At 37.7% G+C, this 288,358-nt stretch overlaps 3 protein-coding genes across 3 annotated transcripts; 1 reads left to right on the top strand and 2 right to left on the bottom strand.

The window, feature by feature from the left end:
- Positions 1-46,737: 46,737 nt before the first annotated feature.
- Positions 46,738-269,116, top strand: ANO3 (anoctamin 3). The gene is made up of 27 exons (XM_075163291.1): positions 46,738-46,906; positions 172,759-172,971; positions 173,952-174,023; positions 186,782-186,918; positions 201,440-201,592; positions 204,053-204,153; positions 207,699-207,743; positions 213,170-213,301; positions 214,664-214,770; positions 216,180-216,235; positions 218,563-218,684; positions 219,929-220,063; positions 226,463-226,559; positions 231,795-231,855; positions 247,987-248,069; positions 249,018-249,158; positions 249,521-249,685; positions 251,040-251,076; positions 253,111-253,222; positions 254,440-254,497; positions 255,957-256,054; positions 257,453-257,598; positions 257,706-257,858; positions 258,538-258,685; positions 260,511-260,591; positions 261,466-261,571; positions 262,348-269,116. The coding sequence occupies exons 1-27, from the start codon at positions 46,753-46,755 to the stop codon at positions 262,528-262,530; spliced, it is 3,096 nt and encodes a 1,031-aa protein (XP_075019392.1). The 5' UTR covers positions 46,738-46,752; the 3' UTR covers positions 262,531-269,116.
- MUC15 (mucin 15, cell surface associated) lies at positions 234,568-237,697 on the bottom strand. The gene is made up of 3 exons (XM_075162832.1): positions 237,010-237,697; positions 235,617-235,772; positions 234,568-234,728 (listed from the first exon to the last, which is right to left on the bottom strand). Exons 1-3 carry the CDS (start codon positions 237,695-237,697, stop codon positions 234,568-234,570), a joined length of 1,005 nt encoding a protein of 334 aa, XP_075018933.1.
- Positions 269,117-271,478: 2,362 nt separating the features above from the next.
- Positions 271,479-287,316, bottom strand: SLC5A12 (solute carrier family 5 member 12). The gene is made up of 15 exons (XM_075162792.1): positions 286,960-287,316; positions 284,873-284,938; positions 283,476-283,527; positions 282,128-282,195; positions 280,909-281,063; positions 279,705-279,845; positions 278,182-278,311; positions 277,773-277,861; positions 276,400-276,512; positions 275,105-275,172; positions 274,670-274,756; positions 273,827-274,005; positions 273,430-273,533; positions 273,092-273,213; positions 271,479-271,637 (listed from the first exon to the last, which is right to left on the bottom strand). The coding sequence occupies exons 1-15, from the start codon at positions 287,314-287,316 to the stop codon at positions 271,479-271,481; spliced, it is 1,890 nt and encodes a 629-aa protein (XP_075018893.1).
- Between the last annotated feature and the right edge of the window lie 1,042 nt (positions 287,317-288,358).

Genomic DNA, 288,358 nt, shown 5'->3' with positions numbered 1-288,358 from the left:
TGGTAGGAAGGAACACGTTCCTCGTTGGTGCTCCTACCCATCCCACTGCAACTCCTTCGTGTACTACCAGCCTGCGTTCTGGGCAGCTGCTGAGGATGGAGAAAAGGGAGCGGGTGAAGAAGTAAAGAGGCCTCGTTTTTTATTGGAAAATAAAATTGTGTTCCGTGAGAGGGAACAGCTGGCAGGAGGTTATAGCCGATGGTGGGGTGCAGCCAGATTTACAGTTATGGTTAAGTTACAGATGTACCTGTGAATTTATATTCTGCAGACAAGCTTTTATCGCTCTAATGAGAACCCATGTACTCTACTGTGGAGCATTATTGTAACGTTAGTTAATAAAAATTGCATGGATGGTTCTTCCTTTTGCCTTGCGGTGAGACTATAGTACTTTGCTTTTCGTTTAGCCATATACTTTGTCACTACAGTTGATGTTGTTTGCAAGCCTGTTGCGTTTCAGAGAAGAAATTACTTCTGAAGAAGAAAGCAGCTCATTACCCATGGAACACAGCAAAATGAAAATTGTATTTTTTGTCTTGAGGCTCTTTGTATCTTAATTCTCCAAATGGCTTAGATACCACAGTTGTATAAAATAAGCCATGCTTGATACACATTCAAAAATGGTTGCAGCTACTTCTTTTAAGCTGTTTATTTACACATGACCTTTAGAAAAACTGGAAGAATTGATGCTAACTTTACATGAACTTGTTTTATTTAAAATATCACGGTCGCTTATGAAACCACAATTAATATAAAATATATGAATATATGATCCAGAGAGAAGAGTAAAATAAAGTTTCAGAACCTGGTTAGAACTGAAATGTAATTTAACCTAAGCTAGAAAATACCCACAATAACAGTGGATGGAAATCTTTTAAAGTGAAAATCTGTAAATCCATCTGGTTATTTTAGTAACCTAATAAATTTCAACACTTCCGTCTGAGAGTTTATTATAATTTAATATATCTGCCTTACCACATTTATGGTCTAGTTTAACAATGTAGCATCAATTTCTACGAATTATATGTGTTGTAAACTGAATAATTAAAGAACCGGAACACTTAAACAATGAATGTCTTAAGGTTATTGTTTTATTTTTCTTTCCATAGATTCTTTTCCTGAGGTTGTGGATTTAAAAATTATAGGAGAACTTTATACATATATTTTTTCACTCTGTTTAAAAATTATAAGATTTTTTTTTAAGATATAACAAGAGTTTTGACAAGCAATATCTTTTTTCTTGGTGAAGGACTATCTCATAATAATATTTCTCTTCCAAATTGAGGTTTTGACACATCCTAAAAACAGACCACAAGATAGAAAAGCATAATAAATCTCTGTTTATTTATGAGCATGTCCTTTCAGTGAGTGACATCTGAACCTAGGGAAAGTTTATTTAAATTTCCTTTAGTGGTGAATCGGATAGTGCTGTCAAAACCCACTTACCTCTGGTCAAATGCACATAGTGATGTTTTTACTAGCAATCTCTTCTATAACCATGCTAGTTTATCCACTTCTTTTTTTTCTGAAAGTATCTTCTTTGCAGAATCTGAATTTCCAGTGACTAAAAAAACAGTGATTCCACAGAATGAGTAATTATTTCATTACATTAAAACTGCAGGTATTGTTATACATCCATTACACAAGGACACATATTCCTTCAAGAATATTTTAGGCAAAGAAATTGTATGTATAGAAAAGAATTAGAATAGAAAACACCTGATTTTCTGTAATGTGAGATTAGTGTGGACCAACTAGAGAAGTGTTATTATCTCAATTTTTGAAGGCAGTTATACATATATGGATTTCCCAGGGGATTTCAGGGACTACCATCTCCATTTAGAGCAGAGTGCTGCTCTAATTCTTGTCCATTGTGGCCATCCCAGAGAGGACAAACATTACTCTCAAATTGTTTTATAATTCCTCCGCTTTTCACTTACCGCTTTAAATTTGTCAACAAATGCAGTTACATTTGAGTGTTGTTATCTGTGAGTAGTTCTACAACATTAACCCTTAAGTAAGAGAGATGCTGGACAAAGACATTCTAAGAAAAGATTTACCAGAATGAGAAGCCTGCTCTCAGCAGGAAGAACAGATCTATACCTTTTTTTCTCCTTTATTTCACAATATTTGACCAAAAAAACTTTTCAGTGAAAAAGCCAGGCTGGTTTAAGATACAATTTTACACAATCTGTCATTAAGCTTAGTTGTGATTTCTTTGCCATTTGTAGTTTTATCCAGAACCTGTCTCTTCAGGTCTTAGTGATGCTAATTCCAGCCTTTCATGTCTGATAATCACATTTTTAAAACAATGACATCTTAACAGACAAAAGAAACTGAACTGTGCTTTCCTATTTTTAGTCATAAGCATCTGAGAAGGTACCAAGGCCCAAGCAAAGTTCTACTATGAAAAATTCATCATAAATCTCCTCTCTAAAGCTTGTTTCTGCTGCAAGTATGTTTTAATTATCTTTACCACTTGGTGAATTAGAATAAACTCTTGAGAAGGAAAGGAAGAAATAAACCACAGCATAGTATAGCACTTCTCAGACGAAGAAAACCCTGAAAAGTAACAAAGCTCTTCTTAGCAGTTCTGTAGGTTAAATTAAATTATTAACTTTGAATAGCTGTTATGTAAAAGACTAAAAAAAATCCACCTCCAGGCAGTTTATTTATTAAAAGATTTCATAGCAACTTCAGGACGCGAAAACTCTCTTTTAGGAGTAGGAAGTTCAAAGGTATAGCTAAGATCAACCGGGACAGATTGTTTTAAAAATATATATGCTATCATGATACGAAGACTCACGGTTCCTAAGGACTAGGAAATACAAGCTCTGGGAAGATCTGAAGGAGCCAAGTAATGACTTGGTGTTTAGACTGTGAGATTTTCAGCTGGTAGAAAGCTAAAAGCCTGACGTCCTGAAAGACTGCCAGGAAACCTTAACCACAGCAGGTTTTTTCTTAGTCTCAGTACATTTAAAAGCAGTACGTACTGTATTGGGCCCAATACAGTCATCTGATTGATAGATATTTTGCTGGGGACGTCATCCTCAGACGTGGCATCATGCGTGTAATTTTGTCATAAGTGGCTAGCTCATGAAAATGGACTCATTATATCTTTCTGATGTTTTTTCCGTCCGATACTAGTCTTAAAAAACTTATTAAAACTGCTGGGCTTATTGAAATGTAGAAAAATATTGCAAACTAAGTATATGAATGCAAGCCAAAGGGAAAAAAAAGAAAAAAGAAAAAAAAAGGAAAAAATTAAAAAAAAGAAAAGAACCACCTGTTCTCTTTATTTTTAATTACACCTACACTGGTCATACATGACAGGTGAGAAAGAGAAGACTTTTTGGCATTGCCTCAAATGGATTAATACACAGTGAAAATGCATAAGAAAGCACACATTGTGGTGGGGCTAGGTTTTCTCGTTTCTCTGTGATCACAAGTGGGCAAAATTTCTATATGGCTTGTGTGTTCTGGCACACAGCCTGCAAAAAGGCATTCTGTGAGTGCCTGCTCCCGCAAACCGTATTTAATAGGAATTTAAATCAACGTATTCGTATTCATTTCTGTGCAAGTAAACAGTATGTACCGGTTACTAGTTAGCAAAGTCCTTCTCTTCCTTTTAAGTATTTTGGTTTAACTGGTTTATTGCTTGGAGCCACGTGCATCCAAGGGTCCCTATCACATCCTGACAATTAGTTCTTCATGACAACCTGGATTTTTCTGAGAAGGTTCAGGCACTCGTGTTGTGCTGTACTGGTCTCACTGCTTGTGGAAGTATGACATACAGGCTTGCTGTGCAAATTGTACTTATTTTTTCTGTCTCTTCTGCTGGAATATGTGATCCCTGATTTAAAGAAAGGTGTGTGTTATGGCCCAAAGGCACGGGAGCCCTGGGATTGAGATAGGAGAAGCTGGATTCAGCCTCCCATTCTGGCCAGGACAGAATATTGCCTTGAATCCTTTCCCTCCCACTTCAGAGGAATACCCACGCCAGGCTGAACTGGCTCTCCAGCCATGTCTTCAGTTTTGCTCTTCCAAAGGTTAGCAGTTTCTGTCGTGTAGTCTTATTTTGGAAACTAGTTAAAGTTTAGTTTAATATTAAAAATTACAATATTGATGTTAACAGGTTAACATATGGAAAAAAAATATTTCTAATCATTCGAGGTACGAGAAATTTATCTTATAAACTAATAAAGCAGCACCTGAGTACTTTTGTGCTGCACAGCTCTAAACACGTCAGTCACGCTGCATGTGAGGGAGCAGAACAGAATGCAAACAACACATTTTCAGTCAAAACCCAGGAAATATTAACTGTCCCACATCCAGAAGACAATATTTGATTAGATATTTTCCTTATCAAGATGTTGGACACGAGAAGAAAGGGTATGAAAAATGAGAGAGAAGTTATCATTTTGCTGCTGCATAATGCCTTGATGCGCTCCTGACTTGGACACAGTGAGCAGCTCTGGTCTTCTCACCTCGGGAAGGTCCCCATGGAGCCAGAAAAGGGACGTGATGAGTTTTCAGGGATGGAGCAGCTATCTTGGGAAGAGAGCCTGAAAGGTCGGGATTCCTGGTGAGGGGGTCAGTTCCCGAAAACCTGGTGGCGACGGAAATGGTGAACGTGGCACTGATATTCACCAAATCACAGTGGCTCGGTTTAAAACAAGTGAACAGTGTTTAATGAACTTCAGTAATTGTTTGCCCTGGGAGGCTGCTGTGGAGGTAGGCAGTGTTGGCAGGGTAAAAAAAGGAGCTATTCAGAGATACTGAAAAGGGACATCGGGGTGCGCTCCCTACGGTGACCATGGACTGTGAAGGGACAGGGGGAAAAGGGATGGCAGAGGGGCCACATCCACGTGTGCTGGGGACACCTGAGTACCACCAGTTATCTCCTGTGCTGGAGACAAAGCACAAGCCTAGATGGACTCGGGGAACATTTATTAGGTTCTTATATTTTTACGTTTTCATTCTCCTAAGCAGCACAAAACCAGGGTGAGTGCACGCCGATTACCACCTGGAGCTGTGCTCTCCAGGTGGGTGCAATGCTCCCTGCTGCCACCTCCTGCAAAGTGCCACCACCTGCGTTGCCCTCGGCCCATGAAAGCCAGAGGCTGGGGCACAGCTCCAGTTTGGCTGGGGAGCAGCCGGTAGCTGAGCTTCTGTTGGGAGTCTGTAGTTTTGCCTCCCCTCTCAGAAGTGGCTTTTTGGGTTCGGTGTTTTCAGGCTTTCTTTGTACTGGACTGATGGGGACCGTGCTTCTGCAAAGGCTCATTTTGGCAGCTCATCTGCAAACAGGTAAGCCTGGTGATGGCAATGGAGTTGTTTCTAGCATTTCTGCTGTTGTAAAACTGCGTTGTGTTCCCTCAGTCCTGGAGAGAAGTTGGCTCTCCTGTTTCCTGGGGGCCTTTGCTGCTTTCTGTTAGTTCAGTTGTGCCCAGTTCCCCTCTGCTGATTGCGCAGACCCTGGCTTGCCTTCTTCTCCTTAATGTCCCTGGTGCTTGGCTTTACGTGTCCTCCTTGCTATGTTCCTCTGTCTTCCCCCAGACCGCCTCGTTATTGATATGCAACTTCACTTTGTTTCAGGAAAATCTTGTAGTGAATAAACTGCTTTTCTTGTAGGTGGCCAAAGGAAGGGAGGGACAGAGCTCTCTTTCTTTCCCTCCCTTGCTTGGTTAAGAAAAGCCTTCAAGTTAGCAGATAGGTAGGTAGTAAAAATCTCTAGAGGAAGAAAAGACTTACACTACAGAGGCTGGAAATCAGGGTGTTCTATGTCTCTATTAATTAATGTGGAGCTTGTTCTCAATAGCATTCAAAATGCAGATGTGGAAATGATAATAAACTGACCACAGTCTCTCACAGGTGTCTCTGGTGAGGGGGTCTGATACCTGAGAGCAGGCTGTGCTGCAACACCTTTCCTAAACGTTTTTTTTTTTCTTTTTCCCTTTGTTTTTTAACTGGTAGTTGTGATAGTAGAGACAGTGAATTTTTATTAACATGAAAAGCAAACCATGCATGAGCATTGCAAATGTGTAGCTTTGTGCAATAAAGTTATACTTTGAAGCAAGACACTCTATAGATGTGTGGTGGGTTGGCCCTGGCTGGACACCAGGTGCCCACCAAAGCCACTCTGTCACTGCCCTCCTCAGCTGGACAAGGGAGAGAAAATATAACAAAAGGCTCATGGGTCGAGATGAGGACAGGGAGATCACTCGGCAACTACCATCACGGGCAAAATAGACTCAACTTGGGGAGTCTTTACCAATCAAATCAGAGTAGGATAATGAGAAAATAAAACCCAAATCTTAAAACACCTTCCCCCCACCCCTCCTTTCTTCCCAGGCTCAACTTCACTCCTGAATTCTCTACCTCCTCCCCCCCAGGGTGGTGCAGGGGGACAGGGAATGGGGGTTGCAGTCGGTTCATCACACATTGTCTCTGCCGCTCCTTCCTCCTCACACTCTTCCCCTGCTCCAGCGTGGGGTCCCATTCACAGGAGACAGTCCTCCATGAACTTCTCCAATGTGGGTCCTTTCCATGGGCTGCAGTTCTTCACGAACTGCTCCAGCGTGGGTCCCTTCCACGGGGTGCAGTCCTTCAGGAACAGACTGCTCCAGCATGGGTCCCCCACGGGGTCACAAGTCCTGCCAGCAAACCTGCTCCAGCCTGGGTTCCTCTCTCCACGGGGCCACAGGTCCTGCCAGGAGCCTGCTCCAGCATGGGCTCTCCACAGGGTCACAGCCTCCTTTGGGCATCCACCTGCTCCAGCGTGGGGTCCTCCAGGGGCTGCAGGTGGACATCTGCTCCACTGTGGACCTCCATGGGCTGCAGGTGGACATCTGCTTCACTGTGGACCTCCATGGGCTGCAGAGGGACAGCATGCCTCACCATGGTCTTCACCATGGGCTGCAGGGGAATCTCTGCTCTGGCGCCTGGAGCACCTCCTCCCCCTCCTTCTTCACTGACCTTGGTGTCTGCAGGGCTGTTTCTCTCACAGATTCTCACTCCTCTCTTCCAGCTGCTGTCGCGCAGCAGTTTTTCTCCCCCTTCTTAACTATGTTATCCCAAAGGCACTACCACCGTTGCTGATGGGCTCAGCCTCGGCCAGCAGCAGGTCTGTCTCGGAGCCGGCTGGCATTGGCTCTATTGGACACAGGGGAAGCTTCTAGCAGCTTCTCACAGAAACCACCCCTGTAGCACCCCTGCTACCAAAACCTTGCCGTGCAAACCCAATACAAGATGTCATGCAGAAATATATATTTGCCCTATCCTTCAAAACTTTGTATGGATAGCCTTTTACATTCATTATCTTCCGAGAATAGAAAGTAGTGGTATTTCATTTGCATTAACTGAATGAATGTTTTCTGTTTGATTTCCTCTTTAAAATCACTGTCTTGAAAATTTGTGTGGATTTCTAGTAATGATTGCTGCATAAATTTAGTTGTGCTTCTCTACTAGTGCCTGCCGATCAAGATATTGCATTTAAAAATATCTCAGCTACTATCTTATGATGGGCAGCAGCGTTTGATATACAACAACAAAATCTAGAAGAGTGTTTTTACATTTATTAAGCGTTGCAATTAAAATTGTAATAGCATTAAATGCTTTTGGGATAGGAAATCTGGTCTATACTGAATTAGAAGTGAGTATCATCCCAGGCAGGTGGCCTGGGTTGTTTTATTGCAGGACTGGGTATGTGACTGACAGTATCCAAATGGCAGGTGAAAAAGGGGGATATTCATCTAAACAAGTGTGTGTTTTCAGGCTAGAAGCATGCTCTCTTAGTCCAGAGTGAATCCTTAGCATTTATGAGTCCTATCTAGTGAACATCAGAATAATTCCTTTGTTCTATTAAAAAAAACAAAAACAAACCAACCAACCAAAAAAACCCCACAACACACTTTGATCAGCTCCAGTTTTACTCTTACTCTAGGGGAGTATTTGCCTTTGCTGGCAAATGCAAACATATCTGTGCAAAATTTTAATTTCATAGCCTTGACTGTTCTGCGTGCCAAGTCTTTGTCATTATAGCACCCAGAAGCTTTAACCACACCTGTTAGCAAATTTTGATGCAGCTCTTGTGCTATTGGAGTATTTTCCTTATTCCTTGTAAACTGACTATCTGAAATCACCAAATAAACAGTATTTCCATTTTTTTTTTTTAATGTTCAGAGGGGGAAGATAAGAGAATTTTCATTATAGATCTTAAAGAATGCATTTTCACTATAATTTGCGAAGCGTCTGGAGCAGAAGCTGTGGATGAATCTCATTACCTTTTTTAAAGATGATTTATTTCTGATTTGTTATGGAGCTTGTTTCTGATAGTTTGTGCTGACTCTTGCTAGTATACGTGATGGCTCTGTCGAGCAGCAACATCAGGCTCTGTCAGTGCGGGTCTCAGTTTTGGAGGGGGTCAGTGGCTGTCCATTCATGAGTGGAATTTGTGCTACTTTTCAGAAGGTGTCCACACACTAATGTCGGTAACTTTATTTTGTATTAAAGAGTCTGCACTCATGTTGCTGTGTGTATAGGTGAACTAAACTCGCTGGTTGATTATCCTCTTTTCTGTACCTCCAGTCACCTTGTTTCTTTAAATAATTGCAGTCAGGATTGTTTCAGTTTTATTGACAATACACTACTAAATATGTAGAGTCATGCCTTCGGAATTTTATTTGGGTCATACTGGCAATATGTAAAACTGCTGTGTGCTCAGAAGTCTCCAAACAGTATTAAATTTTTACATGTATAAAAGTACAGTGAATTTTTATTTCATAAGACTCATAAAAAACATATTATCAGTCTGGGGCTGCACACAGGGGGGGAAAACTATTTCAGACTTGCATCCCAAGTGGAAATAGGAATTAGTGGATGTCTGGTGAGATAGCATTTTTATCTTGGTATTTTTCAAATCCCTGGTTTTATATTGGAGATAGACAAATGAAAAGCTTACCTAGACAGGTTAATTAGGGAGCGGGTGAGAATTAATTAATTTGCATACCAATTGTGTTGAAGGTAGCATTACTATCTGAACTAAAGATAAGCCTGGTCTCAGGTGGCCTTCCACCAATAAATTTAGTTCAAAAGTGTAAAAACTTGTTCATAGTTTTGGGTTGAAAGCCAAACAATGTTTCATTGCATGGACACAGGACATCAAGTCACTTAAGTGTTCAAGTGTACATCGTTGTGGTGGAGTTGGAGAACTCAATGCTTTTCATCCTTCTGTAGGGTTAGATTGTCTTCATGATAAGTCTATAATGAAGTGCGCTTCTCAGGAAGATGGAAATCTGTAATTTGCTCAGGAGAGAGAGTGGAAGAGCCTGTCTCACAGGAGGTGCATAGGGACTGGGATTACAGTTTATGCAAGACAGCAGGTTAATATTACAACGAAAGTTTAGAGAATGTAATGTTTCTCAAGTTGAACTAAATGAATCATTCTAAATAAGCCTAAGCAAAATGACAGATTGTGATTTTTATTCATCTGCAGTGACAATCTAAAATAATCTTTATTTTTGTTGTGTAATAATTCGTATGGAAAACATCTGACCAATAATACTCTTAATTTTTATGCTTTCTCTAATGTAAAAGTACAAAACCTACCTTTTTTTCAGCTATTTAATATGTGATACAGGTTCCCTGCCACATTGTTTTTAGCAGACGTTTTTCATTACCTGAATTCTCAGTAGTTCTCACAGATGGAGTCATGTACTGCTCAGTTTTCCTCCAGGTGGTTTTAGTTAACACTAGACAACAGACTGAACACACTTTACATCTGCCTTTGTTTTCCACTTATCCTTTTAATAGGACAGCATCTGCATCAATGTGTAATGAACTAAACTATTAAATAAAGCAACTGTGATGTGTTGCCCCACTTCCAAGGGTAAAGATTGTTTAAGGTATTCAAGGTTCAAATCTCTCAAATCCTAGTTTATTAGAGGTAAACACTTTTATTGTAAAATAAGAAATAGTATATTTCTTCTGTGGGGATCTTGTCTATTTATTTGACATAATTAGTTTCAATTGTGTCTGTAACTTCAGTTTTTCTTCCTAGGACATCCTTATCTTTCACTGTGGTGTGTTAGTCAGCTGTAGTTCTTATCCTACTTTACATTCAGGAAAGGAACTCCTTAAATAAATTAGGAGATGTATTAATTTATTTTCTACCAGTTTATTCAATGATTATTCTCCTTATCTTGTGAAGGGGTATCAAAGCTATCAGTTAACTTAATTTTCCTAAAGTGTCAGTTTTATTTAACACTAGTCTCCTCTCATGCTATATAGGAAGGACAGAGGTGACTCTCTTGCATTTCTTGGGACTTAGGTTTCACACTGCCTCTAGCCGGAAAATGCTACCAGAAGCCATTTCAAGCTTATGAATGGCAGGAATATTTACTGGGAACAGGACAGTTGGACAGTTGCCCTTGGATTTACTGAGGGCAAATTGTACCTGCCCAGTCTCATTTGAACTGGGGAGACCTATGGATGTTGTTCACCTTACCTTTGCAATGCCTTTGACAGGGTCTCCTACAGAATCCTAATAGCCAGAGTGGTGAGATATAGGCTGGATAGGTGGACTATAGGATGGATAATAAGTTGGCTTGACTGTCAAGTTGTCATCAGTGGTAGAAAGTCCAAACAGTAGCTGGCTACTAGTGCCATTTTTCTGGTACCTGTACTGGGGTCAGTGTTGCTCAGTAGCCTTAAACACCAAGTTTGCAGACAGCGAACAGAGGGAGGGTGGTCAAAGTTCAGGTGTGCTAGTCAAAATGAGGTCTGCTGGTCAGAGGAACCCTGAGAGGTTGGAGAAATGGGCTGACATGAACCTCATGAAGTTCAACAAAGGTCAATCCATGTGGAGTGGTATAACCCCACGTGACAACACGCAGCGTACCGTCTGGGTAGGAAGCAGTTTTGCTGTAGAAAAGGAGTTGGGAGTCATGGTGAGCAAGTCAAACAGGAGTCAACAATGCACCCTTGCAGGGAGGAAGGCTGGTTGCCTATTGCACTCTATTAGCAAGGGTAGATGGCAGGGATGTAATTCTTCCCCTATGTTCAGCACTTCTGAAACAGCACCCAGGGTACTGTGCCCAGTTTTGGGCTCCCTGGTGAGAGACAGACATTGGCGCAAGTCCAGCAGCGGGCCAGTAAGTTGTTCAGGGAGGTGGAGCAAGTTATACGTGGGGAGAGGCTGAGAGAGCCAAGTGGCTTCAGCCTCTGGAAGAGAAGCGTAAGGAGTGACCTTAGTATTGTCTAATGCACAGTAATGTGATGAGGGACAAGGGTACGATTTAGAAAATAGGAAATTGCTGTGAGGTCTAAGGTTTTCTTAATTGTCAGGGTGATGAAACACCAGAACAGGCTGCCCAGAGAGGCTGGATAACACTGTCCTTGGGGTTATTCAAAACTTAGTCAGGCAATTGCTTGAACAAGTGCTGGATGTCACACCAGAAGTGACATCTAAGGATGCTTTTCAACATAAATTACCCTGTAGTCTAGAATAAATGAAAAAAAAAAAAAATCAGAAGTGATCCCTAACACCTATGAATACTGATTTTGTTGCTTCTTTTTTTAAGGGGGGCATTAATAGGAAACTGTTCTTTGCCTATAGAAATTTGAGCATTGCTATAACCTCAACGCTCAGGCTGTACTTTTCATGTTGAATATTAAAATTCAAACACTAAATTTCTGAGGGGGGGAAATGTTACTTGACAGTCACTCTTCTTTCTCTTCAATTCAATACTCTGCAGTAAAGAAAAAACACTCTAGTTTGGATTTTATTTCAAACTTGAGATTCTGCTTTGTAGCTGGAACTGTGTGGGAGAACAAATACCCTTGAAATTTGAAAGGTCTCTGGGCTAATTCTTTATTTTGTATCCATAAAGTTTGGACCAACTATAAAAGTGAAAGCCCTTTATATTCCTTTATATTTTTGATGTGGGACTGAGATGTAGAACATATCCTCCTTTCTCCTCAAATGAGTTTATAAAATGAAAGTCTGCTTTGCAATTATGGCATAGAGAAGTATATATTTTCTAAAGTGTCTTGGGGAAATCCTGTTTGTATTTGTCAAAATGACTTTCAGACAGCTTTAACTGATATCTGCAACTTAATGAGTAGTTGTTGCTACAAATTGGATTTTGGTTTGCAGTGGAGAATTACAATGTTGACAAGAAGTGCAGTGCTTTGAAGCACCAATTTAGAGTTCCTTATAATGTAGATATTCTGAGAATTAAACTTTTTTATTTCGTTATTTTCTAAGCAGTTTGAAAGAAAAAACAACAAAAACCCACACCTCAATAGATTTAGTATTTTCTTTCTAAAACTTGATTTTTGTTCCTTAGAAGTTGAAAAATCTGTGTTTTTTGGAAAATCATTTCAATAAAAGATGTATTGCTATTCGTAGTGGATTCTTTGAGACTAAATGGACACTTGAGAACAGACTGGTTTTAAGTACAATTTCATGTACTCTACCTCCTAAAAGTTTGTTCTTTGCTTTTATATTCATTCATACCTTAAAGACCTGAAAAATAAGCTTAAAATTTCCACAATTATTTATGGTGTTCCATTATCATTTTAGTACGAAAGCCAACATGATTTAAGGAAAACTTCCTGATACCACACAATGTGGTCATTCATTGTTTTGTGTCACTTAAGAAATATTTTTTAGTAAAAAAGCCTAATTTTGCAAGATACAACTGAGCAACTTAATACCTGGAATGTTCCTTGCTCTTTTCAACCTGGCTTCATAAATGGACAGCAACTGAAAAGCTTGTTTTTATTGCCTGAAAGTATATATAAGTTGGTGTTTTGGCAAGCCATTAAGCAGCTGTAGAGCTGCTACAAACATTTAGTGTTAATCATCAGTCTGAGAGGAGAATCTCTTCTGAAACACTGTAGTTTCTTCAATAAAAGAACACTAAAAAACCAGCATATACATGCAGTGTTTTTATTCTAAACACTTATTCTGTGTTTAGGATAAATCCTATTATACTGCAGTATGGTGGTATTCATTATGGATGCGGAACTTGGATTTAGCAATTCAGGTCTTCAAGTACTCCAAGAATGAGGTGTCTGAGAGGTGGCAGAAATGGATGTTGACTAATCCAGTTTTATGAAAATTGTTTAAAAAAATATTCTGTTGTGTTTATTTTGCTCTTGGAAAAAGTTCATACTGAAGCAGTGTTTTACTGGAGGAGCTGTTCGCTGGCTCTATAGCCATGTGAGTTTTATGCTTTCAAAAGAATGCCTGGGTGAGGTGATTTCCTATAATCGTGTTTGATTCGCGTTCACTCTTAACCAGTAGATGCAGAGGACGAGACATTAAGTATCTGGGAGTGAAGAAGCTTCCTGGAGTAGAAAGAAGGAACTTTGCTGTCCCACCTTAAAAGGAAAAAGCAGAATGAACTTTCTTGCCATTTCTTCATTTATTCTGGAAAGGGAGGACCACACTATTGATATTCTGGTGACCGAGCTGACATGTGAAAGCTGCTGCCTGCCTCAACACAGACCTTGCTTTATATATGTATTCAGAAGGTCCATCAAATCCATTTCATTATGCTAAACACATCATAAATATTGCATGCTCTGGACTAGGGATATAAGATGCTTTTACTCTAGCCTCATAAAACATTTGAGAGAAGTGAGGGCTGTGAATAATTAAGTCTGAGTAATCTGCCTAAAGTGTACCTGACTGTCAGAACCCTGTGGTATAGTTCCCTTACAAACACAGGCTTTTGAGGGATTTAGGGGTCTGAATTGTTTTACTTCTCTCTTAATTCTTTTAACACACAAACACAGCCCAAATCAGCCCTGTTACTCTAATTTCCCAGGAGCTGTGTCAAAGTGACTGTCTTGGTGTTAACAATTTGGTTCACTTTCTTCTCCTGCAGGTAGCTTCTAGAAGAATATTTGCCAAAATATTTCTTGCTTTTCCTCAATAGGAGATCGAGTAGTCCTGAAATTAGACAATCTATATTGTGGTTTGTTTCTTCAAAATCTGGAAACATCTTCAAAAACCTGAGAAATATTTTTGTGCAGCAGCAATTTTAGTAGACAAAGCTTCACGCAAGCTTTCCTTGTCTCTAACATTGGTTTTGACAAATTAGTCAGATGTTTTCCAAAGATGACTTGTAGAGCACTTAGTAGATTCTTATCCTACGTAAGTGCTTTAACTGTGTTACTGTATTTGAAACCAGTACCCGAGGGGTGACAAGATGGCAGGTAAAAGGCTAAGTGTATAAGCTTTCACCACTTGAAAAAAACTTCCTCAATCCATTAAAATAGTTACATGTGATTGGTCACAAAAACAAAAATAAGACCTTCTTGTGAACAAGTGATTGGAGGGGGTTCTGGCTGTATCAGTTTCTTAAAGCTCTTCCTCTGTCCTTCGCTACAAATATTTATCCATGTATTTCTTCACCAGAAAGGTGAGGTCTAGCTTTACAAAAATACATAAAGTTCACCCCCGCAGGAGAGTGGATCTTAAGCTTTCCCTTTGGAGAAACTGTTATTTCTGTGATGATCCTTCTAAGCTGAGCCTCAACAACAGGGGGATGGCGTGGTGTTAATGAAGTTATGACAGCATGACTGACAAAACAGCCGGCTTCGTGGTGCACAGAGCGCTTGTGAAGCGGGTCACCTTCAAGCAAGAACGGTGTTCTGCAGGGGTCTGTCCTAGATCCGCTTCTGTTGAATGTTATTGTTAACAGATGAAATGGGTGAAGGACCCGGAGTTTGCCTGTGAAGTGCACAGGCAACGCAAAATGAGAAGTCACTCAAAATTCAAAACTATCTAAAAAATGGGGGACATGGCCTTAAAATTGTCTATAATGCCATTTAAAATGGAGAACTGCAAGATACTACTTGTTTCATACCGAGAACAGATTCCAATGGTACCTGCAAAACAATCTAAAAAACAAGTGCAGATTGGAAGCGGTGAATGGTTTCTTTTTTTGCTCTCTAAGCTACAAAGAATGAGTTTTTAATAACAGAACTGAAAGAAGGTCCATTTTTTAACATGGAGAAATTACTGCAACACTGGCACTGCAACAATATATTTCCTCAGACTGAAGTCTTGCAGAAAAAGAGTATACTAATGCATTTTACAAAATATTTATAATAAATGAAAAGAAAAGCAATTCTGCTCATTGGGGTGAGAAGGAAAGAAGTGAGATTAAATACTTAGTAGGCATTTTAAGAACTTTGTTCATGCTAGTGTCTTTGGGTTGAATGGGCAGAAAATAACTAACCAAGTAAACTGTATTTTTAAACTCCTCTTAAATCAGTGTAAGGTTATGGACTCTTCAGAAGAGTGACACTGGAGACAAGTAACAGTATTACCAGATTACCATGCTTTGCACAAAATATATCTGGGTAGTCTTGAAACTGCATTCAAAGAGTTAATTTACGATTAATGTGAATGGAAATTTGTGCTTCGTTTATGATATTTTAGGGAAAATTGGAGAATGACAAACTGTCTAATAAATATGAATGTAATGGTTTCTGGGTTTAGATACTAGACTAATGGGAAATGTGGGAGGAGAGACTGGGTTGTTATTCAAACTTTAGCCCATGTATTTAAACTCTAGATGGTTTTCAAGCAAGAGGATGCCTCAGAAGATGATGAAGTGCTACTCCTACTGAATTGTTCTCTATCCATACAGTCTAGGGTGCTTATGAACTTCATTATTGCCATAAATATCTTAGGTATACAAATCCAGTCATTTGCATTTTTTATATTAGAACCTTAATAGTACTGAAAAATTGTGCAAGTTATATATAATGAAAATATTTTCACTTTTTGATCAATGCAGTAAAGCACCTCCTAAAATACAGCTACCGTGATTTCTGTCAAATGGCACTAGTGTACCACACAAAATAGCTGAGGTCAGAGTCCAGTTCCCAGTGAGGAAATAGTATTGAGCTTGCATTCAGGACATGGATTAAAATAATGTAAAAAGTGGGGGGGGGGAACCCCTAACCCTTTATGCTAATTGCAAACTGTATTCGAAGGCTCCAGATTTTTGAGACTGTAAAGCTTTATATTTTTCTTTTTACAGTGTTTCTTCAGGACACAGATAAGATATACCTCTGGAAAGCATCGTGTTGTTGTTTACTTTAGTTATTAATTTACCCTAGTTATTTTGATGTTTCTTTATGGCATCAGTATTTATATGTTAAATTGAATTTTTCTGTGGTAAGTTCTTCCCCTGTAAGATGAGGGCTTACCCAAAACAAGCAATAATGAAATTTTCCTCTTAATCTAGAAATACAAATCAGATATGTGTAACCAAAGTACAGACTGTAACTAACCTGAAGAGGTTTTGGCCACTTCCACTTTGCAGGCATTTGGGGATATTGAGAATAAATATGTATTCCCTACTTGTTCCTCACTTGCAGTGCCAAATGGTAATTGTTGGACAGATTAAAGGGAAAAATCTAAAAGGTGTATAATGTGAGTTAGAGTTAACAGGGACATATGGATAACAGTCAGATCAGGGAGAAAGAAATGGAGTGCAATAAACTAGGTTTTACTCTTAAACTTCCTGATTTTTCCTTTTAAGTAGTGAGATAATAAAGTTCATTGGGTAATAAAGTTCAAGTTTTGAACTCTACTGTTTCCTGTGCTTCCTTATACCAAAGAAACCTATTTTTAATTAAGAATTTAAAGAACAAGCCCTCTATTGTCTTGATGCAACCCACACAACATTGCTTTATATTCAGAGGAGCTAGCATAGGATACACCAAAACTATTTATATCTTTGGAAAATAAATAGGAAAGAGATCATAGCGCATTCCCACAAAACATTGTAATTCTAGCTAAGCACCCAATCCTTTTCACCGATTTCTTACCATCTGTCTTCTGGGAAAAAAAAATTGCTGTGCCACAATAATTACCATTGATAGGTATATTCTAATTGGTATAGTTTTCAGACATAAGTTGTACGATTGAAATGCAACTCATTTCTGCCTAGAACAGTTTTTCTTGCTTCCCTGTGAGCAGCTGTATTAATGAAATCTGTCTTGGCTTATTAGAATTAATGCCATTTAGGAAACTGAACCAAATATTCTTCTTTTGCATATAACTACTAAGGATTTTTTCAAAAAACCTGAACAAAAGTCACTGTGGTCTTAACAGAAAAAAAGAAACTAAAAAAAACTTAGAAATGACAGAATTTTTAAATATTTTGATACTTTTCTAACAGAGTGACTTAGATTCTTGTGGACTTAATGAACATGTGAAAGAAAACACTTTCTATATAGGTGTGATGGCTTTTGCGCATACACGTGTGCATAAGTCTCATCAAGATGCAAGCTGATTAGACAAATGTGCAACTAGGATAAAATGAACTTATTTAATGAACTGCAATTTAATCTTTCTCATTAAGAGCAATTGCTGAAAGCCTGAATGTCAAGCCAGCGTGAGGCAATGATGATTGTGGGAGGAAAATACTCTGAGTGGGTAAAGTAAATCCTTCCGGAGAAAGCAAGAAAAGAGGCTTCCGTGGGAGGTAACCAATGTACAGTAAAGAAATAGATGATGGAGGGGGAAGTCCAGTACAAATGGTGTAAGGCATTCTTCTAGGAGCATTATCTGTTGTGTTAATATTGATGCAGTGGTATGGAAGATGAGACTTATTTGAGTAACAGAGGGGAGACGGGTCTAAATGGTGAGTTGGAACTACGGTAGCCGTTGGTGTAAACAAGAAATGGTTTCTTTTTCTATAATGCATGTTTTATACTTACTGTTCTAGTCTGTACGAAATTAGTAGATGTATTGAGATAGCAATTCTGCTTGATCTTAGCTCTTTATTTAGAGAGATGATAATTCATCTGAAGAGCCTTCAGCTGTATCTGTAAGATGGGAAAATCTGTACTAGTTCACCTGGGAATTTAGGCCGATTCAACTGTCTTACTCTAGAATTCTTTCTTTTCTCAGTTCTCATCTTTAAAAGTGAAATTAGTCTGTTCGTCTTATGGTTTCTGTTATAATAAGTAGGACTCCTGAGAGTTCTGCCTAACAATGACAATAATGAACTTAGCCAATAAACTGGTCATAACAACAACAACAAAAATCTTTCCTTTAAAATCTCTTCAGATGAGCACTTGCACTTTGCAGGTGAAACACATAAATCTCTCTTAGGCAAACTCTTGCTGAATCGGCATGTGCTGTAGTCATCCTTTCGCTGTTATATATAGGGATGAAGATCAATGGGGCTTTCTCTACTGTCAGTGGTACGAATTCCTCTCACTTTGTCTTATATTGGTCTTGTTTATATACAGAGCACTGTCCTGGGGTTCTGTCTAGTGGGGTATTGTCTTGGCTGTCATATTGTGTTAACTGTCACAGTTTAATCGAGTTCATATGTGATGCATTCATTTTCTGTAGTTCATGCAGTAAGGTTATATGCCTGTGACGTACAGAATCTATTAACAGAGCAGTCCCCATTTTAAATTCATTTTGGGGCAGGATGAATAATGTTTATAATCAAATCAACATAATGTCAAACTAAAACACCATTGGTGAAAAATCCAACATTAAGTGATTTAAGCTTTTTCCCATTGGACATCTTGAACTGTCAGCACTTTTGAGCCTTTTTCCCCAGTTAAAATTTTGTAGTTGTACACAGGCTTTATATAAACTTTAGCATCATCTCTTAAATGCAAAAGAAGGAAAAACAAGAGTGGTTGTTCAAAACACCACAAACTAAGTATTACGTCCAAGAAAACCACCTCTGTGTTCAGCAGGCTGTTTTTGAGTTGTGCTCTATGGCTAGTGTCTGGTTCCAGGTGTTACCATATCACCCAGTTCTTACTGACAGATGGTTGTCTGTCTATTCCCAAAATGCTTTATTGCTGTACTTGGCAATGGAATGTAGAAAAGGCAAAAAACCAGCTTGTGTTTAGATTCAGTTTCTGAGTTTCACTAGCTCTTCTTTACTCACTCTGTCCTTAACCCTCTGGAAGTCCTGACACTCAGAGTTAAGGATTTTAGGAGTATTTGAACATTTTGGGGTGTGTGTGTATATTAAGTGAGATCTAAGCCTCACTTCATCCTAAATGAGTTCTTTAGTATCATGCCCACAGTTGTGCTTTCTCCGAGTGCAGCTTAATTTCATTGTTCACGGTTTGGTTCCTGCTTGGCTGTGTTGGAAGGAGCAGAGTTTCTCATTTTGCTTTCAGTTTGGGTAGTTTTGATTTTTTTTCAGGCTGAAAGCACATAAATCTCAAATCAGCTGCTGTCCTGACAGGCACTTTAACTACTGGAAGAGCAGATAAGAGACATGACCAGCCTTTCATTGTCTAACCACATCTGAAAAGGAAGACAGGACCTTAGGTCTTGAGTGAAAGATCGACTCAAACACTTAAGTACAGGTTCAAGGCTGTGAATATCAGACTGAAAGGGCAGTCTGTAGTTAAGCATCTCTTCCACAAACCTCAAGTGCTTTGTTCTCCAAGCATATTTGTCACTTCCTTCTGTACTGATGCACAGGCTACTCATGGTTATTGCTCACAACTGGGTGTTTTAGGATATACCATTCTCTGCTTTGGTTGTGATATAAGAAAAGTGAAAAATGAGAGATGTTTCACTTGGAACAAGAGCTGAGCTTGATTGTTTTAAACTCAGACATTTTACAGCTGCTTCTGCTTGGGACAGGGGCGGCAAAAAGTCTGCCTGCAATGCAGTCATTGGCTTAAAAGCTTGACTTGTCAGCCCTGTCTGCAATATCTTTAAGGATTAGAATAATTAACACAATGTTTTCATGTCTCACTTTGTAAAGAAAAAGAATTTATGTCCAATTGAATATGTGATGCTTAGATATGAATTTGAAAGTTTTATTAAAACATCAGGCAAAGTATTTCAATATTCTGTATGTATTGCAGTGCATACTGATAAGAGTGCTAGAGAGCCTGGAGAAACAGTTAAAATTAATCAAAAATATAGCATTTCTTCCATAAAGTATTGATGCTACAGTGGAGGAGATAAACTATAAAATAGACTGTGAGACCTAAAGACAATTGAAGATTCAGACTCTTCTCTTCCTTAGTATTGCAAGGGCAGAAGCGGGGGTTTTTTTGTTAATTATGATTGTATCTTCCCAGGTATATTAACTCCAGGATAAAATACTAAATATTAACACTTGCTGTATCTTGTTTACTGCCCAATGACTACTTTTTTGTCAGTTGATAGAATCAAGAAAAATTCTTGACAAATGCTTCTCAAAAGACGTAGCTGTCTTCAAGGATAAGTGTATTGTGTGGGGTGGTTGTAGATAATGAAGATGCGGACTGCCAAATGACTCTTGCAATGACGACTCTGTTTCATACTGGAAAGTTATTTTTTAAATCATTCTTCTTCTCCCAGTCAACTCTGTATGCATAAAACGGTTAATGTCAGCACTGGGGCCTTGGCTGAATTGACACTGCACTTCCAGTGTTACGGGCTTTACAGCAGTTGTGGTGCAAGTTGTTCTCAAGATCTTTTACTACGCTTATCATCTTCTTCTATCTTGGTCTGGCCCCATGTATTTCAGAGGAATTGTACTCAATTGCTCGGGGGCTAATGAAGCATGAGCAATACAACTGCAGATGCAAAGTGAGAGGGAGAACGAGAAGAGTTGTTTTCTATAAGTGCTGATTATATAAAGACACTGCGTGCTATATATCCCTTTTGGCAGACTTGTCTTGCTCTTGTTCCCTTTCTTTTCCTAGTCTGTTCCTTTCTCCTTTTTAATGTTAATACCCTGTTCTGTTCCCTTTTCCAAACCTTAAATAAAACAAGGAAGCCCAGTTTCTGGAGGGAGCAGAAACATCAAATGTTAATATTCAAATTATAAAGCTACATGCAAACAATGAAATTGCTTATGTTACTTGTTATTGTAACAGAAGGAACACTACTGTGTTCTACTTGTCTTAGGGGAAAGGAATTTATCCTTCTTTCATGATTTTTTCATTGTCAGACAGTGCTGTATTTGAAGAGTTATAAACTGATTAAAAATGTTCTCATTAGTCAGTCAATTGTTAGGTACATGATAACGTATGATATCTATTAGATATCTAAAGGTAATTTCTGTTATTAAATTTGATCCCATTGATTCCACCCTCATTAAAAACAAAACCACAATATGGAAACAGCAGCTCTCAGCAGGGTAAAAGGATTGTTAAGGTGATTAGAGCTCTATAATATTGGCTGTTGAAAAAAGGTGGTGGGCAGGTGGCTTTAGCACATTCTTGTAGCCTTAATGTAATGTTTCTTCCTTCTGGTGCCTGTGGATTATTTCTTAATGTTAATTTTATAATCCAGATACTTGTTACCCAGCTGATTTCTGCCCAGTGTTGCTCACTCTACCTTTTTCTTTTCCTACCCTTTCCTCCCCACTCTTCTTTCTGTTCATCTCCTTGTTAGATTTTGATGGCAGAGTCCTGTGCTCTCCAGTCTGCTCACTTTGCAGGTTTTTCACAACGGGCTCCCAGTCTCCGTGGGAGCCTGCCTGCAGTTCTGAGCTGGTGATCCTACCTCAGGTAAAAAGGGAGATGGACAAGCTGATACACAACTAATGGCCTCCCTCGGCCAGCGTAGCGATAACCGACGGGGTGAAACGAGCAGCCTGAGATGCCAAGTCCGCAGCCAGCTGGATGCTCTGCTCATCCCTCTACTGCTGGAGGGTTGCTTTGTTCCTCTTGTACTACGTGTGATGGCCTTTCTCAATTTCCTTAAATATTGTTATTTTATCTTCCCTTGGCTTCTGAGTTGCACGTGCAGCTCATAATACCACCCTGTAATTAGCAGCTATTCACCTAATCAATTAGACCTTTGCTTAAATGCATAAACTCATGGGAAAGTTTATGAACAGTGACAACAACATCAATACAACGCTTCTGAAAATGAATGCTCCAGTACCTAATTCCCATGACCATACCATACAGGAGGAAAAGAAGTACTTAAACACTCATGTATTCAAAGCCTTTAGGATCTTCGACATTCCTAGCCTGCTTTTTTCAGGCGGCTTCAAAACATGGTTTCTGTTCTAGCCAGGAGGTCTAACACAAGTACTGTTAGTGTCAGCGGTGTAACTCCTCAGCATTTCTGAAGTTAGCTGAAGCTTTTTGTAAGGGAGAACTTCAAGATTTCATTTCTAAGGGCAATGTGTAATGACACTGCATATATGCAGTAGTGAGTCCAGGCAGATATTTCAGATCAATTGCTTCCCAAAGGTATTTAAAATTTAACAGGTGTTCAGAGTATTCTGATCTTTGCTTTTTTCCCCCCTGTGGGTGCTTATCTTTGGTCCGGTTCGTCCCCAGACAGCTTTTGGGGCTTTGGTAGAGCTGAGACACAATGCACCTGGAGGCATGCTAGTCCTTGCACAGGCTTTCTGAAATGGTCATTCCCGCTGAAATGGGAAGTGGATCCCAGTTGTTACCTGGTAGAGATGTGTCACAGCTAATAACGCACACTCCCTCGGGAGTGAACTAGTTGTGTGTACCCTCTGGATCTTTTCTGTAAGATTCTGGTCTGCTTTTTCTGGAAGAACTATAAATCTCAGATTTTGTCCTTTTGTGGCTTAATGCAACAGTGGCCTGTCAGTTTGAAAAAAACTTAAATGTTTCTTTGGACTCTAATTTACTTGCATTAAAGGCACATTTATGCTCTAGGAGTTGAACACTTACAATGAAGTTTGAATATTTTATATTGCTAAGCACCTTTAGCTTTCATTGTGTTTGGCTATAAAGTAATTTCAACCAAGATGTAATATCAGCATTAGTCATGGTAAATTGATTTTACTTTGTCAAGCACATGCAAGTGACTTAACATCAAATTTCAAAATTAGTACAAACATTCACAAAACAGTTGATGCTTTTCCAGATCTCTAAGTTTTTGCATGAACTTGTTTTCTACAACTTCCTCTTAAACTTCCCTCCCACACACACACATGCACAAACACTTCTCATGTGTGAATGACCTATGGGAAATGGTGAAAGGTAAATACATTTTTTTCAGAACAAGAAAATCCTACCTTGCTATCTTGAACCTCTGTTTTCCAATGCTGCTGTTCACTTACTGCCACATCTTCTGATGTGATATATATGCTTGCCACTGATGTGATCATGAGGTTATTCCCGTTTGTGCTCATGTAATAAATTGCTTGGTGTGACAGGTGAGTTGTCTCTCTTTTCCCCTGGCTTTGTTTTTTACTTGTTAAGGTTTTGTTGAATTCCTCAAAGCTGGGAAAGTTTTAGCAAAATTAACATATTAATCATGCATGTTCAGAGGTATATTTGCCAGAGCCACAGGGCGAGCGCCAAGGCCATAGCTATGCCTTTCCCTAATGCAGAGGGGATCTGGTGTTCGGGGCAGTATGAGGGATCACCTCTCAGCATCCCTAAAGGGTTGTGCTCAAACCTGGTCTTGGCTCTATGCTCACAGCATCCTCAAGTATTCATTGTGTTATCCCTGTATTTTCTGGAAGATATCCACCTGTTCTGTCCAAGCCCTTGGCAAGCTTAGGCTCTCAAATTTTCATTTGAGACATAAGGGCTGTGTAAATATTTAACTTCAGTTAGCAAAACAATATTGTGTTTATTCCTCCTTTGACTCTTGAGGTTGTTCTATTGGAGCTTTGAATTATTTTCCCTAGTAAACCTGTTTTTATCATACCAATGGAATACGTGAAAGGACTCAGCGTATTTGCCTTCTCTGTATGTCTCAAAACAGTCTTCCTTCAGCATACCCAACTATTTATTGGGGTTTGGATCTACATGTTCAAATGCTCAGGAAGTACCTAGGCAGAACCCAGCTTATTCAGACACGTGGTTGAAATGTGAGAAGCGTCTTAATTCTGCCTTCAAGTCAAAAAGTCACAATGGCTGTTAAGGTGTTTATCCAACTCAAAACAGAAACCAAATAGCGTTGCACCCAGGAGTTATCAGCCGCCTTAAATATGGGAATCTGGGAACGCTGCTTTATTGGTCCTTCTTTGTTGGTCTGAGGCTCCAGAATTTGCTACCTGTAACAACCGGGGAAAGTGGATTCTGCCTCCCTGGGCAAACCGGCAGCACGCTCTGACTCTGATTTTCTCTGGCTATGGATGTGGGGCTTTATAGGTATCTGGACAAGACAAGATGATTTCCTATCATCATGCTTGAATCACATTTGCTGTCTTCACTGTACGTGCAAATTAGGGTTCTGAGGGAAACATATCACTATCACAGATTTTTTTTTTTTAAAAAAAAAGCAAATAAAACTTTAAAATGTTGTTGCCTTTTTCCCAGGGGTAAAACTATTTGGCAAATACAAATCCACTAATAGCTTTGGCTGCTTTAGAAATGTCTTTTTATCTGCAGTGAATACACAGTTTGCCAAATGTTTATCCCAGTTGCACTTCTGATATTTTATTGATTTTAGGAATATTCATAAAGTGCTACAGCAAAAATAGGGTACACACAATCTGATATTTTTCAGTACCAGCAACAAAAGAAAGGAGGGCATGAGGGGGGTAACATAGCTTATAGAAAATTGTTTACAGTAAGTGGAAATGACCTGACACGTGGTTCTCATATGTCAACTGATGTTACAGATACATACCTTGCTGTGTTTTTTCCTGAATATATACTGAAAGAAACCTGTCTGAAATTACTTCTCTTTTACTTTTAGCCCAAATACCTACAGGTCAGACATGGCAAGGAGTTTGCCTCATTGTTGATTCTTTTTAAGGTTTCAGATCAAATTATGAGAGAATGCTGATCAGGAACTTGGTGCTGCTCAGGTGTTGAGGAAGAGACAGACAACAAATATTTTGTCAAATAAGCTCGTAGGAAAATGGTGAAACAAGCAAAAGGAGTAGAGCCTCTGTAAGAACAGGTCTATGGGAGTTTGAAAAAGCAGTATTCAGGCTATGCAACTTTTTTCTCCATGATTTTATCTCTGCTTGCATAATAATACACAGGGAGGGGGGTAAATAATGGAAGTGTTGAAGACTTAGTGAAAGAATAGTTCCCTTTCTTCACTTTTATAATTTACTGTCATGTGCTAAAAGCTGTTTAAAATCTGTTGTCACAAAATTATCTTTTCTGGGTGCTTGCACTGGTACTGAGGGGAGCCACAGAAATCTGACTGCAGTCCCAGTTTCTCACTAGAACCCATATCTAAAACTTCTTGACTCACATGAAAATTTCATTCCTCTGTGCAAAACAGGTGTAAAGAGCAACTGGTTCTGCTTCAGGAAAGAGTTGCAGATGAAGGAATAGCCTGACATAAACTACCAATGTTCTTTTTTTAAACAAACGGCTCATGGAGAGGGAGAGCTGCAGCGCAGAATGCACAGTCAGACCCGCAGATCTGCACGGCTTCTGTCTGACTGTGCCAGGCGTAGTTGTCTACCTGCCTTCCCCTCTCAAGTACTATGCCCTTCTAGCGGCATTTTAAAAACAAAACCAAACAAAACCAAAAAAACCCCTACTAAAACTATGAGAAAGCTATTAAGAAATAACTAAGAAAGCTATTGAGAAACTCCAAGCATATATTAGCTATGGATCAGTGGGATGATAGCTTGGGAAAAAAATGAAAAACTCATTCCAGAAAATGCTGGTGGAAGTGTGAAATCACTGTAAGACTAGTTCCGAAATCACTTAAATCAGTGGGAGCTACACTTTTTTTACTAGAAACAAGATTGAGTCTTAAGCAATTTTACTGCAAAAAAGTTTAAGCCTATGTTACGCAATTTTATTGTGAAATTCATGTTTTGTTCTCTAAGAAAATAGATGTAGTATTTTGTATATGGGCCTTTGGATGTTATTCCTAATTATCTGCCCAGTCCTTACTCAAGCAAAATTATTATTCTGAGTTTGCTACCTTAATTGAATTTTTAAAGGGAAGATTTTCAACAGGCTTCTGAGAATATTGGATAGGTGTTTAAACAGCAGAAGTGATTTAAGATTTGGATTGTAATAGCATCTCCTAGTTTCTTCAGTGCATAAAAAAGACAAGGCACAAATGAATAGTTGATTGCATGTTGACTGTTGTACTAAGTATAGAAATTGAGTAATGCTCAGATGAATGCTTGCCTACAGAGATAACAATAAAACTAACTATAAAATCACTTTCAATATTGGTTTTATATAATGGAAGTTTTAAGTTGTTGGTGGGTTATAATATAAAAATCTTAAATGTTTTGGAGAGGAACAGTTCAACAAACTTTATTGAATTACTACTTAATTTTTTTTCTTGTTGGTAATGGAGAAGAAAAAAAGGAAAAATGTTTTCTCTTGTGCTGGTGTAGTTAAGTACTGTACCTCGGAGGAGAAAGGTACAGGCCAGGATGCTGAACCCGATGGCTACAATGCTAAGCAATTTCATGAAAACCGAGCGCGTTGTTCTTTGCATCTGTGCAACGGGCAAAATCCAGAGAATGCTGACATTAAGGAAGCTTCTGAAAAATGAGAAACTGCTGCATTCATATCTGGTTTTTATTACTATTGCTAATACTTGGCTTTTCTCTTTTTTAATACTTTTAAAGAGGATTAATCTGACAGAAAGATACAAAGATATTCTAAATAACAAGATAATATCTTAAACTGGTTGTAAATGAGTGCCTACACTGAAAGTGCATGATGGGACAAGCTATTACAACTACTGCCAGTACTGATTTTACCCCGATGTTTTCGTTCAAATGAAGACTGATATTGCCTGCTGCAGTATTCTCCCTCCTCTCCCTTCAACTCCTAAACACTTTCTTTTTTCCACCCTTTTCCTTACCGCTTTGAACATCATTCATCTTCCTGTTGTTAACTGTTACTTGTAAGACTCACTTTTCTCCCATTAGTACCAGCAAATAATTGCATTGAATTAAAATCTGTATACGGTCATCTAGAGCTTCATTTGCTGCACAGATACTCTATAGGAGTCAGCATCCCATATTTGAACCAGATTTTCAGAACTGCTCCAGCTCCCATGTGGGCACCTAACCTCTTCGTTTAGATATTTGTCTGGCAATCACAGTCTAGTGGTAGCTGCTGCACATCTTATATTTGTGAAAATTTGCTCCTTTATTTTAAGATGGAGCAAAAGGAGAAAAATGCTCATAATTCACATGTTACTTTTGCCTGGTTTGGGGGATTTTAATTCTCTGAAATTCAAAAGCAAAGCTCTAGTCTGGTTGCTGCAATTCTGTCTTGACAGTTTTTCTGCTCATCAGTTACACACCATACCTGGAAAAGCAGTCAAGTGTTGCTACTGTGATAGAACGAATATCATCTGTCCCTGTCAATTCATTTTAATTTCCTTGTTTTGTGGGGTTTTAGTCTAAACAAATTCTCAATTTTAATATCTGGTATATCTATGGAAACACAGTAAGAATCTTGCACCTGAAGGTAATTAGGTGAATTCAGCACTAGTTAGGAACAGAGAGCAGAAAGATGAATTTGCAATGTGACTATTTGTGGGTTTACTTGCATGTTTTCCTCCAGAGATGCCTGGTTTAGGGCAGATGAAAAAGAATTTACTGCAAAAACAAAGCCATGGTTTTGTGTAGCTGTTAGTCTACTGCTTTTTTACTATTGTGGGAGAGAAATTAATTCAAGTCAAAAAACATTTTTTCCTTTTGTAAAGAAATTAAAATGTAGAGACTCTGTCTTATAAAGAATTATAAGTACTGTAGCAAATATACACACTCGCAAACGTTATGAACTCTATCTCACGTGAAACACATTAGAGCTAATAAAGCATACATGAGCACTTCTAAAGCAAACCTGAAAGGAGTCATCATTTCCGTAAGCCAGAAATCTCTGATTACAACAGAGAACTCCCTTTCAAAAGGAGAGCGTGCCTGGGCAGGTCTGCAGTGAATTGTGCAAAATGCCACCAGGATGAACTAATGTGCCAAAAGAAAGCAAATTTCTTCAAGTTCTGCATTCAATGCCAATATTTCAAACACCACAAATCTTGCTCTTGGGCCCGTCACTGCTGCTTGGTTCATCTTAGTTATTTATGAGACAATTATATTCAGCTTTGAGTGTATAAAGCAACAAATTGCTCCCACAGCTCAAATAACTTTGTTTTGTTGCAGTTTAGCAGTCCCATGCATAGAGTGCTTGCTATCTAAGGTAGTATGGGGCTTTTGTATCACATAGTTTTGACCAGACCATAAAAAGTTTGTGCAATTATTCACAAATCCCTAGCTTATTCACTCAATTCATGAATAGTTGATGTTGTTTTGTGTACAGCTGGATCACTGTGGCATGGCTGAAATGGGAGCACAAAAGGAATTAAACAGATTTACCCAGAGAGGTTGTGGATTCTCCATCCTTGGAGATATTTAAAAGCTGCCTGGACATAGTGCTGGGCAACCGTCTCTAGGTGGTCCTGCCTGAGCGGGGAGGTTGGACCAGATGACCTCCAGAGGTACCTTCCAGCCTCAACCATTCTGCAATTCAGTGAAAGCAAACTATCCCAAAGTGACAGCTGAAGACTGGCGGTCTGGGATACGGAAGAGACTTCCCAGAGAGGTTTTGTCCTCCCGAGCGCAAAATGGGGGCAAGGTAACACCAGTGCTGCAGCTGTGCCTTGGTGCTGGACAGGATCTGGGAGAAGTGGGATGTGCTGAGAGGAGGGCACAGGATTCTGCTGCAGACCCTCTCCAAGCAGATTGATGGGGATAGTGAGCAGGACGTGGGGCGTAGGCATTCAGTGCAGCACCAGCATCCTATACCCTATTGCAAGACTAAGCCCACTCTGCGCTACCATAAACTGTTGTGATAGAAAAGGCATAGCTGCCTGGTTATGTCAAACTACTTGGGGACCTCTGTCCTCCCTTTAGGCAAGGATGTAAAAAGAGGAAAAATGGTGCAACCTCTCTCCAGTTCTTTCTTAGTTTGACACCCACCCACCCCACTGCCACCCCCCCAAAAAAAAGGTATTGAAGGAAGATATAGGTAATCACTTCGTGAGGAATAGTCAACACTAGACCATTGAAACTGTCTAGGGTATTGAAACTGAGACACTTAATTGCTTTTGTGTATTGAATCTAGAGTGAGAAGTCTAAATCTGGGTTCCTCGGATTTTTTTGGTTGTCGGTTTTCATTATTTTCTAAAATAATTAAGACAATTGGGAGAAATACTATACACTTTGAGGCAGCAGAGAAGCTTAAAGGCACCTGAAAGACAGATACTTCGATTGTTATGCATGTCTTCCAAGAGACCTCCCTTTGACATGGGCCTACTCTTCTAAGGATTTAGATGTCCCCTGAGACACAGTTCTGTGACCATCTTGGGAGAGAAAAGCATGTCACCAGATGATGACTTCTGTAATGAAGATCATGGTGATTCCTTGATGAATCCATCATTTTAATAATTTGAAAAATGTGATACAGGCTAATTAATACTATACAAGATAATGTGTCTACAAGAATTGTGAAATAACATTTTCTTGTCTTAGTGAGTTTACTGAGAATTGTACTCTGGATTCTCCCAGTGGAATCTGTTGTCAAATCTCCTGACGGGTCTATTAGGATTTGGAGTATAATTATGACTTTAAATATGATTAAGAGCTATTGTTCTGCTAAGTACTTTCTAAAAAGTAGGTATCTATGTTCTTGCTGAAACTACTATTTTTTTCTAGCAAGAATCAAGTGTTTAGTTTGTCTGGGAGTGCACTAGTATTATCCTTGTACGGGACTCAAGCCCTACTTCACAAAAACGTAAATATTTTGTATGGGGAATCTGTCCTAAGAGGGTGATAGGGACTTTAATCCACTGAAAACTAAGACTGATAAATAGCACTTGCAAAAAAAATTTCCATTTTCAGAAAATATTGATGGAGCGTTTTCACAAAATAAAGTCTTTGTGGTAAAAAAATGTTAAGCTTCAGTATTCATTTTTCTGTCAAAATGATTTCAATGATACCTCTTTGTCTCTTGGTACATCCATAATGTCTACAGTTGATGTGTAAAAGGAAGCCTTTAGATACCATGGTGATGAGTGTAATACAAAATGATTGACAGGCTCTCTAAAGCGAGGGTTGTTTTGTGCATTGTTCTGAGCTAACAGAACCTCCACAAATACTTGTAAACGTATTGCTTATTTTCGTTGAATGTCTAATGCAGGAAAAAAATGCATTTCAAAGTAAAATCACTTGCTAGTAAACAAAAACGTGAATAAGATTTTATGACAAGAGCATGATGATAATGATAATGACAAAGGGATTATAAGAGAGGCTATGAAAAAACAAAGTCGGGGCAAGAGAGGCGCGGGGGCGAGAACCTTGTTAGAAGTCTTTGCCGAATACTTGTGACAGCAGTTAAGATGTGAGAGAGAACCGAAGTACGTCGGTCAGAGTGGAGACCAAAGTAGCAGCAAGCCTGTTCAAAAGATGATAGCACGCTGGGTTGTTTAATGCTACTTTAAGAAGTGTTGTGAAGGAGAATATTCCTTGAATATGACTAAAGATGGATGTCAGACTCTTTTAATGGAGGGATTGCACTGCGTGAGAAAAATCTGTAGTCTGAGGTAATTATGCTGAGATGGATACTACTGAGGAAAAATAGAATATGCTAAATTGTGTAAACTGATGTGTGGAATGAGCAAGGCATGTAAACCAGGCATATCAGTACACTAAATAGACCCTCTCGGTATACTTCAAACAAGTACAAATTAAAGAATGTGTAATATAAATTAGAAGACATTTTTCTTCTGTGATTTTCTGTGCTTATATTGTACTGGGAAATGATGCAGGCAAAATGAAATTGTTTAGATGGAAAAACCATCCTATGTGCAGAGAAATGGAAACCAGTGGAAATTGGTTTCAGTTTTCTTTTCAATAAATATCTTCACCTGAGTGTATTCTGAGTATAGATATCAAAGTGAACCGAAACAACTTGAGACATTTGCTTATCACTTTTACTTAATTTTCTAAAATTGCAGCCGAGGGCATCTTCAATTCCCTCCTGTGTACTTCCCAGTCAAACTGTGGCAGTTTGTTTCAATCATGCAGCCATCACGGGGGGCCAGAAATCAGGCATTCCTCAGGATTTGATTAATTTTTTTCGGTTTTTAATTTGGTGTTATGTGATCAGGTGGCTTAATTTAACTCACTCTTCAGGAAAGATAAGATTTTTAGTGAAATGCAGATTTACACCATGACAACTAACTGCGGAGGAAGTTTGCAGGATCTACTGATCCTTAGTATGTAGCACATACTGGTAGCATACTGGTAGTAATGGATTGATTCTATCAAGCCTTGAAGGAAACAACAGATTTGATAGGAAGGGGAACCGAATGCAATCATATACTTTGCTGCAATTGGTGTTGCTCATAAACAAAACAAGGAAAAAAGTGAAATGGAGTTTCTACCTGTTCTTATTAGTTTGCACAATGTACAAACAAATTTGATTATTAAAAAACCCCATGTCTCAGTCCTCGATGTTTCTTACTCTTGAATTTTAAGAGTCAGAATAATTGATATATTCAGTTATGTCTAGAATTCAGGGCAAGTTAAACTATTAAAGCACCATAAGGGATTTGAAAAATCTTTAATACTTAGGTTTATTTTTTCTGCTGCTCTTGTAGAAAGAGTGTAGTATGTGCATATATGCATTCATTCTGTCTCTTTTGGTATACACCTTTCTTCAGTGTAAAAATTTAACTCTACAGCTTCAAGAAAAGTCATTTAGTCATTAATGAGGAAATAATAATAAGGGTTTTGTATGCTATGAACTGAGTAACCTAAGGATTAGTTTTAGAAAAAATGCACCCACCAAATACTAGAGGCAAACTTCTGGGCCTACAATCAGTGTGTTAACACAGTGATCAGTAGTAGTAAATGTTAATGGCTGCATAGCAAATAACTCCTGCTACTTTTGATACAAGTAGTCATTGTCCATTAGGATGAGTCAGGATGATTTGGATGAATCAGAGGGTTTTTTTCTGCGCTGATATTAGAAATGCCACACTTAAAATTTTAGCATAAAATCATGGCTGTTTTATAGATTGAGATGAGTCACAAGTGACAAGCTATTCAATATGTTTTTGAAGTGTTAACTGTTTTTAAGTGCAAATTTAGGAAACGCAGTTGTTACGCCCTCTGTTTTCTATGTGACGCATCTCAGACTTACTGAAAATGGCAAATAATGGTGACAGATAGCAAAAGATATTTGTAAAGCAAATGATTAAAGATGAACATTTAACCTTTAAGAGGAGACAAAAAAAGGTTAATTAAACCAAAAATATCTACAAAGTGGAAAATAAAAAAAAAGGGAGAAGCAGCAGCATGATTATCTGTTTTGATTGCTTTTATGACCAGATAAAACAACAAGGCTAAGACCTAGCTTACTAATTTTCCATGTGGTTTGTATATCTCCAGCAATGATGGTTGCTTGTGAAAAATTTGCAGGTTGACTTCATCTTTCATTCTTTTAAGGACTAAACAATGTGGAATTCTCAAATTTCTTTGCAGATACTTCACTGTGTTTCTTTGCACTGGAAGTTGCTCTCTAAGCCAATACAGTCACTGATATGCTCCACAGCCTCCTTAAACAAGAATGTAGCATATTCTAGAGCAAGAATAGACACAATAAACCAACATATCGTCTAGTAGAATTTCTTAGAGAAATACAGTAAAGAATAGCATTCTTGATTCACAAACATGTTCATGAAGTTGTTCTCTTTTCTGCCTTCAAATGCACAAATCTTGCTGATTTTTTTCCCCTTTTATTACAGTTAGACGGAAACTAGAACAACACTTAAGCATATGTTTAACACTAATGCATATTTGAATATAACTCTACATTTAAAGATTTTACAGGTCAGGACTAAGTCAAATTCCTTGAATTCTTTAGTATTAGATTTTTTCCCCTCTCAGAGGGAAATCATGCCTGTCATCTTTCACATGTTCAAAATCTATGAAGTCCCAGAAACTGCCAAAATTGAATGTATTGGTATAGATAACAAAGTAAAGCCCGAAAAATGCAGGTACTTTATAAATGATGATTAGTTTAGAGTTCTTTCACTAAAAGCTAGACTTCTAACTTATTGTAAAAAAAGCAAACAACCCCCCCCCTCACCCACCCCCTCCCCAAACAACACCCCTACAACTTTTTATTGTTAATATTGGCTTTTCTTGGGTGGGTGGAAGGGGCAAGACAGCAGTAGAAGATTCTTTATCAGGGTTCTTTTTGTTATTTATTAAGGAAAGGAAAATGGATTGAATGTTAACTCTTGCATTGTGGCAACTATATGAACTTCAGCTGATGGAACAAATGGGATTTTGCTGACTTGATACTAGAAAAAGTAAGCAAAACTTTCATTAAATATAGTTGGGGTAGATCTATCCATATATCTGCTTTTGTTCTCAAATTTTTCTTTTCTTCCATATTTGTCCCTCTTGATCCAACACTGTGATAATCTTCATATTAAAATTAGGTCTGGAAAAAGCAAATCTGTGGCATTTTTATAGATTCTAAAAAAAAAAAAATTGCTGTCACTCAGTAGATTGCTCCCCAGGTCACTAAGGTAGCTCTTACTATTTCAATAAGCAGTTAAAGTATGGTTCCCAATTTTCCAGCATGCAACTCTAGTCCTTCTCTGTCCTGTTCTGCCTTGGAGGAGAACACTCTTCCTACAGAGAGGAGGAGAATGGTGAGGGCTTGGTGGCATGCAGCTCTGTCCTCCCAAAACCTTACTTGTATCTTCTGTGCTTACTGTGGCAATAAGCTTAAGTGAGTCCACAAATAGTATCAGACTAAAGGGTGCCATAAGCGAGCAGAGGTATATATCGCTGCAGTTCCGTGATAATCCATTATTTCTTAGCCGTCATCGTGCTGCTGCTCCCTGTCCCTTGGGAGGATGCTCACCCCAGGGCAGAGGGTTAGAGGAGGGTGCAGATGTCCCAGGGCAGCAGCTACAGGGTGCCCTGGCTTTACCACCTACCTGGCCCAGGAGAAGTAGGTAATTTGGTTTTGGCAACTTAATTCTTGCAATGCAAGCACAATGTAGGTCTGCAGTTACAGCTTGGCAGGATGGGGCATAGTCACCATGCTGTGACAATATTGGGAGGTCTTATTAATTCTCTAAGAATATAAATTCATAGTGTCACAAATCCAAAAGAAAAGATTTCTAGTTCATCTGTAGAATTGGACTCAGTGCTCTGGCTGAGGTAATATAGAACCTTGTAACTGCATTCCAAGAATGGGGGAAGAGTAGGGACTAGGTGATCCACTTCAATGCTGCGTGAAGATTAGAACACGCTTTGAAGAAAAGAATCATTACACATGTGGAAACCAACAGAAAGTGGGATTAAATTATAGCCCAGTTTTATTAAAAGGAAAACAGTGACTACCTTGGGGTTTTTTATATTTCCACTCTTATACACAAGAAATGCAGTGTTGTGATTCAAGAAAATTTAATGCCATTCCCTATAGGAAATTATTGTTCAAAGTGGAGATAATGGGGATTAATATAAACAGAATAAAGATAGGGTTGGGCAGGAAACTGCAACAGGTTACACTAAAACCTTGAGAGAAATCGTCAGTGATATTCTTCACTACTTAATGTTGGTAATGGAATGTTCATTAGTGACCTGAGAGTAGGAAACAGGTACGTGCACATGAAATCTGTAGACAAAATACATGTTGGGAATATTTCTAGTGCTGAGGAGGAACTAATCATCTCACATTGTGTGACTTTGTCACCAGACTAATAGGAATTGGAATGAAGCTAATCAAAGGATAACTTTCAGCTGCTAATGTGATGGAGCTGTGAAAAAACACTAATGTGATTTTAGAGGACATCAGGCAAGGCGTTTCTGTTGAAAAGAGGGAAGTGATAGTGCTGCAGTTTGAGAACATGCAGGATCTGATTTGAAATACTGTGTACAGCCTGGTTAAAATTTTTCAAGATAATTGTATGGAAACTGAAATTACTGATGTAAGGAATTGGAACAAATATGAAATCAAAGTAGTTGACTATTTGTCTTGAAGATTGTTTTGCAAGCTAATTAAAAATATGTATACTAAGTAATTCTTCTTTCCCCTTATGCTAAGGAAGTGCCATAAGAGTAAATACTCTAAAGTTGGTCTTCATACCATTTAGAAGTCCTCTAAATTTTCAAGTAGCTGAATAATATATTTCAGGCGGGACTGGAGGCAGAGTACAAGTGATGTAGAGAAAGAGCTAGGTAACTTCATGGAACAAACAGAATAGGTGAACTTCTGGAGAAAATTAAGTTTGAGTATGATTCCCTGATACCTTCAAAAGGTTGTGAAAGGATCAGGCTGTGCTTGCTTGCACCATGTAATCCTATGATTTCCTAGGAGTCAAGAAGGGCTTATATCCTTTATGTGATATAATATATGGTTCCTCAATTATTATTTCACACTGCCTTTCTTTGAAAACTGGGAATTGAATGTCTGCCTGTGACCACAGGGGACCAGACTTGATGACTTGGGTGGTTTGTAATGTCCCTGTTCGCCGACACTAACCTGTCAAACTCCACTTTCCATTCCCTTGGCTGCAGAGATAAAGATGTAGCTTTGAAACAGTTTTCAACAGTAGCAATGATCCTCTTGGGAGGCAACTTAGGTGTCGAAGTTTCAAAAACCGAAACTCAAGTTCCTTAGGCATTGGATAGGTTTTCGAAGTCTTTCTGTTTCAAGTCTGTGATTGCCTTGGAGGCTGTTATCACTGAATGGGAGTCAGCTAGGTTAGCTAAGCATATACGAAATGCCTTGGGCAGTTTTCAATAAATATGACATGATTCATAGCAGTTAGGTTTGTTTTGATTCTTTCCCTCCCATGCTATTCAGTTTTGTGTTTCTGAAAGCTGCTTCCTTTCTCATGCAAATGAATAACCCTAACTTCAGCACATAATACCTTTTTTGCTTTATAACCTTCTCTTTCTCTATAGCTCTGTCTCCTTCATCAAAAATGTTCTGTTCCCTTCGCTAACTTTGACAATGAGGGTTGACGCTATTTCTAGGTGCCTTTCTGCTTCCTGAAATGCCTACCTTTTTCTCTTATTTTCTGAAGATTTGTACATCATTAAAATTTATTTTGTATCTCCTTTGCTTAATAAAGATCTCAGGTACACTGAACTTCTAAATCTGTGTGTCTTACTGTTAGATTTTGCTTATACCCAAGGCATCTCTTTTCTTCTAAGATTAGGTAATTTATCCTCCCTTATGGGAGTAAAAAGCATTGTATGATAGGGAGCAATCAAGATGGTGATTTCTTGATAAAAGCACACCCTCAATTTTTGGGTCAATTTTCATTTTTAATATCCCCGAATATTCTGTTGAATATGAGTGAGAATGGAGGAATCTGGCCTTATTTTGTCGCAGTGTAGGATCTGTCCCTGCAGGCAAAGGGTTGTTCATCAAAACTATAGGTACTATAATATAAGGGTAAAGTGAGGGGGTTTTGACCAGACTTTAGAAAATCTGTGCATGGTACTAGGGTGGTGTTGAAAATGTGTACTCACTTTCACTTTTTAACGTCAAAAGAATCTTACTATTATTGTAATTCTTGAGGTTAGTACTTTAAAAAAAAAAAAAGTATGTGTGGGGAGGAGGAAATAAAGGTGATTAGATCTGGCAGTTGTTCTGAGGGTTTTGATCTTTCCCCCACACCTTTACATGAAACTATCCTGCCTGTCCGAAGTGGCTGCTGCAGCTTTGTTTCCTGCGGAGAGAAGGGGAAAGCAGCACCAGGCCCAGGGAAACCCTGGGACGTGCAGGTCCTGCCGTCTCTCTTCAAGATAGAGCTTGGTTGTAGAGTTGCAGCTCTGCTGTGGGCTCTGGAGGTGCTGCCTAGACCTGCCTCCTGTGCCCATGCGCGCGCCCGTGACGTTCCCCAGCCTCCGCCTGCTTCCCGGGGCGAGTACCAGGACTCACGGGAGGGGGCTGCGGGCGAGCAACACACGTGGACTCGCGGGTCTGTAAGGGTTACAAATGAACCAATTCTGAAAATAAATTTGCTATAAAATTGTCTACTGTAAATCTTGGCTCAAGCACTTCTGAGAGGCATATCTTGATTTCAGGGTTTATTTTATCAGTTAACTAGGACATGTTTCATTTGGAAACAACTTCTGTCCTGTAATGGCTTTTGAAAACAGAAGTCCACAGACTATTAGAAAACACTGAAATTCTTGAGGTACTATCTCACGTATCCTTTTTAAAAATTAGTTAAATTATATCTAAACTTGACAGTTATACTAAACCGAATGCATGAGTTATCTTATTAGAAGTCTTTTCCTTAAGAGAATTTCAGCAAGATTTAAATCTCATCAAAGTTAACTCTGAAGACTTAAAATTTTGAAATTAAAAAAACCTGACCTTGAACTGTTTTCACCTGTGCCAGAACTGCCTAGACTTTAACTGATACCTCCAAAAGAATAAATTACACTGGTCATGTACGCCACAGAGGGGTTTATTGGTCATGTGAAGGGAAAAAAATTATGAATGTATGTACTTATGGTAATATTTGTCAGGGCCAAACTTGTGACTTAATCACCCATTGTGATTAAGCTTGAAATTAGAGAATTCTGGCCAGAAGTTTTGTTAGAATTTTCATTTTCTCTTGATATCAACCAGCTAATTTTGTGGAGATGTGACAGTAGATGTTTGCCCTTTTCTTTAGACAAGGCATGGTATGTTTTAGTGGAATTATTGAATAATACCACATTTAGGTAATTAACCAGTCATTCAGTCCTTTCTTTGAAGGAGAACCTGCTGTTGGGGGAACTGTTGTACCATTTGTTTTGTATATTTTCATTTACAGAAGGATATCAACAGCAGAGGCAGCTAGGGTGATGCATGAAAGAAAGGGTCAAAAAAAACCAAAATTGCTGGCACTGCAATAGCTCTTTCAATACAAGGGCTATGAAAAAAAAGACTGATATGGAATTGCTAGTCCTACGCTTTGGGACTTGTGAGAATATCCCTGAAATGCCAGGCCTGAGTCTGACATTTACTTTTGGCTAGCACCAAGTTCTCTGTAGAGGGGCAGCTATGACCAGTGTTGTAAAGAGCTGAGCCACAAAATTGCATGGCTTCTTTCCCCATCTCTTTCGTGTTGCCCAAAAGGATTCAGACCCATGTACTGCAGGCTTTGCTGTTACTAAGAGATAAAGCCACATGGTGTATGTTTCTATATAATATATATGAAAAAAAAATTCTTTTGGGGTAGATTGCTCTCTGATCATTTGGAATTTCCTTTCTGTTTAGCAACAAGCATATCCTATCATGAAGCGAGTCAGACACCTAGTGTTTAGTTCAAATTAATTCACTGAGTCTGTAATTCATGCACTGAACATGCTCACAGTTGTTGTTTGGCACTGAGGAAATACTGTGCATCTAAAAGATTTTACATATGAATTTTTAAAGGATTAAAAGTGTCTTCTAGTAATCTGGTAGTAAATACAAATCTGAATCTTGCAAGAATATCCTGATTTACAATAAAAGTTGCATGACTGCTAGTGTTTTGAGTAATTTACTGTTATTGTCTGTAAGGAAAAAGTATTGCATCTTAAAGTGTGATATCTTTCTCTTTAGAAGTAACTGGTAATTGAAGGTTTGAGGATTTTGCTTAATTTCCTGTTGCCTAGGGAGTACTTAGTACGTTATACTTCTACATGTCAAATTCCTTAACAGGTTGTCTTTCTAGAATTTTTTTAATGAATATAGACAGCTGTATATTTTCTCAAATACAACATCTTGCATACATAAAATAAGAATTATAATGAGGAAGTATCTTTCTATTATAAATGAGATTATAGAAATAATATTATTCCTGATGCTCTGCTTTGCTTGTGAGGAGGTCGTTTATTGAATCAAAAGAAAATTCTTGTGTGCAGCCTCAAAAAACCTCAGGTGAAGTTCTTATGTGGTTGTATTATGATACTTCTTTTCAAGAAAGAAAAAGGCTTCAGGTAAAAATCCACTTTATCCTGGTTTATTGGAGCTTTTTTAAACTATCCAAGCTTCTCATTTTTTGAGATGCATGTATAGGTATCCTAACAAAACATCTCCTGCCCAGAACTGGTAGAATGCCAGACTGATAGAAATCTTGCAATTCATGAAAACCCTATTGTTTGTCCTTGGCGCTCTTGGCGGGTTTGTACATATGAATAAATGTGAATCTGGATGACTGATTTGATCCTTCTATCTTGGAATTTCTATGAAATGCAAACATACAGAACTTTTCTGTATTAAATTTAATGAAGTCTCAGTTTCATTGACAGTGTGATTTGAAAAGTGACAGATTAGCCTTGGTGAACCTGCCGCTCATCTACATTTCTGTCTAAATAACTGAATTGCTCTGGATTGATTAAATCACTAGAGAGGTTGGGTTGGATTATACGTGCATTAGTCTGACACTAGGCTGGGTGAGGTTTGAACTATATCAGAGAGGTATGTTCAAACTCCAAAGCAACTCATTGTACACATCAATATCTTTAATGGTATTTAAAATTCCAAATCTACATTTCCAGATTTTTAGCTGAATTTAATAATTATAATAATGCATTGAGTTTAAACTTGTTTTTGCTAGAATCTATGTTGAAGTAGCTCATTACCAGAAAAAAACGCATATGTACAAGTCTCTAAGGACTTAGTCTGTCAAGCACTGTAGAGGAAAATTGAGAGAGGTAATTGCCTTGTAACTAAGGTGCAGTTTGGTCTTGGACTTTGCCACAGGTTTCCTCAGGGTTAATCTGTTTCGTTTCTTCATCTCTAAGTGAGGGTAACTATAGGTATATGCAGAAAGCTGCTGTAACACACCATAAAGTTCAAAAATCATCTTGTCAGATGGTTAGGGAATGACTGGAAAAGGAACTGTCTTCCTTAATTGGGCAAGACCTTTTGCCTTTAATATTGGCTTTCTAGCCTTTACTTTAGGGTACAAGGAACATTTTGTTGGTGAAAACCACACATTGCTTTAGCCACATCGAGATTTTTTTATACATTAGCAACTGCAAATGGACTTTATGCCTAACAAAGTGAAAGCTTTCCAGTGCATTATGGAAATAGTCTCTTAACTATGTAAGTTTACACAGTTTTACCACAGTAAAGCCCTCTATTTATAGAGGGAGAGCTAGTGATTATGGGCTTCCTTTCTTGTGTTCCTGATTTGGGGAAATATTTTTTTCAGATAGATGTGAAAAATAGTTATCAGACGAATATTGCTGATGTAAATGGTGGTGTTCTGAGCATACATTTAGCTTTCTGATGTCAGTAGGTCTTAAGTAGTGGTGCCCTCTCGCCCTTTTGAAAAAAATGATTACTGGAATATATTTCTTCTGAATAAAATAATAATATGGAATAGTTACTTTCTTATTGGTAATTCTGTAATGTCAAGTACCTAATGTTAAATCTCACTGTTATTAACAAACTGTTAATCCATTTTGCTGCATGGATTAAGCACACTAAAAATAAAAATAAAATGCAATTTGAAAAGTATAGATGTTGCTTGGGGGACAAAATAAGTGGCAGTAGTAGATTCCTAAGCCAAAACAGATGTTTTAAAGGCTGAGGAATATAAGTTAAGTTTCTTTGTACTGTAATGACAGAGCATGTTCTGGATTAATTTTGTGTGTGTGTATATATATATATATTGGGAAGATATCTATATAGAAAAGTTAGATGGGTTTCAATTATCTTTAGATAATGTATTCATACAACAAGGAATTCTAAAGATTAAACAGCTTTGAGATGGACTGCAACTCATTAAACCTGCCTCTATTAAGGGAATGTCCCAAATTATTTTCCTGTTTCACTTGGTAAAGTTTGGTGACAGACTGTGCTGTCTGGTTACTTGGGTTTTTTTCTTCCCCAGAGAGAATGATTGTCACTAAGTTTTATTTTAGGATAGGAGTTTATTGAATCCTGTAAGTAATGTTAAAAAAGGGAACAATTTGCAGTAAATTCTAAAGGGAATTTTAAATTGTTATGGGACAGTTAACTCAAAATTAAAAATTGTTTTTTCCTCCCAACAACACTAAATAAGAAAATGAAAGGTATAAAACTATGTTTTCAAGATTGATTATTCAATATTGCTTGGAAAGCTATTTGCAAAACATACTCAAGTGTGTTAATTCATCAGCGGGATGTAGCCAAAATTGCCTCACTTTTCTACTAGCTCAAAAATGATAGAGATTATATAGTAAAATAATCAAATTCCAGTTGTGCCTGCATTGATTTTGCAGACAGTCTGGGGGGTTCCAGGGTCGCTTACAGAAGATAGACGGCATTTTCTTCCTTACCTCTTCGTATAATATGAGTAACTGCTTCTGTTGAAATCTATTAATCTTCAATTAATATAAAAGACCCCATCAAAAAGTGTGCTAAAATATAAACATTTTTTGCTATTTAAAAGCTATCTTGGTTTATTTACAGCGTAATGTCTTTATGGTCTCTCTTCTTCTATTAGGTAAGACAGGAATTGTTCACTTCTTGTGTGTAATCAAATTCCTTCTGGATGTGTTGAAGCTGTGTTCAGTATGGCTTTTTACTTCTTGCTTGCAGAATAATACCAATGTTTTTGCAATAACAGGTGTTCAGATGTGCCTTAGGTTTTGTTCCAGAGACCCAGTGTTTTGCTGTGGAGCAAGGAAATCCTACATTTTTACATGGTAACCATGTTATTTAGACAGCTTTTCTAAATTGATATATGCTAATTAGACTTGGAGAGTAAAGTAAATCAATGTGATGGGTAGATTTCTCTGTGTGAAAGAAGGAAATACCCTTTGACCTGTACTTTTCTGAAACTACCACTGTTTTACTGAGTAAGAAAGGATAAACACTCTAATTGCTATTGGAGCCCTACTGGGTAGCTGGGTGTTCAGGAAAACCCTGATGTAGATATCCAACCAGTTAATAGCTGGCTTGGCGCTAACTGCTATGAAAACACAACCCTGGAAAAACCCTTGCATAACCTTTGCTACACATGAAATCTTGTCTATTGTGCGGGGAACCTATTCACACAAAGCTAACAGACTTCATAAAGCCAAGTTAGGTTCACCCTGGGTGGTTACAGTTTCTTCAGTAAGTATGTAGGCCAACTATTTCTGCGTCTCCCTTACCTATTTTTGTTCAGCTTTCTGCCTCTCAAAGTTCTCAGCAAGAGCTCCGGGAAGGAGACCACCAGGCAAAGACATTTTGTGTCAGCTCTTGCTCTTGTGCAGAGCGAAGGATCCAGGAATTCAATCTGACCCTTGGGGTGGTGGGTCATTATTTTCTGTGACTGAAACTGTTAGTAAAGATGATAGGTGGATACCTAAACTAGGAACAAGGTCTTGACCTTTTTTTTATACTTCATCTATTTAGATTTTTTTAGTAGGAGTTCAGAAGTTTTTTTTTTCTTCTCTCCTTTTCACAGTTCCAGGTTGTGTCAACAACCATGTCTAGGAATGAGACAGAAATTCATGGAACTTATCAATAAATGCATGTCTTAATGTTTCTCTCGCACACCGTGTTTCTTCTTCACTGAAAACATGCAGCCAGATCCAATTACCTTTCAGTGTGCTTGAAGTCTCTGCTCTTTTGTCTGCTGGCCTTAATCAAGCTTGTCTTTGCTGCTAAGGCCTTGCAAATTGCTGTTCGAGTAGAGTTTGTGTGTTGAAAAATAGTCAGTTATGATTAACAGTTATATGAGAGGCGAGAGATCCTACATTTATATTTACTTCCTCCCTGGTGGTGAATATGTAGTCAAATGAAGACACTGCCCTTCTCAGCAGATGCCATGCAACAAAATCTGTAGGCCGTTTCCCATATTCTTAGCTGTTGGAACATTTCCACTTTGTAACATATGCAAATATTAATTGGATCACAGCAGAATAAATTTAATTCCCTTAGTTTCAGCCCTGTTCTGGGAAGGTGCTATCTCTTGCTCCTCTATTGTTTTCAACATTTTTTTTTTACCTGTAGTTCAAATGGTTATGACGGAGAGGTTGCTTACCGCATCCATTCCCCAACAAGACTATAATATTTTAGAGTAATCACTGGGAATGGGCGCAACTCAGTCCAAGCAGAGGAGATCATTAAGCTTGGGTCTTCCATTACATGAATTCCTAAACACTGATGTGTTGGACAAAGGGAAAATGATATTAATGCTTCTTACTCACAGTATAAACATTCACTTCTCTTGTGTTAAACAAAACAATCCACAAAAACCCCCAAAACCTTGAAAATGAGATTCTACTTTTTCATACAAGTTGGAAAATTCAGTTTGACATCAAGCTCTCTTATCTTTTTTTTTCTTTTTGAGGAAAAAGTATTTATAACTGGACTCTATGAATTAAATTTAACTTAGTTTGGCATCATAAAAGCTGAGTGGTTTAAATTTCTTATCTCTCTGAAAAAAATTGTCAGTGGTATAAATGCTACTTTCAGGTACATTTTACAACATGCAAATATTGACACTTTGGGGACGCAGCCATATTTTCAAATATGGCAGATATTTAGAAGCATGAAATAATTGAAAATCATTAAAAAATGTAGATAAATATCTAATGACCAGAGTTATTAAAAGTAATTATTGTTTACAGAGCAGCTTCATAATAGTTGTCAGATACTTTAGAGTTTAGAGGAAGAGCAGGTTCTGGTGCTTTTGGTTTGGTTAGGTATCTATATCTGTGTCTTTAAGCACCTAAATAAAGTTCTGAAAATGACTTATGTTCCCATGATACTTACAAAAATATTGTTCAGACATCTTGCCAAAAGTGACAGTCTTTCATAGGGCTGGGAGGAAGAAACAGAAGAACTCAAAACCGCTTGACAAATAAAAGGGTATTAAAGCCACAAAATCGCTCAGGTTCCCAATTTTGGCATCTCTTTGAGGAGTAAGGACACAGAAAGAAAAGGCAGGGGTGCCAAATGAAACGGGGCTTCAGCTGCTCCCAGGCTGGCTTAGCGCTGCAAGATCCAAGCAGTTGCGGTGTTGGGCCCTGCACCTCTGGTTCCCTTTAGCGTGAGGGACAGGTCTATACGCCTTTCAGGTCTTCCTGACCGCTAACAAAAAGTATGGATTATCACACATCATCACTAAGAAATTGTTTTCCACAGAGTTGGAAATTAAAAATTAAAAAAATAATTTAATTCTTTATAATACATCTTCATTGTCTCCATCTTAAAGGATGACTCTTACCCTTCAGCAGAGCTGGTTGGTATTTCAGGGTTTTTGGATCCACTACATAATGTATATAGAGAACAAATGTATATAGAGAATAGAACAGTTTGGGGATTGTCTAAATTGCTAAGGAACAGTGCCCACTCTTGTCATATGCATAAAGGCATAAAGTCAAGGAGGAAAAAAAAAACCCTTGTACAAATGAAGAAATAGTCACAGACTGCTAAAGATAAAAAGATATAATGTGCCCTTGACTGATTTACATATTCAGAGTTACACGGGAAACTTAGCAGCAATAGTAATGAGGTACTTCATTTTTAAATTAAATCACTTTGAGATTAATGTCAGTGGAGAAATCTAAAACCTCCAGAAAAGGATTTGTACAGGAGGTGAAATTGCTCATGTATCCAGGCAAAGTTACAAGAACCCAGCTAAGGATGGTGTGAAGTTCTTGGGACACTGAACGTTGGCAGAGTGAATCTCCCTCTAGTGTTTGTGATGTTTTGTCATTAGAGGATTAAGCTTCTGCTTTCTTTAGAAGTTTTGATATACTAGAATTATTTAAGTGACAACTCCATGTAAAATACATTGTTTGCATATTTATAAAGGCAATTTAAGCTATGGAATTTTGGGGGGATATATTGATAGGACTGTTACCTCCTGTAAAATTTCTGACAAATTTAGCCACCAGCATTTTCATTTGGGGGAATTTTCTTTCAGAAGAGAAAATCAGATTACTTCAGCCAACAATAATGGTATGGCTTGACTTTACATACTTAAAAGAGGAACTGAAATAGAGGGCTATTTAAAAAAAGGATGTAATGCATGTCTGTTTTGCTGATTTTTCCTTTCCCTTGGTGTGAGCTGTGCTGAATTTGCCTTCCAAACTACGTAACACTTGTTTGCTTGTTTTCCCCATTATATAACCATTTCTAAAGTTTTGTTAAGTGTTGTGACACCTTCACCAAACTGTCTTTTTCCTATCCCTGATGTGCATTAGTTGAAGTGAAATGAAAAACAGACAACTGCCACGTATTATTTCTAGCCTCCTTGAAAAGCTTCCCCTGTGATTGATTTTTTTTTTTTAGTCCCTTTTCCATGTTGCTGCTCTTATTAGTATCAGCCTCGTTACCTCACTTGGGTTCCTTGCTTTGATTGTAACCCACCTAGAAATTGCCTTTTGCAAATTCCCTTAACTTAAGGAAGTGTCCTACTGGTTTTTAATTTTTTTTACAGTTGGGCCCTTGTTGAGGATACCTTTCTTGTGCAAGCGTGTGGGAGCTCCACCTGCTCCCTGCTTGCATAGAGATTATTGAGGGTACCATCAGCAGCTCGGTTTAAACCTGACTCATGTTAGCCCTGAGAATTCACTCCTATCAGGCTGAGTTTAGAGATTTCGGATTTGTCCTGTTGTTGCAGGACAAGCGACTGCTTAGTAAAAGCTGCATGGTTGCATAGATTTTTCTTGCATTATTTACTCCTCTTTCCCATGAGCAAAGAGAAGCTAAGAAAATGATAAGGGAGCTAATAGCTGACGAATCACCATATCATCTTTTCTCTAGTTAAGGCTTGGCAATTTTCCTACTGAAAACTCATATGATACGTCTTCATAAATGACAATTCATGCTTTATCTGCTCTGCTGTTCTTAAGGAAAAATTCAGAGCTGGCAGCGCACTTACAGGCCTCCCAACCCAGGTGCCTCCCCCGAGCATCGCCCGGCGCGCTCCAGGCTTTCGCGGCTGTGTCGTTTCCCACCGTCGCCAGTGGGTGACTCTCTTGGCACTGCTTATTGTGCTCTCCAGCTGGCTGGTGGGACAGAGGCTGGAAAGAAAGGGATCATTTCCTTGTCTTGAGTTCTGTTGAGGTTTACTTGCATCTAAGGAAAGGAAAAAATAAAAAAAAAAAGCTTGAAGGAATAAACCAGTTTCCTTAATAGTACTAAAATTGTTTTCCCTAGAAAGAGACTCTTTAGAATCAAGGCTCTAAAATACTAAACGAAAGAACCGAGAACCATTTTTTTTACTTGTTTTCAAGGAACGATGTAGCCTGTGGTCATTTATCTTGCTGCACACATCCCAGACAAAGACCCTGAGTGTTCACCGGGGAAACAGAACTGTGGCACGAGTAAATTCCACGGTGCAGCTGCCAGGCTCGCTGCTGGGCTGGCGTGCGGGATGCACTTGTTTCCATTGGTATTGCTTAGCCCCTCCCAGCTGGACCAGTGGGTAACAAAATGTGAATTAGACTCTTAAAACAAAGTTAGTGAGTCCACAACTTAGTTGACGTACAGATGTCTCCACTTATCCTTGCTATTTTTGTAGCAGTTACACAGAAATGCCATAATATTGTTGCCACTACGAGAACAGAAGAACTTTTTAGAGTACTATTTTTCTGCCTTAGAGAAGAGCTGCAATATTTGGCAAATGCTGCAGAGCTGGAAGAACAGCTTCATGGAAATATAGTTTCTCAGTCATAGACTTAAAAACATTTTGCACTATTACAGTTAAGGGAATTTTTTTTTTTTGTGATAGGAAGTCTTTTTTCCCCAGACTGCAAGTTTGGGGAAGCTGAACTTAAAGTGGCGGCTTCTTTTGTTCAGCTCTGTTTTTACTTTGAGTTATCCTGAGACTATCTTACAATGTCAGCTGTGATAATTGAACTGGATAAGCTTTCTTCAGATGCCATTGGGAGCAAAAAGGATTCCAAGTCAGATTTTAAGGAGGGCAAATTCAGTGAATCGTGTGCCGATTATCACAGTTTTCAACTTCACTGCTCACGTTCTGCACCAGCTGGTAAGCATGCATTTATATATACTATTTCCTCAAATCTCTGTCTGTTTACTCATGTAACACGTTGCAAGTAAACTGTAAGACCCAATAAGGAAAACAGGATTCGTTGCTGTCACATGTATGCAACATATGAAGTAATTTTTACTTAGATAAAGGGTAGAACATACGTCTGTTTAAAAAAAAAAATTCAGTATCTCCTGAACACCCTAGCACATGGGGTACTGCTGGAAGAAGAGCCCAGGAGATTTACCTTTGCATTACCTGGAAGATGAGCTTTCTGTAGTAGATGACACAGTTTTTGTCTAAGTTAGAGCAGCCTCAGCAGCTGCTCTGGTATTAGACTTTGCATGGTGTGCATGTAAGCTGTGCTCTCGAGCACTGTGGCTCCTCTTCTGCTTTCCTCTGGTGTTTTTTATCACATCAGGGCTTGTAAAGAGGGAACTGCTTATGCTGTAAGGTTGGGGTTTTTTTTCCATGACCAGTGTGGCTCATTTGTTTTTATTTTGTGACAGATGTTACATGTATCTAGAATAGGTCCCCAAAAATGTCAGTTAAATAAGCATGATGAAACTTTAATTTCTCTGAAAATTCATAGTAATGAAAAATACAGAATGTAGCTGCTTGGATTGTCTAATATAACCAAGGGGAAGCATCTGCAGTTAATCAGTGGAATCTCAGTTATGCCCTTAAAGCCATCTAAAGTATTGGATGGTCATTCACCTAGGCACAATACCTTTTAAGAATGACTACTCTGATTTCTTGTGGACTACATACGTATTTTGACTTGCAAAACTCCCAAGGGATAACTTATTTTGGTCGTGTTTTCACTGGCTTATGACCCTCGGAACAAAGCACAAACAAGAGAAATGGAGAATATCTGAATGTAAGTGACACTTGATCCTGTGACAGGACAACCAACCTGCAGTGGAAGGCTGCAACTTTCACGTGGCTGAAGTAGGTGAATATGTAAATAAAACTTTGATATTTTTAACTCTGTAACAAACTTTAGGAACGTTTTTTTACTTATAAATTCAGTTCTTACATGTTAAATGGTCAAATGATTGGGACGTCATGCTATCTATTTTTTGGCAGAAAAACCAGATAGCTCATGCTTTCCCTAATAGAAATTTTCTAATTTTACTTCCTGTAAAGCCTTCACTGACTTTTCTCAGTAGATGCACTTTTGAAAGTTTGTTTTGTATGTTAGCAGGTTTTTGCAAGGTCAGGAATCTGGTGTCTGTCTGTTCCCCTGGGATCCTATAACATAACTTCAGAATTACCTCTCCTAGCCCAAAGAAGTGCCACTAAAGAATTTACGCCTGTGCTAGCTGATATATTTTGCTATGTTCCCCAAACATCAAAGTAACCTGTTCTAGCCTACGCAGTAAATCAAGAGTAAAATGAACATTCAGCATGAGCAGCATAATGTTTGTGAAACTATACCATTCAGGATTTTGCAGGAAAGAGATATTAAAAAATCAAATCTCCTTGTTGGGATTCTTCCATTTGGAAAATAATTATTTTCTTTTTAAAAGAATTATGTCTTGCAAATATTTGCTGCAAACATTGTTTACTATTCCTAAAGCAGGAACAGTGCTAGCAAGCATCTTTGACAAATGTGTTGTCAGAGTTTGAAGATTTTCTTGTTTTGTGTTTTTTGCATCATGGGAAGAATCAAATAAATGCTGATACATTGTCTTAGAATTTTTGGGTTTTATGACTGATGACTTAAAGCAAATGTAAACTCATATTTTGCCTTCTATAATTTTCCTTGGTACATTTATTTTACCAGTGTTTAAAGTAAGCAAGCCCTTTGTAGTTTCCAGTGTCGTGTTGGGTTGGCTGAAGTCTGAACGGAACAGTGTAAAGAAGTCCTATTTGGCTTCCATGTGTCATTTCTACTTGCTCAGCCATGGCTATTGATAAAATAAACAGCTTTTGCTTATACTAAAATGGTGGACCCTATTCCTTCATGAATACACTATTTCCCAACAAGGACGTTTCATAGGCAAAATGAAAAGTTTGAGCTATGGGAAGTCACTGAAATTTTGCTCTTAGAGCTTAGTTTTTTCAGATAGCAATAAAAGTATGGAAATCTTCAATGAAATCAACATCCTACATCAGGGTGCTGCACTGAGGTTGGCTAGCGTTGGCTCCTCTGCCTCATAGGACTCCACCCTCCACAGTTGCAGCCTTGGGAATCTTACATTTAGGCTCAATGCTTTTTTAGATTTCCCGTGGTTTTAAAGACAATTTAAAGAACTCTCCTCTAAAATCACTCAAATCACCAACAAATGGCAGTATAAGGTACATAAGCTATGAAAACGTAAGTACTCGGTGTGAACCTACAAAAAAGCAGTAACAGAGAAGAACAGGTCCTTTTCCTTCTGTTCAAGCTGCTGTCCACATACTCAGTTGTGTTATGAGAGGTTTATTGTTAAAAACTTGCCGTGCTTCTACTATGATAGGTTGTATATAAAGCAGAGAATTCAATATAGAGAGATTATAACTTAAGAAAAACTTTTCTTCATGTAGTACTGATGTGTTAATTTTAAACATAACACCTAACAGTGCAACTACAGAAAAGTGAATACTCTGACAAAGTAAGGTGGTATCCTGAAATAGCCTGATGTTCTTGGAATGGAAGTGGAAACGTTGCTGGGACAGAAAAATATTAACCATACTTTTATTTTGTTCCTGCTTTAACCAAACCCATTGCAATAGGATATAAATGTTAAATTACTTTCCTACACCTCTCTTCTTGTTAAATGAGAAAGAATGTTGTTATAAATAAGCTTAACTTTCTGTATATCACTCCATTTTCAATTCTGATGCAAGTACCAATCCTGAGGCGTATTTATTTGGGATCTGCAGATACGTCAGAATATATTGCAGAGAGTAATAACACTAGAACAAGAACAGCGGCATTGTTAAATTAACATTCTGTGTATAGGATACAGACTTTTTCCATGCAGAGCATTACTGAAATCTTTGGGAGTATCACTTGCAGTGTAATATCGAGACTCTGTTTCAGAAGATGAAATCCTTAAATGCGTGATCAAGCTCGGTTGACAAAAGTTCCATGAACAGATCCATGACCAATGTTGGTTTCCGCAGCACGTGGGTTACCTGGACTCCAGGTGAAAGTTTGAATGGAGCAGTGATACTTTGTAGGCACAGTGGATAATATGGGGTTGATGGGTTTTTAGAGTTGCCAGGCTATCTTTAAGAAAATAAAGCTTATTTTGATTTATATGTTAGTTATCCTGCAAAGGAGAATTTTTAATACAATTTGATAACATGAATGCCAGTGTCACAGCTACAGTAATTTGTTTTCACCAATGGGCAATAAAAGGCTATTCATGATAGAGAAATATAGAACCAGATTTCTGTTGTATTTGCCAGGGTAGAATTTCCTCCAGGGCTTGGTGTATTTGCAGTTCAGACTTCTCACAGGAAGCAAAGCTAATCTGAATATTTCAGCTGTAAATATTTGTGCAGTTTTAAGCCTTATTATCCCTGATAGATGCTGTTCTGCTTCATCTCTTATTAGCCTGGAAATGACTGAAAACATTCAACCTAGAATAATGGCCTTTATCTCTTAATCTTTGCTTTACAACTATAAGACAAATCATACTCAGAAACATTTCTCCACAGAAATTCTCTAATATGTTCCTAGAGATAGTTTTGTCCAAATAACTCTTGATCAAGAATAAAGAAACCTCTTAAATATATATTAAAAAAAAAAAAGGCATGAGCCATAAGTGAGACCTTAGTAGCGTAACAGGTAGTGGTGGGGTCAGAGTACAGCACTCAAACTCTCCTGAAATGAGACATGCACTAAATCACACAGATTTGACTCTGTGATTTTTGGTAGAATGGCACAAGGCTTAAGAAACAAATTTTTTTCTGCCTTTTTTTTTTTGTGGCTCTTTTACTGATGAGATTTTAGGGGAAGGGATGTGAAAGTTATTTTCCAGAGAACAGTTCCTATGCTTCAGAAGTTATTTTTACTGCTGGTCTATTTATGTATTAGAAATCACCCACATGCTGTATGAGGGTATAAAAGGAACAAAATGAAGTATTAAACTCGTAGCAACTAAAAAGGGTTAAAAGATTAAGGACACATTCCTGGACAATGCTTTGATCCATGTGGCACAAACAACACAGGCTAACAGGGTGCCCAGAGAGAGGAAATGGGAGTTATTGGGTAAAGATGATGTAACTGAGTAAATACTTTCAAGTGTTTAGCATTTTGTGTTCAAGACCATCAATGTGGTAGGTGTATACAGAGAGAGGTAACGACTGTATTTTTCTATGTTAGCAGAGCTTTGAAGGGTAGAAGAACCTTCGGGAGTTAGAAGAGCAGAGGGGGTGGTTTGAGTTTCACCAATATAAAATGAAGTCCCTTTCTAGAGATCAGAACATGTGAGGATTAAGAAGAAAGGATGAGCGAAGCTTGTCCTCATTTGACACCACCAAATATAATGAAAAAGACAATAATTTAGCAAACTTCTCTACAGCTATCTGCCCCTCTTTTCCTTTCCAGGGTGGTTATAAGAGAGGCAGCAGCAGACTGAGCTCTGAGTGCTTGCTGTCACCCCTCTCAGCAACCTGTCTAGACGTCTTGCTACATCACTCCCTCTGAAAAACTTTTCACAATGCACATATCGCAGCTTTATGGGAGAGTTGTATCACAGAGGAATAAAATTATGTACTTTGTGATATCAGATGAAACTAGAACGCAAAGTGGTGGAACATTGTCTTCAAAAAAGAGCATTTCCTTTATTGAAATGGAAATACTTAACAGGAATTTGGAGAAAATCCAAAATAATCTACAACGTTTAATTGATTTTTTTTTTTAATTGCAAAGCCCTATATGAACATCCCTTAACTGAATATATTTCCATCATTCCTGAAACGTCAAAGTACTTCTGCTTCCTGAAAATCTGCTAAACCAGTGTTTCTTATTTATAAACTTTGGAAGGTAGTTTAATTGCTGAATGAAATTTTCTTTCTCTTTATTTAAATTTTGAGAAGTGCTTCAAGCATGGTTGCATCACAATGTCCAGGGAACTGAATAAGTTGTAGCTTTGTGCATAAATCTGTACCACACCACCAATTTGCCGTAACTACTCGCACTAGGATTACGTAGTAAAAACAAGAAGGGAGCAGCACCATAAACAGGAGATTATGTCTAATGGTTAAAATCCAGCTGAAGTCCCTGTGTTCAAGTGAGCTCTGTAGAAAGCTGCAGTGCAATGCAGAATCAGGACTTGAAACGCCTACACTAAAGTAATTTTTGAGACTGTTTTCTTGAAGTGAACAAACCTAACAAAGTAATCTTTGCACAAAGATTAAGTGCTATTTTTCTACTTTTCCATTTTCTCTTATAAAACAAAAGGTTAAGAAATGCATTCTTCTGCCATTTCAAGAAGCAATTGAGAGACTCCTGTCAGGAAGATCAATATTCAGAAATAATCCTTCTATTTGTTATACCATGTCAAGCCAACATTTAGCTGAAAGCCACCAAGAAACATAATTAATTCAGCAGTAGAACAGAAATATAAGTTATTAGCAGTCTCTTAACCTTAATGCAGCAGAATGTATTTCATTATTTTTGATGGATAACATTATTTTTAATTCTAACTTTACCTTGGAGGGAGACTTTACTGTGTCTGAATCACTATAAGTAAAATGCTACCAATTTTGAAAATGAAGTGGGCATCTTGTGTGGTGATTGCAGGTAGAGGGGAAAGCGGGGAGAAAGTGTATTTGTTCATATGTGTGTGGAGGCTGGGACTCAAAGTTAGATAGTATGTCTTCAGTCGAGCTAAGACTTTAGTCCTAGTGAGAGTCAGTCTTTTTGTTATTCAGCCTGAGGATGTACTATCAGCTACACCTGGAAGATCTTTCTCTCTTTGGTTCCATGCTCTTGTTGTTTAACCCCAGCTGGCAACTAAGCCCCACCCAGCTGCTTGTTCCCTCCCTCCTGGTGGGATGGGGGAGAGAATCAGAAGAGTAAAAGTGAGAAAACTCGTGGGTTGAGATAAAGACAGTTCAATAGGTAAAGCAAAAGCTGTGCACGCAAGCAAAGAAAAACAAGGAATTCATTCACTACTTCCCACCGGCAGGCAGGTGTTCAGCCATCCCCAGGACAGCAGGGCTCCATCATGCGTAACGGTAACTTGGGAAGACAAACGCCATCACTCCGAACGTCCCCCGCTTCCTTCTTCTTCCCCCAGTTTTATATGCTGAGCATGACATCATATGGTATGGAATACCCCTTTGGTCAGTTGGGGTCAGCTGTCCGGGCTGTGTCCCCTCCCAACTTCTTGTGCACCCCCAGCCTGCTCGCTGGTGGGGTGGGGTGAGGAGCAGAAAAGGCCTTGACTCTGTGTAAGCACTGCTCAGCAGTAACGAAAACATCCCTGTGTTATCAACACTGTTTTCAGCACAGATCCAAAACATAGCTCTGCACTAGCTACTGTGAAGGAAATTAACTCTATCCCAGCCAAAACCAGCACACCTCTCTACCAAAATTTCATCAATAATACACAAAATAAGCTTGTAGCTAATAAATAATTCAGAGATCGCAGAGAGGTCTAATGTTACTGAGGCATTCACCTCTGCCCCTGGGGGTCATGCCTTCTACCCTCACATGGCTACAATAAATGGAAACTAAGCTGGATATAGAAATTTAATTTTTCCCAGAGGCATCGTTTCTCTTCTGTGCTCTTCCTTCCTCTAATGAGCTATTTGCTTTCAATTCGAGAGTGGGGTAGGTCAACTAACTCTGAATAAAGATGCTCTAATGATTTATAATCGTGGATTTTATTTCCCAAATTCCCTGAGTTGCAATAGATGAAGTATATCTACACATAGAATATGCTGCCCTCGCAGATATTACTGAAACTTTCCCTGATTTGAAGGGTGAAGTCAATACTTACAAAAAGATCAGTGCAGACTTGGTAAGAAAGGTCAAAAAATGGGAGTGGGAGTCAAGTCTGAACAACTTTCCTATAGCACAGGAAATCTTACACCTGCAAAGCCTGAATACAGCAACAAAACACTTGTATTTTAGTTGTTAGAAGAAGTGAGTCTGTACGCTTAAGTCTTTTCTCCTTGAATAGTGAGCATTAATTGACAAGCAGGTCTCCAGTATAATATAGGATGCAAGGTGACTCAGTGTGGATGGGGAGGTCACTGAAGTATTTAAGGTTTCTTAAAAATTTAAGTCTGGGGATATGTCTCTATACGCTATATAACAACATCTTTTAAAAGAACAAGTCTGAAGGTCATGAGTTATAAGTAGAGTGGACTGATGGCCATGTATCGATAACTTTGATGGTAAGTAAAGAAGGATACTCCTTTGGTGATGCAGAATACATTTGTATTCCATGTCTGAACACAAACTTTGCTATAAGAATTGATGGCTGTGTCTAGACAGTATGCAATGAGGAAACAAATGATGTCATTTAGTGCATGGTCTATAAGGTATTGCTTACGGTTGTGTTTTTCTTTTGTATTAAAAAACCCCTATATTTGGGTTTCTGTTACACCGTCATAAATGTATAGAAACTGTAGCAGATTTTCTAGACCTTTGTGATATTTATGTTAGTATTGTAATATGACCTAAGTTAATCTGATTTAAAAAAAACAACAACGCTTCCTGAAAACACAAGTTCAGTAATATTTAGAAGGAACATCATGGGAGAGAGAATTATACACAGAGTTATCTGTGCAGGCAGCTGAATGTTATAAATAGAAAGAGTTTTGAGTGGTGCTGGAAGAGACAAGTGTGTTTTTCTAAAAACACATGGTGAGAAAGAATTTGGCTGCCTATTAGTCTCAACCTTAAAATGTGCTGGTTTGTTGGTAAAATAATAAATTGAGATGGTATCTTTAGGAATTATGTATTTATATATGCAAAAGTATTAGTAATTATTTAGATCTTTGTCATATTTGTGCTCCCGCCTTTTGCGGGGGACATGGTGAAGTCACTTAGATCCAAAAACACCAATCTCTTGAGCCAGTGCAATTATGCCAAACCTCTCTGGCTGCATATTTTTTTAAAGCGATTTATCCTTAGGTTTCTGTTTTAATTCTTTGATTGAACATTTAAGGTGACTATTTCTAAAATACATATGTTCTTTTCTGTATCAAAATTAAATAGATAACACTTCAAAACAGCATTCTAAATTACATCACGTATCATAAATCTTTTAAGTAAGCCATAGCCTTTCTTTTTTTTGCTGCTGTACTTCTATTTTGCTCTGTAATACAGTGTGCTTTATGAAAATTCATATTGTAGTCAGCTACTGATATTAATTATTTCAGAATGTTACTAACAAGAAAGGTAATAATATAGGTTTAGTGAATTTCATTCGAAGAAACAGAATGATGTATGTTGAAGATGAACTATTATCAGTCTTACCTGAGTCCTAAAGTGCAAGCTAATTTCTACAGTGCCTTTTTCTTGCATATTTTGAAAAAAATAATTTTCTTGTACTTCTTTTTAGAAAGGAAATTCTCTTACTTATGTTTATCAGCAAGGTTTTCTTCTGGCTTAAATACTCTTTTCCTTAATTTCTTTGTTTTCTCTCATTCTTTTCCTTGCAGGATAAAAAATAACAGGTAAATTCATTGCTAGTCATTATGGATACAAAGTTTGCTGGCGGTTATCGTACTGTGCATGGCACTGGGACTGTGAATAAGAGGTTAAAACTGATTTCTGCTTTTAGGCATCAAGAAAGGACTAAACAGCAGAACTCCACGAAGTCACTAAAATAACTTGAGTCAGTCCATAGTGCAAGCTTTTTCCTATCTCGTCTTGGTATATCTTTGCCTTTTATATTCCAAATATTTTGATTTTGACATTCCAAAGCTGCTCCTACATCTCTTTCCATTCAGAAGTTTTCAATTCTGCAAGAAAAGATTATAAAATATTCAAGAAAAACATTCTTGTAGGGGTATTCGTTTACCCAATCTTTCCTTCACCCAACAACATTCTGCTGAACCTGAACAAGGAAGCTAATGAATTATTTAAGTGAACCACCATCAAAATCTCATGTTGTTATGTCATAGATTTATGCTCCAGATTCCTGCTGTCTTGATTCTATTTTGCCAAAGGATGAGGCATACAAGGTCTGCACGGTTTCTCTTCCAGGATCCTCACTAAGGGAAACTCCGTTAGTGCAGTTTTAAAGAGGCAAAAATTAATGAATAGAGGATCTTGCTTTGTAGGCCTTGCCAAGCCAAACTGGCTTTTTTTATCCAATGGCATTTTGACAGACTAAAGACTGGATTACGGCCAGTCTTTCGGAAAGACAATTTTTGATATACATCAATCAAGATTATAATTATATTCTTCTGCGGATTTTCTAAAATGTCTGTCTTGAAAAATGCACGGACTCTGGATGTTGTCTCTGAGAAAACAAAGGACTATGGAAAGAGAAGCCTAGTTTTGCTACGATGCTTGAGTTAGCTGCTCATTGTGGCTCTGCGGAATGCCTAGTATGAGGTGCTGATGGCCGCTGCTCGCTTCTATTGACTAAACTTAATGTTATTTTAGAAATAAAACAGTAATAAAAATAGCAAGTGTATTCTGGGTAGCAGTGATATATTTTTTTTCTGTCAAAAAAAGACAAAAGATTGAGTCATTCAGGATTAAGGAACTCTGTGTATATTTATGTGCCCTTTTAATTTTTGTTTATAAAAACCCAAGGAGAACATAAATCTTCAGAATTCAAGGATGATCAAAACTAAGTTGAATGAACTTTTTTCCAAATGTTGACATCTTATTCTTCTTGAGAGTGACTTGGCCTTGTTCTCTGACTAGTTTCGCTAAATGATGTAACAAATGTGGGTTTTTTATATCTTTTTCCTTCATTTCTGGAAGAACACAGTTTTGTACACACTTTTCACACAGGATATGCTACTGGTCTGTTCACTTACCTCAGGAAGGAAATAGTGAGGGCCATCCAAAGAAGTACAAATAGGTGTCTAATTTATGGACATTTTGTCATCCTCAAAATTCACAAACTTTAATACAACACATTTTTTCCATGTTCTACCCTTTCTCTTTATAGTATCTGTTATAGTGGACTTACATGTGATAAGTATTACTTTTATTTTTAGAAAACCTTGTTTCCTAATGTTATGATTTTAATCTCCATATGCTTTCCTTCTGATCTTCTTTGCTTTGCTGGGAAAAGCAAAGCACAGAAGATTTGGGAACTCTGGGCGGGAAGCGTTATGCTTTTCTGTCCTTCATAGGACTTACAGGAATTCCCATACAGTCTCAGGTCTACCTTGTTTGGTATCCTATTTCTGGGAGCAATCAGTATCTGCTGTTTCAGAGGAAAGGAGAACAGGAAAGCATCTTATTGGCCATGTTTCCAGTACCTCCTCAAGGATATCCTATCACTTGATCCAACTAAGCAGCACTGAAGTCCCGCAGGATGTATGGCGCACAGCTTGAGAAAAATCTTCAGTCTTCAGTTTCATAAATGCAGAGCTTAGTCACTTGAGACAGAATTTCCCAAACTACTGCTTTTAGCTACTTCAAAACTGGAGTAAAGCGTGCTTAAATGAGTCGGGGGGGGGGGGGGGGGGGAAGACAACACCTTCTAGAACTGATCATCTTATGATTTTCACTGAAAACCCTCATAACTAACATTAGGAATTTGACTTGTAATCTTGTATTCACATTTTGGCACCAATGTTGATTCCTTTCTCTCTACGTAGCTCATATTTTTCAGAGTTTCACAAGGTCTGTTACTTTCACTCTTCTTCATGACCAGAACATATTCTCCTCTCTCTTTTGATTTACTCAATATAGAGCACTTGAAACAGTCTTCCTCTCTGCTCAAATTCCTAACTTTTTTCCTGACCTTTGCACAAAGGTAACTTTTCTCATCTGTCCGTCAACATTTTTTATTTGGTTTCATCTCACTTGTGACTTTTCACTTCACATTGTATGTCTATTTTTTATTTTTAGCATCTGTTTTCTCACTCATTCCTTTACACCTCTCACTTTTGGAGTGACAATTTTTTCCAAGTATATCACACACTTTAAACATCCACCTTCAGTTCCTTTCTTAAAACCAATTGTTTAACTTTCAGGTACTTTCAGTACCTTAACTTTTCTTACCCCACTCTTTAATACTCTGCTTATCTCTCATTAATAAGACACTTTGGCACCAGCAGAGAAAGTCACAATGGCACGATCCATTTCTTTCATGCTTTCCTCTTCTATCTTAATCTTCTTTCAAAGAAAAAAAAAAAAAAAGAAACTGTTATTCTCTCCTTTTTTTAAAAGTCTACAAAATTGTATTTTTAATATATGCTTCCTGTGAAGAAGAGAACTAAAATAAGGAGGGGAGTTTGAAGTTGGTATTTCTAGGCAATTTTTTGAGTGCAGGTGACAAAACTACACAAGATCTGATGTGATGTATGCCATCTATGTAAATTTGAATGTCTCCAGTAAGAAGGAACATTTTCTGTTATTATTTAGGCAATTTTTTGAAAAATGAGATGCGAAGAGATTAAGGAGCCTCAATTAAAAAAAAAAAAAAAGAATCAAACACTAAAGCTCCTTCTTATTTTGCACAGCTATGGGTCCATTTAGCATTTCTGGAAAAATAGGTCCTGAATTCTATGCCCAAGACCGTGAAGGAGCTGGTGAGCCATAAACTCTACAGAGCTGCTTGTGGGTTTTTAAATAAATAAATAGTGAATGCATTTTTCAATTTTTCCCAATTACATAATTAATTTGGCATGCCTTATAAAGCTTACTGGATGTACTTCAGCAAGAGTAAAATATAACCCTTTCTACTTCTAGACAGAAAAGATATTTTTAAGGTATCGGTAATCTCTTTTCATAAAATGGAATCAGGATATGCTCTGTTAAATCGAAAGAGAAGGCCAGTATTGGAGTTTGAGTGCCATTTTGATTTTCATGTGATAAGCGTGTTATCTTTTATCTTTCCGATTTTAAAAGTAGGCACGGAGTAAGGGCAAGGTTTTCTGCTGCTGTAAAGCCGAGAACAGCCATTCATTCTCAGAATTACACCTGTTTGCTTCAGCTGGGGAATTTACCTCAAACTTATGCAGACATACATAATTTTTAATCCTGTAGAATATCGCCGCAGGGAAGTTCAACTGTGACCATAAAAATTGTCTTGTCTGAATCATATAGCGAAATTCTTGTGAGAAGTCATTTGGAGGAAGGGAGGATGCGTACAAAGACAATTCCACTGTTTCTCCTTCATCAGAGCAAGCTTTTGGTGCATTAAAGTGGTCATTTACTCATATTGCTATACTTTAAGCATTAACCTTTCTGTTTAAAAAAAAAATCATAAAGCAACTTTAGCTATTGTGAAGGAACAGTTTAAGTGAGTTTCAAAGAAAGATTTCTACTTTATGGGTTTTTTATAGAAATGCAAATTGATTTGTTTGGAGTAATGCTTGCAGATAGCTCTGCAGAAATGAATCTGTAACTAACGGCTTAGAGTGAAAAAACGTTTTAGCTGTTTCTCCTGAAAAGATGAGGGAGAGAACTAAGGAATCTCTTGGATGTGCCAAGCTCGTGGCAACGTGCCTTTCAAAGCAGTTTATGTGGTGATTTGAGATCTTGTTAAAACCTGGAACAACTCACAGCGCATATATACATATGTTGACTTCTTCGAGAACAGATTGGGAAGGCGACCACTTGGTGCTGTTGACGCTCCTTTGTTCGCTGCCGCGCGTGCCAACGTGCGAGTGAAACAAAGGTGTGGGTGCGATCCAGGCTTTGGATTTGTAATGGCAAGTGAGACATAAACATACGCCCGAATGTTCCCTCTCGCCTTTTGAGAAGATATTTAAAAATAAGGGATATAAAAACCAGATGAATGTTACAAATATGAAGCTACCACACATTCCAAGTTGGCTTGTTAGCTTTGTTCAAACTGTTCTCCAGAAATAGTTCTGATGATAATGCCACAAGTTTAGTGGTGCCGTGGGACTATTTCTCCCTGACGCTGCGCAGGACAGCAGGGCCAAAGTTTTCTCTTGTTCATCTTTTTTTCTAAAGTAGGAGAAAAAGCCCTAAATATGCTGTTCGAACACATAAAAGAACACACATCTTGTTAGTTAATTAGCAAAGGTTATGCAGGCTTGTTCTGCAACACCAGCTTTTATTAGTGAAGCATTGGGATTTTTTATAACAAGTTAGAGCAGCTACTTGCTGTCAGACTACCTGAGGAGAGCCCTGACCAGAAGTTTCCTTTCATTACAGGTACAATTAATATTAGGAAACGTGATCCCAATAATGTTTAAAAACTTGAAATAACTGTCATGAACCCAAGCTTTTAAGTACTTTCCATCCCATAGTATATTTTCCATACAAAGCAACTACCAACAAGCCAACTCCTTTCCTCTATTCTCTAACAGTGTCCAAATCGGCTCCAAATGTGCTTTTGTTCCTCGCACTGAAGATGACGATCAGATGTGAACTAAAGCCACTGCGCAGAGCTCTCTCAAGAAATCCAAACAGGTTTTGGAAGAACTGTTTATAACAAATCAAGGGTTTGAGTGTTTAGAGTCAAGCTGATAATTTTGTTCCCAAAAGTGGAATCCTACTATTGTCTCATATTTTCCTCCTGCCATTACAGTATGAATTACATTTTGACATATTTTATAAGTTTAAAAAAATTCTCCAAAGGACCGAGACTCCAAGCAGGAGTACAAATAACTCCTATTGATATTTGCATGTCATGGGAGAAGACTTGACTCCTGAAATTACTGCTGTGTGAGTAGTCATCTTGGGCAGCACATTGCTAACGCCACAGCGTAGTACCCAGGGCTGGCTGAAGCTCTTGCACTTCTCTTTGGAACCGTGTTGTGTATCTAAATTTTCCTATGAAAGGGATACTGAGCGGCCTGACTGCACAAAGTTCTTTGTTTTCCCCCCCTGCACTGGCACACACCAGCACTGGCTCTGAGGCTGCTTGTTTAAGGAACCCTGGACCTCGGTCTGCATTCCTCAGTGTCAGCCTCGGGTAGCTGCAGCACAACATGGGGATGCAACGTAAGTTGAAACCGCAGTCCTGTTGGCTTGAATGTCAGTTAATGCTTAAAACATTCTCCGGTAGATAGGAGTTGCGCAGCATCGGTATACTACAAATACACTACATCTTGAATTTAAAGTTCCTTGGTTGGTTATTCCTTCCCAAAACTTTAATTCCAACAAAAAATGACGGTCAAATCTTACGCAGAGTCGCACAATAAGTAGTTATCAGAACTTAGTCTTTAAATATGGGTAGTTGCACAAGATGTCAAAAAGATTAAAGTACCAAGAAATTCTGAAGGTGAATTTTAACTTGGCCATGTTCCTGCAGCATATACTTAGGCTAAAATCCAATACCAGTGTTTCGATGTGTGTAGCTAAAATTAAGCATCACAAGGTGTAGTGGGAAGAATTGTAAGCTTAGTCATCTCAAGAAGTTTGACTACTTCTTTCGTGAAGGTTTTGTTGTATGGAAACAAATAGTGAAAATTACATCCTTTAATGACAGAATACGAATATTTTCTCATTAAAGCTTTTTTTTTTTTTAACAAAAGTATAAAAAAAGCCCTCTGTTAGAAAACCAGTAGTTAATGGGTTTTCAGGCAAGAGAACTGGTTAGCAATTACTATTAACAAGGACTTTCACCAGCAGTGCGTTAACTGAATTTTTGTGGTTCTTGACACTTTTTTCATTATAAATGCCTTCACAATTCTAGTCTAGAAAAAGGATGAGGATTTGCAAAATACCTTTTTAAGACAATGGCATTTTTAATTGCTTTACCAGCCTTTTGCAGACTGAACATACAACTGTAGTTTTTACTTAAATAAGAAACCTTGATATAAATCACTTCTGTGATATATATGTTGCATTTTAGAACTTATCTTAAATTTTATCTGTTTCAATGACACTTTTACAGTAAGTAATGTGAGCTTTGGATTTTTTGTTTTTGCATCTGTGTTAATGAGGCGTGTTTCCTAGTATCACAGTATCAGGATCCTGCATGTATAGGAACTATATGGTAATGCTGCAGTACATGTTAGCAAATTTTAAATAAATCCTAGAAATTCAATAGTACAGCAAAACAGAGGTCTTTCTGCTCCACAGAATTCAGTCAGATGGCATTTACTGCAGAAACTGGACACTGCATACAAAGAACAGAATTAGTGACTAAGATGTGACATGGTATTTCTTTATCTTTACTGCTTCGGGACTGTTTAATACATTTATTTAGCTTAGGCACAAGTTAGTACTTATAAGGAAAACAGTCAGACTTGATTGTTGATGTAAGATTATCCACTAATTGAACATTAAAAGGTAATTTTTAAATCATAGTCATTTGTGAAAGCTATTTTTCATAGCACCTGTAGCATGGTTATTTGATATGTAGTATAGTTATTTACATGATGTATATTAAAAACTACCACATCAGAAAGTTATGTCCTTCTATAACTAACTTTGCTTTTGAAGAACACGGGAGAACCAGGTGTAATATGTAAAAGCTGACAACTTGGTCTGGAGTTGGCTTAGCTAAAAAATAGGTGAAAGTTGGAGGATTTATTACTTCTGCAACCATACTCTGAAATGACCAGGGCTCTGTGCGAGCACAGCTTTCCTTTTACATAGTGCACAGAATCAAGGCTGCTGTGATAGTATTGTTATTTCTATATTCTCACATTACCTAGAAACCATTAGTAGAGGTGACCACAGCTATTCCGTGACGATCAAATTTGACGCAGCATTCAAATAGGAGAGCTTCCACCGAAACTGGGAGGCTTTGTGCCGCCTTAGGCTAGGAACCAACTGGACCTTAAGTTTTGACTTCCTTGTTTACTCCTCAACCTTTCCCATTTGGCCTCTTTCATGCTGTTTCTGGGCTACTGATAAGCTCTACATTTGTTACTATTTTCGCATATATAACAGGAAGAACATGATTGCGGAGGCATTGCATTCAGTTTGCAATCCCCTGTCAAGATTTGAAATGCTGAAATTCCTTTTACTTTATGTTGATTTCTTCAAGGTTTGCTTCTTGTACCTGCAGGCACTGATGTATCACAAGCTGATTTCTCACTTCGCGTCCTCTGGTGTGATTTTACTTCCTAAAATCAGACAGGCAGAGTAATTAATGGTGTTTGGGATGGTGTACAAAACCAGTACAAGCCAGTTTGCACAATTTCTACTAATCAAGTTATCAGAAGTGACTGGTATTGAGACTAGGGTTTCCAGTATTTTCTTAACGTGGAAATAGCGGTCTTACAGTTGCACTACAGATGAAGTTATAGAGGTGGTCTCTGTATTTTTTAAAAATAAGACTTCGATCAAAAGTTAACATTTTCCTTTTTTTTTTTTTCCCCTTTCTTTTCTTTTTTCTTATCAAACTGTGGCAAATTTACTCAGGTAGAATGCCTGAGAATTTTCCCCTGGCTGAATTTGGTAGCTCAATGTGGACTTTTTAGGACAGAAGCTGGAGAGTGGTGAGAAAGCCACTGTCTATTGATGGCGGGGAAGCAGATCTTCACCACTGAAAACACAAACCCACAGTCTCCGTAAAGAAATGAGCCTGTGATGTGTGTGTCACTGACTGATAGATTCTGGAATCAAATATTAAAAATAAATCAGTATTGTGTCACTTAGCTAATGAAATATATTGCCATAAATTCCTTTTTTTTTTAAGATGCTGGAAGCCCTCTTTGATTTACTTTACCAGAAATGACTGTGCTAATATGGTGGTTCCGAGACATTCAGCCTCTGTTCTTATCACGCAATCCTTCTGCAGAACATAAAAATGATCAACGCAGGCACAGCTTCATGGCTAATTTCTTTTCATCTTGTGTATTCCTCTATCAATAACCTTTCTGACTCCCTTTCTACTTAATTAACATGATGGAAGATTTGTACCTTGAAATATGACAATACAGATCAATAAGTACTGGGTAAAATATGCTTTGCCTGTTTTTATTTCTGTGTTTGCAGTATCATTGATTCATTTCTTTATATGAAAAGAGTGTTGTTACAAGAAACAAAAGCTCAGCCTTTGCTTCGTTGAAATCTTGGAACAGTGAGTTTCATACTCAGCTTATCTGTAGTACAAACACAGCATTTTCCAGAAGGCCAAGTTTGGACCAGCTAGCTGTGCAATGGCCAAGCCAAGCAGTGTCTAAGAGGGAGAAATGAAATTGGATCCTCACTCAGAGAGAGACTATAGATTTTTGTATTAAGTGGTGCATTAGTGGTCCCCGCTGTTCAGTGGCTTCTTTGGAGTCCTTTGGTTTTCTTACATTTATTGAAGGATAAAGGGCTACTTCTAGACTGTTTTTTTTTTCTTTGGGTTTTTTTTTTTCCTGCCTTAAACTTTGCCTAAAGGAAACCTGAGGAAGCTGCCTCCACCAAATGGATGCAGTAACTTAAAGCTTTTTTTAATGTTTTCTCCTATTAATATCATTCTCACCCTCAATGTTCATATTCCAAATCCTGTGTTGTGATTCTCACGCTTCTTAGAGAGAATTTGAAATGGAGAAATAATGTGATCGATAGTTCAACACACCCTTTTTAACATGAAGAATGAAAAGAAATACATCCTTCCAAGGGTAAATTTATTTTCTAGCAAAACATCTTTTTGGATCAATTCTAAATTTCTGCTGCAGTTGCATATAATCTTTGTATAGCTTTGTCAATAAGAGACAAGTTCTCTAAATGTATACAAATATGGTTTGTTTACTACTTTGTTTTGAAATTATTTAATCTGCATGACCTGCAACAATCACCCATTAGCCTGATTTTAATTTTCGGCCTAAATTATGATGGCTTGAAACGTATAACGGGTTCAAAATGTAACTGACCTGCTGTTTTGGGAGGTAAGGCAAGAAGGTAGACCCACCTCTTCCGATGTGCCTTTTCTCTGTCCCACATTGGTTTTCTGCGTTCTTCCTCCACAATCAGTGGTGGTGTTCTGAAGCCAGAGAAAAATGATAAGGCTTCTTTACAGCTTTCAGGAATGGAGTTTTTATAGGATCATACCAAGAATGTGTTTGGTCATGTTTTGAGAGCGTGTAGGTGCTTATGGGGGAAAGGCATCTCCTAGAACAGTGCTAAAGGACCAACCTAGGAGTATGTCAGTGGCACGGTACCACTGAAATTCATGATTAGTAATTGCTGACCCATGTTAATTTCTGAATCATGCAAAGGATTCGCTTGGGAGTACCGTGTCGGCCATTCAGCATGCCGGAGACTGTTCTAATAACTTACTGTGTTCCACATTGTTAACATCATAGCAAAGACCATCACATGCTTGTGCCCACAATTGTTTAATTTGCTGGTAGAGACGTGGCCTCAGAACATCAGCATGTTGAAGCTACACAGAAAGTGTGCTCATTCAACCAAAATGCCATTGACAAGTATTCTTTCGTGTTGAGTTCCTAGTCTAGAAAGGATAGAGAAAGCAATTACAGCAACTAGGTTTTGCTGATGGGACTTTGCATGTTTTGTCTCATGTGCTAAACACCCATTTTGTACCACCTAATAGTTTGCAGGGGGAGGGAGGAGGTATTTTCTTTATGGTATCTTTTCATTAGATGTGTATCTACAGCATTTATGACAAAACAACAAGACCTTGGAGAAACAGATCTTGAAACTGTGCTTTTCATGCCAGATCTGTTCCCCCAAAAATTGCCAGATGGGATTTCTTCCTGGAGGATTAACTGCTGCTTCCTCTTCCCCGTCCTCTTCTCTTAAGCCAAGTGCTTAAACAGCCCAGGAAGTTTGACTGCTAAACTCCACTTCTTACTGAGCGATGTTATGTTTGTCTTATACTAAAGTCTTGCTTAGGGATGGTTCCACAGCATCTGGGTAAGTTAGCCTTTTCCAGAATTTTGAATCTAATGTTTGCGTTAATATGTTCCTGCTTCACAATGGGTCAGATACCAGAGGGATTGAGTTAGAACTCTTGTTCAAATCATCTTTTTCAAATTAAAGTGGATTTGCTTGTTTTCTCACTACTGTCCAGTCTTTGTTTAAAGTGATCTGGCGGTTCCCACTCCATAAACTGAAGGACTTGCTTGTTTAACCTGAAAGTAGAATCTGTTTGAAGGGTAAAAATGTAAACGCACTAGTTCAATGGGAATTGAATATTTAAATGTTTTGATTATTCCACTTGTGCTTATTTTAGGGACCTGAATAACTTGAGTTAATCTCACTCTTGTGATTAAAGATGTAGCTGTGCTATTGAGTGTTTCAAGGAAAAGCACAGGGCAGGTATATAGGGTATTACCTGCTCCGGCAGCTGCTTATCTGCACGTTCTTTCTCTGCACTATCCACTGCATTATAGCTGAAAATTAATCATCTTCTCTGTGATCGGAATGTGGATATGAGCAGTTACCACTGCTCTGCACTACATTGTTTTCTCAATGTTTCTCACGTGGATTTTTTTCTTAACACCAAAAAGTTTCCAAAAAACCCCATCCCTGCTTTCTGTCTCTATCTTTTGATTTAAGCAGTAAATTGGAATAACTTCTCTTTAAGAACTTGAAGATTAATGTTTTGGAGGAAGATTTATTTTTATCATTTAAATGCTCTGCAGAAGGATTTCTCTTGTTTCTTTTGCTTGGTTTGCGTGGAGGAGTTTTTGCTTGATTTTGAAACGATGTCATTATTTGATAGTATAAATGTTAGCCTAAGTAGAGTCAGGTATCTGTTGCATGGAAATTATTTATTTTTACAGTCTTAACCTTGGCTTATTTCCTTCTTCAAAACTCAACTTTTGGCTTGATTTAAAATGATCACACACTACTTTCGTGCAAGTTCAAGTCTTCTGTTAAAATTACTTATGAAGATTAAAGCACAAAAATCTATGAAGTTGCTTACATCTACTTGAAGTGGGTCCCCAGTTAGTAAATCCCCAAATCCCTCCCCCTCAAAAAAAATTGTCTAAATAGTTTTCATAAGCCTTAACCTTTTCTGAATCACTCCTTTTTAAAGATATTCATACATTTTAATGGCTATAATTAATCAACAAATTAAAATGGCTATTGTAAGTTAACCTGTTCCTTATATTGGGGTAATTTTTTCATAGTTCTGTCCATCTTCACCTAATTTTCATGTTCGTATATTTTGATCACACACAACGAGGAAGTTTGGACAAAATTTATGCACTTTTTTTATCAAACAGACTAGATATATAAACTCATACTTTTTCATAGCTTCATAGCAGTATTTAATATATTTTGTTTGACTGAGTTGATATAAATTAATCCTGACAAAACAATAAGTTGTAGTGTACTCTGGCCTTACAAAGCAAATCAGACGAGTAAATCCTATAAGAAAATTTTCTTAGCATTTGGATATAGGAAGAAATGTCTGAAATTGTGTTAAAGAATGCCTTACAGATGGGAATTGTTATTATGGAAATTTTAACTGCTTGGATATAGAATAGGGAATAAATACTGTTAATTATGTGAGGATTGATTGAATGTAAACCTTATATTTTTTTCCACCGCTGACTGACACAACAAAATAAGCACTAGGGTAAGTAAAAAGCATGTTCTAGAAGAATAGGCAATAAAAAATAACCTGTGGAGGAAGCAGATTATTTCTATCGCAATAATATGAAAAACATATGCTATCAAGGTATAGGAACAATAATTTTTTAATTAATTCTTCACTTTGAGAATAGGTATCAAAATGTATACATATTTGGGGAAGACTTCCAAACAGAATCAAAATCCAAATACTGTAAAATGCAAACAAATTATCTGTTAGAAATACTATACAACATTTTGGAATAAGTATTGATAAAACGAAAAATGGGGGTTTAAAGATAGATGAAGAATTAAATGCAAATATGGTTTCAGAAAGGTAGATTGTATCAGGCAGAATCTTAACTTTTACTGTTTAAAATAAATTTCTTGGATTTAAGTAAAACACAATGTGAACCAACCTGGGAAATTAGTACTTAAATGAGACAGGAAATCCCATTTAGTAGAAGAATTGTAAATGTTAAGATACGGTTAGAAAGAACAAATGTTGCCAAAATGGCATGTACAGTTGTAGGTACACATTTTGGCATACTTTCCATTGAACTTAAGCAACATGCAGGAAAGCAATGGAGAAGCCTCACATTTAGGATTGCCAATGTTTGGAAAACACGGAAAAAGGGACTGTTTACATTTTCTTTATTTTTTTGAAGTGCTCTGAAAAAATCCAAAGTACTTCTTAACGTGAAAATTTTTAAATGAGTTTTTTGTCTAAGAAACAAAATTACAGATTTCTATACATTTTTAAATAATAGAAGAGGGAGTTGAGAAGCCTGTTAGCAAATGGAAAGGCTTTTATTGAAAGCATGTAGTATGGCTACTTTACAGAGCAAAAACCCTCAGTTCTTCTCTTACATACTTGTATTCCCAACTGAAATGAAAGAGTCTGAACAAATATAACCACTTTGACAGCATTTCATTTTATTATTTTTTATCATACATTAGTCCTGTTCCCAGGCTAACATGTTTATTTGAAGCATGTATATCTGTTCTTGACTGCGCTATTGCCTCCAGATATATATGACTATAGGCTGTGAGTGGCTAGTGACAGTCCCTGTATTAAGGAAAATACATTTTATAATGTGTTTTGTCAAGCTCACTATCAGTGGATCTTGATCATTGGTCCCTGGAGGCCCTTATGGTGGCCCATAAAAACATTACTGGCAAAGACAAATAAAGTGGTGCCAAGAATTAAGATGCTGGGACACTGGTCCAGAAGTGCAGGTTCAAATTTGCATATATTTGATCATATATATATGATTGTATAATTAATGTAAATTTTTCAATGACTTTTGATTTGGCCTACAGTTCTTTAAGTCACAGAGATGTCTTTCTCACAGGGAATTTTTCTGGCTCCCTGTTGACACCAGTAATACTTTGCACGTGCAAATGAGAAGTGAAGAGGGGAGCAGTCTTTCCTTCTGTGATGATAAACCCATACTAGTTTTGAAAACTTGAATATTCTTCCTATGGCAACTTGGAACAAAATGTGCAAGCCATTTATCTGGAGGAAAGAAAAAAACACAACAAAAAACCCACAACCCCCCCCCCCCCAGCTCTTTCTCAGATGAGGAGTTTTTTTGTTATCTTTTGTTTTGAAGGTGAAACAACAAAACTACAACGATGATAGTTTTTGGCAGAAAAGGTTGCCCTATCGCATCCAAAGAAGAGCAACGAAGCTGGTGAAGGGTCTGGAGCACAAGTCTTATGAGGAGCGGCTGAGGGAACTGGGGTTGTTTAGCCTGGAGAAAAGGAGGCTGAGGGGAGACCTCATCGCGCTCTACAACTACCTGAAAGGAGGTTGTAGCGAGGTGGGTGTTGGTCTCTTCTCCCAAGTAACAAGTGATAGGACGAGAGGAAATGGCCTCAAGTTGCGCCAGGGGAGGTTTAGATTGGACATTAGGAAAAAATGTCTTCATCAAAAGGGTTGTCAAGCATTGGAACAGGCTGCCCAGGGAAGTGGTTGAGTCACCATCCCTGGAGGTATTTAAAAGACGTGTAGATGTGGCGCTTAGGGACATGGTTTAGTGGTGGGCTTGGCAGTGTTGACTTTACGGTTGGACTTGATGATCTTAAGAGTCTTTTCCAACTTTAAATGTTTCTATGATTTATTAACACGTTCCATGTTGGTAGTTTTTGTTTTCCGATAAGACTTTTCAGAGAAAGTCAGAATATGATTAACCATTTAAGTCTAATCTAAACTGACATTTCTTCATAACACAATAGGATTTTTTTTTTCTTTCTTGTGGCTAAAAAATGATGTAGTTCTAGACTTGCCCGTTGTGATGGTTTTTTGTAAGTGATTGGCTTTCTTTTGTGTAGCCCACCTTTGTCTGTGTGCTACACTTCCGGTATTCCTTGGTTAAACAGCAATTTAAGCCAGCATTAAACTAAACTGTGGTTGATTAGCACATGGCACTTTCACAGAAGATGGAATCTCATCTGTAATGCTCTGCTTTGTTCAACTTTGTCTGGGATCAAGTAGTTAGGTTTCTAAAAAGGACAATAGAGTGTTTTATCAAGTCTTTTCTGCGTTGCAGTAATTGGTTTCCCAGTTCATGTAAATTGATTTTAAAATGTTATCTTTTATGTTATCTTTTATCATTCAAATGCTATCTTAGTGACAAGTATGGTATTTTAGGATGCCTATGCATCAAGACGACTCAGTTTTATCATTCAGAACAAGTTTCAATTTTAAAACCTGGCCTTTGTAATGTTTTTCAAAGTATTTTCATACGATTTTCCTGCAGTGTACAGTTCCGTAACGCTTAATATTCCGTTTGAGATATGGAAGTAAATTTCATTGTTTCTGTAGCAGCAGCCTTCCTCAACAAAAGCAATTTCAAAGCTATAATTTTATGATCATTTTTGCAACTAAATTATATTTGATACAAGCAAGTCTCGTGAAGGATATTTTCAAAATTTTAAAAGGTATTTGAAAACTTTTTGTGGTGCGGGACTGATTTTCTTGTTTGAAAGCTAGATGTTCTTTGGAAATATTTTGGGTGTCAGAAAAGCATTTTTCACTATTTTGAATGGCACAAACTTAAGTTTTTTATTCCAGTGAGGCACAAGGCAGTTAACTAGTATTGTTTTGAACCTATGCCTTTAAATTCCACATTTCCTACACATAGTATGAATTATCACGATTTATTTCCAGTTGCCTTTTTTTTTTAATAATAGTGTTCTCTTTTTGAAAGAGGAGTTCATGGCTAAGGGACTTAGGGTTGAAGGCTGTTACTTTAATTGACTACTTTGAGACTGTTCATGTGGCTTTCTTTCTTGTGTTGCTCTGGAAACGTGAAAGTGGCCTAAGAGAGGATGGAAAGAGTTCACCAGGCTGGCTGGCTGGCACCTCAGCTACCGCAGGATTGACCTGAAGTTTCTCTACTGCCCCTGCTCTTAGTCCTTACCCCAGGAGAGGCCTTGACCAGACATCACCAGCCTTTGGCTCTTTTCAGGCCCTGGAGTCAATGTGACAGCAGCCTGAAGGAACAAACAGCGGAACTGGTTAAAAACCCATCCTCCTCAAGTTCTTCCTGACCCAGATGCCAGAATGAAATAACTAAGAGTTTCTTGCTAGGGTGTAACTGAACTTGGCTTGATAGATGTCATATTTCAAAAGCCCGAGCCTGTCAAAGGTTGATAAAATGCTGTCTCTGCCTTTAAAATAAACAGAAACTCTTCTGTGTTTAGTTCTTGAAGGGAAGAATTGAATACAATTAACAGTTTATGCGTTATGTAAACCACATGTTAACCTCTTAAACCTAAGGTTTGCAGACTTTAAACAGTTTAGAAAATTTCTCAGTAAAATTATCTGCTTTCTTTCACAGTATGTAGAATGCAGAGAGATAATTTTCTGAAGGGAGCTGTTCTTCTTTTCTTGCACGCTTGAAGCCTGAGCTCACCGAACCGAGCTTTTCTGTGGCTGCAAACACGCAGGACCTCCGCCCGCTTTTCGAAGCCACTGTCCCAGCTGCTCCGGCAGCACCGAGTCCCAGGGACAGAGTCCTCTGCTGGGCTGGAGCTTCCCTTCTGCAGGCTCTTGGTAGCATTAGAAGGCTTGGGATGAAAGTATGGTCTGCTACGAACAATGCCCAAGTGAATTCAAACCCTTCAAAGGATTTTGGAAGAGACCCAACGTACATATATAATGCAGCCAGAAATGATTGATGATGGGATGGAAAACATTAAAGAAATCCCCTGCCATCTAGTATCGTTGATAGTTTGCTGGCATGATATCTTGCAGGTTCCTGTACATGCTGCCTTTGAGAATAGGTGTAAATACTGTTCTTTGCCATTATCATTAAAAGATGTAAATACATTTGGGAGGAAGGGTATAACAATGATCAGACCAAGATCAGTCATGTGCAGAGAAAAAGAAGGAAAGCTCTACTTCGAAGTAACCTGTAGCTGTTATCTACTAAGTATTACAGCTTTGACAGGTAACTGTTGACAATACTTGGAAATGTAGTACTGGTTAGCGCCATTTTCCAAAGAGCTTACATCAACTTCAATTTATATTACTACACTTTCAGCAAGTGCTGTTCTGAATTAACAAAAAAATTCTGTAATCTCTCTGGCTAGTCCAAACATAACCGTTTATAGCGTGGAGCAACCCAAGGGTAAGAGATTGAGTTTTATAGGCCAGGGTGTGGGTCTTTTTTTTGATTGTGTGAGCCTTTATTATGAATTTACTAATTAATAAAAAAATAAAATAAACAGAAAGATCCCTGAATCAGATGGAAAACATATCTCCAAACTCTGATTTTATGATGATCGATTGCTGCTTCATGCCTAGCCTTTTGTCTCAGTGTTTATAGCAAAAGACTCATGCGTACAGAGGAATTTCAAATTCAGAATAACATGACAGTTTCCAAAGTCAGAATTACTTCATAAATTGAGTGGTTTCATTACTACTGACAGCATGCTTAAAATGCTCATTATTGTAGTACAGACGTATGGTGTGAAACAGTTAATGTGACTAATACAATTTGTATCAAACCTACTTGACAAATACCAAGTGCCAAGTTCAGAAGCAAACAACCTTTAATCATTTCACCATGCTACATGCTTTGAAAGTACATATAATTTGTGCTGCAGATGCGTTTTCCTCAATGAAGCGCTTTTGAGGAGAGGTAAAATGCATGATACAGATAGGCCAAACTAGAGGTTTAAATTATATCTCTACCAAAACCACCTGATGAACGGTGTGTCTCTGTCATGGACGAACAGTAGTTCTTGAATTCAGATTACTCTGCACGTGTAGATGGCAGCGAAATACTTTTAAGAACACCAATTAACTTTTGTGAAAACAGATCTACCCAGTGTACCAAAACAGATTGAATGCGCTGTTTAATGTCTCGAGTTCATGATAGCAACTTTCCCAGGACAAAAAATCTAGTGTATGCAAAATGAGACAATTGCAACAAAGTAGGCAATGAAATGTTGGAGGTCTGTTTATTTTGCATTTATTTTGAACTTAGCATTTTTCATTATTTGATAGGAATGGAACTCTGCATTGGTGTTCATATACATGTGTTCATGTACCTGTTTACAGCTCCTTATGCTGTCAGTTATGAATTGGGGAAAAAGAATTAGTCCCCTTCAAGGCTCTATATCACAGCTGTAACTGTAACACAGTCACTGGTCTTGTCAAGCTGAGTAGAATATAGTTTTTCTTTCTGAAAAAAAAAAAAAAAATTCAAAGGACACGGGGCTGCCTTATGAATGCTTAGGTCAACAACAATAGTTTATTTGTTTTTTTTTTTTAATTGTAGAAATGTGTAGTTAATATTTTCATGACAGTCATAGTCTATTTTCACTTTTCAAAATTAGTTGTGCACAATTTTTCTACAGAATTGAGTAATTCATTCTATATAGTATTTCTTTTAGTAACTGATGAACTATAGCATCTTATAAATAATATCTGTGTGCTTGAATTGTATGTGCATTAGTATTAGTGGTGATTTGTGCTCTTTGAAACATTTTGTGAAGCCTTTGGTTTAATCTGTGTTCAATTATGTCTGTCACTAGTTGGACTATGTAAGATGACTGGAATGCAACTATACAGGAATATTTGCTTTAATTTTTAATTTTTAGAGTTTGCATGGTCAAAATTTCTGTTCACTCCTCTGAACTGACTTTATGGAACAGAGGTACGGGTTCACTTTAAAAAACAAACAAACAAACAAACAAACAAAACAAACAAAAAACCCCAAACAACAAATAAACAAAAAAACCCAAAACCACAAATTCCTTAACATCAAGCTTTTGATATGTTCAACTGTGTTCACACAGCTGTACTATCTCCTTATTAGTATTTTTAGGCGAGCTCTTGTAGTCTCGGACAGAAAGTCAAGTACTTTAAAACATCAACTCAGATGATCCAGAGATAGGTAGGGAAAATGGTACAATATGTCCTCCCATAATAACTTGCTGGTATTTGTGATTCAACAGATTTATTGGAAATGAAGCAAACTTTATGGGAGCTTAAAGATGGCTATAGCAAATAGCTCTGTAAAACAACTTCAGTGATTTTAATTGTGGAAGTATCAAAGCATCTAAACTTGGTATTTCCTCTAAGAATATTATGATCTCAGGATAATGTCACTAGAACTATTCCCATTTCTTTTCAATCCCGTATAAGGGAAACAAAGGAAAACCAAGACCAGTACTATTATGTAAGCATCCAGACAAAAATCCATTCCAAATGCTTTTCAATACAGCAAAGCATTCCTTTCATCTACTCAGTGACAATTAAAAGTGAAAGCTGAGTAACTTATTTGAAAACCCTCTAAGCAATGTCTAAAAATGTTATAAGCTGTGATAGAAATTAGATTCCTCCCTCCCCCCCTCCATTACCAGTTACCCTAGTGTTTTGCCTGCTTCATGTTACTCTCTAATTTACCAACTCAAATGTTTCAGGTACACTTACTGTGAAAAGGAATAGAAACAACACTGTAAAATCCTGCATGCTAGGATTTACTTTATTATTCCTTTTTTGGTGATGTGTGAAAATACAATACCTCTTTAAGCAATTGCTTTGGAATGAAGACACTGATAAAACAGAAAGATTTCCTCAGATAAGGAGTAATAACACTCTGCGTCCTTCATTCAAGCATAAAGTGCCTGAAGCATCTCAAAGAATATTAGAAATGTTAGTCAAATTGAACCCTGCAACGGCACCTGGATAATAGCAGTTAACTGAATACAGGGCTAGGATTTTGCATAACGTCACAGAATAAGATGGTGATGATAAGGCCAACTCTACTCTTTTGATTGCTCAATTCATTTGGGTTTAATAGGAGCAATATTAACAAAAATGTGAAATTAATGAAAGCTCGGTATTCATTCATCTGGCAAGACGCCAATGCCTTTATAGAGAAGAACAATTGTGCTGTATCTTGTTAAATATTTTGGGCCTGATTGTTCAACATGAAGGATTTAGTTTTACTTTTATCATTTTAGAATAGCATCACTAGAATAATATATGTAACTCAATTATATTTGCCTTTCTTTATAACCTCATTTAATGCTCTGTAGTGTCCTGTTCTTCGGGACTTTTTAGATTGCTGAGTCAAACTGCAGTGCTGTTACATCTCAGATGCCTAGATGAAGATACTGGGAAACCATGTAGTTAGAGTCAGAGAAAGAATATCTCCAAAAACCTTGGGAGCATTTAATGCCTACAGAAATTTGTAGACAGTATTTGGAATATTTCTAAGACATTGCAAAGCTACCAGGTAGAAAAATCTACCTGTTTTATTTATGAAGGTTTTTCCCACTATCCAACTGAAGCATGTATTTCAAAGCAAACTTTCCTATTAACTCACACAAAATCTTAATCTAAAGAAACACCTTATTAGCAAAAACGTAATTGATACAGATAGGTATTTCCATGGCAAATGCTTTGTATTCTGTGCTAGGCTATATGCTGTCTAATGGGTTTTTTAAAATAAAGATGTATTTAAAACAAACAAAACCAAATCACAAATGGTACCCAAAAGGTACGTTATCTTGAAAATGTCTACCATCTCTTAGTATTTGGAGGGAGTTCAAACCTTCAGGACTTTTACTCTTCTGGCATCCATAAAGACTCATCTCTGTCTTTGAACACATGAGGGCATACACTTTCTTTAGCATTCTTTTTCCATAGCTTCAGAAACAGCTGGTAGGGCAGCTGCCAGGTCCCTCTGCTAGGTCACCTGAGAGTCTTTTGCTGACTTGTCGCATTCTGCTTCCTGAAAATGAGAGACATAGGCTGTGGCAAGGGGAACACCCAGGTCTCTTCCCTTGCTTATTAAATTCTGACTTTGAATGTATGACACCTTGGGGGTTTTTTTATACTTTTAGTATTTTGGATTTCCTGTCATATTCACATCCTAATCTGTCACCATGAGGTACTGCTTCAGATCACTTGATTTTCATTAATAAATTCCAATTCTCTTGTCCGAGGTGACACAGACTCACTGTCATGGAAGGTCAGCATTGTTCCCAACACAACTGTTTGCAATCTGAATGGAAATGGGTAGATGAGAGATGGCTGCAAGCCCCATTTCCATGATGAATGTTCATGGTTTTTCCTAGGCTATTTTTTAGTTTATATTAAGTTCTCCAGTTTTTTTTAAGGACAGCCATGCCTTTTCCTGGGGTTAAATGCTGATGTTTAAATGAATGTTAGTGTCCTCTCTCTGATCTGCTTAGGTGCATCAGTTTTATGCACTATACTAATTTAAGTCATTAGAGAAGGTAGACAATTTGAAATAGGAATTAATGACTCCATTTTTCAGTGGTTGTTGGGTCTTTTCCCCTGGCAATGCTTTTGCTTACTGGAGTAACTCATATGCTGTTTCTGCTATAGCTAAGTTTGCCGAAGCAAATGTAGCGAGAGTTTGTGGCACCAGCGTTATTTTATGAAAATTGGTAAGCACTGATGCAAGGAGGTGGCGCAAGCCTGCTGAACTATAAGTGTGTTGACGGCTTTGGGTTTAATGGCACATTATGAAAGGAAGGCATGTGGTCTAGTGATTAGACCAGGGCATCAGAGTGTCTCGATTCTCTTTCCAACTATTCTACGGACTTGCTTGGGTGGCTTTCAGTAAATCAGTTGAGCTTTTGGAAGTTCCGTTTACTCATTCATAAAACTGCTTTAATACCTGTGGTCTAAGGTTGCTGTGTGCCTCCTGCTATTAAAGTTAAAAACTTAGTTACTGCATGTTTGTATATTACTATTATTGTTAATTATCAATGTGTTTAAAAAATGAGAGAGGGAATCAAATTATAAAAATGGACAATCGGTATCCGAAAATAACACAAACTGTAATTGCAATTACAGGTATTTAGAACGAAGTATGATACTAACTGCCAGTGGTACACAACTGAAGGTCCAAATCAAGAGAAACTATAAGGCTATCTAGAAAAAAATAGTTAATAGCTATTTATTATACTTTTATTTGCAGCAGTAAAACTGGTGTTGACCTTATAATTTTTGGAAGTTTATTGTCATTCTAAGTAAGTATATGTTAGTCCATTTCAAGGGGTATGGCAGAATTCATATGTTTACCTTTTACTATTAAAATGAATGAAAAGCTATTGACAGTATCTGGAGTAACTCAGCAAAAGTTAAACTGCATCTGAAAAGCCTAGCAAGCCATACAAAATCATTTTGCCTTTGCAAATATATTTTCTTTCTATATTTTTCTGGCATTGCATGGTATTTTTGTGTTCTCTCATTTAATACATCGGGAATATGGATTTTACAATGATGTCAAGGTTGTAAGATGTAGGACTTGTGATTTTGTGATTCCGGTGGGTATGACTGAAGGTGAGAGCAGCCCAGTCACAGCAGAGAGGTATTCTGGCTCCTTGGCTCCTCTCCCCTCCGGTTCCCCGGGCTTGCTCCCGCTGCAGCGCACAGCATGCACCAGCTCTCACGTGCGTTGAGCTCTTTGGTGAGCTGCTTCAACTTGCAAACCCTGCACGCAACCTTTTTTTTTTTCCTGCTGATTTCATTTTCGGTTACATTAGCTAACTGAAACAGCCCAGGGAGGGATTTGATGGATGCCAGAGCGAGAGCAAGGGAACAGGCAGGAGCGTGTGGCTGGAGGAGGGGGGAGCAAGTTTGGTGGGGTGCAGCAGCAAAACGCCTGTGTGACCGGCTGGAATGACTTACTGCTGCCAGAACTGTATATAGCTTGTTCTCTTCAAACCGCCAGTTTCTCATTTTGTGGCAGATGTCAGTGTTGACAGATTTTGAAGTCTCTGTCCTTAAGTTTGCAAAGAATGTTTTTCCTTCTTTCTTTCATTTTGTCTTCTTTATTTGCTTTTTTTGTGTCTTTCTACTGTGACCATTAAGTAAAATGATGATGCAGGTAACAGAGCTCATTTAATAATCCCGTGTCTATACACAAAGGCACTCTTCTCCTCCCACTTTGTTCATACCATCCATAATCTCCAGAGGGAACCCTGTGGTACATCATTTCAAGTGGGTGGTCAGCCTGCGCATATTTGAGAGCTCCCAGATTTGCCTGCGGAAGCTGGAATGTCTGCAGCGGGGGCTCTATTGTTCTCTCCACTTTTTAGATACTTGTGGACAACTGCATGACACAATATTAAAAATATTCCCGCCCATTAAACGTTTCTTGTCTTTTCCTACTCAAGTGGATTTAGAGCTATTGTATTTTCACTTAAGAGTTTTCTACATAAATGGCAGGCCAGTTAATTGCTTGGGCACTGGGCTATACTTGGCCCCTCTTGCTGTCTCTTTCCATAAACGTGTGGGTTAATCAGGTGTGACTTGCAAGGAGTTGCAGAATCTGAAAGACACAAGCACGGGGATGGAAGTTTCCTCATAGAAATGCATGCGCTCATACGATGAAGTAATTGTTTTTATTAGAACTGCACTTAAAAAAATAATTATTACAATACGCTGATTTATGGGCAAACTGTAACGGAGCAGTTGGCCACATTTTTCTGTTACCCTTTTATCTCTTTTAGACTTTAACGGCACTTCAAAACATGTTTTCTTGTTACCCTTGTACAAGCCAAGGGTGAGTCTAGTACCATGTAAATCCAGTTATTGTAAACTGAATCCAGTACTACGTAGAAGTTTCTTACTCAGTGTTTCTTCGTATCTCAGGTCATGTTAAAAGCATTTTCTCCCTGATAGTGTGAAAGAAGCAGAAGGAGCCGTTATCCTGCTATGCTTTGACCATTAACGAAACGCTCGCCACAACTGAGAACTTTTATTGTCAATACATCCAAGCACAGAGACTAAGAATTTCATTAACTTATACCGTACTCTTGACCCTGTGCTGTTTGTGGCTCAATCTAGGATGTAGGAAAAGTTCTGGAGACATCTATTTGCTTTGTGCTTCTCTTCCTTACAAACTACTGCACTTGCTCTGCATGATGGGAAAGCTGAGACTTTATTCTGTTCCTGCTGAATTAGGAAACATTGAACAGTTTAATCCCGGGGAATATCCATTGTCCTTGCAGAATTTTGGATCAGGCAATACATAAAGATACTCAGTCCTTCAACCTTTAGGTTTTTCAGACTTCTCAAATCTTTCATAATGCAGCAAAGTGAGTAAAATTGCCGGCTGGGTCACCGCTAAAAAAATACTCTACTTCCAGTTTGCAGTTTTAAAACATGTAAGGATTAGATGTGCACCTCTTTATGAAAAGATATTGCTAATATTTTTCTGTCCTTCATTCTACAGGAGATCTGTGCTTTTTGTGTGAATATTTTTTCAAATGTTAAACCACCTATTTGTAGAGCATTAATATTTTCCTTCAACCCTGTGATTTACTAGTTCACAGCAGTTTATTGTAAAGACTGAAACTCTCAGGAATGGTGAGAGCATGTAATATTTGTTGAACCACCACTTTTTGACAGGATGTTTAAAGCAAGTTCTCCTAACCAAGCAATAGCAATGTCCATAAAATCTCTTGAGAGCTTAGTCCAACTCGCAGTGGCAAACTCGGTGTTATTCGTCTGATCCCTGAGAAGAGACGGTGCCAGTGAGCATTTTTTTTAAACATGTGCTGATATTAGTCTTAAATCCTTGCACTTAGGTTATTTTCTCTCAAATTACACTGGACTGTCACCCATCAATTTTGAATATATTAATTAAGGACATTATTACACACACTTGGAGTCTGAGTAATGTGGGCTGGCCGGGCCCTGGGGAGGTCTCTGGCCCAGGCTGATGCTGCCAGTGGGGTTGCCCGCCGGGACAGACCTGGGATGTCCTGAAATCCCCCAAGGATGAGAGCCCCTTTGGGCAACCTGAGGCACCACCTGGGTGTCCTCATGGGGAAAACATTTCTCCTTACAGCCAGCCTAAAACTCTCTCGTTTGAAACTTCTCTGCTGGAGAGTAGGAAGGCTCTGCAGAGGGACCTGGACAGGCTGGATCGATGGGCCGAGGCCAACTGTATGAGGTTCAACAAGGCCAAGTGCCGGGTCCTGCACTTGGGCCACAACAACCCCAGGCAACGCTACAGGCTTGGGGAAGAGCGGCTGGAAAGCTGCCCAGAGGAAAAGGACCTGGGGGTGCTGGTTGACAGCCGGCTGAACATGAGCCGGCAGTGTGCCCAGGTGGCCAAGAAGGCCAACGGCATCCTGGCCTGTATCAGAAATAGTGTGGCCAGCAGGAGCAGGGAGGTGATGGTGCCCCTGTACTCGGCACTGGTGAGGCCGCACCTCGAATCCTGTGTTCAGTTTTGGGCCCCTCACGACAAGAAGGACATGGAGGTGCTGGAGCGTGTCCAGGGAAGGGCAGCGAAGCTGGTGAAGGGCCTGGAGCACAAGTCTGATGGGGAGCGGCTGAGGGAACTGGGGTTGTTTAGTCTGGAGAAGAGGAGGCTGAGGGGAGACCTCATCGCGCTCTACAACTACCTGAAAGGAGGTTGTAGCGAGGTGGGGGTTGGTCTCTTCTCCCAAGTAACAAGTGATAGGATGAAAGGAAATGGTCTCAAGTTGTGCCAAGGGAGGTTTAGACTGGACCTTAGGAGAAATTTCTTTACTGAAAGAGTGGTCAGGCCTTGGAACAGGCTGCCCAGGGAAGTGGTGGAGTCCCCATCCCTGGAAGTATTTAAAAGATGTGTAGATGTGGTGCTTAGGGACATGGTGTAGTGGGCATGGTGGTGTTGGGTTGACGGTTGGACTCGATGATTTTAGAGGTCTTTTCCAACCTTTATGATTCTATGATTGTCTTTTGTCCTACTTCCACACACCTCCATAAAAAGCCTGGCTCCATCTTCTCAGCAACCTCCCTGTAGGTGCCCAGGGCTGCTTTTAGGTGTCTCCAAAGCCATCTCCTCTCCAGATTGAGCAAGTCTAGCTCTCCTGAAGCCAAACTCACAGAGCATGTGATCCAGCCATCTGACATGCTGGTCCAAGAAAATTGCTGCAATCAGTGTTTTGTTTAGTAAAATTTTCCTGATTTTTGGTATGTACTTGCCATGCACCTTGTAGCTGTTAATTTTTGATAGCATTTATGCAATATTGTTGCTGTTCAACACAACGGCTGAATAGCAAACACTATTGGATTACCTAATGGATTACCTCAAACTACTTCAGCTTCTATGGTGATAAACTGTGGCCACCCATATTATGCAATTCCTGTGGAAAAAAGTATCTTCTGTATGATGCTATATTCTCTGTGTGGTTTCAGGGCACGGACTGGGCTAAATACTGAAAATATAGAAAGCTTTGTGTGCTATCTTGAAAACATAGTATCCCACATATTCCTCATGGTATTATATAGTGACAGTTTTTTTAAAACATTCATTACTCAATTTCATATCTTAAATTGTTTCAAAGTATACTCTGAGATGTAAAGTTTATGAATTTTTACATCCTAAAATCTGCATGAATATTTTCCAGGGTATTTTTTTCTTCATTTTATATGAAATCTGAAAAGTAATAGCAGTGATTTTGTACTTTGCTTTGCTACCTGAACAGATTATGAACAATATTTAGGCCTTCATTAAAAGTATATTAAAGAAAGTGAGTGTCAGCTGGCTGCATTCACCCTAACATAACTATTCATTTAACCAAAAAGTTATTGTGTACAAATCAGATTATTTGGTTACTTAAACTTAGTCTTAAAACTATTGTACAAGTACTGCTTGACCAGCTCCACATGTGGATAATGGTCAAACATGTGGATAGCTTGGATTTTGTACTGGAGGGACTCCAGCCATTCGAATCGTTTGACAAGTATTTGTACGTGCATTTTGTATTGACCAATGTATCGTTTTTAGTCTCTTTTATTTGGAATTTATTGCCAAGAACAAAATGGAAAACTGTGAAGTAATAATCATGTATGTATTGAAGTGAAAGAAAACATAATACAGCTAAATTTGACCAGTGTTTCAAATTTATGCTCTAATGAAAAATTGAAGGTCAGCATAAATACATTATCAAATGCACATTTGTAACGAAAAAATGCTTTTATCCCTATCAAAAAATAGCTAGCAGTTTGAAGCTACATGAGGTTTTATTGTATACATCCAAATCCTTTAAGAGAGTTAATCTGTATGCTTTAGATGCTGAGATCTAAAAATATGTTTATTCTACAGCTAGAACATGCTTCTACTGGAAAGAAAAAGAAGTAAGAATTTTGTTGCTGAAATGCCCTTTTTTTCTTTAATTCACATAGCTTACTGGAGCTTTTCATGTCCTTTTAAAGCCAATGAATTTTCTGGGGAATAATACCTCTTGCTTTGAACTGTCCAAATGAAATATAGGACTTCGGATAAAAAAGCTGAAGTCTGCCAGAAAAGATATCAATAGAATCTTGCAGCTTCATGGTACAATACATGCATGGGTTGAGGTGGCTTGGAAATAAAGGAAGGTGAGTGGACTTGAGTATTTCCAGAAATATCACACAATTGATGGTACTGAACAGCAGGTGCAAGCTTTACTGTTTTCCTATATCACCTATATCTCCTACATTTAGCTGTGCATGCGCCGAACAGTATTTTGTTTTTCTTGTTGTTCAATGTAAGATGATGTTGGTTGCACTTTCTGAAGTGACTAATTTACCTGGTGGATAAAGGGCTTCCTGCTGACCAGTATTTAATAGCTAACCATATAGGGAAACCTGTCATCTGGTTTGATGGTGTTTAGTACAGCTTAGTAGCCTTGGGCCTATGACATCATCCACTACGCCATATAAGGCTTCCTTGGGTAGAATTGCTCACTGCCATTTTGTTCTAACTGTTATTGCTTTGCGGTGTTACTGAGTACTCGAAGATTTTAGCTAATTATTTGTCTTCTACTTCAACCGTTACAAAAATTGTAGTCTTTGGGATAAAGAAAAGCTGAGTTTCTTATGATGATGCTGAATTGCTTATCTGACATGGTGAACACTTTAAAAATAAGAATTCAGTAATCTAATTATAAAGGATTGTTAAGTTATTTTTACTTTCGATAACTTCAGCTATCATTCTTTTGTGTTGCTTGGTATTTTTTATTTTCTTAAGAAAAAGGGAATCGCCATTTGTCTGCCAAATTAACTGTATTTTTTTTTTGTTCACACCTATCTTTATTTTCTATTCTCCAGAAGTTACTTTGGCAACTTCTTTTCTGCACTCTTTAGGAGTCAGGAGCGTTACCGGCTTTAATCCATGCATTAGAAGGCCCCAAAAATCTGTATCTACCTAACTCCTTCCCAAAACCTCACTTGAGCAAAATACACGAGAGAAGTTCACTTCGTAATGATAACACAGTTGTGGCAACGAGTTTCACAGCTTAATAAGGCTTTGTATGAAAATGGTTTTGTTTGGTTTAAACCTATTTTTGAGAACTAGGTGGAGGGAGGAAAATCTTTTCCATGTTATAATGCATTGTTCATACCGAAGTGGAAATTCAACGTTGAATTTCATCTCACGTTTTTTTACCCAGTGACTCGTTACCATGAGATCATTCTGCAGTTCTTCCTTCTTTGACCTTAAATTCTGTGAATAATTTATTATCAGCAACAACTGCTGTTATTTCACTGTTCACTCTTTTTTTTCCTCCTCATGTACCAAATATCTTGAGCAGCTTAGGTCCCAGTATATTATTCACTAATAATTTTTCTGCCATTATGAAATTTATGCATTTATTCTTATCTTTTGTTCCTCTCTTTTAAATAGGTATTAATCTATTTAAAAAACCAGTCATTTTATGTTATAGCACCTTAGTTGTTGGGGGGTTTAAGAAACTTTGGTGAGAGAAATTGTTGAAAGGTTTTTTGGAAACAACCATACTCTATACCAGGTGCTTCATTCTTGGTCATATGCTTGTCTGCTTTTAGTAGCTTTATGAGACATGATTTCTATGCTTGAGAGCCATGTTTTTTGGTTTTGTTTTATTTTTAATTATCTATGCACCTACGAAGTCTAGGTTTTGTCTCATTATTGGCAATATATCTAGTTAGGAATTCACACCTATTGCTTCGTATTTCCAGGGTGTACCCAGGCAGATGTGTTTAAATGTGTTTTTGTTTCTTCATACCTGTTGTATGTTGGCCATTTCAAGTAATAAGATAAACCACTGCAAATAATCCTACAATTTCTTATTTACCTTTCTATATAACCAAACCCACAGAATATGCAATTCTATTTGTGATTTTTTTACAAAACAAATTATCATCAAAACACATATTTGGGGTTTTTAAGGTTGCAATTATTTTGATGCTTCAGATGGCTGTTCCTGGACACTGCTCTTAGCTGTTTCATTGAATATATCAAAGGCTTAGAAATATGGGCTTACTTTTTACAACTAATTTTTATTATTTATATGTTGTGTTATTAGTCCAATAAAAAATAAGACTGTAAGGAACACTCATGTGAAGCACGCAAATAATTCAAATTCAGTGAGATAGTCCGTGCCCTTAGAGATATGTTTGTGCACTTTTTTCATATTAATTTTCACAGATAGATTGGTACCCTCTCCATTCTTCCGGCGGTTTTATGGCATAAACTGTGCATCATGGGTTATCTACCTCCTCAAAACATGAACTGAAGAGCTGTACAGGACTTAAAGCACTCTGAGACTAAAATCTGCTTGGCATCCTGACTTAGCTGGGGACTTCAGTTTGGTATTTTGTTAAAGGCTACCCCCTTACGTTGCTCCGAAATTTTTCCTGTGTATACTCTTACTACCAATTGAAAATGTATTTGGTCAAATTAATATTGTTTCAAAAATCAGACAACTTTCAGAGAATCAAATTTCTAAACAATTCTGGCATGCAGGGGAGAGTTCTGCTTTTTCCTCAATTGCATTTATACAGAATGGTCACATACCCGACAAAAAACGGATTGTGTTTTTCCCTTTAGGAGAGAGTGATTTCTCCCTTTTAAAACACATAAATCTTTGAATCTTCCCAATTCTACAAAACCCCCTGTGTAACACAGTACAATTAGAGCCGTAGGGGAGTTAATTTTGTAAGCAGCAGGCGGACAGTGCAAGCGAATGGCTGTGTGCTCTGTATTCTGCTGTTGTCCTGGCACAATGTTCCTTGCAAAGCGCGGATCAAATGTCACTTCAGTTCACTGAGGAAAGTGAAACATAATGTTAAAAGAGGTATCAGTCTTAGCTAACCTGGTGTTTTACTTGTGGGTCAAAAAATGTTCACTCAGGTTTGAATCGCTATAAGATAGGAAAGGATGGTCATAAAAAAATGCTGTTAGACTTACTCGGGAGGATCGAAGAGTTAAGAACCCCCATGAAGGAGTCAGGTATGATACTGTAGTCCCATGTGTCTGCTTTGTCCTTTTGTGAGCGTACATGAAGTTAATGGAAGCTTATATGCATATCTCTTACTAATTTCACATAAGTTGAAAACTCATAAGTGTGCTCAGACAAACCAAAAATCTCCCCGAACCCTGTGGCCAAATACCATAAGCAACAAATTTACAGATTCAGGAAAGAATATGACTTCTTTATGGTATGCTGTCTTGGGATTTTTTACAAGTACTTTCCTTACTATGTTGTGAAATATATCTGTAGCATTACAAAAAATAAACTAAATCTGAAATACAAATGAGCAGCGCACAGGATCAGAACTTCAAGTTTTTATCACTGATTATCTCAAATTATGGAAACACACAAGCCACCCAGAACATGTGTTGTCCAAACGGGCAATTTCATGCTAAAATTAAAAAGTAATGACCTCTGCCCAGTAACTTTGTAAATTAGATACTAAATTTTTGGTAGGGACAACTAAAATCCTAATTACAAGGCTTAAAAGATGGGGATATTTTGGAAAATCCCCACAAAAATTAATTTTTTTTTTTTTTCATAATATATAATATGTACGTGAACACCTCTGACAGATCTGGAGCAACATACAGATCTGGTGGGTTGTATTTATATGTGGTTAGACCTACCAAGTTAGAGTTATTTACTAGCAGCTAGCTGGCAGAATCTTGCTTTTATAATAGATAATTTTGTCAATGACATAAAAAACGATAGGACCAATCTTATGCTATTATAATGTGCCAGTGGAACTATGCCAATTTTTAAATCAGCTGAGGATTATCCTGGTCATTTTCTGTTCTTCAACATTTCTTTCTGATGTAGTTTAGAATTCACAGGCTCTGAAGAACAAAAGGCTAAATCTTTAAACATATGATTCAACAGGGGAAAAAGGATTTGTTGTATCCTTCAGATTAGTCAGATAAATCTCTGAAGCTGTAAATCTCTGGAGCCGTAACTTTGGCTCCATATCCTAAAATGCCATTATTCATTGCCTTTCCCTACTTATCAAGTGCAGAGAAATCTAGGGTACTACTTAGAGTTGGGACATCTCTTACCACCACTAGGAAAGGTGATCAAAGAAACAAAACAACTGAAATGAAAAGAGATTATTAAGATTGGTGGTATACAAAAGTTTATGTATATGGAAGGTGAAAACTAGCTGCTAAGCTAGAAAATAAGCTAAACTCATTTAAGATATGGAAAAAGAAATATCAAAGACTAGACTAAAAAAAAATTCTACTTTAACTAGCTATCTTTTCTGATGTTGATCTTGTCAGTGAGAGTTCAGACTAAAAACTCAGCTGACATACGACTATTACACAACCAATTGGTGCTTATTAAGTGCTGCATGTTTGAATTCATTTGTTTGTAGCTACTGATTTTATTGGTACTGTGATTCAAAATCTACCTGTAACTGAGCATCTTTTAAAATGTTGATGAATACCGTGGGACAAAAATGATAACACCATCTTTCTGGAGCAACATACAGATGAGTTGTCTCAGTGTGGTGCTAGCAGTCTGACTGCTTAACATTCATCTGTGAATCCATCACTTGATGAAAAGCAAAGCAGGGCCGGGGGGGGGAGCAAATACAGCCTAAATACACTGAGGAACTTCATATTTTCTGTTAGCACCGGAAACCTTATTTCTCAAACCAAACTCATGCCCAGAAAACAAAATGAGAATTACTGCAGAAAAAAATTGAGAATCAAACAGAAAGCATAACTAAGCCATAACATAAAGCACTATGTACAGCATCCTCGGCGTGCGGTATGGCCCCGGATCCCTCACCTGAAATACCACACAGCAGAGCTAGAAGTACCTGGGAAAGGGCCAGAGCCAGAGAATGGCCTCTGTCCCAGGGAGAAAGCAAATGGCTGGAAGCGGTCAGGCTGGGAAAGGTTCCATCAAACTAAGATTAGAAAGAAGATGGCAAGCAGGGATCCATTATTTACTCTCTTGTATAACCCAGGGATTGGAAGAATCTCCAGAACAGGATCAGATGAGCAGAAATAAGGCAAAATGAAACAGAGGACGACACGCTTTGCCTTGCTGCTATGTGTTGTAGAGTTCAAGAGATTTGAAAGGGGGTTAGAGAAACATGGAGGATGCGTCAGGGGCAACACAAAACCTGGCTCTGATGTTGGAGCTCTCCAGGCTGCGCACCGTGGGAAGCCGTCAGGCCTTGCTAGTGGAATAATCAGTCTCCACCCGACCTTTTTCCTCATACTCTTTTTCTGGTAACCCTATACTGATATCCCTCAGAAATGTGGTATTAGGCTAGACAGGCATTTTCAAGAGCCAGTATGCCCTAGCTAACCAGGTGAGGATTTAAGCTATGTTGGGTCAGCCTGGCAATGGCTGCTTCTGTAAGTCTCGTGTTCCCCAGTATCTTCCTGCCTGCCTGAAAGCCTTCAGTGTCACCAGTGGTCATTGGAAGACATTTGGCTGCCCCATTGTATCTGTGTGACCAGTTCCCCATATGTTGATCTAGATGAAATGGGGGTCCACACCATTATCTTCTACATACAATGCAGGATGGATGATGACAGCATTTATTAAGGCATCCTGGGTGCTTGGTTTGGAGACGTATTATGCTTAAATGAGGAATGGTTAAGGTAAAATGTTAGCAAAGACACTCCCTCCCAGTGAGCTCTGCTGTGTTTATGGGAGTTTTGCTGTTCCGCTGCAGCATAGCCAGGATGCCTCATTGCTCTGCTGCAGAGAACGGCAAAGATCAGTCAACTGTTCCTCACTATGAGGTATGTGTGAGAAAAATGGTGCGATGGAGCTCTACGCTTGCATCTTGAGGAATTCAGAGTGAGTGTGCCAACATGCCTGAAAAGTGCCTGAGCTCATACGTCTTAAGCTGCATGCCCTTCTCTACAGCATCTTCACTAGGACAGTGTTCTTCAGGGCTGATCCTGAGCAGCTCCACCAACAGTTTCTGGGTTTTCTTCTCATTAGCAGGACAATATAGAATAACAGAACATGGGCTTTTTGCTTACAAGTATGACAGATGACTGGACTCAAAGGTCTTGCCCAAAGCTTTCTTGAAAACAATGCAAAAATTGTCACAAATTTACATAAGCTTTAGCTACAGTCAGCACCTCTGCATCCTAAATTCATGTGTCATACAGACAGACACCAGCAACTGGGAGTCAAGATAATGCCCCAGACATCTTCCATATTTAAGGAAGGATTCTTTTGCAAAGGCATATTGATATAATTAATAATGCATATAAAAATTAATCAGTCATATTTCAGAGTTTTTGTACCAGCTTTTTACGCTTTTATTTGATATCGCTCTTTTTAGAAGAAATGAGCTTATACGATGCCACTTAAAATCATCTGAGAGCACAACTCTAATAAATCTCCCTGTTCTGGGTTTGACTGTAGAAATGAGATGGAGACATCTCCGGAGCCATAAGTTAATTTCAATTGACATCACTGACATTTGCAGTTTGAAGGACTGAGAATCTGCATTTCCCATGGGAAAAATCTTCCTTTGGAGAAGCTAAGTAGGCTTGGCCCAAGTGAGCTTTCTGACTTACATTGTTGCTTACCCAATCTTCTGATGTTTATACTTGTCTTGCAGAACCACAGGAAGTCCTCCTACACCATTTCTCTTTGTTTTCTGTCTTTTACACATGATATGAAGTAAAGAGTCTACCCACTTAAATAGTGCTGTATAGTTCTTATCAGGCTAGACTTTATCATAAGGCATGTGGTCATATTAAACCAATGTAAACACTAAGCACAGATCTTTAACCAGATATGGCAAATCTTGATTGATAATCAAAATAATCAATTGGTAATCAACTGATTTAGTGTGGCTATATCAATACTCAAGACACAGCATAAATGTCTATATTATATGCCTGTTCCCTTTCTTATGAGGTGAGTCATGATTCATATTCACAAATAATGGGACTGGAAGAGGTAAAATAATCTGCTTTATTGTGCAGCATGTTTCTTGCAAAACCAGGAGAGAAGCTCAGGCTGCCCATCTTCCAGAGTTACTATAGAACTAGTCCCTGTCTTATAATTCAAATAAAGATTATAAAAAATTCTTTATGAGAAAATAAAATGTAATGTCAAGGACATCTATCAGTTTAATCTTCTACTATATGAGTTTTCATTGTTAGAATGAAGCAACTTCTCTGTGTTTACTGTAAACCATATTTATGCATTCCTTTCTAGCCCCACAAATGCCATAATTGACCTTTAGAGGAACTGAAAGGCTCCTTATTTGTTAAAGCACCAGCTTGCACATCTGGTTTTTGCTGCATCAGCTGGCAGTGGTTGTAACATTAAATATGTTCACAGACCTTCATTCTTCACATTGGTGATATTGTTTAAGATATTATTACTACGTTAAACTTCACTTTGTGTTTTTTGAATAAATGAGAGAAGAACTCATCTTTATGAATAAATTTCACTTTGCATTTATTTTATTAATTATCTGAGGATTTAAGTAGTTAATATCACTACAGTTCACTGTGTTGGGATAAATTTTCAGCCTTTCCTACAGACTGAATAAATTTTGTTTGACCTATAAGCCACTATGAAAAAAATCATAGTGGTTGTCAGAGTTTTACCAATAATGAAGACAACTCATACAACTATCTCGTATTTTTTCATTGCTTGGAGAGGAAAACAGAAGAAACAGTCTCCAGTATAGTTTCTTCATTTTCATATGAAAATAACTAACATATTACTATAAAAATGATTTCAGATTTGTGAAGGGGAGTTTGAAGATGCTCTTCTCTGAGTGCTCAAATGTTGACTTTTTTTCATGCTGAAAAGTTTGATCTTATCTAGACTCTCATTTTGATCACTCTAGTTTTGTGGTACTTGGGCATATTTTATATTTAGAAATTACCATCTAGTCTGGATTCAGTTTGATTATTAATATAACCATTCTTCATGGCAGCAACAAAGCCAGTGTCATGTTGGGTACTGTTGAGCTTCTGTTAAAATCAGAATAGCTATTAAATTTAATTTTTTATATTTAATTCTATTATCTCTAAAATGTTGTGAGAACAGCTTAATGTCAAACCTATACAACAAAAATGTAATGCAGAAATAAAAATCTTTTTTATGTAACTATAGATTTAGATGTGTTAAACTTGCTTCCAAAGATGACAGTAGACTGGAAAGACTACATTTGGTCACTCTGGAACTCTAGGGTCAAAATATTTTCATGATCCATTCCTAGTAATTATCCCATGATAAAAGATTTTCCTCTGAAGAATTTCTATTATGATTTGTTGGGGACAAAAATATACATCCTGCTTATCCTAAATTTGCAGGTGTGTAGTGAAGACAAACTTAGTTTCAGTGAAGAGGGCTTTTGTTGTGAAACAAATGGCTATGGCACTGCGATGACCAAGGCAGAGAGTCAATACGTTTTTACATCATTGAATTAAAAACAAAAATTTAAAAGCTTATGTTAAAATAATTTTGCAAAATCAAAACATCCAAAATTTAAGAAATTGTGCTTTTAAAGTTGACCATGAAAAAAAAATCTCTTCTCTGTGAGATAAATCTTAATTGCATACAAGGCAACATTTTTGCCTTACATGGGTGAAAAAGTATGTGCTATGTAATCGCAGATTGCATCATAACAGACGCAGAAGATACTAATTCAGATTCTAGAAATAGCTCCAAAGCTGCCATTCCCAAGCTTTCAGGTACTTGGTTTTCCAAGTACAATAAAGTTGTTCAATAAAGTTTTTTGTAATTTTTTTTTTTTTTTTTAATTAAAGGTATGTGTCAAATGCAGTGCTAATACTAATTTTTATCAGCTACCTGAAAAGTATTTCAGGATCTCAGATGTACTGTGAGAAATGTAGGCTGTATAATAAGGATGTGCAACTCTAAATTTTGCAAGACTTTAAATGCAGCAAACTGCACAAACAAACTATACAAATAATCAAAAAAAATAACGCAGTTAAATTCCTAAAATGCATCAAGGGTTCAGAAGTACTGGAGTATCTGCTGCTTCTTGTGGTACTTCAACACTTTTATTCATACAGGATGGGAAAATAACTCAGGAACTGGTGGACTTTTGGTTTTTTAATCTGAAATATGGTCAAGGACCACTCAAGCTGCATTTGGGTTGTTCTGTCTATCTGTATATTTATCTATATAACTGTCACATTTGAAATTATTTTTCTTTATTTTTCAGCTTCAGAAATTCCTAGAAGGACTGTAAGCCTTTAGCATTATTGTGTTGAAAGATTCTCTCTTCTCAGTTTTTAAGCTGAAATGACAAATATAATGACATTGGAGCTATGTGGTGAAGTAGGATCATGCTGTCAGAGCCTACTGCTAAGAAACAGAAGGGAAGGAAATGATGAGAAAATGAGCTGTGGGGAAATTCAGCATTTATGGCTTTCACTTTTTTCCTATGTTTTTATCTTTAGTGTTCCAGAGGGCCCTTGAGTTTCCTGTTAATTTGCTCTGCTTTTAGGTGGTCAGGTGGTATTATCACTAGAGGACATAAAAATAACTGTAGGTCTTATCAGTAGCAAAAACCGAGCTGAAACACAAGGTCAAAGTTCAATTTTTAGCTTAATCTACAGGTCTGCTGGAGTACAGAACTGAAAAATTGAATGTTAGCAGAGCTTATGGCTAGAAAAAGGAAGAAAATTATAGCAAATGCACCTGGTGGGTCATTTTTATATACTCTGATCCTTAGTTTACAAGTGTGAAGGACTTAAAATCTTTGTTCTACAGGGGAAAGCAGAACTGGGATTTTTTTTAAGCTGGATTTAGTTAGTCAATAAGGGAAATGGTTTTGTGTAATGCACTCAAAGATATGAAGTTTGAGATGTTAAAAACTGATTCTGTGAGACTGTGATGAAATTTGTATGTGAGGTCAAAGGAAAACTGGTCTTCTTAACCTTATTTCAAAATCAGTTTGATCTGTTTTTTTTTCTGAAGTATCCTAGGGTGTAGATTTTGCAGTCTGGTCACAATTCCGTAGCTATTTATTAATACATGAGAATAAGAGATTGAGATGCTTTAAAAAAAAAAAAAATTGATCCTTTGATCATAAAAATGCCATGTTTCTGAGTCTTCAAAGAATGGCTCTCGGATGGTATCACTGGGAAACAGCCACCATGCCTCCCCATTTCCTGGGGCGGGGAATGCTCCTACTCAGCCAGGGTTCTTTCCTGGTTAGCGCATATATCTTGTGTGTGTGTTTTGTTTTCTGGCTTCAGTCTTCCTCATCTATATGCATAATGAAAAAAAATAATGTAGATATGCAAGTATGAAAGCCATAATCACAAGCGTCTATGGTCACATACATGGCTGCGTGGGTTCATCTCCTGAAAATGACACAGTTAAATTCCTCCTGAAGCCAAGTAACCTGGACAAAGGTCTATATTTCAGAAAGGTATTCAGTCTATGCCAACAAGGCTCTCCTAACTGATTTCAAGGACCAGAAATTTCTATTTATTCGGTATCGCGTGATGGGGAGCACAAGCTCTGATTTAAATGAAGTGGTCTTTGTACATTCAGCGGCTATTAGACCATATGATCATTTCTTTTGGGCTCTGTTTCTCGGAGGATACAGTGAAAATCTGCTTTTTCCAGAAATGTGGATTAAGATGGATAGTGATGGGCAGTATTTTATTGACTGATGGATAATTCTTCTACAAATGTGGTCATCATCAACCCTTAATATAAAATTTTAAAGCCTAGAATTCATTCAAATTAATCTAGTTTATCAAAAATATATATAGATTTCCATAGTTAGAATTACAATACTTTCTTACCTCTGAATCTTTCCACATAGACTCCTATTTCTCTAAAGTACCTGCTCTGGGTGATATCAGAAGCAGCAATTTCTTCTTTTTTTAATTTTTTTTTTTATTTTAATCAGTGGGATTTGTTCAGAGATGCTACAGCCTTTCATCCCTAGCCTCCTCTGCCCAAATGTCCTGCAGGGATCCCCTCTTACCTGTCAGCAGCACAGACTGCTCAGGAACCCAGGCAAGTCTTGTACTATAACCTGAAGATGACAAGGCGCAGATTTTTTTGGTGTGTATTCTGGAAAGATGTTCCTCAGTCCAGGAGCTGCTGTTCAGGCAGCTCTGCCTTGGGCTCTCTTTAATTAGCTGCCTGCTCTTATTGCAAACTGCTGCTGCAGTGAGCCTGTGGATGGAGATTTCCTCCAAGAGCAGTGCTGGGGAACTCGGGACCGTACACAGGGATGCAGGGACAGGCCGTGCTAAAGCAGCTTAGCTACAGAGCAGCGTGCCACTGAGACAAGTGACTTTTTTTTTTTTTCCCCCCCTTTCTTTCTTGTCTCTCTGCAAATTGAAGAAATACCTCTGACGGCAAGACGGCATTTGGAAAGGAGCCGCAGCTTTTGCACTGTAAGAGGTTGTGCAAACCTCTTTTAGTTTAGGGAATTTTAGGGAGTCTGAATATCTGTCCCTAGGGAATCCCTGGGGCTGCTCTGAACACATCAAAGATGAGCTTAAAGCTACATGGGTCTCTCTCTTCCCATAAATCATGTCTTCTATAATACCTGTTTCCCAAGGTGTGACACAGAAAAAAGTGTTGTGTAAAAGATCGTGATGAATATATCGTTGGTAGAACTGGGGAACAAGTGAAGTCACTGGTCTCATGTGACTTCCTATTATATTTTGCAGATGCCGTTAGAAAAGCTGTGTAATAGTCGAAATACGAACTTATTGGAATTCAGATTATCTGATTATTTAGCTTTTTGTGAATATTTAAACTTAATAGGGGACGTGGTATAAGAAAAAAATCCATCAGGAATAATTAAATACATAATCCCATATTGTATTTCTTTAAGTCCCTATGAGATTTCTTTGGCAAATCTGGGATACTCTCCCACAGCAAAGTTATGGTGGCTATAAAATGTCATGTCTTCTGGCTGTGGCAGTGTAAAAATGAAATAAGGGGCCTTGTCTTTGAATTATGGGGGGGGAAAAAAGAATAAACTATCCAGAGAAAGAGCAAGATCCTTGTAATTTTCCACTACATCCCATGAATACTGGAGTGAATCTGTGGGTTGTTTGTTTTTTTTTTTTTTTTAATTGTTTTGCTTGGTAAAGTAATTGGATAAAGAGGAAAATATTCATTCAAGCTGATATAACTGTACCGAAACAAATGATGAGATCCCATACATGCTTGCTTTCCTGGTTATAAATAAACTCAGAGCTCCCTCTAGTGAGAGTTCCAAATACAATGATATGTTTTTTCTTTGACTTAGTAAGTTTTAAAGTAAAAACAAACATCCTGTTAGTCCATCAAGCAAAAATAATTAAGAAAATATGGGTAATTAATTTAAATCATTTAGGAGGTGCAAAAATATGGGAACATTTTCTCTGTAGTTCCCTGTTTCTCACCCCCCAAAACGTTGTAACTGATTTCCAGTCACCGTGTCTCACTGTTTCTTTTCTCTTTGACTGCTTTCAGGGACTATTTAAAAATAGGTTCCATAGTTCAGGTTCAGCTTGGGAATCACAAGCAATTTTTTTACTCTTCTGAAGTACGGTATCTCAATGACTGAGCCTGTACACTTGCCAGATGTGTTTTCTCATGAGTTTTCCATTACTTCCTGCTCCCAGTCATTAGCGTGTGAAATGCCTTTCCTGTGATATTTTCGTGCTTCAAGCCCGATTTCAGTAGGAATACGAAGAAGCATTGGCTCTGTGAAGATGAAGAATTGTCAAAGAGTCCTTGAATTAGGTTAATTTTGGCTTTGTTTTGAGAAATGGGGGGTAGAGAAGGCTCAGATCATCAGCTGATATAAATAAACTCTATTTTAGGCCCAAATCAGATCTGTTCCAAGTCACTTAGAGGGGAGCAGTATCCGGTCTGCCTATATCTAGTCATTTTTTTTTCACTCTGTCAATGCCCAGAGAGCCCAAACAAAATCAGACACTCACTATAATAGGAAAGGCTTGTACATTTTTTATGAGAAATAACCAGTGCTCCAAAGTCATCATGAGCTAAATATAATATAGATAAGACCTTGGGGAAAGGAAAGTGGTATTATCCTATTTGACAGGAAAAAAAAGTTGGTACTAATTCTATAGAGGAATCAAGGGTTTGTCCTCACTGTTGGGTAGAGGTACGTACGGGCTCGCTCTGCCTAGCCCTGAACTTCCTTGCCTGAAATAATAAAACCTACTGGGAGGAAGGGTATCTCCGTTTGGGTACAGTCCTCTGTCAGTGTGTTTAAAAGTCTACTGGACTCTTGTTTTGCTGCCTCAGAAACAGATGTATCAGGGTGTTTATTGACTGCATCTGACTTAGATGCCCCTCTCTGCCCCCTTAGATGCATTTTTCAGTTTTTGTGCTGCCAACAATTTGTAGCCCTAGCTTAAGCCTAAATCCAGACAAGCTATTTCTAGCTGTCCTGACTTTAGGCTTTGATCACCCTGGCATTCATTAAGCTTGCTTCTCCTACTCAAGAACCTCAGTTCAGACTTCGTTAGGAAAGTTTAGAATTTAATTGCAGCTAGTAAATGCCATTCATCACTGAAACTGCATAAGCAAACACCGTCTAGAGTTCACTTTTAAAATAAAATACCAAAAAAGTTTGGATTGACTGAGTGCCTGTGCCAAATTAACTGTTTAAGGGGGACAGAAGATATCAAGAAGAGGTTCTGGGGTTTTTTCTATCAGATTTTTTAAAATAAAAATGGTATGTTAATTTCTTCTCTACAGGATGTTCTCTCTTAAGTTATCTACCCCTAGCTAGCTTCACGAAGCTAGTCTGCATTGACTGTGTCATTAACTGGTGCTTTCAGAGTCACTTCAACTTGAACTGATTTGTATGACTCCCTAATCATATCACATCTCTGCAGGATGAGCAGAGCACTGCAGCACAGCCATGCTGATCTTTGACCCCAGTGGATCGGTATGTCAGAGAAATGGAAATACAATTTCCAGCAGCTGTTTCTGCGAGATACGTTGCAGTACCAGGTTCTTTCTTTTAGGGAATTTTTGTTTGGATAGCTGCAGGAAGACTTGGGCACTCCTTTGTTCCCTACGTGATCAGGAGATATATCTGACTGAATCAGCATTATTTAGGCTTCAGTATGTGATGCTTTATAGGCTCCTTTTTTTTTTCTTTCCAAGAGTCTGCATATACTCTTGGAAGAACATCTGTGAAGTTGATGGTTTTATGGTATGTTTTCCTTAGGAAGCGTATAGCACTTGGCCTTTGACTTACATTCTTTATCTTAAGTTAATTTTTAAGGTTGTTTCTTGCATGAGAGTTTGAGATGAAATGTTTTTTAGTGGGCATTTCCCAAATGCTGTTAGTAAAGAACCCTATGAACAACTGGTGCAGACTGGGGAATAAACAATTGTATTGGGAATAGTTGTCAGGACCTTACCTTACTGATTTCTTTCCAAAGATCCCTCTGAGAACCCTTTCTATAAAGTCCTGACATTTAAATGTTCATATTTCTGATTACTATTTTGGTGTCCTACCCAAAGAATTTGTAGGAATTATGCTGCTGCAAGCTCTCTCTTTATTTATTCAATAAAGAATAAATAGACCTGTGTTACTTAAACAGAAAAATTTAGAGAAATTTTGGGAAAAAGATTCTCAGCAGTTTTCTTTCATGTTATAATGCTGTCTCTTGGATAATGGAACAATAGTGTGTTACTTAGGGAGGTAAAAAGTTGATAGCAAGGCTTAAATGTGCTCTTGCAAGCTATTTTAATATATCTAAAATAATAAAATGTCTTTCAATAAACTTCTGCACAAAACCAACTTTCTGGCAGGTTTTCCAAGAGAATGGCCTTCGGATTATTTTAATTAAAATAGGTCAGTTTACCTAATGTTGAAATAAGAATTAGAAAGTACACAAAGGTGATATTTGTTGCTTACATCTGGAGTGATGTTTTCATACATTTTACGATGATGGAGTTAACCTTTTGACTCCTGAGAATTCAAATTAAAATTATTGAAATTAAGATTTTTTTTCTTTCTACATATGGTACCATGAGGAAAATATTGTTGTTACTGAGCCAAATATCCTGCTAACCAGAGGCAGCAGTTTTACCCATGGTAACACAAAACCATGAAGAGGACCTGATGCTTTCCATTAGCACCAGTGAGGGTAGAACTGTTCATTTCATTTGATGTTTTGATCTGCTGCCGTAAATTTTGTGACAGAAAGTTGTTCTAAAACTTACCTTTTGTGCTTATTGGCTAAACAAATCAGAGGTTAGTAAAATTCTGATCAGATAATCGTGCAATCAAAAAAGAACACGTACAGAGTACAGAAGATCAACATTTGTCTTTAAGTGCAATGGAACTTGTACATAAAGTAAAATAAAAACATGCTTCTACTTCCAATTAATAAAGTAAGGACACCGTTTAAGTTGATACTGTTGAAGTGACAGTAGACACGAGAAAAACACAAGAGCACGCTGAAGAGCCATTCATTCCCCCTGAAGCTAGAGTCTCACAATTTTCCACCTAGCTGATATAGGAGAGCAGTAGAAATCACTCGGCCTTGAGGCAAGATAACTCTCAAATAGTAATAATTCAGCTGTTCAGCCGGTCTTGTTCATTTCTAATGATTACTGGCTTGAGTAAGTCAGTTTTAAAACTTACACTGTTCCCTGGAAAGTCATTCTGAAATAACCATTATCTTCCCTTTTTACTTAAATCATTTTTCTTTTAATAGAATAGTGTTTCATATTTCTTCATTTTCGTACCATTAGTCTACATGTGGAGAATAGATTCGATTATCTTTTTGGGTGTCTAATTTTAGACTTAAGTTGTAATTGTGATAATGGATATTATCAATCTCTTCAATTGGTTTCAACGCTTCTAAAAATTATCCAAATGAATGTATGGGAAGATTTACTGAAAACTAAAGTGTAACGTATCCAGATCAAGAATGGTACTTATGATATCCTTTACTTTTCTGTTCTTTGACATCATCGCTTTTGGCCATATCGCCATATCCTCAAAACTCTGCAGATTCACACACAGAAGTTAAACTTGTACGGCTGAAAAGAATCTCATGGGATTTAGCATATCATAGTTTCTTATTCTACTTCGTGCCACAGGCTTTCTGGTTTGCCAGGATGCCAGCCGGCCCATTGCTGGTACCCTCTCCCAGCGAGAATTATTTAAATTTGGTGATCTTTATACTAACAGCGCAGAAATTATTTTCCTGTTGATATTATTTACAGAACTATCCAAGGGGAACATGCCATTTCTAAAGGAATCACAATTTCATCCTTTGGATGCTCTAACAAAGTATGCTAAGGTAGTATCTTTGATTCAAGCTTTTATCATCCTAGGATGACAATGCGTTTCATAAATCTTGAAGCATGTAAAGGAGCATGTGCTTTTAATAAGCCTGAGTGCTTCCACTGGGAGTCTACCTGAGCTTCTACAATTTTTTCCAAAGTCCCAGGTTTGCTGATGTTCGGGCCTATGATTTTGATTTACTTATTTAATAGAAGTTAAGTTCTTTGAGAATCCTGGTTTTATTCAGATATGTTCTTTAAGTTATGAATGCTGTCCGCTAAAAGTGAACAATTAATAATTATGAATGCTGGACACACCTGTGAGATGATCCTTTTCTAAAATGCTTATCTAAAGAGACATTTCTGTTTCAGAGGGGGGAAAACTGAAGCAAAGAGAAGGAAGTGTCATATAAACAGGAGGAATATGAGTTTGAAGGCTGCTGGTAAGCTGCTGTCCGAGGAGGTATCGCTGGCTGCATTCAGAGAGCACTTGCTGGTACCTGGGGTGGGGCTGCCAAGGCGATCTCAAGGACTGAGCTGTTGAGACTCTTTGACACCACACAGTCAACCTGCACCAGTATCATTTTCTCCTGTTGGTGCTGCAAAGAAATATGAAGCCTTTAGCTCTGCCACAGGTTTTAAAAGGAGTCCTAACAAGCCGTCCCTGTGTTAGCAGGGGAAAACTCGTTGGTTTTTCATTTTGTTTTGTTTTTTTTTCGCTAGTGCTGTGATAGAGTTATTTCTCGTCTCGCACTCCAGCACAACATGTGCTTGGCGTGTCTGTGGGGACTGTGTTGGCCCACCAGACTAATTCACAGGACACAGCTGAATTCTATAGTTGCCTATGCTAAGGGGCCTGAAAAGAATCTGGACTTGTCTGCCAAAAATGACCTTTCAGTAAGGACCATGGGAGGGTGGAAGACAGCAATATCAAAGTCAGACTGGACTTAGGAATTAAACTTTTGCTATTAATTGGGAAGCTCAGTATGTCACACACAAATTAATTACTTGGTATTTCTCTCACTGATACAAGGAAGAATCTAATTCCCAATGCCAAGTGGAGCAGCTCCAAAGGACATGCTGATCGACACCAGTCGATAACCTGCTGGTTAGGCCACCCTCGGGGGACAACTGAGGTTGGTGGTCCTTGCTCCACATCACAGTGTGAGGATTTACAAATGCCTCCCACTACTGTAATGAAAGTCTGCATTAATACAGCAGGCTGGCTTTGTCGAACAGTAAATTCTGTGTGTGCCTTCATATTCAGTGCTGTATCAAGGCCTGGTCAAGCTACTTGTTCAGTACAGAAACACTGACCGTCGAAAGGCTTACACCTACCGTTTGTTGGGTGTAAGAGTTTGTATCCCATATTTGTGGGTGTAAGAGTACAACATGCACAAACAGAGACTTGCTGGATATTGTCGTGAATCAAGCTGTCCTTAGCAAGAAGATTATTCAGATGCTAGTTTTAAGATTAGTAGTTTTAAGATTATCACACTTTGGAGCATGATTCACAACCATTTACTACATTTTAGCTTCTTAATGTAGGAAAATAGCTGTTTAAAAACTCTACCTTGTACTTTATGAATAACACCACTTTTTCATGCGTTTACAACATCTTGCACAAAATTAAATGCACAAATTTGCCCAAATGCAACTGAAAACAGTGACTTTTTAAAATTTGACATACCTTTATAAGCAGCAGGAATTGGAAGTACGTCATAAGCACATATTTGTATAGACAGGTAAAATTCTGTAAGTCCACATTTCTGTCGGCTGCAGTAGACCTGAGATGGCATCCTTGTTTTTCATGGCAATGGGTTGGACTATTGCTATGTCCACAGTCGCCGTGGTACATGGATATCACAGACCACTGGCAAGTAACAAGTAAGGGCTGTATGCTTGGCAAGTCATGCAGCTGTATAAATCTGTCCAGCCTGACTATTTCTACAGAAGAACCAGATTTCTCCATCGTCCCATCCTTTGCACTCAGTCTCTCCACTCATGTGGCTTTTAGGAGTGTTTAAAGAGAGAGCGCGTTGTTCCGGGGACAGAGGGATGGACAGATGACGTTACTTGCAGTGGAATGAAGGCAGTCATTAACAGCTGTCTTTGGTACTAACGTATTCTCTAAATAAAATGTCGTATGCAGATATGCTGTGTATCAGCTCCCAGGTGTTGTAGAGGTGCAGTGGGGATTCCCAGTGAAGAAAACACGAGCCCAGCTCATAGAGAGGGGTCAAACTACTGACATGGTTAAGAGAGGCTGTGTTGAGAGAGTCCAGAATGTGTTGAAACGAAAACAAAATAAATGTTGGCTTACAAAACGATTCAAAAATAAATACACTCCTAATAACACAGAGTAAGTATTCAATATGTTTTCTCTATTTTCTGTCTTCTTTTACCATGAATTAATTTTTGCTGTAGGAATTCTTTGTAAATAACGTAAGCACTGTAAACATCAGGCTACACTTATAACCTGGAAAAACAACCAGCCAAAACAAAATGCAAAGAGATCTCTTAAAGGCAGACACTCACTGAACAACAAACCCAATCTGAGTGTGTAGGTCAAGATGCTCTTTTTTTTCAAACACACTCAAGATACACCCTGGCGATCTAGGTCCATACAGTGGTTACACGTAGATGTCGATAAACAGAAGATACACATGGATTCAAATGAGTTGTTTAATACACTTCTAGTACTTCCCAAGTCCCAGGGCTAATCATAGAATCATAGAATCATAGAATAGTTTGGGTTGGAAGGGACCTTTAAAGGTCATCTAGTCCAACCCCTGTGCTGTGGGCAGGGACATCTTCAACTCGATCATGTTGCCCAGAGCCCCGTCCAACCTGACCTTGAATGTTTCCAGGGATGGGGCATCTACCATCTCTCTGGGCAACCTGTGCCAGTGTTTCACCACCCTCATCGTAAAACATTTCTTCCTTATATCTAGTCTGAATCTACCCTCTTTCAGTTTAAAACCATTACCCCTTGTTCTATCGCTACAGGCCCCATTAAAAAGTACCAAATAAGAGAGGAGGAAAGCATTTTTACTGTTATTTTCTTGGTTTATTGTTTTGGGTTTTTTTGAATTGTTTATTGCCCAATCTTGAAAAGAACTCCTCATGAAGCAGCTAGAAGCGACCTTAATGCTGAAGGCCAGCACTTCTTCCTGGCAGAACTGCAGTCTTCTGCTTCTCCAAAGGAACAGCTGTCTAACTTCTTTGCTTGATCTGGTGCTATTCTTCGTGCATCGCCACGGAGGGTCTGGCTTCATCTTCAACCACCCATCGGGCAACCTTCTCATCCTCAGACTGAAGAAACCCCACCTCCAGGCCCCAGGGACCTCGGTGGCCCTCTGAAGGACAACTCCTGTTGCCCTGGTGCAGCAGCCTGGTGGAAGCCAGGTCGTCTCATCCCTTCTTGTGGGGGTTCAGAGCAGAGGAGATGGCACCCCTTCAGGAGGGGTGGGGGAGGGGGTGGGGGATGGGAAAGAAGGGCTCACACCACCCGGGGCAATCAACAAAATAATTGTTGATGCCGAGAAATGGAATGGGTGAGCCCTCAGGTCGGCCAGGCACGGAGGCTGGGCCTCCCAGCTAATGCTGGGTGCGGAGGCTGGGCCGATGGTAGGGTGCTGGCCGGGCGCTCCTGCGACGCCGTGTTGATGGCGTCACGGAGGGGAGCCCTGGCACGGTGTAGTGGTGCCAGGGGAGCCTTGCTGGAGGTGGATCCACTTCCATAGGTTCTTCTTGGTCTTCCGGTGGATCCACCTCCATGGGCTCCACACCATCAGCCACACGAGCAATGGCCATCGCCGCCATGCGGCTGATGGTGCTCCCCCTCCGACGCTGCCTCCTCTTCCTCCGTCTCTCCCGCAGCCGCCTCTCTTCCTTCCCACGCAAACGTGGACAGCCACTCGCCTTGCTGCTGTCGGACCCCTTTCTTCCAATCATCGGTGGAATCCAAGGGCCTCGAAGCTCAGCGAATTGTGAGTCACCTGCCAGGGTCCCTGTATTTACAGGGTCGGAACAAATGGCAGGTCCGGAACTTCATGACATCGGGAGGCCATTGTGATGGCAATGCATGTGGCCAAATATGGTTGTTCTGGGAGTTGGGGCGCCTGTGGCCTAAAAGATGGCCTCATGTGGGAGAAGGAGGAGGGTCGGGGGGCTGGGGATCGCTCCCCTGTGCCCTTCTGCTGCTCCTTGGGCACAGGGACTGCCCTCCCCCTCCCCTCGTGTGCTGGGGCTGCAGCCCCCGCCTCATCCCGTGCCTGGGGTCCCCTGGACGAGATGGCGGCAACGGTGTTCCAGGAGGGTCGGGGGTCCTCGGTGACCCCCCACCGACCCAGCTCCCTGCAAGTGGCGCAGCCCCCCATGCCCGGCTGAGGGGGGCGAAGCGTCCAGACATCCTGCCGGCGGGACGGGGAGGCCCAGCCGGCCTGCGCGAGCTCTCCCAGCACTCCATAAAAGAACTGCTGGTCGCCACGCGTTGCGTGGGCCCTTCTTCCCCATCCCGCGGCCCTGCCCCTGCGCGTGGCGGGGTGCCATCTCCTCCGCGTGGAGCCCCGAGGGAGAGGGGAGGAGAGGGCCTGCTGTCCTTTGGGCTGCTGGGCCCGATTCTCAGTATTAGGAGTAGGTTTAATGTAGAACTTCCCCAACATTTTTCAACGTTAGGTGTGCAAACATATGTTGTGCGTGTGTACGTATATATATATATAGTCCTAAAAAACTTCCATTGGTGATATCTGGGGATTACTCAGTCGTCTTTCTAACTGTTCACACTGACAGCATAAACCACGATGTTAATTTGTCATGGAGTAAATGATTGCAAAATATCTCTAAAACACTCTGTTATTTGAAACCCCCTTTAAAATAATTTTGTACAAGTGAAATCTTTACGCGGGAAAGGTTAAAAAAAACCTCTTAAATGCTCTCCACGTAAGCGTCTCTATTCCAAACAGCCATCTGCCTTTCCTTTTTCCCTTGAGCTGACTTTTCAGAGGGATTGATCCACGCAGTGAGTCAATCCGTACCCCGAGATTACAAGACTGGGGCTTTTGTTTCTCCTATTGGAACAGTTTCGTGTACTCAAGAGTAGGGGAACAAGGGGAAAAAAAAAAATCTGTGGAGGATGTTTTGTAACTTGATACATCTTTAGAAGTCTCTTAAAAAGTAAATGCTTTTGAGGTGGTTAATTTTTGAGAGTTCCTAGTAAACACTGAACTGTGTGTGTATTTCCCAACGCTGTCTTCATCCAACTAATGGCAGTCTGAAAGATCCAGTGTTTGGGAGCAGTTGTAGAAATATCCATTTTAGAATGTGTAAAAAATAGGATGGGCAGAAACCAAAAGGGGCAATTTAAATGTTACATCTTTTTATCATTTTTATGCACAGGTTCTATAAATTTCATGACCTTTTAAGGATTTAGATGGTGCGATTGCATATCAGAACATATCAGGAAAAGAAATTTCTGAAATTGCTGCCTTTTAAAAGGATTGTCTGTTATTTCTGGATGAGCAACCTGGAGTGCAGGAAAGCTACTGTATTGGAGAGTATCTATACTGTGATTAAAATGAAATATTTAATTTGGAAACTGGAAAATAGAGTTAGATCTTATATTACTTTTAGAAGGTTAATTTAAATGACTGATTTAGCATCACAGAAAACTTGTAAGGGAAAAGAGGGGTGTTCTCCAGTACCGTATTTACATAATTAGTTTTTAGACCTTTAATATCCTTCTTCTTTCTTCCACTTTCATTACTGTTCATTATTTTCTGCAATGAAATAAAAGAAGACAGATCTTCGTTACTGTACAATCCCAATTCAGCTCTAGAGCAGCTCAGGCCTAAGAACATGATTCCGGTTCTCTGCTACCAGTGATTTTCGCTAATTAAATTGTATATAATCCCTTTTTAGTTTAGGTCTGACAATTTTTTTCTCTAGATACTGGTATTGCAGATGCTGAAGTAGTTACATATAACCTTAGTGTAAACATTTGCCCCTACTCCAATTTTTCCTTATTGTTCTTCTCGTAAGTTAAGTTTTTTACAAAACCCATTTTATGCAAACTCCTTTTTCTTTTTTTATTGCTCTAATCTTTCAAAAGAGTTTAAACTTAATGCACTCTTCACAAAGGAAGAAGCTGTTTGCCAATGGCTTTGTTTCAAGAGTCAGATTACACCATGTTTTCCAATTATTAAAAATATTAAGAAGCATACAGAGGGCAATAAAGTCTATAAAAATATCTTACCTTTCACATATATATATATATATAAAAATATATATATAAAAGCTTTGCTTTCAGATCTATTTTCCTAAGTATTTTGTTTCTTCTTCACACTTTTTTATATTTAATGTCATATAGTTTCCACATCCTATCTTTTTTTCTTTCACCTTTGTAAATTACAACCTGTGTGTTTGGAATCTGCTTCAATTCCTTAGACTTACAGGGTATAAGGGGCTTATATGACACATGTTTGCGTGTCAGTGAGTGTGTAATCAACTGTTGCTGGTAATTACAAATGATATTCAGGTAGTTTACCTTTATTTTGCTCTCCAAATGTGTCTTTCTTTTGGTAGATGCTTACAGGAAAAATGGTATTGGAGAGATGCAAGGGAGATTTTTGCAAAGATATTGCAGATAACTCCATTGAAAATAGAAGTTAACCTCCTTTCAGACTTTGCTGATCTTCTCAGCACCACCTATGGCCTGAATCCAGCCGAGTTCCTGCCCCATTTTCCACTTCTGTGAGCAGACGTACCCAGATCAACCCCAGCCCTGCAAGTGGGCAACCCACGCCTATTTTACTGCTGGAGCCTGGTGCTCAGGCTCCTCAGTTGAACAGCCCCTCAGCTGAACGTAACTCACACCGAGCACAGCTCCTCAGGAAACTTTTTAAATGCATTTAGCATGTACGCACCCGTGTTCCCGCTTCAGCAAAGCACCTGGCTAGGTCACGGGCCAGGAAAAGAAAAATGTAGAAGCTGTCGTAGCTGTCTGTAATATCAGGGGGACAACTCCGTGATCTTAAAAGATTCATTGAGTGCTGTGTCTCAGAGCATATAGTGGAGTGTAAACTGCCCAAATTCCAGGTGTCTCCTATCTACCAGATGCTTCCTTTTTCTCTTACCAAAGCTATTCTAGGAGGCACTGATTTGTATAAATTATTAAGTATTTATCATAGCAGCAGTTTTCACCCAGCTGAAATCACGTCATCAAATACCTTCTCCTGTGGTCACATAAATATTTAATTGGTGTGAAATAGGCTTGGGGAGAGCAGAGATTTGAATTATTTCTTATACTTTCTAGAAGAACATTTCTCATGAGACTCATGGCTGTTTGGTGCTGGTAGATGCAGCTCCATTAATAACCAGGGAAAACAGGAGGAAAACCTAGGACTAAATGCCCAGATGTGAGTAGGGTGCAGATGGACGGGTCCAAGGCAAGTAAGGCATAGAAATGAAACATTTGGGTTTCTTTGAAAATTATAATATCCTTAATATCTTGTTTCTCCCTCACTCCACTGCTTGTTAAAATAGGGATAACCTTAGCGCTGTTGATCCCTAGAGGACAAAACTCATGGATCATGATGGTATGTTTTTTTTAAGTTGTTCCTTGCAATTACTTGTAACTGGATTATTTTCGTCACTCTTGGTTGTGATTTCTGATTTCAGCAGCTTCTGTGAAAAAAAAAAAAAGGTATCTCTTTCAAAATACAAAACTGTGGTTGAAAAACAAGAACCAATAACAGTGAATGGTTCAGTATTTTTTAAATGAGGCCAGATAAGGAAACAGAAGCAGGGCTCCTTTGTGGAGGGTGGAGTAGCTCCTACCAGCCCCTGCTTTCTGCAAGCGATGGTCTACTTCCAGCCCACCTAGCGCTGGGAAAATCTGCATCCATGTTATTTTCATGCTACCTCTGTGGCATCCGTGTAGTCCTCCCCTTCCAGGCTTGTAAGGGAGGCTACGTCAATGCACTTCATGGGCTGCTTCAAGTCCTGCGTCTTACGTGGTTTTGAGACTAAATCCATCTCTGTGCATAAAATGCCCTGGGTGCTAGGTTGATAAAGCTGCACGAGCACAGAGGCAGCGTGAGCTACCCCCTGCAAAGGAGGAAGAGCAGTAGCTGTCAGCTGTTCTCTGAACAGGCTATGTTTTTTATTTTTATCACTCATGCTCGAGTTTGTTTACACTGAAAGGAGGACCCCATGGCACAAATAACTCAGACAAATAATTAACTGATTTATCTGAAATAAATCCAAGGCTCTCTAGGAAGTTGCAGCATGCTTCCTCTTCCTGATGCCTCTCCTGAAATCTGCATCCCAGACAAAAGCAGTGGCATAAAAATGACAAGTGCCTCATATTCAAACAAAAGCAACTATTGCAGAGAGATAGTGAGCATTTCCCTCCCACCATACTTGAGCATTGTTTTGCACATTTTATTTCTCCGGTACTGACAGAAGGACAGAAATGAAAGTCAGAAGAAAGTTCAACCATCCAAGCCCGCATTCCTCGTTTACCTCCTGTTCTCGTCTGCTGCTCTTTTCTGTGAACACAGGCTCCTTTTCACAGCATAAACAGTTTCCCCGCTGCGACTCCTTTCCTGCAGAACAAGTCATCAACACCAAGATTAACTGATTTATGTTATTAACATTTTTCCTGCCACATGTCACCAGGGTGGTCCTCCCTTTTAAGGCCAGGGAAGAGGTCCAGATACACAATGTTTGTAGCAATAGGGATTGTCTTTATTTGTGTACATTCCTAACAAGATAAACAGCTTACAGAGAGTATGCTGTGATATTTTTTCTTTTGGGGGGGGAAGAAAAAAAAAAAGGAAAAAAAATTACGCTAGAGCCATAATTTTTAAAGGAACAGTGAAAAACTTGGTTTAACCATTCTTGACAATGCTAGTTGTGAAGTTAGATTAGTTCTCTTAGGCTTATTCAGGTTTTGCAATATTTTGTTCAGAACATAAATACATCTATATATTGGTTTTTATGCAATATTGGGTTTTTTGCTCCTTTTCCATTTAATTCTTCCATGAGCTGTCAGCAAACAGGAAATGGATTTACAATCTTTCTTTTCTCTAAATTTTACTTTTACCTGATTTCTCATACAATGTACATCTGACTTTCTTGGAGGGTGGTTATCTCACAAGCTCCTAAGCTTAAAGCATCAGCTGATCTGTAACGTGGTGTATTTCCTCTGCTCTTCGTGCTCTCTACTACAGATACATGATTTGTTCTTGCTGTTGCTTATCATGCTGGTATTATTATATTGTCATGTGCTGGTATTATTATATTGTCATGTGCTAGTATTATTATATTGTTATGATACCATCTTTGTCACTGGTATCAATTTGCCCTCATAAAAAGGGAATCTCTTTTTTGCAACATCCAGAATTGAGTTCAATGCTAACATGCCAAGACATTCTACATTATTGTCTTCTTGGAGACTGAATGATTGAATAGCAGATGTCCTCAGGATAAATAAATATCTGCTCATCGTTACTATTTTTTGTAATGAATATTTCTTTTCAGACTAGTTTTCTTTTGCTGCTGTTTGATTTAGTTTTACTTTTTCGTTTCATTTATTTTAGTTTTATCTCCTTACCCGAGGAGACTAGGCTTAAATGTAAAATGTTTGGTACTACAGTACCATAATGTCTAAAATATTCCACGTTTCACTGGACATTAAACAATTTTATTTACTTTAATCCTACATAAATCTGTTCAGGTATTTAAAGTCCCTATCGGTTTAATAACTAAGTCCTAATCAGCGGAAAATAACCTGGCGCTATTTACATTGGCCAGTGGATGTCGCTGTTACAGTGCAAATATAACTAAAAATAGCCATGGATAACTTTGAATAGTGATATCAATGAATTAAAAAAAAAAATAAGGCTCATGTTTCTTGATAAGCCGTTATTGCTGTGACTCATTGAAGCTGGGGATGAGAAAAAAATATAGGCAATTAACCTATTCCAACTATTGGTTGGGATGGGATTATTCACTCTGGTGTGCAGACCTTTGGTGCACGGCACTGGATCACCCGCATCCTGCTGCTCCGGGCTGTTAGACAAAAGCTGGAAGCGGGCTGTGGCTGAGGGAGCAACTCTGGCGATCTTCTCCTTATAGCTCTGTCATCGTGATGTGACGGGAAGCATTGTTGTCGTATACATCTAGTCATGCGATGGGAACCATCTTTTGTTCAGAAGCTACGTCTACATTTGAAAAATATGGTATTGGATGCTGTTATAAACTCTATTCCATAAATACTGGGCAACAAATTTGTTGGTTAGGATAGAGTGTACTAAAAAGCAGAAACAACATGGGGGTACCAGCCTCGCATATGTTCTTGACATCTTTTTTGCTGCCTTCTGCAGATCAACTACTAATCACAAAATTCATGGCTTTCATTGTTCGTTGCCGTTACAACACCAGTTAGTATAAACAGAATGATTACTTGGAGTGATGACACATATCTCATGCACACACAAATTTATATATACATACACACACACACATATATATATGTATATATATAAAAAAGGTATGTTTTTGTCTCAACTACCACTACGTGACTCAGAAAAGTATTATACCTGGAGATGGAGAACTAGCCAAGAGCGGTCACAAAAAAATGCATGATTTTCAGGGAGCTCTAAAGATTATTTTTCACCCTTCTCCTTTCCCCACCTCCACCTGCCTTTCCCAGAAGAACCTTCACTCCCTACACAATCCCCCGCAGCACTCCGTATAGCACAGTATGCTAAAGCCTGCTGCGTTAGCGTGATTCTTTTCCTGGAAAAAGTAGTGAGAACTATGCATACGTATATTTGTATGTATATATTTGTGTAAGTACCTGTATACATATAGATTCAGACGCACAGAGCTCAACTTGCTGACAATTTGCAGAGACAGCCTGAGCTATGCAAGCCACGCTGACGGTTTTCAGAACCCCACGGATTCCTCTAGGCTGTTATTGACTGTGGCTTTTGCAGCCATAAAGTTTCTCGGGTAAAATTGTCAGCTGATGTTGAATTGAGCTTTGTTTGACTCATAAGACATTTAACAGCAGAAACGTAGGAAAACATGGGGCTTTTCATTTGGGATAATATTTGTTTAAAGCTAAAACTGCTAATAACATGTCCTGCCTCTCTTAAAATGTCCAATTTATAGCGATCATGCTTCCTTTCCATAAGCACCTCACCATTTGTCATGTTAGGTTCCAGAACGTCTTGCTTCAGTCACACCAATTTACATACCTTAACTGAGCTAATAACTTAGGTTTTGCCAGTCATCTGGCAAAACATTTTCCTGAAGTAGTTAAAAATATGACACTTCTCACTTCACTTCTCTGAAGTGAAAATAGATGGTAGAATGGCTGAAACCTGCCTACCTACTGGCTTTTCCCGTGCGCGTACTGGCCGGGTTACTCTCTTTTTTCTGCACGTGCTGTATTGGGGGCCTATCCTTGAGTATTCTGCTCTACTGTTTTGGGGAACCAAAGGATCTGGTTCAAGTGATACAGCGTACGCTTGCAGCTGTGAAACTTATAGAATCTTACTGGAATATGATTTCTTTACACTTCTAAAGGAATAAAGGAGAGAAGAATGCTTCAATAATAATTTTAAATAAATGTTTTGCCACTATTCTTAAACTTCTGAGTGGACATCATAAAGCCATCACGCGCTTCTGCAGCACTGACAGTATGTGCTTTTGAGATAAACAGCGAAACAAGAAGCATATGACAGACTGAGGTGAACTGGCATTTTCATCTTGAGAAACTGCAGTCCTTGGATTTGGACAACGACATACAAAAGTACTATGTATCTCTTGTTTTCAGTTTGCAGAGGGAAACGGTATCTATTTGATTTCAAGTGCAAAGCTTTTGCATATATTTTAAAAACAAGAAGTTAAAATGAGTATGTGAAAACAGCTTGCAGATTTTGCCTTGGGCGCATTGAGACTGACAAATATTTTCCTGCTCTTGACAGCTTACTTCATCTGTATCGTTCTAAATGATGCTGAAATAAGATACAGTACACTCAGTCAGTTCACGTTACTTCTGCCGCGGTAATAGTCAGGAACAACACTCACTTAAAGAGCAGTACAAACCGTTGAACACCACTGAACAGCTGTTGAGACGTAGCACTTTAGAGCATGTGAAATCAAAACGCTATATACAAGCAAGAAGTAGGTACGTACTGATTTTTTTTCTATTTTCTTTTTGTGACGATCATGGAAATAGAACTGATTACTAATGTCTCTTCGTGCACTACCAAATATATGTTTTTCAATAAATAAAATGCATGCAAATAAATTGAGAGATCAAAACTGCTACTGTCTTAGAGATGAGCATTTAAAAAAAGTTTTTAATTTACAAGACCACATTTTCAGAGTAACTAGCATGGATAACTTACTAAAAACAATAAGCAATGTGTAATTAGTCAGTATAATTCCATATTAACACAATAATCAGGAACATATACATTACAAAAACGTTGCTATTTCTGAAGATGTTTAATGGCTAGAAACCTACCTAATACAAACAGAAAAAGTAGACTTGGAAAGCTGTATCTGTGCATACACTATTATTACTTTAATTTATAACCATCTTATGAAGTAAAATAAATGCAATTCCATAGTGTGCAGTTCCATTTTGACTGAAAATAATCAGCCTTTTATCAGGTTGTTTAGAATCAGGTATTGAATAGTTATTAAATTTATTTCACATGAAAGCCTTTTAAAAATGGATTTGGAAATACAGAGTCCTAAAATGTCCTACCAACTTGCAGGTGAATGTTATAATTAAATTGAAGATATTATATACAGTGCTTCCAGATTTCTGTTAATTCAGGCCTGCAAGGTAGCGTCGATGAACGTAGCCAGTGGGATGAAGCAAGACAGAAAACTTGGCCTGAATTTAAACCGATGACAGATTCAGTTATGCAGTAGCTCTATTTATGTATATCATTCTAACATCGTCATTTGTGTTAAATGAAATGTTCCCAATGAAGTAAAGGCAAAAGCCTTATGAACTTTCATCCTAATCTTGAACTCCAAACCTCTTAGACACTCTTACACTTCTCCATCAGCCCAATCCCATCCCAAAAACTAGTAACTATAAAACAACATAGTAACAAATTTCCCAATAGGTTTAGCAATCCAAGCTGTAGAAAGTGAGTTTGGAAAAAAGCATCCATTACCCCTATTTCTCTGTTGAAGTCGGACGGAAAGTCCCTCTTCCCCAGGATGGGCCCTTACCAATGCCCAGGAGTCTGCAGGAATGCCTTTCCTACTTTACATCCTATATAAAGTCTATAGACTATATGTATAGAGACATGTAGATAGTACCTGTATGTATTCCTTCATGTTCTCACCCCATAGTTAAATGCAAGCGTGTCATGCTTCTTGCATGGATGCCTCATAGGGAAAAAGTGAGAGGAAGGGAGGCAGAACAAACTATTTGCTTACCATTTGCTTTGTTTAAAGAAAATCATGTTTAAAATATTCTATGCCCTTCCATCTACTGTAAAAGCTAAAAAAAAAAAGCCATTTTTTGCTCAGGAAAAAAAAAAGAAATTATTTTATTCTTTGCACTGATACTTGAACACTTTCACAACTTCTCCATTTTCTGTTTAAAAGAAGAGGAAAAAAAAAAGAAAGTTAAGCTAGTAATGCCCTCTTCAGAGAAGAAAACCTTCATTTCACTGTAGTATCTTAGAAAATTATACCTAAAGATATATGAAGCTGAGTGCATTTTTTTCTGTGGCCACACACAACTCATTTTTTCAATGTATGACATCTTTTAAATGCAAAAGATTCAGGATAAGAAGGCTAGAGAAATACAACACTGCCTGAAACTGAGGAATTGAAATTCAGAAAGGGGGAGGAGGAGGAAAAATAAAAAGAAATCTGTTTTTTTGGTTAACTCTGATTTACATTCTGGTTTTGCAGGTGTGGCTGGTGAGTAGTCCATAAGGCCCAGCATTCATATCCTTGTTTATTATTCTCTAACAGTATATATGATGTGTTCCGAGAGATTATTCTTTTTACAGCATTTGGCATGTAATTACTATTTGTCCAGGATACGAGTAATGTGCAAATATCCCGTCTGCAGTGAGTTCACTTGGCTCATGTAAGAGGCGTAGAAATAAATATATCTTCTGAGGGTAAGCCATGTTTTTACAGACTAATAGACTATCTGTGTGTGCATAGGAACAAAGTGTAACGTAGATATCTTTTAAAACAAACCCTTGAGAACGTTCACAGCTGATTTAACTCGAGTGCTTTTAGCTCATATGGAGCCTATGATGGTGCTATTAAATTAGTGTCGTGTTTGTAGACGAGGAAAGTGCTCCTCTCCCATCATCCACTTCCTGATGTCTAATTTTTCCTCAGGTATCATGCACTACCGCATTACTTTGACTTTCTGGGTTGCAAATTCAACAAGACAGTATTTAAATTCTGAAACATTTTTTCTTCATGACTCTTTAAAACAGAAATACATAAGCTTTTTTTTATTATTTGAAATTTTCAGAGATGTTGATAAATCATGACCAAATTAAAAGCAATTTGTAATCGCAAATATATTACATTTGAAAATCTTATCCCGCTTTTCCATCAGTCTTAGGTATTTTGAAAATCTACATAACATACTCAGTTGTGGAACTAAGCATTTTACTTTTGCCCTATAATAAAAAGAAAAAAAGCCTTTTTTTTTAAAGTCCACATTATTGCACTTGGATGTGATGTTAAGGACACTCAGAGAGATCAATTTTATAAAAAAGCATCTGCAACATTACTATTGATTATATTCTTCTTGTGTAATAGTATAGTTTTTCCCAGGTCAGAATATAGGATCACTAGGCCAGATGGCACCATGCGCATTTCTCTGCAAAACATTGCCTATAGCATTAATGCTAGGAGGCACGAGTCTTGTGGGAGTTCACCTGGTATAGCCAAGCAGGCAAGATCTGTGGTGGTGGAATGCAGAAGGCTGTGGGATGGGGTAACCCACCTCAGTATGTTTCTCCCAAAATGATGGGGAGGTGATTGATGCATGGTAAATATGTGTGTGGGCTTGCAGCTCACGCATTTGGCATCGATCCACTCTCAGATGCTGCTGTCAGAGAAAATACACGCCGTACTTCTAGTGGAGAGCTGGAGTGAGGACGTAGTACCTGGCATGGGGTTATGCAGCCAGGAAGGAGCCCAGTCATGCAACAGAAAATAAGGCCAAAGCTGCATGTGAGCCTGATACTGAAGAGAGAAATTTCTGTCAAGATGCTAATTGGAACATCCGGTTATGATTTCATTGATGATGCTGCAATGAAGAAATAGGCATCTCTGAAGAAATTCTCAGCAGCTCCTTTTGCTTTGGAAGATGGCAGGTTGGCTGACAAGGAATGCAGGGATGCTATGAGATAAATTTAAAAGTAAAATTGCCATATCTGAACTTCAGTGTTTTACACAAGTTGGAAAGGAAAAGTCTGATATTGTTATGCAGTGACATTACGTTACTGTGCTAGCTGCTGCCAAGAGGATATCCTAATGTTTTTGTTGAACTATTTTGTTTGTACTACTGTCACTCTTGAGGCTCCTGCGCTGAAAACACGGTACTAAAGAAAAGATGCACAGATTTGCAGAATAGGTCTATACAGTGGAAACATAAATTAAATGACAGATAACTTCATCATTGATAGTGATTTTTTTTTTTCGTCTATCTGATTATTTTCCTCTTTACCTGACACATTAGGCTGCTAATCAGAAATAGAATTATATTGCAGCAGTTTGGTAGCTGGGACTGCAGAGTTGGATAACAATAATCTTTCTTGCTGTTTGTTTCAGATAAAACGTGAAATAAGAAAACTGAGATGTATAATACGATAATATGGAAAATATGACTATGTAGAAGGTCGCCTACCTGGGAAATTTGGGTAGGCACATATGTTGGATGCTGCTATTATAATTCTGTTTTTCCCTCTTCACCTGTTTCTTGGTATTAGTGCTTTCTTTATAATCTCTTTGCATTATTATAAAAGGATTTTTTAGCAAACTGACATTTCACTATCTTTTCAGTTCTGTATAGCTCTGTTCCAAGGATTCCGGTGTATACCAGGCAGGAGAATGCTGAACTCCTTAGAATTCTAGTTTGGCACTTTGACCCAAAGATTTTAGACCAGAATTGAGCTTCTTTGCTGAGGGAAATTAAATTTTCTTAAACATATGAACTGTAAGTTTCTTTCTGTTTCTCATGTTAGCCGGATAAGTTACAGCCAAAATTGGAAAAGTAACTTTATTCAGGGAAATTATTAGGATGTAAACATGAATCTATAAAACAGAAGCTTAAAAATAAGCATGCAATTATTGAGCTACAGAATCAAAGCCCAAACACTTTATATCATTCAGAAAACACAGTCAATTCAATGGATATGAGAAAATTCTATCTAGCCAGAGAGAAAAGGTCTCTTAATTTACCATAGAAATGAGATATTAAAATATGGAAGTAGGTGAGATTTCAAGGGTTAGAGTCTTAGCAACACAAAGTAAAATCTTTATAGAAATGTTCAATTTTTTAATTCATCTACTATACACTTTAGCATGCTCCATAATCTGCTTTCTAGACCTTCTCCATAGCGACTGACAGCTTTATCAGAGCTAATGGAGGACCTCCTCATCGTGCTAGTGCCTATGGCAAAATTCCCATTGTTTTCAGTAAGATCAGAACATTTGCAATTTTACTGCAAATATTGAACAAGATGAATTTTGCATTGTAGAGCTTTAAATAGTACAGAACTGCCCTCCTTGAAAGGGATGGACCCAACAATTCTTTAAACATTTTTTTCCTACTATTTAAATGTATTACATAAAAATTGATAGAAAAATCAATAATTTTGGGTGCTGCTGCTGTAAACATTTAGTGCCCTCACTCAGACAACATTTTAGACTAAGGAATCACCCTGATCTCAAAAATCTTCTTGCAAATTGTTTAGAAATGGTACTTTGCAAGAATTTTAGAAATTGGTATGTTTGAGAAGGGACATATCATTTTGAATTTATATTATAGGCCATTTAATATCATCTTGCTGTTTTGCGCTTTGACGAGCTGCATAAGCATATATTCAACCAAATTCTTCATTACAGATATGAAAAAGTAACATAACTTTATAGTTTGTTTTAATAACAATTCAAAATTGTGTGTCTACCTGCTGGTTTGAATTAGTCTGGTTCCAACTCCCTTGCATTTGCTTTTTATTACATTCTCTGTTATAACCATTGAAGGTCATCTAATCCAACCTCCTGCTCTGAAGCTTTACCATTGCCATCACCAAACCAGGTCCAACATAGCTTGATCAAGGCAAATTTTGAAAAGCTTCAAGAATAGGTATTTCACTACTTTGAGGGTAACCTGTTTGACGGTGCATTACCTATGCTGTAAAAACTTATCCCTAGTGTTCAATCTGAACCTCACATGCCATAATGTGTGGCTGTTTTCCCTAATCGGATCATTTGGCACTAAAAAGAGTTTGGTACTGTCATCTTTGTAAGTGACTTTCAAGTAGTTGTAGGCTGCTGGAACTCCTTAGTTTATTTTTCAGATTAAATAAACCCAGTTTCTTCAACTTCTCACAGTTTATATATTGTAGACCTCTGACCATCTCGGTTAGTCCTTTTATGGACCTTCTCCAGTTTTCCAACACCTTTCTTGAATTGAGAGGATGTGAAGTGGGAAAGCTAGACACAAAATTGCAGGTGCAGCTACAGTTGTGCCAAGTAAAGGGGATTAATAACCCTTTGATCTGCTGGCTACGTTTCTCCTAAGGTTTGCCTTATTTGTGATGCAAGTGCACAGTTGGCTGGCATTCAAGCTGGTGTTTCCCATAACCTTCAGGTCCTTCCCGTCAGAGCTGCTGCTCAGCCTGAATTGATGTATGAGGTTTTTCCAGGTGCAGAATTTTGCACTCACTGAACATCATGAGTTTCTTTTGGAGTAAGTTTAGTTTTCTTTCTGGGCAATAATTAACAGCTGGCTAAAATTAACTTTTGAGATGGCTATATTTTTTAAGGAATTAATTGGTATATGCCACCTATCACAGGCTAACTAAGTTCTGATTTACGGTTCTATTTCCTGTGACTTTCTGAAAAGCACTATGGAAGTACAAAATTTAATTTAAAACATATCTCTCTCATAGCCTGTTTTACTAGCAAAACAACTTCCTGAAAGAAAGTAAATCTGGAGACTCAGTCCTCCTGTTCTTATCAGGCAAAATTTTTACAGATCCCAAGTAACACAGATATGCATAGAGCTACACATATTACGATGAAGTGAGATAAAAATAGGAAATCTTACTTTCTAATCTCTCCTGACAAAGACTCTTATCTTATGAAAAAGGCATGTCTATCTCTAAAACAGATTTAATCTTAATGTCAAAACTGAGTACCTCGAGCCTGAGCAAAAACTCAGTCAGATGTGTGGGTACATCAACCTTAAGCTTTTGAGTCATGATTTTGGTTCTGTTGACTTGTAGAGATATAAGGTTTAAGTCTAGTTCTGTTTGATCCTGATCTCTTCACTAAGTCCAGAGTTTTGATCTATTTTAGAAAAGGTTTTATAAATGTATGCTGCTCTTCTAGTTCACCTGCAAGTCAAATAACTATGATTAGTTATAACTAATCATAACTAATGATTTCAAAAGATAGAGCATTCATTAGACAGTGAGTGTGAGAGTAGATTTTTATTTTAATAAGCTTCAAAGCCAATGTAGCTTGTGCATATAAATCTTAAGAATGTGTGCATTTCCTACATTACTTAGCCATCAATTTGTAATTGTTCTGTTGTCTCTAAAAATACTATTAAACTGGACCAATGTCTCCTTATTTACCGAAGCATTATCTTTCCAGATTCTCATATTATCATATTTTACAATTCTCAAGTTAGTCAGTTGACAGTGTGAAGGACTTAATTTAAAACACCTTTGTAGAGATACTTTTTCTTCTCTTTGCAGACCTTACCCCCAGCTGCCGTATCTGTAGTTTCATGTGTACGTGCTACCTACTGCTAAAAATAGAGCTTTATAATTAAGAAACAAGTAGAAAAATAACTCATTTCTGTCCTCAGAATTTAATTCTTCTGCTGGGTTTCTGAGCAGAAACCTTGGCCTGGCTTTCTCTCCCCATCGTTCTGTGCACCAATAGGGTCGGATAAATCTGAATTCAGGAGTTCTGTAACTCTCCATAGAGGACTGTGGACCAGAAATTAGATGGATGGCCCTGAGTACCAGGCAGCTGACAGCCTCTTTTCCAAGAGTGTGTGAGATAACCTCTTTAGGCTGTAATTTTACTTATCAGCACCTTTTCTTCCCCTCTGCATTTTGTAGATTGTTATCATAAAAGGGCAGATAATGGTCCTTTTTTTTTTTTTCCTCTGGTAAGAAAGGGAGCATAATATATGCTGCTCTTCTACTTCACCTGCAAGTCAAAGGTGTCAGCCAAGGTCTCTCGGAGAAATAGCTCTGGCCTAGAACCTTACAAAGGTTTAGACCATCACAGTGAAAGAACTACACTTGCTGTTTGCAGACTACATATGCTTATTAACTACTAAGTTTATAGTTTGTATTATAATTTTTTTTTTTCTGTGGTGATTCTCAGCTGCTGGGTTTAGACTTGGTTTTAATCACTAGTTATCCATTCTAACGTCTACATTAAAGCTTGAAAGTAAATAACAAGGACTTGATTCTACCTCATTTTTGGCTTTTGTTGATCAACAAGAGCCAGCCTGGCTCATCTCCACCTGCATTATTCTGCCATGCAACATCTATAGTGCTGTCTCTCAGCAAGAAAGAGCTGTTCCCAGCAGTTTTCCTGAAATTGCAGGAGTGCAGAGGAATGCCTCATCTATTACCTTCAGTGTGCAAAAAGCCACCAGAGACTGTCAAATGAGTAGGATAATGTCTTCACAGCACCGTAGCTTCTGCATCTTTTCCTAAACTAACTGACAACAAACCTTTTGCAAATGTTCCAAACAAAACCAAAATTTGGTCAGCTATCCTGAGGAGGTAAGGTTATTTTTTTTCCCTTATGGTAACAGTTGGATGTGTCGACTGTGCATTACATAAGAGCGATGTCTGGTATACTCTAGAAAAAAGTGCTGGAGAATACCTCCCTGGTTAGGATGCAATTTTTATTTTATCTATCTACCTATAAGACCCCTTGTATGGATGTATTGGTTTATATATGGCTGTTTAGTATGTTTTCATAGTGGAAAAACAACCTTATACTAAAAAAAAAAGTGTGTCTCCATCGTGGTTGTTTAACTAAACTGATATAGACAAAGTAGTACAACTTTATAGTACAGACTGGCCTGTAGTAAGGGGTGGCAATCATGTAATTTTTTAAGCCGATGGTATACTACAAACCCCAGTCAATTAGAGGAAAGTTCTAGCTTTGCTTTACTGTCGGAGGAAATCTCTAGTACATCTTCTAGCGCACAAATGGAGCCATGAACTTTGAAGGAATGATACAGATTTTGCCACTAGCTGCACAGGTTGCAATAAGTGATTTAATTAACTTCTGTCGAGTAAATAATATGTGTATTCCTAAATGGAGAAGAGGAGATAGTACTGCTAGACGCAAGCTGGAATATTGGACTTACTGAATTTAGGAGGATCGGAAAAACAGATTATTGTGGTAGAAAAATTAAAACCAAAACATTCTACAGGAGTTGAATGATACTATCGTGAAACTTACTCAGAATCCAGAGAGAATAACGTGAGCGGAGGGAGACAAGGAAAGAAACCAAAGCCTTATAAATTTGAATGTTTTATTATCTGGAATGAGCCTCTTGGCACACACTGTAGAGAAAAGGGAAATTATAACACAAATAGCACAGAAATGGGCCCCATCAGGCCTTGAACGTGCAATTTAGTGTTTTTTTGTAAAAAGCTATCTCCAGTAAGATTAAGACTGTAAGTTTTACATGTATGAAAAAAAAAGCTGGTGATGCAACACAGGTTTATGGTGCGACAACCGGGATGGAGGGGCTGAAATACAAACTTAACTCACGACACCTGGATGTAAATGCATCTATTACTACGTAAAGGAGGTGAAATTTATACTTAGCTTCCCCTTCCCTCATCAGTAACACCCGATGTCTTTCAAAGAGAGACAAGGGTTACAGGAAGGCGACAGGAATAATAAAACCAGCCCGATGAGGGGTTTTCGGGTGGCGCCGGGGCTCGGGCCAGCACCCCCCTCAGAGGGGGGCCACGCAGACTTTCCCGCCCAAAGGGCGGGCGCTGACCCCGCCGGTCCCCGCTCCGCGGGAGCAGCGAGGACGGCCGGTGCTGACTGAACTCCCCTTCACCGGGGGCTGGGGGAAGCCGCCGGCTCTGAGCCCGCCCCGGGCCACGCGTTACCGCCTCTCCCCGCCAGGCTGCTGTCGGCGCCATTCCCTCGGCCTCCGCTGCGCGGCGGGCCGGGCCGGGCCGCTCCGCCCGTTACCAGAGCAACGGCGGCGCCGGGCTGCGGGCCGGGCCGGGGCGGGCCGAGCTGGGCCGGGGCGGGCCAGGCCGCGCCGCTGGGTTCCCGCCCCCCCGCCGCCGCCCCGCAGCCGGCGGGCTGGCAGCTGGCAGGCTGCTGTCCGCCAAGATGGTTCACCATTCGGGCTCCATCCAGTCCTTTAGGCAGCAGAAAGGTCAGTAGAAACCCCTCTGTTCCCCGGGCGGTCATCGGGGCGGCCCCGGCGTCGCTGCCCGCCCAGCAGGTGCCCGGGGAGGGGGGACACACACGCCGCCTCCAGCGGGTGCGGGTCCCCGCTACGGTTTTCGTGCAGATAACGCCGCGGGGGGAGCCAGGTGCATCCTCTGTGCATGCCTGCACACATGCCTGTGTGTGTCCGCATGCGGGCTGGCAGCCTGGGTTGCGCTCCGGCGTGTTGATGCTTTCGGGTATTTTACCGGGTTTCAAGTCATGAGGCTGCAGCGCACGGGGAGGACGCCCGGTGGGGCGAGCCGAGCCCAGCCGAGCCGCCCTCCTGCGTCCCGGCGGCTGGTGCGGCCAAGGGGTCCCGGCCCGGCCCCCGCCAGCCGCTCCCTCGGCGGGAAAGTTTTTTCTCCCTGAGAAACGGTGCTGCTTTGTGGTTTTCAGTTGTACAGGTGATTGTAGTGATGCGGACAGGTCCTTCACCCTCTGGAGTTTGCTGCTGTTGTTTCTGGGTTTGTTTCTGGTTTTAGTCATACCCTGCTGTTATCCAAACATAAACCTTGAGAAAGAATAACAGCTGTGACTGCGTGCGGGGGCCTGGCGTTACAAGTGCAAATACTACTTCGGTTCAGTCCTTCCATCTCTTTGTTTGTTTGGGGGTTTTAACTGCAAAACAAAAGCTTTTGCTGGTCAACAAATACAAAGGTAAATTTCCAGTTGTGATTACAATCGCTATAAAACCTTTATTGTGTTCGTGATAGAAAAAAGATAATTCCCATGAGAAACTTTGTTTATTTTTTTCTTGATCCTGGAACTGCTATTTTTAGTGTATTTTTTTTCCTCCCTAATCCTACTTTGACATAAAAGATGAAACCAAGATTTCTTGCGTTATAAGTATCCCTTTGCACTCTTCCCATTGTTTTAGTTGTTAACAAACTCTTTTTTTTTTTTACAGTATGCTATAAATTATGATTTAATATGGTATTTGTCATACATAAATCATGAGTTCACTTATTGGATTTTGCCTCATTCAAGTTCTTCTCTTTGAATGGTTAGTGGAAAATAAATAATTCAAAGCACTTACTCCGTTCTGGTAATTCCATAATAAATTTAGTTCTTTGCTGTAGAGGTTTTACATTTAATGCTTATCTTGTGTGCAGTAATGACTGGTGCTGTTTCAAATTGTAAAATGTCTAGTTTAATCAGGTTCAAAGTTAATGGGTATAAAAAAAATCTTTTTTTTCAGCTGTCATAAATGTGTTTATAAAAGCATCAGGTGACCTGGAGCCACAGTGTTAATCCTTAGTTTTTCATAAGAAAATATTTCTTATATTACAGCAATGATTAGCAAGCTCCAGAGTCCCTCTCAAGGCCCTTTAGGAGCTATTCAGCTGTTCTGTAATAGTCTTCAAAAAAACCACCCAAAAACTAACTTCATTATGTTCAAGTTCGGGGATGAAGTTTAGTTGCTTGAAACCAAGCTACGCCATGTGATTTATGAAATTGCATGTTTGTGGTAGTCATAAAACTTCGTTATAACCTAGTGGGTTTTGGTAGTTACTTATTGAGGAGTAGCTTGTTGTTCTCTCCTCCTTATTCCTGAAGAAATCCTGATTAAGGTGCCTTGCCAGTCAAAGGCTTTGGAAAAAAGAGGATGCTCTTACAGAGCTATGGAGCCTGTACAGCATTGACTAGTATGTGTATCGCTTTCCTGAACATCTCATATGCAGTGTGATGTACGCTAAATCCACCTGAATGAGTTTGGTCTCTATTTGTCTCAGCCTACAGATTTTAAGGATGGGGAGGAGAACATGAAATCTTGGGCAAAAGGCTACAGAGAAACTAAGCAAATATAAATTGTAATCAAGAACTCATAATCTTTTCCCGGAGGAAAAGGACCTGGGGGTACTGGTTGACAGCCGGCTGAACATGAGCCGGCAGTGTGCTCAGGTGGCCAAGAAGGCCAACGGCATCCTGGCCTGTATCAGAAATAGTGTGGCCAGCAGGAGCAGGGAGGTGATCGTGCCCCTGTACTCGGCACTGGTGAGGCCGCACCTCGAATACTGTGTTCAGTTTTGGGCCCCTCACTACAAGAAGGACATGGAGGTGTTGGAGCGTGTCCAGAGGAGGGCAACGAAGCTGGTGAAGGGCCTGGAGCACAAGTCTTATGAGGAGCGGCTGAGGGAACTGGGGTTGTTTAGCCTGGAGAAGAGGAGGCTGAGGGGAGACCTCATCGCGCTCTACAACTACCTGAAAGGAGGTTGTAGCGAGGTGGGTGTTGGTCTCTTCTCCCAAGTAACTAGCGATAGGACAAGAGGAAATGGCCTCAAGTTGCGCCAAGGGAGGTTTAGATTGAACATTAGGAAAAATTTCTTTACTGAAAGAGTGGTCAGGCCTTGGAACAGGCTGCCCAGGGAAGTGGTGGAGTCACCATCCCTGGAGGTATTTAAAAGACGTGTAGATGAGGCGCTTAGGGACATGGTGTAGTGGGCATGGTGGTGTTGGGTTGACGGTTGGACTCGATGATCTTAGAGGTCTTTTCCAACCTGTATGATTCTATGATTCTATGATTCTATAATCATGAGGTATTTAAAAGAAGCTGAGAATCTGGTACTCTGAAGTTCATAGGCACTGATCTCTCAGCAGCAGAGAGCATCATGTCACTTTGTGTATTTTTTTTTTAATTTGGTATTTTATATCATTCTCCTACTTTAAATTTAAGATTTCAGTTACTGTCTTTTCTAACTTACTGTAGCTGAGATTTTGATTAAATGCACCGTTTGTTCTCTAGCTGCTCACAAAACAGTGCCCTAAATTCCCTTTTTTACAGAATCAGTGGTAATCCTCATGAAATGGCCAACTGCCCATCACAGCTGTGCCTCGTATGCTTCACTTGCGTTAAGACCAAGCTTCATTTCTTTGGGGGGACTGAAAGCGTGTTACTTTTATGTGAATTCTCAATCATATAGGAAAGGTATAAATCAACAAAGGTAATAGTTCCTGAAAACAAATAGAAAATGATTTTAACCTTTTTAGAAACAGAGCCTGTACCTATTGCCAGGTAACATAATATTCAAACTCACTAGCCAAAGAGAGGTAACTTTTAAGATGGGAGATAGAATGGGCTAGAGAGCATTTTGTTTCCTTACTTTAAGCACTTTGCTCTAGCTGAGTAGTGGTTTCAGTACCAAAGCTGTCTTTACAAGGCTTGAAAGGATAGGACCAAGTTCTCCAGTCTCTTGGGTGTCTAGGAATCTTCAACAGGAAAGAGAAAAGAGGAAAAAAAAGCAGTTACATCCCAAGGGTTTGTCTCTGGTTAGAGTTTGGGGTTTTCTTTTTCTCCTTCTTGACAGAGTGAGGAGGTGTTCACAGTAGGAGGCTGCTGTTACAATGTGCCGCCGTGCTTTTGTCTTGCTCCTTGTTCAGATTGTGTATGCAGAGTGAAACCCTCAGTTTTCAAAAGCTGCAGCAGAGTTCAGTGTAGTGTTATAAAAAGACACGGAGAGTTTTGAAAAAAAGAATCTCATTCTTCTTCACCCCCACAATTTTTGTTCTTCTTCTTGTATCCAAAGGTATGCCTATCAAAAAGAGCAATGTCGTAAAGGTAGACTAATCTGTGTCTCTGCACAGTAGTGTGTTAGATCTGTTGAGCCATCTGTGTAGTATTTTGTGGCTATTTTTAACCTCTGCTGTAGCAGAAACTGCTTTTTCTGAAATTACTTTCTTCAGTAATATTCTCAAAGATAAAAAATTTATTATTAAATATATACCCTTGTACTTTTTACCCCTTCAAAAGGTGACGCAAGCTATGGCCTCTGAAGAATTATGTAAGAGGAAAAAGGAAGAAATGTTTCTTATTTACTATTTTTTTCCCAACCGTCCTTTAGAAAAGAAAAATCTCCATCCTCAGACATTAATAGACAGTTTTACTTAAAACTGTGAAATAATAAATGGTTATCCAGGAGGGAGAAATAATAAGGTAATGTTGATGAGGACAAAGATCATCTCCACAGATAATTTGTAGCTTAATAATTCTAGGGAAAGACAACTCGTAGGATTTGGTATCTGATCTCAATCACAATTGAATAACAATCTTTCAAATGCAGGACATAAAAGTATACGGTAGCCTTACAGTAGACTTTGTGTTTTCTGAAATGGGTACAGGACTGGTGCAAAGCAATTGCTTGTTTTATTAAGGAAGGTCTATTGAAAAATTATATCCTTCGGAAGGAAAGGCAATCGAATTTGCAAGAGGCTCTTCTTTTAACAGGTACTTGATGGTGAGTGGGTTTGAATGTTTCTGGCCTGACAGAAGGTAAAACCTGCTTTTAGGGAGCGGGTCAAGGCAATTATGATGCTTAAAATTTTAAATATCTAGGACTTCTAGTCCTGATACACAGGCTGCAATTTCCTGCATACTCTGCCGGGTGCTTTTATTGACTATTGTTGTTCTTTTTAATGTCTCGATCAAATCTTTTTAATGAAAGAGTTCAAGGCTGGGAAAAAGAAAAGAAAATATGTTCATGCCTTAAAATTGAGTTGCTTTTAGCAAGGTGTATGAGTTTTATGAACGTGGACTGCAGATGAAAATCCAGTGGCAACCTTGGGGTACTTCTTATGCTTCCTTTTCAAGGTATGTAACGGGACAGGAAGGAGCTCAGCAACTTCAATACTCATTACGTCTTTAATGAGAGTGCTGATTTAGCTTCTCAAGGAATTTTTCTTGAAATTGCCTGACTTCTGAACAAATCGGGTATCTCCATAAAAGATGTATTCCTAGATCTGAACTTCTGATCAGTGCTGAGTATTTTGTTTATTTTTATATATCAGACACCTTAGAAGTGCTTATAATATGTCTTTTTATTCTGGATTATACTGTTGTGGGTTGTAGCTTCAATAAAATATAGAGCTTCATTGAAAATAATCATTAAATATGTCATATTAAACCTTGTATTATGCAGGTGCATGAGTGCTGTAGAAATAAGTTAAATATTGTTTCTTTTTTTTTTTTCCCCACAAATGAATGAATGAATATTTTAAATGAGAAAACTAAGGAAATCAGAAATTTTTGGTTTGTCGCACAATTCTGCCATCTGACTACAGACGACGATGCTGTGGTAAGATGTCTGGGCATTAGCTTCCTACGTTCTAATTTAAGTATAGCTTGATTTAATATTATCTGTGGGAAAAACCTTGTACCCATTCCAAAGCTTTTCAAAATTTCCTCAGTAAGGACCCGTTAAAATAGGCAACCCCCGCCAACGCTGATTTTCTTTAGAACTCTCATTTTACCATTTATATTTCATTGAGTATCACCACAAAATTGCAAGTTCCAGTTCTGCCTTCATGTTTTGGTTGGTTTATTCTGCTTTTTATTATTTTTAAAATCTGCTAAATGAGGATGGTAAATGAAACAACTCTGCTAGTGTAAATTCTGTTGAATATTTGTAATAGTAGTTTCAATAAACCAGATTTTGTTAAAAGATTTTGCAACAAAATTAGCAGTAGTCAACATATTTTACAATTAGGGGTATTTTACAGCTCCAACAACCATGAGAAATTGAAACATTGTCTTAACTAATGGTACCAAGAGCCCTGCGTTCCAAGCAATGCAGCCAGATAGATAGCAGCTGGAAAAGTAATGATGCTTTTTTTGACACTGAAAAGTGAGGGGAAAAAAATAACCATTCGTATTTTAGACATAGTGTAATAGCAGAAATTAACCACGCTAAATTCACAAGCTTGCTGAGCAACATGAAGATCTCTTGTTTTCTGCTGGGGCCTGTCCAAGCTGAAGAGAGTGTGTTGTCTTGAGTCGGACACGCAATGAGGTTTTCAGAAAGCATCATACATGGGGTTTGTAACCCAGGTTACAAATCTTAAATTCCCTTTACCAAGCTCATTCTAGAACTAGTTCAGTTCTATATATCCTAAAGCATATGTTATGGTAGATTATTTATCGGAGACAAGTGTAACTCAAAACTAAGCTACTGTGTACAGCAATATGTTTTAACAACTCTGAGCCTCAATGAATGCAAATTCATCACTGTTTTCTCAAAATGAGATTCTGAGTCTGCCTCAATTTGGGTTATCATCTGGCTTGTGAGGGCTTGAAGCCAGTGCAATTCCTTAAGCGAGGAATTGTTCATTTGTCTGACTGGTGAGGTCACAGTTTAATTCACAATCCATTTGACTGTTTTAAATGGGATTTTGAAGAAGCTGGTATCTTAGTTATCCTTTTGGGTCACCTCCAATATACACACATCAGGAAAATAGTAACATTTATGATGTAACTATTTGATCTGCTTACAGGCAGGGTCTCTTGAGAAAAAAAGAAACTATGAAAATTAGATTCCATCTCTGCAATTCAGGAAAAGAAAGTGTAGTTTGAAGAGCATCCTGTATGAAGAGTACCTGCAGAAATCCCTTTTGAACAACGGGATGCCACTGTTCATATGGGGTTTGTTTGTTTCTTTAGTAACAACGTAGGATAAAAAGACGCATGGGTTTTCTTGCTGCTTGGCTGTGATTCTTACTGGATTTACCAGTGTAGCACTGGTAGCTCAAGAAGAATACACAAAGGAAACTAGAGCTCTCTCAAATCTGCGTTGAAAAATTCATAAGTACATCACAGTTACTGAAGAGCTCTAGCTAGTCACGTATGCTCCAGATAACGACTGTGATGATGGCAAGCTTTGGAGTTAGAAAATGTTTGAAATGTCATATTGTATTCACTGCTTCTCTGACTCAGTAGAATTACTCTTGCTCAAAAAATTCCTTAATTCTTACTATTGGTGAAGTTACAAACAGTATGCCTTTCTAAGCCAGAAGGTCTGATGTATATAATATTTGTATTCTGTTCTCTTTCTGCTTCATTAAACCAGTGGAGTTAGTACTTTTAATTTTCCTGAACCGTTAATCAAAAACTTTTTTGGGGAGAGGCAGGGAAGTCCCTTTTTAGCTTCGAGCTATTTTGCGGCAGTCCATTAGTTTCCTTTTTTGTGTGGTTGTTCTAAAAGTAACTTAATAGTATGAGAAAATAGCAACAAAAGAGCAAAGGGGATTAAACAGTGAAAATGCTAGGAGAAGCAGGCAATCTTAAGAATTTCCAAAATTTATGAATGAATTAAGAGATTATAGGGAGGAATTTTTGCAGCACAGAAGAGTAAATAAAAATGAATATAGAAAGGTGAGTAATGGTGCAGAGATGCAGAAGTGGTAGGTGGGTAGATGGATGGATAAATAGATAGATAGATAAAACGGTACCAGGTAGTGAAACCAGACTGAACGTATTGAACAATCTTCTACGTGTAAGCAGTGTTCCTTAGCTGGTTATGCTGAAGTAGGACTGTATGTACACTGGGGATTTGCAGATATCTCAACAAAACCCTCTTCACATAAGGCCACATCAGCAGCACCAGCTTCAGCACTCAATATTGATTTCAAAATCACTTGCTAAAAGAAAGAGGACAAAGTAACTTAAACAGACAGACGGTATTGAAATTTCAAAGAAGGTGATACTGTGAGTGTGCAAAAAATAATGAATGTAAGTGTGTATAGAGGCAAATACTTCAGAGAGAAACAGGTACCACCTGAATGCAAAATCTGTATATCTGAATACTCTGCAGAGGCTGGATCTTTCAGCTGAGAGAAGAACACAAGACCTATGCATTACCATCTGCTCTCACATAAAATATTTCTGATTTGTATTGGCATCATACCTAAAATTGAAATGTGGTAAAACGTATTGCTGAATTTTCAATAGTCTCAGTGGAGAGGCCTGGGGGCCTAAATTCCGCTTGTGTGGAAAACTTCCATTTTGTTGACACATTTAAAGATATATATGAGATATACATATTTATATTTTTATATATTTTAAAAATTTACTTTTTATATATATTAAGCATTCAATAAACACTTGCACATCTCTGAAGGCTGATTGTTTGCAGAGGAAGGTTGTCATTTCAAAGCTATTTAGGTGGAATTCCACTGAACGCTGTCACACCTGAGGGGCTTGGAATCACTCGCAATCAGATTTTTTTAAGATTTTCAAAGACACAGGCGAGTACTCTGTCAGGGGTTTTAATAGCTCTTGGACATCTAACAATGCAGTAATTGTTAGGAGTTATGCACCTAATGCTGTTTGCAAGGTGTTGGAATTCAATGCACTCCAATACTTTAAAAAACTGACCCTAAATATCTAAAACCTTTTTTAAACAAGTCTGTGTTCACCAGAAAATTAAATTCTTTCTTAAAAATATGAATTTAGACTTGAACAGCTCTTCCTGGATACCTCTTTTATAGATGCATTCATTTTGGCGTAGTTATGGCTATACCCAGAGTTAGCCCAGAATTCTGACTTGGGCAAGCTGCAAGCTTCATCATAAGTCGTCTGTCCTCCTGAGTGTAGTTGGTAGATTGTGTGTGTGTATCATTGAAGTAATTTCAAACTAAAGAAGATATAAAAGCCACGAGTCCCTGGCATCAGCTCTCTGCAGCACATTGCAGACTGAGGAGTCCTTGCCTAGGGCTATGGGAGGCATCATGGGTTGCAGAGGGGGAGCATTTAAGGACTATGCAAGACTTGATAGGGGAGGAACCAAATCAGGGAAAGAGGAATCAACATGCTTTGGGATCAACATTTTACAATCACTATAAAACCTTTTTCTAATATGCCAAAGCAAGGATTTTTCAGATAAAATGTTTTGCACTTTGTTTTTTACAATATTATTTTACAATATTATAAGTTTGCTATTTTACGATATTATAAGCAGGTGCTGTTGTCTGTTCAGCAACCACCAATGCATTGCTTTCGCTATTGTGAAGTGCCTTGGCATACAGGCTTCAGTAAAAAAGGAGAAGGATTTTCAGAACAAATAGTTGGTAGGAATAAATGAATAATGCACAGGAGCTTAACCATGTTGCTATTAATAATTCACACTTTTCAGAAATGCAGGACTTTGAAGTTGCTGTTTTAGAAATCTAGCATCTAAATAAGATGGAAAAATAGAGTGCAAAAACAGCCTGTCATAAGAAAGCACTTATTACTGCTGTCCTTCCTGAAACGTGGTTGGACTCAAAGGTATTCCACGATGATTGATTATCTTGAGCATACTTGAACATAAATAAAACTTTGCCATGAAGATTTTATAGATGTAGTCCGCACAGAAGCCCCACATACTCTCAGTGGTAACAGTGGGATTTCAATGGATGTACCTGAGATTTTGATTGGATTTGCTTTTAGGGGTTTAGCTATGAATAAGAAATGATGCATCCTGTATCTCATTATCAAATGTAAGTAGTGGATGAAGAGGAATTAAAAAGATTATATTAGTCACGCTCCAAAACGATAAGGAGAACAGGTTAATGAAGTGAGAACAATACTTCAAATTTTGGCCCCATGTGAAGAGAAGTTCCCTGATCTTTATCTCCTGGACTGTCAGAGGTTTTTCCACGACTGAGGCATGAAACAACTACTTTTTAGAATTTTACTCTGAAGTAGATATAACGTATTGTTAGGGATCAATCCCAACTTTCTATTATTTTATACTGTAGGAAAGGATCATCTCCAACTTTCTATGATTTTATATTGTAGGAAATTAGAAATAAACATGAGATTGACTTGTATTCAGTATGAGCAATAAACAAAGTGTTTTGAAATTTGCATTCATAAGTGCTTGTACTTTAATGGAAAGATTTTCTTCAGAAGGAAAAATAATACTTCATATTCTAATGACTAGACTTTAGATCTGTCTGTTCTCAGTCTGACTGGGCTGTTTTCCATCTTGGTCACCATGTGTAACTTTATGTCCAATTCCAGTGCGTTGGTTCTGGAGTGAGGGGCCACAGATTTGGTTTCTGAGGTGTTTGGGATTTGTTTGTACTGAAGTCTAGTGCCTAGCATCCAACAGTAGTAGTACTGTAGGCGTTGTGATTATTTAGTGATATAAACAATCTTTAACTGTTTTGCCTTTTATTGGACTTAATGATTCCGTTTGAGATCTGGAAATTAAAGCTTCTCTTCAGATCACATGGGACTTCCTTAGAGCTTTCTGATGCTGTTACATTTCTCACAAGTCTATTAGTTGGTCAGGTAAAGAGCCTCCTTCACGTCTTGCATCACTTCTGTGTTATTACTAGGAGTGAGCTGCTAGCTCTTGGAGGATCTGGGCACAAGTCAGATGTTCTCATGGTCACAATAAACGCGAAGAAGGAAGCTGTGCTTGTTACCTACAAGTGCCATAATCTAGTTAATGTATAATCTCTTAGAAATAATTGATTTCATACCTATGGCCGTCCATGGGTATTTGCTGTCAAACTTTTTACCTAGGCAGAAGGAATCCAAGTTTCTTGACAGGCTGGAAGGAAAACAAGGCAAGGCAAGGAATCAAGAAATTGATGAAACTGGCTATTCAGCAATTTTTTCCCTTTAACAAGGGAAAAAGACAAAGAGAGAAATGCCTTCAAAACAAGTGTTTCTTTAACTTAGAAAAGCATATTTACTAGTGCTAAGTTCTGTCTGAGGTTAAGAATCACAACTCCAATCCTGCAGTTATTTTAAATTTTTTTGAGGGTAACCTTGGGCTGCTAAGAAAGCCTTGTAATATAAGCAAAAAGAACAAAAGGCTTTGGTATGGATGGTTAATGAAAACTACAATCACTAAAAGTATTAGGCACGACTTCTTGACAAAATACTATGTAAAATTCCAGGAAAAAGAGAGGGATCTGGGAAAAGAGAGGTAAACACCTGAAAACTGGATGCTTTTTTAGGATGAATATTAAAACTAGTTTGTGCTCTCTGCTTACCAGATTTTGTATTGTGAATATATGATGACTGTGTCTCATTAAAATGGACAGTTTTCTTTATAATACACCAAGCAGTATAGAAAATGTGTTTTCAAAACAATGAATATTTTTTATGTGGCTGTTATTTTTTGTTCGGTTCTTTATTATCTTCCAGGCAGGTGTCCCGATATGCCACATAAGTTTCAAAATTCAAGCATAAAAAAAGAGCACTGGGGATATTCTTCAGAGTCTCTCTTTTTTTAGCATGTAGAACAATTAGTTCAAAAATACTGAAATCATTAGGTAAAAAAGGTAATAGAAGAAATAGTAATACGATGCTTGTCCATGAATTAAGAAAAAAAAAAAGGATGGCTTTGTAGTTTAGGGAAAAATGTAGAACAGGAAAAACTCCCCCCCGCCTCCCCAAACTCTGAAGCTGTGGCTTTTGTTAAACCTAGTGTAGAAAAAATTAAGAAGAAATAACACTTTTTTTATTTTCCAACTTTTAACTGTGAACACTTTTCTTGTTCACACAGAGGCTCCCAGGAGAAATGAATTTTAAGATACCAACTCAAAGTGCTATGCAGAGGTAGAATAATTAGGGTACCATGATTTTAATTTTCTTTCTGGTTTTGATAATTCTTCACTTATTTCTACTGCCCATCACTTACTTTCTACTGGAATTTTAATAGGCTGTTTTGAAAGCTGCATTAGTGTGACTGGTTGGAAGAGCTGATTAAATTTCAAGAAAATTCTGGTCCCGTGAAAATGTGGACTTACTGCTGTAGAGTTCTGTTGGTGGTGTTACCAATTCATGACTAGGTAGCTAATAAAGTTATAGAAGAATTGCAAGATACCTCACTTGGTGTCTGGTCAACTGGGAAATGCTGTGAAGAAAGTATCTTGTAAATTGAAGGCTTAAGATAGATAGATCCTCTCTCTTTTGCTCTCTGAATACTCAGATAATCTAATCTTGTAATCCCGGGGGTGGTGACAAAAATACCAGATAACACCAGATAGAATATATAGAGAAGAACCAAGAGAAAATTAGTGGGTTTATTCTCTTGTCTCTATTGATGCCTGAAATGGTAGAGGTTTGAAGTGATGGAAGTGACAGAGTGTGCTCCAACACTCCGCCAAGGACAGGACTTCGTTCCTAGATTTCCCTATTGTGCAAATACCTGGTTTTTGTATTTTTCATAATTAGGTCATTCTTTGTGACAACGTATTTATATAATTTATTCTTTTGTAAGAGATCAAGCTAAGACCTTCCTCCCTTCCCATCCCAGCTTTCAGATAGTAGAGGACAAAAGGCTTCCCAGTTTCCCTTTCAATTTTCCAGTACTTCGTGTAGAAGACAATGCTATTAGGAAGCGCGTATGAGAGGCATCTGTTACTTTGTGCTTATCAGAGCCCTTTTGTGACTTCTAGAGAGATGGGGAGAGAATAAGTGGCTGGAAAGAAGGTCGAAGCTTTGGTAGCTGTCTCTCGCTGTTGAATATGTGAAGCTATTTTTTTTCTGCACTCATTTGGGGATCCTTGAGTGAACTGGGGCCTTGCAAGAGCCCATTCCTGCATGGTTATGAGATTTTTAGTTCATTTCCAGCACTCTTGTTAAGCTGCCAAATGTACATTTATATTTTATATGTCCAGTATATATGTCCATACCTCAGAGAAAGGAAGTAGCTATCAGTGAAAAGATGCTACACTCTTACATTAATTATGTGAGTGTTAACACACCACGAGGAAGCAAATGATGACAGCTGAATTTAAACCAGCAGCAGCTTTGTCCAGAATGTTTCATAGATGTCATCAAGAACATCCTCAAAATTTATACTCTCAGGAAAAATACATTTTAGTTTAGAGATTTTAGCCTTTTAGTTTACGTTAGCCTCTTTTAGCTTCATTAGGGTATTTTCCTCTTCTTTTTTCCTCTCTTAATTTGAAACTCATGGTTTTCAGCAGGACTTGGGGGGAGAGGGGCAACACTCCTTTGGCACATTTTGTTGTTGCTACTTCTTTCATTCATTTTTACTCCTTGTGTTTATTAGATGGTTACTTAATACAGTTTCCCCTTGTGTATTAATGTCGTTTTGGTTATGTGCTTTCTTTCCCATGCTGTTTTGCCTTTCATTTTACATGTTCATTTTTCTTGTAATGATCTATCTTATGTAAACACAAGGTTTTCCTCACTGATTCTGTTTGAAATTTCATTTTATACTTGCTAAATACTTGAGTGCTGAAGTCACTGTAAAAAAACTCGAGCCTAAAAATTGGCTATAACTATTGGATGAAGATATACTTTATGCTATACAATAATTGTTGAGTTTCCAATTTTGTGGGTTTTTTTGTTGGTGTTGTTTGTTTTTTTTTTTAAATGCTTAGTAAAACTAGTCAGGTAGCAGATGCAAATCTGCATTACTATTGCAAGCTTTCTCGCAAGTAATTCTGGATATTGCTGGACATGTGAGCTTCTAGATGTAAGCAAGCAGTTCATTATATGTTGCTAATAAGACTTCACTCTTTTTTTTTTTTTTTTATTTTATTCCTTTTTTCCTAAGAACTGGCATCATGGATGCTAATAAGGTTATAACTGCATATGAGGTCCTTGTATGCTGAGAAGTGAACCAAAGTAATACGTTTGAGAACTACTTCAGCATCTATCGACAGCACAGTATAGCTCTAGGGTAATGATAGCAGATTGCCTGTTATTTTGCCTGCAGATTGTCTGAGTTTTAAAATGACACACCACTGATGGTCCAATTCTCTTCAGATTTGTAAAATATGCTTTTATTTTTCATTTTTTTAACAAGAAAACATGTTTCACAAGATAGCTAAGAACCTGACCAAAAATTACAAATCCTTCATTGATAGTGGCCAAAAAAAATCTGAAGGTACTGATTAATTTGGTTTTTGTGGTGTTTTTTTTTTTTGTTTTTGTTGTTGTTTTTTTTTTTTTGCTTAATCCAGTAATATATATAATCTGGGCAATTTTATAATCCAGTAATCTGGGCATCCAGTAGGTAAATATTCTATAACACTGCATTATGGAAGCAGGCAGAAACTGAAATACTGATGGTTCCCATCCAAGAGCCTGCACGGAGAGCGAAGCAGAGGAGGGGAGAGAGACTGAGAAAGGGAGAAGATCCTAACCCTGCTGGTTATATCCACGGGAGTAATTTTTCCCAATACAGCAAAAAATACTACTTGTCAGAATAGGAAATGACACTTTTTAACAAATGCCTTATGAGAAGTTATTCTAATCAAGAAATTATTGATTCATGATCCTCTTTTCTTATTTTTGTCTCATGAATTTCTCTCAGTTTAATGCAAATCTGCTTTGTAAACTTTTTATAGAATTCTGCTGGGGGTTAGGTTTTGCATGAATTTTAGTTCATGAAAAAGGGGGTCTTGAGGATGGTACCAAGAAATGTGTGACAATTGCTTAGGGAATAGAGCTATTTCACAGTCTCATAATTGTAGGTGCTGAATGAATATATGATGTGTAGTCAGTTTTCCACAAATAGTATTTTTTCCAATGCAGGAAGTCGTGCAAAAACTCAATCTGTCATAGTGGGAAACGGACAGTCCTAAATGCAACGTAGTCTCTCTTTCTTGGTAAGCAGATGAGTTTTGCAGAGAGTTGTCATCTTGCTCTATTTGGAAGCTGTTGTTTCATTGAGGATAGTTGTAGCTGACGTATTGCGTGCTCCTGTAACTGCAGAGTTTAGGCAACTTTGTCTATGGCCAAGTTCTCCAAAATGGACATCCATATTTTTTATAAAAAAGTACAGGAAAAACAGCACTTCTCAATAGATCACTTGGGAAAACCTAAGATTGTAGAGAAAGGACTCAGAATTTCCATTTCTTCTGTTTTACAAAGCTTTTACATTTTTGGCAGTACTCTAAAATAAGAAACTATCTGTTTCTTTCTTATTCTTACCACACAGTAAGAATTGCATACTTATCTTTAAAGTAAATTTGCATAAATACTACAAAACTAAAGACTGAGATACTTAAACAGTAAAATATTCCTTACAAACGTTGTGAACATAAAAAGAGCTGTAGTTCAGTGGGATCATCTGCTATATCAACTTGCAGTATTGATCTTACGGATGCAGAAGGTAAAGTTTTGGGTTTTTGATACATGTAACTTCCAATAACAGCCACTTTGAATTTGCTGGACATCTGACTAGCAAAGGTAAGTTCCTTTCAGGAAACTCTTTAAAAGTAGGTATGATCGTGTCAAAAGAGATTTCTACTCCTTTGCATCTTTTTATTTCCTTATTTCCTTGCTCTCTTAGTTTGCAGAACTCAGGAGATTCTTCTTAATTGACAGTTTTTGACTTCCCATTGTTCGTTCTGTTACCATATTTTGAACCTTCATCAGTTCCACTTTAAAAAAAAACCAAACATATATATAAAAATCTTTTGTCTTCATTCTGCTGTAGTTGCTTTATTAGCTTAACTCCTTCTGTAGGCTTTTTTTCTTTTTCTTCCCCCCCCCCCCCCCCCCCAGTCTGAGAACCGTATAAGAAATTAGGTCAGAAGGTGTCTCTGGAGACATCTAGTCTAAAACTCTGCTCCAAGCAGCCCAACTTCAAAGCTAGGTCAGGTTGCTCAGAGCCTTATCCAGTCAGGTTTTGAAAATCTTCCATTCCACAGCCCTCTCCATCCCTGTGCTTCACCACTCTCACTGGGATGAATTGTTTCCTTATGACCAAGTGAAATTTTCCACATTGCATCTTGTGATGTTTTCTCTTGTCTTTTTGCTGGGCACCTATGTCTCTCTTCTCTCTGTAACTCCCGTTTTTAGGAAGTGGAGTTATCTGCAAATAGCGGCCTGGATGTGCAGTTAAGTTGTCCCTTAGACTTCTCTGGTGAAGCATTGTTTCACCAGCTGCTCTTCCTGTGCCACGTGCTCCAGCTTCTTAACCATCTTAGTAGCTCTTCATTGGACTGTCTCCAGGGTGTTGAGGTCTCCTGTACAGGGAGGCCCCGAAACTGGGCACTGTTCAAGATGTGACCGCAGGAGGGTCAACCAGAGAGGAATAATCCTCTTCCCGTGACCTCCTGGCTTCACAGTTACCAAAGCAGCTCAACAAGGAATCAGCCTTCAAAACTGCTGACTCCGCTGGGGGTCAACGTTTTGAGAGGTGCACTGGTGACTGTTGTAGCCAATAGCCATCACCATGAATTTCTAAATTAAATTGTTTTGTTGGTTTCAAGTAGTATTAAGGCTTTCACCAACAAAGTGAGCAGGGAACTATTCAAAAAAAGTATGCATGGCTCTATCATTTGATGTGAATGATGAATGATTTGGCTGCTGGAGTGGCTAACTTTTGTCTTGAGAAGCAGAAGCTTTTAAAGTATTTTAGGAGCTAACAGGTTATATATGAAACTTGGATTTCAAGGTTCCAAATACTGAATGCCTTCTAATATGAAGTCCTGGCTGTAGTTGGAAGTTCTCACAGGCATAGATGACTCATGGAAGGGCACACTATAGATGAGCTCTGCTATTTTTATTTATTTTTAACCCAACGCACTGAATGAACAGGGCCTCAAAAGCTGCCATCAAAAAAATAACTATAATCAAGTCATGTGTCCTACCAGCAGTAAAACAAAAAGAGCAAAAACCCCTCACCCTCCTCAAACCAACCCTTCAGGGCTTTTTTTTGTCTCTGTGTGTGGAAAACCACTAATGGGAGACTCCCATCAGTTTGTCAATTTGCTCATCAGAAATAAGACTCCAGCAGTGATTTGAGTACTTAAGAAAACTGAGTTCTTGGAGAAAGTGGTCCACCCTCCTGGCGTGAAATACAGAAGTGCAGAGAGAGCTTTGGAAAAAGTTGAAGGCAATTGAATGCACTAAAGGGAATCATAGAATCATAGAAACATAGAATCATTAAGGTTGGAAAAGACCTCTAAGGTCATCGAGTCCAACCATAAACGCAACACCACCATGCCCACTAAACCGTGTCCCTAAGCGCCTCATCTACACATCTTTTAAATACTTCCAGGGATGGTGACTCAACCACTTCCCTGGGCAGCCTGTTCCAAGGCCTGACCACTCTTTCAGTAAAGAAATTTTTCCTAATGTCCAATCTAAACCTCCCTTGGCGCAACTTGAGGCCAAGTAGTCACATCTAATAGAAGCAGCTGATGAGCCTCAAGAGATGCAAGATACCTATCTGTGACTGTTGTCATTTACATTGGTTTGCAAACCAGGAGGATATAGGTGGCTTTTGATGCAAGGCAGTATTACTTGCTACAACTTTCCAGCAAGAAATCTGGGCTTATTTTTTTTCAAAATCTTTCTATTTGCCTTGTTTGGGTTTTTTAAAATTTTATTTGTTAATAATTAATTAAAAGCTTTACAGCACTAGTAAACCATTCCATTAGTGTCTATTGATCACATCTAGGATTCAGATCACTTACAAAAATATTTACTGGCTAAACCCAAAGCTATAATTATCCTTTTATTAACTCTGTTTGAAAGAAGAGGAAAACTGCACCCAAACTGATTTTGCTGATTAATGTTAGCATTGACTCTATTGAACAGACATAGCTTTACTAGACTGTTACAAGAATTTTAATTATAAAGATAAATGTAAGATCATATTTATTTTTCAGTCAGATCAGAATTTTTAAGACACTTCCACTTGACAATTTTTTTTTTTTTAATAAATCCTACATTTAATGTATGGAATAACTTTTCAAATCACGTAAGTAACATCCAATGTTATAACAGTGATTCAGTGAAGGCAGGGAATATTTTACATCTAGTTTGAAGTTAATTTAATAAGCATTTAATAAGCATTCAAAAGTTAATTTGCTAATCTGAGTTCAGTGACCATTCTGTCCTCCACACCTGATTGAAGATCGCCAAGAAAATTTCAGCTGTTTAAATGTGAGCTTTCTGGGCCCTGCTTCTTCCAATCTTCTTTGACAATTTTAAAAGATAGGGAAGTGCAAGCAATTTTTCATTCAACCATTTTTTCTAGCAAAAAAGAGAAGCTTTGAAGAAGTTTAAATTTTAGAGAAGCAGAAGACTGAAGACTTTTTTTTCTGAAGTTTTCACTTTAGAAGTTCTTTTTCTTTAACTTAAAAATATAAACAAAGGATTTTTTTTCTATTTAAATAAAATGTTTTTGAGACAGAAATGAATGATTTTCATCTTTCAGGTGTATCAGAAAAAGCAGACTTTAAATGAATTGAAAGAATTATGTAAATTTGTTTTTTTTCAGGCTAGTTGCTTATATAGCCCATATGTAATATCTTTACCACTATGCAAAAGCTAGTTCTATATGGCATTGTCAGAGCTTTAGAACAGAAAGCTGATCTTTTGCATCTGCCTCACTAAAATTTTGTATGAATATTATAGGAAAGCATGGTGCTTTTAGGTTGTTTTAAGAAGATATTCCTTTAAGTTTTATTTTTCAGATAAAATAGGTAATATTAATTTCCATTGTCATCAATATTTCTTTGTGCTTCAGAACAAGAACGTAATCAAAATGAACAGCTATAGTGATAAAGTGTTTCTAATGATAATGTGCAAAGGTTTTCTGTCAGCAAAATGTATTTCCCTTAGTATCTGGAAACAATTTTTGAAATCAAAGCCTGAAAGATTGTGGAGACAGACAGCTGGAATCACTATAGCAGAAAATGTTTAATCTTTTGGCTTCCCAGCAAATACCGAGTAAGATTATTTTTTATTTTATCTGAAATTGAATCTAAGCAGTTAGTCGGATGTAGTATTATGGTATTAATTCAGTAGCAAGGCTGAAAATCCATTTGGTGAATTTGGGAAGTTTGGGATTTCTTTTTATGGTGGAAGTAGAAATGTAGCTCTCATTAGAAGCCAGTTTTACTTTTATAAGTGCTGGCCAAATTTCATATAATAAGGCAAAATAATTTTTCTTATGTAAAAGCAAAAGAAGGAGAGAAAGAATAGTGTTGAGATTGCCCTTTTTCTTTTCTAGAACATATTCTTATTTCTTTTGCTATTTTACCTGTAGGAATGTAAAAGCAGAATAGTGGGTACAGCTGCAGAGCTTTCAGTTGAAGCCAAGGAAGAATACAGAAGTGTTATTGTATCAAAGGAATGTTTCTGTTGAATTGCTTCACAAGCAACATTTTCATAAGAAGTTGATTTTCCACTTATTTATGGCAGTCGAACTCCAAAACACTTTTTAAAACAGTGACTTCATAAAAGTTATTCCCCAAACTCCTGTCTTCCTTTTGTCTCTCCCTCATATAATAGCATCTTTTTCCTTCCCCCCCCGCCGCCCCTGTTGTCTTTTAGGCAAGGAAAACTTACCCAAATGTCTTAGGCATTAAAAAAAAATCATTCCTTAAAACCAGTTGCTGATTGATTTTTAATTGGTTGCCATTTAATTTTGCCTTATTGGTATGTAGCTCTCCTTATTCTTTATGATAAGGATTTCCCTTGCATCCTTTGCTTCCTTTTTTTCAAGCAGTATAAATTAATTGAAACTATTTCTTACAATTCAAACTCTGAAATCATCATTATGTATCTGCGTCTCTCCCTTCACCATTCGGAGGTAGAGTAAAATCCTTACCATGTTTGGCAAAATTGTATTCCATTTGTGTTTAGCAAGGCATTTAATACCATTTCAAGTGTTCCCACTAGTTTATAGCGTGTTTTTGTTAGAGCAAATAAATAGAAAAAAGGCTTTGTTGTCTTACATTTCCTCACACTCTTGCCAAATTTTATTAATATAGTTCAAAACATTAGTTCTGGACAAATTGTGTCAAAATGAAAGAAAATTTTAAGCAGATTAATATTTTTAATTTGGTTATGAGAGGGAGCTGCTTTCTTGTCTGACAATTTAATTATCAGAAACACTAAACAATTTCATAAAGATGCCTAAATTGACAGACACTCCTTCCTAGTGAAATCCTCTTTATAGGTCACTTACAGAATATAAAAATCGCCATTCCTCACCCAAGTAGTGCCATTTTTATACTTATGCATACCAAGGAAAAAGCATGCCTTAGCTTAACCTGATATCCTGATTACCCTGTCCCCATACATACTTTTTGGCTTCCACATTAACTTATTTGTACTGAAATTTAGTCTGGAGAAGAGGAGGCTGAGGGGAGACCTCATTGCGCTCTACAACTACCTGAAAGGAGGTTGTAGCGAGGTGGGTGTTGGTCTCTTCTTCCAATTAACAAGCGATAGGACGAGAGGAAATGGCCTCAAGTTGCGCCAAGGGAGGTTTAGACTGGACATTAGGAAAAAATTCTTCACTGAAAGGGTTGTCAAGCATTGGAACAGGCTTCCCAGGGAAGTGGTTGACTCACCGTCCCTGGAGGTATTTAAAAGACGTGTAGATGAGGCGCTTAGGGACGTGGTTTAGTGGGCATGGTGGTGTTGGGTTGATGGTTGGACTCGATGATCTTAGCGGTCTTTTCCAACCTGTATGATTCTATGATTCATTTCTCTGCATCATTTCTACCCTTTTCCCTCGTACTCTTGCATAAGTAAGGGATTTAGCAAGAAGGTGAACACACCAGAAGGTATGGTGAGGAAAGGTAAAGGATTTTGTGTGTAGAGAAGTATGGAGGGGGGGGGCGGGGAGGGGGGAAAGTACAAAGATGCCTCACATAGAGGGAAGGGTTTAATTTTCTTAAAGGTGAAGCTGTGCTTTGCCCCAATAATGAAATCTATATGCCATGCCTAAACCATGCTAGGTAACATGACTCCCCTATACCTTCCTTTAAGGTTTTTTTGTTTAAGAGAAACATTCAGAATTATCGGTGATTATACAATTTTATAAGTGTAATGTTAAATGTTTCATTTGATACCTTAAATAAGTGGGATCATTAGGGATGTCCATCTTAAAATTTTTGGCTCGAAAGAGGAGGATGACAAATTTTTTTACCGGGAGGGTGGTCAAACACTGGAACAGGCTTCCTAGAGAGGTGTTTGATGCCTCACACCTGTCAGTGTTTAAGAGGCATTTGGACAATGCCCTTAATAACATGCTTTAACTTTTGGTCAGCCCTGAAGTGGTCAGGCAGTTGGACTAGATTGTTGTAGCTCCCTTCCAACTGAAAAAGTCTAGTCTATTCTAAAATTTCTTTTCTTCTGGTGAGACTAGGAAGCTCTTGCCTGCCTGTTTCTCTCTGGCAGTGACAGTTTTCTAGGTGTTGTAGCTTATAATATGAACTCAGAAGTTTTACGCTCTTTCATAACACCCAAGGCATTTCAGTTTCTCCTAATACAGAAGCAGAGTGTGCAAATTAGCCGTCATCTTTAAACTGCTTTTACTTCGCTGGAGTCCTGGGCAGCCCCAGGGTTGGAGATTCCCACGTGGTACTTTAGACAGTCTTGGAAACGTGCTAGCTTGTGAAAAGACCCAGTTCTGCAGCTGCCTCCTCGTTAGTCTTCCTTTTGCCTTCCTCACGCCAAAAATGCCTCTGTCCCCCGTGAATGGCCTTGGAAGGGTATGGGCTTGGTGTCTTCTGTAATGACCTAACTGGGACAATCTCTCACTGGTCAGAATGGGACGTTTAAGGCTGTTGAAAAGGCAGCCTGCTGCTTCTGTGGGTGGGAGGACAGGAAAAGCAGGAAGGACCTTGGCAACCTAGCCAGGACGAAGTCATTACAAATAATTAAAAAAAAAACCCTTCCAGCTATGAAGAAAAAATTGAAGGCGACTTTGCCATTTTATTTAGAAGACACTTATTTTCCTACATTTGAAGTGTTCTGCATAGCTCATGAAGTGAAAGGAGACATCTATAAATATAAATTATTAGAAAATAATTTTCAGGTTTTGTAAATCACAGTTTGTCATTGCTTTGTATGCTGATGCTTATAAATGGTTGTCAGCTGAACATTGCTGTCTTTAGAATTAATATATCACTAGGCTTTTTGTTGAAGTGTACTTTAAAAGAGCCTTTGTACGTTTTCACTCTTTTTCTCTGCTTAGGGATATGTTTCTTTCAAATAGATTATCAGCCCTGGCAATTTATTTAGAAGTTCTGTTCCTGTTCCTCCTATTTTCTTTATTTTACGCTAATCTATTATTTGTGACTGGAAACAAGATTGCACAGAAAGAGGAGGCACTGGGACATGGTCTTTCTACTTATGCTAATTTCATATTAATTACAGTTCTTTACATATCTAACTATAAACAATGTGTTACAATCTCTAGAAAAACAAGAGGTTTTTTTTTAAAGTGAACCTCAAATGCCAAGTAAACTTTGCATGTGTGTATATATATATATAAAAAAAATAATTTCATGTTTTACACAAGGTTTTGTGAAAGTATTTCTGACAAAAGATACATAACTTTAGCAGTGTTCAGCCCCATTATCTTCAACCAAGGTACTAATTTTTTATGGCTGATGTCAGCAAGAGCTATCAGTATTTAGCCTAGCTGGGGACCTAAGTAATATAAATCTGGAAGAGTGCTATAAAGTTTTGTCATAGCACCGGATAAAATTTTGGACCCATTTTTGTTGTTGTAGGAAGTTGTGATAGAAAGGTAGATTTTGGTAGTCAGTTTGATGTGATGATTTGCCTATATGATGGGATGAAGAAAAGAGTGGACAGTGAGAAATGATTTGGAGTCCTGTTAGCAACTGGTCTCGTGTCTTCTTCAGCATGGCCCCTTATTAGGGATAGCTGTCAAGATGACAGCATGTCAGCTGTGATGGCTAGAAGTATATAGATATGAAGTAGAGTTCTTTACTGGGCATTGTGACTGAGGACCAGAATTCAGAGGGGAAAAAAAAAAAAACAAACAAAAAACAACCCCAAACAGACTTTAGGCTAGCAAAACTCAAGGATGGAAGCATCCTTATTTCTGAAGTCCCAATATGGTTGATCCATCTACTCGGTAGTAAAACCTTGATATGTGTGTTCATTAGGTGATAGTCTCCTGTTTAATCAATATTTTCCTGAGTCAGCATCATTCTCGCATCTCTTCATATTTTGATTTTGGTCCCTGGTCCACACACTGAGCTGGGTGGTTAGAATGGGCTTTTTAGTCAAGTTTCACTCTTCTGAACTCTGCCTCAGCCAAACTGGATGGTAGTCAAGTTGACTTACGCTAATGCTGATAAACTTGCAAAATCTTGAAGATGGTATCAGTTATTTTCCATTTTACTGCAAGAATCCAAATCCTGTGACATGATCCATCGCTGCATGTACACCAATGAAATTGCTGGATTGTTTGCTGGGAGCACTTTATGTGCTTTTCTGGATAGGCTCAGAATGATTCTTCCTTGCAGGTCTGAGCTGCAAGGAGGATATTCCATTAAACAAATACCATTGCTTATGATACCATTGCATCGCTTATTTCTAAGTCTATCTTTAAAAAAAGTATGAAAAATTTTAAAAATAAACTCAAGTAGGTATATGTGTCTTCATGTTGAATGAAACGGGTTAATTGCAAAATGTGAATTTTGCAGTCTCACTAGTGCCAGCTGTTCATACTATTCACCTTTTTTCCACTTCCTTAAAAATTAAAGCATTTTTCTTCCCCCCCGCCCTTTTTTTGCACTAAGATATATAAAAATAGTTTCCAAATCCTAAAACGGTAGTAGTAATTTTAAAAAGGCCAATAATTATCTATAGAACAGCTTTCCGTGGATTTAACTTAGACTCTGATTTTGTGTTGGATATAACTCTTCTACATTTAATTACACATAATATTACACATAATCATATTAATAATTCTAAAGGTAATGCTCTAAGAGCAAAAGTGAGGCAAGTTTTGCGGTGGTAGAGAAATATCTTTTATTAGTTAGCATAATTAGAAAAGTTAGACAAGCTTCTAAGGATGTAAGAGCTTTTTGTAAATCTGAAATAAAAGCTGCAAATTTCACATGTAAATTAAGAAATTGTTGTGAGATTAATGACCTCTATTAACCAGGGTCCACCATCTTGTCTTTCAGATGGTCTGATTGATTTAACTGCATTTTAAATTAATCAGGGACTTATTGGTATTTGATAACTCTCATTCCACTGTGATTAGAAATAGTTACAATTTTATGCTGTGATATTACAAAGCTATGCACGCACACTTGTTTTATTATAGAAAAGTTTGATGTTGATGAAGATAATTTACACAATGTTGAATACCTCCTGAATGTCTCTCTGAGCACGTGAATAGTCGTCTCAAATAATGCATGGGTCTACATGTTATTAAATTGATGCTACGTACGTTGCACTGTAGTAGTTACTGTGATAAATGCTAACATAAAAGTTAGGTTGAAACTTTTTCAGGTTGCCTGTCTCCATTTCTAGGTATGCAATCAAGCAGTTGTATGGTAATAAAAGTATTGACTTACGATTTGAATGGTTTCAAAGTACGTTTCACTTTCAGAATACCTTCCATTGAATTTTATGTAACTCCAACTGCAGCGTCTGCTGAGAGCTGTTCTTTGAACAGTACTCAGAAACTACTTTTTGATGCATATTTGAATTTAATATCTGCGCATTGTTCTGCCTATCCTGTACTCCAGGATGTTCCCCACAGGCAACTTCTCTTTCTTGTGTTAAACGCAATTTTTTCCCCCTCTGCCCTATCATCTTCTTCACCTTTTGTAAATGAATGCATTCTCTGTTATTGAATATTCTGACTAATAGATAAACAGTAGAGTAGCATCAACTGTGATTAGTTTTTTCTTTTAATGTTAGATAACGGTATAGCCACAGAAGAAAAAAGCGTATTTCCTTGGGCATTTAACATGATGTAACATTCCAGCCATTTTGCTGTGCTCTCATGTTGTTATAAACTCATTCCATTTGATGTGACAGCAATATACTGTATAAAAATGTGTTGAATTCAAAAATTGCCAAGCAAGGAGAGGAACATAAACTTTTATTTTTAGACTGTACTCCAAATTCTTTCTGGAGTCAAGTGTATTTTCTTGGGCTTTCTAATGTCTTCACTATCCACAGGCTTCAGACCATGAAGCTACCCTGATCCTGCACTGTGAAATTATTTTTTGCAGGATGCTAAAAATACAGAACTTTGAAAACATTTTGAGACAAAATTTTGAGTGCTTTCCTAGTCTGCAGTTGGTGTATGATTCTGTATTAATAAGATGATTAAACACAGTCTGTGATACTGATTCTTGTGAGATCCTGCAATCTACTTAAAAAATACATCTATGATTAACTTGATGGTATTCGTACCTCCAAGTTAAAAAAAATAATTGCAAGTTCTCCAGGTATTTTAAGTTAGATAGTGAAACAATTCCTTATTTAAACATTATGTTTAATAAGAGAAACTGCACGCTTATTTTAAATTTATATTTTGCAGTGGCCGTAATTTTATTTTACGTAATGCAAAATCAGTGAACCTAATGCTCTTCAGCCTGTAGCGATTGTGGAAAACATGTTTTGTAAGACATTTTCAGACCTCCTACCTAGCTTCTGGCAGTAACACATACTTAAAAACAGCCTTGCCTCCCTGTAGACCACAGTGACTACCACCTCTGGCTTTAGGATGGTCCTGTGGGTTCTTGCTGTACAGCTTCCTTGCTACCCAGGAAGGGTGAAAAGTTTTATGATATGTGCTAAGTGGGAGGTCAGACTATGGTCTTTTCTAAGAAAGAACTTAAAAACTGTGTCTTATTCTTAAATGACAGAGTAATATACTTGATGGGTTCAGGAGGATGCTTCATTTGTGGTTACAATATAGTACAAAGATAAGATCAGCCTTTGTGGCTGGATCCTGTTACGTTGTGTGTGTTCAATGGAAGGGCATTATCAGGAAAGACCTTTTGTCACTCTAATTTCTCGCACGTGTATGTGTGTGTACTAAGACATGTATCCTGCAGGATGCACAGTTCTGCAGCCTCTCCTGAACTTGTTGCAAATTACATCTGTTTCCACCACAGGCACTGAGGGAGTTACATTGGTTGGAAGAATGTTCCAGCTTTCTGTGAGAGGAGATGCAGCGGCAGAAGTGACAAAATAATGGTTAAAGTGTATTTGCACTTGGGTTTGAAATAGAGAAATGAAAATTATGTTCTATATGAGCAATTCTGTAATTTCAGAAAGTTATAAAACATTAATAAAAGACGTTATTCTTGATCTGTTGAAAGACATAATTCGTGAAAAGAAAAAATATCTTGCAGTAATATTGAAATCTAATCAGATGCAAAGATGAATACAGAAGAGTTGCATAGTTCTGTACATTTTGCTTAATTGTGTTTGTTGAAAGGATATCATTTTCTCTTTAAATGAGAGGCTTTGAAAGAGCACTGGTAATTTTTTTTCAGATATTTAACCTTTAGAGTTTTTAAGTGCTTTAGTAATGATCTCAACTTTCCCCGGTAATTTAGGAAAATTATAAAATTACAGATTTTTAAAATAGCTCTGTACACCTCCACAGCACGTCTCAAGACACATTGAGCTGTGTACGTGGGCCTAATGTTCAGGTAGCTGACTTGAGTTTGGTACAAAGGTTGCTGAAGGAGGCTGAAGAAAGCCATCTAATTAACAGACTTTTCATTGTATCTCGCTCTAAGGAGCCTTTGTCACATGCTAAATCTCATCAATCACTGCAAGCTAACAGGGAGCTACATCGCAGTTGGCAGAGAAAAAAAATCACTCAGTTCTTCAGCATCACAAACTAGTGATCTGCAGACGAATTCTCAGGCGAGCAATAATTGCACAGCGATGAACTGCCAACACGTGATGAATACCGATTTCAAATATGGCCTATGAGCAACAAAATCGCACCTCAGTTTGTTTCAGTGTGTGCAAACAAATGTGTGAGAACAAAAACTGAATTTCACTTTCATAGGGGCAAACTGGCAGCTGGGGTTAAAGAGAATCTTCTGTTCTTCTAGGTGTCACAACTCGTTGATGCATATCAACATACTGGGTGCCCCTTGATCAGCCTTTGTGTGTTTGTCTGTCTGTAACCTCAGACATGAAATCATCCATTTCTGTATCTTACCCAAATGCATTTAGGAGAGAAATTTATGTAACTCTGCTTCTGAATAGTTATGTGATACTCGGGTTTGGTTTTGTCACCAGTGTTGACTTTATGCAATAAATGTGTCCATTTACAAAGCTTCCATTTTAAAAAGCTCGGGAGTTATATTTGATTTTCACAGTGAAAAGTAGACCTATTTAATAAGCAAATTAAAAAATCATGGTCTTAAAAGGGCTTCTGGGCTTGCTTCATCATGTAAGGATTTAGAACAATCTAAATCTTTATCTTGGTCCAGATGGAGCTACATGTTCTATCTAATGGAACATGACCATACTGTGTTTAGCAGTATTTAGGAATTCCTGTTCCTTGGTTTTTCAAAGCATTTCATACAGAACAAGATACCGACATCTTTGGTTCAGAAAAATGGAAGTCTTGTCTGGCTGAGGTTCCTTAGGAGAACTTGTCTGCTCAGTAAGCTTTTCTGACATTATTCTTGTGTACCGTGTTTTTCAGTAATGACATGACTATGAAAAAGATATCTTTTTTAATTACAGACGTAATTAATTGGGAGAAATAAATGTTTTGATGAGGCAGCTAATTGGTGTAGCCATTAGTAATGCCAGATGTTAAGGTCCCTTTAGGGCTTCAGATCCTTGATATTAACCTCACAGGCAGCACTTTTAAAGCAGCGGTAAAATACATGTACTTTTTCCTCAAAAACTTTTTAAGACTCAAAAAGATAACCTGAGCATATCAGATAACCCTGTGACAGAGGAAAAAATATCACCATAGCAGCTGAAAAACAAACTGCTAATATAGAGAGTACTTAAATAAATAAGTATGTTGGATTGAATTCCCTCAAGACCTCACTCGGTTATTTATCTACAGTGTAGGTGCTGCATACATAGAGCAGTTTCAGCTACCTACCAGCACATACACTCTGCCATCTGAAGGATGTTGTTCAAGGGAATCTATACTAACTATGCATGAGACCGGGTGTTGCAATTCAGTCTGTTTGGTACATCTTTTTATTTTTTTTTTTAGTCAGAAAAATTGGATACTATTAGAAATCAGCAAGTTACTGAAGCAAAATGGTTACTTTTATATTAAATAAATGGATGAATGGTATCTTTGACGCAATAAGCAATCTCGAGAGATAGATGACTTGGAACCAGAGGATCTGAAATGTTTAGAAATTAAACTTCTAAACACTTAAAGTAAATCGATCGCTGATGTGTATATGGTACAGCTCAAGAAATAATTAAAAACAGTTTTGCTTTTATCCTATCTGCTAGATGCAGGTAGGAAACATGCTAGAAGCAGGTAGGAAAGGACCTAAAAGCTATTTCCTGTTAATATGGGAAGAAAAATACGACAAGTAACTGGAATCACTGAACCTGACAGTCCTTTCCTTGTCAAATCTTATAGCAGAAATAAGACTTAAATAATTTTTATTTCTGAACCAGTAACAGATAAATACAGTTTTGGGCCCCCTCTTGAGAGTTAAAACATGTCCATATCATTATCATGCATCTAGGTGCCAAAGACAGTGATTTTGTGGAAACAGAAGATAGCATCAACGAGCTATTAAAACCTTGTAAAATGAACCACTGAAAGCTTGAAGTATCTGCTGACTTAATCAACTAAAACATTAAATTCATATGGGGAAGTATTAATAAAAATTGGAATTGTTTGAGGTCATCCTGCTGGTTGTGCATAAAGTCACAATTCCAGTAATGCAAAGCAAATTATTCTGGGCGGAACTCCATCGGAGTAAAAGGGAATGTGGGAGCAGCACTGAAACACATAGGGGCTGCATTAAAAGGGGAAGTGAAGAGCAATGAAAATAACATACAGGTGTAAAATGCAAATGGCTAATAAGGCAGCTAATGTAATAGCAATGGTCAATAGGGTTTAAATGCAGCAAGGCAGCATTAAAAAAATCTATTACAAATGAACTAAAAAGTGAACAAAATGCTGCCATGAGGGAAAGAGTCCTTATTTGTTACAGATTGAGATCATGAAAGGCTATACAACGAAAGTCAAAATAGTAAATATTTTTGTATTTGGAATGAAGCAGAAATCATATATCCACTTATGTGATGCCGTGCAAGGAATAGAAAGTTTAACTTTTGTAACAAAGGATGATGTTAGAGAGCTGTTAAAATATTTTTAAATCAGCCAGCTTGATTGATTTAGACTCAAGACTTAATTTAGACCAATTAACTTGATTAATTTAGACTTGGTTAATTTAGACTCTTAGGCAATGGGTGCGAAGGGTTGCACGTTGGCTTTATCTATGGTCTAAAACAATGGGTGCGAACCAGCTTCAGTCTGAAAGCCAGAGAGGTACGGTTGAGGTGAGCCTGCGCCTTGCCTTTGGCAGTGCTTAATGCTTTAGCATATGCCTTATGCTACCAAAAGAATGTATTGGGTTTTGCAGTAGAGGTCTCCTGTCGGTGTCTGGTGGTGTATCGGAGTCCTGATCTGCACTGCCAGTGGATAACGTAACCCAGGCTGTGTGGGGTCTTGTGCTGCCGAGGCTAGGTCCTGTGCCCGAGTTAGCACGCGTGGAGGTATGGCACGTTACATTTGGCAGTGTGGTCACGCATGCAGTCGTGGGAAATGCTGTTTGTAGAAGGACTTTGTGAAAATTAACTTTCTCAGCTTGAGATCTATGTTTGATGGAAAGAAAAAAAATCAGCATGACCAAGGGATGGATTTAAATATATAACTAAATAAATGCTGGAATTATTTTTGCTTCTGTACAATGAGTTAGGGAGGTGGGAGGCAATGTTTGGAGTACGTGGCAGTAACTAATTGCCTCAATTAGAAATATGGTGACGTCTACTCTTGTGCTTTCTTTTTTTTTTTTCCTAAATTTTTCCTGTGTTATGGAAAATGGATTTTCTGATACAGGATACTTGGAAACACTCTACCTAATGAAGCATTTGTGATGGATGCCACAGGTGCTGATTGGAACATGGTCTGCTTTGGCTTGGTGGCATGCATAAGAAGTGTTTTGAGAATGGGTGCCTTTGGTTATACCATATTTTGGGGCTCGACCTAACCTAAGGGAGTAAGATTCAGGAACTTGCACAATATAGTGGCTTAGACCACCATGGGATTTCAGTCTTTTGAAATTGTACTGTCATAGTGGGAAAGGCTGGACGTACTGATCACTTCCCTGCCTAATAGCTTTTCTGAATTGGTCTCTGCACAGAGATGCTTGAGTCTTCTCGTGTTCCAAGTGCTGCTGGCCTTCCCAGTACCCTCTGCATGCACGTCCTTTGCATTCCACCTTTTGAAGTAACGTTGTCTTCTTTTCTATGGTAGTTTTACAGAACAGAAGTGTGTAGACAGCTATTTTGATATATCGTTCACATATAGTTTGTCCCATCTTAATGCAACTTCACAGGACTTTAAAGTAAAGCAAAAAATAACGCAGTAACATACATATTTAAGTACATTTCTACCTGCTTGGCATAATTAAAATATGTAGCTAATGTTTACCATTGCACTGTACTCTATTGCATCGATCTCAAACAGACTCAGCCTTAGGAAAGAACTCTCCAGCCAGAATTTCTTACATTTGAACTTTGTTATACCCTGAGTCAGTGGATACCTGTCTGAAGAGCAAAGCATATATTCTAAAGTCTAAAGACTTGCAGAACTTTGGCAACATGTGCTACGCGTACTCTCTAGCTAATCCAGGGAAGTACTATTGAGAATAAACAGCAGGCTTCATTTTGTTTTGGATTATTTTTCAGTTTTCACTGAGGAGTTTTCCAAATATATAACTGACAGTAAATAAAATAAAATTGATTGGTGAACGTGTACCTAGAATTTAGAAGAAAGATAAGTATTGCACTTAAGACATGGGAACTGCAGTATGCCAAAGATTTTTTCCAGAATTTGCAAAACTATTAATGATTTTGAGCATTCGGGAATGGCCATGCTACGTAAATATCAGCAATCCAGTGTCCAAACATAATAATTAAAAAATAACATTAGTAGTCCAATATCCCCCTGGTTTAAATGCTTGTGAAATCGAACAGTAATGATGCTGTCGTGCAGAAGGGCTGTGTTGTGGGTGTTAGTTGCTGGCTCAGAAAAGGGTGCTGTACACAGCACGCAAACAGTACTCTGTTTGTTTCTTAGTTTATTATTTTGTAGTATGGATGATTATCGCAGCTCCCTGCATGCAGAGAGTGAATTTCAGAATGAGAGATGCTATGATAATGCTGCAGGGATCATGGCTGTTGTCTGTATGCTGGGTTTTGAGAGAGTGTCGCTCTTCCTTGCAAACATATGAGCAAGCTTCCGTGTTTCTTCACTGCCTTGTAGTATTTTGAAGTCACTGCTGCTGTTCTACAGCTTTTCCTTCCTTCTTGGCCAGCGTAACCAGACAGCGATCTTCACATGGGCTTCAGGTTCATTATCAGAGTACTACCTTACACGGCACATTTAAAATGATAACAGAAAAGCTGTAGAATTCAAAACTATGAGTGAAAGTGGTAAGTTCTTGCTTGCAGTGGGTTTCTTATAAGCGTTGAGACCTTGTCAGGATGTCTAGGCTGTCCGCCTGTTTGTATTCCTTGCGACATGCACAGCAAATTCACCACGGTGCCTGATGCAGAGCTCAGGAGTGTCTGGCTGCTGCTCTGGTCTCCTGACTTGTGGATGGAAATCCAAGTTGTGTTATCTAGTCAGTGTCATAAATGACTTTCAGAAGATGGATAGTGTCAATAGATTTTTTATTGATCCCCCCCCCCCGCCAATACAATACAAGGGGCTTTCTGACTGATTTAAGAGGACCTTTTAAAACAAATTTAAAAGATGGCTGAGATTTATCCCAGGCTCAAAACACTAGGAGAGCAATGTGTACGGGGTGTATAAGACACCAAATGCAGGTTGCAGTCATTCAAATACATTTGTTTTAAAATTCTCATTTCAATCTAGATGATGTTTAATCATAGAATCATTAAGGTTGGAAAAGACTTCTAAGATCATCGAGTCCAAACGTCAACCCAACACCACCATACCCACTACACCATGTCCCTAAGCGCCTCATCTACACGTCTTTTAAATACTTCCAGGGATGGTGACTCCACCACTTCCCTGGGCAGCCTGTTCCAAGGCCTGACCACTCTTTCAGTAAAGAAATTTCAATAATGAAACATTGAAGAAGTACTGTATCCCCTAACCAGATAATATTAATAGCAATCATTTATAGTACCTCATTACACATCCCATCTGTGACATATTTCATCCAATTTCTTGCAAAAACAAGAAAAGTAGGAAGTGTCGATAATTTAGTTCTGAGCACTAATGCCACATCTGAAACAGATGTATCTTACTTTACTCAGAAGTGTGCCTAGCATACTAATTATTCCTTCCGAGACATCAGACAGCAGTCTGTCACTGCATTAAATCTAAGCACATAAAAGAATTATATAGAAGAGCAAGTGTAATCATTTGTACAGGTACTAAGGAATCTGAACAGAACTGCTTCACTCTAAGTTATAGGAAAATGTGAGAGGAGAATGAGTTACATAATAGCGGCTATAAGTCAGAGTAAAGGAAAAGTCTCCTCTGGGGTGATGTTAACGTTCACAAGAGTAAGAACAGACTTTAAAGATAGTCTGGCGGAGCGCCAAGCACCAGCTCCCATTGTCTTTCTCAAAAGCATGGGCACTGACCTGTCTTCCAAAGAAGAGAACTTGAAAAATGCGTACATAATTGATTTTAAAAGCCATCCAGAATATATTTCCTTTCCATGTGGAAATGGAGATGTCAGAGAGTAAATGGGATAAAAGGATATAGCCAGCCTCTCGAATTTAACCCAGGCATTCCTCCTTTCCTAGTATTCCTCTGGGCATACTGTTCCTCCTCCTATCACCTCAGCAATAAGAAAACAAAAATAATAATACCGGAACTCAATGAACCTGGAAATTCATTAATAGTAAGAAATGATTGCTTAAACATCTCTTTGTTGGCTTCGCTTGTGATTGTGTTTTCTCCCGATGAACACCCCATTACAATGTAGTCTTCACCCTCTGTGCTAATACCTGAAGACAGCTGTACGCGGAGACTTCCTTGGATTTTGAATTCCTTTTCCCAGTCCTTTTCTGACTGCACACTGATGTATTAATGCTGTCATGCCTTCAGTGTGCATTTGATTGAGCAGAGCAATGGTGGAACTAGACTGCAAATATAACCAGTATCCGGCACTTCACTTTTGACTTGCAGAAATTTTCAGAAAATGAGCAGAACTCAAACGGTAAAAGCTCATAGCTTTCTGGAGCATGTAAATATTATTTTTTGTAAAAAATTATTTGGAGTCTGTCTCGATGGTCCACAATGTGGATTGAGTAGTCTAAGTGGCCCAGAAAAATACAGCCAATTTCTGGTAAGAGATCTTGGTTTTCTGTCTCCTCAGATTTTGCTGGAATAGCCTGCCTCTTTCTTTCTTTTTTTTTTTTTTTTTTAATACTATATTACAACATTATCTTTAGTACTATAGGCCTCAATATTTCTTTCCTTTCACCACACCACATTGAAAGCTCTGATACTGCAGAAGTCATGCTCAAATGGACATATAAATTTTGCACACACATAAGTATTTTTCAGAAGACATTTATTGTCTTGATCTGTGCCATCAACTGATTCACAGTCAAAGGGAACAGAAATGTGTCTCAGGGTGATGGCTTATGGACAGTCTTGCTTTGGGAGGGTAAAAGTGACTGCTGGAGGTTAAAATCTCAGGAGAGTCAAAAACAGGAGCCTATTTGCATTGCAACCATTGAATGGCTGCTTCATTACACAGCCAAGTGGTTTTTCTGGGGCGGGCGATGAAGGTGGGCTAGGCAGCAAACATTGGGTCTTGTAGAGAATTGGTTTAGTGCTGCCATGCTTCGGTCTTTGCAGTGAGGAGCCCTCAGCAGAGGGGCAGGACAGAAAGGTGGGAATAGAGGTTTTTGAAAGTGATGCAGCTGGTTCCACATCAGTTTGGAAAGGCACGCTTATGTTTTAAACTATTTGATCTTCTCAATGCTGGGTGAATTAAGCTTTACATGTACCCATAATCATCCATTTCTAAAATTGCTGGTTTAGCTTTTAATGCAATTTAAAAGGACAGCACAAGTAATAACAATCGTGGGAAGATGAAGAGGAAAAAAACCCAGCAGTTTTCTGGGTTGTTGTTTTGTTTTGTTTTGTTTTTTTCCCAAATGTGAACCATGTTGCTAAGTGTATGCTCTAGTCATCTTTAGCAGGTTTTACCTCTAAATATTTTATAAAGAACATTGCAGATTGCCTTCCTCCTGCACGGCACTTGGATTCTAAATCATTTTATGATAAATCGCTTATTGTGTATCTCGGCTTGAAGAGTACTAATTCCAGTCAGAACTAAATTCAAACATCATCTGTTACGATAACCTGAATCATAATTTCTGAAGGCAAAATTGACAGCTTTAAGTATATGTGCCTTAAACAACAAAAAAGACATATTATATGAATGTGGGAGTAGGATTGTAGTATTTCACTAGTGCTATCCACTCAGATGACAGCTGGTTTTCAAACAACGAGCTAAGCCCTCCTATACACAGAGAAAAACAGTATAGGATGAGTGAAGGTTTAATCCTTACTTTAGTGAGCTCACAACTAAATTCACGGTGACCTTTATTTTTCCCCAGTAAATACTTCTCAGTGTATGTAGACTTTGAATCAATTTTTCATGCAGGAGGACTGTAATATTTCTCCATTCATCAGAGACTGTCTATCAAGCCAGTGGCAGACATGCAAGAAACCTAGTTTTTCTGATCCTGAAGCCTTATCTTCACATATTTGCACATAAGTAATGGGTAATATAATTTCAGCTTACATGTTCATTTAAAATATTGAGAATGATTTCAATATGATTCACTGCTTTTGTTCTCCTTTAAGAGATTTGAATTGATTTCCTTTAATTGAGTTCACTCTTCATACACTTGAGAAGTTTTTCTTGCATCACCAAATAAATCATGGTGATTCCTGGTCTCAGCTCTATATGTGTTTTGTGTACTTTTATTATGTGTTCGTTATCATAACAGTATTTAGAGGTATTTTGAGATGCATATGACTGTGTAAATATGTATTAAATTCTGCACAAAGAGCTTTGAAGCCATTAGTGTCAGTTTTCTAGATAAGTACTTAGGGATTCTTAAATCCAGGGATTATTTGACTGCCTCACATGTTGAGCCATTAAATCCTCATGTGAAATGTAGTATGAAATTTTTGGTGATTATGGATTAGCTTATCACAGAGTTTAGCAGCAAACTCATTTGTCGTCTTAGAAAGTAGAAGAGAACTAGTAAGCTACGCAAACAGGAAGACTGGCTGATCCTCGGCTGTGGAAGCACACAAGAAAATGAAGAAAGAATAAACCCCTCCAGACGCTTAATTTCTGTCATGTCTTAAAGTTCTTCTGAGAGGTTGGTCCACAGCTTCCTTCTGAAAGAGTTAAAGCCTCTAGCACAGTTTTGGTTGCTGAGATAAAGCCTGCAAGGCTGCGAATCCTAATGGAACTATTGTGAAAACTAGGCCATCTTGCAGGAATGACTTTGCTTCTATCAAATGCTTAAAAGCACCATGTGAGCACATCTGCAGGGAAGGGTTCCTTTGGTTTCTCCAGTCTTTTGTATTTCTCCAAATCGTATTGACCAATGTACTTATTGTAGTTTTGAGTACCAGAGGCTGGAGAAGAACTTTCTCAAGTCATCTGTCGAAGGCAACTTAAAAATAGTATCATGATTTTAGCTTAATATGCAAGGTAAAGGGAAACTAAAAGATGAGATCTCAAAGAGTTGAATTGAAACCAAGGAGTTCATGGCCTCAGAAACAGCTCTTAAAAGATTATAAAAGTTGGTAGGGAAATTACTATGAACATAAATTGTAAATAGCTGGTATTTTTCATATTATATTTAATATAATGCTGTGTTAACTCTTATTTATTCAGTTATTACTGGAATTCCTTTTATATGCCATTACTATTATTTTTTTGTAGACTGTACAGTGCTAATCAGTTCAGAAAAGCCAGAACATAAATGGCTTCTACAACCTTAACTGCAGATATCATATAGCGCATCCTGTTGCGTTTAATCAGCTCTCTTGCGGTTGGCTGCAAAAGAACCTGCAAAGTCAGAGGAGCGTGATGCAAGCAATCCTGAAGGATGCTGAAGTCTGAGCCACTGCCAGCATACCTGAGCAGACAAGCCTCGATCCTCTTTACAGAACCACAGCATCTCCTGAGTGTGGCTATCATAGCACAGGGCTGAAAGGGTCCTCTTGAGATCACAAGTTAGGGTTACTATATTATTTCTGACAGATTTTTTTTAACCTTTTCTAAACAAGCAAAAAAGGAGGTTTTAAAAAATATTATTTATGCACTCTATTTTAGGGCTAGCTAACCTTATCTGTTAAGAAGTATTTCCTACTGTGTAACTCAGTTGGTTTTCTTGCGACTTGAGCTCATTGCTGTTTTCCCTGACTGCTGTGGACATGGAGAAAATTGCCTTCCCTCTCAGATACATAACTGCTTATGTATTTGAAGACTATTATCATGACTTTCTTCATTCTTCTCTTGACTAAACAACCCCAGTTTGTCAATGCCTGTTCATCGGACATGTGTGCTAATTCTAATTCTATCCCATATGTTCCATTGTAGACTAAGTGATCCATTTTTCCTTTCGAAAATGAAATGCTAAGTATTTCAATATATTTATTGTGTCATACTTTTTTAATGAAAAAAGGCTATTTTTTCAACCTTTGTTCAGAGTAGGGGCCAACTGCTTTTGAATGCATGCTATGACAATTTTGCATCGTCTCTGAAATCAGAATTCCATATAAAGTATAATCAAAAGCCTTACTAAATCAAAGTAGAGGATGTACAATATGCGTCTCTCCATCTGTGAGGCTTGTTATTCTGTTTTAGAAAGAAATAGGGGTAGTATGATCAGATTTGTCCCTGGGAAATACATACTGGTGTCTACTTCTCTTTGTGTGTTCCTTCTAGTCAGCAGTACGCAACCGGCCATCTACAGATCCCTGCCATCTGAAGAGGTTATGAAAAATAATTTATGCAAGCAAGTCTTCTCTCTGAGAATTATATTCTCTTTGTGACCAGTGTTTGTATTCACGGCGTTCATGATCTTTCCAGGGTATTTTAAGCAGGATTTCTTTTTCAGTCTGTTTCATATAACTGCACTCATACCTTTTGTTTTTTCCCTGCATTCTTCCAGAGTGCCAGCAGCGTGCTTTCAGCATCTTATCACAGAATTCCCCAGCGCGTGTATCAATAAAGCTGGACAAAAGGGCTACAACATGCCTGAATTAGTAGTGTGCAAGTTTAAAAATGTGGAGGGTGGAGTGGATGAAGCATATGGCTTTGGAACAAATTATCTAACATATAGTAGAGATTTTTTAGAGTTTATACTTTGACCAAATGTGGGTGTATTTTTCTGAACATTTAAAAAGCAAGGCTTTTGCAAATTCATATATCCCATTCTAAAACATGTGGGCAAGATAGCTATTCAGTGAAAATGTCAGAATTCTTTTTAGCATTAGCAAACGTATTTTTTCCAGTGTTTTTGAAACAACTAAAGCACTTTTTTTTTAATTGAAACTGGCAAAAAAGAAAAAAAAGCCTGGGGCACATGCCTGCTGTCAAAATGGATGGAGTTAGTAAAAATTTTATGAAACTTAAAAATGGAAATTCTTGGCTGTTAAACTATAGGAGATTTTAGGCATCAATTTTATTTTGTATTGGTGCATTTTGTAATTCATCTCTGGTGTTGGAATATTTTGGAAAAATATCCATACCATTGCTGCTATTTACTGCAAGCTGTGAGAAGAACAACTATATAACAATGCAAGGAAGATGAGAAGGTCTTTTTTAGAAGTAACGTTTCTTCCTTCGGCGCTATTCGGTAGCACAGCTCTCAGAGTTGTCAGTGCTTTCTGCAATTCAAGGCAGAGCTGCAAGTGGTGTGGGATGATCTAGCATCATCTCAGAAAACATTTTGTGACCTTCTAAGTTCCACTTGCCGTTACAGTAAAGCTTAGGTTTCTTGGAGGTGCCTGTAAGGTCCTACTTAGCAAAGAATATCCATCTTATTTTCAGTATACAAGTAATGCATCTAAAACCTGGTTGCTGCTGATGTTGGTGAACATCTTTTGGTTTATGTAACTAGGTTCTGAGCCTGAAGTCTTGACTAACAAAAGCGCTTGCACCATAACTACACACATGGTTGTGCAGCAAAAGTATACGCTTATTTAGTTCCTACAATTCCAAAATGTTTATAAATGAGTAGTGATGTGCTTAAATCTAATCACATGGCTGAGCTCTTTGCAGGGTTGTGTTCTGTGAGCAGCGTTCCTCCATGGTCGCCAGGTCCCTGGACATGTGAGGAGAGATGGATGAGGTATGGCACCTTCTTCCTGGGAACTAATTATTAGGTAAATGCACCCTGCAGAAAACACATAGACCCTTTCATTTGCCTACACAGTATAAATCACAAATCAGCGTAGAGGTGCTAGAGGAGTTCCTTATCTTTTTCCTCTTATCAGACAGATGACCAGAAAAAAATACAAGTTATAAAAAAAAGCAATTTAGAAAAGCAGCAGGGTTATTAAAATACAAGAGTGGAAAAGTGTGAACCCTCTTTATTTTATTACTATAGTGTTCAAATAACAGGTGTTAGTTTCAATTTCTTTAAAAATAACTTGTTCTGTCCTTGTTCATGCTCACCAAGTTAACCTTTTGTTCAAGAATACCTACATGTGTTACTGTCTCTTAAAAATATCCATTTAAGCAGTATGTTTATTGGGAACTCGATTTAACTTGTAATTAGATTTAACTATATCTTGGTAACTCTATTGCCATAGCATGACCACAGGGATGAAATTAGAAGCAGTAAATGTGTATGTTTTTTTTTTTTTTTTAAGCTGCAGCAAATACCTATTATTGTAGATATTTATATAATTTTGTTGACAGGCACCTATACTGCAGTACACAATCTAGAAAATAAAGAAATAAAGTGTGTTTCATTATCCCTTGCAAAAATTAAAATTCCCATTTTTTTTTCTTACAATAAGAAACAGTTTAGCCTTTCTCCTGTTTGCTGACAGAAGAATAGAGTCAGTGGAAAGAGAAGTTGAAATGCTAATAACTAGTTTATAACTGAGGTAATAGCTATAGGTTAAGTTTAGAATTATTTCTGGAATTAGAAACAGAATTAAAAAAATGGGATGAAGAAGGAATTAAAAGGGTGAGGCTTTCGAAGATTTGACAGGAAGCAGTGACTAATTACGTAATTTTATGGTACAGGTTCTATCAAACCTATGAACTCTGGAATTGATTATTTATGTTCTCTTCTACCTTGTACTTATAATCTTTGTTATACTTTTTCAGTAAGACATTGCCATACTGGCTTGGAGATTTTTCTGAGTCATATGGATTTGTTCTTTTCTGTGAGTTGTTTTTTGGGGTTTTTTTTGTTTGTTTTTTTTTTAAACCTGACTGAATTTTTTTCATGAGGTGTTCCACTGGGATGGAATGGCTCCCATGGAGAAGGAAGCAAGGCAGATAAACCTCTCCAAATTATTTCCTCGGTACTCTTTGTCTTACTTTTTGCTAATTTTTTTTTTTAAAACTACCTCAATCCAAATAGCATATTTATGCTATTAGATGTTTCCTTCTGATTTTCTCATTTTAGTTTGTTTATTTTGATACTGCTCTTTATGTTGTATGTTTATTTTGGACCATTTCATGCCTCTTTAATGAGAGACTTACATCCACAAAAGCGAGAATGCTTTTTTCCACATTAATTACATTTATTATGATATAGTACTATCTTATACCAAATTTCATCTTTCCTTCAGTAAATGTTTATATGTATTTTATTATTTGCAACCCTTCAGGTTGTGTTTATACTTGCATTTAAAAATAGATTATTTTACACTGCAGTGTTTTATCTGCTGTGTCTTGCATATTCTGTAACCTGCCTGGCCACAAGAAACACTACCATGCTCAGCTTTTAAAGTGCCTGTTACAGGACTCCGCTTTCTGCGAAAGGATCATCCATTCTGCACAGTGCATAAAAGTCTATCTTTAGCAATGTACAATGCTTTTAACTTCTGCTATATTGTCCATCCATGCAAAACTGTCAGTTACTGTCTGCTTTGATCTCTCTTCATCTTAGCATTTTTGAAAAATGTGAAAATCTTCACAGAGCTTTTTTTTTTAATTTGGCACCAAAAAAATGTTAAACTTGATTTTTTTTTTTTTTTTTACTCATTTATTTTCAAAGTTTATAATATTTGTATTTTTCCACCATCTCTTTCGTTGTACCAATCCATCTGCCAAGTATATATACTAATCCTCCTAAAAAATATTTGAGTTTTTCTCTGAGAATACTAGTTTTATGGTTATTCTCCAGTACACTTGGGTATAATCCACAGCAGAATATTATCCCAAAACAAATCTCTTCTGGCATGAATTCAGTTTTTTAATCAGTTTCATTGACCACTTTTCCCGTGGAAATACTGTAAGCCTCAGACAAGTCATTGTCCTGAGGACCTTCTGCCTTACTGCAATTCTCAACTGAAGTTTTGCAGGCATCAGTTATTCAACTGAATATAATCAACCTACTCGCAGGCTTCCTTTGAATTGGAATCGTAGGACTGAGAGCTTCCCATTTGTTATAAACTGCAACTAGGTCCGTCTCTGTAAATGAAATCTGCGCGGGGCAGGGGGGGAGTTTTTCCAGTTCTGACTGAAAATACATAGAGCAGGATTGATTATGACTGAAAATACAATGACCAAAATAAGCGACTTCTTTTTTTGTAAGTTGGTAAATGCCTATGCACTGTTCAGCGCAAGACCTGAAGCAGCTCTGTGCACCTAGTGTATGTGTAGCTAACCACCCATTCCTAATTTTGGATCAATTTCTGAAATTGAAATACAAGTTGAAGTAATCTGCCGGTTGATTTTTTTGTTGTCCGAGTCTCTTACAATTCCAGGTAGATTTGCACCAAAGTCTGAGGAATATTGGGTTATTAATACTCTACTGACTGAGCAGCTCTTTTTAACTTTGATTTGCTCTCCACGACGCGTTATCCATTTTACCAAAGGCAGATCTCACACAGGTTTTATATATTGTTCTGCAAAGATATATGCAAAAAGCTGAGCAAACCCAGAACTTTATAATCATATTCCTATTGATTTTTTAGCTAAGTACACAAAATAACAGGGCTTAGTAATATACTATGCCTTTTGTCTTACCTGAACACCTTTATTGTTGCATCAGATATAAGCTGAATTAGGTCATAGGACCCTACTTCTGACTTGTTGACTTCTAATCTGACTAACCATGACAAAATTCAGAAGGTGAATAAAGACATCTCACAATTCATCTTGCTCAAAAAGGAGCTGGTTGCTTTCAGACCTTTCATCTCCTAAGGTGAAAAGGGAGTGGAGCCATTTGGATGTGCAAGTGAGGGAAAGCACCGACATCTTGAGTTTTATGCCTTCTTGGGCTGTTCACTCCAGTTATTTGCTTTTTTGTTTGGCTAGCAAATAAATATTATAACCTGGCTCAAAACCCTTGATACCTATGCATTTTATGCTTGGTCCATTTAAGCCCTATCTTCCTCTATTAAAAGGCAATAATGCACTTTCTTCCTTTTCCTTAACCTCATTATGTTGTTGCTAAATCAACTCAATTGTACCAGTGCCAGTCTTCTGAGGCTGCTGTGAGAAAGCATTTTCTGAAGAATTCTAAGAATAAGGCCCAGGGAATAGGCTACTTTGATGAGGACATACAGCCTCCCAGAGATTTACTATGTTACTGGATTTGGGGGAGAAAGTAGAATATTTTGTTGGATTTCTAACGTTTTCTGGCAGATATGTTTATAAGAACTTTGGACATCTTCCAGACTAGTCAGCAGCCTTCTGAAGCGTTTTAATTCCCATATTCAATTAAGCACAAAAATATTTTGCTTTATTTGCATGCAAGTATTATTGATTAGTCAGGCACCAATTTCATTCTGTTAAAGTTTAAATTAGTTAAGACTAGATAATCATGGAGATAAACTTTACAAAAGGTATTGCATAAATGAATTAAATCACTATTTAAAGCTATTTACTTTTCTTAACTGTGCTTTTAATGACAAGTAGACCCCCTTGGCAACAAAATCCACTCTGCTTGTCTGAACTGTTCCTTACTTTAAAACTGTATTTCTCCCACCTTTGTCGGGAAGGATCAAATGTATTGCAGTTACCTGCAAATCAGACACTTAAAAATGCTTAAAGTATGTCTCGCTAACATGGACAATACCAGCAAAGTGTATAATCTTGTTTGTAATAGTGATCATGAGACAGTCTCAAAGATTTGTACAAAATGAATAGTATTCTGTAACATGTTAGATTTGGTATGAGTGCTGCCTTACTGCTGCAGTACTAAAAACAACATCCAAATTTGTATTTAACTTGAATACAATTTTTGTAGCCAAAAAAAAATCAACTTTTCCTTTCCATTTTGGTGCTCTTAAAAATCCATAAACTAAAATCTGTTTCATTAAAAGTTATTTCCTTGTGGAGAAGATGAGAAAATGAAGTCTTAAAGCAGTTCTTATTCAGATATACAGAAAGAATAGATTTGGGGCCTGTGTTAGGTAATCAAGAAAATAGGGTAAAGAAGTAAAGGGTGAGGATGTGAAAAAACTGCTATTTTCAAAAGTTGGCTGAATCATATTGGTTCCAAAGTAGGTAATGCAGTTGCGCTTAGGTGGGAATACCACCAGTTTTTGTGTGTATACATGGCAATCCATACCATACAGGGGCTTAAAAGACTTCAAGTAAGAGCTATTGGGGCTGACACATGGTTTTCTGTAATAGAAAACCTTTTTTTTCCTAATTCTGTAAGCATACGGTATAATAGGACTGCTTAGAAATTTCATGAGATAGATGTCTTTATTTCCCCCCAAACCCCAAAATAGATTTCTAATCATGTTTCAATACAGCGACCTTTAAGTAGTGGTATTTTATTGGGTTCTTCTACAAACCTTGCAATTTGGGACAACTTTTTCTACATTTTGTAGATACATACTTTCAAATAGCAAATGAAAACATGTCTATACTACTCTTTTTTTTTTTTTTATTTCTCTCATCCTGTGAGTTAATTATGTAACTTTTATCAAGGTAAAGCTGTTTACAGTAATAGACCTCATTTTAATTTTACAGCTGATCACTAGGAATTGTCCTGACAGGCGCCGTGTGGGGGCAAGGCCAACCTCCTGCTCTGTTTAGGAGGAGAGGTTTGTGCAGCTTGCAAGCAATTCTTTAATTCCGGCAGTTGAATTTCCTGCTGCTTTCACAAGGAAATAGGTCTTTGCTTCACTGGCCTGAGCATGAGAGGTGTGTAATGGAAGAAACATAACTTCTCATTCTCCATGAAAGCACTGTAGTCGGTCTGTGCTTGGTTTTTTTGTTTGTTTATTCTGCTTTTGGTATAGTTATAAGAAAAATAAGGCCACGACTATTTGAAAAGAGTTTGCAGTCAAAGTTACAGAAACAGAGAATACTGTTTGCAAACATAATTTAAATGGGAGGAATGTCTTCAACATTCTTTATGTCCTTTAGTTTTGTTGCGTTATCGGTTTGCTTCCACTGTCACAAAGGGAAAATGTGTAGGTGAAGATCATGTCGCAAGGGAGTAAAGAGAGTTCCATGTTAATGGGGATATAAAATCTCAACCTAAACATGAATATAAAACTTAACTTGTGAATAACTGTTTTACCATTTTTTTCTTTTCCAGTGGAGTTCTCTAGGAATTGTTTTTAACCCTAGCTGGTATTTTTAGTAGAGACCTGGAAGCATATTTAAAATCATCACTGCACTAGCGTGCAGAGGTCATGAGGACTGAATCTCTTACTAAATGGAGTGCTGGCCGACAATAAGCATTTCAGTACAGAAGTTGGAGACTTTTCCTGGGAAACAGTGTCCCAGGGATTTTAATTTTTGCAAGGGGCAGCTATTTATAAAAGAAAATCACTGTCCATGGAAGGTCTATAGCCAAAAGGGCTAATGTGACTTTTAAGCCTTTGTGTTTGCTGTTGTTACAGTGCTGTTGGAAAGTTGAGTGCTACTCTATTGTCAAGTCAAGAAAAAAATCTGAAATATTGATAGGGTTCCATTAAGCCTTCTTTATAGTGCTATACTAAAGTAGTTCTTTCTAAACAGCTCATCAGAAAAATATTTTTTTTTTTTAAAAAAAAGGTGATTTGGTATCAAAATCTATGGCTATCTAAAGAAGTACAGTAATAGCTTTCTATTTCTTAATCTAATGGATAAAGTACTGTAAAATAAAAAATTAGAAACTGAAACTTGCACAAAATGTTGATACTATTTACAATGGGGGAAAATTCACCATCTCTGAAAACTGTTATACCAGGAGTCAGTGTTTTTTAAATAATCACTGATTGAACTAACCATATAATTTTTAAGTTCTGTTGTGTATGTTTTCTTGGAGAAATTTCAGATAATCCTGCCAATTCCTTTCCCTTTCATTAGCGATGCTTCTGGATTGAAGGTTATTTCTCACACGTCTAACTTGAGAGAAAAAAAAGCTAGCATGAGTATAGGCATTTACAATTTACTTAATTGTTTATGTATATTCCTCTTTCCATGATACTTACAACTGCAAAAAACTGAAGCAAAATCATGCTATTTAATGGAAGCAGTCTTCAAAGGCATGATTGATGATATCGTTAAACTTCATATTATTTCATAAACACCTTCATAAATCAATGTTGTTCATGTAGTGGGATGAAATTGAAAAATACCATCGCAATGGCTTACTAGCATTCAGGATGTATTTATTGGCTAGCGTAGCAGTTATATTCACAGGTGGCTACGTTTGAAACATTCAATAGGAATAATGTTGGCCTGTTCACTTCATAATGGAAAAGGCAGTTAAGGTGATCTTAAAAAATACCTTTAGAAAATTGGGATTTCTAAGGTTTCCTGATATGCTGATAGTATTGAAGAGAAATAGGATTCATCCTTGAAGGCTGTTTTCTCCCATAGTTAGTATGTGTCGTGTTTTTCTTTTCTTCACAAAAAAAGGATTGGTTAATTTCTCCAGTTTTGATGAGGCTTTTTAAGTGTGTTTGTTAATATAGTAAGAATACTTGATGCTGGGTTTTTTGTTTTTTTTTTTTCCTATAAGAATGTAAAATGAAGTCAGAGGTTAGCCGGTTTGATTCTGCCTTTTATATAAAAAAGGAAAGTATGAGTACATTCCTCACTTACTCAAATACGTGTCTAATATGTGAAACCGAATGCCTTTTGTATTTGTTGAGGTATTACAAATAAATAAGAAAACTCATTCTGTTACTGAAATAATTTATTAGTTCTTCATTATTACATATCTTTTGGGTACGGTTTCTCAGAATTTAATAGAGTAATTATCCTACATTAAGTTTTCTTTTGTAGATTGCCGCTGCCAATCAGAGTAAGCTTATTCTTTAGCAGTAAGTACCTGTTACATCCATTCAGTGTTGAAAATGAAATGCTCTTCAAAATTGAGCTGTTTTATACTTGATACTGTAGAAGTATGTTTTCACATTAAACTTAAATGTCATGAAAACCATTGCAGGCTTTTCTTCATATTTTACGATTAAAGATTCTAACTATGATGATGCTGTTGACAGAAACATTTGAGATTTATCAGTTTCTCAGTCTGTTTAATGTGTTTTATGAATGACTTTTCATTTTAATTAGTAATGTACGGTATGTGAAGCCAAAGGCTTTACAGAAGTTTTCTTACAACTGAGAAGGTATTTGTATCAAACTTGTGATGACATGAGTAGTTGGTAAGACCTGCATGTTGTTGATATTGATTGTGGACATTGTTATATAGCATATCTCTATAAAGCTGATGCTACTGATTTGACTTGTGTAGTAGCTACTCCTGTTTTATGCTAAGGTTTATGCTGGATTAAATGGGCAATAGTTACCGGGCTATTCTTTTGAAATTAGCACTGGACCAACCTTGCGAAGTGTGCTTCCAGCATTGGGTTAACAATGCATATGGACTAGCTGTCAAATTTTCCTCATCTAAAATTAGAAGCAAATGAAATGCATTTTTTTTTCTCTTAATGGTAAAGAAATGATCAACTCTATCTGTATTTCACAGAATGAAGCATAGGAGAATTTTTTCTTTATGTTTCTAATGGCCAAAACCTGGAGGCATCTGAGAGCAGGCTTCATTTAGAGTCTTTCTAGATTGGCATAATGTTGAGCATGTATTAAATTGCGCATACTGATTTAACGATCAGAAGAGCTCCATCTTTCCTGCCTGCTCTGCCAGGAAGCTATGAGAAGATGTAGTACAGCTGGCTATTCTGGCTTTGAGACATGTAGGGATTGGCCTACATGACAGGAATCCCCAGCTTCCCCTCGGAAAGAACGCTCTCCGAGGCAGAAGTGCTAAAATAAAAGGCAGGATCTGATTAACCCATAAACTTTAACCACCTTTTTCTCCAACATGAGAAACTTCTATACTCATTTCCATACTCATGCTAAGTGCTGGAGGAATATTTTCTAGACATAAACCAATAAATGCAGTTCAAATAGAAAAACAAATGTATTCTTTTTTTGCTAAATGTCTTTTATTGCAGATCCAAATATCCCTCTGTGTGTGACGAAGTTCTAGTTGGAAAGGTGCAGATTCTAGAAAACACCTCTACGGAGAAGAGAGGAAGGAACAAATATAATTTCAGTAAATCAATTTAGTGACCCAGTTGATGATGTCAACCACAAGCTGTTTGTGCACCAGAGCTGGGTAGGCATTGGCATGCAACAGCAAATGCCACCAAACCTAGCACATCGCAGAACTGGACTCTGACACGCTAGCAGAGAATGAATTAACTTGTTAAATTTGAATCATGGAGGTAGATCATACTACTAGCATAACAGCAAATGTGCTCTGAGGTTACTTTGCTGTGACTCATTCTCTCCAAGCAGAAGCAGCATGGTATTACGGAATCTGAAATGACACAAAGGAATATATAGTGACAGAGGCAAAAGGGAGTAATTTTCTTTTAAATTGAGGCAGCGCCTCATGAAAGAATTATACTCTTTTTTTATATGTATCACTTAAATTGTTGTTAAAATTGAATGACAGTGTGTGTTGTTTGCATTACTGTAGATTTCTTTGGTAATAAAGTGATTCATCTTGCTACACACAGTGACTCCAATACAGATGCAAGAAACATTCTTTTTTGGCAACAGTAATAATTATGCGGTAGAGTCCATAATTACTGACAGCACATCACTGCTTAAGAAATTGATCGTTAAAGCCATCCGGAACAATTATAAAATACATCTTTTTATATATTATTCTATATTACCCGTTGCTATGTCTAACTACTGTAGACTTTGGTCTAATAAACATGTCCATTTAGGAAGAGCTACAAAGAATACTTCTCAGAAAACTTGCAAGTGGCATAGCAGACACATTATGTAGCATTGCTCTGTTCTGAACACAGCAGTGTGGGTGCTATAGCCCACTGCCACTGCCTACTCGGCTGGCACAGAGCATCCGCTTCAGAATCATTGAGGAGCAGAGTCCTTTCTGCTCGTACCTATTTAAAGACCTGCAGCACCTTCTGAGATAGCAGCAGCTTACCTCTATCTACCTTAACCTCATATTAAATTAATACTTAATCTGTCTGACTAAGAACAGCTATGCTGTGCTGCAGATCTGGAAGAACTGTCCTCGGTAGACTAACGAAGGTCTGCATTTCTTGGTAGAGCAACACTTACATTGAAGCAAAGCGTGTTCTGTGAGCTTCGGGGAGGTTTTTAAATGAAAGGCTCTTTTAAACCTTAGCTGTTATACTTAAATATGGGGAGTATCCTGCTAACCAAAGGACCATCTTTGTGGACTCATATGTTGAGATTTAGATAAGAGAGACTTGCTGAGAGTGACATCCTTCTTCAAGTGGCACAGATTTTGATGAGGACAATTCCTTGGAAGTTCATGGCACTCCAAGCAGCAGAAATGTTTAGATTGCTTATTTCTTTCTGGTACAGTCGGAGAGAGGTAATATACATCACTAAGAGACTAAGATTTGTAAGAACATGCTGCAGAGTAAATTGTGCTGTCAAGCAGAGAAATAGTGTGGTAAAACAGACTCTCTACACTAATCTTCTGAGGATCTTTGACACTGTGTACCGCTATCACAGAAGATCTGCTGATCCTGTACAGACAGGAGGCTTTAGCACTCTTCGTTGCAAAAACCCTGTGTTTAATTTTGCTTGGCATTGAAACCATAGATATTTTGGGGTTTTTTTCCTCTGCCTTATATTCTTGGTAGAGGTGAATATTAACGTGTATTTGTAATCTAATCTTTGTTTATGTGAATATCCTTGTTCATAAAGATTTCCCAGGTATTTTGGGGACTGTAATTTTCTTCTGTGGTGCGTTTGGATATAGTTTACTTTGACAGGAAAGGCAGCAGTCTTCCAGAGGTCACGGTCTTGGCGGAACAACTTGAGGCGTTTGAACAAGACAGTAGCAAACATCTCTGGCATTAACTGGTGAATGTATCTACTGGGTCTGGCTGGGATGGAGTTAGTTTTCTTCATAGCAGCCCGTATGGTGCTGTGTTTTGGATCTGTGACTAACACAGTGTTGAGAACACCCCACTGTTTTGGTTATTGCTGAGCAGCGCTTGCACAGCATCATGGCCTTCTCTTTTTTTTCCCCGCTCTGCTCCGCAGCGAGCAGGCTTGGGGTGGGCAAGAGTCTGGCAGGGGACACAGCGGGGACAGCTGACCCCAGCCGACCAGAGGGGTATCCCATGCCGTAGAGCATCACACTCAGCAATACATCTGAGGGGTGGGGAGGTAGCCATTGCTCGGAGACTGGCTGGGCATCAGTCTGCTTGTGGGAGGTAGTGAGTGATTGCCACTGCATCATTGTTTTGTGGTTTTTTTCCTCATTTCCTTTACTTACTAAACTATCTTTACCTCAGCCAATGAGTTTTTCTCACTCTTGCTCTTTCCATTCTCTCTCCCCATCCCGCTGTGGGGGGGTCAGCGAGTGGCTGCATGGTGCTTAGCTGGTGGCCGAGGTCAACCCACCTCAATGTACAATGCGTTGTCTTTGAAAATGTGTTTCTAATTTTGTAAACAAATTGAAGCTTCATGAAAAATTAGGAATTCTTATGAATCATGCAACTAGCTACTGAATTAGTGAGGGCAGTATGAGACTTTGGCAAATACATACAAACATGTCTGCTTTTTTTTCATTTTATTTTTAAGTTGCAGCAAGCAATTGCCCAGTGGCAAAGACCGACTTGCACAGCTGCCTCCTGTCCTTCACGAGTTCCTTCTGCTCTCCTCTGCGGCCTGGCTGCTTGCTCCCTGCTTTACGCCGTGGTTCCTAGTCTGCACAAACCGCGTGTCCCCTGATGTGATGTGGCTTTCTTGCTCCCCAGCTTTCAGGCACACTCCATTAGTTATCCGGCTCGTGGGATGCATCCGTGCTCCAGCGTGTTCTTTCTGCCTGACCTGCCGGTTCCCGGGGTACGGTGTGACCGTAAGCAAAAGCAGGAGAAACAAACCCTCTCCATCACGGAGCTGAATACAGTAGATTAGCTCTTTAATGAACTTGGATTTTGCTCAGTGTTGAATTACTCAATTTTTATAAGGATAGCGTGCATCAAGGCCCTAGATTGAGTCAGAAGGTATATAATAATGAGTTTCTCAGAAACAACTATGAATTGGGCTCTTTTCAAATCATTGTCCCAACTGTTTTGTTCTAACTGACTTTGAAATGTGGGGGTTTTTGCCACCATGTGCTTCTACAATGTTTTTTCACAAAGGTAATCCAATAGGTGAAAGGATTAAGAACATTAATCATTAATATAATTCCATAATGGTGAAGGGGAAATTAATTTTATAGCTTTGAAAGGAAAGTGTAAATATTTTGCAGAACAGAATGCCCTTAGCATCTGTATTTTAGCTTCTTTTATTTTTTTTTAACTAAATTCACACCTTATAAGTGTACAAGAGCCTTTCAGGAATAGATTTGTTTTAAGTTTTCATAGTGCCTATAAGCCATCCTATGTGCCAAATACCGGAATACAATACGAGGCATACTTATTGCAGAGTCACAGTCGTAAATTCATATTGTCGTTCTATCATCGTTATTAAATACTTATTTACTATCTGTCAAACCTGATCATTTAGAAATACATCTAATTGTAGTTACTGAAGTGGAATAATGAGCATGTTTATGGATAATGATAGCTGTATACAGCCCTGATTTTGCAAATATTGACAGGTTCAAATTTTGGTTGTCTGACAAATTCCTGAGATTTTGGGAAGAAATATAAAATGGGAGTTAAATGGGATGAATATTGATAAAATTATCATCTTGAAAGGGTAGTTAGATATTTTTTGATTGTAAATAATTATCATGCTCAGAACAGAGACAGCCAGTCATACAAACAAAATGTGCTGAAATAGTATATACTACTTTGAAAACTGAATTATTGTTAACCAGAGTAGCACAACGTCAGCTGATTTAATTGTTTAAAAATCTCATACTACATTTTAGCAAGAACACCATAAAATAGATTCAATATTAAAACTACTAAGTAATTTTTCAGTCACAGTTTTTAATTTTGGTGGGAAAAAAATTTCATATAGCCAGTTTTACGGCTTTTGGTTCCTTTTCAATATATTCATAGAGAAGTCATATTGTGTGTTAATGTAGTAATAAGAAATAGTTAACAGGGTCTGAAGGTCAGTAACAGCTAAACAGAGGAATAAAACCATCTTTTTTTTCTCAGAAAAATCTGACTTTTGATATTAATTTTAATCTTATTAAAATGTGAAGTTATTTATGGTCAAGCTTTAATGCATTAATATTTGTTAATTGGAATTGGGGACTGAAGACCTGTGTAGCTGATGGCCTTATGTTTTTGCATTAGAAGGCCCATGTGAGAACAGTGGGAATACTCAAAATAATTGTGGTTTTGTATGCAAAGTGATGAATATGATGTTTTCCAAGGAAGAAACTTGACTCACGTGGGGAAAAACGAATATTAGACTACCTCTCATTAGCCTTTGATCCAGCAGTGATGGATAGTAGAATGGTAACAAAACAAAATCTGCTTGTTTTAATCATTTGTTCATGCACAATAACATTTTCAATATTCCTGACTTTTTGCAGGTTTTCAAGGGGGTCTCATTTAATATTCCTGTTCTTTTATGAAATACCTAGTATTAAGTGAGTGTGTGTATTTGAGTGCCATTAAATTGTTTCAGGCCTACATTTTTGTAGCTTAGTGTAATTAAAGTAATATTAATGAGAACACTTTCGAAGTGCTGGGGGGTAAAAAGGAAAGAATAATGTTCTCATGGCACTCTGTAACACTTTCTAAATCCGAAATGCTAAGTGATAATGTCAACAAAGTTGATGATAATGCATTATTTGGTGTGCGTTGATGAACAATTCTGTACGGGGGCTGTGGCTGGGGACTGCGGACTGGGCACCAGTGGACTCTGGAGTTGCATCCTGGCAAAGAGTCTTTCAAGTAAAAGAGGTAGAAAATCGGTTCTTTTTTCCCCTTATTTCTTGTCACTATTACGTCATCAATTGTGCTTTCCTAGACAAATGCACTTGGATTATTTAGTGTTTCCCTGTGAATTTTTAGAAAAAGTAAAAATTTTAGAAATTATTATTACATTATTACAATTTAGTGTTGATGAGGGTCACAGTTAACATAAAGGGAAACTTTGTTTCAGGATTCAGAGACTTAAAAATAAGTTCCATTCGTTCAGACGAGAGATAATGTTCTTAATGCCTGATACAGTAAGCGTAAGTTTAGGAAATGTAGCCAATCTCTTGTTTGTGGACAGGCAATATAAGCAGTTACTACATTAAGTTTGTTCTGTCACCAACAAGGAGATACAATATAGACCATGCTAATTATAAAAAGTTTGTGAGATATATTTTGGAAACACGGAGTTGTAATGTTAAGATAGGAGAAACTCAGAACAGTGAATGAGTTTTGGATCATTTTTAAAATGGCACGCTGAAAACGGAGATTCCCAAATCACATTCTTCACTTAAATTAACAATCTGAGTTTTCAAACATTTTCACTGATACCGCATAGTTGACTGGTGCATCTGTCTGTATGTAGGCACCTGAACCTAAAGCCAGGCAACACATACAAAAACCCAAGACTGGCATGTGTCCCAGAAGAAAAACTAGAAAAAGCTAATAGATTCAGCAGAACTCGCAACAGCTGCAATTCAAAGGAGAAGGTGTTCATGAATCCTTCAGGAAGCTTGTGAACATCTTTTGCTTGTATGCGATTTTTTTGTTTGCTTGTTTGAGGGGGTTTTATTAATTTCTAGCACTGAATTAAAATTTTGTTTAGCAATCATTATGTGGATGACACTAGGTGCTGTCATTTGCTTCGGAATGACTGTATGACATATGTACCACAGAATCATCAGATTTAGAATATTGAGAATTCGAGTTGTGGGATGTTGATGGAAGAGTAGGTGAAGAATTCCTGGATTTTGTTCTCAACTCTGTATTCTTCTTTAAATATTTTAAACATTTTTGTTTAGTTGGAGAGTTGCTTATTAAGTGGATAAATCACCTTGAGTTTTTATAATTAGCTGTCTTTCTTTGGCGTTGCCTATTATGGCAGAGCTTATGTTCTTTTTCTTTTGCTTTTTCAGGTATGAATACAAGCAAGAGTGAGACAGTGAAAGAGCATCCATTAAAACCCTCTAGAAGATCTATGCCATGCCTAGCCCAGAGCCAAACACATCCTCAGAGTCTGAGCAAGCATTCGTCATTTCTGCAGCCAAATCGTGTGCAGCCGCAGCCCCGGCCTCAGCCTCTAAGCGCAGGGACATCTACAGCTACAGTGGACGTAGTGTCAGAACGAGGTAGGAGGTTTTTCTCTTTCAAGAGCTTGTTCCAACACTAGGAATGGAAGGGATCTATGGGAACATCATTTGAAGTCCTGTGGTGTCTTAGACACAATTTTTTAGCATCTTTCATTAAATTATTGGGGTATCTGATAAGCTTTGATTTGTTTAGATATCTACAGTTTGTTGGAGAGTTGTTTTTGCACAAAACAGAAGAACCACAGTTAGGGAGTTCTTGAGTGAATCTCTAAAATGTTTGAAGTGAGGCTTAAACTAATTTTTATTTTATTTTTCTGAATTATAAGATTATTTCCTTCTCACTGAAAACAAGACAAGAAAGTGCTCCTGTATGCTGGGGAAGAGCATGAAGGTTTCTGTAGTCTGTCCTAGGAGAGAGAGAAAAAGTAAATATTAGGCTTTTGGCAAGAAATGTCTTTAAGTATGAACATGTAGGAGCAGATACATTCATTCATGAATAGCAGAATCAGGGAAGAGTGGTATGGAAAGAATGAGCGAAAAGGGAGAAAATCCCTATGAATTTTAGCTTGTGTTAGAAAAAGGAACTACTTTTCTTTTAGGATTTCTATTTTGACAGATAAACGTGCCTTAACAGAGAGACTAATCTAGTTGGAGATCCAGGTCACTGTGTGTGTCACTGTGTGTGACAGCTATTGCCATACACTATTGCCAACTGTGTGTGAACCTTTATAGAATAAATTAACTTGGCTGGCTTCTGCTACTAGATTTTGATAAGTCCTTAATGTTGATAGGTACTAATTATTACTCTAGTAGGTTATTTCACCAAGTCAAACTTCTCTCAGGAATAGAGTGAAAGTTTTCATTAAAGTGATCTTGGGTTTTTTTCCACCAATGAAAAGTGCTCTTCAAAATTTCAGCCTAAAGTTTTTCATTTGAGTCACTGACAGTGACTTTAAAAAGTGTGTCTTTTACTTACAAAATACATGTGAATGCTGATATGAGTATTGCATTTATTCCAGCTAAAGTGATGGAGACTTTGGAAAACAACTTGCTTAAGCTGTCTAATACGGAATACAGTGATCCATTTTTAGGTAAGTTTGTGTCTGAACTGAAATAATAATAAAATTAATTTGTTCTTCAGTTACACTTGCAGTATTTAAGTGTGGAAAGGCCATACTTTCCCTGAACTGACAGGTTTTTTAAAAGAGGAGGCTAAATGTGACTAAAGAAATATGTGCTGGCATAAATTTCCTGATACTTTCTCACCTTTTAGACCAACAGTAAATAGAGACTAAAGGCACAGGAGGTTTTTTTTTCATACATTCAGTATAACCTTTTTGCATAACAATCCTTCATAATACAATCACTTGGAAGCATGTATTTGAAATTCCTTTGAAATAGTTTTTATTATTTAGTTATTATTATTCCTGCATAGTCATGTTATTCAGTATTGTCATGGCTGCAGTTGTTATGTTGTTATTTTTGCTTTAGATATTCATGTATAAAAAGTGTTCCACTCTAGGGGGGGGGGGGGGGAAGCAGAAAAATAGCTATAATTGGGGCATATTTGTACCTGCATTAATGCTATTTTGATACTTTAAGTCAAAGAAAGTAGGAAAGGAGTTATTCTTAGAATAATCCCATCCTTGCAACTGCAAAGTGAGTCTGTATATACACAGACAAGTAGTAATTTGCAAATTCCAAAATTAATTAATTTTGAAATTCCCTGGCCGTGTATTACCCATCTGAAGTACATGCAGATATTGCTGCACCTTGCGCAACTACTGTGAAAGATCTTTTCGCTCACAGTCAATGTAGCATCAAACTAGAAATTGTATCTTCATGCTGGAGGAAAGAGATCTGCTTTCAAAAAGCTATTTCCGTTCACCTCTCACATGTTTTAGCATTGGTTTTTCTTGATGCCCAAAATAGATGATAGATAAGAGGCTCTTCAAGGTCTCCTAGAGAGGTAGCTACTGGAAATGTGAATGAAATTGATACTTCCTCCAAAACAAAATCAAAATGTTCCAAAATCATGACACAGACCAAAAACTTGGCATGAAGATTGTATAAGAAAATCATGTGTCTCAGTAAGGTTCCAGTTGAAGCTACTGCACTCTCGCAGTGTAATTGGTTTCACTGGGTAGGCAAGCACGGGTACTAGAACATTTCACTGTTACGATTTGTTTCAATTTTTTAATATCCTGTTCTATTTTTTTACTAATTGCTTACGCATACACATGCTGATATTATTGCGTATTTATGTATGGCAGCAGTAATTCTTTCTCATAGTAAGTGATGTGCTGTTTTTCATTCACATCACCTAGTTTTAAGCTGAAAAGAAACATTGAGGGATCAGTGATTGAGGAAAAGATAGATTGAGTCCCATCAGCTCAAAATTGTATTAAGCTTCGGTGTGGATGTTTCTCCTCTTCTGACTACAGCTATGCTCTTTGAAGAGACAGAAAAAATACTTAAATGGAGCCCTTTGCTAACTTGATTTATTACTTTACCCATGTTAATTGAGTCAATCCCAAGTTAGATCACTGAAATCTGTGAAGTTATTCTGTATTTGCAGAAGTATAATTGGCTAGGATGTTCAGCTACAAGCAAGAAAGGAAACTATTTATAAATAAATCCCAGAAGTCAGTAGTAAGAATTGCCTTAGATAAAAATCAGCATTATCAGTTAGGCTCATGAAGAGAAATCAGGGACAGTTAAAGGTGCATTTAAAAAGTGGCCTTTTCATAAGCCTTCAAAATAGAGTTTGTTTGCGCTTGAGGATTGTATTTATGTGGGTAAGAATTTGTCCCAAAGACTAAAATTTTCGATTTTATCCTGAATCCTCAGGGGCGGCGGGAGGGGAGGGAAAAAAAAAAAAAACCAACAAAAAAGGAATATTGCTGCTTGAACTTTGATCAGCAAATAGGTGAAAACGATGCAGCACTGCTCCATGCTTTAGTCGGTACTCTGACACTTTGATGGAGTTTGCAAAATAAGCTGATTAATGGGTATCATCTTCTTCGTGGACCTTTTCAAACTGCTCTCCTGAGAACATGAAAGAATGCTGAATTAAGTGAATGTGGTGAATTTTTAATTAGGTAGCATCACGGAACTGTACATAAAATAGGCCAAATGGCTTTCTCCTCTTCCAGAGTTGTGTCCATAGACAAACTATCTTCTTGTGAGAAGGGGGTTAACAGGTGTCAGGTAACAGACTTCAGTGGAAAGGTTCTCTTTTATTTCAGTTGACTATAGATTAGGTCATACATCTGTTGGACTTGTTTAGTTAGTGACGTTGATGGATTTATAAAGTAAGAAGATAATGTATTACACCTTTGTTACTGCTAACACAGACAAATGGGATCAAGGGCATTATGGATTTATGTTCTTTTTCCTCTGTCAGTTTTAGGTGGTAAGTAGTGGTTTTAGTTTGAGGAATCAGTAAATTCAAGCAAAGTAATAGTCATTGAGCTTCTGTAACATATAACATGAACTATCAGGATTCAGGTGTGACGGAATGTTCAGTGCTTAGCCAAAGCTTTGTGGAAATTCCCACCCAGTGAAGGTTATGATCAGGGCTTTCGGATCTTACCTAGGTGGAAATCATCTATCGCTTGGATCTGCACATTAAGTAAAACATTACACCTTGCATTTCTCGAAGCGTGCTTTAGAATTTGGTGTTCAGTCCAGAGCAAAATCATGTTATTGCTTCTACTTCCTTGAAAAAGCATTTTCTTTTCCTGTGTGTTTGCATTATAGAAGAGTATAAAGTTCTGGTTTAAGTGACCTTTGTCACTTGTTGCGACTTGAGTTCACAAAAGATAAAACTAAGATCAGAGTTCCCAGTTCACCGAAGAATGTTAATCCCTCCAGCTCTACTGCAGCTGCTTTTAAGATTTTTACTCATCAAATGACTGAAAGATTCCTGCTTTTTGACTGTTCAGAAAATGCCTTTTTACTTAAGAACTTCTCCAAGAGACCAATATGCCTGCTAACCAATATAATGTGGTTAGTGAAAAACTAATTACAGTGAGTTTATTCTCAACAGCAAGACACATTCATTTTTGTCAACTCATTTAGCTGCAAGTAGCTAGTCAAATCCTATAACCACACACATGGGGGAATTTTCTGAATAAGCTTTTTGATGAGAACATTCCGATTTGTCAAGACTTCTTCAGAAGTATTTATGCAAGGTTAGAAGAGGGTAGGATTTCTCGCCATGGGGGAGACCACCAGTACCAGAGTAACCAGTACCCTGCTGCTGAAGCTGTGTGTCAGGGAAGTGGAAGACTGAAGTTCCAGTTACTGAGTTGTACAGGAAGGACCAACTTTGTAAGTTAAGTTACAGACTGTCTTGAGGTAATACTTGAAATTTTTCCTGAAAGATGCCTAGAGGTTTTGTTCTAGTATAAAATGGGAAGACTTCAGAGCAGCTTTTATAGAGGCAGTAGAAGTACTTACTGCCTAGGTGTATAATCTAGGAGAGATGCTTATGTGAGGTGACAGCGACAGTCAGGCTAAGTCTCAGTGTGGTATTTTAGGTAACAAGAACAGTATACTTGTGATACAGGACTTACTTGGAATAATCTCTCATGTTGATGCAATAATCACAAATACCTAAAAGACATAGATTTAGCAAAACAGGAAAAATCTTTTTCATGCTTTTTTAGAATTGAGTGTCAGGATCTTATAAGAGGTAAATACAAGAAAAAATGGAAATACTTGTGTTGTATTTGTAGATACATATAAATTTGTGTTACATGAGAACCTAGACATTAACTGAACTCATTGCTGTGACAATGTAATTCCAGTGTCATCCATTTTTTAATACATTTGAAAGTCACACCAGTGATACTCAGACATTTGATGATCATTCTTTCAAAGGGAATTCAACATTATACTTTTTTTTTTTCAAAGTCTTATGTCTGTGGATACTTGCTCAAAAATGTAGTGTATATTTATATTCCATTCTGTTTTTCCTGTGCTTTGCTTTTCTTCTGAAAGATGTGTTCACTAATTACTTTGATTGTGCCAGCTGGATTTAAATGACATAGCTTTAACTTCAGTTTCTGAATTTCTGGCTTTACTGCAGCTACCAATAATAGCTTGTGACTTTAGTTGGAGCTGGAAAAAATAAGGGGGGAATAGTTAGTTCCTAGTAGCTACATCGTAACTACATACAGAAAGTCACAATAATAAAAATTTGTTTTCCTCCAGAACTTTTTTTGAAAGTTCTAGAAACATAACAGAATTGCAGGCACATTAAGGTTAACTAATGAGTTAGTTAATCCAGGAGCTGCTCCACTGGTGTGAGGGTATGTCTGTGTGCACATGCATATATAAAGAAACAGTAATGGGTAGATTTTTAAAATAATGCTTTTCTTTTTCCTTAAAGGCCATCATATGCATAAAGGGAATGAACTTTATCTTTGAACGATCACATTTTTTGGCCATTTTTATCTAAAAGAAATCTGAATGTAAACAATTTTGATTAAGGTTATTTGCATTATAATTTTATCTCCATGAACAGTGGAAAAATCCTCTTAACGGAGTAATCTCTGTTAAAATTATAGAAGGTGGTTACTACATACCTTTTTGGAGTTTTGAGTGTGCTTTAGAAATCAATTGACTGAATTTAAGAGAAGCTAGCAGTTCTTTATTGTTGAACTGAAAAGTACTCATGAGTTAAGCTGAAGGGAATTTACATGATTTGCAGGAGAATTTGTTTTACTTTGTTTCAGTAATAACTCCCTTTTTCTAAGAAGAATCATTTTTTTTCTTGACATAACTGAGGTAAATGCTGTCTTCTAATGCATGGTACAGGTGAAAAAGAACTGTGTAAGGTGCGAAGGCTCACAACACCAGGAAGTAGTATTCCACTGAATAGTCTGATCTTTTCTCAAATTGTCCTTTGGCTTTAGCAAAAGGAAAAGAGGACAGTGGCAGTATTGGACTGGTAGGTGACTTGTTTTTCCATTTGCAAAGTCCCTTTCCGTTGTTAAAATTACTACCAATAGTGTTGCCAGGTTTGACTTCCTTTTTTTATGTTCACTTTCAAACACTGTGAGCCAGATTTACAAAAGGGATTTCTTATTATACTACAGATTAATGCCTTTAAAAAAACAGTTTATCACATACATAGCTAAGGCATCAAGTTTTTCAGGAGTTAGACCAAATTGGAAATTCAGTTAGACTAGGAGAAAGACTTGTGAATCTGATAGTCAGCTTGTTAACTTAAAAATCCAATTTGCGCATTCTAACACAAATAAGCATATAAGTAGCTTTCTGCAGATACTACCATCAGAAATGGTAGAGGATCATCAGAGGATCTGCCCTCCACTGTTAGGCTGAAATATTTCATTTCAAATAAGATGTAAAAAATGAGTAATATAATCAATAGAAATTTGCATTCAGGATTTAGATATAATGAGTATCTAATTTTAAGTTATTTGGCAAATAAAGCCAATACTCATTAGCAAATAAACCAATAATAATTCATTTATTCTTTTTTCAATTCTGTTTTTTTCTGAATTAGGTTAATTATGAGGGATTTATGCATAGTAAGTCATCTTCCTTAGCATGACATGAAATCCTTCCTAGACAGGAACTTGATCATGAATGAGGTAGTTCATAATTTTGCTATAACGGTTACCTTGTATTTTGAATGTATCCTGAATCCAATTACTACAAAGTTTATGTATAAGAACCTCCCTTATTTATGTGCCATGTTGCAATGTAGTGTACTGAGAAATGAAGACCTGAACCAAAATTAACAGTCCAACAAAGTATCGTAATAACTGCATGATAAAAACTTTTTTCGGTGCTCAATTACAGAAGTGCTTGTAAGTGAATTTTGATAGAGTGATGTTATGATAAACAGAAGTAGACAGAATAACCTGTGCAATACATACAATGTTTACATGTGTCGTGGTTTAACCGCAGCTGAGACCACACAGCTGCTCACTCCCTCCCTCCCGGTGGGATGGGAGAGAGAATCGGAAGAGTAAAAGTGAGAAAACTCGTGGGTTGAGATAAAGACAGTTTAACAGGTAAAGCAAAAGCCGCGCACGCAAGCAAAGCAAAACAAAACAAGGAATTCACTTACTGCTTCCCATCGGCAGGCAGGTGTTCAGCCATCTCCAGGACAGCAGGGCTCCATCACGCTTAACGGTTACTTGGGAAGACAAACGCCATCACTCTGAACGTCCTCCCCTTCCTTCTTCTTCCCCCAGCTTTATATGCTGAGCATGACGTCATATGGTATGGAATGACCTTTTGGTCAGTTGGGGTCAGCTGTCCCAGCTGTGTCCCCTCCCAGCTTCTTGTGCACCCCCAGCCTGCTCGCTGGCGGGGTGGGGTGAGGAGCAGAAAAGGCCTTGACTCTGTGTAAGCACTGCTCAGCGATAACGAAAACATCCCTGTGTTATCAACACTGTTTTCAGCACAAATCCAAAACACAGCCCCATACTAGCTACTATGAAGAAAATTAACTCTACCCCAGCCAAACCAGCACAACATGCTTCAACAGAAACGTGATGTTTCCATTGTGACTTTTAGAATAATTTTTCAGAAGCTTGTGGCCCTTAAGCAATGCCTGCATCGGTAAGGGCTGTCTGACTGTGTTGTGAGACAGCTGAAAGACAGTTTTTCCTATACCTGGTGTGTAGGGAATTGTCCAGCTCCCATATTAGAGCTGGTTCATGTCTGGAGAGCTGGCGGCATGGATAAGGAAGCTGTGTGATCCATTATGAGCCTGGTGCTCCCTGAAACATAATAAGGATTAGTCTTTGGTCTTAATATTGAGGATCAAAATATCGAAGTGCTTTAGGCACTTAATCTGCCTGTACCAATTCTGTACACCATCTTAACTCCTCCAAACAGCAATAATACCTGCCTGACTCTCTTTTTAAATATGAAAAATATTCTGTGTAATGGTTACCACTGTCTGAAAGCTCATGAGAAATTGTACACTAAGAAAAGCCTGTGCTTGTCTGATACGGTAATTTTTGATATTTAAAGATACATACACAGGTAGTTGCAAAACCTTCTGTGTTACGTCTACGATATAGTATTCCAGGTACACAGCAGAATAAAATAAGAAGACCTAAATCCATCACAGTGCCACTTACCCAGATGTCTAGTCATATCCTTCTCCAGGTTATTTGTTTCTAGAACTAAAATTAGGACAAAAGGGGATTAATTTCTTGACCAATAATCTCATTCTTACTAAGGCTTTGCAAGGTCTATCCCTAAATTTGTAAAGGCTCAAAGGGTTGAGTCAAGAGTCATCCTGTCAAAGTTTGTGAAACAGAAACTATTTAGGAATAATTTTTATATTAATTTTCCTTTCCATAACTATGCCACATTTCAATTGGAAAACATTTTCTAGCCTACACTACAGTTATCTAAAATATATTGGTGGATTGCATGTTACAGAGAAACAGGACAAGTGCTTTCTATCCTCTAACTGTCATAAAGTTAAAATGCACTCTTGACCCTTCAGAAAAGGATGATAGAAAGAAAGGTAGCCAAGCAGGTAAGAAGACCCAAAAATGAAGATGCAAAGTGCGGACCTAGAAATCTATTTCTAAACTATAAATGCTTCTCCATTATTAGGTAAAAAACTCACAGAAATGAAAGTCTCTCCAACATTTTATCCTGTAAGTGCCCTTAGGGCAGATCTTACTGTCATGCATCAAGCATAGCAAAACTATATGTCAGGAAGTGTAGATAGGTTTTTGTGATTTATGAAGACTGAAGTTACTCATCATGCCTCTGTATTACAATATAGCAAAACAAAGCAACTACTAGGATCAAGAGATCTGTTACCTGCTTGATTAATGCTTGAATCTTTTTTAAATCACTTTATACTTGAGTGTGGATCCAAGCTGACAGTTACTTAGTTATATATTCAGGTATGCTAACAATTATAAGTATATACCTAATTAAATTTAAGTATGTACGTAATTAAAGAGAAGTCCTTGACTTATGGAATTGAATAGTGAAATTCCCATGGACTTCATTGAAATATTATTTGGTCTCTGCCTCTAGAATTACAAGCTGTCACCCTTTTCTCTGATTTAATATCCTCATTTTTGTTTAAAATTCAGCCTTTTTTTTTTTTTTAAATCTTATTTTTGCAGTGTTAGGGAAAGCTGAACAGTTTAATATAGAAACTTTCCTTTTCCTGACTTGAAGTCATAATAGCATATTAATTTTTCTTTCTGTAACAGGTTACTTGGGGCTTGCAAATTCTATATATAACTTTAATGATTTTTTAAATAAAACTTTTTATGTGAAAACAGTTCAAAAAGCTTTCAACTACCACGCAAGTTTTAATTAACGTAATTAAATAAGTGAAATACATCACCAAGATACTGTTATTGGCTATACTAATTGCTTAGAAATGCATTATAGTTACATTGTATATTTGTTTACTCAGTTCTGCAAGCACATAGTCTTTTAAATATAAGATTTTGTAGGACTGATATTTAGATCTTTCTCCTCCTTTTAGTAGGTAATCTGAAAGCTCATATAAAGAGGTCATGTAAAAGGTCATGCACATTCTGTTTGCATTAGCAGTAATATTTTACCTGAACAGCCCTGGAAAAAAAATTAATCCTACAAGGTGCTCAAAACCAAAAAAAGAGAGGGGTTAAGAATGAAGGCAGATGTCCTTTAGATGTCCTTGTCACTTCGAGGACATGGACATACAACAGTCCCATCCTCCCACTGGAGCAGATTTTTTTTTTTTTTTTACACCAATCGAGCTTTTTTCCTCCTCTTTCTTTCTCTTTTATTTACATCTCTTAAGGTATTGCAGAGTTTCAAAGTTTTTCAACATATATTTCGCCATATGAACATTGATCATTGGCCATTTTAGAGCAGTATTTTAGTGATTAGAGCTACACAGCTGAGAATCTGATCAATCTTTTTTAGCTCTGAAAAGAGGAAAAAGTAAAAATAAAAATTAAAAAAAAAAAAAAACCAAACAAAAAACCCCCACATTTAATAAAAAAATCATGAGCACTTGGAAGTCCCCTGGCATATAGGAATGGGACTCCTGGCTCATGTCTTTCAGACGTGCCCAGTAAAGCACAGGTGGGACAGCATTTATTAACAGTGGAGAAGAGAACATACGCCTGGGGAGGCGAGCAGTGATCTGAGGCCTGTTAAGGAACCATCTTTCCGTGAATTGGTGTAAAAGCCTGAGCTTCTAGAGCAATATGAACCGGATTTGGTGTTTTGTTTTGTTGGTTTTTTTTTTTAATCTCCTGTGGCTTCTTGCCCACACTCTCCCCCTCCCAAAGTCAAGCAGGCTAGTTGTGGTGGTTGGCATTAGAGCCCACCCAAGAACTATAAGAGTCGGGACAGCTGGCAGTTGTTCTTGACAGTAACAACCAAATGGGTTGTCGTAGGTTGAGGAAGGCATGATGGGAAATAAAAAAATGAAGTAAACAGTAGCTTTCCCACAGTGCAGAGGGGAAAGAGCTTGAGGCAGCCAAGCTTTTCTCATGACGTTTTGTGGAGCTGCAGCCAAATAAAGACTCCGTGTTTGAATTTAAAGATGGATACTTATAATGCAAGTCAATAGAAAGCCTGTTAGTCCATATCATTGCTTTTGGGGTATGTTACATTAAAAACATCCTTGGGCAGTACAACTCCAGCCACGATATTCAGGGGTGCTATCTTGGTTTGGCTTGTGGCAATCCCAAATGGCAGTTAAAAGGCAAAACCAAATAATAGAGATCATGGAGGAAAGGATGGTGGAAAATAGTGTTACTATATAGACAAACATTATATAAAAATGTCATGGAAGTTTAAAAAGTGCAGTTATTGAAGAAAGACTTACGGAGTTAAATCACTGTGTATTGCAGTACACACTGGTGACACTAGGAATGATCAAGCTCAAGTTAATTTAGGTCGTGTAAATTTATCTTTAAGCGAATGTAATTTTGGCTTGGTGGGTGGGAAAATTACAGAAGAGAGACTTTCACTTTTAATAAGCGGTGGGTACCTTGTCACAGAAAAAGCACCTGATCATAAAAGAATACAAAAACATAGTCAATGCTTTTAGTGGCAAAGTTTCATTTCTGTCATCTTCTCTCAAGATCTTTTTCTAAACCCAACATATTTCATTCTCTATTCTTTAAAAATTTTAAAACTAATCAAAAGAAATTTACAAAAAGTTCAACTTAAGAAACAAAATGAGCCTCCCAAAACACACACATACTGCAATTGTTCTTTCTAACCTGCTGTGGTATAGAAATATGATGCCATCCATTGAAGTTTTTCTTTGAGTATAATTATTTATATTAAAGATTTTGTTTTAATATGTGCTGCAGAAGAGGTAAATGGGACTATTCGAAGTATCTACAAAGCAAACTTTAGGTGTTTTGTTGACATTAATGTCTAAAACTATATGAATGTTAAGAAGAATGCACACTTTTGAATATACTTTTAAAATATGGATTGTATGCTATGTCTCTCAGTCTGACATTTTTTCAGACAGGTGTAACAAATGCTTATTCAAGTGCAATGTTTAAATGCTATGTTCTAGTCTTCATTCCTCCCCTTTTTACTGTATTGATTCCATTACTTTGTAGGACAGTGCTTTAGGTGCATAAAAAATGTCATCAACTGCTGAAAAGTACATTAGCAAGTATTGTTAAAGTTTATGTAAGAAATGTACCTTTTTAATTCTAAATTTCTTTATTTTTATGGGGGTTTTTTGTTGCTAAAACTTTTTTTGACTAGATTTCAGACAAGATAGCAGGTATCTCTAAATGGAAGGTAATTTTTTTTTTTTACAGAAAATACATGCTACAAGCTAAAAGCTGTGTTCTTGAAACGTAAAAACGTTTAGCAGGTAAAAGTATGTTGAGCACTAATGGAAAACTCATTTCATAACTCTAAATTGTTTAAATAAAACATTAGGTACTTTTGCAAAGGTTTTTTTTGAGTATTAGGTGTTCTTATAATGTCTAATCCTCTAAAATTTCCCTCATAAAAATAGACTTTTTAATGTAAGTAGAGACTTTCTTTCAGCTTAAATGGCCTATCTAGATGCAAAAGTTTAGGTTTCATAGGGCTGTCTCTTCTTTTCATTTTACTGGCTTCTGTTACAAGACCTTGATCTTTAGTAAAGCTAAGAGCGCATCACATCTGGGCGTGAGTCAAATCTGCAAAGTTGCTTAAGCATCCTGTTTCCTACTTCGTATACCTACTACTTGAAACCTTCTTCACAGTCTTTTTCCTACATTCACTACATTAAACAGAGTAACCTGTACATTAGGTTAAAACATTGTTTAAAATAAATAAAATCTCTGAGTTTGGTGTTGTGACAATTAAACCGGGCTATTTCATACATGAAGAAATCCCTTCACAGATTTACTGAGGTTAATATCAGTATCAGAAATTACCAAGGGCTCATTTTGTGTAATCATTATGTAAGCAGCTAAATTGCAAAAAAAACAGCTCTTGGTAAATATTCCAGTTTAATATTCCATCTCAGAAATGTCTAGGCTACATGAGATAATTGTGGTTATTTTTCTTCTATACTACTTACTGTGGAGAATTTAACTGAACAACTTAATGAAAAATACTTTGTTGTTGCAGATGAGCTTTTATGAATATGAAATTGAGGAAATTCAAGATTGTGGTTCCCACAGCAACCATGACTTGTTTCTTGGCTTCTATTTAGGGTTTAGAATTACTGGGTAAATGCTGTTCCCAGTTCCCCTGACTTTTCCCATGTTGATGTGAAAGCTGAGATGAGAACTTGGCTCAGGATTTGTGGGTAACTTTTTTGTCTGAATATGTTTCTATTTCCAATTTGTCTAAGATATGATTGTGTGGGAATAATTATTCCATCTTTTTCATCTTTAAAATATTTTTTCAAGACTAACCATTTTCCAACATTCATTAAAACTTACACGGTCCAACGTTGTACAGGCATTATCCCTCATTTTACTCCTGCTGAGTATATATGGTAAGTATTGTCATGATTTTTTGATGGAGAATGTGCAAGGAAATTAAATGTCTGGAAAAAAGTCTCCCTTCTGATAGAGGATGTAGAGCGACTCAGAGACTTAAGTCCTTCTAACTTGCCTGCAGTGGTGATGCAGGAGGAAATTTAATCTGTGAGAGTGGGTCTTAGTAAGCTTTGAGGAAGGTCCTCAGTCACCTGCAGCTATCTTAGGATACTCAACTAAGTTTTTATAAAAAACTTTTGTTGAGCAATTAAAAACAAATCTAATGAAAAAGGAAAACACTTTCTTCATGGTGTCAGCTGTCTTCTACCACCGTCAGGTACACCTCTTAAAATGTTTTCTGAAGTAGTCATTGCAATACCTTAATATGCAAATTTTCAAATACTGTATCTAATGATGAGCAGCATATGTGTAGGGGAGTCGGGCGTTTCGATTGCATATTTAAATTTAAAACATTAGATGTTACTCTGGTCTCCAGGGTGCACCTGCCTATTTGATAACAGATTTTGAGTCTCAACAATTGTGAGTCAAGCAAAAAAGCATTTGAATATTTGGTTTATATCATTTTGTGGGCTTTTTTTAAACTACTGTGAAGAATGTTATGGGCTTTTGTGATTTGAATATTAATAGAACAAAGTTTCTATAGGCCTTCTACTAAAAATAGAAGTCACTTCTAGTTCAAGACAAACATGATAACATTTCAAGTAAAAAACTTTTGCAGGAAAGGACAGAATATAAATTATTGAAAAGTGGGTACTTAAAAGGAATATTCAACTGTGGCTGTAACAATACTGTTAGTTTCTCTCCACTATAACCTAAAATGAGCCCACTGTTTTCTTCTGTTTTTCCTTCAGACATAGGAAAGGACAAAGACACATACACAGATGATTCAGAACATGGAAATTATGATGCTCGTACAGATCAGTCATTGCTTATTCAAAACAAGCTTACCAGACAGAAAACAGAACCTCGGACTAAATCATCTTTAAAGGTAATGGACACAAAATTTTATTAAATTGTATCAATTGTCAGAATGTGCTTAAATATTTTTAAGATATAATTTTTAAGCCATTAGATAAGATGCAGCTTAAATAAATGGGCATCTCATGGTAAGAAATTTGGGTGGCTCCCAGATTATAGTTTGACCTACAGAATCAGTGAATGGGATTCTCTGTACCAAAAGCAACCAAAATTATATAGAATCAAGGATTCTAATGATTTGTATCGACTCATCTAAGAGGCAGTAGCCTTCTTTCAAAAAATTTATATTGCACAGAATTTAGGACATAGGATTCCCAGCATGGAGTGAAATTCATGTCAGCTGGGAGGCCTCAAGAAATTAGAGAGTTTAGAAGAACTAAATTCGTGTAGCAAATGTAGTAGTCGAATGATCTAAAGTGTAGGATTCTCCTTCTAAGCAAAATCCAAATGATGGCTAGACACATTGAATGAAAGATAAAATTCACTGAATGTATAGGAGAGTGTAGGAATGTTTTCAGGAACCTCAACTAAAGCACGGGGAAAACCATCTCACCAGATAAAACTGACGTGTTACCTTGCTTAGTAATTACCTAATCACAGTATTCATCACAATGCATTTTCTACAGCAGTTCATCCACTATAATGCCAAAGAATTACGACTGATTTTCAGTTCAAAACATGTAGGGTTTTTTTTGTTCTTGCTCTCAACTGGGAGACCCTTAATTCTCCTTTCCATTAAGCATAATTGCTTGTAAATGTATGACAAACAACCTAACCTCAAGAAGTTCTGAATAATTTTCTTCTTCAAGCACTGAAAGTAGTGTATTCTGCAGCACAATTTTTTTACCAGCGATTCTCTGATTTTTGGTATATAAAGGCGTGAATAATCCCATGCTACAAATCTAGGAATGCTTAAATCGCTTTAAGATTCTGTGCTTTACATACAGTATACTCTTCAATAGGCCATTATACAGTTCTCTCATCTATTATGCCTGTGGCACTTTGATTTTAGCATTGAATGCATGTTTCACAAGAGTCCTGTAACGGTTGTAAAGCTTGTTCTTTCAGTCACACTGATCATCATTACTACAGGATTTTGGAACACAGGTACATGTGATCTCTGAGACCTCTGAGTTTCACGGGATGCTTTCAGAAAAAAACTTTTATAATAATAGCTATCTAATAACTTTTAGATAGGTTTACAGGTAATCATATTTACAGATCGGAAATCTGTGACATGAAAATGAAACTTTGGTAATGACAGAGAATGGTTATATTTTAATCTAAACCGTTGCAATGAGAACTTTTTGTGTTCACAGATTTTTTTGTCTGTTTCTGCAAGGCTAGCTGAATTAAGACACAAATAATAATGGATGTTCTTGTTTGATTTTGTTGATTATGTAGACAAAGCCTTTTATGTCAAATATGTCCTAAAAAACAGAAAAAATAATGCAGAATCTGCACAATTTAGACTATGTTATAGAGAACTGAGTACTTTTAATAATAGATAGAGGCTGCTACCAAAAAAATGTAGGAACAGATAATATCTATCTAGTAACAGGCATTTCCTTATGCTAAAGCAAAATATTTATTGTATTTTCATGTGAAATATAAAAAGACCACTAGCTGTGTTTTCTCCAAGCCCTGCATTCAGGACTGATATAAAGTTTATAGGCAGCCAGTAAGCTAACTTTCTTTCAAAGTTTAAAGAGGAGCCTTGCATTTATATTAAATTTAAACAAAAATGCACTTTTTATGTCTCAATCTTTGTGTGTCCTGACCTACTGAACAAAGTGCTTCAGAGTTTAAAAACAGTCTTCTGAAGCCACATCTGGCTTTTAGCCTTGACAACTCCTTTTATCACAGCAATTACTTTGGAAGCTTCCTTCTGCTTTTATACTGTTTTTGCAAATGAGGCAACAAGCAGGATTCTCCTCCTGTTTACTGTTTGCCTGCCTCCACAGGAAAAAGGCAGAGGGGATTTAGATTAGTCTTACATTAGAACAGAAGGTTTCTATTTTGCCTTTGGATTATAGTACAAGATGTCTAAGGGAAACTTCTTCCCAAAACGGATATAAAACTAGCAAAAGGAGGCTTCTAATTATTTTTGAGACTGTTGAAAGCACAGAAGTCAGCTCTATAGCTTTACAGCTGGTAAGTACTCTCATATATTTGGACAATAAACTGATCTATCCTGATTTAAAAAGTCTCTTCAGTCTGACCAGAGAATGAAAATGAGAAACACTTCATTGACAAAGCGTACGAGGATAAAGCTGCTTCTTCTCTGCTTGTTAGTGATTCTAATTTAAGCTTGTTTTGGAAGGGTTGTTTTACACCTGAGAGACTCAAGGAGAAATTGCTAAAAAAGTTATTTGCAATTAATGCTTGGTACTATTATCTGTGTCAGTGGTGAGCTGCTTGAATACTTCAGCAATAATGAACTTGTCTTGCTGACATGGTGAAAGCCAACACACATTTTTTTCAGGAATTGTTTAGAGTTTCAGATCACATACATGATGTGGCACTTTCCATAAATCTGATTTGTATTACTGCAGTTTTAAAGCTTTAGAAACATGAGATAATTTTGATATAGCATCTGGATGCCAACATTCATCTTGATAGTGATCTACTTTTCTCGTTTCCTTGGTAATGATTTATAACTCATACTCTCCTTTAGTGTAGGTTGGTATCATTTCAGAACCCACAGATTTCATATTGAAAAATTGTGAGTTGTTCAGACCCATTAAAAAGCTGTCTTCATTATCCATCTCTGCCGTATTTTCATCACCAACTGCTGTTGAGATTGTGTAGAAAGTGTGACTTCATGTACGTGATTCTGCCAAAGGATCTCATGCAGAGGAATAATGCCAACAAGTGACTGCTGAGCAAAGTATGGAATGAGTAGTATTTGCTATGGCAAGGGAATTGTAGGAAATGAGAAGGTCCCTGACTGGAAATGTTCTAGTTTCATTGAGAAAGGAAAGCAGGCTAAATGGACTTTATCACTTGAATGGAAGGCAACATTTGTCCAGAGAAGCAGCGAAGTCAGTAACAGTGAATTACTTTCTCTACCAATTACTATCGTGTATAGTGGCAAGATAGGAATATTTGAGAAATTACACTTCCATTTCCTTTCATTCAGTACATTACTATTACTCTCTTTGATCAGATGAATTTTTTATCAGATGAATTTTTTATCTAGGTAGTGTATTTTGCTATCTGGCAAGGTAAAGAAAGGATTTTTAGAAAAAAGTTCACATATTATCGCTATGGGTTCAGGAACTATAACAAAATGCTGCCTATACAGTAGCCTAGTTTACTGCCTTTTTCTGGTATCCACTGATATCTGCTATAATTTTGCGTGTCCAGACTAGCTTTGTGTTGGATAGCATCTGAAATGATTTCTCTTTCAGTCTCTGGAAATGTTATGTAACTTCTAAGGAATTTTAAATAAGAGCTTAAATAAGCAATTGGCTAAAACATAAGAAGAATTGTATTTAATCAGCTGGACATACTGGTGAAATTTCATTTTAAGTTGATCAAAACTCAGTATGTTCAGTGTAGATTATTACAGTGATTATTAAAGGATAAATCTACCCGTGAAAACTTGAAATACATTGCTTAGGCATTTGTTGTGGTTTAACCCAGCAGGCAGCTAAACACCACACAGCCGCTTGCTCATTCCCCCTGCCCCCTGCAGCAGGATGGGGAGGAGAATCGGGAGGGGAAAAAAAAAGTGAAATTCATGGATTGAGATAAAGACAGTTTAATGGAACAGAAAAAGAAATAATAATAATAATAGAATATACAAAGTGAGTGATGCACAATGCAATTGCTCACCACCTGCACTGACCGATAACCAAGTAGTGATCGCTACTGCCTGGAACACGCCTACCATTCATATACTGAGCATGACATCACATGGTATGGAATACCCCGTTGGCCAGCTGGGCCAGCTGTCCCGCCTATGCTCCCTCCCAGTCTCTTCCAGAGCATGGAAGCTGGATGTCCTTGACTAGCAGGGTACTTAGCAACAACTAAAACATCAGTGTGTTATCAACATTCTTCTCATACTAAATCCAAAACACAGCACTAGGAAGAAATTTAACCCTATCCCAGACGAAACCAGGGCAGCATTTTATTGGATTTGTTGTGATTTTGAACATACCTATTCCACTCTTTCCTGCAAAACAAATATTTTGCTTACAGAATTTTGTGCAGGTGGTATTGAAAAATGGAATAAATTAAATGTAATATCTGCAGAATAAAAATGTTCTTCAATCTTAATATTTTATTTTCCACACTTTTGCAGGAATTATTTTCTGTTTTCCTTTTTTCCTGTTTAAGTCCATGACTTTGAGTTGCACAGATTTGTGCTATATGTTCTAATTCTGTCAATTTATCCCTAGTTTCACGTACATTATTTCACTCATAATCCTGCTCCTGTGTTCAGTGGAAGTCAGGCATGTGTGCTGGAAGAGAAGGTTTGGCAATAAAAATGTTTTAGTGTATAAATAAGAACAAGATGTTGTCAGCTGACAACAGTGTACTGGAAAGGAGAATAGCAAAGAGAGCTTGATAGATAAGGAGTAGTCCACAAATGCAGTCTAATAACACAAAAGTAAATAAAGTTTAAAAGGAATGATAACAGATAAAATCATTATCCGAGAATAGGATGACATGGTAAAGTGCAACAAAAGTGAACTTCATTTTTATGCTTCTAGTGCATGGCTCTCATCTGCTGTGAGGTTCTGTTCAAAAAGAAAAAAAAAAAAGCTCAAAATATTTCAGGAAATGCAGAGAAAGTAGTAAGTAATTTTTTCATAAAGATGAAAGTTTAAAAAAATAAACATGTAAAGAAAAATTTTCAGTGGTCATGTCAGTATGCTTCTTATTAAGACCTCTCCCTCTTAGACTTAAAGAGCAAATAGAAATGGTGAAGTATTAAAAAGGGGAAGTCTCCTCCTATCTCCAAACATCCTCCATTGCTGCTTCCTCATACAGTAACATTGAACAGACTTCATTTCAAAATTTTGCATAAGATCACCTAAACCTACTCCTTTCCTGAAGCAAAATGTATTTTTCATACTATATACAAATGTATTTTTCATGCTTACTCTGTAAGTCCGAATAGAACGAAAATGGGAAAGAAGGCCCTCTGTGAAGAAGCTAGAATAATCACTAATTCTTTAGTTTACTCCTAAAAAGTTACTCCTAAAACTGCAATTTATTAGGAAGGTCTGGAAGTCTTCCCCTCTGTTCAGAAAACAGCTAGGTTCTGCACAGTACAGTGTAGTATACACAGAAATACATTAGCATGGGTAATTATGGCAGCCTGTCATGTTAACCAGGCTGTCTTGTCTCTGATGCCCAAGATAGTTTGGATATCTTTGCATATGCAAATATGTCTCCACTTTTCTTTCCTAGGTTATTATGCTCATGGTTATTTGCAAAAGAGAAAAAACCAAAACAATATACACTTAAAATCAATCAGTCTATATTTTTGGAAATAAGTAATTGAAAGGATGAATATAATAAATCTATTTCTGGCTTATCCGTCCCAAAACCCTTCAAACACAAAAAGATGATTGCTAACTTAGTGGTGTGCTTAGAAAATTTCTCATAAAGCACACCTTAAAGTATTCTTAATCAGAGTCTGATTTTTAAAATGTAAAAAATGAGCCTAGTACTATTTTAAAATCTCTTAAAATATTTTCACAGCTAATTCCATGTAACTTAAGTAGTCTGTAACCTTGTTGGAGTCCCAGGTTTGATTCTTAAACATCCTGAAACAAAGCAAGCATTAATTAGGAATCTCACTTTTGTTCATGGAAATAAGCCCCTTCTAGTTAGCATCAGAAATGTATTTATTTCCAGAAAATACATAAAGGTAAGAGTTGAGTCAAGCTCTGAATGTAGACACTGACCACTGAAATGGTGGCATTCTTCGGTGTGAATATTACTGAAGGTGTTTATGCAAAGTTCATGGTAACAGTATTAGGGAGAATTAGTAACCAAAATAAACGAGATGGTTTTCATGAATCAGCCAGTAATCGCTCTACTTAACAGCATCTTATGAAGTTCTGAGAACAATAGTAAATTATATTGGAAGAAACTTTTCTTTTATGAGAAATAACCATTCTACTCAGAGTTAGAACAGGAGATTTTGCAGTTTTGGGAAGTTACCATGCCCAAGAATTTCACACATCAGACTTTACCTCTGTCAAAATTCCTGCCCTCGTTCCTCAAATTGTTTCCATGGCTACTTCTGTCTTATACATGATTTAATAGCCCTGAACTTATCCATTTTTATCTCTAAAACACCTCTTAAAAGCCAAGACATGAAGAGATACAGAAAACTGCTTTTCCTTGCCCCACATCTGGTAACCAGTGTGTTTTGCATTGCAAGCTTCATTCTCCTCCTCTTACTCCTACATTCCAAGCTGATTTTCCTTGCAAGTGTACAGTGATTTTATACACTGTGAGACGTTCCTGTTTGGGCTGTAAGACTCTGTGCCAATAAACTTTATGGTGGTGTTTACAAAAGTTTTATGTGGCAGCAGTAGGTCAGTGAACATGTTGTTGTTTCCATGAGGAAGCGAATACATTTCAGTCTGTTTACTTGTCTTTCATTCTTCCTCAAACGTTTTCTGGTTCTACAACTTTTCTCTACATCTTTCTCTCTAAAAAATGCTACTGGCGAGGTGGTGCTATTATGGAGCGGTGATGCTGCGACTCAGGGCTTCCATTTCCAGTAGTAGCATCACTTTCTACTGGTGGGTTCTTCCCTTCCCTTCTCTTCTAGTTTTCCTGGGAAAAAACCCAGGACATTTGAGTAAGTCTCTCTTTAATATATTGCTTCGTTATTGGTAAGAGTTTATCAAAATGATTTTTCTCTAGCACATTTAGCTGTCAGAATTCAGAGGCTGTCTTAGGGAGGAAATGAATTTTGTTCTAAACATCATCACCTTGAAATAAAAAGATTTTGGGGAGAGAAATTTGGTAAATTTGGGGTCCAAATTGTAAAAGAAGAATCCTGAGGCCCAGCTGTGCACATCCATCTTTTGGATCCCAGATGCTAGCCTGTTGGTATATTTACTTTCCTTTACGTAATTTTGCAAATCTAAATCCAAATTACGCCACCCACATGGAGGAAAGTTGAACTTCATCCTGTCTACTGCAGAGGCAAAATAAACATATCGTGCTGTGGGGGATTGATTCTTGTGCGCTGTATCAGTCGGCACTTACGTAAGTGAATGCTCCTGTTGTTGATTATGGCTGAGAGTTGATGTTCTCTATGTGTTCATATAAATATGAAACTTCCTTGTATTCTTTTTATTAAGTAAACGAAGTCTTTGAAGTCAGAGATTGAAACACAGGCTATTCACTGCCTGAGCTACACCCCGATGTAAAAGTTGTTTCTGTCTGCATGGTGCCTTGGGTCAGAATAACCTGCTCCGGGCTGAGTCCAGTGCGCTCTGTGCTTGCTGCCAGACTAGCACTCGCGTTGTGCTTTTAACAATGTTTTATTTGTAACTGTTGATTGTGAGGGTAGTAGATGAAACTATTTTTTAGATACAATCTAAAGCAACTTACCAAGTGCATCAGCAGCAAACTAACAGATGAAGTTAAAATAACAAGTTGTCAGCTTCTGTGTTTATGTGTATATATGTATAAAATAGATAGAAATCATGCTCATTTTCATTACCATTGCTGGCAAATTTCAGGAAACTGTAAAGCAAATAATAAAATCTAATTATTAAAGGTCTTGTTCCCTGCTCTTCGTTTAGCATTTATATGTTAGATAATGGTAACGAAAATCTTATACGTGAAACGAACAAGTTAGACAATTTCTTTCATATCAGACTTGATTTACTGGATGTTGATGGTAAATTAGAATAAAATCATTTATTAAAATTAACACATGCAGAGTCTAATAATGCAGCTTTTCCTAGACTAAATTCACATAGAAGTACCTCGAATTTTTCCCTGAATAAAAATTTCTTTGTCACTATTCCAACCAGAGTCAATAATGACATGCATTTAAGTAGACATCGAGTTGATGAATCAAATAGTTTGAAGTAAAGCTTCGCACGTTGGGATTTCAGTTGTCTGTACTATTTTGTTGTATAAAACAATGCCAACATAATTTAAGAGTCCTCAAATGGCTTTTTAATTAATCCCCTAGAATAATTAATACCATACAAACTGCTAAAGGCTATTCCCAAAAATTGGTCAATGGTCAGATGAGTAGTGATTGACGGTGCAAGTTTAAGATAAGAAAGTGGAACTCCACTAAGGGGTCCCTTTGTATTGTGAAGGTGAATGTTATAAGAGGTTAGCTTTTTGTCTTGGCTTGAATGCTGTTAAGTGTTGTTGAATATTAAAATCTAACTTCAGCCTACAAAATAGTCAATATTTTATATTGTTAATATAACATAAATACTATAATATACTATGACAATATATAGCATATACATAATAGGATGTTAATATATTTATCATTAACATATTAATATTTCCTCCACATTAGTATTTTCTATTAATAGGTCATGTCTGTAGATAATTGTGAAGTTTAGTAAGAACGTCTGTTATAAGAGGAGGACTGTACATGTTTGGCCAAAGAAGAATAGTGATTGCTTTAAAAAAAAAAGTAATTTTTCGTTTATATAATGTACATTAGGGGAACAGTTAATTTTAAGGGGATATTTGAGTCAAATAGTTTCATTAATTGTATTAAAGTAATGATAAGGTCCTATATAGCTTAAGAAACCACATATATTTGTTTGTAGAATTATAACCATGAAGCATCAAATAAAGCTAACTTGACCCAAATTCAAACCAAGAAAGGGAGGTGGCTCTCCCTAAAAGAGCTGTGGAAATCCTTATAAAAGGTATTATGGAATCTGAAAGATTACATGGATTTGGGGGCAGCTGGACAAAGTTATGGAAGAGGAATTCCATGGAAAGTTATCAAATATGTAGAAACCTGAGCTGAAATTGGCTGAACATTGGGCTAGTGGTAGAGGGAAATATCACATGTGCTTCCTAGGACATGCTCTCTCCCAGACAGGTTTCTTTCCATAGCTTTTATGTATAAGCAAATTAGAGAGAACCTTTCATAGTGGTTTGAGTGTACTTGAGGTTTTGCTGTTACACAATGTAAGTTGTAAATATTTGGACAAGTCAGTGGGAATTTGCTTATTGATTAAAAAAATAGCAGGGTTTTGTCACTGCTTATGCCCAGCGTAACAAAGTTCAGTGAGGTATTAAATGCAATTGCAATTAGGAGATAAAGCTGCAATATAGAGTAAATGAGCTTAGGAAAGGGATTGAGAGGAAGAATTTTGGAGCACTGCCCCCATGTGAACCAGAGGACTGGGAATTATGAGCGAGGAAGAAAGCGAGTATCCACAGCCCCGCTAGGCGCTCTCTCTGCACTTGTATACCTCATGGTCACGCCTGTGTCTGAGAACAATTTGGTCTATAAATCACACATCCACAAGAAAATAAATAATAATTTAAAATTTATAAAAATGAATATGCCTATAGAGATTGTGACAGCCTTTTAGCACTTGCTGTTATGTTAGCCTTGTTGAGGCTTGTCAATGGTTGAGTGAAGGTGAAATGAATGGTTACAACAGATAATGTTGTATCTACATATTATTTATTAACTTAAACTTTTCACTGGTATAAAGTGGGGAAAAAAAAAAAAGAAAGTATACTGATATATTATGTTGCAGTGTATTTCTCACTGTGTAATTTTCAGTAAGTTTCAAAATTTGCTAGTGGTTTTGTTATTAATAAAATACAGCAAACCTGAAGCCTACCGTACCATGTCATTTACTCTCACATGAACCTATAATTGGCTTACTGTTTTGGGAATGGTTCCAACTCACTCTTCTAGAAAATTTGTTTCTATGTATGGGGTGAAAAATTGGCAAAAGTTTAATCTACAGAGCTGAACAGTAGACTGAAATCAGTGGAGTTGAAATAGTTATAATTTCTGCGAACTGTGCTATTTAAATTAATTGGGGAGAGAAAGAGCCTTTAAAACAGCTGTTCCCACTTTGTAAAGAGGGCATTGCTTATTAATTAGTATATGAAAAATAGTTGCTTGAAAAATCCCTCCATGTTGGCTAAATCCAAGGAAATTCTTCTTGTACCAGATTTGAATAGCAATGTAAACTCTTTTTATTTTATAACTTTGCTAAATATTTGCATTATACTTTTGTTTTGCCTTTTTTGCTTGAGCGAAAGCTTCTTTTTCTAGGTTAAATTGATCAACTTGTTTTGTCTTGTGTAAAGTGTAAACTTCAGTTGAATGATAATGTCAGTATTTTGAATTTTACACTGTTTGAGACTTAGCAGCAGTGTGTCATGTTATGTGTTATAATAATCACAAGCTACAGATCAACCAAAAAATGATGGCAAATAATAAAGAAAAGCAAGGAACTGCAGCGGATCTGTAGTGGCAAAGGCTTAGGTAATATTTTACTCTGATGCAAACCAGTGGAGTATGATTCTGCATTATGAACAAGTTTACTGTTGAGTGAGGAAGCACTTCACAGCCTCAGTACACAAATAGATAAGATTTAAAGTTCTTGTATTTAAAGACTTGGGAAGAACAAGGTGAAATTAAAACTTGGGTTTGCAAGCTGAACTATATAGCAATACTCTAAAAGGAATTTCTCAAATCAAACTTCAGTAAGTTTTCATATATGTGTAAATGTAGGAAAGCTGATCAGGTGGATACTGGAAAACTAAGAGGATAGAGAAGATGAAGAGGATTAGAGAGAAAAACAAACATTGATCAGTCCTTTTTACACACATTTTCCAGGTGAAACAGGAAATCTTAAAAAGAGTAGAGGAGAGCAAGGGCTTTGCACAAAATATTTCTTCTGATGCTTTTCTCCTCCGCTGTGTCGAGAAAAAAGTGAAAGAATGAATCAGAGATTTATTGGTCAAAACAGCAGATAATTAATAAATGTGATTTTGCCTGAATGTCTACTGTACTAAAAGACTGATTCACTGTGCTATGTGTAGATAGTGGCCAATATACCTTGACTCATACGTTTAATTGAAATTACTGCTCCCTGTTCTGCATAGACATTATGGAGCTCCTTCAGATCAACTGAAAAAACACCTAAATCGCCAAATAAATTCTTTTATTCGCACAGGTTAGGTGGACAACGTTGCCTGAGAATTACACTGAAGTGAAACTAGTAAAGTGCAAGTAGCATTGAAGTGAATCAGTCTTGGAATCGATAGCATATAGGTTGGGTTCACTGCACGATTGTCGTAAGTGGCTTCAGTATCACACATCCCAGCCTGCGGCAGTACTCCTCGGAAAGTGGTCTGAGATGAGCAGACAGAAAATTTCTGAACGCAGCTCGTTATTTATTGAATATTGCCTCCAAATAATTCTGTTGAGTGTAGATGAATCTGAGGGCATATTTGCATACTGTTGTTAATCGGAGAAAGAAAACATGTTTTTCCAAGACTGAAGAAAAGCAGATGTTTTAGAAATGAGGAAGGAAAGGCTAGAAATAATAATCCAAAGGAAGGTAGAAGTATATTACAACAACGTAGATTTAATTTGCATAATATCTGTACAGTAATTGCATGAGCAGAAATTGTATAAGAAAAGTTCCAGATCTCCCATTTGGGGGAATTTTGGCCAGGCTTTTTATATGTGATTTTGCCTGATTCGTGGACCACAAAAGCCTGCTCTCATCTGCTTTTGTGAAATACTTGTGCTGGAATTCTTCATTGTTGAAGAGCGCATTCATTGCTTGTGTCTTGAACCTGAAAAAAGTTTGGGTATTCAGAAACTTGTATATTCAAACTTGCACTTTCAAATCTTTTGTCTCCTACCTCGCCTTCAAACCTCTGCATCTTGTATCTTTAAAGCATTACATCTACAGCATTTAAAAAAAGAATGAAAATTAATGTTTTTACTACTATCCCCGTTCAGAATTCTAAGAAGGGGTGGCAGACTCTATGTTCAGTGCACTAATAATCTTGATTAACAATCTTGACTACCTTACTTTGGACTTCAGATACTATTTTATCTGAATATCTTGAGATAAATAGAAATAAAAGTATGTATAAAAAACAAATTAATAGAGTATAGGGTATGCTATTCTTCAACAAATGTTTGATCAATATATTGGTAAATTGTTTTCCTTATTTTTTTCTGTTATCCTTGACTTAATTTCTCATGGGAATAAAAAAGGAAAATCTGAAGTCAAAATCCAAGCACAAGGAAAGCATAATTTCCTGTTCTCAACAAGCTTCCAAAATAATTTAGGATTGGAAAATTATTCTTCCTTTGTCTGTCCATTTCTCCTAATTATTTTCTAGTTTCCATATTGTTTCTCTTGGTTACATTGGACAGCTTGTCTTCTCTGCCTTTGTTCCTCTTTTCTCTGGATTTAGTAGTTTGGATTTGTTTGGGTTTTTTAGTTTTTAGAGTTTTTTTGCATGTAGATGATCTCCATAATTGGCTCTGGATAGATTCCTAAATTGAGGTTAATCACATTCTATAATGTATTCTTTACAATACTTACTTTAGTTACTTTAGTTCATGTTACATTTTCTGTGATTTGGCCTGTTTCTTCCCCCATCTTAAATTAGCATTTCCCCTCAGTTAGGCTAAGGGCAGGTATTCAGAGGTTTCTGAATTCCACGTTATCCGTTGTTTTGTGATGGAGGAAAGGCAGCAGTGGCCTGGGCGTACAGGAGGAGACAAGCGCGGCGGGGATCATCCAGCACTCGTACACCAAAGCCCCCGTGCCTGACCTCTGCGCTGCGCCCTGTAGCCCTGAGTTAGTTACACATCTCACAGCAAGTTGCACATGAAGCAAATAGAAAATTCTGAATAAGACAAATGCCAATTCAAAGAGGAAAGAAAAGGATACCACCTTCTATGCTTAGAAATGAAGACCTTTACCCAGGTAGTAGAAGACGCAGGTTAGTTTCGGCTTAACCTGGAGGGATTTGAATTCACCTCTCCTATGTTCCAAAGACTGAAATTGCTTCCACATCTGGATGGTTGCACCTGAAGCAGAGTATGAAAGTGACAGCATAACTCTAGCCAAGTGTGACGAAGCTGAGATTTCTAACACTCATTTTGTATTTATAGACTTGTAAGCAGGTATGTACCTTGGAGCAGGTAACAGAATGCTTTTATGGTTAGTTTTGAAAAGTGTCATCTGGAAAAGAAAGACAATTGATGCCATCGCCAGCTGCTGAGGGGAAAAAGAAGCTTAATTATACCTAAATTGAAGCTTAATGTACTTAAATAATGTTCCCAGACGTTTGATGATGCACTTTTTTGTAACACTAGGTGGTCTGAGAATGACTATTCCTTGGTTTTTGCTTTCAGAGTTTAAAAAAAAGCAGAGACAGAGGAAGAATCTTGTTAGAAAACTTTAGTTTTTGCAGACTGAGGAGTTCTCAGAAGCACTAAATGTGTAGAAAGTTGGCAGTGAGGTATGTGGGAGTAAGTAAAACCTTTCATGTAGAAACAAGTGAGCCGGTATCCAGTATTTATACTGCTGATATCGTGCACTAGCAGTTGGTTCTATTTATCAATAGAGAGTGTAACTATTGGATATAACTCTGAGTATTACAAATTTCATATCAAACAATCCAAATAGGATGAATTTTTAAGACTAGCATCCTATTGGCTAAAAGATGCAGTATTCATAGAATTCTGGTCCCATATATATGGGTGTAATGTATCTTGCTTCAAACTAACATAGTTGTTCTGGACATTTTGTGTTAAAATGAGTGCTGCATTCTCCAGAAGATGATGATAGTTTCTCAGTTTACCTTTTCAGATTTCAAAGTCTTCATAGTCTGACACCAGTTGATATAGTCACTGTCTGTTCTGAATCATGCAAAACACAGAATGCAAAAATAGCTTTCAGCAGCAGCATGTAAAGCAGGGTTTTCCATATCGAGGTCAGAGAATCCCTGGTGTTTGCAAGCATGGTGGGAAGGAACTAGACAAGATTTGAACATTGCTAACGTGACATTGAAAAAGCACTTCAACAGGAATATCCAGGAAAACATTCCAATCAATAGCACTTCTTTTTTAATTTTTTAGATATATTTCTCTTTTGGAGAAAATATATGTATGTTTGTTCTATAAAATATGCCCAGGTACAAAGCTGGGAAACTTGGTTTAATTTACTTGTCTTTAAATTTTATTAATTCCTACCAGAAAGTAAGGATTAGCAGACGTTTATAGCTGTATATACTATATAATAATTTTAAGGTTTTTCCACAGCTGAAAGAAATAGCTAGAATATGGGGTTTGTGGAGCTATTTTATTTTGATTTGTTCTAATTAATTTGAAATCCTGAGCAACTGATGCATATGAACTGCCTGTTCTTGTGACTTGTTCTTTATATATTCATCCTGTGGATATGTGGACATTTCCATGCTTTAGGAAATCCATAATGGGGCTCTTCATCTTTATGAATGCCACATTTAGTGTATTTTTATTTTATCTTCTCCAGACTGATGCCATGGCATCATCAAGCCTCTTCTTCAAAGACGGCAAAAAACGCATTGATTACATCTTGGTCTACAAAAAGTCTAGTCCACAGGTAGAAAAAAGAAGCACGTTTGAGAAGAATTTGAGAGCAGAAGGGTTGATGTTAGAACGAGAGGTGAGCCTTGTAGCTTATGTGGTTCTAATACTGTCATACTTTATTGGATTTATAAATGATTCCTTACAATCTTACAAGCCTTTCCAGTCAGGCTTTGTTTAATGCTATAAAATTAATAATAACAATTGTTTGATAGTGTGTGTTTAACATGTATGCTTGTACACATATAAATGCATGCTTGTATGCATATATACTCACGCACGTACTCCCCAAAGTATAATCACTTTTAAATTGGAGCAGGTAAAAGTCCAGTATAGAGGGAGAACTTCCAGCACCTTATGCTTGCAAAACAGAAGAAGCTTCAGTAACTCATGTTGTTGCTTTAATATGTAACCTCTATGTCTTTCAGCAGAATGCATGATAATAAATGTCTCTGTTTTTAAAGGGGTAAAGATTTTCAATGTCAAGTTAATCCATCTCTAGTTTACATGGCTTAATCTGCATTGGGTTCTTTGAGCTAGACTAGTTGACAATTTAAGTGCTACTGTTCAGGCTTCTGAATTTTCTTGAATACATTTTAAAAAAAAAAGGCCTGTTATTCTAATAGTTTTAAAAATGAAATTCATATTTTATGCAGAGTGCAAAGTTTCACTGTCAAATCCCTCCTCCCTTTTTTTTAAATACTGAAACTTTTAAAAACTTTGGGTATTAGAAGGGATTTTTTTTTTCCTTTTCAGTTGCATGGGTGTGATTTTGTTGTCTTGACTCCGATCTGTTATAGTTTGTTTTCCCAAAATTCCAAGTTAATATCTCTTCAAGGCTCCTACTACAGTTGCTGGTACCATAGAGATTAATTAATGTTTGTGTCTAGGTGCTCACAATCAATCTTCTAAATAAATATGAAAAGCAAGGTGTTCTTTGCATTGTCAAAAAATAAATTACAGGGAATTGTGCTTTTGCTTGCATTTTATTTTTCCCTTTCCTACTGTGTGGTAGTGGAGTGTGGTGGATATTCAGGAATTTTCAGTTTCCTTCTGTGAAATGATGGGCAAATGCCTTTATTTGTCCATCTGGAACCATTTCACAAGCATGTTAAATTGTTGCTGTTGTGATTGGGATATCAGTAAAGACAGTGTTAATATAAAAAGAAAGGAAGACAAAGCCAGGAAAACAGCCTTGGATTTCTGCTGTTTCATGAATTGCTTATAAAACAGGCATATATTTCGTCTATCCTGAAGTAAGCTCTTATACTTAATGTGTCTTTCATCCTGATTTATACTCTTCAACTCAGTAGAATTAGCTTACATGTTCTGTGTTTAAAGCAATGAGCTTTTAACTGTTTTGAAGTCTGTGCAAGTTCTAGCTGACAATGTAGCATGTTGAATATTCATAAATAACGGACCTGACAGTAGTTTAAAATTTGTTTCTAAGGCTTTTAAAAATTGTTTGGAGCCTCGTAGAAAAAATTATTGGATTTTGGGATATTTATTGAAATCAGAACAAGCTCAGCTGGAGTCAATTCAGAAGTATTGACACTTCAGAAAAAATATGTTTTTATAAGATCATAATTCTAGATATCAAGTGTTTTAAATTGTCTTCCAGTAGTATTTTTTTATCCACATCTTTTGAGAAAAAGAAAATCCTAGAAGTAGTATTATTGAACTGTGATATGACTTTATGGAACTGGTAGGTAGAATTGTGAACATTTTAAATTTTATTAACCCTTTAACTAAACTTTCTTTTACCTTTACTTACCAGACCTTGCATTACTTGAGGTTTTGGGAGGCTTTAATCAGACTCAACTCTATCAAAATATTTACTTATAAAAACTCAAGCAAATACATCTGGGAGAAGGGTGTGGAACTGAAGTGTTCGTAAGGAAAGATAAATATAAGAACTTATAATGCTGAAACTCTTGTTTTATGTACGAATAAATTAGTGATGAAAAACATTTGTGTAGAGTATTACTTGTAATTTTACAAAAAAACTCAGCTCATACAGAGATCACATTTATAATTTCATAGCAGGTATCGCAATTACTTAACCATTCCCTGCAGTTACCATTTCGGCAGAATGGGACTTGCAGCCTTCTCCCGGCTGTTCTTATGTCTCTAGCAGCTGCACTCTATTCTCCTTAAATGGGAGACACACAGAATGGTCTTCAAACTGCTCATCTAAGATGATTTTGATTCATTTGAAATGAATTAAAATTAATTCATTTATTCCGTGTCAAAAAAAGCTGCATAAAACCTTTCTCTACTTCTGCTGTGTTTATGAGCAGAGATCTGTCCTACAGATTCCTTTTGACAGTTTCTAGTTTACTGATATTACAAGGCTTGGGAGAAAAAAAAAGTTATTAATTTTCCTTTGTCTAGCTCAGGGCACTTACACTGTTTTCAGACTTGTATGGCCACTTCAGGCCTAAAAACAGAATTTGACCCTGAAGAATGCTTTTAGAAAGGTGAATGCCATAGAGGTTTGAATTATTAATATGTATTTATTTGTTACTGCCCTTTACAGCCAGCTATTACAAACAGTGATATCATGTTTGTTAAAATTCACTGTCCGTGGGAGACATTGTGCAAATACGCAGAAAGAATGAACATCAGGATGCCTTTCAGGTATTGTGGAAACTATTTTAAGAAATTTGTCATTTAATGATTGATATTAATACTTCACTGCTTACCTTAAGGCTAAAATGCAGTCTCTGCTGCATTGTGGCCGGGCATGCTTATATTTAATTTAGTGAGATGATATGGAGAGAGGAGGGGAGAAACAAATAATAGGCACTGTTCTTTTCACATTTACCTGTGGTACTTGTTTTCAAGCTTGCCTTCCAAGTCAAATTGAGCATACATCTTTTTAGAAAATAATGTTAATAGTTCACGAATTGTTTTGGATGTCCTTGGCAGAGTTTCAGGTATTCTCCATCTGAGCTCAAGTATTCTCCATGGTTTTACGGTATTTCTGAAGTTTTACCCAAAGGCAAGTGAAATGACAGAAACAGCTGGTGTCTTCTGCGTATCCAATATAACACATATTGGCATACTTTGAAGAAAATGAGATACCTTTATTTCTTGGTCCTCTAGCTTTCCTTTTGCAGAGTAATGAACTAAACTGAGTTCATTGTTGATGTGCTAAACAAATTTTATCATATGTTTTTGCAATAAATATTTGTTATTTATTTCCTGCAATATCTCCTGCAATAATACAGAAGTTTTTAAAAGAGAAAATGTCCCTTTTCGAATTGATTAATAATACTCTTCCAGAGAGAGAAGAGCATGCGGTGTGCTGTAAACCTCATCAGGAGCTGGCAACCAGATGCCAAAGCTGTGTGACTCACGGAAAATACCCTTGCAGCACTTCTTTCTCACTTGAATTGCCAAGTGCTCTATCTTTCATGTCCCTGCTGATTTCAGCTATCACAATGTGGCTCTCTTGCTTTGGCCCTAAGCCAGAAACTGTCATCGTGGAGGATCCTTTGCTCAAAACTCGCTTCAAATAGCCAGTTCTATACTGAGTTTCCACATCATCCCATTAAGCCTTCAAAGTCCTTTCCATTTAAAAAAAAAAAAAAAAATTTTCTGTAACAGTCATCTTCCATATGTTTGAGAATATTATCATAGTGCCATTTGAGCTTCTCTAGTTTGAATAATACTTGTCAACATTTTAAATATAGAAGTGTTTACGTATGTGTATACACACACGTAAACAATCTAAATTCCTATTTAAAAATAGTTCTTTCTTGCTTTTGATACTTGAAGTCACAAAATTAAGTTAGGATTTAGCAATGGTTTGAATTCTTCATCATTTTAGTAATTTCACAGATCAGTAGGGCTCTTCAGGAAAAAAAAGGGCTGACTTTTGCATTTCTGCTTTATTTGGAAAGCATTCAAAGTCATGTTTGTTTATTATATTATTAACTGACGTGTAAATATATTCTCTTTTTTTTTTTTTCCTCCAAAGTGTCTGATCCTTGTTTCTTTGTTTCTGGGCTGTTGCTTTAGCTTCCTTTTATCCCACTCAGTTCAGTACACCAAAAGTACATAAAATGCTAAATTTTGCTGCTTCACCTTGTTGGCAGTTTTGCTGTAGAATGAAACACATTTATTTGGTAAGAAAAAAGCCCACTGTCTACCTCTACCTCCATAATAGAACTGTGAGAAATAGTAAATCGATCACCATTTCTTTTCTCTTTGGAAAGATTTTAATAGGAATTTAAATGAAATTGCAATCTAGAACTTGTGTGAATATTTCCAAAAGTGAACACAGTTTTATTGTGAACACAAAGTGGACGTAGCCGAATAGAACAAAGGTCTGTTTTGCTCTGCCAGCAGCCAGTCTAAAGTGTCCAATACAGGAGCTGAGCAAATCTAGAGCAGTGTTTCATGAAGCCTTCTCTCTTTGTAGAAGGCTGTGGTTTAGAGACTTTCTGAGACAGAGTTCATGCCTTAATCTTTGTTTATATTAGCCCCTGATGGCTTTTAATGGATGCAAAAATCTACGCTTCCGTAACAATATCCTGTGACCACGCATTTTATAATTTAATTACATGTTCTGTCAAAAGTACTTTTGTTTGTTTTAAGTTTTGAGCTTGATTATTTAAATCAAACTTTTCTTAACTGGGTGGCATATATTGTTTTCCTGAGGGAACTATTTTCTCCATTCAATGGACAGAGGAAGCTCAAATCATACAATTAACCCACAATTACAATGAATTAAGAACTCCCAAGAAGTTTTAAATGGTTCTTAGGTAGGATTATTGTGTGTAATGAATAAATCAGTTGTATCTGTAGTTCATCTGGACTCCATCTGTGCAAAACAGCTAAGGGCAATTAAAGGGAATGAAGGAAGGGTTTTGTTAAAAAATGTAATGTCTGAATATCCTTTAATAATTCTTCATTGCTTCATTTAAATACTGCCTAGTAGTACCAAGTGTCAGGCTGCCAACAGCATGCAGGTTGGTAGATACATCGTTTTCCAACAGCCACGTATTTTCTAGGCGACATTTCCTTCCCAATCCTTTTAATGTATTATTTCATTGTTACTTTAATGTAAGTAAAGTACTTTAATCAATCTTGTTAACTACGTATGGTTCTAGGCTAAGAAGTGATGGAGAAGTATCCAGAGCGAAAGTACCATTTTTGTGTGTTTTAGAACAGGGGGGATAAAGTATCGACTGAAAAGAATGTTAAACTTTTATATTACTGTATCCAAATAGGCTTGCTTTAATTCCTCCTAAAAAATAAACTTTGCAGAAGTAGAAAGGATTTAGGCAAATTTTAAGTAGAAGATGAACTAAGTGAGGAGCAAAGTCCCTGGTGCTGAACTTCACTGTCCCCAGATGAGTGCCGTGGTAAAGATATGGATACCCCAAGGAATGTGCAAGATCGAGGCATTTGTGTAGTCGAAATGTGACATGAAATGATAGGAGGCGGCCAGAAAAAAAAAACTGAAAAAATGAAACTAGATATATAAAATATTACATTGCAGCAAATATGTTTCTATATGGTTGCAAAATACATGTTCTCAGAAGACTTTACTGGGAATTTCTGGTCTTGTTTCTCTAAGTTGCTATGACAGGTGAAGGGTGGAGAGAGAAGAACTGCTAACATAAAAGTTGTTTTATGCAGTTAGTACTCGTGGCATTTTTAGGGCCGTGTATTGTTATTCAGTTGGATGGAAAATGTCAAAGGAAAGTGATGGTATACCACTTCAGAGATTAAAGATAGTATCTAATGGCGTTAAGTGCTTATGGTATTCAATGCATAGAGTGCATAAGACATTTAATAGCCTGTTAATTCTTCTATAATGGGTTTTATGAAATAAAAGCTAAGAAAGACCGCATTAAATGAATACTAGCATGACACCATTGAACCTTGTCTGATGGGTGTCTTATGAATTAATTATTGATTAGCTATTATTACTATTAGCTACAAATCTAAAATTTTATTTTGACTCATGAACAAATTTTGAACTTGAAAATATGTGAAATCACAGCATTTTAATGACTTATTCTATTTCAGTTGCCTTTTTTAAGTGTTTTTCACCTTTCTGCCTATGAAAATGCATGTTTTGAAATGTCCAGTGTTCTTTTATAATGTATATGTCCTTTTCAACTGTCTCCTACTTGATTATTCTCAGTTGATTTTTGCTGTTCTTTCAGGAAAAAATGTTATTACACTGACTGGAGGAGCAAAACCATGGGCAGGTTGGTGGGTGATGTGTAGCTTCTAATTTCGTCAGATAGTCACCCTGCTAAAGAAAATCCATTTGCAGTTGTAAATTTATCCAGGAAACTTGGAAAATTAGATTATTTTCCTGAAAACTCAAAATATGTTAGCTCAAAGTGTTAAAATATTCATCTGTAACAAGATGCAGTTCTTTAAAGCTTTGCCAGTTCTCATTTTAGAAATGCAGAAGTGTTTATGCCAGGGGAAAAAAAAAAGGCCTTATCCTGGCAGCAAAGATTTAATACTGGAGCCGACTCTACAGTTATGTCTGCTGTTAGCAAGGCATATTTCTTTAGCATGGAAGATACTTTCGAGTGTATGTCTCAGATTCTGGTAGTCAGCCATTTCCTTCGACATGCAAACGTAACTTCTCTCGTGTATCCTGGTGATCAGGACTAAATCAATGCCACACACCGAAGGCTGTTTTGAATTTTTATTTGGTAGCTGACAGAATAACTTGTACGCTGCAGTAAAAGCTGTTTAACTCTCTGGAAGGCAGACACATGCAAACCTCACCTGCGGCTGCTGCCGTTGTGGCTGCTTCTGTCAGCCAGGAGAAGGGCACAAGAGGACACAGCAGTGGGCGAAAGGAACCTGGGGGAGCTGGGGAGCGAGAACGGGGGACACTGAGCTGTAATCACTCCCCATTGCTCCAGTCAGACATAATGATGTCTTGTAAATCCTAATTACCTACAGAAGAGATGTGAAAATTTTTACATGAGGGAAATCTCCTGAAACAGTTTTCTATCACGGGTTTTCGTGAGATGGATCTTGAGATGAGATTACATTTGATTTAGGTTCTCCTGTTGTTACCTTAGATGATGAAGAGCTCTCATTATTTCTCAGGAACAATTTAAGTAGTCTCATGATATCAGTTTGCAAGATGATCAGCTAACAAAAATAGACAAAGCACTGTTGAATGGTAAAGTGAGAAAACTTTAAATACATAAGCAGATAAAATATATTGCAATACAACAATCTATAACATAAATTTACAACTGCGTTTTTCCTCTTCCTGGTCATTCACATGCTTGCTCCATTTTAATGTGCATTATGAAAAATGTAAGTGATGTGCTTTGTAATGCAAAGGCAAAATCAACAAGCTTTACTGCAAAATTGTCTCATTTCATCTGTAATCCTGCTGGTGAGTCCTAGATATTAAATAAATTTATTTTCTTTATTTAGAAGGATGTCTGAAACATGCAACTGAAGTTGCACATTACCTGTGCACCAAGTAATAAACAATTTTCATGCCAGATTGATTTTTCATTTGAGACAAATGTTTTTACTTGTGAGAATTTGGTGATGAATATTTTTCTGAATATTTCTCTGCCACTTTACACAATCCAGTGCACAAAGGAAAAGTGTGAAGGAGAAGAAAAAGAAGCTATCTCTAAAAATGAAAGCTAACTCTAAAATTCCTGTCATACACATCTCACCATTTTAACTTCTACTATTGTCAGTGTTTCTTTGCATTTGACAACCTTTCAAACTTAACTGCTTCTCTGTAATTTATCAAATCTCTCATTTAATATTTCTAAGTTATTAAGCGGAGTTTACAAGAGCTACAATGAAGAACTATATTAAAATCTTTGTATATCAAAGGTAAAATTTTAAGGCTATAGAGTTTCTATAATTTAAGAATATGAGGTAACACTAGTATGTTAGACCCTGCTGTGGCATGTACACTTCTCTGAATTTATTGACATAGTTATATGGTAGGTGTATATAGCTATAAATGTCCTGTAAAAAGTCTGCAAAAGATTGTTAGGAGCATGAATGAAAGGGCAAAAGATAAATGTAACTCTTACCGGTATAGTGTCTTTCTTATAAGTGATAGCTGTGTGATATCTCTCTATTTCTTTATTTACATACCTTAAAAAAACCCTTAACATTGTATTTAATCCTATGAAGCTTGAATTCTATTCATAAGGCCACACTATAGAAATAATTTTATCATACTCCTTAAAAGCAATATTTGAAAAGCCTTCAACAAATGTTTTCAAAGGAAAGGAATTTGCTAGAAGTGGGACATGCAAGTAAATAATGTAGGTATCAAAAATTGTCTGAACTCTTAGATTTAAGACTGAATAATCTAATGAATCAGTCTTGTATCTGCCATATCAGACACACCGATTTCATGCTGGTTAAGAATGACATTGATGAAAAGAAAATTAAAAGACAGTTGCCTTAGTACGCAGCTTCACTCTGCCCACTGAAATGTTGAAATAAATTTATACTTCTGAGGATAGAGAACCAAAAATGACTTTGTTTAGCAACTGAACTGCAATAAGCCTGCTTTGCAAAAGGACTTCTAAAACCTTTTGGATTTCAATCTTCATGCTGAAGTGAAATTGTTGATGTCATTCCTTCGAACAAATATAGTATCATTTTTTTCCTTTTTTGGTGACGATTGTGTCCATATATTGAATCTGTCGACGATCACATGTTTCGCATTACAAAACGTACTACCATGCTTTGTAATTTGGTGGCATATGGTTGACAATTCTGGCCACAGTCTTGTGTATTTTGGTCTATATATGAGAGATGCAAACACCGAGCAAAATACTGGGTGGCGATTGCGGTCAAAAATACCTAACATACCTGAATTAAACAACTGCCACTGGTCATCTCGTTCCAGGAGTCTGATCAGATAATTCCAAATTCACCCATACTTTGTTTCTTTGCATTGCAGTCTGCTGAATAAGCATAATCTGCAAGAGTTTTTGGACTAAACTAGTTTTGCAAAAAAAGAACAACCAACCAAATAAAATGTAACACAGTTGAGCATGAAAGTTGAGCAAAGCTCAAATTACAGGCATCTTCATAAAATATGAATTTTTGTATCTGAGAATAAAATATATATGCATTTCAGAATAATATCCCATCATCCAAGGTGCATAAAGTTACAATAGCACCAGCTGGAGTGGTTTCAAGCAGAGTGTGCCTGAAGTGCTGCCCACATCTTTGCAGCACTGTTCCACTGGGACATTTTTGATGTCATTGCATGAACTCCTGACTTCATGAGTTACTTCACCAGACCAGCTCTGTCTGCTTTTACTCTTATTAGATACACTGAATAGATTAAGTCAAGAATCCATTACAATTGCTACTTTTGACCTAGAAAGCCACTCTGAGTAGGAATGCTAATACTTAGTCCTATGATTTAGGCAAAAATTTCTCTGAAATTTGTTATCACTTTGAATGAAAGCTCCATAAAACTTCAGGTTTTTTCTTTAATTGTAAAATAATGTAAGCCAAAAAAAGAGGTGTCTCTTGCTGGATTATTTTTGTACAGAGAGCGATGTGCTTTTCAGTTGAAATATTCTATGCCATCTGAAGGCACTATGCTTTGGAGTGATCAACCATAAGCGATGTAATGAAAAAGCAATCACACCTCAGACAAAAAGCCTTTTTGCCTCAGAAGAGACATTGCAAATGTAATGTGGACATAATCTTTTTATTTATTCCAATGCTGTTCTTCATTACTTTGCATGTTAAAAGGAGCAGACGTGAATTTAAAAAAGGAGCTAATTTCTTTAATATAAAAATTATCTACTAGTTTTTTAGATTTTTGGAGGGGGAAAATGATTAAGGCTTTTTGCATAACCAATTCTAAAAGATTTTCATAATGAAGAATCTGAAATCAGATGCATTGTTTTTCTGTTCTTCCTGATGCATCTGTGTATTTTCCTCATTAAAGAAAAGCCTTGGTTTTGACTAAAAAAAATCAGCATGTGTACAACAGAAAAAAGGATGAAGAAAATAAAGTGAAAACTGTAATTATATACACTATGTATAACTTTGTACCGAGAGAACTTCTGCTGGAACCAATAAGAGAATCAACTTGCACAGTAAGGTATTATTTGAGTAAAGGAGAAACTTAAGGGATGCACCTGCCTGGGAACTGAATTCTGTGTTCCAACTTTATGAACATAGTTATGTTCTTTGGCTCATAATGCTTAGTGTCAAATAGAGTGGTGTCCCTCAAGTGCAGTACCAGTTACATACGGAGTGTGCACCAGAACCTTGGCAATATATAGCAAGAAGAAAATTTTGAGAATTTTAAATGTCAGTGTAAAATTCTGCTCCCACATTTGGCTTAGATTTCTGTCTGACACGGTGTCAAATAGGGGTAGAACTTTTTTTTGCTGATGTTGATCATGAGGTGCGTTTTCACAAAGGTGGCTTTGCTGCCTGAGAGCAACTTACTGTGTCATCACTTATTAATCTTAATTATGAAATGGGTAGCTGTGCTTCTGCTTAGCACAGGCAATTAAGTATTCATCTCAGATTAAAAAAAAATGATACTTAGCTTTACACTTTTTGTGGATATGAGATATATATGCTTTATATATCATGCATACATATTCATTGAGTAAGGCCCAAATCCCACTGACAAAATATTTAGGGTTATGTTTTTCTAAAATTCAGACTTTTTCTGGATCTCTGATATGCTTATGGTGTCATAATGTAGCACTCATGTAATATGAAACCTACTCCTTAAATACCCATATTTCATTGCAGTTGAATATGAAAAAAATATAGGTCATCAAGAAATCCAAAATTGAAATAATAAGAAGGTAACTTCTAGTACTTGCTTGAAAATTAGCTGCCCTTCACTAGGTTTTCCCCTGTATAAACCATGTGCTGAGATACTATTTAGGCAAGTTGCCAGCGGAAGAAATCCCTTTTTGTTACCAGTATATAATCTAATTGAGGGTACAAAAATTATGTTCTGTTTGTGTTTTATAATGTCAATTTTTAGGAAACTGCTTGAAGCCATACCTATTTTTTTGTCTAAAGACTGTATAACCATTTCTGTATAACGTATCCTTTACTTTATTTGATGTTTAGGTATACTGTTTTATAAGGCAATATCGGCCTTTGGATTTTGATGAAAATTTTGCAGGGCAAGGCTTTATGGAAATCAGAAAACCATAAAAATTTGATCCTGAGCAATCTCGTATTTGCTTTAAAATTTTATGAATTTTAGCATCTGAGTTGCCAGGCAAGGGAGGGAGGGTGGAGGAGTAACACTTGCCTTGTCCAGTGGGGCTAGAGAAAGTAATTAGATATATTCTTGAGTAAGGCAAAAGCATCCACAGTTCTGCCAGATGAACTACCTTGGAAAATCATTTACCCCAGTCTCAATACTGCAGTCCCATCTCAAACCATAATCCCACTAATTTTAGAATGAGTTGTAATTGAGTAAAGTGTGCAAGATAGATCATAAATAAATACTGCTAACTTTACTCTTAACTCCTTATTTTCTTTTATTTACTTAATGTGGAAGTTTCCTGCTTTCATTTCATTTCTAGTATGATGTCACTAAATATGCAATGTTGGAGCTAGAAATAACAAGCACGTAAGAGCATGTAAATCTGATTTCTTACTGTCTCAGTTTGCAGAGAAATATGAGAGAGCTGAAAAGTTGGTTGCCCAGAAATCCAATGAAGCTTGATAAGGAGGCCCTACCTGATCTGGAAGAAACAGATTGCTACACAGCACCCTTTAGCCGTGCACGCATACACCAGTAAGTGCTGGAACTGGAAAGAGACCACAAGGATTTTTTATTTTCTCACTTCTAAGCAAGTGCCATAGAGGCAGCCGTTAACAGATGGTCACTGGCAAATACCCAGGATCATATTTGATATTTTCTATGGGTTTTCTCTTAAAGCCAAAATCTACTCTCTGTTACTTGCTATTTGAAGATCACTCAGTAGTATAGGCAAAAATTTCACTGAAAAATGAACCCTGCCTTTTTGGTTTAGAAGTTTTTCTTTCCATTACATTACAAAATGCAAATACTTGCTCAAGTTTGCTTTGCTTAATTACATATTTTACGTAGGCAAAACCTGAGACAGCTGTTGAAATTGGAAACCCTTGGAGGCAAGCTACAACCAGTGATGATTTTTTTCTTTCTTATCAGATCTCCATTTTAAAAATGCTTTTGTCTCTGAAAGTATAAATATATATACACCAAATAAAAACTGTATGTGTTCAAATAGCATGTTGGTGATGATGTAGTTTAACTGTACTATAAATTTTTTCAGGACCCAAAAAGTAAGACTGGAAAATCCTGGCTGTTTCTTCATTTTAAAAGTATTTTGTGATAATTCTTTTAGGAGAGAAAAGTTCATTTAGAATAGAAGTATAAATTAGGCTAAATGGTAATTTTTTCTTCTCAGTAAAAAAGTTATATGCTAGTGGACTGACTTTACCCTGGAAAGATAGAGTAATTGCATTATAATCTCTATTTTTTTTTCAGTAATTGACTATATTGCATTGGATCAATCATCTGGTTTTGGTGTTATTCCTCAACCAGCTCAGCTGGCGTTGTCAACTGTAATAGCATCACTTTTGGCACAGCTGAGTAGGCAAAAGCTCTGCATGTCAGATTTCTGGTGTCCAGAAACCAGAGCCGTCTGAGAAAGGATGCTTTATGTGGCTCTATCCTAGGATTCTCTAAGGGAAAGTGGTTGTGGAGCTGCTATTTAAGTGTCCAGTGCATGGAGATAATTGTTTTTTCTAAATAGTGTTTCTGGTAGTTCCATGACACAGACATCTGCCAACTCATAAGTAACTTGAATTTGAGAACAACCACTGCTTTTGAAGATCTTTTTTTAATTAATTATATCCAGAACAAAAATGACCTAGATAGTAGGATATTTTAGAATTTAGTTTTAGTTGCTCTGTTTTCCCAACAATAATCTGTGATGATGATAAATTTATTGGACCTGAGAAGATGCTCTATGGATGTAAAATCTTATATCTTGTGCAGTAACCAAGGAGGGTAAAGATCCAATAAATCACTGTAAGAAGAAAACACTTGAGCAGCTATGTTTCAACACCTGTGCATTGTTTGAATATTAAAAGACATTAATTATTTTAATAGTTTTACGATAAACAACAAAGACAGCTTCTTCAGCAATTCCACAAGAAGTAGAATCGTGCATCACATGCTACAGAGAACTAAGTATGAAGATGGAAAATCCAAAATGGGTGAGAATGCTGTATTTTTTCCTAACCTGAAGTTATAAAAAATTTGTATCTTTACTTGTCTGGAAAACTATCGTTTGAGAAAACTCAATTATTAATTTTGCCATTCCTTGAAATCTTTTTATTCGCTCAGTAACAGAGTTGAAGCAATGTCACATCAATTATTTTCTTAAATAAGTCAGTAAAAATTGGCAATATTTTTCACCTAATGACTCATTCTTTAAAATAAATCTGAGAGATTATGATAACTTTATGTGATCAAGAGCCACAATAAAGATAACATATACCTCAGAAAACTGTCAAGTGTTTTCTAGGAATGGTCCTAGTAGTTCCGCTACTACCCAGCAGTTCCAGTCCAGCAGAATCCATGTGAGCTACACTTAACTTATTTGAGATCTCCATGTGGCTCAGAGACAGTTGGCCTGGAGACTAAATTCAGTTTATATCAACTCTCCTATTACAGTATTATTTTTTAGAAGGTCTAACTATTCATTTTTATTTGCAATGTACAGGGGATGTATGTATGATTTCCTATTTTCTTTGCAGGAATTAAATTAAGAATTAAATATATATAGACATACTTAAAACCTTATACTTACGAAGATGATAGAAATTACAGAAAGTTGTCGCTTGATTTTCTGAAGAAAAGCGGTAGCAAGAAAAACATAGAAAACAAGGGTTTGAAGTGATGATGGCAAATTTCATTACGAGATTAGTTTAGCGTAATTTGAATGGACAAATCTGAAATCTGTCACAAGTATTTATTTCTTGGGGCAACTGTTGGCTATGGGTATGTGCTTACAGGCTACTGAATCTTTTTATTATAATTATCAATGGTTATTTATTATTTATTTTTTATAATGTGCTTTGATAGTACAACAAATCTGTTTTTAGAAAGACTCTAGGAACTGATCCAAAATGCTGTAGCCGGTGTGGTGCAGAGCACTGCTCTGATACAAACTCCTTCAGCTGGCTTATATGTAAAAATAACAACAGGTTAGCTTTTAAACCTGCAGGGGTTTTGCTGCCTCAAGGATTGTCTGTCCATACCACTCTCTGTGTATGTCAGATCATCTGGTCACCCATAAAATCTGTATCATATGCTCCGATGAATACAACATGAATGTAACTATCTTCTCACACTTGATCTGGCATGAGCACCCGACCCTGAGAGAAAAGTTGCAGACATTGGCCCTCAGAAGGTTGCTGTAGTTTGACAGAGCCAGAAATCTCAAGGGATCAGCACGACCTGCATAAACAGATGGTGGGGTTATTGGTTATTGTCATGTTTAGCAGCATTCTAAGCACCTAATAGTAAGTTACATTCTCAGTATGTAACTTGAAAGCTCACACTGCTTGAAATTAATGTGTATAAAAAATTGATATCAGAACTAATGCTTTTTTCTTTTTAGGTATTAATAGATTACTAAATAATGGCACATATGAAGCAGCATTTCCACCACATGAGGTAACCTGGTTAATTTTGTATTTGTCTTTATATTTAGATTAAAGCTTGCATTAATGTTTTGAGATCCTACTTTATTTTTAATTTTGTCCTGTAAACTTTTAATTTCACTATGTAATCTGTTGAGAATTTTTTTTTTATTTACAGCTCTTACTTTAATATTGGCTTTTTAATTTTTTCTTATATAATGCATTATAATAGCTTCCTGGAGCATTTTCTTACGGAACTAGAATATTATAATCCTTTTTTTATTTTTATGAACCGGACATGCCTGTGGAGTTCTTAATGAGAGTATCATTTTTTCCAAACCTGTTCCAATTAGTTGTATTAAATTATTTTTGCCTGCCACCTACAAAATGTTCTGTTTTTCTAATAGCTTGTGCACTTGATCACACTTGGGGAGACTGGTTAATTATTTCCCATTTAGTCTTTTCTGAATAGTTCTGGATAACTTCTACTTGACGATATCTTCTTCAGTAGGTTAAAGTCTACTGAAGACTGTAAACCTGTGAAGTAAATGAAAAACTTGTGTTTGACTTCAGAGGTTTTTCAGACAGTCTTTGTGTATTGACAAGAAAGAAGTAAGCCGCACATCTTCAGTCATTTTAAATGCCATCAGTAGCATGGTAATTGCAGCTGTGAACCCTGTGATTGCTTGGGCTGAATATTGTGGCTTGGTCTCATGTTTCAAAGGACTGACCTGTGCTTTACAAATTGCTGAGAGTAATTTTTTTATATGGTATTAATAATTAAATACCGAGAATATGGAGAAGAAATATTTTAGATAAATAATTGAACATCATTGTTAATGCTTCAGCTGTGCAGTACTGACTTCAGGGAAAAGCTGGCCATACTACCAGAAAAACATGTGAAGCTTTCTCTGGCTGTCAAAACCATGCTGTCATATCCATTTTATGTATATGTTCCTTTGTTATGGCATAAGCTACTGTTTCGAAGTTTCAGTTAAGGTTAATGAAGTCATTTTTTAAATCACTCTTACCTTAATTGATGCTTGGCTGGTGCTAAGGGCTAGCGGTTGAACACTCTCAATTTTTTTATTTTTTTTTTCTTTATCACATGAGCAAATGAGGGTGAAAATTCATTCCCAGTGGGAATGCTGAGACTTGAACTCTGTTATGGATAAACAGTGCAGAGAGAAGCAGGGGAAAAAAAAAATATTTAAAAATATGCAATACTGGGTAATGCTTTATGCATTGCAGTCATTCATCCAGGTGACTGTGAGCATAAGTTGATGTTCTGTTCCTACGTGTTCCTGGACATTGCAAAGGTCACACTCTGTTTTGATGTTTTTTGTACGCTTCTTTTCTGGCTGTAATGAGAAATCAGTAGAATTGGACTCTTTGCTGTGTTTAGCTTTGTTTTTAACTCATTCTTAAACCAGAGGGTCAGCAGATTGCAACAAGCAAATAGTGTTCTTTCACTTGCGGGGAATGCTCAAGATTTCAAATAAATGATGAAAATCTAAATGGCTAAAATACTTGGATCTACCAAGGTCAAGAATCTGTCTGATTGGTAACTTCGAAGTACTGCTCTGGGGAGCTCTGTGCCTCTCCCAAGAAATTATTTGGCTCACTTGCAGTTATTTGATGAAAGAATTTCTTTACCATAACTAAGTAGTGGGTTTTTTGGGAGGGAAAAGTTCAACTGAAGGAGATGTCCTGCTTCAGAATTGGAGTAAAATTACAAATACAAGAGATTCTGATTAGGATGGTTCTAATGAACCTGTGTGTTACCTTTTGACTGCTGAGTATGAGGCTATTCTTTCAGGCTGTCAGGCGGTCTGTAAATGTCAGGCATGGCCTGGAAGTACTCCTTTTGGGTCAGACTGACTCTGTGTTCTGCTTTTAATGCCTCTGAGCATCCTGTGTAGGTTTCAAAATAACACCAGTTCTGTTGTTTCATCTTTGAAACATCATCTTTGAAAACACTTACCACAGAAAGACTATGGTTTTCTATACTTTTAAACAGGAGTTTTAATAAAGTTACAGAAAATGTCTAGTATTAGTGAAATAGAAACACTGTACTTGATGCCATATAAAAGAGTTGAGTAGTTCTGTATAGTCTTGTACTAGTATGGTTCTATCATTCATTCTTAGAGAAACTGGCCATTTCAGAAGCAGATGTAACCATATCTCTTCTGTCAGGCTTACTGTTAGCTCCAGATGGCATATCCTAGAGATGTCCATAATATGAGACCTATTTATTAAAAATAGTGAACTCCTCATTTAAAATTATAATCAAATCCCTAAGAAATGTGTATCTTTCCCATAGTGCCGAGTAGTATATTTTTATTTCTTTGCATTTTTCAGGGAAGCCACAAGAGCAGACATCCCATCAAAACACACGGAGCTCAGAATCACAGACACCTCTTATATGAGCGCTGGGCACGGTGGGGAATGTGGTACAAATACCAACCTCTCGATTTAATCAGGTATTAGTACTTTGAAGAGTAGCTTGTTTCTGTGATACAAATTACCTGGTAACAGTGCATTAACCATACTGCTAAATTCCTCATCTTTATGCTTTCCTGTAAAATTTAGCTATTAGCTATTATCAGATAAGATTGGAATTCTCTAAGTTGCTTCTTTTGGGTGCTCTTTTGTGCAGGGCTATTAATTTCAAATGAGGCTGCATAAAAGGCATGTAGATCCACCTGCTTGACAATTTGCAGTGTGAAACTTAAAATACAAACCCATGAAGTGATCTGCTGATCAGAGACACTTGCCCCTCGTGAGAGCACCTTTGAGAGCAAAGACCCACATGGACAGTCAGAGTTACCAGATCCAGTGGAGAGAAAATGCAGCCTAACTGTTACATTTCCACGTGGGTTTAAATAAACTTCTGTTTATATATCGTATAATTAATGTCATAGATTACCAAATATAAAGCAGAGAAATATATGTATTTGAAGTTAAATAATTGTAATGTTTGGGTTTCATACTTTCCTCATCTTTGACATTTAATACCAATAATTCATTTTTCCTTGCTGTCAGTTTTTATTGCTGGTCTGACAGTCATAACCAATCATTGTGCCCAATATTGTTCCACTGAAGGCTGTGGAGCTGAACATGTGCCATGGGACAATTTTGTGCCGATCAAGTAGTATCATCCATGACTGACTTTCTGATCACTGCTGCTTCATCTCTTCTAGCAACTGATACCCATGTTTTGAAGAATTAAAGCTCAAACTTCAACTTGTATTTTCAATCCTGTTTTCTCTAATAATAGTTAGATAATCATGTAATATGACATATTTCAATCATAAATGCTTTTTATAATGGAATACTTAGGTCATACCAATTTACTTTATCCCTTTCCAGAAATGTTTTCTATGTCTGTGTATATATGTATCTGTCTCTGTGTGCAAATAAAATGTCCTACATTTAATAATGTTGAAACTAGTACATCTACTTAGTTATTGCAAGGACATGAAAATTACAGAGCATTTCAGTTATATCCTTATAAAATATATGTTTTAGTAAGTCTGCAATTAGTGCCACTAAAGTGTTATGCAAGCCTGAAATAAAAGATTTTGGTAAACTGACAATAATTTTACCATAAACTTGTATTTTGTAGTTCCTTATTAGAATTATTCTACTACTGTGAAGATAGATAGAGGTCACCATAAGTTTTAACTTTAAACAATGTATGTGTTTCCTTTTCCTGTTCATGTAGGCGATATTTTGGTGAAAAAATTGGACTGTATTTTGCCTGGTTGGGGTGGTATACTGGAATGCTTATTCCTGCTGCCCTGGTTGGGCTCTTTGTTTTCCTTTATGGATTATTTACGATGGATTCCAGCCAAGTAAGGTAAAATCCCATTTAAAAACATAATAGCTTGTTGAAAATTAAGAACAGTCTGGTACAACTGAGATCATTATTATACTTATAAATGCTTTCCAGATATGGTAATCATGGGAAAATAACCAAATAAAACACTGAGTTCTTCAGTCGAGTGTATCCACTTTGTATATCTGTTTTGCATCAAACTGGATGCTTACTATTCACAGCAAGTGCTCTTACCCCTGCATCTGCAGAGGTTCACATTCTGTCTGTAAAGAAAAACAGCAAGTACCAATTCTAATGTCGTAGGTACTGCAATGGTTGTCATTCTAGTCAAGGCTAATGGGTGAAAAAACAGTCAGATATACTCCCTCTTTACCTCTGTCTTGCCTGTAACTTCCAGACTGTAGTACAGTTGCTAAACTTCAACTTACTTTTGTCTATGCCTTTTTTTTTCTCCCAGTGGTAATAGTGGCAAACTTTGAGTCTAGCAAAATTCTTAACTATGTCAGTGTAAACTGCAGCCAGGAGACCCAGCTTCAGGGAGATTACAGCCACATGAAATGAGCCTGGTTTTCAAGTTTCCCGCTGTTGTGATTTTGCTCTGAGAGGGGTTTATGTCAATTTAGAAATAGTGATGAGGGTGCTCAAGTTAAGTGCTGACTGTATTTTTAGGAACTGTTTCAGAGGACGCACCCTTATTACAAAGTCTTCCATTAGATGTCATCAGACACAACAGTATCAGTGCTCTTACAATTGCAACTGTTCCTCCAAGCAGTTTGGATGCTTAGGCTCTAAGTATACTTGGAGTCAGATTTCATAGGAAGTGTTTCTTGGGCTTTGAGCAGGACTATTTTACGGGTTTTTTTACGGAATTGTCTTTATCTTCTGTTTCACAGTGAGTTGTTATATTCTGCAGTGCTGTAATTAAGGCTTTTTTAGGCTTGCTTTTGTACAGCAAACTCCTGAGAGACTTCACAACTTCAAACTGCGTTAAATGCAATTAAATGCAATAAATGTATCAGCCAGGAAAATATGCTATCTTTAAGATATTGTTCTCTGTATTGGGATTGTTTTGCATGATAAACATCCGTAAAACACAATGAATGTAATGTAAAGTAGAGGATCAGCCTGTTCATAGAGCAGAGGGACTAGGAATGTTGAACTGGAAATCTTGTATTCTTCACATGTACAATGACAGTTTCAACAAGGGGGGAACAAAGGACCATAATCTACTATTATCAGGGTATAGCTTAATATTTTAGGCACTCCCTGTGGAAGGAAAGATTTGGCATTGAGGCTCCCTAAGAGAAAGAACAGAATTTCTAAGAATTTCATTTTTTCAAACTGTAAGCTATTATGTGCTTGTATATGTGTCATACGCTTCCCCCAAGAAGACTTGGAGATACGACTGCTGCTCTTTTTGTAGAGAGACACAGTTATCTTGCTTGCTGAAGGTTGCAGGGTGTAAATCGCAGGAGCACAGAGGTAGGCTAGTTTTCATGTTTTCATATCCTATGTTTTTCCCCTTGGCTGCTGTTGAGTAGCTGCAGACAGAGCATACAGATTTTAGTTTGCTCCCCATGGAGGCTGATTGTCTTGGGTCCTGTCCTGGTTTCAGCTGGGATAGGGTTAATTTTCTTCCTAGTAGCTGGTATAGTGCTGTGCTCTGGATTTAGTAGGAGAATAATGTTGATAACACACTGATGTTTTAGTTGTTGCTAAGTAGTGCTTACTACTAACACAAGGATTTCTCAGCTTCTCATGCTGTACCGACTGAGAAGGCTGGAGATGCACAAGAAGCTGGGAGGGGGCACAGCCAGGACAGCTGACCCAAGCTGGCCAAAGGGATATCCCGTACCATATGACGCCATGCTCAGCATATGAACTAGGGCAAAGCTGGCTGGGGGGCCGCTGCTCGGGGACTGGCTGGGCATCGGTCAGCAGGTGGTGAGCAATTGCATCGTGCATCACTTGCTTTGTATATTCTTTTTTTAATATTTTTTTTTATTACTACTATTTTATTTTATTTCAATTATTAAACTGTTTTTATCTCAACCCATGGATTTTCTCACTTTTACTCTTCCCATTCGCTCCCCCATCCCACTGGGGGGGAGTGAGCGAGCAGCTGCGTGGGGCTCAGTCACTGGCTGGGGTTAAACCACGACAGGTTCCATCCTGAGGTGCCTCAGTGTCGTGCTGTGCTACACTGAGTGCCAAGGTGCCCTGATTCCAGAAGCAAGAGCCTGCAAGTTAGGTGATCCACCATACAAGCCCTGGATGCCTGCAAGGGGAGGGGAGCATTTATATATTTATTACAGCTAATATTAGCCAGTGTTCATTTCAAAATACTGACAGAGGGTGGGTTAATGCAGAAGCCCTAGCCATGTACTTTGTGGCAGCCCCACATCTGTAATCTGGATGTGTTAATTCTGGGCAGAACGTCCTCTCTGCCTTTGATGGTGTGAATCTGTGCGGTCCCTCTGGTTAGTCGTGACACAATACAGTCATATCAGTGGATTGCTATGACCAAGTTAGTAAGACCTGCTGTGAGACGTGGATTCAAGAACAGAGCTTAACTAACTCAAGCTGATTGTGACTGGCCTGATAAAATCTATGTAGATGTTTTCTGTATCATCTTGTGTACTTAGGCAATTCTAAAGGCCAGTGATAACAGATGCTGCTCCGTGCCATATTTGCTTGCTTAGCCTGGAAGGGGTTAGTGAGGTTTAGACAGAAACCTCCTGCCTAGAGCAGGCAGGAGTCATCCATTAGCAGGCAGACAAACTGCAGAAGCTAAATGTTCTTATTCTTGCCATATTCTGAGACCGTGAGATTATTTAGCTAGTGCTTCTGCAGTCATTTAAAGAAAACTGCTAGATAGATATCTGTAACAGTTTTAAAATATATCATTTGATTTTGAGCACTGCAGCTACCGCAGTGTGCAAATGCAACGTTCAGCAGCCGTCAGGAAGAAACAGAGTCGGGTACGTTATGACAAAATCTAGACACAGGAAACCCAGTGGCAATTAGGAATTTAAACCTAGTGCCAGGGCATTATGGTAATATCATAACTGCCACATTGCCCCAGATTCAGTATTATTCAGTGTAATACTACTTCTCGTGAAACAGGTTTCTCCCTATTAATGCCTGTTATTAGGAATCAGTGGATGTTAGGAAGTGTTGATTTACAGTATGATAAATTCTGTCAAAAAAACTTATTTTTCATCTGTCTTGTGTTCCACAAAATTGGAACCTACCGACTGATCAAATTATTTTTGCAGAACCATGCTTTCCTCAGCGATGTCCTTTCACCGCTCGGGCGCAGGGAGCTGCCATGAGCTCCCCTCTAGCGGCTGCAGGCAGAAAACCATCGTTTTCTTCTTTTTCCACTGAGGTCCAGCACAGTTTCAGCCAAGGAGGAATAAGCAAATACACGAGCATACATTGCTATAGAACCAAACGTTGCTTGCGATGCCAGCCGTGGCATTTCTTAATTCGAGGATTATGCAGAATGATGTCACACCTAAGAACTAGTTTGTCCTGTTTACGACTTGTACGAGAGGCTGCCTCTGCTCTGTGCTCGGGGTCATAATACCAGTTGGCTTTTTTTATATACATATAAAAATATTACAGAAATATATATCTTTCTTTCTCAGCCTGTGCCAGGACCCCATCTCAGCCTGGCACAGGGCTGTCAGTCCCTGCCCCGTGTGAAAAGGAAAGATGCTCTGTATAGTTCATCAGTGGCTGCCACAGGCAAGTTGGAAATGGTGCGTATTTGCTCCCTTTTGGTGGTACCCTTCCTTCTTTCTCAGGGCGAGTGCCCCTCTCACCCTGCCTTTTGCCCCTTGTCATAGTCTCTCTCTCCTCAGTTACAGTTTTAGGGAAACAATAAACTTGCAGGTCTGATTGAATCATTCGATGATTCAAAGGTATTGTACAGGGAGGAGGAAGGTGATACAAGATGGGAAGACAAAAACCCTGCATACACACTGTGGTATCAGGGATTAGACACTATTATAAGCAAATATGCATATATGTCCCATGTTTAGAAACTGAAGTTTCTCCATTCTACACGGTTAGGGACAGTTTTCTTTCCTATCACAAAACAAGTGCATAAAATGGGCAGTGTTACTGAAAGCATGTTTGAATGAAGGATGTTCTTTTTCTTGCGTGGGTTTGGAATAAAGCTTGGTAATACTGTGGTTGCCAGGAGCCGGCACTGAGGGCCCCCAGGGTACTGAGATTATAGTGTCGGCAGCTCGTTGCAGGATTCAGTTGTGAGATGAAGATAACCAAGAGAAAAATCCAGAGAATCTCTGCTCAAGAAACTCCATAGTAGCTTCCAGAGTATTTGGATTATATTCGTAGGGCTCTGACATGCAGAAACAACAGTACAGAACATGAATTTGTATTTCTTGTTTCACACACTTTTAAATATATTTTGATCCATTTGCCCTCCCTGAGCTAAACTGGGGGAAATGTGGTTGTCATATGGGAGGGCTTAAATAGTCCTTTAGAAGTGCCTTCCTCTGGGTTCTTTTCTCTCAACAAATTATGTGCCGTATCTATTACCTATCTTTATTCTCAAGTTAGATGTCAAGCTATTACATGTTGATTAGTCTATATAAAAATAAATCTGATGGTTTTAAAGAGTTTGATTTGGATGGGTTTATACGTATAATTAATTATAACTGTTGTAAGTTGTCCCTTTGTTGTCTGTCAAACAGAAAGGCCAGGCACGAACACAGCATAGCTTGAGGTGTCTTTGCACCATGTGCTGTAGTCAGATTTCAAATATGTAAGTGAGGACAGTAGAGAGGCTTATTTTGCTCTGTAATACTGAAGATTTGAATTGCAGTAACAGTTAACATAGCACCTGTCACAAACACTTGTGTAACAAATGTTATTGCATTTGCAGAGTAGTGCTAAAGCATGTGACCTATCACTGTCAGTATAATTTTGTGAAACTTCGTATGTTATTGAAAACAAACCAAGATTTTAACTCAAGGTATAGAATACTGAAAATCTAACATTTATAACGTTGTATTTAAATTCAAAGCATAAGTATAATTTGGCCTTATATTTAACAACAGTTTGTATTATTGCCAAACTATTATAACATATTGTTGAAATAGGATTTTCTGTGCTTAATCATTTGAATGAAAATGCAAGCAAGAAAATTCTCTGATGTGACACGCTGTAAGATTTCTGTTACTCTGCAACTCTGAAATGACTGGCTGTGCTCATTCTGGCTTAAGGGTTACTTAGGACAATTTCTTTGTCAGGTCCACATTATGTTGTAGGGTTTCAGTGCATTAGTGATTCTGATGTTGTGTGAAGTATGACCAAAGATTACAAAAGTGACATCTGGGCAACTGTATCTTCTATTTCTATTTACTGTTATGTCAGACAGGATTTAATAGATGCACTCATTTGGAAATAAGCATAATCTTCCATACAGCATTAGAACTGTAAATTCAGCTTTTGTGAGGAGGAGAGTGAAAGCACAACGTAGAGATTTCCTGGCATTTGTTTATACTGCTGCTTTCCTAGTGTGTCATAGGATCGTTTCAGGCACGTCAACATTGCTAAAGGGTAGGGAAATGCGATTGGTGAGGTTCTTTGGGAAGCTTACTCAGTGCAGTTAAAATGTTCCTTAAAATTCATTTTTGCACTTCTGTTAATTCTGTTGTGCCTTTGTCAAGACACTTAATTATGTACTACATTTTGAATATGAATGGTCCCAATGAAGGCGGTGACTTCATCTTCATGAATCTTAGGATCTTTAAGCAGTAGAATGTGGTTTGAAGGTATTTTTCCCCAAAGTTAGGATATTAAAGTGGTTTTTTATTAGCCCTTTACATAAGTTCTTCTGTCGGAAATAAAAATGCAAAGACTTGAAATACTACTGCCAGAAATACCTGTCAGTGGGTTTTTACATGTGACCAACCGATCTAAGTGTGCATGCAATCATCCTGTGGAACAGACCTTCAGCTGATGTAAACTGGGGTAAGTTGATTGAAATCAGTGTAGTTATACCGATGATGTCCATCCTCTTTAACGTTTGGTATCTTCTATGTTGCTTAGATAAATATGCAGTAAATGGGTTGGCAGGTAGTGAACAACGTTTTGTTCTTCTGTTTGTGATATTTGGGACAGAATGGGATATTCACAAGCGTAAGAAGCGTAGCATGATGCCCAAAAATATTGCATACAACTCTAGGGCCCATAGTTTTAAGGTTACTGATTTGGGATTAGGCTTTTCGTGCCAAATATTCACTTTTAGTTTGTTTTATTGAGCCAGTTTTGTGGTGTAGGCATACTATTAACAAATGGAGACCACAAACGGCATGACCTCAGAAAATCTTAAGAATGTTAAAAGCCTTTTTATAACCTTTATTTTCCTGTCTTATACTAAAGCAAAGAGATCTGCGAGGCAAATGAAACAATCATGTGCCCTATGTGTGAACGCAATTGCACGCTACAAAAACTCAATGAAAGCTGCATATATGCCAAGGTAATTATTGTCTTATTTCTATCAAGATAACTTTTGTCTAAAGATCCGCTTTCATTGTGTAATGGCTGCCCTTGTTTCAGCAAAGATTCCTGCAAAACATGTTGTTTCTCTACAGAGGTTTTTTTCAGCCTTTGTAATTCATGTTTCTAATAAGGGAATGCTCTGAAATGATCAGAGATCATTCTAAAATTTGTTTTACTTTCTGTGAGCATTTCCTTCCTAAATCCTTATTATTTTCATCAATTTATAAAGTCCCTTGAGTAACAAAACTTTTCTTGGAAGGTTTTTCCTGCTTTCTCCTATAATTGACTTCTTAATCTTTTGTAATTGAATTTCTACTCCTCTGAAAGGAATTTTCTAGCATAATGTGCCTGTGATGTGCTTTGCTCTGTCAAACTAATGCAAAGATTTTACACAACTAAATATTTTGCAAGAAGCTATCCTTCAAACTTAAATAATCACAAGGTGCTTCTGTATATGTGCAGTGTTTTCAAGTGAGCAATATATTTTGATGTGTGGTATGTTCATAATGCTGGAAAAGCAGCCTTGGCATTTTTCGTGGAATTCTTTAGCCTGTAAGATAAATCTTGCTCAGAAGCCTGTATTTATAAAGTGTGACTGTGATTGTCTCTGGGCCATGGCATTACAACAACACTGCAGCAATGTGAAAGAGAAAATCAATTTTGTATTAGATTTTGAAATTTGGCATAGATAGGACCAATGTTGAGTAAAACTCAAACTTTTTGGAGTAAAACTCAACATTGCAAATCTTATTTGTGAAGGAAAATTCTAAACACATTTGACATTTAAAAAAAAGTTTTATATTTATATTTTACAAATTTAATTTTCTATTTTGCAATGCCAAAATAAAAAAATGAAAAAGTTGTTTTGCAACAACAGCAATAAATACCATTGAAAATGTCATACTTAAGGCAAAACTGGTTTTTGTTTTTAAATAACTGCTATAACTTTATAGCAGAAAATGGCTCCATAAGATTTTTTCAGAACTTTTTTCCGCTAATTTCTTATGCTTTTAAAATGTGTACTGAAGATAAGAGCTTTCTTAATTGAAATAACATTATGCAAGCTATACATCCCATCCCAGAAATGCCTCTCTTTAGAAGATGACAAGTACCTCTTCAGCAATCCACGTGCAGTTTAACAGGAAATTAATACATTTAGCATTGTGGCACCTCTTTAACTTTAGGTCCTGTTATTTTAACATTCCCAGTTAATAAGAAGCAGTTTTTGTCTCTCATTTGTATTTACATTGACATCCTTTGCTTAAATCATGCAAATTTCACATTTAATGTCACATTGTGAATAATTCATTGCAACAGAAAAAATGTGGCAGTCCATCCATACTTCCATGTATTTTTAAACCAGTCCCCTTGAAATGAAATCAGGTGACAACCAGGGAAGACAAGTAGTAACCACTCGTATTCCATCTTTGCAGGCACCCTTTTCTGATGTCTGCAAATATTACAGAAATTCATGTAAGCTCCCAACTTTTCCTGCCAATGCTTTTGCTCTGAAAAACTGATCAACCTTAGATTGGAACACAGAAAACAACCAAAAATTGTTTCCTTTCAGGATTTGTCTGTTCTGGATCTCGCCCAAGTCGGGGAGAGAGAGACTTCTCTTTGGGAAGGCATTACCATCTGGCCACTCAAATGGCAAAGAAAAAGGGAAAAAATAAAAAAAAGCTCAATGAGGCTTTTTATAACTCTGTGGTTATAACTGTAATGCCTTCACTCACCGTGTTGTCTCTAAAGAAGGGTTCACTGCAGCTTCGCTCGCTACCCTCTTGCTAGGAAAGCTCTGGTTTCCAGCAGGCGTTGTGGTCCTGGTGGGTGCCACCGTGTTGCTCGAGTCGAGCAGCACGTACCCAAACATGTGTCAGCACTGCCACTGTGTCTGCACCCAAATTAGTGAATGAAAACAATCTGTAATGTTAGAAAACTACAATCTGATTTCAAATCAAATGTTCCTTCGTACTTTCTGAAGCACTGTTAGTAGTATAAGTAAGTGGAACGAACATATTTTAAAATAAGGCATCAGATCTGCTCTCTGGGAAAAGAAAATGTCATTTCCTGCTTGCTTTCGTATTCCTGAGATGGAGCTTGTCAGCATTTCCCTCTGCTTTTGTTGTTGTGGGAACATAACTTATTTCTCTGTCTTCCTTGCACACAACCAAGGGAAGGGAAGCTATCGCACACAGCCAAAGAGCTGATATGCAAGGGAAGCTATTCCTGATTCATTCCGGGCACTGGCACCCTTATTCTGGAATAAGTGTTTTAGTCCTTATTCATTCAAATAGCTCATTGTATATGAGTACATAAGCATTGAGTTAATTAGAAAAAGTGAGTTCCTTTAAATGAAGTTTATGTCCCTAAACCTGCTGAAGTCATGGGACCTGCCACATTTATATAAGGCCTTGTGCTCATATTTCACGTTATTAAAACTGCTGCCAGGGTTTCTTTCATTAAATATCTGCCAAGTTTCGCTCTAGAGGAGCTCTTCAGAGAGAACAAACTAATGCCGGAAAAATCACATACTTCAAAAGTTTTTTCTGCCAAGTTTTTTGTAAAGCTGGAGACAAAATACAAAAGATGCCTTTTTCCTTCTTGTTACTGCCCATTTCTTTCATCCCCTCCCTTTTTATTCCATTTCCATTTAAAAATGCCACACTGAAGTTTATAATTTAAGGGAAAGGCATGTAATATCTGAGTTGTATTCTGAATTGCCAAATGCCCAAGCTGTCATTCTCATCCGCATTAAATGGACTCTTTGATCTGTGGGTGATTAGCGTGGTGCACCAGGGCTCTCTGGGCTGGTTCTGCCCAGCACACCTTGCCCTCGGGCCCCAGGGCAGGGTATTGATTCAGGGTGGATCTGAAGTGCCTGAAGTCTTGTACGATGATGACAACATCAGTCAGGTATGCTGACAGACTAGCACTGAGTCCTACAGCATTTCACTTCTGACCAGAGGCCTCTGGTCAACACGGAGTCTCAGACTGTGCATTTAGCCTTTGAGACAGTCAAATCTTAATTCTGAGTGTGGTGCTGAAAGACTTTAGCCCAAACGCTTTTTATGAAGACAAAGCTAGATCGGGAGCCAGATATGTATCTTCTACTTTTAGCAACATTAGTTCTGCTGGGTTAGGGTTGGTTGCTTGGTTCATTTTGTATTTCCTTGGAAAGATGCACTCTTTACTGAGCAGAATATCCAAAATCAGATCCTAACACAGATCTACATTCAAAACTGAAAATGTTCATCACGTTTATTGTACTGCTTTTGTTCACCTCTCACATTTTCGGTCTCATACCCATTATGTTTGTGTTTTCCTTTATGGAAGCAAAAGAAAAATGAAGCAAAAGACATATTTGTATGTACAATTGATCCGACTGTGTGATTCATTCAGGGAACATACTGGATTTATTGCTCTCCAATACCAAATAGTCAATTCCCGTTTCAGAACCTTAAAAAAATTAAAGAAAAACAGAACTGATATACAGAGAAAATAGATGTGTTTTTAATAAATTCTCACAATATTATAATAATTTTACTCAATAAGAAATAAAACAGAGGCAAGCAACACTGTTTCTATTAACTTTTTTTGCTTTCCTGAGTTAGTTTTCTTAATTTGTGAGGCAGAAGCAATAATGCCAGCCTTCTCTAAAAGAATGAAAATCTGTCAGCAGGGTGAGTTCTCCTTGCAGCAGGCAGTTCTCGCGGGAGCGGGTTAGGTAACTGCCCGAGGTGGGCTGTCAGCCCCAGCATCCCGGCACACCTCACGTACAGAGCGTTGCTGCTGGCCAGAGAAACTTCAGATGTAAGAGAAGGTCGCAGTGCAGCAAAACTGAATCTGGTTACCTGCGCCCTTCCATTGGCACAAGGATGGGTTTCTTTTCATCATAAAAGCTTAAAAATTGGTCCTTAAGTCAGCAACAGAGTCAGCACCAATGAAAGTAAAGTCTTTTCAAGAATATTCTATTTCAAGAATTCTATTTCTCTTCTTATTTTGAAGAGTGGGAAATGACCATGAGTTTTCTGGATGGTTTAGGACAATACATATCAAAGCCATTTGCAGCACTTTTTCATTTCTTTTTTCTCTCTCTTCAGATCTTCTTTCTAACATATGTCTGTTGATGATAAGTTGGTTTGCTCTATTATTTTATTATGATTTGTTCTTTTTTTTCAGATAGGAATTTGAAGCCTGTGCTTTGCTTACTAATGCTCAGCAACATCTTAAACCACCTTTCATGAGAAGAAATGTAGGCCCGTTATCCCTGGATAAATTATATTGCTGTAAATTGGCAACGTTAAATCTATTGAAAGTACATTGATCTTAATTTCAGTGTCCTAAATACTGTTTCATATTATGGCTTGAATATTAGAAATCCTGGATTTTTGTAATGTAAATTGTGATGTTTTCTTAATGTGAGACATCAAATTCACCCACTCAGATGCTTAGAGTGATCCATAGGCATGCAAAAACTAATTATTACTTATTTTCTATTGGCAAGCCTTGGACTTTGCAGCAGAATATCTGTTCTGCCTGAAAAATCTTATAACAAAGAGTAAGATAAGGGATAAATGCAACAAAAAGGAGAGCATTCATGAGGAGAAATTAAGTGCACAATTTAGAATTATGTTTTGGGGGAGATGGTATTTAGCACTTATTTAGTGTTTGTTGGAGTTTAGGGGCACCAGCCTTTTAAGAAGGAGAATATGTCAACAGTTTGAGAGGCTGAGCTGTCTGGATAAAAAGGAATATATATCTATTCTTACCTGCGGAAGATAGCTTGGGAGAAGAAGAAAATTGAATTAAAAGAGACATTAACTAAGTAATATACAGAGGAAGAAAAGACAGGAGTTATTTAAGCTTATAAAAACCTTAAAATAGAAAATGTTGAGGTTAAATTTGACCCAGCATATGAGAAGAACTCTGGAGGAATTTTTAGCCTGTCTGGACATGGACAGAGCAGCTCTTAGTGTCTGTGAAAGAAATAGACTGGAGATACACGAAGTGACAGTCTGCAAAACCAGAGTTCAAGTTCTACAGAAAGACAGAAGGGGACAAACCTTGGTAAAAGAAACATGCAAGTAGGACTTCTTATTAGAATGCTTAGCTTTTAGTTACTGCGACCAGTTCTGTACTCTGGGATTCTTTGGGGCAAAAGATAAGGTGGCAATATTATTTGTTCCTGATGTATTTATTTTCTATTCAGGTTACACATTTGTTTGATAACGGAGGGACTGTCTTCTTTGCTATTTTCATGGCAATTTGGGGTAAGTACATTTTTATTTGTTTTGTACTTTTAGTTCATCTGACCCTTTTATATGATTACTGAGTAAAGAGAGGTTATAGCTCTTGATAAAATTTAAAGTAGTATTATGATTTTGTCAGACAGACTTTTTTTCCCTGTTTTCATCAACTTCAATTTCTATGCTAGTAGTGGGTAAAAATAATACCTTTTATCATTAATGTAATGACTGTCTTTAGCATCTTAAATGTCTTTAAGCCTGAATTTTATATCATGCAGGCAGAAGTCTTTTTAGAGGCAAACGTGTAGGTTCGTTTACTGATCTGGAGTCAATAGAGAGAATTCTTAGAGAATAAATGAGAATGTTTTTGTGGGAGCTAATTAGAGAGAAGTATAGGAAAGATTTGATGTTAAGTGCTTACAGCAATTTAACTATTATATTCAAATTCTCGGTCTGAATATCTCATTATGTTCACTCTGACATCACACACATCATGTCATGGGGCACAAAGCCGAGCAGGGTGATATCCACAGAGGCCACTGTTGAACAGGAGTTACCTAGAACAGTCTTCCCTCTCTCTGAAGGTCAGTGTAGTAATGCTATACAAGACAGATGTAATTGTTCCCGCATGAAATGCTTGATGGAATTAGCTTTCACTGAAGCTAATAGTATTTTGCTGCTGGAAGGTAGGGAAGACTGGAATTAGGACAAGAGATAATTAATTTTACCAATGTAAATATTTGTCTATGTAAACCCTGAGAAAATAACACCAGTTCACATGCATACAACTGTCTGAATTCAGGCCAGAGTTTTACAATTTTAAATAGAGTCAAATGGCACACAACAGCTTTATTTATGTAATATGTATGAATAAGCATTAATGATTCTAACTTAAAGTGAAGGATGAACAAATGTCACAAATTTTGGAGGCTGGCCTCGTAAAAACAAAAAACAATGTACAAACAGCAAAACATCAAAGAGGTACATAGACAACATAAGCACATGCACGTACATACAAAAATCATAATTAGATTGTTAAAAATTAACACAATATAAATATAACTGAAGGACACACTTTGCTTGGCTCGGTGATATTTCTTCATTGGCTCCTAATCTTGCTGTTACAGCCTTGCAATTACTAATAATTAGTTTCATGAATTCTTAAAATACGTTGTACTTGGTTATATGGTTACCAATGTAGACAGCGCTGGTAGTTTCTTAGCATCTCTTCATCTCTATCTTCGAGTTCTCCTTAGAGAGAGCTCTTTCAATTTGCATCTGAGGCCAAGGTTCAAGTGTAAGAAGGGATTTTGCTTATGTGATACTGCTTTACAATTATCAGGAAAGATGGCATAATATTGCTAAGGACGGTGAAAGCTGAATGTAACATTTTTCTTAATTTCAAGCATGATACTCTCTCAGGTGAATGTGTCTCAGATTTTCAGCCTGCTATCCAACACATTGGATACGACGTTAGAAATCAGGTTCTGGTTTTGATGGGAAGCGTGCTGTTTTCATGACTGACCCCTGTAGGAGTGGCAACACTGCACGTATGCACTCAATTCTTTAATCTTTTAACTTTGAAATATATACCTGTTTCACTCATCTGCAGTGTGACTGCCATTGTTTCTGTCTCTGGTGTGTGCAAGCATGTAATTTACTCACATATATACTCATTGCAACATTCACAGCCAGTTAGCGAGATAACTACATCGATGTGATCCACAGTCTCCACACTAAATACAGCATTTTAACAGAGTCATAGTAATAAGGGTGTATCCCATGTGAGTAGTTATTTTCTCTGCACTTTTTGTTTATTCTATGCCTTTACAGCTATGTCTTTTTCATGTTCTTTCTTCCTATTTAGACATTTCTGATAATTGCAAACAGATAAACTATGCAATTATTTGCATTATACTGCCATAATTTTACTCTCTAGCTGGACAAAACAGGAACATGCTTTTTAGGATATCTATATACATGGCAGAGATAATTCCTTTCCTTTCATGTTAAGATAAGTATTTCTTCTATCTAACCTGTACCAAAACCTTTTACATCATTTCTACAGATCTAGCCTGCAATGCAAACAACAGATCAGTTTGCCAGAGGAACAGAAGCTTGTCTTCTTTTTTTCCCTTCAATAGTGATTATAACTCTGTGTCATCATAGTCAAAGGTTAAATGTAGTCTGTATTACTCAGTAGCTCCATTCTCCCTGGCAAACTTCAACCTCTGAGTAATCCAAGTAAATCTAATTCTTTTTGTCGTATTCACTGAGGAAAGTACAAAAGCAGAGTGGGGAAAATAAGGTCCCAAGTCATTTATCAGATAGGTATTTTACTTGGACAGAAGAGTTTCACCTCAAGGTAGTTAAACTTCAGATTTTTTTATTGATGCTAAAATATCATTGCAACCCTGGTCAAATTTTGCTCTGTTATAATGTCTGCATTCTTGACCAAAGTTACACAAGGCAGAATTTTACCTGGGTGTTATTTGTCTATATTATTCCTAGGAAAGCAAGTATAATATCCTTCCAGGAAAACTGTAAGTTGATAATTTAATTACGAAGTAGAAGAGTGATGCTCTGCTACTGGGCCCTGCCTGTTGCTTGTGATTTTCCCCTTGCTTTCCAAAACATTGTTTGCACGGTAATGGCTGTAAGATAACAGCTGCCAGGTCATTTTGGAAAAAATGAAACCGTGTAGATAACAGGTGAGAATATAATCTGAAGCAAACATTACGATGAAGGATGGGATGGTGTCATGTCAGCCATAGGAATGCCATCGGATGGGCACCCTGCGTTGTCTTTCTCTGCCTTGTCTTCTGTGCTGGTTTTGTCATCTGACGCACATCCAAAACTCACATCGTATGGTCCAAGTGAGTTGTCTAAGTGGAGAACTGAAAGGATAATGTAATTATTTTTCATATATTATTTGAAAGATTCTTATCGCCGAATGCTGGGTACCTTACAGTTTAGTTCAGCAGTTTGTTGCAGCTCAATCCAGTTAACCTCTTTCTTATATATGGGGGAGCAAAAGATGAAGGCCCTGATTCACGATCTTCTGAGGATAACACGTGTCTTCCTGGTAACGCCCGTTCAGGACTACATGGGTGGTCGGCTTTCAAAGCTAGTTCATAATCTGACTTTCTGGCAGCTTTCAGCTCTTGCATTTAAGCCAGAAAAGGCGTATTGCCAGAGTTTTATTTTGATTTGATTTTATATGAGAAAAAAGTGTGTTTAGCCTCTCAGTGTTTGTTTAAACATTTAAAAATAAAGTCCAGGAACATGATACAAATGTTTGGAGACTATGTGATTACACTTTAATACAAGTTTATACATATTCATGGAGAAGACAAAAGCAATCTTCTTTTTAAACCTCTTAAAATATTTTTACTCCTAAAAACAGATATAGCTTCATCCCTCATTCAGTAATTGAAGTCAGATGAGTAAGGAGTCTAGCCTTTTTCAGCTAACCAAAGTTTGGGAGCATTTTTGAGCTATAGTTTTGAACTCGCCCACAATTCTTTGAACAGGTTCACTCATACTGGATACAATATTTCCTGATATTTCAGAGGTTAAAAATTAACTTGTAAGGAGGAGACATAGAGTTAAGGGGAGTGTTGGGTAAGCTAAAATTTAAAAATAATAAAGTACTGTCAGTTGAAAACTAGTTTGACTGGGATTGATGATATAATTCCTAATAATTCAATAAGACCAGACTATTTAAACAGCTCTGTGCAGAAATAAAAAATGTTCTTACGCAAAACACTTGTGCTGTTCCTTACCAGGGTCATTCCTTGTGTCGTCATAAAGCCGTCTGTGGGAAAATGACTCAGACCTTTTCTTACCACATATAAAATATCCAATCAGACCAATTAATATCGATCCCAAAATGGCTCCTACAATGACACCAACTATTACTCCTCCTTTGTTGGTTTTCTCTAGGAGAGAAAGAAAGAAAGAAAGAAAGAAGGGACAGTTGAATGAGAATAATAAATCTGTAAGGTTAAATACTTCACTCTCGCTTTATAGCAGTCGAGGGCTTTGGGGAGTGAGGCCTTTCACCAAGGATCTGAAACACTTTGCAGACTGTGACTAAAGCAGCTTCTCTGCAGAAACTCTCTGCCTTTGTAGAAGAAAACAGACATCTCCATCCTTGATTTTCAAGGGAATAACTGAAGCTTAAAAAAAAAGAAGGCTAAATGAGTTTTTAGTCAAATAAAAAGGATTCCAGGTTTAATTACAGAATCAACCACTATCCTTTTATTTAAAGAAATAAGCAATAATCACTCTTTGAATGCAATTATTTGTAAGTGTTTAAGCCAGCAGTTAAAATTGCAGCCTCTGAATTTCAAGTGATTAAGTTTTAGAGTACCAATTTTTGAGTATGCAAGGTAAGAAATCCAGTAACGCTTTCTGCACCTGTTCAGTTAGCAGAATAACTGCACTCCTCCAAGATTTTCCTGAGATTTCATAAAACTTTTCTTCAAGGTATTCTGTTTTTCTTGGAACTGAACTTGCTTTCCCACCCCCTTTCCTTTTCAGTCCTGTTATCTAAAAATCGGGTACATTGTAATTATTAGAACTATGATGGGAAACATGAAAGTCTGATGCTCCTTCAGTTCTTAGTACAAACTGTACTCTACTGGATATGATGGATAAGCCTTTCATTCCTGTGTTAAAAGCTTGAAAGCTAATTAATGGCAAAAAATTACTGTGTCTTCTAATCTTTCCTTTTCTTTTCCTGAAGACCTGATTCAGAGCAGCAGGATAGAAAAATGCCATGACAGTTTTATGCTCCATTGTTTTCCCACGCATACTCAACTTGGTAATTAAATGCACAATGAGTAATTCCTTTGGAGGTATTTATAAGAAGTCATCTTTGGTCACAAAAGATTCTGAACTTGAGAAAGTTGACGTGTTACACATTTTAAATGTTATTTCTACACATCTGCTTTATAGGTCCACTCCAGTGTGAATAGGCAGTACCTGTCATTAGGTTCCCCCACTCTTGGAAGTGTTTAAAATATTTTTTATTTTGGGTGAGTTTTAGTTTTAGTCTGTACTAGGTCACCTATTAATTCACACATCTTATGAAGCCTCCTGTTCAATGAAAAAACGGTTTGATTTCAGCATTATGACTTTATTAAACCAGTTGGACCTTAGTTAGATACTTACCTTCATTGGCATCTTTTGAATTAGATGATGCAGTAGAAGGATTGCTGAAATTATGATTCAGCTCTGTTGTCTGCTGAATGGGGTTGAAGTTTGGTGTAGAACTGTCCTGCTTCACCGTGGGCGATGTCAGAGTGATACCCGTGGGGAACAACGCGGTGGGGTTGGTAGAAGAGTTATCACTGGGGAGCACCGCAGCCGAAGGGGTACTGTAGGTGACTGTGGAGTTACTTGGTGTCGCAATGGAAGTAGAAGTAGTTGCAGCACTTTTGGTCACTCCAGAAAAGTCACCTGTTGTAAATGTTGCTAAAGACATTGGGATTCTGTTGAAGTTAGTGGCAGAGTTATTTATTCCATCTTTTGATACCATAGTGACATTTGAAGATGAAGTGGTGCCATCAGTGGAGCTCGGGGATGTGCTGTTTGGCCGACTGCTCATCTCTCTTCTTTTTGTTACATTTTTTTTGGCATTGGCAGTTGGTGCAGCGTGGCTGATGGTAGAAGGATTTATGGCAGTAGTCATAGGCAGAACAAATCCGTGTGAAGTTGGTTGCATTGTAGTCTCATTGTTACCTCTAATTGAGCTATTTCCATTACTTGTTTCATTTACTTTTCTGCCCTCAGTATTGCTTTTGTTCCATTGCAGCCTTATTAGCAGAAAAATGAAAATCATTCCACAGGAGGGTTGCATGGTGTTGACTTCAAAGTTTGTTTCGTTATATAGAGAACCTGCAGGAAATTCACTTTTGTCTATTATTTCATTTTGCAAAACAAAGCTACTCAGTTAAGACCCAAATAAGCTGATAAAAAAAGTTGGTGTTATACTATAGAAGTCTCAGTAGTTTACCACATGTTGATGCTGAAAACTTTACATTCCTGAGTGTTAACGACTTAAAGAACGACCTGATACAATACTGATGATCAACAAAAGGTTTTTGCATAAGAAAAATTCCATGTTTCTATAAACAGGCCTCATACTCAGAGGGGAATAATTCAGAACTACTTTGCTATAGAATGAGGTAATGATACATACTTGGATGGCATGCTCGAGGCAATGTTTTCTGGGCAGGCAGCAACTCCAGGAGCATGCAAGAGTTATGCTCCATTGCGAAGAATTGTAATTGTTACAATTAGCCCTAAAAGTTGATGGATAATGTTTTGTGACCCTAAGCAATGAGTGTCATATGAACGCTGCCAGGAGCAAATTGAAAACTAAATCAGTCTACGGATTATGGATGATGCTTAATTTGTGTGGAAACTTATTTTCCTATAGGAAACTGGAAGCTGTATATTATGCATTAATTTTTCAAATGTTAGATTGAGAAGGATGAGAAAGACTCATCTTGAAGTCACTTGATTGTAGCAGGTACGCTGTTCAGTATATCCGTCAGGTTTTGACAGGGGAGGTGTGTTTTTCTAAGTATGAGACAGGTTGAGATCATGCAGTTTTTAACTCCCACACATAACCTCTCATGTGACAGCACAATAAAAAGTATAGGTAAGTTACGTCTTCAGCATCGTTAATTAACCAGGTGTCCATGTATGTGGGTACTTTACGATCTGAAGAAAGGACATGTACAACTGAAAAAAGTTAATTATTCCTTTCATATTCAGCCTCCCCTTCTACTCTCTTGTGCTTTTTCCGATGGGTGGGATTTTTTGGGGTTGTTTTTGGTTTCGTTTGGTTGTGTTCTTTTGTTATTTTTCTTGCCATTTACTTGTGCATTTTCCCCAGGTTAGCTTCTTTGTATGTAACACTGTCAGAGCAATGGAAAGTGCACGTACAGTGACAGTAGATAGCAGTCAGCTATGGGTAATGTTGTATCATGAGTAGATGCATCTCATTTTGGCTTTATTCTTATTTCTTTTGTGGTCTGTTCCTACATGTTTTCTGTCTTTAGTGGTTAGAAGGTGGTACCATTACTTGAAACACATGTGTATTTATAAAATGCCATTTAATCTGCTTATTAACATATGTTCCACTTCTCCACAGTGCTTATTTCCCAATTTAAGGTCAGTTATATGGCAGAAAGGACCTATGCTCAGAAAACATTTGTAACTTATTTAGCAAAAAATAAAAGAGAAAACTTGAGGATCAGTCAAACCAAGGATAACCACTCTGACCCCAAACAAGCAACCCAAAGAAAACCCCTTTGGAATTCAATTATCAGTTCCGATTATGCTTACAATTTGAATATAGGCCTTCAGATGACTATGAAATGCTGTGCAATCTGAATATTAGATTTTGATTTGGTAGTACTAGTAGTAGCTGCAAAAGAGTGAAGAAAAAAAACTTGTGTTTTATGAAGTTTTCAAACACATACTTTCATTTTAACAGTATTATTGTTTTAATTCAGTGGCATGGTCTTTCCTTCCTTGTATTAGTAGTCATATTAGTGAACAACGTAGATTTGGTCATATCACTTATTATCCCTTAGCTGTAACTAAACTATGTAGGGAAATTACGCTTAATTCCCTTTAACTGTAATTTTCATTTGCAGAGCAGTGTACGTCAGTATCCTTGCTGAACAAATTCGTTGTCACTTTTTCTGATTGGCTTACTTTCGTAATCTTCTTCATGGGGGACCATAGAGAAGAAACCTCCTTGCTTTAAAGGTTGTATACTGTAGTTCTCAGACTGTCATGAACTGCTTCCTGGAAATCCTTTTGTGTTTAATAATTAACCCTTCTTTTTCTAGTGCAACAGCAATGTTCATACAGTTTAGAAAAACATTGAAGTTCTTCAAAGATACTCGTTGCCTTTGAAGCTTAATATGCAAGTAGTGCTATTGCAGTAAAACAGCAGTGTTATAGGTTAGCCAAAACTTGCAGAGGAGCCCAAACCTTAAATTAGGTGGTCAGGTAAGTGTTTAAGGAACCTATGAACAGATTATTAATGAAAAAAAAAGGTCTCGCTTTTTGATTCACTGGTATTCACGTTACTCAGTACCAGCTCAGTGGAAATCAGTGCAGTAGGCATAGCCTGAAGTGAGTGGAAATGACATCGGTATGGGATTAGGCTGCAGTTCAGTTACCTACATTAGCTCTACCTTTTTTTAGCATGAAGAATGAGGTTTTTACATAGGATGGTCACCACTAAGTTTCTTCAGTGGATTTTGCACTCTGCATTTGTTTCTGTGCTGCTAGAGTCAAATTTCATCTGAGACCAATAACAGCTGGGTAGAAAACTCCAAAAAGGGGAAAGCTAAAATTTCTCCTTCAGTGTTTGGCTTTATGAAGAGGCACAGTGGCCCCTGTTCAAGGAATTCACCAAGATGTGAATGCAATTTCCCGTGAAAATGGCCCTCCAGTGTGAACCTGAGTATACACTGATTGTATCTGTACTGGAGAATGTGTAGCCCAGTTGCAAGAGATCTGTGGAGGTGCTGAGGACTTGACACCCACTCTTCACACGTTTCTGGAAGGGTTTACTCTGAACTTGCCACAATCTCTTCCCTTTGACTGAGTACCCTTTAAGAGCTGGCCTACGTTAGGCTACTCCTGGAGCACGTCACTTAGTTTACTGACAGGAGTGCCCAGTGGTGTAAGCCAAAGGGAGACAAGTAGAGATGATCAGGAAACTTTAAAAGCACACTCTTGATGTGGATTAAAATGCTACTGTAGGCATGGCCATGTTGAGGAGGCTGTGGCTCCGTATCATAGAGACTTCTCTATTTTAATTGAAGTAACTTGAAAAAAGGCTACAAAAATCCTTGTCATTCTGTTAATAATAAAGATTAAATTGCTTTACAGCAGAAAGTATTCAATATGAAGCTACTAGTGTACATACATGTACATCTGCACACCTACACTCTGGGTGAAGCCCTGGTCCCATTCAAGTCAACCTCCCCTGGGTCTGTGGACTTCACCGTGAAGGTTGCATTGATATTGCATCTAGCTTTGTGTTTTATTCAAACTGCTGAGATTTGTGCTGAATATTTCTGCGACAGAGAAAGAAATGTCCTAATAAATTCTTATATGGCAATTTTCATATAAATGTATCCAGTGGTATATTAAGTATTTAAAAATAGATTTTTGGCATGATAATGTAATTGCAACCTGTATTTCCTGAACACAACCCAGCACCTGCCAGTGATAGGTGTAATGTCTGCAAAACTTCTGCAACTGCCAAGAAAATAATCATTTTGACTACTTCTTATGGGTAGATAATACAATCTTCAGAACTATAAATTCAAAGGACATTCTTTTACATGTCAATAAATTGAACCTTGCACCATTTCCCTGCCTTACGGTAGTGATTAGAAAGTACTTTAATTTATGTAGTAAACAGTGGCATGATGAGCAAATTATTAATGGCACTTCTTTGTTTCTTGTGGTCTGGAGTAACATGTTCATATTTGCAGAGCCTTCATACTTACTATGCTTTTTAAGCCTCATAAAGCAGATTATTTTTGCCTTTACATCAGTGATCCAAAAATAGACGGAACAAATATAAAGCAAGATATAGAGAGTTTATCTTCTAGAATTCAGAAAGAAATAATAGCAAATGATGGTCCCCGAAACATATTGGATTTTTGATCCTGTGGCTCTTTGCTCTAAAATTCAGATTGCTTCCCAAGGATGAGATACTTCTAAACTTAATGAGCAATGAATATTAAATTTTCAAGCTTAAATGTATTTTATTTTTTGTAGTGAGAAAATAATTTGTCAGTTTTTAGTGAATTATAAAGAGGAATATAAATAAGGAGCCTAAATAACCAATAAAGAAAAGTATGAATTTGAGTGAAAAACTGTCATTGTTTATGGTTGCTACTTCTCTGCTTTAATGTTTGAATCACAAAATGGGGTTTTTTTTCCGGTTATTTTCTCAGAAATACACTCTAAGTAGAATTTGGCTACAACAGCACCGATTGCCTTCCCAAACACTATATAAAACAACACTGCAATTATTAATCAGATCCACTAATAAGCATTAAAAACACCTCAGACTTACCTTTGAGCTCTACAGAATATGCAAGAACCTGTTGGAACACTGCTCTGGCCCAGAGTGCAATTAGTCTGGTGGGAAGAGGGGAGCGCAGGTACAATAAATGTGGCAGTGTGACACTGGTCAGGAAGGTGCCGTGCGGGCGAGGTGAGGTGGGGCAGCCCTCCACTGCGCAGCGGCGCGTCGGGGAACCAGCCTGACCGACTTGCTGCTGTCATGACCGAGCTCTGTCATTACAGAGTCCACAGAAATTGCAGTATTTATGGTAAAGTGTGTAGGCAGTGCTTATTGCCTAATCCTTTGAAAGTCTTTGAACTGGTGTTTCGAGAGGGTGACTGTTTTCTGTAAACTAGAGAGACTATTGTTCCATGTACTGTACAACTATTAATTTAACCAAAGATAGCTTTTTATTATCCTACGGTACACTTTGTGAGATGAAAACTGGAAAAGACGTATCTTCTACAAAATAAAGCAGCAAAATGAGTTCTGTTAAGAAAAACATGCTGCTAGAAATGGGTCTGATCCTGTCCCCAAATATGTTCACAGTTGCAATAATTTAAGATAACAACCTAAATCCAAATTTTCTGAATTTATCAGATGTCATTAATTTTTACTTTGGAACATATAACAAGATAGGGATCTGAATGTTACAACTCTTACTCCTCACTTTAGGTTTTATATAAACAATACTGTATTTTTTTTTATTCTTTAATTATGTATATTTGTTCTAGGCTGGTATGTGGTGAAGAGCGACTCAGAAACGTTTCGGTATTGTGTGACTGTTTGAGTGGAATGCCATGATGATGTTATCTGTTTCCACTTTAAATTTTTAAGGAACGAAGTGCAAATACTATTTCATAACTTGTCCTCGAGATAAGTGTTGAGGATATGGCATATAGAGGAGGTGTTTATATGGGAGCAACTAGTGGTGTTTTCATGAAAATACTGCAGTGGACAAGTGGAAGGTTTTCTGTGAAATGGATCAAGTTCTACCCTTTCTAATATCCCTTTTGGGAAAGTAAATTATTTATGTGGCATGAGGTGGGGTGGTTTGTGAGAGGAGGAAGGACAGTGTCTGATGCTGCGGGTTTGGTTTTCTTGGAATCTAGCATTCTCTGCAGTGTGTATCAGCAAACTTCCAACTCGTATTTGTCGCTGTGTCTGGGTGGACATGCATCTAACAGATTGACCATGAGATCTGAAAACAAGCACCACAAATCTGTGTCCAAATTTGGATCTTACGCAGCATTAACCAAATGACAAGTGATATACTAGGGTCAACAGTATACTTCACACCAGCACGCACACATTATGGTGCTGAGAAGCCTTTCTGATAGTTTTTTAAAAAGAAAGGTTATTTGAATAGATATATAATATTTGAAAATAGCAAGACCTTAAATATATAGGCTGCAATTCTGTTAAGGTGTATCTATTACACTGGCATGCAAGTCTCACCCCTGTAGTGCTGCCCTGGGCCTCAGCATTGGGCTTGGGAAGGTGCACCCATCTATCGCTTTTATTTATTAGCAGTTTCATCTGTTAGGAAAAGTAAAAACTGTTTACCCGAGTGACTTAACGCCTAATGGAAGACGTTCTATTTGTGACTCAATTCTTGGCTAAGTGTCGTGCACCTGCAGCGTGGTGCCAGGATGCTGGCGCTGAGTGCTGGCCCGCTGTTCCTGGAAGGCAAAACCTCCAGCAGTGAGCCCGAGCGCGAACAGATTCGGAGCTGTGGCCATATGGAGGCAAGGCGGTTCAGAGTACTCCAGGAGTGGGAGATGAGACTAAACTGCCATTCGGCTACAGCCTGTATTTATTAAGCGGCAGGTTCAATTCTGAAGAGTGTGTCTCAGTAGTGGGTGTGGTACCAAATTTGTAGGACTGTTTATTGCATAGATTTGCTGCAAAGGAGTCCAACTGAATAAAACTGAAGAAGTAATTGAGCAGCACATTCAGAAGGGGCCTGGCTGGCCATGGCCAAACTCTGCGGAGAGGCAGTGGAGACAATCCCCTAGCTCCTTACTGAAAATCCTCTTTGCAATAAATTTTTAGGGAAATAAACACATCATTCATTTTGACACAGTGACTCTTATAAAACATTCAGAAGAGATGTGCTCACATAATACTCTTGGGTTCTCTGGGCTCTTGGTTTTGTTTGGGTTTCTTTCTTTCTCTGCTCTCTTATTTCTTTTCATAGCATTTAACAGCGGCCATTCATCATTTCTTCTTCTTGACAATGTCAAACTTTTGTTGTACTTAAGATTGTTTCAACACACAACCAATCTTTCCTGTTTTAACCATCAAACATCACCCTGTTTGTCTTCTGAAATATTAAGAACTGTGTGAGGCACATGCCTACAGATTTTACTTCTGCATCAGTACAAGTACTGGCAGTGTAAGGGCAGTAAATATAAGGTAACTTAAATACGAATTGAAAGGAACTTTTGGAAGTTTACAGCGGGCAGAACTGCAAACTGTATTGCAGAGCACTGAATAACAAATCCCTAAATAAGTGGTTCTGTACCAAAATGCTGGACAAAAAAAAAGAAGTACACCATATATTATGGGATTTAAAATTCAGAACAGCAATTGGAGCTATAAAATGGGAAATGATGTGCCCCGGGAAGAGCAGGGGAGGCACCAGGTAATGTTTTCTGTAGGAAGCCAGAGGCTTGTGTGTGACCCTCTGAACTGCAGATTATCCAGAACCCTTGAGCAGCAGGATTAGGCAGAAGGAAACTCTGCCAGGTCAAAGCAATGTTAGAACATGAATGTTCTCGTGTTGATGTTCAAATGGTTGGATTAGTCATCTATTGTATGTCTTGTTTTTCTACAGAAGTAATTGATAAAAGTCAAGGCTTAGCATTTTCAGAGCTGGGAGATCAGGTTAAGAGATGAGTCAAAGAAGTGCCTAGCAACTAGGACTGCAGGGACTTGATTGCATGGAGAGCAATCAGGGATGGGTGGCAATAGTACAGTGAGAGAGTAATATAAAGGCAAGCCAGGAAGGATCCAGGCTTTCTGTAGAATTGGACAAATATTTGAATTTCAAAACTCTGACATTTTTTCACTGTGATTTAGACTGGAAGTTTTCACAAGAGAAGTTTTGCAAATTATTTTCTTCCAACATGCTTTTTATATATATATATATATATATACACACACTTCAAGCTTTTGGCACTATTTTCTCAGTAGCCTTGTAGAACAGCAAAATTACTGTGAATTCTCTTCTACTGTGTGAAAGAGAGTATTGCAGCATTTTTTAAGAGCTCGGGTGAGTCTGGAAAAGGTGCTTTAGTTGACAGGTATAGTTAGTGATTGGGCCTCACCTGCTTCATCTAGATGCATGATTTTCTTGATCATTGCACTATCAAGTGCTTCATGTACTTAAGTGACATAAAAGACATAATTTATTATTATAATTCATATTATACTAGAGCCTATTAGTCATCCTATACCAGAGCCTGAAAACTCTTAATTTAGAAACACATCTTGATTTAAAGAATAAGCAAGTTATATCTGCGCTCACAGCCCAGAAAGCCAACCGTATCCTGGGCTGCATCAAAAGAAGCGTGGGAGCAGGTCAAGGGAGGTGATTCTACCCCTCTACTCTGCTCTGGTGAGACCTCACCTGGAGTACTGCATTCAGCTCTGGAGTTCTCAGTAGAAGAAAGACATGGACCTGTTGGAGCGGGTCCAGAGGAGGCCAAGAAAATGATCCGGGGGATGGAACACCTCACCTATGAAGAAAGGCTGAGAGAGTTGGGGTTGTTGAGCCTGGAGAAGAGAAGGCTTCGGGGAGACCTTATTGCGGCCTTTCAATATTTAAAGGGGGCTTATAAGAAAGATGGGGACAAACTTTTTAGCAGGGCCTGTTGCGACAGGACAAAGGGGAATGGTTTTAAAGTAAAAGAGGGTAGATTTAGACTAGATATAAGGAGGAAAATTTTTACGAAGAGGGTGGTGAAACACTGGCACGGGTTGCCCAGAGAAGTGGTAGATGCCTCATCCCTGGAAACATTCAAGGTCAGGTTGGATGGGGCTCTGGGCAACCTGATCTGGTTGACGATGTCCCTGCCCATGGCAGGGGGATTGGACTAGATGACCTTTAAAGATCCCTTCCAACCCAAACTATTCTATGATTCTATCCCAAATCCTAGGGGACAGACAGAATGAAATAAATAGCATTATAAGATTAGTTTATATTCAACGGAGGACACAATTTGTCCACAGTTTAGTATTACTTCTAGACCACAAATGCCTCATTTTATTTCCAAAACTTCAACGGATATTTACACAAGCTAAAATACTTCCCAGTTCAAAAAAGTTGCATATACTTCAATAGTCCACCCTTCCTCATTCTTTTCTACAGTAATGGCACTGGGGAAAAAAAAAGCCACTAATTCAATTGCTTGTTTTCAGTTTCTCTGACTCAGGTATTTTAAGTCAGTGGGATTTAAAATTCATTATTTTGTTCCTGATAACTGGGCCACTTCCTTAATTTCTAGTACCTTTGAGTGTAACCAAGTGAATTATTTCATTTGTGCAATTGCAGACATACCACCTTTGGCACAGAGCTAGTGGATATCTTGGGTGTGCTTCCTAGAGCAGCCTGACACGCAGAGGAACACCCAACACCGTGTTCTGCAGAATGTCTTGTATTTCTCCTACCTATGTGGTCACATAAGAAAAGTATTGTTTGTTTTGTGTATAGCACAGGCTTACAGTGCTCCTGAGTCCTCGCGTGTCGGGAAGGGATTTCTCTTGCAAGGTGGTGTCTTCTGTAATATTTCTGAGCCTCGCGCTGCACTGGTTGTGATAGCACTTCCAATGACAGTGAGAAAAGGTTATTTCACCCACAGATTACTCGAGTGCAAACCCCACTGCTGCTTACACAGGAGAGTTGTGTGCTGTTCTTGTTAGGAGCATCCGGAACTTAAATGAAATCTGTGGTGAAGAAAAGATCCTTGCTTGGAAGAATAAACGAACGTACTACCCAAAAATAATATTCAGGGACAAGTTCCTTTCATTCAGCCATCAGTTATTTATGGGTAGTGGTATGGTGAACTTCTGCTAACTTCTAGTCCTTGTGCTTTAAAATAGTATATGGATAGATCATATATATATATATCTCTCATATAAAAAAATACATCTATAAAATGATTATAACTATATATTTTTATATATATATATAAACCCAATAAGACGTTAAGCATAATACAGAAATATAGAAGAAGGTAGGAATTTGAGACCATCCTATTCAGTTTGAGTTAGAAATCCTCCTTCCTTGCTTGCCAGGAAGCAAATTTTCTCACTCCCTATTTATTTGAAATCACAGTTTTCCAGGGAATAATCGGACAATTCCATGTTTTGTCAGGAATCGCACAAAACAAGACATCTTAGCCTCAAACTAAGTGGCAAACTACAGTGTTTGGGAAACTTGGAGTTGTCTATTGGTTGTAATTATTTTTATAGGACCTACCAAAAGCACTAAGTACATGGAGAATTTGATTATGATCTCACACATAGACCAGAAATAATTGTTTAAAGAAATATTTTAGTGGTGAAGCCACTCCAGTAGAAAGCTGGTATAGCTGGGAAAGAAGTGAAGGTGTCTTGATTCAAACTGAATAAAATGAGATCATAATTTAGCTCTTTACTGACAGAGACCATTGTATATGCATAAACTTGTTTCTTCAAGGAAAGATTTTAAACCATGTATGTTTTGAATAAAATTAAAAGCAAGATAATGATCTGAAAGAGATGGCAGTGTCTCATATTGACAGGTACCTATCTCTGTACGATATAGCAGACAGCAAAAAAAATTATTCTTAGATAAATATTGTAAAATAGTGTTCCAATTTTAACAGTGATTATCCTGAAGTTACTTGCAGTTTTCAGATTCTGTGGGGAAAACAGCCAGAAAGTGGCTAATGACAGTTACCGTGTTACATATTGCTGATTTTCTTGAGATCTGCATGGCCTTTTTTCTTTCTTTTCCATAATTAAAATGCAGTTGATGATTTCCACAGCTACAGTCTTTCTAGAGTTTTGGAAAAGACGGAGAGCTGTATTAACCTATGACTGGGACCTCATAGACTGGGAAGATGAAGAGGTAAGACTAAACAGAAGTAAACTGGTAAATATTGCTATCAGCAGGATTTAAGTGTAAAAATCAATACATACTGTATGCCAGTAATCTGAATTTGTCATTCAGATTATATTTGTATTTATAACACTAGTTGCAGAGTAAACAAGTATGCTTGCGACTATACAAGGATACTTTGCCTTCTGCAACTAGCATTATAATTCGAAATACAATTCTACATTTATTAAAGGTATCCTTTGAAAAACTGAATGGAAATACTGCCCATACAGAGGGCAGGAGCTACTATTGTTGTCAGCACAGATGCCTTTCAATTCCTTTCAATTTCTTGTACTGGAAATTCCTAATAGTGCCTAGAAACGGGACCAAGACAAGCAAAGGGACAGAAACTAGATTTTATATCCTTCTGAGAGGCATAACTTATCCTTTAATATTCTGTTATCAGCATCAGCAATAATAAAATGATTTTATTACTTTACTTCATAAATCACTAGTGAACATAGCTGTAATTTAATTATATTGGTGATTTAACTGCAGTCTGAGTCAATAGAGATTTTACCATTACTTGTTTTATAGCTTTCCATAGATGCGTAGATACAAGCTGGTGGCTTTTAATAAATGGTTTCATATCACAAAAATGCCATCATAACTGGCACTAATTTATAGTTTTCTTACCAATTTCTGCAGAGAAACTAGTGTTTAAGTCAGTATCATGACCCATGATCCTTTTAATACCCTCACATAGTGGGGAAGAACATTACGGTTTCTGTTCTTTGTTGGTCTCTGGCACTGTTTCCAAGGATTTTCAAAACAGCAAATTATTTGGATATTTGAGTTGGAACATTATAAAAAAGAATTTGTATCAATATAAATCTACTTTATACACATATATGTCTGATTTTTGATACTTCAGTGAAATAAGTAGTACAACAAATGGAGTCTACCCTGTTATTCCAGGAAGAGCTGCGCCCCCAGTTTGAAGCTAAATATTCCCAAGTGGAAAGAGTAAATCCCATCACAGGAAAACCTGAACCTTTTCAGCCTTTCCCTGATAAGCTCAGTCGACTGATGGTGTCTGTCTCAGGAATATTCTTCATGGTAATGTTTAATAATACTGGAATTATTGTAGCCTTTAATCTTACTCTGATGTAAATAGTAATGCAAGTCATGAGTTCATTAAGATAAGTGGTTTTACATGATATAGGCAAAACTGATTGTCTCAGTCTTACTGCTTATTTATGGATCTCTTTCTTTTAAAAGATGTAATATAGTTATATTGTAAAAGAACAGTAAAGAAATTCATCATTTGATTCATCAATCTAGTATTTTCGTTCTCTCAAAGTCTGCTCACCAAAACAAATGGCAATCTTTAAAACACTTCTTAATTTATTAATTCACTGGAAATTATTTCAGATAATGGTTTGTTTTGTTCTAATATCTCCATAAATGCTTCCCTGTAGATTTCACTGGTCCTCACTGCAGTGTTTGCAGTTGTGGTGTATCGTCTGGTAGCCATGGAACAGTTTGCTTCTTTCAAGTGGTATTTCATCAAGAAGTATTGGCAGTTTGCAACATCTGGCACTGGAGTCTGTATCAATTTTATGATCATCATGTCACTCAATGTTGTAAGTCGTCTGTTCTTTTAAAGGAGGGATTAATTTAAAAGTGTAATTTAAAAGCGTAAAAGGTTACTGAGTTTCTTGTATATCAGATATATACATGCTATTGCTTATTCATATAGCAGTGCCTGAAGCTAGTATTTCAGGGGCTTTTCCTCTTCTAATACTATGTTTGTCAATGTTTTTCTCTAATGCCTACTTAATTTGTCACTGCACATATTTGCTTATGTCACCAAGTCACAATGGTACAGACTGCTGCTTTCTACATTTGCATTTTTGGTTTTTTACATTACATTTACATTGTTTTTTACAATACATCTCTTCTCTAAATGGAACTATATTATTTTCTTGGCTGAGAATTTTCTTTCTGTTTTTTTAATTGATAACTTTGAATTCTTCCCTTCCTTATTTAAAATGCAGCTGTGATATCGGTGTTGCACAGTCCTAGAATCACTGTGATACATGATTTCAATTTAAGCTTTTTCTGTCATGTAACAGCTCGGGTTTAATCGTTTGCTGTGGTGGCATAATGTATATGGATATAAACTCTATTCCTTCAACAGTATAATTTATCATTTTTCTATTCCCGTGCAGGCACAAACAGGTAAAAAGGAATAATAGCACAGAAACAGTGGCTTTTAATTCTGTTAAGGAGATTGTGCACTCACTGCAATAAGAAAGCATTCCTCAAAACAGGCTGTCATGTATTTATTTCTGTTATGATATATGATAATTCTAAATCATAAAAAGTACATTCAAGGGAACAAGCACACACAAAGCTATTGAAAATAACTTGCTATTAATAGCAAATACTCAAGGAAATATTTTTCATAGTTGGTAACTACCTTGGGCTAAGTGTCATTTAAAATAAAGACTGGAGATAGTCAATATATAGGCAGGTAAGGAAGTTTTCAGTAGAGGCTGATATCCTCACCAGTATGCACATTCATGCAAAGGAAAATTATATTGTGTAAAGGCTTTTGCCTACTTTTAGATCACATAGGTTTGTTCCTGATGTTAGAGGATAAGCATCTAACTGTTCATTAAGAGAACTGTTGATGCCTGAAAACTTCTCTTGATCTATTGGCTCTTGATTTATTTTATTGTATATTTAATGTATATACTTACTTACATACATTTACATGGATAAAGAGAACAGCACTAAAGTAGTTCAATGAAGACTTTGTAGGAAACTATACATCCACATGTAGCTACAACATCACCCTCCCTTCTCTGTCCAGATACCTTGATGCTGTAGGCAACAGTACACCTATGCTTTTGATGCGTGTGTTCATTCTGGATTTGACATTACAATAGACAGGCTGTGCTATACTTACACCATCTCTTATTTCTGTTTCAGGTATATGAAAAGGTTGCCTATCTCTTGACAGACTTAGGTATGTAGGTGTTTACTAGTGGTATGGTTCTTGCTAGCTGTGGCATACACCTTTATATTTCTATAAAATAGGGTTTTGAAAACTTTATCTATGCATAGTAAGATTCTGGCATTTCCCTAAGCAAGTGAGAAATATCAGAGAAAGAAATGATATGATTATTTCACTAAGGAAATAATAGAAAAGAAAGGAATTTATTCTTATACTTCTACTTTTTTTTATGTTTTATAGTATAAATTGAAAAAACTGTCATCTTATAATGGAACAAAAGTCAAAACATATGCTTTCCTAGAATGCTAAAACAGATATTTTTCCATTTTTCCCAAATGCTTGGTTATTTTTTTTACAATTTTTTAATTTGAACTTTCACATGGAAAAAACGTGTTAAGATAAAATTACATTGTCCAAGGTAAAAATGTTAAGTCATAAATTTTAAAATAGCTCTAATTCTGTCACATTAAAAATTTATACTGAAGCCTCTACTCGTGATTCAGTCATAGAGGTAAAGCTTTCTAGCTTACAGAAAAGAAGAAAGCAAAGACAGCATTTAAGATCTCCTACTATGGTGAATATGTTACCTTTTAGTGTTTCTTCTTATATGCTGTTGATCTCGTCATAGTTTAAAACAAGCTCGCTGCTTGAATTTAACAGCTCCCTCTTCTGGTTAAAGTAGTGAAGAGCATGCATTAAACAAGATGCTCAACACTTTATAGTGCTTCAGGTAACAGGCAGTCGAACAGGTTAGAAAGATTCAGAATGTACAGTCAACTTATTCAAATTATTACAATATTTTAAAATATTTTTTCAGATCACACTGGTTTGTATTCCTACTTAACTTTTAAAATATATTAAATTGTTACAGAGCAGGGAATGGGAAAGAAAATAATGATTTCATTTAAGTATACAAGCTGATTTTTCCCAAAATACATGAAAGAATTAAAAAAAAAAAAAAAGGCTTCTTGAATTAAGTGTGGTGGAGCATCAGGTGTTTGAGCTAGGTAGCTCACTCCACTTCGTAAGGTGTTTTACTTCAAAGAGAAGGAGGACATCTTAACTTCTGGGAACAAGTGTCCATATGTAAAGCTAGTATCCTGTACATTTGTATCCTAATTTAGTCATCGTTAGACCAAAGTAATTAAGTAGTACAAATTTTAACTGAAAAATCTAGGCAATTTAGACTTCCAACTCATATATGAGCTTTAAAACTTTTATCAATGTACTATATTCCAAGTTTGATACATCCATCAAAGAAATTCGAAATTTTTACCAAAAAAAATTAATTTTAATCATTATCACTGAGTTCTAATTCAGACATCAATAATGTTCTACAAACAATAAGGAAAAACATACAAGGCCGTGCAGCCCCACGCAGAATACCTGTAGCCCTACTACACATTTCTACATTTCTTTCAAAAAAAAAAAACAAAGAAGGACCTCCATCCTTTCCTCGTTGAATTATAAACTGTCTAACACTTCACAAGCATTATGATAGGTAAGTCTTGAGAATGAAGCAGTGGTCTTACAGAAGCATTTAGTAGGCGAAGTGCTTGGGTGAGAAACCAACTGGCTGTTGGGTAACTCTTTTCCCTCCGCTTTCCTTGGCAGCCCCTGTCTATTGCTCTGCTGATGCCAAGTGCTTTTGCTTTTTATTTTGGTTTTTTTTTGTTGATGTGGTGTTTTGTTGTTTTTTTCTTTTTTTTAAATCAGGATACCTGTAGCCTTAAAATTAAAGATTCACACTGAATTCAGAACTTTTCCATGGAAATGGAACAGGTATCTTCCCATAGGGTTGTGACCTATTCTGTACCGAGGGGCTTATATCTCCTTTTCCACATAGAACCAACATAGTCTGAGCTGGGGCAATGGTTTTGTGATCTGCAGACTGAATACTTTGAGAAAAAAAAAAATTAATTTCAACCTGATGGGGCACCATGACTTGAAACCATTGCTCGTTTTGTTAGTGTTGATCTGTGAGCAGAGTTAGGCATAACTCGATTTCGTTTCTGTTTATATAATGTATATTGTGTCTTTCCGCAGAGCACCCTAGAACAGAATCTGAATGGGAAAACAGCTTTGCCTTGAAAATGTTCCTTTTCCAGTTTGTCAACTTGAACAGTTCCATCTTTTACATTGCCTTTTTTCTTGGCAGGTAAGTTATCTTTTCTAACTGCTCTTAAAACTTGCACAGAAGTTGTAATCCTTGCTAATTTTATAGCTTTGAAGAACATATGCTGACAGTTTGAACTGTAAGATTTAGATGAGAGTCAGTTTCTGAGGATAATTAATAACACTAAATTAATATTTTTAACCATATGTGAGGATTGGACCCTTGAAATCTTTACTCATGAAACTAGACAGTAAAAAGTCTACTTTTTAAGTGGGTCTATGTACATGACTTCCCCACTTCCTAAATGTGGGTCGGTGTTTAGCCCTGCACTAACAGACTTTATTAATTTTTTCTTGTTTATTCCCCTTTGGTTACATTTCCCAGGATTCATTTCTATAAATAGCAAATATTGTCTGGCAGGTCTTATACAAGAGTAGGAGGCAAAAATTCTGGCTCCAATTTTTGTGTGTATCTTTAGCTCAGAGCATGAGATATTGGATAGGTCTAACCTTGCTTCATTTTCACTTCAATTTCGTTATGATCAGACTTATCATTCCTGCAGAACCTACAGAGTATTTCAGAGTATCTTCTATAAAGTTTTATAATATAATTTTAGTTCAAGATTGTTTGGAAAAAAAAAACCAACAACTCTATTAAAGACTGTTGGTAATATTTGCTTGTTACATCCAGTGATGCATTTGCCATACAGTTTCTAAACATCTTTGTATCTTACTATCTCCTGTGTCAAGTTGGACCAGGCATGGGGTTTTTTCTCTCTCATTTATATCTTTCACTGAGGTCATTAAGAATTTTGATTCAATTCGTTATACATGAATCTGTTAGATCTGTAAAAAGCATTTAGTTACGATGGGTTTGGAAGTGATTTTATGCTTGTACGTCTGAGGGTGCAATCCAGTGCACACTTTATGTGGGCAAGCAGATCCCTCTGCTGCAGTAAATTCCTATGTATTGCAATGGCTTATCTTCTTAGAAGTAGATTAGAGAGCCTGAATATCTAACATCTAAAACCTCTGAGGCTAGGATTTTTGTTCTGGACATGATAAAAGCTTAGGATCGCTTGCAAAATTATGGTCCTTGTTTGCATTCTGAAACTTCCATATCCTACAGATACCAGATTTAAGCCTGTGTGATTTAATCTGTTTATATTTCATGAGTTTGCTCAGTGGATGTTGTGAAATAACTACTGATACAGGGTGTTCTTGGAATGTCCACTGAGAAACAGAAATCTTATTTTCCAGATTTGCAGGCCGCCCAGGAAAGTACAACAAGCTTTTTAACAGATGGAGACTGGAAGAGGTAAGCTTTGTGAAATTTCCATGAGTAAAAAGGAAATGGCTGAAAGACATGAATTACATCCAGTCTGAAAAATTTATTATTCCCTCTAAGTGCAGTGAAGAGTAAACTCTTATTTATAGCAAAGGATAGGAAACAGGAGATGTGTTTTTCCTTCTGCGTTCTCCACTGTGCTGAGTGACTCTGCCCGAGACACGCAGTTCTTTCTGCCTCTGTCTTTGGGAAAAGCAAGCAGTGATAGTCCCTTACCTCACAGGCACTACTAAGTCCTATGCCATACTGGCATCTCCTGGGTATGTGGAATTTTTGGATGGAGGACATAAATATAATGCCATCAGCTTTTTTATCAGCTGCTTAAATTTCTGCCAGCACGAGAAAGACCTGTTGGAGTGGGTGCAGAGGAAGGCAACAAAAATGATCAGAGGGATGGAACCTCTCTTATGAGGAAAGTCGGAGAGAGTTGGGGTTGTTGAGCCTGGAGAAGAGAGGGCTCCAGGGAGACCTTATTGCAGCCTTTCAGTACTTAAAGGGGGCTTATAAGAAAGATGGGAAGACTTTTTAGCAGGGCCTGTTGTGACAGGACAAGGGGGAATGGTTTTAAACTAAAAGAGGGTAGATTCAGACTAGATATAAGAAATTTTTTTTATGAAGAGGATGGTGAAACACTGACACACTACCACCAGAGAGGTGGTAGATGCCCCATCCCTGTGAATGTTCAAGGTCAGGTTGGACAGGGCTCTGAGCAACCTGATGTAATTGAAGATGTCCCTGCCCACGGCAGGGGGGTTGGACTACATGACCTTTAAATGTCCCTTCCAACCCAAACTATTCTATGATTCTGTGACTCTATGATTTAAAAGAAGAAAAAAAGTATTTTCAAAATTTAGCTTGAAAATGTGTTAGAATTGCACCTCCCTGGATATCACTAGCATGCTGAAGTTATCTCTTATCTCTGAAAACAGGGTTCTTTTGTTGAACCTTAGTAGCCACAGAGTTAACTACCATAACTTTGTAGTCCATCGTCTAAAAAAAGTTTCTGTAATTGCTAAACATTTTAATACGGCAATTTATATAGTTAAGGTACCGGTACCCGAGATTCAGCTACTAAGTCTCTGTTCGGACTTACGATATTACAAATGAAGTATCGCTCCATTCTTTTGAAATGAATACGTATGTATTGGTCTAAGTAAAATGGACTATATAATTTTTCATATATCTAGCACGCATACCCTTAGCTTAGGTAATATGATCTAGTTCTCCAACAAATAATATGTCTAAAGGTTGTTCAACTAAAGTCTGTGTTAATATTTCTGTTATCAATATTTCTTTTAATATCTCTGTAGCTGGAGGTTAGTGTTTTCCCCCAAACTTATTTGAATATTTTTCATTCACCCTCTGAACAAATAAAAATGAAAGTAATTCTCTTGATTTGAGCTACTGATCTTTTTCCATTTCATTTCAGTGTCATCCTAGTGGCTGCTTGATAGATCTGTGTTTGCAAATGGGAGTTATTATGGTTTTAAAACAAATGTGGAACAACTTCATGGAACTAGGCTATCCGTAAGTTCAGATGTTAAAATCTGTTTTACAAATAGTGATTACATATTAGTGTGATTCAGTGATAGGGAAAATATTTTTATGTTTGGAGAATGTTTTCACTTTTTGCATCTCACATTTATTCCCAAGGGAAGCATTAACTGCTGCTCTAAAATAAAGCTTCTCAGGGTATGTTAACCATCTAAATTGTTTATTGTGATTTCATTTTCCATAATACAAACAAAGCTGTTCAGCTATTGAAGAGAGTAGTAGGCTAAGAATCTCACAGTTCTCTTGAAACTGGAAGAATATGTTTTCAGTAAAAGGTTGCTCATCAAATATTAATTTAATCAAAGTCTCAACCTTGAAAATATGCCAGAAAGGGTTATGCTCACAATGTGCAATCATTCTGCAAATGAGGGGCAGTGTACTGTATTGTTGTGAGACGTGGATTTCTGAAAAGAAGAAACCTACTTGAAGTATCAGGCTTCCTGTCTTCTCAGCCCAGCAGCATCTTAACTCTGTCTAGAATTTATTTTAGAACATGCTTATATTCCTGTATGGAAAGCGGTGTTTTGTTTTGACAAAACCATTGTTTGCATCTGAGACAATAGTTGCTCTTTCAGTAACAAGAGAGAGCAAGATCTAAACACTAAATTAGCTTGAGAAAAAATAGCAGCCAGTTAATAAGAATACTTACAAGAAAATTATTTCCCATCTTCAGTCTCTTTTCAGTAGTATCTAGAAACAAACAATAGTCTAATTGCCACCTGTGTCAGTACTGGATAATATTTTTCATCTGTATAACACTTAAATTTGTGAGGCTATTACCTACTTAATATTTATAACTACTTTGTGAAAAGACCTCTGCACAGCTTTACAAAAAATAGTCTTAAATATTTGCAGCTTCAGCAACACCTTTTTAGACACATTTTCCTGCTTCAAGAAAAAAAATATTCTTTAGGTTTGTTCAAAAATAGTAAACATATTCTACTATTCTAGTATCATAGAGTTCATACTGAGCTCCACTTACTTGGTTTGTCTTTTACAGGATTAAAAATAAAGCATTATTTACTTTTTTAATGCTCTCACTATGCATGATTTTTTTTTCCTGTTCTTTTTTTATTTAGGCATGCAGGTAAAAAAAGTCTATGCAAGCAAATTCCATATTCTGAAAAGCTTATTTGTACAATGCCTAACATGCTACATTAAAGACATAATTAAGATCGTAATGCAGAATTTTGAGAACTTTTGGAAGTTCTTTGAATTGTATCGTATATGATATTGTAAATATTTCCAGAAAATACCTAATAATAAACATTCAGGTGCTATTCAAAATAGGCCCACCTTCAAAACAATACCAGCAAGCATTGTAAATTACTGAGCAAGTACAGTCAATAATGCTCTGTTTATCTAATAAAGTTTATTACAGAATTGGTGGTCACGACGCAAAATGAAGAGAGGAGGGCAATTAATGGAGCATAAAATTTCTCTACCTCAGTGGGAAAAAGATTGGAACCTGCAGCCTATGAATCTCCATGGTTTAATGGACGAATATTTAGAGATGGGTGAGCAAATTCAAGGAGGTGTCAGTTTTCTTAAGAAACTGGAACTATGCTGCACGTTAAAAGATCTTTTGCATTTCCAATTTCTAACCATAGAAATGCCTGTCTAGTTTTACAGTTTGGCTTTACCACCATCTTCGTTGCTGCCTTCCCACTGGCACCTCTCCTGGCATTGCTTAACAATATCATAGAAATAAGGTTAGATGCGTACAAGTTTGTCACTCAGTGGCGAAGACCTATGCCTGCAAGAGCAACAGATATAGGTGAGAGAACCTAATGACTGTCACTGTCAGGTACCATCTCTTCGTGTTTCCTTCTTTAATGCAGCTTAACCCTTGAAATATTTCGTACGTCAAGAGTGAAATTGATAATGTACCTACAGATCTCAATGACAACTCTCCTGTTCAGCAACAAAAGGATACTCAGCTGCTTAGCTAGGAGGACTCCTCAAATTTGCTTTCCATTTCCCATAAGGGATCGTAATAGTTGGAATTTTGTAAACAGGCTAAATAGTATGTTAGGCTTCTGATTTGTGGAACTCTAGGTCTAAAATGCTATCCAAAATCAACTGGATTTAGAAATTAAGTAGAAGGACTAAATTAACTTTTGGTTTAAAACTGAATTAAATAAAAAGATTTTGGAGAGAGATTTCTTATATTTGGCCTTTATAACCAAAGATTGTGGTTATACCTTTGTTGCTTAGCCATTTCTTCTCAGCAGGGTGTGCCCTACTGTAAGACTTCATTCAGGTGGAGCCAGTGGTGGCAGGAATGTGGGGACATGGCTTAATTTTGACTAGCTTTTCTAACTGAATAATTCTTTCTCAGTAAGAAAGGAAAACTATATGACTAATAATGACTTTAATATCACTAGTATGACTTTATATGACTTGATATGACTGTAAAAAACTAATGACTTCATTGTCATTTCTTGTGTTTCTAGGTATCTGGTATGGGATTCTGGAAGGAATTGGAGTTCTGGCTGTCATCACCAATGCCTTTGTTATTGCCATTACTTCCGATTACATTCCACGTTTTGTCTATGCATACAAATATGGTCCCTGTACAGATCAAGGGTACAGACAAGAAAAGTAATTAAGATATTCTTTATATATACATGTATATTTCAGTGGAAGCGTACTTTTGCTCCTGTCTTTCTGTGTTACCATACTTAACATATATCAGTAACATTTTACTTTTTACATCTGTGCAAACCTTCACAGATGTTAAGTAACTCAGCCATTCCAGAGAGTTTGCAAACTAGCTCCACAGTTATATAAGTGGAAAAATCACGTCTTCCCTTCTGAATGCAAACAATGAAGTTCAATAATACATCATAGCAGTTTTCAGGCTTTCTCTAGATAAGCTTTTCTTCTTTTCTGCTATAGTTCTGGACTGTCTTCTCCCACTACGCTCCCACACACATATATTTGCTCCCGAACCCTCTTTTATCCTAAGCCTCATTCACCCTCAAACTTCCCTGCCTGCTTCTCTTCAGAAATGCTTGCAGCCAAGCTCCAGCAAGATTGGCCTTGACACTATTTAGCCTAGCTCCATATATAGTGTATCTTAGCTTCAAGCAAGGTATCTTGCCTACCTTTGCACCAGGAGGCTGGTTTCCTGCACTTCTCTCCAGACACTTACCAATGTCTCTGAACTGTGGGTCCACCGCGCTGTCTGCATTTCCCACTGTCTATCATGACCTTTTACATGATCTAAACAGATCAGAGTGCTCATGGGCATCCTCTCTGTCCTTTGGAGACCAGTGCCCTACAGGTGTTTTCGGGGGGTGGTTTTGGAGGGTTTTTTTCTTTTTAATATGGGAATCGCGGTTACCTCGAGAAAAGGAAGCATCACTTTGCTAATACTATAGCACATCTTATCTTCTTTATAGCACAGGAGGAGGGATAAAAGTGAAAGCATCAAGGCTTGTCCAGCAAGCCAGTCTGCATTCACAGACTGTGCGTCAGCTCTAAGCAGAGGGGTCTGTCCTTCCTTCGTTCATTGCTCCATCTCTAAGGATTCAAAATAGAGATTTACTCTTCCTGTGCTGTCACAGGAAGAGAGAATTTAAGGGCAAAAAGAATGAGACAGGATAGAAAAGAGACAATAGCAGAAAAACGCTAGTGCTTAATGTGCACTACCCATTTAATAGAGAACTAGGTAATTCTATTTCTTCTTTTGCCAGTAGTGATTTGAGGTGTCACAGCAAACCTGAAGGTTCAGGAGGTATAATAGGATCCCTGATGCATCTCTTTAAATGTTCGTTGCCTTTCAGAAGGCCCTTTGTTAAGTTGCGGGACAGATTTCCAAGAAGATGGGATGTCTTATGTGTCCATGGTTTTCCAGGAACAGACAAAAATTTCACTCCTACAGTCACAATTCAATGTATTTATGTGATTTCTGTCATTAATACTAATAAATTGTTGCCTTGAAGATGGCTGTTTGGCATATATGCACTATTCATTTTACTGTGAAAATTCTTCTCTGATTCAACTCATAAAACCTGTCATTTTTTGGTATATGCTGCATGATTGGTGGCAGATTCTGCAAGGATGTTAAATTATTCTCCTCTCTTCCTCTCTAGCCATCTTTCTAAGTTCAGTAATTTTAGGAGACAGCGAAGAACACTCTAGCAACAATTTTTGGTTTGTATCTGCTGGTAGATAAGAAGCAAAACCATGACAAGTGCTGAAAGTAGATTTTTAAACAGTGTTATCCCTGAAACAGATGTTATTTGTTTCTTTCCAATAAAACTTTGCTTCTCCGCTTAAAATTTTAAAATTGCTTTTGTCCTGATAAGCAAATAAAACAGTATGCTCACAATGTGTGATAGCAGGATATGTTTACATACAGGATCTATGCTATATAACCACTTTATGAAGAAAGTCCTGACCCTATGTCTTTTCCTTTCAGATGCTTAAAAGGATATGTCAACAGCAGTTTATCAGTATTTGATTTGAGTGAACTTGGGATGGGATACTCAGGATACTGCCGGTATGTTTCGATGCTCTCCCTTCGTGTAATACAGGCATAGACGTTGATACAGACATTAAATTGAAAGTCAAGGCTTAAATTACTGGCATAGTAGTTTCTTTTTTGCCTGTAAAAGCATTGGAGTTCAGGTTTGTTCAACATGGAAGTCTCAGGAGCAAACACTGTGTGGTAGGACGCGATACTAACACACTGGAAACCTGTGTTGTGAGTTTTTCCAGGACTCTTGCAAGCTGTATCTTTAGTGCCTCTGAATTATTTCATTCTGAAGTTTCCCCAGCTGCCCAGAAGGGTAAAAATTCTCATTTCAGTTTTGTTAAGCATTCTGAGGTCCATAAAATACACAATTAAAATTTTTGTTGTGGCTGTAACCCAGGTCAAGATCCCAAACAGTTACGCAAGATGAATCCAAGAAATTCAGCATAAAAATTAAATATGGCATTGCATGAGTGCACTCCCTCTGGTTTCAGAGTTAGTTTTACAGTGAGAGTTAGGAAGAGTTAGACTAGGAAGTTACAGAATTATGTTACATTTATGCAAACTTTGTCTGAAGAATCTCAAACGCTTACAAGCAAAGACAAGAAACAATTTAGAATCAACACACTTGAACTTAACACTCCAAGGTGTCAGCTTCGTAACAACAAAAGAAATTGTTTGCTCTGGATTTTTGGAAGCAAAAACTGCCATCTTATAAGCAGCCCTATTTAATTGTCTGTATTGTTGACTATTCTTCTCCTTTTCTGTTTAATTCCTCTTGAAGTTTGCTTTCACTTCAGTTTCTCTCCTTTTAGCCAGATCTGGCATAAACTAGAGAGCTCTCCAGTGTGTTCAGGTTTTTGAGCACAGCTAAGTTACTGGGTTTTTCTTTGCTTTACAGGTATAGAGATTACAGAGCCCCACCGTGGAGTTCAACTCCATATGAATTCACTTTGCAGTTCTGGCATGTCCTGGCAGCGCGGCTGGCCTTCATCATAGTATTTGAGGTTAGTCGTGGAAAGGAACAATTCCTTTCTACCTCTTTAAAGTCCGAGTTGATTTTTTACAGTAGACGCATAAATAAATTGTCAGTATCATCAACTGCTTGTTCATTGCAGTCAAGAAAGAGGAAAAAAAAAAAATCACCCTCCCCAAACTGTTGTCAGTCAGCTGCTTCAAACTGAACTGACAGAGCATGCACAGATTTTAGAGTCCCTCCAAAATCGTATTTCCTTAACAGTCATCTTATACATCATGTTGGTTCCCAACCAAATCTTTAACGTTTTATTGAAAAAGAAGAAATGCAACTTATGTGTACATTAAGCACAGTTATTACAAGTTAAAATCTGTGTCAGGAAAATGATACATGATTCTAGCCTAATATAAAAGTGGCAATGTGTGTACTAACTTTGAAGAACGTATTACATACTGTCCAGGAATCTGATTACTTACTTTGATTACAAGCTCTTAACAAAGACTGTTCGTAGGTAGTGTTTGTTATCATTATTCAAACTAGCATATCCTGCAGTCACATCTTCATTTAGGTCACTAGCTATACCCTCAGTTTTACTTGTCAGAAGACTGGCATTTTCACATTTCTGATAGACGGCTCATTTACTCCCATATATGTGTGTGTATATATTAAAAAAACAAAGGAGTTGCTTTTCAGTCATGAATTGAATCTCAGTTCCAGTTTTGCCGCAGACTTTTAGGCCCTAAAATGTGGACCTAGAAATGGCTATTTATGCATCTTTGAAGCAATTTTTTTTGTTCTTCTTTTCAGCACCTTGTTTTTGGAATAAAGTCTTTCATTGCCTACCTGATTCCAGACATGCCCAAAGACTTGTGCGACAGAATGAGGAGAGAGAAATACTTAGTCCAGGAAATGATGTATGAGGCTGAACTGGAGCATTTGCAGAGAGAAAGGAAAAAGAACGGGAAACAGTATCACCACGAATGGCCTTAGTCACTACCATGCTGCAACAAAAACACTGTTTGGAGATTGAAGAGTGCAGTTACAAAATGAAGTCAGAGTCTGGCATCAGCGTGTGAGATTCGCGGTGTGTATATGTTCTTGCTGCGCAGTACAGTTGCAGGCTTTGGTGGGAACTGGAAAATAGAAGAAAATGAAAAGCCTTACCTGTAACTGGTCTGTGGTGAGCACCAAGGAGAATTGGCACTCAGGAATGTGCAGACAGATTAAAAATTTGGACACTCTGGTTTAAAAAAAGGCAATGCATTTTCATGCTGTTCTTGAGGGGTACTAACAGCGTAATGAAAATAAAAAACTACCGGTGAACTTATACAGTAAGGGCATGACTAAAACCAACTTACATGATATCCACTACTTCTACAGCTTCTGATTGCTCGTCTCCATCTGTAATGCCTCTGAAGAAAAGAGCAGTTGTTGCCTTTGTGGCCATAACTTGATATAAATGATCTTTCAGGCTTACTGTTTTGTCAGGTTTGTCCTAGTCTCTTGTTGAGATTGTGGATGTGGTCCTACCCTAAAAAAGGGGTCTATGGCTGCTTAATATATACTATGCAGTTTAAGATTTGCACATCAGTGTCATTAATTTATCCTTCTAGTTGAATACCAAAAATTCTAAATTCAAAGAGAAAACAGCAGCACTAAGAGAACGCATCGCATTGCCCACATTGCAGCTATATGTGAAAAAGACATGGCTGTTGAGTTGTCTTTCCACTTTCGTGTGCAGAAAGGCCACCTCCACACGCTCCCAGATGAAAGAACTGCCATTTTCATGCTCTGATGTAGCATGCAGATGTCTGTCTATGTTACTGTTCCCTTTGACCTGTCTGGGCAATGATTCCATGACTTCACAGAATGCTAACTTGAAATATTCTCATACAGTGACTTTATCCTGAATATACAATTAACTCTTTATAGTATGCAAGCTTATGCAGATATATATCAGACATACAGTATAACATTGTGACTTGTTCAGGGAAGGAGAAGCAGAGCACTTTATAACAATGCTCTTCTTATTGTAATAGTAAATGTTCCAGTAATGTGCACTTCTTTTATTGGCCTAAATAAGTCAAAGCATGGGAGTTAGATACAGGCAGATATGTATTCAGATTGTATATAAATGCACACACACACACAGTGGTTACTTCTAGATTTTTTTATTATTATTTGTATGCCTTCTTACAGTTTTGGGGGGCTTTTTGGATAAAATCACTATAAAAGGTAGATGAAAGGTATGAAAGGTAAAGAATCAAATTTCAGTTTTTATGTGCATACAGGAGTGTTGCTTATGGTTATAATCACATTTTGGTGATGAAATTGTCTATTACATTTCATAATGTGGGAAAAGATAAGCACTTAATTTAAACAATTTAAACAAGTGTGCAGGGTTCACTTGCGGAGATGGAGTGGAGAAAGAGAGTTACAATCATTCTGTTTCTCTTCTACAGTTTTAAATAACGCTTCTTTGTATTGGATGAGAAAAAATTAAAAATCGAAGAATCAACAAAGCACAGTAATTTTAACATTATTTTTAGGGATAAAGCTGCAGCAAAATCACTGCTGACAGGTATGAAGAGACCTGAATTTTTACTACTTACAATACCCTATTTGATTCCAGTATTCACTTGCATGTATTAGCACAATAATTTTATTTTATTATGCCATATAAAATTAATTTTAAGAGTCAAAAGCCCATCAAAGTGGATGAGTGTGATCTATTGTATCCAGGGGCCTAACATCAGACCTTAAGTTCTTCAGTTGTTTCACCATATTCATGAGATTTCTTGGTTAATTCCAGCTCTCTGTGACCAGACAAGGCAACTATAGGAGTATCTACAGTATTGCATAAAAGAAGAAAAAAATTGGAAGGTATGGTCTATTCAGATATATTACCCATTAGTTGTGTCATAAAGGGCTGGTGGAACTCAGCTTCCCATATTTTGGAAAGGCTGTTTTGTTCCTTCATATTCTGGGTCGTGCGTTAAGTTCCTCAAGGAGTCCTTATCACAAATAATTAATGCACTCTCCTCAGTGCTATAGAGTCACACCATTTGATATAATTTATTGTCTCTCTATTTTATTCTGTGGAATATCAAGCACCGTTTGACAGCATTGACCGTGTGTCACAGCTTCTGTTTCTGTGCCACATAGTGATAGTACTTCAGTTCTTCAGAAGGTCACAGATGAACTCTCTTTTTAATGTTTTCTCTAAAAACAAAATGCCTCGGCTGGCCCAAGGTATAAAGATACAGGATAAAATTAGGCAAAAATCAGAAATATTGATTGATTGTTTTATACCTTCCTGTTTCTGCTGTGGATATTAGCATATGTCAATACATACTTAGGCAAATTCCAATTGGACTTACAAAACACATAGGAAAGAAAACCTTTTTGTATTTGAGATTTAAATATACATATTATTAATGATTTTCAGCACTGGTGTATATCAAAGGCAAGTATGTAGATCTGACATTGTGCATTTTACGCACTGGAAAAGCACAAGAAGTATTGGAGAAACACTGTGTGTGTTCCTTTATTTTTGGAGGACATCAACAATGTCTAAAGGTTTTGCCACTATCTAGCCATTTGCTTAAGCTGAGAAAACTTTTTGCTAGACTTCGTTTAGTATGCTGTTTGCGTTGACTGCACGTTATTTTACTGAAGTATAAGGCACACACTGTCCTCAGGAATAATGTATTTTATGAATGGTGAATGATCTTTTCATATTCTAAATATTGTCTTTCCAAACAAATGACCAGTATGAATAGACTGTGCATGCAAGCTGCGTTTGTGAAATCTGACAAAGCTTTAGAACTTCAATTTGTGCAAAAATGCTTTAGATCTTTGCAGATCTAATCTATGACAACTTTGCTCTATGCATGCGCCCTTAGAGAGACTGCATGAGCAACTAGATATTTTTAAATACAAAGGATTAGTCCAAAATGTCTTAATTATTCCTAACCAAATTCCGTGTCTCGATCCAGACAAAAGAAATTTCCATTTCAGAAATAGCAAAAAATCCACGTACATTATACACATCTCATTTCTAATGACTTTTCATTCTAAATTTGTGCCTAATGTGTGAGATCTGAATTCTGGTGACTAAAAAAGGAAAAAAGAGTTCTGCTTCATTAGCCATCCTAATGAGAGGTTCCTTCTCAGAGCTTAAAGTCTGCCTCCATATAGAGGAATGCATTTAAGAGCTCAGTATTCACAACTGAGCGCTAACAGGGTTGCCTGAAGATTGAGCACAGGCTCTCTGTTACGCTGTAATTCAGTTTCCTTACCAGAAAGACAGCATAGTGATCGGGCATTTGGAAACAAGGCAAACCACATGATGGCTTTTTTTATACTTTATACTTTTTTCCCCCTATCCCTTTTTGTTAGAGGATTTATAGAGAAAATTTAGATGAACGTTGAAGTTGATATTGATGATGACAGGGCTAAAATTTTCATAGTGATGATGGACGATAAGTGGTTTTTTGTTAGACGTTTCTTTGGAAGTACATATCTTCATTACTACAAAACGCATATCAGCTGTTGCTATGCCCTTTTCCAACAGCAACTTGTCTTAAATTGTGTTTTGAGGATCAGTTAGGCTCAATTGTGTCCTGTTGAAAGCTCGAAAGAAAAATGTCTGGAGGGCCTAGTGAAAATAGGTTAATAGCTACATACCTTAATGCATAAATTCATAAATCTCCTGAGGTTTCCTTCATGAAAAGTTCTGCAGAAGGAAAAATATCTTGCGAAACACAGCTTTAGGGTGAGTGTTAATGTGGGGAAAGGCAAGGACTTCGGTGATATTTTATTCTTAATGTGCCATTAAGATGATCAGTCTAATGTAAGTAGTGCACATCTGCAGTTTCCTTGCTGTGGCTTCTTCCACTGCAGACTCCAAATGGGAGTGCTGGCAGAAAGAATTTCTGGAGCCCTGGGATCCAGTGGCATTACCTGCGAAGGCCTATGTGGCATCCTGGGATTTTTTAATCTTTTGCATTATGTCACAGTTCATTCAGGGACAAATTAGTATATACGTATTTAGAAGCATCTTATCATTTTGATTAACTGAAAATGATCCTTGTCCATAAAATGAAAAGAAACGGTTCTTACGTAGTTAACTTCAAAGTGGCACAAATTTTTGTTAAAACTATTATAAACTAGATTTTTTTACATACACTGCGCAATGGCCATAACAATAAAACTCACTTTATACAAACAGCTAAATTTGAAGGCAATAAAGTTAATGGAATTAATGGAAAATCAAGCAATCACATTTTCTATTAAGTGTTACATAGAAGAAAAGGGACAGAGATAAAAATAGTGGTATCAACAATCACCTACAATGCAGTAGTACTTCCAGAAGCATTTTATTTTTTGTAATCCTCATAAACTACTAATGTTGCTTATTTGGGGGTAAAGGTTGAAACATATACAGCCAGCCTTTCATAATAATGTTTATTTGGTGTTAAGGCTGACGCTAGAATTCAAGCAGAATTCCACATTTAGACAGACTTGTTATTTTGTTAGCTTCAATGCATACTCTGTCTGACTAAAACGCATGCAGTGACACTTTTTGAAAGCGTTTAAGTGACTTGCAAATCTGAATTCCTGTGGTGGAAAATTTAGCAGCTTGAAAAGATCCCTAAGTCTTTTCGTACTCAACCTCATGCTCGCACAGCCCGTGTTTTACTGGGGTAAAACGCAACAAGCCAGCAGGTTGAGGCTGAGGGTGAGCAGAGGAAGCAAAGGGCTCTCTTCACTTCAGCAAGTGTTTTCTCCAGAACCCCGACAGGTTCTGCAAAACAAGAGTCTGAAGATGAATCATGGTGACAGCCCTCCTGATCCTTTTCTTCTCTGGCTCATTCTTTACTTATCCTCAGTGTTTTATTAAATGATGCCTTCTTGCTGACAGTCCAATTTCCAGGGCAATTCTGTAACTGCAGAATTTTTTGCAGGCTCTTTTTGCATGTCCCTAACTGAGAAGCCAAAGCAGAAAGTGCACAAATACGAGTTTGTCTGGTGCTTTTTACAAGTTGGTATGCATTGGACGGAGCGGTGCAAGGAAGCACGGGGTGCATCTACGTGTACTGTTAGGCAATCCGTTTCTGGATCTGTCCCTTCAGCCACTTGCCCGAGCACGACATTTTGCACTCCTTATGTCCCTCCCTACACGCACATAGGCGTCCTAAAGACCCTACAGAATCCTAGCATTTTTAAATTTACATGAATAGAGTCATTACTGACAATTTTTCTTTAATATTGACATTGCAACCACATTTACCAGAAATTTGTATTGGCATGATTTTGGCATAGTCGTGATAGCACAATGTGACCACAACAGCACAAAGTTCTAACGGCACAACAAGGAACTGTAGAGAAATCACTTTGTTATTCCATGTTATACAGGAACTTTTTTAATCCAGGACTGGGAGTTAGTCTTGAAATGTTAATGGTGTATTCCCTCCTCACTGCACTGGAAATTACCTTGTGTTAGTTCTGTTGGCTCGTTCTAACTTTTTGCCATAACCTCAGTAATGTTATATGTTCTCTGTAGTTTGCATTCTTACTGCCGTGAGCTAGTTGTTAGAATGCTACTGGGTGAGAAATTAGGATTAAACGCAATGCACTCTAAAGCTAATGAGATTCTAAACACTGAGAACACAATGATTTTTCCTGTAATTAATTAAAAAAAAATTCAAATCACCTTTTTATTTTCTGTTCTATTTAGATGACTCAGAGTTTTGTATCGAAAAATCTTCCAAACTGTTGGCTCTAATTTTTACCTAGAGTAGTAACACTGAAATTTCAGTTCTTTGAAATAATCTCATGTAAAATCCAACTGAATAACATAGTTCAGTCATTTTTTACTCTGATAGTCCTGGCTAACTTGCAATATCATGATCGTAAGAGATTTCTTAAAATGTGTATATATTTGAAATTTATGTAATATTTAAATACAACTGAGTTTCTAAGTAAGGAATGAGAATAAAATTTCAACTATTTTTTCTATTCATAAATCCACACTTTGTAAGTAATATTTAAAATATAGATTACAGTACCACAGAGGAGAAATTTCAGAGAAATTGACTTTTATGCACTACAAGCTAGAAGTTCCTCTGGCCTGTCAGCTTTAGGTTTCTTTTGTGTTTTAAGATTACTTTTACAAGCGGATATGTACCCCAGAACTAAAAAAATTCCCTGAGGAAAAAGTTGTTGATCTGATTAACTGTTGTAAGACACTTTTGGCATAAATTTGTCTTTGAGATGCTGTTTACTTTATCAAGGTTTACATGTACAAATGCAACTACTTACTGTATCATACACATTTGAATATTGCATTTTTTCAGTAATAAACTTGGATATCTTTGAAAAAGACTTTGAGCTTCATTATTCCAAATATTCAAAGTTAATTAAAAAAAAAAAAGAAAAAAATCATACACTTGAAAAGTGCGTGCTCATGTGCCTTCAAACCATAGTATTGTGAGGAAGTAATTTAAGGGTTAAATTTGGCTCAGACACTTGTTTAACTTTTAACAATTAAATACTCATTTACTGTGGTCTCAAGGCACACATAGACTCACTTTTCAAATTTTCAATCATTTATGGTCTACTGCTTTCACTAGTGACTAACAATTTCTTAAATTTAAGCTCTTGTTTTAGAATTCACATGTTCCTAGTTTCTTAATCTCGTTTTTTCAACTCAAGTGCACAGGCTACCTCTTCTCTGGAAGGATCAATGGCTCAGGACGTAAAGCAAACGAGAAGATAAGAAGATAACTGTAAACAACACTGACCTCAATATTTAATCAGAATGGTAATTTCTCTGAATTCCAAGTTTCCTAGGCCACATTGTTAAATCCTGGTAGAAGACTGAATAATGAACTACTGATTAACTTTTTTAGCTGTCGTACGTAAGTCCACGTGTTGGACTTAGTAAAACCTTGTGCAATGCTTGGCTCCTTTACAAATACAGAAAATACTTGGGCTCGATGAGCAGCTTTAGTTGAAACAAAACTAGTCCAGAAATATGAAGTTAAAGAGAAATTCTTCAGGATATTTCTTCAAAGACGTTTTGAGAGAATGCAATTCTAGCCAACCTAACTCACTTTTTTTGACATTAAATGGACAAATTACGATTCTCTTCTGTGGCAAAGAATTTGGAAAAATAAGCGAATCCAGTGTAAAGGTGTTGGTAAACTTGTGAAAAAATACTGGAAAATGCAAACTATGTATCTTCCAGCACGCAGGGCTTGAGAATACTGCAATGAGTAAGCGTCTCAAGAAATATTCAAAGCAGACTGGGTTGTTGTCACAGTTAGATGTCTCTGAATCAGATACCCTCCAACTACCAGCAGAGAGGGTTTTTTCATCCAACATCTAACTATGTGGCTTCACATGGGTGTTTTGAACCACTTTCATTCCGGAATTATTTTACATCCTTAAGCATGGTGGTTAGGCTCTCTTAATATAACCTAAGGATGATGTGTGTGGCCATAAGATATAAATGGCACAACAGTAGTATTTACTGAGTTTCTGCCTCTGCCTTGATATCCGTATCAAGTGTGGAAGCCTGACCAGAAAGCATGCCATGTGAGACAACAGGCGGCCAGCCAGACTCAGCTGTAAGCTTTTATGAGATTATAGAAGTGGCGTAAAAGGGATTAACACAAATATTGACTGAACTCTCAGTTTGTTGACAAACTGTCCTGAGCAAGCAAGGAGTGTCATTTACAGACTGTTATTTCTGTTCTCCGATTGAATATCCTGGGACCGTTCCCAGAGGTAGGGCATGAACACAGGCAGGGGAAGTAACTTCAAGGACCAGATTGACCTAGATCTACATCGTAAAGATGGTCCTGATAAAGCAAAAGCAACAGCTGAGTTCTTGAGAGCAATATGAGCTAAATATCAGCTGGGTCCATAACTGTCTGACTCGTCTTAAATACTTTCATTCAGTTGGTTTCATTCAGTTGTGAGTTTTGTTTAAAAACAAATACATTCGTCCAAAAAACTACATCCAGAAGTTTATCAAGGTGAGAGGTGGTCTACTGACTTTGATTTACATCAGGCAAATTTTAGAGGAAATGTGTTTCACTGGAACAGAGCACTTAGTGGACTAGGTACCTTCTTCCAAGACATTTTACTGGACAGATTATTTTGCCTAATCATTTGTCTTTTTCCAAAATTCAGCATGGATTATCAATTAGGAGGCATTATCATCAAATGTCGTTTTATTTTCTTTATTGCAGAAAGGTAGTAGGTGGATCTTTTCAAGCTGAAAGGATGTCTTTCCAAGACTAACACGGATAAAGAACTATCCTGAATTCAAAGTAAAATTCGTTACTCTCTCCTATAGCTTTTACAATAAGACATTATAATGAAACCTTAGTTCCACAGGGGAAGCAAACACAATTAACTTAGTCACTAAAAGACCAGTCTGGTCTATACAACGTTCCTGTGAGGAGGCTTTTTGCGATACCCAAGAATACTAGCTCAGCCTGACCTCCCTCCTCTCCCCGGGGCTCCCTCCATCAGAGGGCAGTTCACAGTCTCACCTTAGTGAGAGACCTCAGAAACTTCTCCAAAGTCTGGCGTTATCTCAAGCCTTTGCATGTTTCCCTTCAATGACTAGTTACTGAACAGAGTATGTGATAGAGACGTGTTGCGGCTACTTCCGAGCAGGAGCTTCCAGAGCAAGATTCATGAAACATTTCTTCTGAAATAGCAGTGCTTCCAAAACCCCCTTGTCCGATGATTTCCCAGGTCTGTCATGAAATTAATAAATAAAAATGTGGCCTTTATTGCTATAGAGAGCAATTGTTCCCTCTTGGTCATCTACAAGCTGGTAAATGCGATAAAAAGAGCTCTTCATTTCTGAAGCTGGAGAAATAAAGTTTGATTAAATGTCCCTTGTCCCTGAGTTTCTAGAGGCGAGATTCTCTGCTCATATTAGTGTAGGAATTTTCCTCGGGATTGTAACCAGGGAACTGGCGTTTGTTTTCTCTGTTGGTATTATTCTTGAAGGTGTCGTCTGTTCCAGTTTTATTTGCAATAACTTTAGGCAGATTTTTTTCAAAGTCCACCTGAAAAAAGAAAGAAAATACCCTAGTAGTTTGAAGCCCGTATTCACGGCTTTTTTCCTTTGCTTAAAGGGTATTTTGTTGCATCATGAAATTTGACATCCTTTCTTAGAAATCTGAGGAGTTACTTCACTACATGAAGCGACTCTCAGACCCACAAACAGGCGCAGTTCGGTCTGTGTCCCCTCCATACACAACCACTGATTTTCTCATTCCCCCATGGAAAGTCTTTGGCAAAAGCCACAAAAACAACTTCTCAAACTCCTCTGTTCATGTAAAAGTCTGAAAATGTGCCCTCAGTGCATTCCCAATCACTTAAGTTTAGTTTTTCATCTGCATATTTATCTACATTTTAGTGGATTGGTTTTTCGTCTGGCCTACGCTTGCCTCTGTGGTTTCAAACTGCAACTACTTGATTAATGTTGTTGTTCTACATTTTAAGCAAATACAAGGGGATAAATGCATATGCGATTTATTTTTTTTTTTTACCGCTTTCATTGAGGTGATTTTTTTTTCTCCAGAAAAGTTCTAGATGAAGTCTGTGTTGAGCACCTAAAAGCCAAGTGAAACAGCTGAAGCAAATCTGGAGCCACAGCTGCTCTCCAAACTAGGTCATTAACTTTAATGTCAAATTTAATGCAAGCTGGGTGGAAGGGCAGCTTCTACGTTGTCACTGAATACCGTGAGCCTTGCAGCTGAAAGATTACTTTCAAGATTTAGAGGTACCTGTAGAGTGCTCTAAAGGAGCTAAAAACATACACGCTGCTTTATGTCCCTTTTACAAACCCAGCAGATTCCGCTAAGGTGGAGCAATGTTGTTTCTCTGCAAACTGTTACAACAATGCAAGAAAATGAGGTGCTCGTTCTTTATGGCTTGTTAACGAGCTCCGAAGCCCTGAGACACCTGGGGAAAAGCTGGTCCTGTTTCAGAGGCGGAGGGCAGGAGCGGCCCCGGTGCCGGTGGTTGCAGCTCTGCCGGATGGGCCGGCTCGCTGCCCCGGAGCGGGGAAGCCCTGCAGGGTCTGCAGGCGGGGATGGCAGCAGCAGGAGAGCGTCGTGGACGCGTGAGTGCTAAAGTCTTTCTCTCTGTGCTCGGTGGGAGGAAGCAGTAGCTCGGTGAACTGCTCTCTGGGGTGTAAAGTGCGCTTTTGTCCCCGCTCGGCTGCCGGAGCGGGGAGGGCAGGGAGGGGGAGGTCAGCCCCGTTTCACGGGCTGCTGGCCGGCCCGAGGGCTGTTTGTCTCCGGAGTGCCCGTATGCTGCCTAAACAGGGCAAATAGGTAACTTATTCCTGACTAACGCTGAGTAGGGTTTGGCTGCTCTCATTTCCACTCCGCCGTGCCTACGCTGCACCCCTTGCATAACTTTAAAAAGCGCCTGCTGAGAGCTGGCCCGCCCTCGGCCCTGCACCCAGGCCCAGCGGCCGCGGCGGCCCCGAGCCCAGGGCTCGGGTACTCACCTCCTGGCTCCCGTGCCGCACGCCGCACCAGAGGAGAGCTTTGAGCCTTTCGGACCAAAAGCAAAACAGGTTGCAGACTGGCTTAATCAGCACTGGTGGGATGTCTTCTCCTTTACTAGGTCCTGAAAGGAGAAGTAGCGATGCCTCCGTCTGAGGAAAGCTAGGGGGGAGCCTCAGAGCGTGAGGTGGGGGGAGCGGGATCGGAGCCCGCCGCCCTCGCCTCAGTCCGTGTCTCACGGGCCGCTTGCTGGCTTTTTGAAAGCTCTTTTAACGGCTGAGTCAGATTCTTGTGCAAAAGCACTTTTATATATATATATATAGATACATTGAACACCGACCTGTTACAAAGCTTATCAGCAGCCCTGCGGTGGCGCAGCCCAGACAGCCGATGGCGCTGAAGTACAGGTAGGACAGGGAGTACCAGGTATCTGCCAGCAAAGGCCTGCCAAGAGGTGACAAAAGGGAAAGAAGCAGCTAGTGATGACCAACAGCCATGTTTGCATGGCCTCTCGACTGTGCCAGCAGAACACAGCTGACGCTGCAGTCGGTGTGTGATCGGCAGTGGTCCGTGCTCCCAGCCCCCCCGGGGGTTACCGGCTGCACCCCAGAGGCACGCCGCAGCTGGGCCGGCACGCCGCAGCTGGGCCGGCACGCCGCAGCTGGGGCTGCACGCCGCAGCTGGGGCTGCACGCCGCGCCAGAGCGCAGGCTTAGGTGGTAACGGTGGGGAAAATACCTGTCCGGAGCCGCGGTGGGAGCCGCTGTCGTCAGCGCCTCGGTGCTGTTAGCCAGCGTGCAGTTGAGAGTCGACAGTTGCAGAGGAATGGACTTTGTCGGTGGTGCAGGGTAAATGAAAGAGCCAATACCAGCCCAAAAAGCTAAGGTGATCCCAGCTAAGAGGCCGCCGACAGCACCCTTGGCAGGTATGGAAAGAGACTGTTAAAGGTGATGCGTGGGGAGTGCTTCTCTGCGAAGGTGAATTAGGCAGGGGTAGGTGATGACTGGTTACAGTCTCTGTCAGAAATAAATCAGTTCTGTTCTCTCGACCAAGGTATAAAACATGGTGATTCACTGTCCTCTAGTAATAAGAGTTGCAGCAAAACTGTGATGATCAAAACTGCAATGCAGAGTTTAGTTTTACTTCTGGGTAAACGTAATGGGGACTGCTCACGGGGCGATATGGAATGAGCTCATACCGTGTTTTGCCTGAGTTAGCAAAGGCAGAGCAACTGAAATCATTCTGTGCGTCCCAAGGTGAATATAGGCTGGGGCGAGTATTGAATATTTTTTTTTCTTTTTAATGAAATAGAAGAAACTCAGAAATAAATATGATTTTTAAAAAAACCCTCATGTAGATCTAATCACCAATTATTCCACAGTTGGGTAGAGTTAAATTCAAACGAGATCAATTCAGACAGTGAAAAGGGACCTCTAAACAGATCTTGGACTCCTCAGGCTCTACATCTGAAAAGCAGCCCAGAGACTAAATCTAAAAAACCTAAACAATTTTCAAGATGGAGTTTTAACCAAACACCACCAGGAGTTTTTCTTTTAGATACAGATTTTTTTTTTTCCTTACCTTCCAGTTAGCACAAGGAAACACAATTCCCAGGGTAAATAATCCCAGCATGGGCCCCCCACACATCCCGTGGATGGAGAGGGAAGCCTGTGGATGCAGGGAAGAGACAGGAGCTTAGTGCAGCAGCTGGAGGGAGCGTGCGCACTTCTGGTTTCGGTCTGTAATTTTCAGTGGGAAATGGTGGGGGAGAAGGGATCAACAGTGATTTCGGTGCACAATTAAAGAAAGAATCACACTCAGTATTGTTTCCCAGCAGTGAGTAAATAGTGAAGGAGTTGAGGGATTTAATTTTTTTTTTCCCCCTAGTTATTCCTCTCAGCAGAGTGTCCACAGAAATTGTTCAGGTAATCTAGCAGTCCCCAGGGATGTCAGCCTTACTCATTGCACTTCTGTTCATTCACGTTCAGTTCACTGCATTTCTGAAGGACAAGATACCTGCACAACTCCTCCCAGCAGCGATGCTGCTGCAGCCATTGAAGTGCACAGGACGCCATACAATATACCTGGAAAAGATCAGGCAGCGAGGTTGTCAGTGCTGGTTAACAGCGTGGGCAATTTCTAACTCATCTAGTGCCCGAAGTGACCAGGCACCATGGAGGAATTTGCACTTTGGGCTTTGATGTTTAAAGCGGACCATTAAGCACCCAGCAGCGTCTTGCGTGAAGTCTTGCTGGGTTGTTGGTTGGTTGGTTTTTCTTATGAAGCAGAACTTAGCAATGAAATTAATTTAGAAGTTATGCCTCATGTAGAAATGTTTCTGTTCCTTTGAATAACACTTTTAAAATAATCTAATGAATGGATTGAGCAATGATAAACAACATGGCTTTCTTCCTTTGGCACCAGTTTCAACTTTGTGGTAGACAAAACTCTGTATGTAGTAGTCTTGAGGAAAGCCAACCAAAACTCATCTTCTGTGCTAGCACACCTTGGTTTCAGAGGTAAAAATGATCTTTCTAGGTCCTGAGTGCAAAAATTCAGTAGTAAGTGAAAAAACAGGAACAGAGAAGGTTGGAGACAGTTACAGAGTCAGAGAAAGTATTGGTTTGGCTCTTCTGTGATCTTTGCCAACATCAACAAATGGTTATGATATTATTACAATGCTTATAAAAGAGTTATGATATTACTGCAATACTTGTAAAAAGTATCTTAAAAATTCAAAGCACTCTGGACGCTTGACATTTTGATGGTCTGTTTTTCATTTGTCTTTTTTACATTTTTATTTTTCTCTGAAAAACTCTGAACAACCTACTTATGCGATACTCTGAATAGAAATGTCTTATTGGACTACTATAAAATAGTAATATTTAGTAATACTACTATAGAGCAATGTGGTAATAACTACATTGATATTCTTTCTGTATTGTAAAGGAGATCCCAGAGCGTTCCCCAGTATTTTCAGTAGACAAAACTTTTCAAGGGATTTTGAGTAGTGCACCAGGTAGTGCACGTGCTTAATTTTACTGAAGCATCATGCTGACGTTCATCCTGAGAGCTTATAAAGAGTTATGCTCCTGTGGAGGTTTCCAAAGCACGAGTGTGTTTCTGAAGTGTCTCTAGACAGTGTCCTTCACTACTCGCAGACCTGCCCTCGGAGTCAATTGAGAGTCTGAGCCTCTCGAGGCTCTGAGTATATAAAATCCTGCCCTAATTTCTCCTGTAGTAGTAGTAACTACTACAGGGGGGATGGACACCTTTGCCGTTAAACAAATGGATCCCATCTGGGTACCTACATAAGCCTTTGCTGATCCATGTGCTCATCTTCTCGGAGAGGTTTGGGAAACCTTTCTTGACCAAGTCTTCGAAGGTAACAGTTGCTAAAGCGTTGATGCTGGCAGCCACCGTGCTGTAGAAATGGAGAAGAATGTTAAGTAAATAGGAAGCAATATAATCTGAAATAAAGTTGTATTTATAGACAAATGCTGCCTCTTGTTCGGCATTAATACTATAAAATGTACAGTTCTTGAAGAGTATTTTTCACGCACGCTGCTGGTGCTGATGAGGATTCTGTCCCTTCTGCGATTGCTAGGGGCAATCTAGAAAGTTCATGCTGGCACAGAACAAGATAGAAACTCAGCCTAATTGACCCTTTATTTTACCAAGCTGCAAAGACCTTCAAAATATAGACATGTACCAGAATAAAGATATTACTCCCTTAGAAGTTAAAGGATGTGCAGTGACCACTAGTGACACGCTGTTCCTCCACAAAATGCCTGTTTGGTTTTCTCTCATAACTGGAAAATACACACTAGGATAGTCTGACTCTTTTAGCAAGGTGAGTTAACCCGTATTTGGCGAATACACTCTCTGTGAATTTGTTGTGACGATATGGGAGTGTCAATAGCCCCAGCACAGTATCTGGTACTTGGTGCCCTTAACTGCCTTCCCTTAGTCTCCTGCCAGGAGCAGCCAGGGCCTTTTATGCATGGGGTTTTTTTTTGTTTGGGTTTTTTTTCTTTTTTTTTTTTTTTTCTGTTTTGACAGCGGTGTCTTGCTTTTTCTACAGAAACAGCCTGTGGGAGACTGACTCTCTGGCATTTGAATAATATCACTGTGAACTTGAATCTTCTCTCTTTCTAATGTCCTATGAAGTATTGGTGTTTGGCCTGTAGAGGGTAGAAACTACAGTAACATGCAGCATCCCCCTGAAGAACACACAGCTTCTAAATCTTCTCTATGCAGACATTTCTCTTCCTACTCTAACTCTGTTTCGTGTGCAGATAGACTTGCTGAAAAGCTCTCTATCCCTAACTGTGATATTGTGGCAGTTGGATTGAGTAAAGGCAATTTCACCACGAGCAGTTCCAAAGGTATTTCAGGAAGCTGAGCTCTTTTACAAAGAGAACCGGTGTTTCCTCGGTTTTTATATCCTTTTGACTGTGTTGATAATGTTATTCTAAAATGTATTTAGGATAAAAAGATACTGGAGAAGTGGAGCTAGATTTTGGCATAAATATAATGTAACTCAACAAAGCACTACTGCTTCTTCCCAGGATGTGCTAAGAAAAACAGCTGGGCTTTTTTTAGGGTTTCATGTTTTGACCTCGTTCAGGGTCCTCAAGAAATCAATGGTACGCAGCTAAAATGTCATTTCAGATTCACAGACCTTAGTGTTCCACTGAATGCACAGGCGACAAACAGTCCCGGGACTCCTGGCATCGAAGAAAAAATGTCCATAACAAAATACGGCATGAGCTGAGGTAGAAGGAGCACAAGAGCAATGCAAACAATTAGTGAAGATTTTCCTGGGTAATGGAAGAGAATTAGCTGCAGCTGTGCATGTTGCTAAATTCTGGTTTTGTTCCAACTAACAAGGGGTGTCAGTTAAGGGGAAGCAGTCAATCAGATTAATACTGCAGGAGTGCCAGAATAGATACATTCTGGCCCTGACTGGGCAACCACCTTAGCGCCTGAGCGCTGACAGGGCGTAAAGCACCCCACAAAACTTAAACTGTCTTTATATGTGCCATGTCTGGGCCCAAAGAGCTCCTAATTATAATAATGGGTATCTGTACCTGATCAGGTGCTGAAATGAAATCAGCAGTCCAAGGGTCACAACTCTTGTAATGAGAATACATCACCAAACCACAGAACACTGCACACACCAGGACTGTCCAAAGTCCCAATAAATTCAGGTAAAGTGCCCTAGAACGAAGGAGAGAAACTCTATTTAATACAAGATAAATATGGAAAAGCTGTAACAAGTTTGTTATTTTTAACTTTTTAGAGAGATACCCTAATCAAAGCTAGCTATGTAATCTCGTAAAGGCATCACCAGGATAAGATATCGTGTGTAATACTGATTTTAAAAAACATGAAAAAATACAGCCTCTTAATGCTCTCGGGCGAGGTTGTAGGTAACTCTGTGCCGCTGGAAGAGACTGATCTAAGCCCAGTAACTGGTAGGCAGAACAGGCTGCACCGAGCGCTGGGTCTGTCCCTCCTGCCCCTGTGAGAGCAGATTTTTATCTGTCGGGAGTTGTTGTTGCTGTTCTCCCTTCAAGCCACGCAGAGTATTATTTTGCATGGATTCTGTCGTGGTTGCAATGTGCCACTTGGGGTTTTTTTCACTAGTCCGTGAAATGGGTGCGGGTGACAGCAGCTGCTGTGTGTGGCTGCGGTTCAGTAATCCTGTGGTTCCTGAGAGTGCCAGGTTTTATAGAGCCTACATTGGTCTTGGACGTCACCTTATACAAGGTCTCTCGCTAGGGCCAGTTCAGAGCTGTGCTACTGGGACCCAAAGGTCTTTCAGGACTTGTTACTGGTGATGTTCTCACTGTTGTGACTTCCAAACATTTTCAGAGACTGAATTTCAACAGGGTGAATTCATATAATCCAACACGACCTTAAGAAAAATGAGTATGATTGCAGCTAGCAAAAAAGCTAACTGCCTGAAGAAGGAAAAAATTACCACCTTTATGCTTTAGCCAAATGGGCAAGCAATTAGCACTAGATGTATGAAAAAAATCTGGTTGTTAAGTAAAATGTGTCTAGCTATGCACATACTAATGCCGAACTTGAGGAAGGCAGCAGACTGGAGACCTGTATGTCTATATTGTGAAGTTTCACAATGGTTCTTTGCCATCTTTGCCATTGATTCTAATTATTCTTATATTTTAGAATTTTAACAACTTATTGATCTCATTTTATTTAGATCATGCCTTGTACTATAGTGCCCCATTAAATCAATAACCACTTTTAATAAAATACAACATAAGCACAATTCCAATAAATACTTTTTTCCAATAAAGCTGTAGATAGCACAACTTCTGTGTGGGCATCTTTTCCATACTCTGCTTCTGAGGCTTAATTTGGCAGCCTGACCCCAAATTAATAAACCGCAAGAGTTAGATAGCTACCCATTTTTCTTTCTTGGTTTGTTTATGTCATTTAGGGCCGGGGAAGTAAGACTGTCAGTGCAAAATGAGCTACCACCCAATGGGATCCCAATATTTATTTAACATAACTGATAAATTGTTAGTATAATTCCACATCAGTATTTTTGATTGCTAGGACAGATCAATGTCAGGTAACTTACAGTTTAGCGTGCTTTTCTGATTTGCAAGAAATGCATCTCTGTATTGTGGACTGATTAACTCCATAGATCCCTAGCCACGTAAATGTTCCCCCAATAACAATTGTCCAAAAGGTATGTCGTCTCAAAGGATCTGCATCAAAGCTAGAAGAGAGAAAGAAGAAATTCAGTTCACTTATTTAAACACACATTTATTTAGCAAGAGGTAGGTGATTTTTCAGATCTCTCTGGTATGTCCTACCCTCCGAATCAAAGTACTGCGTTGGTAATACTGTTTTCCAGCACAGATAAGATCTAGTGTGTATAGGTTTGGAAGTTTTTTAACTTTTCTATTGGAACACATTACTATCAAGTCAGGATAAACATATATCATGCAGACTCAGTCAGAGGACCAACTACTTGAGATAAATGATATTTATAACGCTTATTATGCTCAGATTTCAGATCTGTATCATATTGCAGCAACAGACCTGCAAACCATCCTGCCAGGGACCCAGTCCTCTGCAAGGAACTAAGCCACTTACTGAACTCTAAAAATCCTCCAAACTCTTAGTTACATCATCATGATGTGTTATTTCCCTTACAAGAAATTGCTTCAGCGTTATCTTTTTTTAACAATGAAATTTGATTACTCAGTAATTCTAACCGGTACAAGTACATCTTTCTGTCTTGCTTCTGTCGTCTTTGCAATTCTACTAATCTTGACAGGGCTAGCAGATAACATTTGACCTGCCGTTAGATTCTGTCAGGGACTTGCCTTGATCAATGAACTTTTCAGTCAAGGCCGCAAACAGCCAAAGGAAGGTCAGTTTACTATCCCAGTGCTCTGGTGCACCACTGCTAGCTGCTGTGGTGAGTGTACTTAAAACGAAGTGCCAGTTTTATGAAGAGAAAATTAAAGATAAATGCAATTGGAAGGAATAATGGGGCTGCGTTTGTAGCTACAGACAGAAAAATGACAAAGCTCCCTTTGAGTTCAGCAGAGCTTTGATTTCTTCAAAGAGAGTAACAGAAAGAGGAGTTAAGTTCTCCTGGAAGGTCAACTGCATTCCCAAGAACTGAAGAACTAGGGAATAGATTTCTCTGAGTTACCGAGTTTGTTCACTAGTAATATAATAACAAGTCTGAGTATTTTTGGCTTAGTGAGGGCAGGGTTTCTAAACATTAAATATACAAAAAGAAAAGTTTTGCACCATTTGTTTCTTACTCAAATATGTTTAGTCGTGATCCTTCATAAGCATCTTCCCAGACCTTGGTCGATCCCCCGTTCAGAGTAGTTCCTCGAATCAAAACCGTCACGAAGCCAACCACCATGACAGTCATTTGAAATGCATCTGTCCAGACAACAGCTTTTAATCCTCCCTAAAACAAATAGAAACTGTATGCTCTCATCTTCTTTTCTGTTGTTCAAGTACAGCAAAAGATAGAAGGACTCCTTATTTCAGGAGCTCATAAGCTGTATGTATAGCATCTAACAAATCGGGACTCTTCTTAAACTTTGTATTCTCCCATGAACGTTGTATTTTTGGAGGTCAGAAAATGACACAGAGCCTAAATGGTTTGTCCACAGTCACATGAGAATATTTGATCTCCGGTTAAATGCTTTTTTTCTGCCTCCTTTATATGCATTTGAAGAATATATCATGGTGTGGAACAAGAGCTTAGGGAATACCAGCTGGCCCGGGTTTGTACTTCCCGCAGCACTCCGTACAATTCTCAGAGCCCAGTGATCCACAATTAGCCTAACACAGAAAAATAGCTCCAGAAAATTTGCAGGTCAGCTTTCTTCCACTGCTGTTTTCATATCTGATCAAATCTGTGCTAGAGCAACACAATAAATGTCTGCAACAAGGGTGGACTGAAATATTGAAAAAATTCATGAGTGGTAATGAGAACAGAAATTAGCCCCTGAGCCCCAGGGCTCTGCCACTTCCACTGCAATGTTTATCTTTTTCTAATCCGGAGTCTCATGTTGCTTCCACTCAGAAGCAAAGCTCTCTATGACCCGTTGATCGTCCTTCCTAGGCTTTATCACTCTGCTCTTGATCTGGGGTGACAGCAGAGGCACGTTTTTCATTACAATGTTTTTCAGTCTATAACTTGTAAAAGATAAAAAGAATCATCTTCTCAAGAGATTTAGTATGGCCGGGGAAGGTTATCGCCTCCTTATCTGGACTCTGTCTCAAGCTGTCTAGTTTAAACCTTGAGACATACAGCAGAGGATTTGAGAGGAAATTTTTTTTTCTCCAAATAGACTTACTTATACCACAGAGTCTAAAAGAAATTTATCTCTAAGTTCTCCTACTTTAAACTTCAATCCCTTGGACTGTATTTAGAAGCCACCCTTCTGCGATAGCCTGTCATGTATAACGGATGGTTGAATTAACAATCTGTGTTCCAGCTGTTCGGTTATGCCTGTTACGTACCAGAGTGCAATAGAAAGTGCAGACAATTCCTGTTGCAACTACAGAGCCCCAGAGATCAAATCCAGTGACTGTGAAACCAAAGAAAACCAAGTGGTTAGCGAAATGGGCGTAGGCCATCTGAATGGTAACAGAAAAGCTATGATCCTTTAGAAGGATGGGAGTAATTATTAATTTTAATTTTTTGTGTCCATTAGGAGCTTTGCTGGTTTGTTCAGGTTTCTTAACACTACTGAGTACTGTTTTGCATTGTTGTTTTCTTGCAAATTGGATTTAACTAACTTTCAAGCGTGCAAAAGTAATACATAAGAAGAATAATTGCACAAAGCAAAAACATCATTCCTATGGGACACAGCTTTATAAGCAATGCTTTGCTTCTGTTCTTAGTCCAGAATTTTCTCTTGAGAAATCAAGTTCTTCAGAGATTTCCAAAGAATCCCAAGGAAAAAAACCCAACCCCAAACTAAAGTCCATTCCCTGCAACTAGGAACAGTTTTAACGCTAAAATGTGCTGCATTAAAACAATTTTGCATGTTCACTTCATAAAGTTACTTTATACAAGACGTACAAATTTTGGTTTGGCTTATATTGAAGTCTCTCCCACCAGGCATAGCTTGTGAGGGCAAATCTATTTTTAAAGGTTCTCTTATTAGCAAAGTTAGTATGGCCTAATAACGTGAACTGTCACATAAAATTCAGTTGAGCTCCGGAGGGAGGAAGGAGTCTCGGCACTGTGTGAGGTGGGATTGGACAAACTGGATGCAGCTCAGATGACAAACAATGAAAAGAGCCTCCCAACCTCTTCCCAGTCAATTTTGGTGAAATCAGGAGTTGGGCCATGGTGATTCCTTATGCCCTATGGCAGTAAAATTACTAATCCCATCTATCATGATGGATGCTGTATGCCTGGTTTGCAAAGATTAATTGAAGCAGCGTGCGGACAGCAGCACAGCATTCCGCTGCAGCTACAGGGAGTGGGGTTACGCCCATGGGAGCCTGAACACGGGAGACAGGGAAGGGCGGAATCAAAGTACAGAATATGGTTTTGGATCGTCAGCTTGTACTGTGAACTTTGTCAGGATGTTGAGAAATTTTTCGTTGCTAACCTCTTTGGGTGGTTACTGAGTGCAAAGGAGAGCAGAACAAACACGGGGCTCCTGCTAATGTACTGGTGTGAGAGAGATCTGGGGAGTCAGAAGCACACAGCTACGAGGTGCAGGAAAAACCTTCTTACAAAACTTCTGAGGAATTTTTTTTAGACTTCTTTATCTATTTTCCTCATTTCATTTATTCTAATTGTCTTGTGGTGTGGGTATTTGGGGTAGCCATGTAGCACGGCATGGGAACTCACCTTGGTTGAGTGCCAGTGATGGAGCATAAACCACTATTCCCGTGTAAAGGATCTGAAGGAGAAAAAGTTCATGAAAAAAAAAAAACAAACATGTATGTGAATGCTCAGTGGTAAGGCTTCTATTTAGAGTGGGGCTCAGAGCAAAATACCGTATCTAGAGGTTTCTTTAGATCAGCTTGTATTGTATATGGCTTTCTGTTCCAGCCTTTACAAAATAAAAATCTTTGATTTAGTTCTTTTCTGATGGAAGGACCATTATCTGTCTTGGTATTTCACCCATTGCTAAGATGACTAGGTGACAAAAATATCCTAGTCAAATGGAAAGAGGAGCTCTCAGGAAAACACGAACAGTGATGCGGAGGTAACTTGGATGGATCTTGGAAATTAAACTTCCCTCATTCCATTCAATCCCTTTCAAAGTAGCTGACTTGGTGCCCTTCACGTGTATGTTCTGACAGAACTGAGGGAGAAACAAAGCCTGGAAGTCAGTAAGCATTCAAATCTACTGGTAAAGGTTTTGTAATTAATAAAATGGAATTAATGTAGAAAGAAATGTCTGCCAATGTCCCAAAACTTTCCATCAAATACATAACTAATGTAATCTTTTGAGAAACTTGGTGAAGCTTTAAATCAAAGGGCAAAAAAGTTATTTGATGTCTACAATAGTGCCTTGGGTGGCTCCCTAAGTGTTAGGTTGGGTTTTTTGGTAAAGTAAGTAGGTAAAGTAAGTAACAGTAGAAAAGTGGTGTTTGGGGCAGTAAGTAAAGCTAGTCTCTGCTCAACCCCTCCATCCAAGAGCCCGGAGTGTTATTTATTTTATCTACACACACAGGGGTGTGGAGTGGCTAGTCAGTGGTAATGGTAATGCAGAGCAGCACACAAATGTGGGGTCCGCACGCACCAGGCAGCGATTTCTGCCCTGTGGGCTGTTGGGCTTAGTCCCTGGGACCTGGCGCTGGGAGCAGCCCTTGCCACGTGCGGCTGCTTTGCAATGGGACAGCCTCACCCTGGTGTCATAAATGGGTAACTGGTGGACTAAATGTACCCAGTACAGCTCGTCTAGCTTCTCAAGAAAGACAGAATCCACTCATTTGGAAAGAGAGAGACTTCAAGGGAACATAATGAGACCAAGATTTTGAGAAGCTGTGGGAGTTCAGCACAATATCCAAGTGTCAAAGACAACAAAAACGGCATTTTTAATCCTAAACAGGAGAAAGCTAGAAAGTTAGGAAAGTAACCATTCTTTCTTTTTAACATTCACCGTCCAAGTGAAAAAATTAAGGAAAAAAGAGGACTTATTAAACCATTTCATTGTAATAAATGCACAGTCTGAGACTAGTCCGTCAAAATAAATGTTAAGTGAAATTAGCATAAACAAGGAGTCAATGTCTCCTTACCGTCTGTAGGATGTAGATCAATGTTGCAGCAAGGCGGACAATCTTGTTAAATCTTAACTCCAAATACTAGGAAAAGGAGGAATCTCAGTAAATTGCACATGTTGCATCTGTGACATAGCTATTAACCTTCTGTTCACCCTGACTAACAGCTTGCTATGCAAGTAAAATTACTGGCAACTGGCACTACTACTATGAGTAATGAACAGGAGAGCATGATAGTTAGTACACATAGAGATAATTACATTTAAGAAATCTTCTCATCAGTAGAAGTTATATGTTGGGTTGCAGTGTTCAAAATCTGCTTTGTATCGGGAATAACTGAAAACCCAGGGGCTACCAGGAAAAGAAACTTCAATTTCAGATGAAGGTATATTCCAACTATATGAAGAGGAAACTTGAGGTCATCTCTAGGAGAAATAGCATAGTTTGAGTCCTGTAGCGACAAAAGTGGTGATGGAGCAGATGGAGAAGCAGCAACATGGAGGCTTTCTCAGCACTTGAGCTAAGCTGGCTTTCTCTTGTGCTGTGTCTCGGTCCAAAGCCAAATCTGCACATCGTCAACAGGAAGAGGCAAGTGGGGTTCTTACGGACGTCCAGGTGGATGTAGAGAGTCATTCCCAATTATCACACAATTGCTGAGGTGAGTAGATCTCTAGCCCCAAAAGCCCAGATTTTAAGCCTGAGTCACCACCTGGAGTCTTTCTGTAGAGTTGACCAAAAAAATGAAATCTGCGTTGCTAACCCTGTGGCAGCGTCCCACGCAGCTTTGGGTGGGCTGGGTCTCTCTTTGGGCCATAGTCCTGAGCGTTCCCCAGAAGACACCAGGCTTCAAGTCTTCTCTCTTTTCCTTCTTATTAATTTTATTCATGTTCATCTTTCTTGTGCCTCTTGCATAATAAGCCCCACAGTCTGCCATACAAATAAATAGCTAATTTATGTAACTTGACTTGTTTCTAAAAATAATTCATGAAGCCAGCATGCTTGAAGGGACTCTCTGGCTACAATGACACCTTTGGTGGTTCAGATGAGAAAAATAATTCATTCTCTGATCTTGCATCAAAACCAGCTAGAAAATGCAGTTACTTGTGGCAATTTTACTTTTTTCCAACCTGTAACTGAAATATTTCCAAATACCCAGGCAGAGTTGTTTGACCGAAACCCCTCCTTGGGTTTGGGCTTAGAGAACATGAGCAGCTTTTCTGTTACCAGGAAGCTCCTCGCAAACTAACCCGGCTTTCTTCGTCCAATTCTTGCTTGGTTGAACCTGCCCACAAACAGGAGCAACCAAATTTGTGGCAGTTGATTAAAGTGACTAAAAGGCTATTCCCAAATGCTCAAAAGCTGTCCTGTGGGTGTGCCGCTGCCAAGGGCTGCACACTGTGCTCCTAGCAATAACATCGCAAGGACTGCTGATTTTTTTTTTTTTTAACTGCTGAACTGTCATATGAAGAAAACAGTGTGTTCCAGGAGGAATGCCAGGCAAAAACTCTAGAAAATTCAGAGGTCGTTCATTTCATTTTCTAGAGAATTCCTGAATTCATTCTCCAGCCCTGACTTTTTTTTTTAATTTTTGAAAGAGACCTGCCATCTTCTTCCTCTTTATCCCTTCCTCCCATCTCAGCTTTTTACATATCAAATAGTCCACTTTTATAGTGAATTGGACCAAATTGCCAGATCTAGACAAAGTTTGAATTGGATACTATTAATTTTTTTTCTTAAAGCCTGTCTTTAATACGTGCTTTCTAAACCAGAGCGGAATAGTTACTTATAAGATCAAAAGCATTTGGATACACTTTAAATATTTTCCAGGTGTAACTTAATTTGGTGCTGGTGTGTAAACCCTTATCCTGTCTTTGCTATATATGCATAACAGGAGCTCTGACCCTGAATTTGTGCTTTCAACTTATGCAATATATATAACTAGTTTGAATTAATGGAACCAGTTACTAGAAATAATTAATGTATCAATACACTTGTTCTGTAAAACACCGCAGAAAGTCTTCTGTCAGATTTTTCTCTAGAAATATCTATACACATGATACTGACTTTTATGTTAAATAGTGCCTTTTTTTATTATTTTTACTTACCTCATAAGTGCTTGTAATGCCAGATCTGTAAAATACAGGTAGAAAAAGTTCGGCAGTAAAAATGATGACAAGTGCATATGAAAGAAAGAACAGAACAAAGGATGCCCCATAGCGATAAACTTCGGAGGGTGTCCCCAGAACGGTGACAGCTGACATGAAACTTGAGGTGAGAGAGAAGGCTATTGGTCCACATGTCATCTGCTTACCCCCCACCAAAAATTCCTTTGAAGTTTTCTTTTTCCTCTCTTTAACTGCAAAAAAGACTCCAATGCTAGCACATACTAAAAATAGTGCTGCAAAAACAACATAGTCCCACGCCACAAATTTTTTGACTTCTGGAGCTACAAAGTTTGACATAGCACCAGTTGGACAGTTCGCTGATGGAGGGTTCTGGTTTTCTATAGCTGTTGCTCTGAACAGATTAACTCAGTCGACAGCCAAGTTGAAGCTTATCTGCAGCTCATCAATGACAAATAATAAACAGAAAGATTATTCCGCTGGGAGACTCTTTTTTTAATCCAGTTCACTTCTAAGGAGGAAAAAAAAAAAAGCTAAGGATGAGTCAGGAAGGTGCTGAATGCACTTAGACCCTAGTGCTTCTATCAGGCAGGCTGGAGCGGGGGACTTAGCTGTGAAATCTGTAGTACACTCCCTTTTTATCTGTGAGGTTTTAATTTAAGGTTAAACATTAGCCTGACACGTTGACTTGATCTGACTCTCTTTTAACCTCTCAGCATTTTTAAATAATAAAATGAGAGCAATAAAAAGATAAATAAAGGAGAGCGAAATGAAGGAAAGCTCAGTATACGGACATATGACCCCACTGGTGAGTTTGTTTTCAGAGGAGCAATTCCTTCATATGGTTAAAAACTAAATTTGAACATCAACGATAGGATTCAGAATTGTCCTTTGGTGTTCTAAGTGTGCTCCTTGGTAGACACTCTGGAAGTTAAGGCTGCCTTAAAGAACTGGAGCCTTTAATGGTTAAAAGTAACTGTGGTGCTTTCCCCCCACCCACCGTAGCCCAGCCTTGGTGCCTCTGGGAACCCAGGGGATCTCCAGATGAGCAGAAGTGTGGTTTGTGCTATGCTATGTTTGAGGACAACTTTCAGTTAGAAACTAATTTTTCACTGACTGCTACTAACAGCAATTTTACTTATAGTTTATATGGGTTCATGTGGCGAGTGGCTTATTTTATTGATCCATGTACAACTTGGTCAGACCTGCAGGACGAGAGGGCCAAAGAGAAGCAGATTAGACAACAGCAACGCTTTTCTTAACTATGTCTTTGGCATAATTTGTTGAATTCAATTAATTAGGTTTCCCTTGTGTTGTTTGTTTGTTGTATCGTTTTTTTTTTTTTTAATAAGTAGATATTCATCTTACCTCTATCTATGCC

This window comes from Calonectris borealis, chromosome 14 (genome assembly GCF_964195595.1).
Source record: "Calonectris borealis chromosome 14, bCalBor7.hap1.2, whole genome shotgun sequence".
Classification (NCBI taxonomy): Eukaryota; Metazoa; Chordata; class Aves; order Procellariiformes; family Procellariidae; genus Calonectris; species Calonectris borealis.
Note: the sequence above shows the minus strand (reverse complement) of the source record. Positions and strands in the feature narration are given on the sequence as shown.

What these genes read in the sequence shown, in the direction of transcription:
- ANO3 (XM_075163291.1), top strand. Translation starts at nt 46,753, where the DNA reads ATGTCAGCTGTGATAATTGAACTGGATAAGCTTTCTTCAGATGCCATT. An exon ending in ATGGATTCCAGCCAAGTAAG is followed by an intron (nt 220,064 to 226,462) that starts GTAAAATCCCAT and finishes CTTATACTAAAG; the next exon opens with CAAAGAGATCTGCGAGGCAA. An exon ending in AAAGCTGCATATATGCCAAG is followed by an intron (nt 226,560 to 231,794) that starts GTAATTATTGTC and finishes TTTTCTATTCAG; the next exon opens with GTTACACATTTGTTTGATAA.
- MUC15 (XM_075162832.1), bottom strand. Translation starts at nt 237,697, where the DNA reads ATGCAACCCTCCTGTGGAATGATTTTCATTTTTCTGCTAATAAGGCTG. An exon ending in TTCAAAAGATGCCAATGAAG is followed by an intron (nt 235,773 to 237,009) that starts GTAAGTATCTAA and finishes TTTCTCTCCTAG; the next exon opens with AGAAAACCAACAAAGGAGGA. An exon ending in CGACACAAGGAATGACCCTG is followed by an intron (nt 234,729 to 235,616) that starts GTAAGGAACAGC and finishes TTATCCTTTCAG; the next exon opens with TTCTCCACTTAGACAACTCA.
- SLC5A12 (XM_075162792.1), bottom strand. Translation starts at nt 287,316, where the DNA reads ATGTCAAACTTTGTAGCTCCAGAAGTCAAAAAATTTGTGGCGTGGGAC. An exon ending in TGATCTACATCCTACAGACG is followed by an intron (nt 283,528 to 284,872) that starts GTAAGGAGACAT and finishes TTTCTCCTTCAG; the next exon opens with ATCCTTTACACGGGAATAGT. An exon ending in TCATTTCAGCACCTGATCAG is followed by an intron (nt 277,862 to 278,181) that starts GTACAGATACCC and finishes CTTCTACCTCAG; the next exon opens with CTCATGCCGTATTTTGTTAT.